This window comes from Peromyscus leucopus, chromosome 4 (assembly GCF_004664715.2).
Source record: "Peromyscus leucopus breed LL Stock chromosome 4, UCI_PerLeu_2.1, whole genome shotgun sequence".
Classification (NCBI taxonomy): Eukaryota; Metazoa; Chordata; class Mammalia; order Rodentia; family Cricetidae; genus Peromyscus; species Peromyscus leucopus.
In genome coordinates, this window is record NC_051066.1 from 7,490,572 (window position 1) to 7,754,664 (window position 264,093).

The following is a 264,093-nucleotide window of genomic DNA, read 5'->3' on the forward strand; positions in this document are numbered from 1 at the left end:
CTGCTGATGCCTCCTGACAGCTCGGTGCAGAGCGGCCTGTGGGGGCTCAGAGTCCAGCACCCCAGAGGGGAAAGATGCCCGGGGAGGAGCCCAGGACTGGGCCCTGACACACCTCAGTTTCCCTCCATGCACAATGAACGGCCTCCTCGGCTCCAAGCCTCTGTACGCCTACCCACATGCCTGCGCCTCAGTTTTTCCTTCTGTTTAGTGGGGTGGCACTTGCTCTGCATGCAGCCCCAAGAGCAGAGGGAAAGAACTGGGATCTGCCATGGCACGGATGTGGGGGACCCCGACAAGGCACCACCCTGCCGGGTGATGACAAGGAGCAAGCCCAGGCTGTGGTCTTTCTGCTTCTCTGAATGTGTTCACTCACTCCTCCAGGGCTGCCCATTCTGTGCCCACCCAAGCACCAGGGCACTGTGGTGCAGGGGACATGGACTGTCAGTGACTTCACCAACTGCCCTGGAAAATCGGGGTGACAGGGAGACAGGGAGACAGGAAGCAAACAGACAAGTTCAATGCTTAGGTGTCTGCTAAGGAGCCTGGAGGAGTTCCTCGGGGAGGCACAGAGCAGGGCAATCGGGAAGGCTTCCTGGAGGAGGTGGCAGCCGGGCAGAGTCCTGTCACATGGGATGGGGGAACATGGAGAGGCAGGGGTCAGAAAGATTGGAGTGGACAGGGCCCTTCAGCTGTCACCTCTGGGAGCATCTCATCTCAGGGAGGTAACACGGTGAGACAGGCAGAGGGACAGGGTTGTCCTGGGGGCATGTCACCACCCAGCCCATGTCACTGTCTCGGCTCCTCGGCTGCTCCCAGCCATGCTAGGCTCCCACTGTGGGATGAGTCCGCTGTGGGTCCAGAGAGATGAGGAAGGTGCTCCCGGGGGTGCAGAGGCCCAGGCTGGACGCGGGGGACCAGGAGAGGAGCGATGATGGAAATATCCCCGCATTTGGGGGGCCTGGAGAATAACACAATAATTTACCTCGGAGTGATGGGTCAGTTCCATCCGTGAGGGTAAAGAGGAGGTGTCTGGCCTGTCTAGAGAGGCCAAGGAGGGCTTCCTGGAGGAGGCAAGGTCTCCACTGAGACCTGGAGAAGGTGGGAGGATGGGGAAGGCATCCAGGCAGAGGGAACAGCATGTGAGAGGTCAGAGGGGAGAGAGGAATGAAGGGAGCTTGTGAGAGGCTGGCGAGGCCTGAAGGGGAAGGTGGGCAGTGTACCGACGCCCAAAGGGAGGCAGGGGTGCGGGGCTGAGGCCCTGCCTTGCTGATGGCCCGGGAAGCCAGGCTGTGCGGAAGGCCGGCACCGACGGCGTGGGTGGGCTTGTATGAGCCCCGCCCCACCCACCCCACCCCGGCTGGGACACAAGCACAGGTGCTCAGAAAACGGGAGAGGGATGGGGACCTAGTGGCGGGTGGGGGCCAAGGGAGCAGTGTGGTCCAAGCGCGTGGTAGGGGAGTGTGGCAGGGAGGGACGCTGGGGTGGGTCCCTGACCGCTGCCTGGATGAGGCTGTGGGCCTGTCACTGAAGTGCGGTTAGGACCAAGGAACGGGGCCTGGAGAAGACAGCAGCGTCTTAAAGTGCGTGCGAGAGACCGTGCGAGAGAAGGGTCGAAAGCCACTCTGTGTCCTTGGGCGAGACTGTCTCCCTCTCGGACCCAGGATTCCTAGCTATGTGAGGAAGGGGCAGCCCCTGAGGCTGTTAGGGAAAGCTTTGCCTTTCTACACCTCTTCTGGGACCCAGGCTGCCCTCTTCCCCTGAGGCACCCCCACCTAGGACCCGGCTCACGCCCACTTCCTCTGGTACCCAGTGGCCCTCCTCGGGGCTTGTATTCTTCTAGAAAACGCTACGGGTTTGACACATCCTAGGAAGGGTATACACGAGGTGCCCAATTAATCTCATGGAATGAAGGGCATGTGAGGGGGCCTATGACAAGAGGGACAGACAGCAGGCGTCAGGCTGGGAGAAAGAAAGAAGCCGTCCAGGCGGCTCCCACCTCCCACTGTGGGGTCCCCCATAGACCCTGGCCCTTCAAAGGGGAAGTGAAGGCCAAGGGCAGGAAGGAGCTGGCAAGCCCTGACGGAAGTGATATAGAGCCACCTCTGCTTTCACGTGGCTTTATTTTGAAAACGTGAACTTTACAAATGTCAGAGGAAGGCGAGTTCCCCGTCTGGGACTGCGCTGGGAACCGCTTAGCATTTGCATGGCTTTGCTAATGGGGCTCTTCGGGGTGGTGGGAAATTTATGTCCCGCCTGCTGGGGCCCCTGCTGAAGGCTAAGGCCAGGGGACCTAGAAAATAAAACAGCATGGATGCCAAATCCGAGTTCCCTGCAGGCGGTGAGCAGGGAGAGGGTGGGCAGAGAGAGGGTGGGCAGAGAGAGGGTGGGCAGGGAGAGGGTGGGCAGGGAGAGGGTGGGCAGGGAGAGGGTGGGCAGGGAGAGGGTGGGCAGAGAGAGGGTGGGCAGAGAGAGGGTGGGCAGGGAGAGGGTGGGCAGAGAGAGGGTGGGCAGGGAGAGGGTGGGCAGGGAGAGGGTGGGCAGAGAGAGGGTGGGCAGGGAGAGAGTGAGAAGAGAGAGGGTGGGCAGAGAGGGTGGGCAGAGAGAGGGTGGGCAGAGAGAGGGTGGGCAGGGAGAGGGTGGGCAGGGAGAGGGTGGGGGGGGGGGGCAGGGAGAGGGTGGGCAGAGAGAGGGTGGGCAGGGAGAGGGTGGGCAGGGAGAGGGTGGGCAGGGAGAGGGTGGGCAGGGAGAGGGTGGCGGGAGGGGGGGGAGAGGGTGGGCAGGGAGAGGGTGGGCAGGGAGAGGGTGGGCAGAGAGAGGGTGGGCAGGGAGAGGGTGGAGAGAGAGAGAGAGGGTGGGCAGGGAGAGGGTGGGCAGGGAGAGGGTGGGCAGAGAGAGGGTGGGCAGGGAGAGGGTGGGCAGGGAGAGGGTGAGAAGAGAGAGGGTGGGCAGGGAGAGGGTGGGCAGGGAGAGGGTGGCAGAGAGAGGGTGGGCAGGGAGAGGGTGGGCAGGGAGAGGGTGGCAGAGAGGGTGGGCAGGGAGAGGGTGGGCAGGGAGAGGGTGGGCAGGGAGAGGGTGAGCAGAGAGAGGGTGGGCAGGGAGAGGGTGAGAAGAGAGAGGGTGGGCAGGGAGAGGGTGGGCAGGGAGAGGTGGGCAGAGAGGGTGGGCAGGGAGAGGGTGGGCAGGAGAGGGTGGGCAGAGAGGGTGGCAGGGAGAGGGTGGGCAGGGAGAGGGTGGGCAGAGAGAGGGTGGGCAGGGAGAGGGTGGGCAGGAGAGGGTGAGAAGAGAGAGGGTGGGCAGGGAGAGGGTGGGCAGAGAGAGGGTGGGCAGAGAGAGGGTGGGCAGGGAGAGGGTGGGCAGGGAGAGGGTGGGCAGGGAGAGGGTGGGCAGGGAGAGGGTGGACAGAGAGAGGGTGGGCAGGGAGAGGGTGGGCAGAGAGAGGGTGGGCAGCGAAGGAAGGTAGGTAGGCTGGAGCGGCAACATTAGAGGTCTCTCCTCCTGCCCCTCATGGTCATGGGATTCCTCTCAGGATGGTCCTGTTGGGAACATTAACCCCATGCTGCAGGAGTGGAAACTGAGGCTCTGGAGGCCCAGTAACACATATAGTCAGAGAGCCAGGCAGGAAATGAGGCACCTCTAGCCCGTCCATGACTCCTATTCCCCCTAGTGGTTCTCACCCTCCCTAATGCTGAGACCCTTTAACGCCATTCCCTCATGCTGTGGTGACCCCCAGCCATAAAATGATTTTCATAAAATGTGATTGCTACTTCACAACTGTAATTTTGCTACTGTTGTGAATTGTAATGTGACCATCTGATACGCAGGATATCTGATATGCGACCCCTGTGAAGGGTCCTCCGATCCCCAAAGGGCGGGAACCCACATTGGCCCCACATCCTTGGGTCTGTGTTGGGAAAGCTCCTGCTGGGCTTTGGGACATGATGAGCACACAGCACCCAAGGCCACCCCGTCCTCGTGGTGGGGTCCCGCTGAGGGTGCTGCCTTCCTAGACTGTCCTTGTTTGCAACCCGATTTTCTCAGGTGACTTGTCCTCAGGGGGAGTTAAGGACTGTGGACTTCCAGTGGCGGGAGCGGCAAGGTTGGGGACACATGCTATGTGAGATCTGTGTTTGTACCATGTGTCTGTGTATGCGGGCATGATGTGTTTGAAGGTGGTGTGTCTGGTGCGCGCATGCACGTGTGTTTGGAAGAACATATATGTGGGTGCGGTGTGGTGTATGAACATGTGGTATGTATGTATGCTCTTGTTTGTGTGTGCCGTGGAAGGGTGTGTGTGCACATAGTGTGTAACATGGGTGGTGTACACATGTGTGTACATGCGGTATGACATGTAGGTGAGCATGCTTGTTGTTGTGGCAGTGTGCATCTGGTGTGTGAACATGTCTATAAGGCTCTGGGGTACATGACACACCTGTGCTATGTATGTGTCTATGCCCCACACCCACCCCAGGGCCTCTGCTTTGTCCTATTACACACTAAGTCCCTGTCCCCAGTAGGGACAGTCCTGGGGGTCAGTGTTTGGCTCTTCCCACCTCCAAAGAGAAGGCAAGGGGCTGGCACCCCTCCTCAGAGGACGTGAGCCTGTGGCGTGGGTGACTCAGCCTGGGTCCTGGGGCTGAGTGTCTCCGACAGGAAGCAGGTTATTCCCCGGAGCAGAGTCTCCCATGCGGCGGCCTGGCATGCATACAGGGGAGCCTGACAGGTGACAAATGTCAGGCACCTGAGGTGCTCTCTGCCCACACGAGAGTCGGGACACCCTCTCCTTAGCCTCGAATAGACGTAGGCGAGGGACATCACGGCCTGGTGGCAGGCAGAGGACAGGCAGGGCAGGCTGCCAACTGAGGCCCCTAAATAACCGACTGACCGGCCCTTCTGCAGCTCATCCCAGCCGGGGGACAGGCTCCGGCTTCATAACGTGTGATCGATGGGCCTAATATGGGATTGGAGACGCCGGGCTGGCAGCCCCGGCCTGGCCTGCCGGCTGCCATTCGCCCATATATTTATTTATTTATGGGTTCTCCTCGGTGGCAAAAATCCAAAAACAATAAAAGAAATTGAATTGCATATCAGATAGGACATCAGAGGGAGATACGGCCATAAATCGCACCGTATTTATTCCATAAATATCAGCGCCTCGCGAGTAGCCAGCGCCCGTTACGAAGTTATAATCAGAATCTGGTCCCCCTTGACGCTCACTGCCAGCCCCTCCCCATAGGACAAACAGGCTGGATCCCCAAAATACATAACCATTTGCTCAGGCCACCTGCCCCCTTTGAGGCAGGCAGCTGTTTGCCCTGGCCGCCCCACCCAAAGAGAAAGATCTGGGAAAGGACAGGAAGGAGCTGATGTGACAGGCTGCCTAGTCCAAATGCACAAAGCTTGGGGTTGGCAGGGAGTATCCCCAGGGCCTCTGTCACCCAGTGGCCCATTCATTCACAGTGCCTCAGACTGGGAGTTGGAACCACGATCCCTCGGAACCGCTCTTTGTGGGGGGCCCTGGGTCCCTGCTGTTGCTGTAACAACATGCTGAAACAGCCTTATCACAAAGAAAGGTTTGCTTTGGTTCCCAGCTTTGCAGCTCTAGTCAGCCTTGTTGCTTTGGGCCTGCGATGGGCAGCACACCACGGCAAGGCGGGGGAGGGGAGCATAACCTGTCCTTGTCGCCGGGAACTTACTCAAGTAGGCAGAAGAATTCATATACCATGGGCTCTCGTAGTGACTTTCTTGTTTGTTCCTCATTACTATGCATAAGTCACACTGTGTCATTGATAATTGCTGTGTAGTAGTCCACTGTGGGAGGGTACATCCATTCACCTGCTGTCCTGGGTGGACACTGGACCATTTCGGATCTGAGGCTATCGAGAAGGAAGCTGCCATGAACATCTTTAAGTGAGACCTTTTGTGAATACCATTGGTCATCGAGGCTGTGTTCTTCAAAGTGGCTGTGACATTTCATCTCCCTACAGCAACTCATGGGAACTCTAGGTGTCCCACTCTGCTTCAGCCTACAGTAGTGCCCGGCTGTGCACAGGGACATCCATGGTTACCTGTGACAGCCCCCCTGCACTCTGCCCTGACCCCCAGCCAGAGGGACCTTGTTACCCTCTCACCCCCGTTGGCTGAGGACTGGACTCTGGCCTCCCCACAAAGCCTCCCTGGTTCTCTGCTCTCCTAAGTCACCTGCTTACTGTCCGCTTCCTCTCCCAAGCTGGTTCTGCGTGCCCTTCCTCCCAACCCACCTCTCCAGCCTCTCCCGTCTCTCTCAGCTCGCTGGTAGTTGCAGTTTCACCCCGTTCTGCTCTCCTGCCACACAGGCCGCCTCCCCACAGACTCAGGGCGACAGGGTCTGCCAGTTGCCAGAGGCTCAATCAACCATTGAGATAAACCCGGCGGGCAACTGATAGGCGCTGCCTTAGCTCCCAAAGAAGGCGCAATTTGCGGAATGTGAAACCAGCCATTCTCTAGTGAACAGCTGTGGGCGTTCCGCTCACACACAGCTGTGCAGCCCTGACAGCTGCGTCACATGGTGGCCATCCTGCCAAGATGTTGTCACCTCTCCTGTGATCTTAGTTCTCTCTCTTTTTTTAATGCCCCAGGAGATTGACCCCAGGACCTCACATATTCTAGGCAAACATTCCAGCCTTTTTTTTTTTTTTCTTTTTTCTTTTTGAGACAGGGCCTCATTTTGAGGCTCAGGTTGGCCTGGAACTTCCCATGTAGCCCAGGCTGGCTTTATTTATTGTTGTTTACTTATTGATTGATTGATTGATTGATTGTGTGCATTGGTGTTTTACCTGCATGCATGTCTGTATGAGGATGTCGGGTCCCCTGGAACTGCAGCTGTAAACCACCCTGTGGGCTCTGGGAACTGAACCTGGGTCTTCCGGAAGGGCAGCCAGTGCTCTTAACGGCTGAGCCGTCTCTCCAACTCCACAGACTGGCTTTAAATTCATGGAGATCATGCTACCTCTGCCTCCTGAGTGCCGGGATTCTAGATGGGCATCTCTAGGCACGGACCTCTCTTCTCCTCCCTTCCGAAGCTAGGCTTAGAAGTCTGGAAGTCGTCCTACAGTGTAACAGGTGATGTCAGAGTGTGCCACTGGGCTGAGGAGATGTATTAGTTCATGAAGTGTGGAAACAAAGGCCAGGATCCAGCCCTGGGGAGACAGAGACCGGAGGATGCCTGGGACTCCCTGACCAGTCAGCCCAACTGAGTCAGGAGCTCCAGGCCAAGGAGCCCCCTGTGTTTAAAATTATTTCATTACATTTATTCATTTATTTATGGGTGTGGCTATGCAAATGTCACGGTTTGTGTCTGGAGGCCAGAGGACAACTTGTAGAAGTTTTCTTTTTCCAAGTGGGTCCTGGGCAGCAGAGGCAGGACTTCAGGGTTGGTGGCATATGTCTCTATCTGCTGAACCCTCTTCAGGACTGAGAGACTGTGTCTCAAGAAACCAAGGGCAGGGGCTCAGCAGTGAAGAGCACTGGCTGCTCTTCCAGAGGACACAGGTTCAATTCCCAGCACCCACACGGCAGCTGTCTGTACCTCTGCAGGTACCAGACACGCAGGTGGTACACACACACACACACACACACACACACACACACACAGAGAGAGAGAGAGAGAGAGAGAGAGAGAGAGAGAGAATAATAAAAAGTAAATCTTTAAAAAAGAAAACAAACAAGGAGACAGTGTCTGAAAAAGGACGTCGGATGCTGATCTCTGCCCTCCACATGTGCACACCCACGCACATGTATGCCCGTTACCTCCCTCCCATGACACACACCCCAAACACAAAAGTGAAATGTGATAGCCATGGGGACAGGTTGACTGATCAGAGTTCCTGCCCAAGCTGGGTGCTCCACTGCTTCTCATGTGGCCTTCCTGGGCCTGAGAAGGAGACAGTGAAGGGCAGTGACGGATTCTCTGCTCGGTGCAGGGGACTCTGGGACAGAGTTGGGACAATCCAGGGTGACCTGGCTCTGTCATCCCACACTTCCAGCCTCTCCCTTCCACCCACAGGAATCTTTCCTTCCCTCTGGCTCCTAGCTGGAGGAGGGGAAGAAGACCCAATTTATTTGGCAACAAATAAAGAGCTGCCCGATTAAGAGTGGGGGGGGGACAGTTTAAAGGAGGAAAGATACGTCGGTTAATGCCATCTCCTGCGTCTTTATATTCTGAAGCGGATCGTTCTGGACGCGGGCAGAAGGCCTGATTTAATATCCTCATGGAAAATACTGCACCTGATCCAATTACCACGGGAATTTTGATACAGTCAGCAGTCAAGATGAAAGATTCGGAGACGCGCACCGCGGGAGTAAACACACAGACCGAATTACCCACGCTCCTCCGGGACGACTTAGGAAGCTCGGGTCGTGGTGAGGGCACCTCGGGCCAGGCCAGGGGGGCTCTGAGGAGGCCAGCTGCACAGCCCCTGCCGGGCATCCTTAAGGCCACGCCTTTCTGTCCCACACAGCCTGCCACGTGGGAAGTCCTGAGACACCGCACTGGTGTGCTGTGGCCCAGCCTGGCCCTCTCACCCTTTCCCACTCCTAAATGGTACTCCGTCTGCCCACTCATGCCAAGGCTGGACGGGTTCCATTGTCTGGGTTTCCATGGTGGCCCTGCTGTCTCACCCTGCTGTCCTCCAAGGAAGCCTGCGTCCCTCGGCTACTCAGGGCCTTCTGGTTGCCTCTAGCTGTTCTGAGAACATCCACTAGAATGCACCTGCTAGGCTTTGTCCACAGGGTGCCACCCCCAGTGCCCAGCCCCTACTGGCCGTCATGACCCCCTTGGGAGTCAACCACCTTCCACAGGGGTCACCTAAGGCCATCAGAAAACAGATATTTACGTTACGGTTCCCAACAGCAGCAAAGTTGCAGTGATCAAGTAGCAATGACAATGTCGTGGTCGGGGTCACACAACACAAGGAGCTGTGTTAAAGGGTCGCAGCGTTAGGGAGGGTGGGAACCACTGCCCTAGAGCCTCCGGCTTCTGCTTGCTGTGGCTGGCTCCGGTGGGCCCCCCCATGCCCCTCTTGGCCAGACACACACATCCAGGAGGCCAGGTACAGGTAACAGGCTCCTTTACATCCCTGTCCCCACCCCACGGCCATGCCTCCCCCCTGCTTGACTCTGCCCTTTGCCACAGAACATCCTCCAAGGCTGTCCCATGAGGTCTGTGTCCTGGGCTGACCACAGAGAGGTCAGCAGGGCCAGAAGCTGCTTGTCCCTGGCCAGGATGGCCCTGCAGACTCTGGACAAGATCCCAGCCTCCCTGAGCCTCAGTTAACTAGTCTGTAGAATGGACCGATCAGGTCAGTAGGCAGAGGTGAGGGAGGATGACCGTGTGAGAGACTGGAACATGGCACACACACACATAGGCTGCTCGGCAGACCAGCTGCCCAGTCAGACCTGCAGGGCTCCTAGGCTGTGATGGGGTCAGCAGGGAGACAGTTAGAGTTGGCGTCTTCGGGCTCCAGACAGCCGTGCCTGTAGCAAACACCAGAACAGCTTTAGAGCTGGTCACTCTCGACCGTTACCCCCACTCCCCGACCTTCCACTCCCCGACCTTCCACTCCCACGCTCCACCCCCAACCCCACGCTCCACCCCCAACCCCACGCTCCACCCCCAACCCCACGCTCCACTCCCAACCCCCACGCCCATCCCCCACCCCACGCCCATCCCCCACCCCACCCCCACGCCTACCTCACATTCAGTGCTTTGGATGCTTCCTGAACATTGTTTGGGTTCCAGGAATCTCCCAGTTCCCTACTGCGGTAGGGTAAACAAAACCTATAAAGGCCCTGTATGAGAGACCAGAGTTCCCTGACTCCTGTTTTGGGACACCCAGCCATTGCCTACAGCTCTGAGGACTTGCGTCTCTTGGGAAGACCCACCAGGTATGGTATAAACAGGAAGGATGCAACTTTTGCTTTGCTTTGGATTTTTGGAAGGTTTTGCTTTTGTTTTTGTTTGTTTTGTGTGTGAGGAGTTTTGTTTTGTTTTTGTTTGTTTGAGATAGACCTCACCTAGCTCAGGCTGACTCAAACTTGCTATGTAGCTGAGGATGACCTTGAACTATTTTTTCTTAATGATTTTATTGTTTTAGGTAGAAAGTGGCTCAGCAATAGAATGTCTACCTAGCATGCACAAGGGTCTGGCTTTGATCCCTGGCATCACAATAACACAATTAAATGAAGTGTATATTCTAGGTGCTTAACATACCAGCTAATTTCAAATTCCTTAGGCCAGGGGCATGTCTCAGCATTAACGACTTCCCTAGTATGTATAAATGCTCAGATTCATAAAAAACTAACAGGATGATATATATATATATATATATATATATATATATATATATATATATATATATATATAGTGTGTGTGTTGCGTGCATGTCTGTGCACCACGTGCATGCCTGGTACCCTCAGAAGCCAGAAGAGGTCATTGGATTCCATGGAACTGGAATTACAGATGGTTGTGAGTCGCCATGTGGATGTTGGGAATTGGGAATTGAACGCAGGTCCTCTGGAAGAGCAGCCAGTGCTCTTAACCTCTGAGCCATCTCTCCAGCCCTGTATACTTGGTTTTCTAAGTCTCCAGTGCCCACTGAGAGACCAGGCTTGCTGATGACCCAAGTTCATCTCTTGTATTTCAGCTCACTGTGTTAGCAAATGTGGACCTCTTTTTAAAGAATGCAACTCACAATTCCGTGTCTAAAGCAGGGCCAGTTTCCCGAGGGAGAGCCAGAGGTCGAGCTCCTGCCTTGAGCAGGATTCTCTACAACTCCATCAGTGCTGAAGCCACCACAGAGCACACACTTGGCACAAAACCCTCACATGTTTATACTGGACTCTAAGGCTTCTTGGGGCGAGTAACACAAGCTTGGCACTGAGATGATTTTGCCATTCCAGGCGACTGGAGGGTTACCTTCTCAGCTGATTAATGGTCTCGCTGGCTGGAGTGGCCTCGCTGGACACACCCTCCTCTCAACCCACCACCTCCAAGAGGACAGAGCCCCTGAGTGGCCGGGGCTCCGGGCCAGCCAATCTCTGGTTTCTCTCTCTGCTCTTGCCAGCCTGAGCCCCTGCCCAGGGCCCCTGACTTGATTGGGTTGGGCTAATCCATTTACAGCCTCATTCTGCTCTGGTGCTCCATATCTTCCTAGTTGGCGCAGGGACTGTGGAGGACACTTAATGACAATGATTGGATTCTGAGGATCTCCCAGGGTTTTTGTGACAGTGCTGAGGTCACCCCAAGTAAAAGAAAGCATTATTGCCCAGGAAGAGGCATGGGCCGGGAACAAAATATGCACTCCCAAGCCATAGGGAAGCTCTGCGCTGCTTTGGCCGGCTCCAGTACAGTGTCTGGCTGGAGCCGGCACCAATCATACCCAGGAAGAGAAGGCTGGCTGCAGAAAACCTTGGGCTTCGGGAGCACACGGGTCTGGGGAACACTCCTGCCACACGGCTAACTGCTGACTCCTGGGGGCAAGTAGCACACTTTCCTGAGCCTCACCAAGAGTTGGAACAGCCTTGAGCCTTGGCTTAATCCGGTCTTCTAGACAAGTGTGAGCTCTGAGCAGATGTGAGCTCTGAGCGGGTGGAATTCTGAGGAGATGTGAGTGCTAAGCAGGTGTGAGCTCTGAGCAGCAGGTGTGAGTGCAGAGCAGGTGTGAATGCAGAGCAGCAGGTGTGAGTGCTGAGCAGGTGTGAATGCAGAGCAGCAGGTGTGAGTGCTGAGCAGGTGTGAGTGCAGAGCAGGTGTGAATGCAGAGCAGCAGGTGTGAGTGCTGAGCAGGTGTGAATGCAGAGCAGCAGGTGTGAGTGCAGAGCAGGTGTGAATGCAGAGCAGCAGGTGTGAGTGCTGAGCAGGTGTGAATGCAGAGCAGCAGGTGTGAGTGCTGAGCAGGTGTGAGTGCAGAGCAGCAGGTGTGAGTGCTGAGCAGGTGTGAATGCAGAGCAGCAGGTGTGAGTGCTGAGCAGGTGTGAGTGCAGAGCAGGTGTGAGTGCTGAGCAGGTGTGAGTGCAGAGCAGGTGTGAGTGCTGAGCAGCAGGTGTGAGTGCTGAGCAGCAGGTGTGACTGCAGAGCAGCAGGTGTGAGTGCTGAGCAGCAGGTGTGACTGCAGAGCAGCAGGTGTGAGTGCTGAGCAGCAGGTGTGACTGCAGAGCAGCAGGTGTGAGTGCTGAGCAGGTGTGAATGCAGAGCAGCAGGTGTGAGTACTGAGCAGGTGTGAACGCAGAGCAGCAGGTGTGAGTGCTGAGCAGGTGTGAGTGCTGAGCAGGTGTGAATGCAGAGCAGCAGGTGTGAGTGCTGAGCAGCAGGTGTGAGTGCAGAGCAGGTGTGAGTGCTGAGCAGGTGTGACTGCAGAGCAGCAGGTGTGAGTGCTGAGCAGGTGTGAATGCAGAGCAGCAGGTGTGAATGCAGAGCAGCAGGTGTGAATGCAGAGCAGCAGGTGTGAGTGCTGAGCAGCAGGTGTGAATGCAGAGCAGCAGGTGTGAGTGCTGAGCAGCAGGTGTGAGTGCTGAGCAGGTGTGAATGCAGAGCAGCAGGTGTGAGTGCTGAGCAGGTGTGAATGCAGAGCAGCAGGTGTGAATGCAGAGCAGCAGGTGTGAATGCAGAGCAGCAGGTGTGAGTGCTGAGCAGCAGGTGAGCGCTGCTTTGGTTTATGTACTGAGTGGCAGCTGTGTGCTGAGCGGGTTTGATCACTGAGTGGGCCAGGTCCCATGTTGCTCTGCGTTCACACCAGCCAGTCTTAGGCCATCTCTGTACTCTGGATGCCGCGGCTGAGGGAGAGTGGTCCCTGTGATCACAGTGGTCCTTTCGTGCACTGTGTTAAACTCTCAGGAGTGGCTATCCACACACTTCTTATTGCACCTCACGAGATCATGGAGGCAGTAAAAGCGTGTCTACCAGTTCCGAGGCTCTGACAAATTAAAGCACTTGCCAGACTCTCACAGCACGAGCAGAGAGGCTGAGATCGGTGGCAGGTGGGTGTGACTCGCCGGCCCCTTCCCCAGGAGATAAGGTAGCAGACATGGGATGAGCAGTGTGACTCAACTTCTCCACAGTGGAGTGGATTCTGCTTCCCTCACCCAATTCTTTGCTGCCAGAAGCCTGGGAGAGTCTGATCTGCTTGTTAGCTAGGACCAAAATGCAGCCAGGAGCTAGCACAGCCCTGAGGTGGGGACACCAGCCTGGCCCAAGGTGAGGGTGGGGCTGTGTGGAGGCTGAGCAGGTGGGGCTGGGGTCTCCCGTCTGCCTTGCCTCCTCTCTAGCCAGCAGTGGGCAGGAAGGTTGTCTTGGTAACCTACGAGAGCCCCTTGCTGGATTATCAGACCCCCCTGTGACAAAAGGTCCAGGGGGCCAAGAGTGGAGAGAGTGTGGGCTTGAGGATCCAGGTCTGAGCACAGACAGGGGGTCTCCACCCCTAAACCCCATGGTCTTGGTCTTCAGATTATAAACCGACTTCCCCCAGGACCGGAGCCTGTAGCTCTGGGGTGGAGAGGCTCCTGAGAGCCCCAGAGCTCAGGGTGCAGGGTGGGCAGTCACTCCAGCTCCTTCCCAGGGTGGTTACAAATGTGCTGGGCATTCCTTGACTCTGGGCACACTCAGAGGGATGTGTCCACCCTTTGGAAGATTGGCGTGCAGAATGGTCAAATCCAGCCTGCCCTTCAGGAAGACAGGCATCCAGAGGACTGGACGAGCTGGAAACTGGCGCATTTCTTCTCTTCCTTTTAACAAACAAGGTCACAAACAGACTTGAGAAATCCTCTCTCTGAGATGAGGAGAAGCCAGAGGCTTCTGAGCCTCCTCAGGAAGTTATAGTAGCTTCTAGAAGGCTGGGGCATCCTTTCTAGAGCCCAGGTCTTCTGTCCTTGGTCATCCTTGTGTCCTAGTGTTCTGGACCCAAAATAACAGGGGCCTCATGGGACAGCATTTGAGATGCAGGGGCACAGGGTGTCACTTCCCACAGTACCAAGTCTCTGAGGCTGTCCAGCATCGGGTTCCACCTCTGAGATGGGTGCAAGTTGGGGAGGACAAAAGGAGGTGGAGGTCACAGCCACAGCCACGGGGACCTCCTCTGAGGTCAGTCCCCATGGCCACCAGTGCCTGAGATGGATATACTGCTTCTAAGTACACACATGGGGGCTTGTCAAAGTGACACAGCAAGAACCTAGATGGTCCCTCATGAATGTAGGGTGTGAATAAAGCAGGGCGTGAATAAAGCAGGGTGGGAATAAAGCTGGGTGTGAATAAAGCAGGGTGTGAATAAAGTAGGATGTGAATAAAGTAGGGTAGGGTGTGAATAAGGCTGGGTGTGAATAAAGCTGGGTGTGAATAAAGTGGGGTGTGAATAAAGTGGGGTGTGAATAAAGCTGGGTGTGAATAAAGCATTGTTCATAAAGCTGGGTGGGAATAAAGCAGGGTGTGAATAAAGCAGGGTGTGAATAAAGCAGGGTGTGAATAAAGATGGGTGTGAATAAAGCAGGGTGTGAATAAAGTGGGGCGTGAATAAAGCAGGGTGTGAATAAAGCATTGTTCATAAAGCTCGGTGTGAATAAAGCATTGTTCATAAAGTTGGGTGTGAATAAAGCAGGGCGTGAATAAAGCAGGGCGTGAATAAAGCAGGGTGGGAATAAAGCTGGGTGTGAATAAAGCAGTGTGTGAATAAAGATGGGTGTGAATAAAGCAGGGTGTGAATAAAGTAGGATGTGAATAAAGTAGGGTAGGGTGTGAATAAAGCTGGGTGTGAATAAAGTAGGATGTGAATAAAGTAGGGTAGGGTGTGAATAAAGCTGGGTATGAATAAAGCTGGGAGTGAATAAAGCGAGGTGTGAATAAAGTAGGGTAGGGTGTGAATAAAGATGGGTGTGAATAAAGCAGGGTGCGAATAAAGCAGGGTGTGAATAAAGCTGGGTGTGAATAAAGCTGGGTGTGAATAAAGCTGGGTGTGAATAAAGCTGGGTGTGAATAAAGTGGGGTGTGAATAAAGTGGGGTGTGAATAAAGCTGGGTGTGAATAAAGCATTGTTCATAAAGCTGGGTGTGAATAAAGCAGGGTGTGAATAAAGCAGGGTGTGAATAAAGCGGGGTGTGAATAAAGATGGGTGTGAATAAAGCAGGGTATGAACAAAGCAGGGTGTGAATAAAGTGGGGTGTGAATAAAGCAGGGTGTGAATAAAGCTGGGCGTGAATAAAGCAGGGTGTGAATAAAGCATTGTTCATAAAGTTGGGTGTGAATAAAGCAGGGTGTGAATAAAGCAGGGTGTGAATAAAGCTGGGTGTGAATAAAGCTGGGTGTGAATAAAGCGGGGTGTGAATAAAGCTGGGTGTGAATAAAGCAGGGTATGAATAAAGCTGGGTGTGAATAAAGCAGGGTGTGAATAAAGCATTGTTCATAAAGCTGGGTGTGAATAAAGCTGGGTGTGAATAAAGCGGGGTGTGAATAAAGATGGGTGTGAATAAAGCAGGGTATGAACAAAGCAGGGTGTGAATAAAGTGGGTGTGAATAAAGCGGGGTGTGAATAAAGCGGGGTGTGAATAAAGTGGGTGTGAATAAGGTGGGTGTGAATAAAGCGGGTGTGAATAAAGCGGGGTGTGAATAAAGCGGGGTGTGAATAAAGTGGGTGTGAATAAGGTGGGTGTGAATAAAGCGGGTGTGAATAAAGCTGGGTGTGAATAAAGCTGGTGTGAATAAAGCTGGGTGTGAATAAAGCTGGCTGTGAATAAAGCTGGGTGTGAATAAAGCAGGGTGTGAATAAAGATGGGTGTGAATAAAGCTGGGTGTGAATAAAGTGGGGTGTGAATAAAGCTGGCTGTGAATAAAGCTGGCTGTGAATAAAGCTGGCTGTGAATAAAGTTGGGTATGAACAAAGCAGGGTGTGAATAAAGCTGGGTGTGAATAAAGCAGGGTGTGAATAAAGCTGGGTGAGAATAAAGCTGGCTGTGAATAAAGCTGGGTGTGAATAAAGCGGGGTGTGAATAAAGCGGGGTGTAAATAAAGCTGGGTGTGAATAAAACTGGCAGTGAATAAAGCTGGGTGTGAATAAAGCTGGGTGTGAATAAAGCTGGCTGTGAATAAAGCTGGCTGTGAATAAAGCTGGGTGTGAATAAAGCAGGGTGTGAATAAAGCTGGGTGTGAATAAAGCTGGCTGTGAATAAAGCGGGGTGTGAATAAAGATGGGTGTGAATAAAGCTGGGTGTGAATAATGTGGAGTGTGAATAAAGCGGGGTGTGAATAAAGCTGGCTGTGAATAAAGCTGGGTGTGAACAAAGCAGGGTATGAATAAAGCTGGGTGTGAATAAAGCTGGGTGTGAATAAAGCATTGTTCATAAAGCTGGGTGTGAATAAAGCAGGGTGTGAACAAAGCGGGGTGTGAATAAAGATGGGTGTGAATAAAGCAGGGTGTGAACAAAGCAGGGTGTGAATAAAGTGGGGTGTGAATAAAGCAGGTTGTGAATAAAGCTGGGCGTGAATAAAGCAGGGTGTGAATAAAGCATTGTTCATAAAGTTGGGTGTGAATAAAGCAGGGCGTGAATAAAGCAGGGTGGGAATAAAGCTGGGTGTAAATAAAGCAGCGTGTGAATAAAGCTGGGTGTGAATAAAGCAGGGTGTGAATAAAGCAGGGTGTGAATAAAATAGGATGTGAATAAAGTAGGGTAGGGTGTGAATAAAGCTGGGTATGAATAAAGCTGGCTGTGAATAAAGCTGGCTGTGAATAAAGCTGGCTGTGAATAAAGCTGGGTGTGAACAAAGCAGGGTGTGAATAAAGCTGGGTGTGAATAAAGCTGGGTGTGAATAAAGCAGGGTGTGAATAAAGCATTGTTCATAAAGCTCGGTGTGAATAAAGCAGGGTGTGAATAAAGCTGGGTGTGAATAAAGCTGGGTGTGAATAAAGCAGGGTGTGAATAAAGCGGGGTGTGAATAAAGCAGCGTGTGTATAAAGCTGGGCGTGAATAAAGCAGGGTGTGAATAAAGCATTGTTCATAAAGCTGGGTGTGAATAAAGCAGGGTGTGAATAAAGCAGGGTGTGAATAAAGCATTGTTAATAAAGCTGGGTATGAATAAAGTAGGGCAAGGTGTGAACAAAGCAGGGTGTGAATAAAGTAGGGTGTGAATACAAGCCTTTAAGACCCTTCTCCTGTTTTGCTTTTGCTGTGTGTTCCTTTGTTTTAAGACAAGGTCTCACTATTGTAGCCCAGGCTGGCCTGGAGCTAGAGATCTTCCTGCCTCTGCCTCCCAAGTGTGCTCTTAGGATAAAGCAGACAGATGGGGAGCAGCCCTGTCCTTGTTAGAGGTGGGCAGACACCCCGGAGGAGCACTTGGTCTCTCCTCCTCCTCCCTCCCTCCCTTCTGCTCTCTCTTTCTCGAGCCTTAAATTCACAACCCGCACGTGTGAATTATCTACTACAGTGTCTGGCTCTAGTCAATTATTAATACGGTTTGAAAAATGAGGTGCGCTTGCTCCTCTCCGCTTGCTCCTCTTAGGCGCACACTGAGCGTTCTGCTGATGGACTGGACGCAGACCTCCTCCCTCCTCTGAGCTCGGAAACCACACAGGTGTCCTTGCTGAGGCTCCACCTGAGCTGAGACTGGGAGTTCCTGACCTGCAGTCTCCCCCTCCATGACAGACGCTGGCCGCTGCAGGCCCCAGAGGGAGTTTCCTACAACAGGGGCCGTTAGTGAAGGAGCTCTCCTGTCTCGTTTTATCTCTATCCCGTGAGCTCATGTTTCAGATTTCACCTCCCCGAAGTCTGATGGCTGCCATCCTGCTCGCCAGTGTCCAATGCTGGCGGCACACCAGCAGTACTTGAGAAGACAGAAAAATCTAGATTTCCTGACTCCTCACCATGGACTCGGATCCCATGAGCCTGTGCACAGTATTCCGTTATATAAAAGTGATAGTTTGTACTTTATAGCTACACTATTTCATTCTTAGCATTGTGACAAAACACACATAAAGCTACCATTTTGGCCATTTTGTGGTACGGGACGCGCTGACTTTTAGCACACGCAGTGTTGTGTGACCACCATCTCTATCTAGTTCCGGAACTTTCTCAGCACCCACACAGGGACTAACTGAGTAGCTGGGTCTCCTTCACCATGCCCAGTGCCTGGAAATCCCCGACTTCTCCCCGTGCCTCGGTGGCTTCTGTATGTCTCCTCTTACAGGAACTGTGGCACACTGACTTCCCAGTCTAGCTTCTTCCACTTGGCATGACTTTGAGGCTGGTTCACAGTTTAGTACACGTGACAGTTGGTTTTAATTGTCAGCTAGACATATTCTAGAACAGCAGTTCTCAACCTGTGGGTCACAACCCCTTTGGGGGTCGCATTTCAGGTATCCTGCATATAAGATAAATATTTACTTATGATTCATAACAATAGCAAAACTACAGTTATAAAGTAGCAACGAAATAATGCTGTGGTTGAAGTCACCAGATCGTGAGGAACTGTATGAAAGGTCACAGCCTTAGGAAGGTTGAGAACCACTGGACTAGAATCAGCTGGGAAGAGAGTTTCCATGAAGGATTGTCTAGATGTGGTGTGTCTGTTGGGGGTTGTCTGCTGAGGGAAGACCCAGCCTGGATGGTACCATTCCCTGGTTTTGGGAATTGCACAAGAGCCCAGCACAGGTGTGTGGTGTGTTTGCATTCCTCCTTAGCTCTCTCTCTCTCTCTCTCTCTCTCTCTCTCTCTCTCTCTCTCTCTCACTCACTCTCTCTCTCTCTGTTTTTGTTTTGTTTTTTGAGATAGCGTTTCTCTGTGTAGTTTTTTTGGTGCCTGTCCTGGATCTTGCTCTGTAGACCAGGCTGTCCTCGAACTCACAGAGATCCACCTGCCTCTGCCTCCCAGGTGCTGGGGTTAAAGGTGCACCCGACTCCTTCTCAGTTCTTGATTGGGGTGTGGCTAGCTGCCTTGTGAAGAGTGGGTGAAGTCCTGAGTGAATGAGTGCTGCTGACATGAGCATGGCATGGCAGTGGCCCCAGTGCCTCAGACCCATGGGAAGGGCAGAGCCGTCCCCAGGTCCATGTACAGATGTTGATGGTGTCTATAGAAAGTATTGACCACAGCTTCCTCCGCGTGGAGGTTTACAGTCAGAGACTACCGTCTTGTGAAGATTGGCCATACTGCCTCCTTGTTCAGTTGTATACAAAAAACAAACAAACCTGTCTCAGCTCAGGTGTATGAAATAAGCGCACTGAGTTTTCAAGCTGTTGGTGCCGCTCCATCAGAGCACGCGGCCCAACAGAGCTCACGGCCCACTTGATGCCAGCTTTTCTGTATGTGTTCCCCTTGTTCCTTCATTCCCCATCTCCCCAGCCAGGTCGCCCCCTAAGCTGTGTGGGTCTCCGTGCAGCTTTAAGACACTACCTACCTTCTCATTCCCCCACAATGTTAGACCGTGACCTGGAGCTTTGAGCTGAAACCAGGCCTTTCTCCCTAAGTGGCTTTTCTCGCCGGGGTGTTTTATAACAGCATCAGAAGTGGATGGCAGGCGTTAACCCTTCCTTTTACAGCGAAGTAGTATTCCACAGTATTGTGTGTCCGGGTGACATAGTCTCCTGATTCATCTGGAAGGACATGTGTCTCCACTGCCTGGCTATCAGGAAAAATGCTGCCTTGGACAGAAGTACACATGTTTTTGTGTGTTTTGTGTGCCTTGGGCATGGGTATGCATGTTTTGTATACTTTGGACAGGGGTATGCATGTTTTTGTGTGTCTTGGACATGGGTGGGCATGTTTTGAGTGCACGTCTACTCACTTCTTTCATGCATACACCTGAGCATGGAATGACTGGGCTTAACGTTTTGCCACGCTGTTCTCCACACACAGTGGTACACAGTTGGCCATCGCCAGCCATGTTGAAGGCTCCTATCTCCATCTACAACGATACTGAGTGTTTTTCTTTGGCTTTTGCTCTTTGGGACCTCAGCTGCGCAGGTGTGAGTGCCTCTCACAGCAGCTCTGCCCGGTGTCCCTAAGCACCAGAGCCCTCCATGGTACCCCACTTGCCTGTCCCCACCCGTCTCATATCCTCAGGCCATGCTGGGATGCAAGGCTCCCGTAGAACCGTCATCTGCCCTGTCTCCACCCGGAGAAGCCAGAGACGCTCAGGCTGAGAGCTTTTCTGACATCGCCACGCCAGGCCCAGGACTGCCATGCTGCAGAGGGGGCCCCATCTCTGCAGACACAGTACAGCCCCAAGAGCATGCACTCTCGGGGTCACACCCTGCTATCCTCCAGTCCTGTGCTAAGAATGACATTTGGATTTTTTTTTTCCCCCCCTGGTTTTTCGAGACAGGGTTTCTCTGTGTAGTTTTGGTGCCTGTCCTGGATCTCACTCTGTAGATCAGGCTGGCCTCGAACTCACAGAGATCCGCCTGGATTAAAGGAATTAAAGGCGTGTGCCACCGCCGCCCGATGATGTTTGGATTCTTAAAACCTCATGAAAGAAATAAATCAAAGACGAGTGTGCAAAGTCTAAGATGTTGCTGTTTGGCTCTGTGGAGGTGAGGGCTCCTGCCCGGCTTAGGGGGTGACTAAGAATAGCACCTACCAGCCTGGAGGCTTGGATGTGAGTAAGGCTGGAGCAGTGTTTCCCACCCACGCTTTGCCCAATGCCTGGGCCCTGGCTCAAGATCACACAGCCCAAGCTCCCCTCAGCCTCGCCTCTGCCTGGGTCCCCAATATGTTCTCTTCCACTCATCCCTCCCCCCATCCCAGAGGAGGTAAAGAATGTGACACCTCAAAGTGGGGCATTAAATTTTAATAGGGCCGATGCATATTTAATAGGGCTTAACAAAGCGCCCTTAAAGACATCCCAGACAGCCCCTGGGGGCTAGGGGCAGGCTGCCACCATAGCCTGTGCCCCCTCATCTGTCTACAGTGGCATCCTGGGACGACTTGGCATTCCAAACTCCTGCCAGAGCCCAGCACAGGCCCTGAGTCTCTGAGGGAGCTGTCCTTTCATTATTAATATTTACGGGGCTCTCTGATGAGCCCCCGAGGTGGGCCGTCGCTCACATGCCTGAAACCACAGGCCCAGGGTCACCCCTTCTCTCTTGGATTGGAGCTAACACCAGGGACCACTGATGGAGGTAGAGGTTTGGCTGGAGACATCCGGGTGGGAGAAGAGGAATGGGCAGGTCCCCTATGAGGCTTGTGACAAGGAAGTCCCTCTCCATGCCTGACCCATTCTTCCAACCCTGGTGTTTTGGATTGGCTGTCAGGTACTACTGAATCTAAGACCCAGGGGTCACATCAGTTCCAGGACATTTCATTCATTGTCCGCCGCCCCCCAGTCTACTCTCAGATTTACCATAGATGTTTCCGGGGGTCTCCAGGGGTCTTCAATGGGGAACCCACCTGCCCTTAGGGGTAGCCCCCCAGGAGGAAGCCCCTCCCACCCTGGGTACATGGAGTCCTCAAAAGCAGCCTAGTCTGCCCATCCCAGCACCCTGGTGGTATCCTTGCTTTCTGGCTGTGCAGACACCATGGCACAGCCCGGAATCTGCACCTGCAGCCCATCTGGGCTGGGTCTGCCCCTGGGTGTCTTGCTGCCTCTTTACCTCCCCCACGGGGCTTTTCAAGGTCTGCCCTGGCTCAGCATGTCCATCCTGAAGCTTCAGGTAGACTCCAAGCCTGTCCTCGCCCCAAGCTGTCCCGTGTCAGGCCGAATGCCTGCTCAGAACTGTCCTTCAGAGCCGCTTCTGTGACACCCGTAGCTGAATTGTTCCTGCGCCATCCTGCTGACTCTGTGTCCCCCACACACTGGGGCCCAGTGACCATCGCTTGCCCTGACCTCTGTGCAGTTTCCAACTGACATCACTGGAACCCAGGTGTAGACCCTTTCCCCAGGTTTCCCCATACTATGAGGGGCTTGGGGTCACATGGGGTACCAAGTGTTCCACTCTGTGCTGGTCAAGGGTTGAGGTCTAATCCCTAGACCCCACAGCAGTACTAGGTGACCTTAAGTCTTCCAGGGCCCACCCTCAGAATAGTTAATACACATTTTCTTTTGTTGTGTAGATTGTGTGTGCATATGCTTGTTGAGGTCAGAGGACAGCCTTGGGTATCATCATCAACCTTTTATTTTACTTATTTAGTATTATTATTTCAAGATAGGGTTTCTTTGTGTAAAAAGTAGATGTGAAATCTTTTTTGTTTGTTTGTTTATTTTGTTTTTTGAGATAGGGTTTCCCTATGTAGCCTAGGCTGTCTTAAAACTCACTCTGTAGATCAGGCTGGCTTCCAGCTCAGAGATTTGTCTGCCTCTGCCTCCCGAGTGCTGGGATTAAAGGTGTGCACCACCACTGCCGGGCCTCAACTTTTTATTTTTAAGAGATAAATCTCTCACTGACCTAGAATTTGCCAAGCAGGCTAGGCTGGCTGTTCAGTGAGCCCCAGGGATCCACCTCTCTCCCTTCCCACTGGGTTCTGAGAGTGGAACCTCACTGATTGAACTATGTCCCTAGTTCCTGTGCACACCTTCTTCCTCTCGTCACCTGCCTCGGCTGGCATCTGGCTCTGTGGCCATAGCCATAGTCACTGGCTGAGCTGGGCTGGCACAGGACCAGATCTACTTAGAATCCTAAGATGGCCTGCTGCTGTGTTAGGAGAGATGACTCTATGCCATGGACAGACCTGGGGTATTGAGGCTGGAGATGTAAGTCAGTGCTTACCTGGCACACCTAAGACTCTGAATTCAATCCCCAGCATGAGAGAGAGAAAGAGAGAGAGACAGACAGACAGAGAGAGAGAGACAGAGACAGAGGCAGAGAAAGAGAGAGACAGAGAGACAGAATCAGACAGAGAGACAGAGACAGAAAGACAGACAGAGAGAGACAGAGACAGAGAGATAGCACTGGGAAGCATACTTCTGTGCCTGCAGCCTCTGGCTCTCTGAAGCGACTCCTGTGGGGCTGTATATTGTGTGGTTATTGCACTCTGAGGGAGATTCAAGAAGCTGGGCATGGTAGCCCACACCTTCAATTCTGGTACTCAGGGGCAGAGACAGGCAGGTCTCTGTGAGTTTGAGACCAGCCTGGCTTACATAAAGAATTCTAGGCCAGTCAGGGCTATGGCATGAGCCTGAGGCTCAGGATTCAAGTTAAGCAAATTTGCAGAGCCCGGGAATTGGATGGCCTTAAGCAGTTCAGAAAGGGGCCGGTGAGATGACTCAGGAGGGAAAGATGCTTGCTACCAAGACTAAGGACTTGAGTTCGATCCCCAGGACCCACATGGTAGATGAGAACCAATTCCTACAAGATCTGACCCCTACACACAAGCCATAGCTCAAATATGCTCCCCCTTCAAATAAACATTGTTAAAAAAAATTGTAGCTCATAAAGTTGCAAGTTTCACAATTCCCCTCTTCAAAGTTAAAAAAGCAGTAAGCAGTTGTTGGGGAGAGGGGCCTGTCTGGTGCAGCTGCCTGGCATAGCGAATTGCTACCCAGGCTGTGGTCACCCACATGCTTGTATTTGTGCCTGGTTAACTCACTGGGTCACCTGCACAGACTGGTCTTAGGTCTGTCACCTATGCTCTGTCGGGGCGAACAGGAGCTTATTCATGTCTCCCCAGGAAAAGTTGCACACGGTAGTCAGGAGCGGCCGAAGGGGGACACTGAGGTGGTCAGGGCAACCCGACCCAGAACCGCTCTGCTGGTTTTTTGGTTTGGTTTTTTGGTGGGAGGAGCTCCCAGACGATACCTTGTTTGAATGGAGCATCACAACTGAAGTCATTCATGCCAGACACTTCATTGACAGATGGGGACAGGATATATATGGCAGGAGGGATCCTCCGGGGCTCAGGCGTGCCCTGGGCCGGTGGGACCCCGCGGTGCAGAGGGCAGAGGGGGTCCTGTCACCTCGGGAGCAACTTGTCACATCTGGGCCATTGCTCAGAAACAGGTGTCCCTGCAGCTTTGCCGCCTCCCCAGCCCTGTGTCTCCACCCCCTCCCGGGCAGCCCACGCCCACCCTCCAAGCTGGCGTGCACAAGCCAGCTTCACATGGGAGACGTGTTTTCAATTCCTCTACCATTTGTTATCTTGCTTAAAAAAATGTCATCCTTCCCACAGTCCTGGGAGGCCTGTGAGTTCATGTCCAAGATGCTCTGGTCCTCAGACCCCGCCGGGAAGATTCTCAGGGTTGGAGACTGCTGCTGAGCCTGGAGACTGCTGGGGATGGGTGGGTGCCAGGCCCAGGGTGGGTGCCCGTGCCCGGCCCAGGGACCCAACCAACACAGGCAGTGGAGTCTGTCCTGGCCTCAGGACTCGTGGGAATGTTAAGGAAGTTCCAGTACAGGATCCTAGCTGCTGTCTTTTGGGGTCCCCTTCAGAGATCTTCACACCTGCGTTCTCCCGCTCAGGGCTCAGTGGAGGCCTGGTGGATCAGGACTGCCGAGCCCCCCTCCTCACAGGAGGACAGCCTGTGAGCACTCTGCCACACCTCACCCCATCTTCCTTCTTGCGCCTGAGTGCCCTCTCCTCCCACAGGGCCTGGGTGGACGTCAGCCACCAGCCCTGGCCCTCAGACTTGCTCTGGAGCCTCTAGGGACACGGGGTGGGCACTTTCCTGGTAGATTCAAGGCAGTGACGGGGAGGGGGAAGGTCACATAGGCCACTACACAGGTCACTTCTACTTTCAACCCCCATTCACTGTCACTGTCCCTGAAAACTATCCTCCTCCAGGGCCTCAGGGGAGTGGCGTCAGGCTCGAGGGCAGGACAACAGGGCCTTGGTCAAACCTCTCTCAGCCTGTCTCTTCATGGCCCCTCTAAGGCTGGAGTCCCAGGAGCGGGGACAACTGTGGTCTATTCCGTTGGGCTCTTTTGTGAGCCCTCTGAAGGTCATAATTTATGGGGACTATAAGGGGCAGACTGGCAGGTGGGAACCATGAGCAGTAAACCTAGGCCAAAAATAGGCACTTGCTTCATAATCAGGCCCCACAGGTGGCCCTGAGCTGGCATAGCTTTGGAGCCTGGCAATCAAGGAATTAACGCTGGGTCTGTGAGTGGGCATGTTTTAGCTCTGTGGTATTCACTGTTCAAGGGTGCAGATTAAGCTTGGCCCTGGGACGTGTCTGGTGGTCTCTGCAGAGAGCAGGGCATGCAGGCCTCCACGCAGGGCAGTGGGAGGTGTGGTGGGGAGGTGGTCCATGGTGGAGGTGAAGGCGGTGATGGTGGTGGTTGGGATGATGATGGCGATGATGGGGTGTGAGTGATGGTAGAGGGGTGACTGTGGTAAAGAGGGTGACGGTAGTGACAGCAGTGGTGGCAGTGGTGATGGTGAGGGTGGTGACGATGGTGGTGACCATGGTGATGATGGTGGTGACCATGGTGATGATGGTGAGGGTGGTGATGATGGTGATGATGATGATGATGATGATGAAGGTGGTGATGGTGAGGGTAGTGACGATGGTGGTGACCATGGTGATGATGGTGGTGACCATGGTGATGATGGTGGTGACCATGGTGATGATGGTGGTGACCATGGTGATGATGGTGGTGACCATGGTGATGATGATGGTGATGATGGTGGTGACCATGGTGATGATGATGGTGGTGATGATGACCATGGTGATGATGATGGTGAGGGTGGTGATGATGGTGAGGGTGGTGATGAAGGTGGTGATGATGATGGTGATGATGAAGGTGGTGATGGTGACCATGGTGATGATGGTGAGGGTGGTGATGATGGTGATGATGATGATGATGATGATGAAGGTAGTGATGGTGAGGGTAGTGACGATGGTGGTGACCATGGTGATGATGATGGTGGTGACCATGGTGATGATGATGGTGATGATGGTGATGGTGGTGATGATGGTGGTGACCATGGTGATGATGATGGTGGTGATGATGGTGGTGACCATGGTGATGATGATGATGGTGGTGATGATGGTGATGGTGATGATGGTGTTGATGAAGGTGGTGACGATGGTGATGATGATGGTGATGGTGATGGTGGTGACCATGGTAATGATGATGGTGGTGATGATGGTGATGGTGATGATGGTGATGATGGTGATGATGAAGGTGGTGACGATGGTGATGATGATGGTGGTGATGATGATGATGATGGTGATGGTGATGGTGGTGACCATGGTAATGATGATGGTGGTGATGATGGTGATGGTGATGATGGTGATGATGGTGATGATGAAGGTGGTGACGATGGTGATGATGATGGTGGTGATGATGATGATGATGGTGATGGTGGTGATAATGGTGGTGACCATGGTGATGATAATGGTAGTGATGATGATGATGGTGATGATGGTGGTGGTGATGATGATGGTGATGATGATGGTGGTGATGATGATGGTGATGATGATGGTGGTGATGATGATGATGATGGTGATGATGAAGGTGGTGACCATGGTGATGATGATGATGGTGGTGATGGTGATTGTGGTAGTGATGGGAGATAATGTGGTGGTGGTGGTGGTAAGAGACTGATAGGGTTGTGGTGGTGATGGCAATTTTGATGAGGGTGAGTGTCTTGGGTTTCTATTGCTGTGATAAAACACCATGAACAAGGGGGCTGGAGAGATGGCTCAGCAGTTAAGAGCACCTACTGCTCTTCCAAAGGACCTGGGTTCAATTCCCAGCACCCACATGGCAGCTCACAACTGTCTTTAAACTCCAGTTCCAGGGGATCTGACACCCTCACAGAAACATACATGCAGACAAAACACCAATGCACGTAAAATTAAAAAAAAAACAAAACACCATGAACAAAAGCAACTTGGGTAGGAAAGTGTTTATTTCAGCTTACACTTCCACATCACAGTGCATCTGGACAGGAACTCAAGCAGGGCAGGAACCTGGAGGAGGAGCTGATGCAGAGGCCATGGAGGGGAGCTGTTACTGGCTGAACATGCTCCTCATGGCTTGCTCAGCCTGCTTTCTTATAACATCCAGGACCACCAACCTAGGGATGGCACCACCCACAGTGAGCTGGGTTTTCCCACGTTGATCATCAATCAAGAAAATGCACCATGGGCATGCCCACCGCAGGCTTTCCCACCGCAGGCTTTCCCACTGCAGGCTTTCCCACCGCAGGTGTGCCCACCGCAGGCGTGCCCACCGCAGGCTTTCCCACCGTGGGCTTTCCCACCACAGGCTTGCCCACCGCAGGCTTTCCCACAGACCAATTTCTCAGTTGAGGTTCCCTCTTTCCAGACGACTCTAGCTTGTGTCAAGCTGACAGAAACTAGCCAGCACAATGAGCGAGGAGTATGATGACGACAACAATTGCCCTTGTACATGCCAGGACCGTGCTATGGAGCCAACTGCTGTGTTTCATCTTTATGGCATGATCGAACCCAAGCAGGTTCGCCCTATTGTATTTTTTTTTTAATCTTTACTACAGATAAATAAGCTGAGCCTCTGGGAGATGCTGTCTCTGTCTCTTGCCCAAGGTCCCTCAGAGCAGCGGGGCTGGACTATCACTCAGGGTGGCTTGCCTCCATGGCTCTGGCCTCTGCTTCAGGGATGCAGAGATTGGTCAGCCAGAGGGATCCACCATAGCCCACGTCTCTACCTGTGGTGATTGACATCCCCCTTGCCCAGCCACCCTCTGGGCCTGTGACTACTCATGAGCCCTTCTGCAGAGTAGCTTCATGTCCCTCATTTCTTTGACTTTTGTAAGGAAGCTGATTAACAGATGGGGAAACTGAGGCCAGAAAGAAGATATAGCTTAATAGAGGTCACAGAGTACAAACAAGTAGGCTACTGACCAGATGCTTAGGAGACCTAGTTCCCAGGTTCTCTCCCAGCCTCCCCTGAGACCAGGCAGAGCTGTCTCCCCATGCTGAGATAGAGAAGGGTGTCTCAGGTGGGGGAGCCCCTTTCCTGAACATGGCCCCGGCATTGGTACTGGGCTCTGTCTGCCTGCCAGGATGAGGAGGACCCCGTGTTCACCCCATTGTCCCTGTGGTGAGGCCTCTGGGCAGAGGGACCTAGCTGGGTTATAGTCATATACAGTGCCCAAGCTGCTTAAGGCAATGTGAAAAAACCAGAACACCTGCCTCTCTGAAGGCCTCTGGCATTCCCTCCTCTCTGAAGGCAGGAGAGCCCCAAATGCTTGTACTTCCTCTCTCTGCCTCCTGGCTGCTGTCTCCGGCTCCCCCACCCTGCAGGTGACAGTCTCCAAGACAGGCACCTCCCAGCCAAGCTCAGCAGCCAGTGGGTCTGCGGTTCCCCTTAACTTCCAAATCGCTCTCACTCACTGCCAGGGCTCTGCCCATGACTCAGACTTCGCCCTCCCCAGGGAGCCACACTCCTGGCCCATCTATCCACCCCTGTTTCAGGGCCCTGGTCTGCCTGACAGGCTCCACCTACCTCTTATCTTCTGAGAAGCCATGGCCTTTGCTAGTCCCCAGAGGCCTGGGGGGGGGGCAGCTGTGTTGGAGAAAGGTGCCTCTTGTCACCTCCTGGCTCACAGAGCAGCAGGGAAGGAGCTGGGTCCCTTGGGGCCCCTGCTGGTTGTCCATTGGCTTAGAGGAAAGTCAGGTCCCCAGGCAACAAGCAGCCACAGAGGCCCAGTTCTGGGCCCTGAAGACCCTCCTTGGGCTGCCCTCTCCCAGATGACCCTCCATGTCATTGGTCCCAGAGTCTCCTGGAGAAGGAGCCAAAAGGGGCTCTGGGCATGCTGAGGCCCCTGCGGGCCTCAGTTTCCTATCTGGATGTCAAGAGGGCTAAAATGGCTGGCTGTTAGCAGCTCTTCCTGTTCTGACTTTGCAGGGTTTCAGAACAGCCCCCACCCATCCTGCACCACTACGGCCCCATCTCCATCACTAAGGGAAAGTAAAAAGGAAAAAACCCCACCACCCACCCCATCTAATCCTTTGCCGGCTTATACCACGCAGCTCAGCTCTCTCGCGGCTCCTCTGGGGGATGATGGAAATGTGAATTTAAATAGAGTTATGTTGAAAGAACATTACCTCGCATGGTCCCAGCAGGGAGAAGTCCTGCCGAGATGCCGAGGCGGCCGGGTGAGGCCGGCTGTTTATGAGCAAGGCCAGCACCTTTGGACAATTACAATCAGGACAGCTTGATTAGCCCTCTCACCTCACCCCTTCCCATGAATCTCTTTAATAGCTAGCCGCTTTCTTTTGCGGCACTGGGGCCTGCTGCTGGGGACTAGCCACTGGCAGATAATCTCCAGGTGGCGCTATGGTGCCATTGGCTGCCAACCCAGATTCAGCACCAGCTTTCTGGACAGCTGGCTCCCCCGCCTAGTTGGGGTGACCACCAGCCCGGGACAGGATTAACATGGCTGTCTGCTCTTAGCTGAGGTTTCAGACACGGAGCGTTGGACAGAATGGAGTGGGTGTCATGAGCTGGGGACACCCCGGAGGCTCTTCTCCCAGTGCACAGCCCAAGTCTGGATGGTCCCACACCACCTGAGTGACAAGCAGAGGGACAGTCTGCCCCTCTGCTGCTGGGTTCAGAGTGGGCGATGCAGCAGCATCGTGTGACATATTCTTCTTGGTAGCAGCTGGGTTGGGAGGGGTGGCAAGCTGCAGCTGGCCTTGTCAGAGGGGCCATCCCTTCAGCCTGGAGTTCACAGCAAGCCCCGAGGGGACGGTCAGGAGCAAGGTGGAGTGTTGGTATACTCCAAGAGACAAGCTGGTTAGAACTGAGCTCCAGGGTAGTCACACAGGGCAGGGGTGGGATGGGGTGGGTGAGCTCCAGGGTAGTCACACGGCGGGGGGGGGGGACTCTAGGAAGAAACCAGACAGGTAAAGGGGAGCAGGAGCCGTCCAGCCCCAGCTGGCAGAGACTAACGTGGTAAGTAGCTCTTCCAGGTGAGAGCTAGGCCTCTGAGATGAGAAGAGTCTGCTGAGGGGTACAGTTCTAAGTGATACAGTTCACCCCAAAAGTAGCGATGGTGATGGTGTAGTAGTGATGGGGATGGTGTAGTAGTGATGGGGATGGTGTAGTAGTGATGGGGATGCTGTAGTAGTGATGGGGATGCTGTAGTAGTGATGGGGATGCTGTAGTAGTGGGTGATGGTTGTGGGGATGCTGTAGTAGTGATGGGGATGCTGTAGTAGTGATGGTGTAGTAGTGATGGGATGTGTAATAGTGATGGGGATGCTGTAGTAGTGATGGGGATGCTGTAGTAGTGATGTGATGCTGTAGTAGTGATGGGGATGCTGTAGTAGTGATGGTGATGCTGTAGTAGTGATGGGGATGCTGTAGTAGTGATGCGTAGTAGTGATGATGCTGTAGTAGTGATGGGGATGCTGTAGTAGTGAGGTGATGGTGTAGTAGTGATGGGACTGAGTGTGAGTGATGCTGTAGTAGTGATGTGATGCTGTAGTATGATGTGATGCTGTAGTAGTGATGGGGATGCTGTAGTAGTGATGTGATGCTGTAGTAGTGATGGTGATGCTGTAGTAGTGATGGGGATGCTGTAGTAGTGATGGGGATGCTGTAGTAGTGATGGGGATGCTGTAGTAGTGATGGGGATGCTGTAGTAGTGATGTGATGCTGTAGTAGTGATGTGATGCTGTAGTAGTGATGTGATGCTGTAGTAGTGATGTGATGCTGTAGTAGTGATGGGGATGCTGTAGTAGTGATGGTGATGGTGTAGTAGTGATGGGATGTGTAGTAGTGATGGTGATGGTGTATAGTGATGGGGACGTGATGGGATGCTGTAGTAGTGATGGTGATGCTGTAGTAGTGATGGTGATGCTGTAGTAGTGATGGTGATGCTGTAGTAGTGATGGTGATGCTGTAGTAGTGATGGGATGCTGTAGTAGTGATGGTGATGGTGTAGTAGTGATGGTGATGCTGTAGTAGTGATGGTGATGCTGTAGTAGTGATGTGATGTGTAGTAGTGATGGTGATGCTGTAGTAGTGATGGTGATGCTGTAGTAGTGATGGGATGCTGTAGTAGTGATGGGGATGCTGTAGTAGTGATGGGGATGCTGTAGTAGTGATGGGATGCTGTAGTAGTGATGGGGATGCTGTAGTAGTGATGGGGATGCTGTAGTAGTGATGGGGATGCTGTAGTAGTGATGTGATGCTGTAGTAGTGATGGGATGCTGTAGTATGATGGATGCTGTAGTAGTGATGTGATGCTGTAGTAGTGATGGGATGCTGTAGTAGTGATGATGTGATGGTGTAGTAGTGATGGTGATGCTGTAGTAGTGATGTGATGCTGTAGTAGTGATGGTGATGGTGTAGTAGTGATGGTGATGCTGTAGTAGTGATGTGATGGTGTAGTAGTGATGGTGATGGTGTAGTAGTGATGGGGATGCTGTAGTAGTGATGGGGATGGTGGCAATGGTGATGATGGTGGTGATGAAGATGATGGGGTGGCTATGATCGTGGTGGTGATGGTGATGAAGATGATAACGATGAAGGTGATGATGGGATTTGGCAGTGGACACCGGGTCTCCTTTTTCCCACCTTCCCTCCCCCCACAGCAGCAAGCTGCTTCCCCGTGTGAGGGCCTGTGAGGCCTGTGACACCAGATGAGGGCCTGGTCCACAGAGCTGCTCTGTAACCCAGAGCGGAGGAAGCCAGGCCTCTTTCACCCAGAAGCAAGCCCTGTGGGCTGGAGCGGGCATGGTCCTCCATCACAGCCCGCTTCCCTGCGGCCCCAGTGCGGCCCCAGCTGTCTTCTGGGCTGCAGGACAGGACCCGAGATGTCGGGACAGAGGTTGCTCCATGTCCTCGGGTGCAGAGAAGGCCGTCACTGTAGGACACGGGTAGGCCAAGGCTGGAGCCTTCCCACCAACCCGGGGCTCTAGACACTGTGGGAAAGAAATTCTGAGACTTCAGAAGCAAGGCCAGGCTGGGTGAGGGGATGGAGTGTCTTAAAGACAGGCTTGCCCTTTGACTCAGTAATTCTCTTCCTGGGAATCCATCTTTGGGAATAATTAGTGAGGCCGGCTGAGATGCACAAGGCCGTTCTACAATACAGGCTGTTCATGGTGTAGTTTATCAACAGCTACAAAGTGCAAATAAATGTCCAAAAAGAAGCAAGATTTACCAATGCGCAGCTCTGCCATTCCAACTCTGGAGGCAGACCACGCATGGGGGGAGGGTGCTCCAGGCTTCCCTGTGTGGCCTCTTGGGGCCTCTGTTCCCTCATCTGTAAATGGGTGACCTTACTAAAAGATGGATCCCTTGGAGGAGGGTGGACGAGTTGGTACCCACGGAAACTCAGCTCAGCTCAGCTCTGGGCACCCAGAACACCCTCTGTACATACCGCCTCATGCCAGTGTCAAAGAGACTTCGTTATTCAGGACGTTTGGAATATTTAACATGGTGTCCCCAGAATTTCCTACTCCTATCTCCGTCCCCTGCTGACCCCACTTGGCTTCCAACAGCTTCCTTCAGTCGCAGGCCAGACACACCCTTCCGAAAGGTCTTGGTGGGCCCCGTAGATGTCTCAGGGGCCAGCCGTGCCTGCAGCCGAGTCTGATGACCTGAGTTTGACCCTCAGACCCCGCCTGGTGGAAGGAGAGAGCTGACTCCCCAAAGTTACCCCTGACTGCTACGTGTGCGAAGCACAGTGTACACATGCATGTGCACAATACATTCACAAACACATACACACAGTCATGCACACACACACACACGCACTTACACATGCACAATAAGTAGATAAAATGTAATAGAAATATTTTTTAAAAACGTGATTTGAAAGGTCTAGGAATATGGAGACCATACTTAGTGGTAGTGGCCCAGCCTTTAATCCCAGCAGTTGGGAGGCAGGAAGATCTCTAAGTTTAAGGCTAGCCTGGTCTACAGGACAGCCAAGGCTACACAAAGAAACCTGTCTCGAAAAGCAAAAAACAAAAAACAAAAAGAGTATGAGGACCATCTCGCAGCTGGGTAACACAACAGCATGTGTGGTTAAACACAAAGGCCACCCCTGCTCAGCCTGACACTGATACCACATGTCCCCACAAGCACAGCCTGTGGCAGCAGTCTCCAAACACCAGGGAGATCAGAATTCACTGATGGTGAAGGACCAGGCGATGCCGCGCAATCTGCACACGTGGCACTGGCTGCCTCATAGGAGCTGACCCTGGAGCTCCGATGACGTCCAAAGGGGACGATGCAGGCAGGAAAGGTGGCCACCAGGGCTCAAGCCTACAGGAACCCGGAAAACCGATCAGCACCGGCTTCCCCAAAGGCGAGGGAGCTGAAGGGGTCTCTCTGAATCATCCAGCTTCTACACGTCTGTGACCAAGGGCTGCCTCGGGATCAGGGTGCAGCTGCATGTTTTGGTGTGACCAGCACTGAGTGTCCACAGGCCAGAGGTCTGAAAATGCAGGCTGCACTGGGCTGTGGTAAATATTGACGAAACGAGCTGCTCACTTTCCAGCTAAGCCTTGAGGAGCTGCACACTGAAAACCTTCCCTCGTCCCATGCTCCCCAGGCTGGATTCCTAAGAAGTGTCTGTCTGGGAGCGCGGTATGTCCACAGTCTCCAGCAGTGACTGAGAACACGCACGAGGGCTGGGGGGCTCAGTTGTAGGGGTGCCTACCCAGCATGCACTATGCCTAAGGTTCCAGCCTCTGCACTACATAACCTGAGTGTGGTGGCTCAAACCTCTGGTCCAAGCACTTGAGAAATGGAGGCAGGAGGATCAGGAGTTCCAGGTTATCCTTGGCCATGTAGCAAGTTCAAGGCCAGCCTAGGTTACAGGAGACCCTATCTAAAAACAAACAAACGGAACACAGATTTGAAAGAAGTAATCTAAATCGGTAACAGAGATGGTTTCTAGATGCAATAGTTGGTGATCTTGATGATTTTACACAAGACCGCTTGCCTCTGCTTGTGCATTAGTTAGCTATGGCTGTGACATGCTTTGTGACAAATATCCCCAAAGCAGCAGCTTACTAAACTGCATCTGTCTCTCTGACTGGTAGCTCAGTTGGGTCCAGGACTGTAACACAGTCTCTCAACTTCGGGAACAGTAGCTTCTCAGAGCCCTGAAGGAAATGCAGGGGTGCCTCTTATGATCTGTGCTGCCCTGGTTCCACCCTGTACCATCTTCTCCCTGCTTCCTGTCAACCATCATGTGCTTTCTTCTGCCGTGCCCACAACGATGGATGGTTTCCTCGAAAACTGTAAGCCGGAACCCATCTTCGGGTCCTCACCTTGCTTCAGGTCACGCAGCACAGGCCTGAGTGATACACGCCCTTCCCGAATCTGCTGTCTGCCAGGCCTCCTGGCCCCATCCTAACTCTGCCCTGACCTGTTCACTCGGCCATCGCCACAGTCCAAGCTGCTCCAGCTCCGGCAGTAGCCGCAGCCTCCTTAGCGGCCTGCCCCTGATGCCCTTAGAGCCCATGCAAGATGTGGTGGCTAAAAGGAACTGGCAGAGGTGTCCATTGGACAATGCCTCATCTACCTCTGCCCGCCGTCCCCACGGCTTCCCATCATGACCGCTATGGAATCTGAACGTGCCCCTGCCTTCCTTCACCTAGCCTTCCTTCTGTCTCTGACCATTGCCCTGCCCTGTCCCTAACCCCTGCCCGTTCTGTTGGGACCCCAGGGCCTTTGCACCTGCTTCTCCCTGTGCCTGGAGAGAGAGCTCTCCCTCAGCACCCCCTCCCTCCTCCGAAGGTTACCGCTCAGCAGCTCTTCCCCAGCTCCTGCTTCCTCTTCTCAAACACACACCATTTAACTGTAGCTAACATCACTAGGCTTAAACTCCACACAGCGGCGCTTAATAAATATTTGCTGAAGGTGCTTGCTGGCAGATTGCCTGTGCGTGGGGAGGGACGCAGCAGAAGAGAGAGCTAGAGAGATGCCTCTGAGTGCCGAGGGGTCGAGGGGTCAGCTGAAACCTCCGTGAGTTAGGGTGTTGTTACTGCCCAGCGTCACTTGTCACTCCATCTGAGGGTCGGAGCAGGACTCAGACCACACCCCCAAACCCAAGGCCAGCTGGGAGACAAGGCAGGCAGCCGTACTTGAGTGACTGTACCATGCAAAGGAGGGTGACAGGGACGGGGCTGTGGGGATGGAGTGGGGATTGGTCCAGCCGCCTAGGAAAGAAGTCAGGCAGCTTTGGGAGGGGACCAGCGCTGTGCTCCCGGCACTGGTGGGGGCTGGGCACTGAAGCCCACAGACTGGAAGGAGACAACTGACGCGTCTTCCTTCCCACTGACACTGTTTCTAAGTGTCGACCCAGGCGTCAACCTCCTCAGCGGCACGGTGACAGCCGAGCTGCCTGCCCTGCCACAGACCAGCCCTCTGGCAGGCAACACTGAGGGAGGGCACCCAGGGGGACAGGCTTTCCCTGGGGACGGACACCTCTCCCCTCAGTAAGGGTCCACACTGCATGAGGCATGCTGTCCTGCAGGGGGTGGGTGTGATGAGGTGACAGGGTGAAAGAGCCAAAGCTGGGACCACATCGCCACCCAGCTTCCCACTGAGCAGTGGGAAGGGAACCGGGCGCCTGGACTCCGCCCCCGTGGGTGAGGGTGAGTGGTGGACTCCGCCTCCGTGGGTGAGGGTGAGTGGTGGACTCTGCCCTCCGCCCCCGTGGGTGAGGGTGAGTGGTGGACTCCGCCCCCGTGGGTGAGGATGAGTGGTGGACTCCGCCCCCGTGGGTGAGGGTGAGTGGCGGACTCCACCCCCGTGGGTGAGGGTGAGTGGTGGACTCCGCCCTCCGTGGGTGAGGGTGGGTGGCGGACTCTGCCCCCCCCCCCGTGGATGAGGGTGAGTGGTGGACTCCACCCCCGTGGGTGAGGGTGAGTGGTGGACTCCGCCCCCGTGGGTGAGGGTGAGTGGTGGACTCCGCCCCCCTGTGGATGAGGGTGAGTGGTGGACTCCGCCCCCCTGTGGATGAGGGTGAGTGGCGGACTCCACCCCCGTGGGTGAGGGTGAGTGGTGGAGCAGCCACCGCGTACAGCAGTTTGGCAGTTCTTTTGGACACCCTCCCACTCCATGATCCTGCCGAGGTCGTGCACGGGCGAGGTGTGTGTGCACCAGGAGCAGGTGTACAAGTGCTCACAGCCGCACCATTCCTCACAGCCTTGAACAGAAACAGACTGAAGCCCGCTGACGTAGAGACAGCAGCAGCAGAGCCATGGGTGGACTAGTTAGGTCAGTAAAAGGACTGAGCCAAGGACACACACACAGGCAGAACTGTGCGGTCCAATGGCAAGCAAAGGAAATCCGGCCCCTAAGGTGCACCACACGGGTCACACTTGAAGTGTTTAAGAGAAGGCAAAGCAGGGCGGGGATGTGGCTCTGTCGGTAAAGCCCTCACCCACCACGTAGGAAGCCCTGGGTTCCATCCCCAGCACCACATGAACCAGGCACGGTTGGGCAAATCCAGCGCTAGGGAGGTGGAGGCAGGTGGATCATGAGAATAAAGTCATTCTCGAATACACGGCGAGTTCAAAACCAGCCACGGCTACAGGAGACCTTGTCCAAAAAAGAAAAAGCAGAATGAATCAAGAACAGTTGTAACTTTGGAGGGAATGTGACCAGGTAGGAGTCCAAGGTGCCAGAAGTGACCTACATGCTGATTGGCATGCCGGACAAAGCTCCCTTAAGATCTGCAGATCTGGAACTGGGACTCTGCTCAGCAGGTAAGAGCCCGGGCGACTCTTGCAGAGGACCAGGGATCCATTTCCAGCATCCACGTGGTGGCTCTCTATCATCTGTTACTCCAGGTCCAGTGGATCTAATACCTCTTCTGGACTCTGCAGGCACTGCACGCACAAGCAGGCAAAATACCCATACATAAAAAATAAAAATGAATGGATCTTTTAAAAAAAGATCTGTACATTTGGAGCTGGGGGATGGCTCTTACTGAGTAAAGTGCTCTCAAACATAAAGACGAGGGCAAGATGGTGTGTGCTTATAATCCCAGCTCCGGGGATGCAGAGACAGGAGGGTCCCTGGGTTCACTGGCCAGTCTGTCTGTCCTGACAGGTGAGCCTCAGGTCCTATCGAGGACTGTAGATGAGAACTGAAGAGGACATCAGAGACTGGCCTTTGGTACCCGCGCCTGTCCCCAAGATGGAAAGAGAAAAACGACTCCACAAGGTTGTCCTCTGACCGCCACACATGCTCCACGGCACAGGCGCCCGCCCCACCCCCCAGTAATGAGAAATAAAATCAAACCACTTAAACTGGGGAATCTGGAGTCTGGCTGGGGAGCGTCAATTCACACTGTGGCGTTTGGAAGAGGCTCGGCCTCGAACAGGTGCTATCCTGCGTGGATTTCCCGCACCTCATCTGTCACGTGGGAATAAGAGGCCGCTCAGAGGCTGGGCACACAGCGGAAGCTCAAACGAGCTGGGGCCTCCCGGGAACTCTCTGTTCCTCCTGCTCGGCTTTTCTGCCAGGTGGTGAGCTCTGCATCTGGGGTCCTCTGCCCCAGCTTCTTCTCTTTCCTGCCTTCTCTGCTCACAGCCTTAGGGGTGCCAAGCTCTTGAGAAGTACACCACCTCACCTCTGCCAGGCCCTCTCTGCCCACTCTACCCTCCCTCCAGGGGGCACGGTCTCTCTGTCCCCTCCCAACCGGGTTTCTTGTGTCTCTTGTGCTCTACCCTCTTCTCCCCAGTGATCCTTGAGCCTCCAAGAGATGAGTGTGTATGGACACACGTGTGGCTCACCCTTTTTTTTTTAAGATAAAGATCTTCTAGGTGGTGGTGGTGGCGGCGGCGGCGGCTCATGCCTTTAATCCCAGCACTCAGGAGGCAGAGCCAGGCAGATCTCTGTGAGTTCGAGGTCAGCCTGGTCTACAGAGCAAGATCCAGGACAAAAAAAAAAAAAAAAGATAAAGATCTTACTGACCCTGAAGCTTTCTGTTTTAGTAATTCTGGCTGGCCAGCAAGACCCAGGAATCCTGTTTCTATACCCCCAGTGACTGGAAATACAGATGTGCTGCACCCGGCTTTTATGTGGGTGCCGGGGTCCTCGTGTTTGTGGAGCAGGCACTTTATCCACTGAGCCACCCCAGCCCAGTGAACCTCCAATTTTGACAACTAAATGGCCCATCAGACTGTTTTGTCCAATAAAATCCAGGCTTCCTCCTGAGAGAAACTCTACTTAAATGTTTAAAATGACATATTTCCTGCGTGCCCTGTATTTACCGAGCGCTGAGTATGTGTCCGAGGATCTGAGTGAACCAGGGACACAGATGGAAGGTGCGGACGCCATCCATCTGTGTCAGGACTGTATTGTCCAGCTCCCGGGTGCCAGCGTTGGCCGTGATACCTGAGCCTTGGCACATACTTCTCCAGTATGGGTACTGTCTGACCCGGCAGACTTACCTCAAGATGCCGAGGATGCCATCCCAGGGACTCAGGCATGAACACACAGCATATCTCTCTCTCTTTCTGACACACACACACACACACACACACACACACACGCACACACGCACACGCGCACACGCGCACACGCGCACACGCGCACACGCACACACGCACACACGCGCGTGCGCACACACACACGCACGCGCACACACACGCGCGCACACACACACGCGCACACACACACACACACACACGCACACACACACACACACACGGCCCCTGCTAATTCTTGCCTTTGATGGCAATCTCTGGCTTGTCATCATGTTGACAAAGCAAAAAGAAAAAGAAAGGAAATCCACCCTGTCACTCGGACCCCCCCACCCCTGCCCAGCTTGGCAGCCCCCAGCCACCCCCGCCTCTGTATTATGAGTTTGTGTCAAGGTATGTTGGATTCTAAATTAAATGTCAGCCCACTGTACATTTCTGGCTCCAGTGCAGAAAATGAGGCGCTGGCGCTGGAGACCATCCAGTTGTTCGGTTCCCCGCGCCTAACCACGAGGGTGACAAGCCCACTGAATCACTGCACGGTACCTTCCTGTGCCAAGGGGAGCCAGGATGAATTTATTTTTAATGATAAATGTGACTGTCAGAGGTGAGCTGAAACCGCTTTACCAGGAGAGTGAAATGCCCTGGGCAGTGGACGGGGAGAGGCGGGTGGACGGGGGCCAGAGGTCCTGACCTCTTGGCCAGCTGCCCCCAGGCCTCCAGAGACAGGCACATTGGACATGCAGCCCACGTTCTGGAGCCCTGCATGCTGGCCCCACAATGCTCTCTGGGTATCTCAGGCCGACCAGGAAGCCCTGAGACTTGGAGGAGAGATTCAGCAGAGCTGGATCTACCAACTGCTGTGTGCTCTTGGTCGTGGTATTTAACCTCTCTGCGTTTCAGTTGTCTCCTCTTTAAAATGGGGGTATTACTACTACTCACGGGTCTTGAGAGAGGAGACAGTGAACTCTGCTGATACTACCAATGAATGGTGGTCAGCATGTGAGAACTCCTTAGTAGACGATGACTGCTTATTAATTGCATTGCTTTCACTGTTAGGTAAGTTATTTAACTGTGTTTCTGTATTCCGAGTCTGTTCCATCATCCATGAAAGAGATTAACAACAGCTTTGACCTAGCGGGGTAGCTGGGAGAACCTTGCCCCCCCCCCAAACAGGGCTGGATAGAAGGGTGATGCTCCATAGGGTGCCAGTCCTGAGCCAGCACTGGGGTGTGCTGTCACTCTTGGTCCCCAGAGTGACCCTTCCTTGTCTCCTCATGGTTCACATTTGTCCTCACCGCCCATCCTCTAGCCCTCCATGTGAAAGCACCCAGGGGCCACGTCCTCCCACTGAACTGTAGTGAGGTCCCTGGGGAGGACAGCTACCTGGGGTCAGCTGACAATCGGTGACAATCAAAGGGAGGGCCGGGCCAGACCCTCTCTCTAGAATTTCAACTAAAATTTCCAGACTGTTGCTTCCTGATGGTTGGAGCCACCACACCCAAGGGACGTGACGTCGCGAAGAAGAAACAGGACCCTGGAGAGGTGGTGAGCCAGCGTGGAGGGACCAGGTGCCAGAGAGTTCTGGATTAAGTCTTTGTAGCTTGTGAGGACTGGTCCCTGAGCTGGCTAACAGGCTGCTTCCACGGTGGCCAGGATGCGAGCACAGACAGACTTGTCCCTTGTAAAGAGCATGGGGAAGGTGTTGGTCTGCTTTCTGGCCGCTCCCCCTCGGAGCTTCCGGGTTGCTGGTTCATCTCATCCATAACCCCCCTGGGGCTGACGACCCTGTGTGCACGGAGTGAGCGCCTTGTGTGGAGGCTGAGTGTGCTCTTGCTAGCCCTACACCACCACTGATCCTCCTGGGGTCACCTGAGCCAAGAGCACCCCTGCAGACTGGTAATGGGGGAGGCTCACGGCTCGCCACCCCCATCTGCACCCCAGCAGGCAGGAGGATTGAGGACTCTTCCTGAGTGGGTGCCAGGTTCCACCAGCAGACACTGCCAGGAGGAGCCACTAGGTGGCCCCCGCTCACCTGTCCTTCCGCGAGCCAGGGAGCAGATGTCCTGAAGGCTCTTGTGCGCACCTGCTCAAGTTCATGGTTTCTCCCACTCAGTGCCTGGCTTCCGGGGTCTAACCATCAAAGCAGGGTCCCTGAATCAAGTGTGCCCGCCCCAAAGGGGCTGACTGCTCTCCTTGTGTACCCTGGGAGGGACCTTTGGACCCCTCTCCCCAGACTCCAGTTCAGAATCGCCCAGGGGGATTTTTAGCGCACACCTTACCTGGAGTCAAAAATCCTCTCCCGGCAGGCACCGTGGAATCAGAGATCCCTTCACCTGCTTCTTGTGAGGGGACGGGGAACCCCATAGTTCTGCTCCCTCCTTGCTTGCTCAATGAGGAAACTGAGGCTCTGAGAGAGCATGAAGCTGAGGTTAGAGCAGGGAAGTGTGAGCCGTTACTCCTCAGATGCTTATGTACATCCCTGCCTCAGAACCCCAGAAAAGGCCTTCGGAATGAGGTGCTGTTAACCCTTTGGATACAAGGGAAACTGAGTCAAGAGAAGTTCAGAGGCCAGTGACCACACAGTCTTCTGCCTAGGCCTGAGATCACCTACAACCCCCGTAACTGATGGGGTGGGGGGCACAGGTGCATCGCATGGAGCCGTCTGCTAACCCCAGCCTGGGGTCACTGGGCAGTAGCCCCGGCAGCTTGCTGATGGGAAGCCGGGCTGGGACCGCGGGAGGTGCCAACCAGCCGCAGCGCTGGAAGTTCGTGCAGACTGTCCGACCCAGTCTCCGGCTGGTGACAGTCTGGGAGGGCATGTGGCCACCGTGCCTAGCTCCAGCTCCGGTCCCCGGGACCGCTCTGCCCACGACAGGCTCGGGCCCCACCCTCACGAGGCCTGCCCCACGCCTGCCAGGCGCCTAGAGGGACGAGACGAGGGACGAAGACGGGGCGACAGACTGGCAGCCGGTGGGAGAGAGATGGAGACGGTGCCAGGGAACAGCACGGCGGCCCCAGCGCCCGGAGCCGGAAAACAGCTTTAGGGAGTAGCGGGGGGCCTGGGCGTCTCTGCGGAGCTGGGGGAAGGGCGGCCGGCGGGGCCCGGCGTGGGGCGCGTGGGAGCCACGCGGTCGGAGCCACAACAGCAGCTCGTTAACCGCGCAGATTAAGGACTTTGTCAATTACCTCCGAAGGCTGCTCGGGCGGATTAAACGCTTTAAAAAGTGCGGCTAGTGGGAGGGACGACTAAGAAGCCCCCGCTGGGGTGGCTCAGATCCCTCCTCCCGCGCTCGGGACAGCTCTAGGCCAGCTTTCGGGGAGCGCGTCGGCGGGGACCCGGGATGGGCGGGTGCCATGGGGTGTGCAGGAGCCCGGCTGCGGAGTCGGGGACTCGAGCACGAGATCGCCGGGCTGGAGACTAGCGGGCCACGCGCACACTTGACCCGGGACCTGGACCCCCGGAGTCCGGCAAGGGGGGCACCCGGTCTCCTCCCAGCCCCCTTTCTCGGGGATGATCCCGGCACCTGGGGACTTAGGCGAGTCCCGCCCGAGAGGAAGTTTGCGCGGGGCGCCGCAGGACGCGCGGGCTCCTCGGGGAGCCGGTGGCTGCCGTCGCGCCGGCTGCTGCTGACTAGTCCCCGCCACCCGCGGCCGGGCTGGAGCGGGAGTCACTCTTGGAGTCCGCGGGGCGCGCGCGCGCGTGCCCGGGAGGCCGCGGGGAGCAATAAAAGGCCCTGAGAGTCCGAGACGGAGCAGACGCGGAGACTGAGGCGGGAGGAGGAGGAGGAGGAGGGCGGAGGGAGGAGCGCGCGGGAGGCGCGGGAGCGGGACGCGGGGACGGCGCGGCGCGGGCGGCTCTCGGAGGCTCGCGCCCGCGCTCCCCGCGATCACACGCGCTCACACGCAGCCTTGCTGGCGGCCGCCGCTCCCGGGCCAGCCCTGGTCCCCGGCACCCAGGGGGCCTCCCGCGCGCGGCGCACCGGGTGCACCCCGCGCCTCCCTTGCGCTCGGCCGCGCCCCGCGGCCCCGCGGGTCCTGCGGGAAGATGGTCCACGAGCGGTGGAAGACCGTGGGCGGCGCGTCCCAACTTGAGGACCGACCGCGCGACAAACCGCAGGTACCCACGGGCACGGGGACGGGTGCGGGGGCTGGAGTTTGGGGAGCTTGGGCAGGACTCGGGGGGCACCTGCTCTCCTCCTCCCTCAGAGGAGACTGGAACGCGGGGCTCCCTGCAGGAGGCACTCGCTGCAGCCAGGCCCCACCCCCATCGGAGACCCCCGTGCTCGCTCACGCAGAGGGAAGAGGGGACCTGTAGTTGGTTGTGGACCAGCCCTTCAGTTGGGGACAGCTGACAGATGATCCGCGTGCCGAGTCCCGTTCGCCCACAGCCACAGTGGGCGTCCTCCCCACTTGCCAGGAGCCCCGCACATCCTCCGGGTCTTCAAGATCAGGACCTGCCCCCCCCCCCAGGGCTGCCCCATCTCTCTCTTTATCAAGACACCCAACCCAGAAAACATTAAAATCCTGTAAGAAGCCTGAGCACTGTGCTTCTCCGACTTTAAGACCAGGAGAGCAAGGCTCAGAGAGGTCCAGCTGCCGCCTGAGGCCGCGCAGCCCTGCAGGGACTTGAACCCGGGTCTGCCTGCTCCTCTCTCCCTGCTGCCTCTTCCGGGACAGCGAAGTGTCCCGGCTTGGAGGGTGCCCAGGGCTGTGCACCGCACCAGCTGGGACAGAGCAGGGAGGGCCTCCTGAGGGGCCGGGCATGCCGCGTCGGAGGCAGAGGAGTGGCCGCAGGTCTGCCCCAGGCTGAGCCATCAAGGGACTGGGATAGACAGGCATGCTGAGGAGGCCATTCGCCAAGGAGAGCAGATAATGGGCCTGCCCGTTTTAAATTTTAAATTTCTCCCAGACAGATGTCAGTGGGGAAGGAACAGGAGCGTTTGCCACCAGAGAAGGAGGGGGTGGCCAAGGCCCGCCCCTCACTCTTCAAAGCTGCAGCTTTTCTTCCCGGAGTGACACTGGTCTGTCAAGGGGACCAGCTCGCTACCGTTTGCAAAGCCCTGATGCTACCTCACTTCCTAGTCAGAGGCTCTTTGCAAGTATACACTCCCACACCACAGGACCAGAGAGGTTGAGGAATATGCCCAAGCCACACAGCATGCAGGCCAGAGGGCAAGGACTCTACTGTGTCTAACCAGTCCCTTTCCACGGCCTTCCTGGGTGATCTGCCGCCCTTCCTAACTGTATGCCTACCTTCACTGTGACCTGGTGACAGGGCCCTTCCTGCTGATATCTTAAAGAAGCAGCGATAACTTCAGGCATTGTCCCCAAGGCTGCCCTCCTTTGGTACCTTACGGTCCTGGCTGCTTTTTTCCCTCCCTGGCTCTAGCCCACTTCTAGAGCTGTGCTCTCTCATTTGATTGGCACCTCCAGGCCCCCAACACACTCCGACCCAGGGACACCCTACCTGTTCCGCACAGGGCTGCAATGAGGCAGTTCTGTTTAAAGCATGCCCCTGGCTCTAGATCCCTCCTCCCTCTGAGTTCCCCCGGGCCTGCCCTAGGTCCCCCTGCCCAGCTTGTATTCCTTCCCAGACGCCCAGGTCTGCTGCTTGATGCTTGGCCAAGAGGAATATGGGGGAGGAGGGGTGGGGACATCTGGGGAGTCTGCTACAAATGGGACTTCAAGGTGTCCTGGGCCAGGTGTGGCCGCCCGGGTTCTGCTGCCCCTGGGGACCAGCTTCCAGCTGCATCGGGCAGAGCTCGGCTGTCTATGCTGGGTATGGGGGTATCGGATACCCCTTCCATCACCAAATAGTGAGCCAGTATGCACCAGGCTGGGTCTTGTGCCTACTGTGTGCTTGGACCGGAGGCCAGGTCTTTCCTGTGAGCAACATGGAGAGTAGGGGTGGAGGGAGAGAGGTGTACCTCCGCTCTCTTGGGGCCTTCTCCTCCATCCCGGCTTTATCGTGGTCTCTGACGTGCCTGCACGATTCTTGCTAAGCTGCTGTTTCTCGCTGGTGCATCTGTAAAATGGGACCGGCCGGCCCCCGTCCTTCCTCACCTGAGCTAACGAGGGAGTCGAGGGAACTTCTGGTGTGTTTGCACCCCTCAAGGGGCTGTGTGCCCACAAAAAGGCTGGCTCCCCAGCAGCTCTCCTCTTTGCCGCCAGGGTGGGAACGCACACTGCTGTTCCCCCGGAAGGAGAACTGACCGAGACTGCACCCCAGCACCCCAGCACCCCAGCACCAGGCGGCGGCGCCCACACCCTTGCCTCTCACTTCTCTTCACAACACCCTAGGAGGCTGGCAGATATAACAGATGAACCACTCCTCTCCCCCCACCCCTACCTCCACACACCCCCCCCGCCCCCGCCACCCCCACTCTCAGGGACCAAACCAGTGACCCGAGCAGACTGGGCGAAGGGGAAGGGGAGGGGGCCTGTGTTCTTCCCTGAAGCCGCCGCTCTTCAGAGCTTAGTCACTTGACTGGGGTGAGTGGCCCTCACCCTTCCTCACGCCCAGGTATGGCCACTCCTGGGGACCTCCGTGGGCCTGCCCTGCCTGGCTCTGTTCGCGAACGTCTCCACACTGGATGTATGACCTTGGCCAAGGGACTGAGTCCAGCTTCATGAGGCCGTCTTCCTGTCCCCTGCACGGGATGGGTCTTGTGTGCCTTGGGGCAGGAAGACGCTGCGGGGATGTTTGCCAGGTGTTTGGATAAGACTAGAACCGCACACCGGCTTCCGGTCCTGGAATGTCTGACAGAAGTCACCCCGAACCATCTCCTCGGAGGGAGTAGTACCTTCTTGCTGAGGGGACCCCCAGTCACCTTCCAGCGGTCAGCCTCCCAGTCATGCCCAATCCCGTGTTTCAGTGATTTCAAAACTTCTAGAAACATTCCAGAAAGCAAGCAAGCTATTCTGTTTGGGAAGTCTTTCCTGAGGTCTAACCTTAATCCTTGCCGAATTTAATTCACTCCATGGCTATTTATGGAGACCCTACATCACACCAGGAGATGCAGCCCACGCCTCAGGAAACACGGAGTCCCCTGGGGACAAACCCAGAAGTCAGGCACTGCCAAGGCCATGGTGGCTGCCACACGAGAAAGATTTCTCTTTCTTCTCATTCAGTAGCGTTTCGGAGGTCACCACATCAGATTTGGGGTGAGAGAGGAAGAGACCACTGGAGTCCCCCACTGTCAACTGTCCCTGAGTCGGCATGGCCTGCCTGAGGCTCCTGGGCCTGGCGGAGGGGGCAGGGAGCTGAGAGGGGCCTGGCAGGTGTGGCCCTGGGGCGGGAGCAGCCGACACCCAGTGTGTGCACTTGGGGCTGGTCATGGCTAAACTTCTGGTATCTGGGGCCTGGAGGGGTGTGAGGGGCCGGTGTCCTGTCTGCTCTTTGTTCAGGCGGGGTGGGGGGGTGACCCTCAGTGACCGAGGCAGGTGGTGAGGAGGAGGCCAGGACCTAGGGGCCCTTCACAGACGCCCGTGGAAACCCCTTGCCAGCAAAGCGAGAGCCAAGCCGGAGATCCCCTGAGGAGTGTAAGTTTAGGTGACTCGAGCCTCTAGGTGGGTGGTGCAGACAGCGCCCACGTCATCTCCATCACCTTGGGCACCTTCAGTGGCAGCTCCTACCACCTTCCAGAAAGCTGGGGCACCCCAGTTCTCCAGTGCAAAGTCAGCAACATGGGTCCACCCTAAGTGCAGCCACAGCCTCTGGCTGAGGCTCCCAGGACGGGGAGCAGAGTGGCTGTCTCCTGCCACCCTGCCTCCCTGGCCCATGAGAGACCTCCTCATTCTGGCTGGCAGCCAAGATAAGGGTCTCTGTCTAGGACCTATGGGACTGGGCCACCAAGGAAAGCAGAGGGGGGGGGTGCCATATGCCGGGATGGGGGGGTGTCCCAGGTCCCTTGGTATTGACTCTTTTCCTCCAGGTACCCAAGTTGTTCTCAAGGGCTGGTGACTCCAGAAAGTCTCTTGGACAAATGCAAATGTCACCTCCCAGTAGAGGTGTTCTGGGAGGCTGCTGCAGACCCTGCAGCCTTCCGTTAGACAAGCACTTGATTTTTTTTTTTTTCAATTTACTTTGTGTGGTGGGCATCGGGGTCACGTGTGCCACAGCACATGTGTATGTGAGGTCAGAAGACAACTTTTAGGATCCGGTTCTCTCCTTTACGCGGTTCCAGGGATTGATCTCAGGCTGCCGACCATCTCACAGGCCCGGCCACTGACCCCTCTTGCAGGGGATCAAAGACTTCCCTTTAGCTGGGAACATGGAGGCCTTCAACCCCATCTCCTGACTCAGGCTCCAGGTTCCTTCTAGGCACTGTTTCTTGTCCTTGGGAGGCTCTGTGCTGCCTCCCCCCACCCCCACCTTGTACGGGAGGGTTGGGGTGCACCTTGCTCTGCCTGGCCAGAGACTGATTAATAAGCTCCAGCCCGAGGCACAGCGCTGGCCGCCTGGCCCAGGCCCCCTTATTATCTTGGGCGATTTCTCTGCGAGGCACGTAAGCCGCAGCCTATAAAAGCGAACAGCTCTTCATCTTTAAAGTTGATCTCCAAAGACTAATTCTCCTCCGAGAGCGGCCTGCTCCATTCGCTGAGCTCCCATGCCACACTGGCTCCAGGGGACCCTGCAACCCCCCCACTCTCCCCATCTCTGTCCCCTCAGTCCCCGCTCCCCTGGGAAGACTTGTGCCCAATCCGTCAGGATGACGTCCTGAAGACCCACTGGGAGATGATGAGCCTCTCTCTGAGCTGAGGGACTTGAATGCCACACAGTCAGAGGACGGGGCTTGGAGATGCTCCGGGCAAGGTGTCTCCTGATGGGTCACCTCGCTGCCAACACAGCTTTGTCCCTGCAGCCTTGCTCAGCAGGGGAGGACTGTTGGGGGACACTCAGCCCGCAGCCCCCCGCTGTCTCTAACGCATCCCCCCACCACCACCCCTGTGTTGCACCCTGAGCCTCAGTTTCCCGTCTGCACAATGAGTTGAGCAGCGGCCTTCCCAGCAGGGGCTGCCCAAGGCTTCAGAGGAGGGGACATGGTGCCTGGCTGAGGGATGCTGTAAGGACCTGTGGGCTGCTGGGCCGCCTGGGGTCGGGGGCTTGCAGCCCGGGGGTGCCTCCATTCTGTGTGAGCCGTCATAAAGAGGAGGTAGCTCTGTCTCAGAACCTAAGGCGCGGGCTCTGCCGGGAGGTCCCCAGGCTCTGTGGTACCAGGTGTCCCAGCTTGTCCCAAAGGCATGGCCTGGCCCACCTGCTGTGTCTGCTTCCGTGTACCCATCCACGTCACCGGCTGGGACTCAGCTGTGCCAGGTGGTCAGACAGGGGCCCAGGTGGGTTTCCTTCCCATGGCTTACCAGTCCCCGGGTCCTCAGAAACCGTGTCCTCAGCCTTTGTCAGAGATCCCAAGGGATCGTGTCCCCAGAGAGGTTGAGAATTAAGTCATGAACACAGACTCCCCTGGAGGGGACATGGGCTCTGAGCGAGAGTCCCTGAGCCTGGCTCGTGGGGCTGGCGGTGAGTGGGAAGGTGATGGAATCTGTCTTGAGAAGCGCTGGGGGAGAGGCAATCAAGGAGGGCTTCCTGGAAAAGGTCACCCCAGCCCCTGCTCCTCTCCTACCAAGAGACTCAGGAGTATTGGTGGTATTGGGATTTGTGGGAGAAGCAGCTGCTTCTTAGTAAATGCGATGGGTGTTTTCTGTATGGCTAGGAAAGCAATCCAGCAGTCAGCTACACCATAAGATCTTACCGTGTGTGAGAAAGGGAACGTGTCCTCCCAATGCAGAGGACACGCAGAAATAACGCTCTGGGTGGAAGATAAAAACCACCTCCAGATGCTCTGTGCACATTGATCATGAGATAATAAAAGCCACTAATATTTACTGCAGAAGTGTAGCGTGCTAGGCACGGCTCCAGGGCCTTTAATACACTAACTCATTTAAAGAGGCGTCTCAAACTCAGGAAGTTGAGAATGTAGGGGCAGCGCGTGTGAGAGAGTTGAAATTTGGTTATAGGAGGTGCGTAGGGGATCCCACCCCCCCCCAGAAAGCAGGAGCTTGGGGCCCAATCAGAATGCTTCTAATTGGCTGTGTGACTCCAGGCAGGCCCCTTGCCGTCTCTGGGCTCTAGTTTTTCCCATGTGTAAATGCTCGGGGGCTGTGAGTGACTTGGTGGAATGAGTGGGTCTCCAAAGCATTTGTCACACAGAGTCATGGCACCATTTTTAATTACAAGTGACCTCCGCTGTGGCTTTGGCCTCAGTTGTCCTTAAGTCACTGTCGGGACAGCTTGGTGTACCAGCGACAGCCCTGAGGCCGAGGCTGCCCGTTACGGGAGGCACAGTCCCTGTGTCCCCTCAGCCCCTCTCCACGGTGGCCTCAGAGCTGCACCGCCTGGCTGTTCTGTCCTGTGGGGCCCTGCTCTAGGAAGAGAGGGCTCTGTGCGGGTGTGGGAAACAGGGCTCTCCTCGGCCGCTCCCCTGCCTCAGCCTCTGCTTTCCCTGCCTGTCTCTCTGACCCAGGGCTGTGTGCAGCTTTCTTCTGGGGTCTCTTCCCTCCCAGCCTCCAGAGCCTCACTGGGCAGAGTCACAGGCCTAGGCTGGCCTCTAACACTTGCCTTTCTTTCTCCTGTCTGTCTGTCTGTCTGTCTGTGTCCTGGGCTGACCTACAGCGACCGAGCTGCAGCTACGTGCTGTGCACGGTGCTCCTGTCCCTTGCAGTACTTCTGGCCGTGGCCGTCACGGGCGCAGTTCTCTTCCTGAACCATGCCCATGCACCGGGCACGGCGCCCCCACCCATCGTCAGCACAGGCTCTGCAGGGGCCAACAGTGCCCTGGTCACCGTGGAGAGGGCCGACAGCTCGCACCTCAGCCTCCTCATCGACCCTCGCTGCCCTGACCTCACGGACAGCTTCGCCCGCCTGGAGGGTCTGCAGACCTCCATGCTGCGGGCACTGAGTGAGCAGCAGGCACAGCCGAGGCTGGATGGTGCCCCCGAGCTGCTGGACGCACTGGCTGACCAGCTGCCCCGGCTGCTGGCCCGGGCCTCCGAGCTGCACGCTGAATGTGCTGGCCTGCGCAAGGGACACGGCCTGCTGAGCCAGGGCCTCAGCACCCTGCAGAGCGAACAGGGCCGCCTCATCCAGGTAAGAGTGGCATCTGCGTATGCCGTCTGGTAGAGGGTGTCTTGATTTGAGGGGTGGGGTCGCCGCCGGTCCCTGTGCTGAACATGCAATGTCTGTAATGTCGCTCAGTCTCCAACCTGGGCCTCGTTCTTTCCAGCTGTGGAGGGCTGTGTTCTCACATCCACGACCAATATCCCAACCCAGCTTTCCTTCCACACACTTTCCTGGTAACCCTGCAGCCTTGTAGACCCAGCACTAGAGGGGTGGGCCCCCAGGCCCCCTGAGGGGCTGTGAACTGCAAGCCAGGCGGGCATTGCCTCTGTGCCCCCCCCCATCATTAGCTGCAAACTGAGGGAAGGTGGGGTGAGGCTTGCTCCCTGTCTCCTGAAGCGAGGAGCTGCACCCCTACCCTAACCCTTGTCACGGCTTTGTTCTGAGCTGCCCACGGCTTTCCAGGGATGCAGAGCCATCGAGGGGAACCCAGACAGGCCCTTGGCCTCCCAACTCCCTCCTGCCCACCCCTACCAGGTGCCCAGCCAGGTTCCTGCAAAGTCCAGTGGGGTTGGGGGACAGGTTTCGGCCTTGGCTCTTCCACCAGCCCCTCAGCACCAGCTGGATCTCCTTGAAGGAGGAGGGACCCAGGACTGCCTCGTTTGCGCCTGCTGGTTTCCAGAACAAAAAAAATTTGAGGCTTGGAAAGCGTGCTAGTGTGTCTTCAGTTCCTGCCCAGCCTCCAGCCTGAGGCCGCTTCACCTCTCCGACTCAGCCTTCGGGCTAAAGTCAACCCCATCCCACTAGCCACCCCAGCTGTTTCTATGCGCCTCTCATCCGGACACCCAAGGTGACCAGGCACTTGGTCACCCATAGCTCATGAGCGGTTACCCTCTTCCCTCCCCTTGAAGACCGCAGCTGGAGAAATTATAGCCCTTGTCACTCTGTCTGGGTGACTGACGGGGTGATGGGTCCCCTGGGTTGGGGGACATACAGCCAGCTTCCTGCTGCCCCTCCCCCGGGCCCATCAGCACAACAGGAGATTGCCAGGCTCTGGGTGACAGGAACCCCACTCTGCCTTCCCTGAACTCAGCCTTAATGAGCTGGCTACCTATGTCCCTCTGAGCTGGAATGTCCCCCATGAAATGCAAGATGGATGGCATCCCCAGTCTCCAGGGCAGGAATTCATCTGGTACAGGACCATCCAAGATGTCTTCTGTCCTTCTGGATCATTCAGAGACAACCAGCCATGTCCCCTTGCCCTGTCTTGTAGCTCCTTCCCACAACCCTTGGTTCTGTTCCCAAAGCCACGATTGCCAGAGGTCTGTTGCTCACTGGCCCAGCTAAGGTTAGCAGTTCTGCCTGTTGACTTGTGGGGTCCATCTTAGCTTCGGGCGATCTTGGGGGGATCACATCTCTAGGTGGGTTCTTCCCACCTGTAAAATGGGGTACCAGGCCAAGTCGGAGGGATTGCTGGTGTTCCTGACTGTGCAGGGCTCAGCAGGCCTCTAGCATGTCAGCTCCGTCTGTAGGCTGTTCATAGGGAGCCACCACTGAAGACCCTGTGTGAACAGAAGTGATGGTCCACTTCCCCAGGGGCAGGTGCCTTTTTCAACCCACTCTGCAGAGGGGCAGACTGAGACTCAGTGGTGAAGGGGCCTGGTAGAAGCTTGGTCACTGCTAAGCCTCGCTGGAAGCAGCTGCCCTGATTTCACGGCCCCTGGTCACCGCCAGCTCCTCTCGTGATGGTTTGCGCGGCTCAGCGAGCAGAGACTGACTCCCTATTAATTCGGGGCAGGTTTATGTGTTTCAGTGGTGATCATTTGCTAGTTTAAACCGAGGTCTCCTCTGCCTGCCAGGGAGAGGGAGGGGCCGGGCCCGAGCTGCTGAATGTCACGGCCACGGTGACTCAAAAGGATGGGCTGTGCGGTGAGATTTGCCGAGGGGTCTTTGCTACCCCTCATCAAGGGCTGCCTGTGCCCCCGCAGGGGCTCCATGGAGCCTGACCACAGGTCACTGTGGTCAGGGCTGCAGGCTCCCCCCGCCGCTGCAGTACTCCTGGAGACCACTGCATCACCTGCTCAGCAGAGGGGAAACCAACAAGGCCTGGCGCTTCGCAGGGCCCTGCCTTCGGACGAGCCGAGAATCATATTTTGTAAACCGCTGGCTGGGTGTATTTCTTTCTCTTTCTCCGATGGGCTATTATCTGGCGAGTGACAGGTTCGGTGAGCAGGACCTGGCTCGCTCCATGCTGCCTGCTGCCGCCCCTCCCCCTCCACTGGGCCCCATAGCCTCCTGAAGCCCAGGGGGAGGATGCAGGGGACCCCCCCACACCCTTCTGGCAGCCAGCACAGTAAGAGGTTCCGGAGGAACGGACGGACGCTGCTCTGTTGTGCTCCGACCCATGGGACAGTGATGGAGGGGAGGGTGGGAGGGGCATGTGTTGCCTCACAGAGCTGTGGTGTTCTGGAGAACCCCAGAATGACGGACGGGTCCCCATCCTGGTCTGCAGACGGGGGGGAAGGGGGGGGAGGGTGTCACACAGCTGACACGAGCCACAACCCACTCGGGGAAGACCACGGCCTGGCGCCCACCCACACCCCGGTTGGTAGTACAGTGGTCGCTCGCTCCTTTCCTGCCGTCTGCCTTGAGGAGGAGGGACGAATCCCGGTTCCCAGGGGTATGGCAGGACCTTTCTCGTTCTAGACTTCAGATTCCCTCTGGGAACATGGAGGTTACGGTCTCAAGTCCTGGCTCTCCGGAGCAGGATGGGGCCCTGTGAGGTGATGGAGAGCAGGCATCTACGGAGACTCCCTGCAAATGGGGGGCGGGGAAGGCAGCGAGGGCACCCTTGTTTGGGGCCCAGTTTGAACGCGGCGACTCCTGCCCAGGCTCTCTGCCCTCCCCAGGACTCAGGCCCACTTTCCCCAGTGCGGGGGACCACCCCTGCCTTAGCCTCCTCGTGTGGCCGGAATGCACCAAAGCCAGGAGGGTAAAGCGAGGACCCCAGTGGAGCCGGATGCCATGCTGGTGCTGTGTGTGTGGCCACAGGTCCCCACAGGAGCTAGGCTAGGGATGTGACGATAGATAACTCATTTCTCTCCTGACAACCAAGGCTTGCTAGGTTGTGGAGTGTGGTTCAGTGGGTAGTGCTTGCCTGCGAAGCAGGAAGCCCCAGGCTGGGTTCCCAGCATGTATTGGGTCTGGTGCCACTTGTCTGTAATCTCCACACTGGGGAGGTGGAGGCAAGAGCCATCCACGTGACGCCCTGTCTCAACGAAGGACTGAAGACGGGTTCAGGCGGGGAGCTGGTTGGTGGGTGACCTCAGCCTGATGTCTGGTCCTGCCTTTTCCTCCACTGTCCCCATCAGCTGGGCTGGATACAGAGAAGTGGCCAGGCCTCCGCCAGTGCCCTTGACCCCTCAAACTGCCATGGACATGACCCTGAGGCCAGGGAAGCAGGGGTGGGGGAGGCTCTCCTGGCGGGGGCGCCCCAGGTCTGTGTCCTCTCTAATGTCTTCTGTGCTCTGCAGCTTATTTCTGAGAGCCAAGGCCACGTGGCTCACCTGGTGAACTCCGTCAGTGATGTCCTGGAGGCTCTGCAGAGGGAGCGGGGCCTGGGCCGGCCCCGCGTCAAGGCTGACCTTCAAAGGGCCCCTTCCAGAGGAGCCCGGCCCAGAGGCTGCGCTAATGGTGAGTGCCGTGGGCCTGCTTTCTCTGGGTGGGTGGCTCCGGTGCCCAGTTCCAGGGAGGAGAGGGTTGTCTGCCACCTGCCCCTTGACTCCGATAGACAAGCTGCTGCTATAGAAACGGACTTCCTGTGGGCCAGGTGGCTCAGAGCCTGACCTGTTGAGCCATGAGCCCATTTTCCAGATGAGGAAAGCAAGGCCCCACGGATTCACCCGGGGCTGAGAGTCCATGCTCTTGACCTCAGGTGGACAGGGTTGTCAGAGAGAGCTGGGGACCTCTTTGGCGGGAAGAGATGACGGCGTCTGGGCCTCCACCACGCTCACGTGGCTCTCTTGTCTCAGGCTCTCGGCCCCGGGACTGCCTGGATGTTCTCTTGAGTGGGCAGCAGGATGATGGTGTCTACTCGGTCTTCCCCACTCACTACCCAGCCGGCTTCCAGGTCTACTGTGACATGCGTACTGACGGCGGAGGCTGGACGGTGAGTCTGCCCTGTGCGTCCGTCGGCAGAGCAGCCCGCCCAGCATGCTCGGCCTGGCTCTAAACTCTGTCCGCTCCCTGTAGACACCAGGGGAGTCTGCCCTCAGGGAGCAGGAACCAGGGAAGAGGCACCATTGCTCCTGAGCCCTGAGCCCCCACCTTAGTTCTCAGGGTGTGTTTCAGAGCGGGGTGAGGCCTTGCGATGGAGATGCCCAGGGACCTGTCACTCACGTGGACTGAGTAGCACCTCTTTATCTATCCAGGGTGGGTACACACTGGGGAGGAAGGAGGGGCTCAGCCCTGTTCCTCCCAATGTCTGCCTGATTGGACAGTGGAAGAATGGGATTCTACCAGGCAGCAGGGGACGGTGAGCCACAGGTACCCTGAGGTTCCTCCAAGCTGGGGGAGCTGGTGCATCCCTCAAGTCTGACCGCACCCGGTGGCGGGAAATAGAGGCTTGGGCTCAGCAAAGGCTCTGACGTCTGCGGGAGCCACTGTAGGGGAATAAGACAAAAAGAAGCCGAGTGTGGCTTTGTCTCAATAACTGGGCTGTTCTCGATGAGATCTGAATTTCACAAATGTTCACATATTCCTCAGCACTACTCAGAACACATTAAACAACCACCAGCATCGGGCAGGCACTGTCCCGTGCAAAGCGACCTGCTGTCCGGGTCTAGAGCTGAGGGTGCTGCAGGAAATGTCTGCGATTCCTTCCCCACACTCGGAGGGTCAGACCGCTGGAGAGCCTCCCAGGATCCCTTGCACCATTGACTACCGTGTGCAAATTTAAAAATGCAAATCCCACAGTTTAATCCCAGCAGAGGCAGAGGCTGGTGGATCTGTGAGTTTGAGGCCAGCCTGATCTACAGAGCAAGATCTAGGACAGCCAGGGCTACAAAGAGAAGCCCTGTCTCAAAAAACAAAAACAAACAAAAAAATTAGCTTCATGGTATTAGAGCTATATAAACCAAAAAATAAATTAATGCAATGCAAAACCCTCTTCCTTTATGCAGAATGAAGTGCTGGGTTGGCCTGAGGAAGCCTTGCTCTGTTGCTGGGTTCTCGCGAACAGTGGAGCATCTACTGTGCATTGCGGACCTTGGAAGTGTTGAGATGGGGAAGCCCCGTCAAGGGGCTTAGCATGTGAGGGAATCAGGCTGGAAGTCGCTGTGGCCGAGGGGCAACCTGGAGGGGGGGAGGGGCTTTTGAGCACAGGCCGTGAAGAGCAGGTGACATTCTCAGGGCACAGAGTCAGCTGGGGGGTGTGGCACAAGAGGAAGTGAGGCTGGAGTCACTGACAGGCACGGGGAACGTGGCGGGTGCTGGGGAGGGAAGGAACGAGCCTTCAGCAGTGGTCTGACTGTGTTCTCCGTCAGAGCTGGGACACTCACTCAAGTGTCTGCAGATGTGGGTGGAGTTCAGTTGACAGGATTGCCTTCTGCTTAGGAGGCAGTGTGACCTATAAGTAATACCTGGGCTCCGCCATCTATTGACTGGTCTGGCAGTGATGTGGCTTTTGCTGTATGATCTTAAGTAAATTACTTCAGTTCTCTGAGCCCCGATTCTTCACAAGATTTTTTTTTAATATCTTATGTATTTATTTATTTATTTATTTTAGTTTTTCAAGACAGGGTTTCTCTGTGTAGCCCTGGCTGTCCTGGAACTGGCTTTGTAGACCAGGCTGGCCTCGAACTCACAGAGATCCGCCTGGCTCTGCCTCCCAAGTGCTGGGATTAAAGGTGTGCACCACCTCTGCTCAGCCATTTTTTATTTTAACTCTGCACTTGTGTGTCTCCATGGAGGCATGTGCCTGTGAGTACCGGTGAAGATGCATCAGATCCCGTGAGTTATAATTGTGTAACACCTGATGTGGGTGCTGGGACTCAGTCCTCCACAAGAGCAGCTCAGGTTCTTACCCACTGAGCCACATCTCTGGCCATAGCATTAGAGCTTTTAAAGGCACACACCAGAGTGGCTGATAGGAGGAAAGGAATGTGCTGGAGGGAGACAGGACCCTGGAGATGCCAGGTCAGGGTCACTCAGCCAGGAACACTTCTAGGCCAGGCTGGGGTTGGCCTGATATGAGCTCCAGTGTCCCAGGCTGCTGCCATGGAGGGAGTGCTGGACACTGTGGCTTGGAGGCTGCCCAGCCTGTAACTCAGAGTCACCTCCCCTGATGGGGCAGGGTCACGTTGCCGTCCTGGAACCCATGTTTAACAGTTTTAATCTGGCTGTGATTCCCCTGCACGCCAGCCAAACCTCCAAAGCTGAGGAGATACAGAGTCAGCAAAGTGCCTGCCCCTCGAGCTTGACAGCCAGCGTCCATACCCAGCACCACGTAAGAGCTGCATCTGGCCGCTCAAGCCTGTAGCCCAGCTCTGGGGAGGTTGACAGAGTTCCCGGAGCTTGCTGCTCAGCCAGTCTTGCTATCACTGAGCTCCAGGCTCAGGGAGAGGCCTTGACTCAAGAAAATAAGGTGGGGTGCCATTGAAGAAGACACCTGAGGTCACCCTGAAGCCTCCATAATCACAAGCACGTGTACATGCACGCGAGCACACACACACACACACACACACACACACACACACACACACACACACAGGCACAGCCTTTGTTTGTTTGTTTGTTTATTTATTTACTTTATTTTTGCTTTTTGAGACAGGACAGCCCTGGCTGTCCTAGAGCTCACTCTGTAGATCAGGCTGGCCTGGAACTCACAGAGATCCGCCTGCCTCTGCCTCTCAGTGCTGGAATTAAAAGCGTGCGCCTCCACCGCCTGGCTCATGCACAGCTTTTTGTTAAAGAAATTGCACCGTCCACTTCTCTGTTTTTTGAGGGTAGTGAGGGTTCTAGATCAGGATGATCTGGAAACCAGCCAGTGTCTTTACCATGGGCTGACCCTAGGGACGGCACAGGCCACCACAGTAACCCAGATGTTCAACACCACTCCACCTCACGTCAGGAAAGAAGGCTGCATGGTTCAGGGAGATACAGGCCCAGCAGCTCCCAACGTGGCCAGCCAACCTCTCTTCGTGTCTCTGACCTTGGCCTCACACAGGCTGCTTCCATTGCTTACCCAAGACCCTTGGCATTACTATTTTTGGTGTTTGAGGTCTAGGCCGATGGATGGCGGGGGGGGGGTGGGGGGGGTGGGGGGGGTGTTAACACCAGCTGAAGTTACAAAGCAGAAGGGGTAGGGACTTGTAGGGCAAGGCAGCGTGAGTCAGCTGTTTGAAAGGGGTCGGTGTCCCCAGCAGAGGGGAGATGGAGATATGGGGGCAGAGGGAGCGAAGAGGGAGCGTGGCAAAGCCTGCAATTAGGAGCCAGTCTGAGTGCAACCAAGGATCCCTGGAGACCCCGGAGATGGACATATCTCTAAACTTGTCTTCAGGCTCTAGGGGAGAGCTTTTAAATGTACCGGATCCGTGTCTGGGGTTAAAAGCTCTTTTGTTTTTCTAACTGCAAAGAGGCTGAGTTATGGCCTCTGCCTCTGGGATCCCTAGGCAGGCAAAACGGCCAGGAGCCCCCGCCAGGCCCAGAAATCAGATTTAAGGGTTAGGCTGGGCTTGTGCCTGTCCGAGGCCCTGCCATGCCGTGCATCTGTCTTCCACTCAGGCTGACTTGGATCCAATCTCCTGGGAAGTCAGTCAGGGTCTGGGCCTGGTAATTCCTTCGGCCTTGGCTTCAGGGACGATTAGCAGGGATGGGTGAGGAACGGTGCCTTTACTTAGACCCGATGCCTGGATGCCTGAATGGGGGCTCTGCCGGCGAGGTCGGAGCGGTCTGCAAAGTGCTTGTGTGGCTGGTAACTGTTCATATCCATTTGGCTTCCGTCAGAAACAATCTTCCCCCAGATGCCTGCGGGCACCTGTCAGGTTCACCCCCCCTGACACACAGAATCTCCTGGATGCTCAATTGTTGTTTGGGGGAGTGCTGGTTTCTCAGGCCATCCATCCCTATTAGGTTCCCCATCAAAACTGCCCAGCTTCGGGCGCCAACACTGCGTGGTCATCCCCAGCAGACTGATGCTGCGCCGGGCCCCAAGCCCGAGTGGACTCCTCAGTCACAGCCTGCGCTCCCGGAGACTGGAATGGAAAGCATGGGGCTCAGACTGAGAGGCACGTTGCAGCCAGAATACCATTTCCTGCCTGGCATTACCCTGTGCCTCTTCTACTCCAAAGGCCGGCAGGGTAGCCTGGAGATGGCAAGAGGTTTGCCTCTGCTACCCAGCCAGCCTGGCCAGGGAAAATCCAGGCCTCCTGAGGCCAGTCAGTGCAATTAATTGCTACTGAACAATTAATTGAGCACCAGCCACAGGGAGCCAGCTGGAACTGAGGCAGAGTCGCTCTCAAATGGGAGGCAGATGGACTAGCGAGCTGGCTTGTGTCAAGGCTGAGGGTCACTGGAGAGGCCCCGATCTCAGTCTAGAGCCGCGCTGCTAGAGGGTAAAGTGGGGCCCGGTGGGCGCCCCAAGGCTTGTTTGGGGTCTAAAGTGGCCTCAGGCTGCAGCATACCTGATGTAAGAGGTCTGAGTCAGGACTGTGGGTGGCAGACCGTGGGGCTGCGCTCTTTCTGGGGCTCAAGTGAGTTCTCAGTGTCACAGGGTCCCCACAGGGAGGGGTGCCCCTGGCAGGGAGTGGACTGAAACTGAAGCATGAGTTCCATGGACCCCGAGTCCTTGCTTCTGGGAGCTGGGGTGACCTGTAGGAGGAGCAATGCCACTTGGGGCTCTTTGGGGTTGGAGAGACCTCAGAGCGGATGGGTAGACGACGTTTCAAGGTGACCTTTAGGCTCACCTGGCCCCTGACGGTGACTAAGCTTCTCTGAGGTGCCCCATGCTCACTCCGGGGGTGGGGACATGGGACGCAACGTCAAGGACGATGCTGAACTTGACACCTGCCTCTGCCCCAGAAAATGAGGAAGGGTAGCCATGGGTGATCTTGTGACCCAGATCAGTGACCTTCCTCACTAGGCCCAGACCAACGCTTGCCATGTCCTCTGGAGGCCCCTCTGACCACACTGACTAATTTCCACACCCCTTCCCTGTGCCGATCACAGGGTACCACCTGCCCCTGTGTTTCCTATCTCTGTCCTAGCCAGGGCAGGAATTGTGTCCTCTCATGATCGCCTGGGCTTGGCACAGCACCCACACTGTCCCCACACCCTAGCACTTCCTAGACAGTGACCTTCCCTTCCCTGGGCAGAGGAGAGGGAGTTGGGAAGGGAGGGAAATCCTGGCATTTCCAAAGCCTTACCTTTGTGTAAACATGGTGAGTCCCACATCTCCAGCAGGGACTCAGGGCACACCCCCCACCTGACTATTGCACAAGTGTGCACACACACACACACACACACACACACACACACACACACACACACCACACCACCTGGCTGTTACACACACAAACACACACACACACAACCACCCCACCTGGCTGTTGCACACACACACACACACACACCCCACCCCACCTGGCTGTTGCAAAGACACACACACACACACACACACACACACACCCCACCCCACCTGGCTGTTGCAAAGACACACACACACACACACACACAATCACCCCACCTGGCTGTTTCACACACACACCCCACCCCACCTGGCTGTTACACACACACACACACACACACACACACACACACACACACGCACGCACAAGCACACCCCACCCCTGGCTGTTGCACACTGACACCACCTGCTCTCCAACCTGCTCCACCGGGCTCCAGACGCTTTCCCAGTGAGCGAGCGGGGTCATGGGTTCAGATATGCCTCTAATTGGCTCCACGGAAGAGGAAGCCCCCCTCCCCACGTCTCCTCCCTCCTCCACAGGCTGTGGGGCAGGAGGAAAGTCCTGCCCTCCCTGTGCAACTTCAAAGGAGCCTGGCAGGCAGGCAGTGCAGAGGGAGATGAAAAGCTCCGGGGACCCTGTGCTGGGGAGGCCAGCCCTCCTCCCCCCAGGAGAGCCAGTGACCTGCTGCGGCATCGGCGGGCCACAAAAGTGTCCCCACGCTGCTGCCTAGAGCCCACCCACCTTCACAGTGACTGGAGAGACGGGTACTCGCCCCTTCCTGTTCTCTTGATCTGCCAGAGGCAGCCGCCTCCACCTGGAGCAGGTCAATTCCCCCGACTCTGGTGTCCATCAGGTAGTGCACAGTGTCCATGGGACACCACACGTGAAACACTCAGCCCAGCACTTGATAAATGGCAGCTCAGAGCCGTGTTTTGCCAGAGTTGGCAGGCAGTGGCTGCCAAGCCTGGGAAATGTGGCAGGGTGCCAAGCTCGGGGGTACCATTTCCAGTCACAAACAAGGAGTGGGTTATTTCCTTCTGGACCCAGCAGCCGATTTTGGAGAGGCAGCTGTCAGACCTACTGTGCACCACCAGCTGGTTTGGGGGGCATCTGTCAGACCTACTGTGTGCCACCAGCTGGCTTGGGGGGCAGCTGTCAGACCTACTGTGTGCTACCAGCTGGTTTGGGGGCATCTGTCAGACCTACTGTGTGCCACCAGCTGGCTTGGGGGGCAGCTGTCAGACCTACTGTGTGCCATCAGCTGGCTTGGGGGGCAGCTGTCAGACCTACTGTGCGTCACCAACTGGTTTGGGGGGCAGCTGTCAGACCTACTGTGCGTCACCAGCTGGTTTGGGGGGCAGCTGTCAGACCTACTGTGTGCCACCAGCTGGCTTGGGGGGCAGCTGTCAGACCTACTGTGCGTCACCAGCTCATGCTGACTTTGGTTCATCTTTTTTGAGGAAATGCCTCAAAGAGGGGAAAATACAGCTTAGGAAGGTTTCAGTACTTGTCCCAAGTCAGGGAGCCCCACGAAGTAGGCAGAACCTTCCGTGGAGTCAGGGCACATTTGAGGATACCTCCAAGTTCTTTGTTCTTGCAAAGTAAGAGCTGAGCTTTTCCCTGGCTCCTTCTGTCTCTGCTCCCAGAATCCCCTGCTGGGCAGGTCTGGGAGGCTGGCTGAGGCCCCTGCCTGTCCCCAGTCAGCAAGCCCCTCAGACGAGGAAAATTGAAAGTGCCCCCTGCTGAGGACATCTAAGGTGTAGGGAGCACCACTGCTCCAGGGTCATGGCCTGTGGGGGAGCACCCTTCCACCCTCTGGTTCTCAGTGCCAGTTTCTTCAGTCAGCCCAGTGTGCCTCCCTGAGCACAGCAGTCCCCACAGAGGGGGTCCCAACTGCTCAGAGCACCCCTGAGCCATGCCTGAATGCAGCACCACTCTGTGTGTGTGTGTGTGTGTGTGTGTGTGTGTGTGTGTGTGTTGGTTTTGAGACAGGGTCTCATGTAGCCCAGGCTGGCCTCAAAGTTGCTGTGTAGCCAAGGATGACCTTGAACTTCTGGTCTTCTTGCTTCCAGCTCCCAAGTTTTGGGATTTCTGGAGGGCTTCCCCCTACCAGGTGCTGAAGATGGAACCCAGGGCTTTGTGCATGCTCAGTAAGCACTCTATCAGCTGAGCTGCGTCCCTGGCCTTTGAACCAGCACTTGATTCCTCATGTAAACTTTGGGGCTCGGGGCTGTCAGAATCCCCATCTAACAGATGAGGAAACTGAGGTGCAGGCCTAAGAGGTCGGATGCAGCTGTGCTGTGTCTGCAGGCCTGTGTGTGCCTGTCTCTAGGATCAGCCAGCTCTCTGAATGCTGTGCTCATCCATGTATGCCAGCACCCAAAGGGTTCAGTGGCAGCCATGATTCCAGGGGAGAAGCCGGGACTTGGGAAGTGACACTGAGCTGAGTCTGTAGCACTGTGGCCCCTAGGTGCCACCCTAGAATGCTTCCTGGAACTGAGAGACAGCTGGACTCACAGGTGCGCGGCCTGAATTTCTCATCCACTGGGCCACAGGATATCTCCACAGGGAGTGCCCTGCCATCTCTGGCTACGTCAGACTCCAAAGGTCACCCACACTCCCAGTTTTCACCTCACCAAGGGCTAAGCCCACCGCTGCATGACTGTGGTGTGAGGCCTGTTCAGTCTGCCGGGTACTTAGGATACCAGCTCCATGCCCTCAGTACTGCTGCAGACATGGAGTGGGCCAGGCAGGCTTATTTTGCAGCGGAGACTCCACAGGCCCAGATTTGTGGAAAGGGAGGCCGAGGAGGCACCACGGTATTGATGTGGCCCTCTGGCTCTGCTGATGCTCACAGAACAATTCACTGCCATCAAGGGCTGGTGCTGATTCTCCTTTGAAATCGCTCAGCACTGTCTGCAGGACCATGTGGACCACACACTTCCTTGGCAGAGCCCCTGGGTGGTACTTCCAAGCTGTGCCAGTAGTGCCAGGAGGCCGGGTTTTAAGAATCCGAACCAAGAAAACATGCGCTGTCTGCCTTCCCACTCATGGCACCGGCCCAGGAGGCCTCGGCGTCGGTGAGTGTTTCTCTGTCGCCTTCCAGCCGGAAGCCAAGTGAAGCCCAGGAGCTGGGCCAACACCCACTGCAGGCCCAGAGTTGATCAATAACTACTTTGCTTCTGGCCTTGGCTTCCTCAGCCTTTGTCTACCTGGGAAGACCGGGGCCGAAGGAGGGGAATGGGCACTCCAGGCTGGTGGCTGGCATCCTCCTGCCCAGTTAGTTGATCCTTGTTCTCTAATTAAAGCCCGCATCCTGTCGTTGTTACCAAAATCCAGCTGATTTTTAGAACTCTGAAGCCACAGCTGCAGTGTGCCCTGGGCCTCAGAGTCTGACGAAAACACCCTCATGCACCCAGCACCCTGGTATTGTCCACCTGGCCTGCTGGAGCCACATGGACTTCTCAGGATGTGGCAGGCCACATAGTGTGCTGCCATGGGTGCCAACGTGAGTTCAGGGACACTCAGGCATTCAGTGTTCGACCTGTGGCTTGCGTGGCCCTCGGCAGAACCCAGGAACTTGGCGGCAACGGTTCTTAAACTGTGGGCCTGGATCCATTGGCAGGTGGCGAAATCAATTTCCTGGGTTGCGATCAACGTTGCTTTTTTAAATCAACTGGAGCGGAGCAGGAGAGGACGCAGTGGGAAATGGCGCAGTCTACTTCGTCCCCGCAGCCTTGGTTTCCGGTGCAAACTGCGCGTCTGAGTGTGTGGGTGGGAAGTGGACTTCTCTGAGCCCTGGTCCCGAAGATCTCCAAGTCTCATCTCCAAAGCCATGGCAGGGGTGTGCGGTGGCCCCTCCAGGGGTGGGCCATAGTGTGGCTCAGTCCAACTGCAATGCCCAGGTTGGCAAGTGCTAGGGTTTCTTTGTAAGTGTGCATGTATGTTCATGTGTGTGCAAACACATGTGCACATGTGGAGGCCAGAGAACAATGTTTGATGCTGTTCTTCAGGCTATGTGCACTTTTTTCCCCACCATGTAGCTGTGGGTGGCCTCGAACTCACAGAGATCCGCCTGCCTCTGCCTCTGTGCTGGGATTAAAGGTGTGCACCACCATGTCCAGTTTATAGCTTTTTTTTTTTAAAAATTTGAGAATTTTTTAAATTCAAGCTTGCCAAGTAGGAAAGATCATCCATCCAGCCCCAGGGACCCACTGTCTCTGCCTCCCCAGTGTGTGCCCTCACACTTGGCTTGGCTTTGTGTATGTGTGTGTGTACACGTGCACAGTGCATTCACATGGATGTATGAGTGTGCATGCCAGTGCCTGTGATGCCGAGGCCAGAGAAGGACACTCACTCTATTGCCTCCCACATTACTGCCTCGAGGCAGGAGCCCTCCCTGAACCAGAAGCTTCTTTCTCCTAGGCTGGCTGGCCACTAAGCTCCGGGAACCCCCCCCCCGTCTCTGTCCCCTCCAACACAGTGACTAAAGATGCACAGAGCTATACCTAGTTTGTTACATGGGTGTTGGGGATTTGAACTCAGGCCCTAGGCTTGGAAGGCAAGCAACTTTGAACGGATCTGTTTCCCTAGGCCAACACTATGGTTTCTTCAGGGCCAAATCTAACAAGAATGTTGGCCATTCTTAATTTGGGTGTCTCTTTGCTGGGTAGAAAAGAAGCGAGAGGCCCTGGTGGGCCCAGATGTGTGCGTCTGCCCCAGATGGACATTCTGGTGGAGTCCGTGGTGAGCAGTGGAACAGCTGAGGCAGTGGTAGAGTGGCTGGGGATGTGGGTGGCTACCTTGCTACCATCTCAGCTTCTGCCTTCCATGACAGACAGAACACGGAAGAAACACAGAGCCCATCTGTGCTGGAGGAGGGGTTTGGGGAACGGCAGGTACCACGGAGGCAAACGGTGGGCTCCGCACCATCTGACCTGTGGCCTGGACACTCTTTTCTGTGCCCTTTAGGGTTCGGGAAAGGCAGGATCGGGCCAAGCTCCAGGAACTACAGCTCGGGACTGTGAGGCCCTTGCAGTGTGTCCGAAGAGCAGGCTGGGCCCAGCCCACAGCTCTGAGCTCTTTGGGGATGGGGCACAGAACTGGGGGGCTCCATCCAGAAACCTCAGTGGTCCCTCAGCCTTCCAGGAGGAGCTCAGCTGGCCCCCCAGTGCATTAAACTGCACTGCCTGCAGCCAGAGCTGGGCCTGGCTGCCTGTGGGAGGCGCTGTTTCCTCTCTGACATCCCTCTCCACACCAGGCCTCTCTCGTTAGTCTCCGCTAGGGTTTCAGCCCCTGGGGGTAGGGGGGCTGGAAGCCTGGCACCCCACTTCCCATTTCACATTGGACAAGGCACTAGAAGGGTGTCCTCTGTGGAGGTTCTGGGTGCAGAGCTTTCTGTGAGGGGTAAGGAGGAAGGACGGAGCTGAACTACACAGGGCCGTCTCCCCCGCAGGAAGCTGCATTTCTCTGTGCAGGGCCACTCTGTCTCTGCTCTGTGTCCAGTGCGTGGTGGGGGGGAGTCTCCCGCACACCAGCTCTTCTCTGAGGGCAGAGTCTGGACCTTGCGCCGTGGACTGAGTTTCCCCAGAGACACTGGCTGGGACTGTGTGTGTGAAAGGGTGGCAGCAGACATGTGCACAGGGGTGGGTGGGGAGGAGACGTGGGGGGCTGGCTTTCAGAAGAGAGCAGGGACGGAAGGAGAGGGGGCAAGGAGACTGGCCAGGCCCACAGTGCTCGCGGTTATCCGGCTAGCCCTGACTGCACCCCTCCTGGGCACCAGGCTCCGGGCATGCAGCCAGCCATGCACATGTCACAGGTGAGGGCTATGCTACCCCAGGCTGCCGTGCAGCAGCCAGCTTCTGGAGTCCGGACCCTTAGCAACTCAGCTCCTCCACTTGACCTGGCTGTGGCCCCCGGGTGGGGGCCTTAGGGCGCCGGGGAGGAGGTGGGTCTGCCAGGGGCTTCCAGCCTGCTGCTCCTGCTGATCTCCACCTCCTCCAACAGAAGCAGGCTCAGGCTGCCTGCCGCCTTCGCCTTCCGGAGGGCCTAAGCTTCTGCCAGGATTAAGCCTTTCAAAGGGCGCGTGCTCAGGGTCCCAATGCGCGGCCGTCAATACGGCTCTCCACACCGCTCAGATCTCCCCGGCCTTATCGAACTTCCTTCCATCCTGCGAGTCCCTCCTGAGGACTTGAAGTTTCAGGGCAGGACCAGGTCGGGGCAGTAGAAAAAAAAAAAGTGTCATCTTCCCCCCAGCCCGTGACGTCAGAGCTGCCCAACTGCCTGTGACTGACGCGTCCCCGGGGACCTGGTGCATCTCGCGAGCAGACGCCGCTGCTCCGCCCGTGCACCCGGGCGGTTCCGAGCTGCCGGAACCGGGCTGCTTAGTAATGAAAGTGGCAGCCGGAGCTCTGACATCAGACGCAGACACAGATGGAAGCAGTGGGCGCTGCCTCTGCAAATGAGCAGGAAAAGGCTTGTTAAACAGAAAGGCGGCGTGGGCCAGGCGGCCCCGAGGACTGTCAGCGATCTCGTGTAAATACCCGTCAGCTCGGCCGGGACCAGCACCGCACTTATTTCAAGGCAATTTAACCAATGGGACTCCACACTCCCAAATCGAGAATGTTATTAAAAAGAACAGGCGGCTGGGCGGCTGGGCGGCTGGTTGGTACCCGAGTCACACGGAAGCCTGCTCTGGGCTCCCGGGCATCCCTGGAGAAGTAGCTTGGAGTCAGGGCTCCCAGGCCACACCCCTGGGTTCTGCCAGGAGTGTGTGATTTGGGGAGAGGAGCTGTGTGAGAGGTGGGAATCTGGAGATCAAGTCTAAGGTGAGAGGTTGTTTAAAAACCTGAGAATGGACTGCACATGGCAGTGTGTGCCTATAATTCTAGCATTTGGGAGGCTGAGGCAGGAGGGTTGCTGTAAGGCTGCACTGTGAGTTCCAGGACAGATGAATGCAAAGTAAGACCCTGTCTCAAAAATAAACAAAACAAACAACAATGCCTATAAAAACCCCAAGCACATGCCCATCCCCCCTCCCATTTCTAACTTTCTTTGATTCTTAGTTGAGACGGCATTTCATGAAGCCCAAATTGACCTTGGATTTTTAGTGTAGCCACAGATGAGTGAACTCCTGCTCTTCCTGCCTCCGCCTCCTAGTGCGGTGCCACCATGCCTGGCTTACACAGAGACAAAACCCAGAGCTCACCCAGGCCCGCCACCAGCTGAGCCACAGCCTCAGGCTCCTGGAAGGGCTCAGCCTACCCTCCCACGGCAGAAGTGGGCGGGGCCTGGGAGCTGAGCTGCCCCGCCCACCGTGGTGACTCCTTGGTGTGGGGGACATTCCTGGGCTCTGTGGTGGGTCAGTCAGTCCTGCCTCTGGCCAACACGAGCTCCTGAGACCCTGGTCTGCTCCAAGCCCCAAAGCCAGGAGCTGTTGAGGGAAGTGGAAGTCCTGGTCCCCACCCCACCCACCCCGTCCCCACGGGCAGCCTGTGGGGAAGGGCGGGAGCCTGGGGGCTGGAGTCCGGAGGCGGAGGCGGTGGGCTCCCATGCTCTACCCTTCTCCTTGCAGGTGTTTCAGCGCCGGGAGGACGGCTCCGTGAACTTCTTCCGAGGCTGGGAGGCATACCGGGAGGGCTTTGGCAAGCTCACCGGGGAGCACTGGCTGGGTAAGTGTCCCCGCGCTGGGTGCCCTCCATATCTGCCCCTCCTTGCCTTTTTGTAAATGGTTCCATCCCAGTCTCAGGAGGTTCAAGTGATGAAGACCATGAGAACAGGGCCAACTGAAGAGCACTATACAAGCGGGTCTGTGGGCAGGAGCTGTTAAATAGGACGGGAAGCCTGGGTGGAGTGGCCCTAGCGCCCAGAGGCAGGAGGACCCCGGTTCCAGGCCAGCCAGACGACATAGTTTAAGGCCAGACTGAGCTCTGTAGTTCAAGACCAGCAAGAAAAATAAAAACAAAACCTACTCATGATGGTTCATGCCTGTAACCCCAGCACTAGAGAGGCTGAGGCAGGAGGATTGCTACAAGTTTGAGTCCAGCCTGGAGTGCATAGGATTTCCAGTCTAGACGGTGCTGCATATTAAGACCCTGTCTCAAAACAATAGTAACAATAAACCAAATGCCAGGGAGAGAAGTCAGCAGGTAAAGGCACTTGCCCCAAACCTAATCATGGTAGTTCAGTTCCCAGGACTCCCACGTGGAAGAAGAGACCTGGTCCCACGAGTTGTCCCTTGATCTCCAAGTGCGTGCGGAGATGCAGACTAAACAAATGGGACGCTGGGATGGGGGAGAGAGAAGAGGCTGACGGGGGGGGGGGGGGGGGAGGGAGGTGGGTGCCCAGGTCCCCAGTCCCCCCGCACACCAGGTGGGAAGGGCTGTCCCAGTGACGCTAGGTCAGAAGCAGGGGCCCCTGACCTGTCTGGGGACCACCTAGGAGCCCCTGCAGTCTTGGGTCACTCCAGCTGTGGTGGGTGTCAGGAGGCCTGGGATAACGGAGGCGTTGCCCCGCCCTCAGGGCCAGCAGTGGTCATGCTGGGTGGGCATGCGGAGTGTGCAGCCCCAGGGCATGGCCAGTCCACCCAGCACTGTGGTCTCCTTGCACCTCTCAGGGGCCGAGATCCTGGGTGGAGGGTCATTGGTGCACAGCGGCTGTCACTGACCCCCTGGGGTGTGGAGGCTTGCCCCATGGCAGGTTGGGGGAAGATAGGTGCTCATAAGTCAGCAGCGTGCTGTCCTAGGGCATCAGCTAAGACCGCGTTCCTTGACCGGGGCTCTAGAAGGGCAGGACCCGCCCCATCCTGGTGTCATGAGGAGAGACCCCACACCATTTGGACCACGGTCAGAGTTTACTGAGAGCTCACGTCATACATCCATCCCCGGGGCCTCACACCAGCTAGGAGGTCGGTCCTGTTCCCATCACCCCCTTCTACAGCCAGGAGGCGGGGCCACAAGTCCCATCGGATGCGCTGGGTCTGCGGAGCCCAGGCGGCTCCATGGGAAGGAATGTGGCATGCTCGATGATATTGTAGGAGAAGGTGCTGCGAACAAGGACGGTAGGAAATTCCTCCTCACCCACCCCAAGGCAGATACGTGAAGGCAACCGTGGTGGCGGCCAGTGAGAGGCCCCGCGCCCGCTTCCCACCCAAAAGCTTGGATCAGGGTTGGCGCCTCACTGCTCGGTGGCATCTTAATTGAAATCTATCAGCAGCTGCAGAAGGTGGGGAGGAAGCATTTAAGCAAGGCTTTGATTAGCTCCGCAGACGAGAGGAGCCCTGACAAGAATGTCAACTGTGAGGCTCTCAGCCTCTCCGTGGCCTCACCTCTGCTTTTCTACCCCCTCGTCTCCGTCTCACTGGGGGCTTCCTCTGTTCCTATTGACTCACAGATGCTCTTTATATACTGTGGATACACACCACATGTTTGCTTTCATTGATTTACCGCTTAGCTTTCCTCCACTATGGTTTATCTCCTGAAATTTTGTTTTTGTTTGTGTATGTGGAATGGGTGTATGGATGTGGGTAAGTGGGTGCGTATGTGGTGTGTGTGTGCTTGTGTGTGTGTGTGTGTGTGTGCGCTTGTGTGTGTGCGCTTGTGTGTGTGCACTTGTGTGTGCGCTTGTGTGTGTGCGCTTGTGTGTGTGCTAGAGGTTGACCTCAGGCATCATTCCTCAGGCACTATTTACCATGTTTTTTTAAATTTCATTGATTTGTTCTGTTTTGTATTTTTAATTTAATTTTATTTGTTGCCTTTTATTGTGTGTGTATATGTGTGTGCACATGTGTGTACCATGATGTGTGTGTGTGTGTGTGTGTGTGTGTGTGTGTGTGTGAGATGATAACTTATGGGCGTTAGTTCCCTCCGCTGTATTGAGGATTGAACTTGGCCCGTCAGGCTTGGCGCCCAGCACCTTACCACCGAGTCATCTACCCGGCCCTTCATGTTTTTGTGGGGTGTCTTAGATTCAGTTCTTTGAGCCTTGGAATCCCTGGGGGTGACTGTGTGTGGCGTAGGGTCCTCTGTCACTGAGGGATAACCGGGCTGCAGGGCAGCTCCCAACCCATTGTTTAGGGATCAGAGACATGGCAGGCAGAAATCCGGCAGGCGGCGGCGAGAGCTGGAGCTTCCTAAAGATGGAAGTGATGGGAGAGAGCACAGAGACAGACGAGTCTCAGAGGTGACGGGAGAGAGCACAGAGACAGACGAGTCTCAGAGGCTCCGGCCACTGCCAGGCAACTTGCCCAGCAGCCTCAGCGCAGGCACCAGGATGGTGTGCCCAGCTGTGGTCTTTGGGCCTCGGTGACCATGGAAGATGGGAAGGGGCGTCTCTCAGTAACCCCTGGGGCTGTCTCCATCATACCCTATTCCTGGGACATTTCCTGGATAAGGACTGAAGAAAAGTAAGAATCTGGGCCCTTCTGCCTGGGTTCAAATCCCAGCTCTGCTGCCTGCCGGCTGTGTGATCTGGCCAGGTGACTCCACCTCTCTGAGCCTTCCTTCTCCGCCCATCCATCAGGGGGTCACTGTGCCGGCCTGGCTGCGTCCTTCCCCAGCACCGGCAGGTTCTGTGCAGCGGGCTCCGTCACTGGCCATGCTGAGGCTCTGTAATTAATCATCTTCTGGTGTTGCCTGATTGATCACTGTGCAGGAGGTGCTTAGCATGGTGCCCGGCTTCCAGGTGGGGGCTGTTGTCGACGTCACCTGCTGCCTGCACATCTGTCCATCAGCCCTGTTCACACAACAGGTGTGCAAGCCATGCCCCGAGAGAGAGCAGCTTGCCTTGATGCTACCAGCCCAGGCGGGGAGGCGGGATGTGGTGGGATTGCCTGTTCTCGCAGCTCTGGAACCCCACATCCTCCGGGTCTCTGGGTTGAACTGAGTCGGCAGCTCTGAGTGGGGTGCAGGGGGACAGGGATCCCGGGATGGGCTGTCGGCTGCCTGGCAGAGGAGACCAAGGCTGAGCAGGGAAGGTCCACCAAGCTTCTGCGCACACAGTAACCCAAATACTCGCCCACGGGGAGGGGCTGATGGAACACTATCGGGGAACCTGTGAGGCGTTTAATTAAATGCCCTCTTAATCAAGAGTTGATCGTGAAGGCAGGGAAGTGCCCTGTTTGTGAGACCCTGGGATGGCCCAAGGGCCGAGGAGCAGGAACGTGGGAGGGAGGAAGAGAGGCGGGGAGGAAGGGGTGGGGTGGTAGGGGCGTGCAGAACCAGGACCTGGGGACGCAGGGGATGCAGGCACCACCTTCGCTCTGTGAACTGAGAAATATTTATTGAGCACATGTCATACCCGGTCCCAGGGTGCCAGCCGGGGTCGCCGCAAACACTGACTGCAGAGTTGTGTTTAGGGAACTTAACTGGCAGGGAAATTCGCAAGGAACCAGCCAGAACCAGAATGATGAATGTTGAGAAGAAAGGGTCGGCATGGGAGGCCAGCCACCTTCCCAAGGCTGAACAGAGAGGTAACAGGTGATGAGGGACAGGAGAGAAGTTTGCAAAGGCCCAAAGGCCCGGCATCTGAACTTCAGGTTCTGAACATCTCTCTACCAGCTGTCACCCTGAGACACCTACAATTGGGGGGGGGGGGGTAGGGATGGCTCAGTCAGTAAAGAGGACCTGAATCTGGACCCCACACCCATGTAGAACACGAGGAGCCGTGGCACGTCCCTGTCATCCTAGCGCTGAGGAGGTAGAGGCCGGTGGGGGTCGCTGGAGCTCTCTGGCCAGGCAGCCTAGCTGAGCCCCAGGCTCAGCGAGAGACCCCCGTCCCAAACGTAAGGTGGAGGGGGACAGAGGACACTCGACACTGATACAGGTGCATGAGATGCCAACACACGCTTCGCTTGGAGAGCACAGCCCGACATAAAGTGAACACAAAAAAACCAGACGTGACAGCTTAAGTCTCCTGCTTCTGCCAAAATCACTCCTGCAGAGGGAAGGAAGTGGCGCAGAGCACACGCTTGGCAGGTGTCAGGAGCACAGGCTCCGTTTGCGTGGGAGGGGTACCCCCCGGATCCCTTGACTTCCTCCATCTTTTCCCCCTCCTCAGGGCTCAAGCGGCTCCACGCCCTGACCACGCAAGCAGCCTACGAGCTTCACGTGGACCTGGAAGACTTCGACAATGGCACTGCCTACGCCCACTATGGGAGCTTTGGCGTGGGCTTGTTCTCGGTGGACCCCGAGGAGGATGGGTACCCACTCACGGTGGCCGACTACTCAGGCACTGCAGGTGAGGCTCACGGAGCAGCAGGGAGCGCTGGCCAGAGGGGTCAGGGTCTGGGCCACCAGTCCTGTCGGGTCAGGAAGCTGGGAGGAGGGTGGAGGCAGTCGGGACCCGGAACAGCCAGAGGGTGCGCACATGGCTGGGGGTTGGCAGGTGAGCGGCCGGGCCCAGCCGCACATGCGCACCAGGCTCACACGGTTGGTGGACAGTGTTCTGGGGCCCGTGCACACCTCTGCCCAGGGGTTCACCCCGCGTGCACCTGCCACGCAGGTGACTCCCTCCTAAAGCACAGTGGGATGAGGTTCACCACCAAGGACCGCGACGGCGACCACTCGGAGAACAACTGCGCCGCCTTCTACCGAGGGGCCTGGTGGTACCGCAACTGCCACACGTCCAACCTCAACGGCCAGTACCTGCGTGGTCCTCATGCCTCCTACGCTGACGGCGTCGAGTGGTCCTCCTGGACTGGTTGGCAGTATTCACTCAAGTTCTCGGAGATGAAGATCCGGCCGGTCCGGGAGGACCGCTAGACTGGCACCCTGCCCTTCCCTAGTGTCCTCTGGCTCTGCCCAGTCCCCACACATCTCACCCCATGCCCGCCCCATGCCCGCTCTTGCAGGAACATTCTCTGCCCACCTGTGCATGGCTGACCTGCTCTTCTTTAGGGGTGGCTTAGGGCCAGCCCTCAAATTCAGCTCCCGGAGCCAGTGACAACCCCTTTGCAACTAGGTCCCTATTTATCAGCTGACATGATCTCGTTTCTACCAGCGGGACCGGCACCTGGCAACCCCAAATCCCACTTGCCCCAACTTTGGTCCCTAGGCTGTGTCTGCTGCCTCCTGGCAGGGCAGCAACCCCCCACTTCTCCTGGCTTTGTGAGACCATCGAGAGTAGGGGTCAAACAGCACTCCGGACCTCTCCAGCAGATCAAGGCGGAAGGCTCAGGCCTTCTGACACCTGCCCGCCCGCCCTAGCCCCACTGCCTCACCCCACCTCTCATCAGACACCCCGAATAGCTGGGGCTGAGCATTGCCTGGTCTTGTCACCTTGTGGGCAACTGGCCTGAGACACAGCTGTCTGCAGAGCTCCAGACCCCGAGGCTGAGGCCAGCCCCCTAGGCTGCCCTTCCCTGGGTCTCCGCAGACCTGAGAGGTTTCTGTCCTGGCTGCTTTCAAATTTCATCCGCTTTTTCCCACTCAAGCGAGGTCTACCTGGCCTCCTGCATGGCGGCCATGGCGGCTGCCCCACTGGGGCGGGGTGCGACTGGCCTAAGCCAATGAGACCCTCTTGGGGCGGGGCTACACGAGGCTGGAGTGCTCCGCTCACCCCCGCGGACTGCCTCTGGAATCCTCCCGGAAGCCAGAGAGTAGAAGCAAGCAAGCCCTGGGACTCAGCATGGCCCAAAGCTGCCATCTCTGCAGAGAGGCTGCCCCCTACTGGTGATGATGGGTACTGCCATCAGGACCTAACGGGGCAGGGGACTGAGGCAGGTTGGGCATCGGGAGCTGCCCACACCATTGCCCCCTACAGGTGATCTCCCAGGAAGGCAGGCCGCAGCCCGGGCCCTCAGCTGTGGGAAGCTGATGGGAGCTTTGAAAAGGCTGGAAGGTAGGATGGCACTGGTGACCTCTGGCAGGAGGGCAGGCAGGCAGGCAGGGGCCCGTCCTTTCCTTCCCCCAGACTTGTAGCAGTGCCTGAAGCCCACTGATGGACGGTGCTACCCGCTCAGTCCCTCACGCTGGGCCTCAGGTCCTCAGTACTGGACAAGACCAGTTGTTACTTAGTCGGTCCCCAGCTGGTGGCAAGGGACGTGGTTCCAGTCCAGAGTAGCCAGGGTTCTGACGGGACAAGGAAGTCCCCTCTCACTCCCTATCTGTCCTCCACTCCTGGCAGACACTGCCACCCCCGAGGCCGCCGCTGAAGTCGCTTCTGCCGCCAGCCGCCTCCGTCAGCGCGGCTCAGAAGTGCCGATGCTTTCTGATGTGTTATCAAACAAACTCCTGTGAGTGTGATGTGAACGGATTCACAGATGCCAGCGTGCGGCAGGCAGCCTGGGCTCCGGGCCAGGGCTGGGCTGCGGAACACAGGGCCAGCTGGTGGACAGGTGAGGGGTGACATGCCTTCCCGTCTGGTCACACCAGAGCCCTTCAGACCAGCCACTGCTCCCGGGACACCAAGCCCTCCCCAGGCCAGGCTGGTGCTCCAGGGAGTGTGGCTTTGCCAAACTGGCTGAGTGGGCTCCAAGTCCCTCAGCGTGGCGAGAGGCCAGCCCGACAGCCCTGCCTTCACCCTCTGAGTCTGCACCCCCAAAGGCAAATGGGAGCCTGTCCCTACATACTGGGTCGCAGCCTCCAGCACTGGCTTGAGGAGTTCGCTGGTCTGATGTCTGTGCAAGATGGCTGTCATCTGTGATCTGAGTGCCCACAGGAAGCAGGAATGCTGGGAAAACTTTGGGGGGTCAGGTTAGGTCCAGAACTACTTTGGTTTGACAATGGAATCATCAAATTGACCTGAGTGAGTCCCATGATGTCACTTGGCCAAGCCACACTGCTCTCCTTCTGGGGCAGGGTCTCCATGCCCCACACTAGGGTCTTGGCAACATGGCTCTCTCTACCTGCAAACCATCAAAACTTCTCTCCAAGCGCAAGCTGGCTCCGTGGATTCCACCGAAGGCCTCAAAACTGGCTACACCTGTGTCATGCCAATGGCCAGCTAGCCAGCGTGCAGTGAGTGGACAGCCTTGGTTCCCGTGCGAGCCTGAGCTTGTGAGAGATCAGGTTAGAGCTGTGTGCCTCTCCTGTGACGTCAGCGGCTCATGTGAGTGGGGCACTCGTGTTTGTGGGCAGAGGTGGCGTCACCGGTGGCCATCACTTCCCTGCCTCCTCATCCTTGTCACCTCAAGCCTGTGGGTGGAACCCGGGAGTCTGTGGCCATGGTCGCTGTAGGTCCTGGCCCCCAAGGAGCACTCCTGGGAGAGAGCAGGGCCTTGGATGACCAGAAAGTGTGAACAACAGTGTGACCTTCCAGCTCCAGCCCAGATGCCTTGGCCCTGGGGCAGGAGATGTGGACAAGGGGCAAGGTCAATGACCATGGCTGCCCTGATCCCCGTCCTGTGATCTGAGGAGCAACATCCTGGCAGAGACTCATGGAGCTCAGAACTGCGGTGAAGCGACATTGAGCCAGTGGTCTGGGGGCCTCGGAGACCTCAGTTCTTCATCCGCCTCTGGGGAAGGCTGCCGGCCGGCTGCTGGGATGGCCCAACCACTGGCGGGATCCATAAACCCAGAGGCCTGGAGTCAGGCTGCTGTGGGACTGGGGTGGGGGAGGGGTCCATGCTGAGGCTAGCTGTGATTAGTAGGGCAGGTGTGCATGCCGGTGGGTCCGACCGGGCCCTGGGGCTGGGGAGGAGCTCCGAGGGTCAGCGAAACAGCCCCATGGGCAAATGATGGGGCAGTTGCGACTTTGGGCGGTGTGCAGTTGGTGTCCTGTATGTCCCTGTCTCCAATAAAGTCTTGTGGTGACCCCGCTCCAGCACTCACCCATGGTCCTGCCCCAATCCATGTCACAGCAGAGCTGGGAGACAGACACCAGTGTTCTGGGACCGCTCCGCTCCACTCAGGCGTGGCTCTGTGCTCGCTCTCAGTGAGTTACTGGCTGAGCAGAGACAGCCAGGCCTGGCGAGCGGCGAGGGTAAAGCCTGCTTTCTGCATCCAGCAGGGCTGGTCTGGGAGTCTGGATCTCATGGATTCACCTAGGCCGGCTCGCTCTAGGCATGCCTCTGGTGTCTCTCAGTGGTGAATCGTCCCTACAGGGGATGGGTCCTGGGGTTCTGAGGAGTTGATACTCCGGGGAACTAATTAACAGTCATCTATTCCTCAAATCAACTTGATGCTTCAACTTGAGGCCCAAGTTATCTCATGAAAGGCAGTGTTGATTGGGTGCCCATGTTGGAGGAAGCGCATGGATGGAGGGAGAGAGCAGCCTGGGGGCAGCTGGAGAGGCATCCACCAGGTCCCACTTTCTCCACCACATCCTCATTGTCCTGTCCACTAGGCAGCTCATTTTGGGTACAGTGCTGGAGGGACAGAGTTGGGGTGCCTGGATATAGGACTCCTGAGCCAGGACACAGAAACCCACGATGATTGTGTCCACCTGTCTCCCCGTGGGGGCACACTGTCTAGGTGGGGGCATTGCCCGTCTAGCCTGTTCCCTGACACCATGAAGCCACTGCGTGATGCTTCCCTCAGCTGGACCACTCTGGCTGCGGCTCCAAGAGCCATCTGGATAGGTCATACTGACCCAGTCTCACGGAGCTTTCCAGAGCTATCCAGGGGCTTGGGGACACGCCACCAACAAGGCACAGTGCTGAGGGAAGAGAGCTCCCCAGGGCTCTGTGAGGAGACTGGAGAGGGCCTGAGTGGTGGTGAATACCTGTGGGGTGGGCGCCCTGCTGGTCATGGCTCAGTGGGTGCACATGACCTTCATGACATGAGGACTGCTGGGACATTATCAACTTCAGAGGTTCCGGGCTGCCTGAGATCATAGCTGGATGGACTTCCAGGCTGGGTCCTATTCCGAGAGGAATCGTGTGGCTAAATTCAGATGAAGCCAAGAGCCCGAGGGCTGGATCAGTGCCTGGGAGGGCACAGCCCAGACTGGCTGCCAGGAAGATGCCCATTCACATCCAGTTCCAGCCCTCACTTTATGAGAAGCAAGGACAGGTCCACAAGTCAGGCTGTAGGTGATCTCAGATGAGAGGGTTGGAGCTCTGTGCCCTCAGGACTGTAACCCAGGGAGCCTTAGAACCTTCTGGAAAGTTGCTTCCTGCTCTGCTCAGCCTCTGACCTTGATGAGGCCTGTGCTGCTGGATGACACTTGTATGCATCCTCAGCTCCAGCCTCCACACTGCCCTGGGTAGGGCTGGTAAGGTCCGTGATGGCAGACAGAGACTAAAGAAACTGGGGCTCAGGAATCAGAGAGACAGACACAGGCAAGAGTCCAGGATGTGTGCCTGGAAAGTGCTCTGGGAGTCTGGCCGGGCCTCAGAGCCAAGACTTGGACTAACTCAAACATCTGTGCTCGCTTCCTAGCCTGAGGGGCATGGCATGACATGGGAAACCAGTCTGTGCTGAGGAACAGGTTGGCCACCAGGGGACCTGTCTGCAAACGGTTCCAACCTGCCACACAGCTGCTGAAGCCTCAACCGGAGGTGGGGGGCATTGTCATTGGTCACCAGAAACACTGTGCTGAGTGGCGGCCCTGGAATGGGCAGTGGCCAGACACCCGTGGGCAGCTTCCAGAGGGTGTGTTTGGGAGAAGCGGGGTGTCGTGGAGGTCACTGTGAGAACAGCACCCAGACATGCACTCAGCAGAACAGAAGCCATGCTGTGTGGTGAGGGGTGGCGGTGACAATCGTCACGTCCTCACAGCACACCTCACCACCTGCCCTATGCCTTTGCCAAGGTCCACGCCTAGCTACCGTGATGCCCTGTCTCCGGGCCACCGTGACAGCTACTGGGGAGGTGGGTGTGATCACACTCAGTTGAGGTTCAGAAGGGCGGGCCCTGTGGCTTTGTGTCAGGATGGGTAGCCCAGTCTGGGGTCTGGACAGACATTAGGTAGAGCCCAGCCGTAGGGCTGGATGGTCAAGAGACAGAGCGCACTCTCTGTGGGACAGACTAACAGTGCTGTTAGAGCTGAAGCCAGAGAGGGGCCTGCTTAGTTCTGGGTCCGTCCCCTGCATCCCTCTGAAGCAAGAATTCCTGTACAGTTTCACCTCTCCTAAGGCTCCAGAGAGGCTGTCTCACACACCAGAACCTCCTGCAGAGGGACTGGTGTCTGTGACCCTCCGGCCCCACAGAGTGAGGAAGGTGCCTCTACCCCCTCTGGAGGGAGGACCACAGGGCAGCACCGTCAGGGGTCTCAAGGGTGGGCACCGATGTCTCCAGCCAGGGTCTGCCGGGTCTATGTCCACAGCTCATGGGCAATGATGCCCTCTCCAAAGGGCAGTGCCCGCCACTTTTATCAGGCCACATCCTGTTTACATTGTGTCTTTGTCCTTGGCCCACACGGCCCCCGCCTTCACCACCAGCAACCCCAAAGGAATCCTAGGCCCAGGAATGCAGGGCAATCAGGCAGGCTGGGGCCATGACACCAGGGATCTGCATAAAGCAGGGAGACCCCAGGGCCGTGCCTCCTGGACCAGGACCCACGCAGCTCTGCCTGGCATTGGGGCCCTCCTGAGAAGCAGCCCACAGCACAGTGAGTATAGCAGGGCACTCGAGGATGGGCTCTCCGGGTGAGCTGGGTACAGGCAGGCACAGCAGGAACCACACAGCGGGCAGGGTGGGTTGTGGGAGACCCCCAGATCCAGCCTATGGGAAAGTCCCACCGATGCAGGTCAGCCCTAGCTGCCAGCTAGGAAGCATGTATCTCCGAGGATAAAGAATATTCCTCGGTCCTCACGCACTCCATAGGAAGGAGGGGGCGATGCTTGCCTGTCCCCTGTGGGCCTGAGGAAGCCCCTTAGCAGCAGCAGGCTGGAGGCTACTCCAGCCCCTGGGGACCAGGGGGCTTAGCAAGCTGGATTTGGGTAGGAAGCTGGGCTGCTTTTGTTGTTGTTTTTGAAGCTTTCTGGCTGAGCTCACTTCTTTGAAATGTTTTCAAGGGAGCTGTTTCTGGAAAGAACGCCTCTTCCCCTGCTCCTATTCCAGCTTCAGGGGGCTCCTCAGAGGATGAGCCAGCCCAGTCTGGCTCACCCATGGTCATTGCAAAACAGACTTCCTCTGTGAGGGAGGGAGACAGTTCCCAACAGGGCAGAGGTGAGGGGGGGACCCAGTGACAGTGGGAGAGCTATGGGGTGCAGAGCATTGAGGGTACCTTGACCTTGGCTCCCTCCCTCATGAGGCTGTAGGATCGAGGGCAAACCCTGCGCCTCTGAGCCCGAGGAATTGACGGTGGCACTGGGGCTGGTGGGCTGGATGGTTGTGTGCAGGAGGTCAACACTTCCTAGAGGCCTGGTACACCAAGAAGCCACATGGACATGAGATCCCTGCGCCCCGACCCTGTATGGCCAGGTGCAGTTTGCTAGACAGACTTACTGTGAAGATGAGCCTGTTCATGTGGGTACTCTTTAGCTCGGAGCCTGTCCCGTCCAGTGAGCTCAGCGGGTACTGGCTGTCCCCAGCCTTGTCACTGGCTCCCCCCAGGTAGGTGACCGAATTACACAAGGACCACCAGACCCATTTCCTCCTCCCAGGAGCAGCTTGTCCCCGAGTTAGGGAGACAGTGGGGGTTCCCAGCAGACCAACTAGACCTATTCATTATCAAGTTGAAAACAGGACTGCTTCTCACTCTGCCCACGGCCCCAGAGTCAATAATTATAATAGAAAATTGAACCCGAATGCACACAGCCCTCAGGGCCACCCGGGTACCTCTGCAAGCCAGCTGGCAGCCGTGGTATTCTAGTACTGAGCCACGAAGGCAGGCAGCTCCTCGGCTGCAGGTGAGTGAGAAGAAGCCTAATTGGCACAGCCAGCTCCTGCGGTGGCTAAGAACGGCTGGTCTCCAAGGCTAAGCTGAGCCCTCAGCTGTCCCTCCGAAGGCTGCCAGGCCTTGGGAAACCGGGGGCCAGGGCCTGCATGTGACCAGATGCTGGCCACTAACCCCCTCCTCTCCTCCCTCCGCTCAGATGAGGGGTCTCCGCTCTTTGCTCTACCTCCTCCTCCTGCCGCTGAGCGCCTGCCTTCCCCGGCTGGACACGAGGGGACCCACAGACGTCGGTGACATCGGAGCCAGGACGAGCTGGGCCCACCTGGCTGAGGGACGCAGACCCCACTCCGTGCCAGGTCCTTCCCCGTGGCCGAGAGCACCCCAGCCACAGGCCCTGTTTGTGGTGGCCAAGGAAGTGCAGGCCTTCCGTGGGGAGCACACCGGCTCCCGCCTGGGGAGGAGGGATGGGAGCAGCGAGGAGGCTGCGGGGTTCCTGCCCACGGACTCGGAGAAGGCCAGCGGCCCCCTGGGGACCCTGGCCGAGGAGCTCAGCAGCTTCAGCCGGAGGAAAGGAGGCTTCAGCTTTCGCTTTGGCCGGTGAGGGCCTCTGTGGACTCTGCCTGTCTTTCCTCTGTGGCCACCGTGTCCCCCCACCCCACTCCCCAAACCCCAAGGACCCAGGCCTGGAGAGAGCAAAGGCCTATCATAATGAATGAGTGGTAGATAGATGTGTGCTCGACTTTTCATTTCCAACTTTGCTAAAGTGAAAAACTTGGGTGGTGTTTTAAAAAACAAAAACAGATGAACAGTCACCCCCCCACACACACACACACAGGAGAAGAGCGAATGTCAAGTTGTGGTTAGTAAGACTAAGTGTCCTTGTCCCAACCCATGACTCAGGCTGCTCTGTCTCAGCCCCCTCTCTCCCCATGGTCTGACTGGAGCAGCCCCCGGCCCCCAGGGGCAGGGCACTGGGCTGTGAATACAACAGGTCTGGTTCTGTTGTTCCTCGGATGGCAGGGGGGCTGAGAGATGACAACAGGAGATCAAAGTTCTGACAGTGCCCCCAGGGACGCTGGTGGCTGCCATCTGAAGCACCACTGTGGAAGAGCACACTCCACTGTGTATAGAATGTGGGTCTGAAAGGTACAAATGAAGGGGAAAAAACAGCCGTCCAAACCCAAACCCAAGACAGAGCGAGTGCTCTCCACCCCATTAGCACGAGTTGCCTCTGGCAAGGAAGCCCTGCGGTGGGCGGCCGAGGCACCAAGCTGCCCTTCCGATGGCCGATGGCCGGCCCATCCCCTCTAGCAGCCCGTCCCCTCTGGCGGCTGGCCTCGTCCATGGTAGTGTTTGCCAAGGGCCTCATGGGAACTGAACTCGTGGAAGGGATGATTTCCTGCTAAGCAAGGTTGTTTCAAATACCAAAAACTAGGACTGTGCTGTGTGTATCTTGAAATAAAAGTAACAACCGCAGCATCATAATGGAATGCCGGCCTCCTCCTTCCAGGTCCTCTGGGCCTCAGAAACTTTTCTTGAGCTCTTGGAGCCTTCACTTTGGGGAGATGGAAATCAGACTGTCTGTACCCCGTATACCTCTCCTACTAGCCCCTTAATTGGCAGCTGGGTGAAGGTACAGGGAGATACGGCACAGGCTGTTTCCTCTCCACTCTCCTGTTCCTTACCTATGTTTCTTAGAATAAGCAGGGGGGGGGCTGACATCTCCACCTGGAGGGGGGGCTCAGTCTGGGCTGTGTGCAGCCTGGGGCCAAGCAGAGCATCCCTTTCAAAGGCTGCTGAGTCTCCCACATCCCATCCCAGGTCAGACACACCCGTCAGAAGCAGCTCACTCCAGGGCTGGCTGTGACTGCTGAGATGAGGACTTATATTGATGTTTCCATGGCAACATCTCCCCTCCTCCTTGCCAGTGGCGGCTTGCCCCTGTTCACAATTGAATAATTTTCCATTGAGCTGTCACAATTAATTGGTAGATTTTTATTAGCCTTTTAGAACCACACTGGGCCAGGCCCAGCTTGGCCCCTCACAGTATTCCGGTGTTTTCCGTTCTATTGGTGACTTACGTCCCCAGTAGCAGCTCTCAGTCCTCAGCATCCAGGAAGCCACTTCATTAAGGCTGACAGATCGGAGCCACAAGAGAACTATGTTGACTGGGGGGCAGGGCTGGGAGGTGAGGTGAGGAGGGGGGCCAGAACCAGACACCCGGCATTGGTACACAGCCGTCCCCAGGGCCTTGCACGTGTGTCCTAGGCTGCAGTCACAGGGACAAGGCGAGGGCCCCAGAATCTGCGAGGCACATTGCCCTCCTTCCCACCTCACAGGAGGACGTGACTGAGGGTGTGTCCAGCAAAGGGATGCGGCTGCTCCCTGCTAGTGGGACATGATGGACACTGACACACTCCCTGGGTCCGTGTCTCTGAAGACACTCCTGAGACACAGGCGACTGTGGTCCCACCCAGTTCCCTTACCCACCGGGGATGCCCACCCGGCTTCTGTGGGGCGCTAGCCTGGCTCAATCCCTCCCCAGGCTCATTCGTACACATAGGAGACAGGCTGAGACAGCCAGACCACCAGCCGGGGCAGAAGGGGCCCTGGCAGGGCCCCGGTCCTTCTCTTCACTCTTCAGGTGGTGTACTGCCCGCGAGGCCGAGTGACCTGCGCACCCTCACTCCGTGGGTTGGTGCTGGCACTCCGGCTCCAGCCATCACGCATGGCAGGCAAGCGCTCTACCAGCGAGCTGCATCTCAAGCATGGCAGGCTCTTAATTTAGCAGGATTAGATTAACCATGATGGAGAAGACTGGGAGGAAGGGGGAGACCTTCAAAGGAATGAATCTGCTGTCATTACCTTTAATCATTAAAAGAACCAACAAAGCTATTTTTTTTTTTCCAGTTTGCTTGTACATTGGAGCTCAATAGCGCTGAAAATCAGAATACTCAGGCTGCTAACGCATTGATCTGTTAAACCAGCTCGCCTATATGGTGCTAAACTCCCTCTTTAACCCCTGCCCCCGAGTTTCCCACGCTCTGGCAAGGTCGAGGCCCTCTTCTGTCCTCTTGGGAACGAGGAAATCGCTCCTCTCCAGACTGGGGAAGGAGAGGCTCTGGGAAACATCTACCCCGAGGCAGACTCAGCCCCAGGCTGCCCACCCACTGGCCTGGCACCTCTGACTCTCAACCCGGGAGCTGTCTGTAGCTACTCACTGTATTTATTCAAGACACAAACAAGAGCCAGGCTTATGGTGCGGGCTTATAATCCCCATCCTCCGGAGGCTGAAGCTGGAGGATCAGAAGTTCAAGGCCAGTTTCGGTTCCAGAGTGAGATGGAGGCCAGCCTGGACTAATGAACAAAAAATGAAAGAAAAAGGCCAATCTTCCCTATGGTGTGCACATCTACAGGTTATTAGCTGCTAAGATGTGTGGAAAATGCCTGTCCATATTTTCTTATGTTTGGAAAACTATTTAAATGCTTAAGGAAGGAAAAAGAGGGGTTGGGGATTTAGCTCAGTGGTAGGGCTAGGCAAGCACAAGGCCCTGGGTTCGGTCCTCAGCTCCAGGGGGTGGGGGGAAAGAAAAAAGAAAGGCCAAGGACAGCTAGCTGCCGGTCCTCACTCGCTCCAGTACCAGAGACAACCTTGAGTTTCTGGTCACCCTGTGCTCATGGTCTGTAGGCACAAGTCTCAAAGCTCCCGGGGGAACAGAATCCCAGAGGTGTCTGACTGCAGAATCGACATTAGCTGGACCAGGATCTGGGTCAGGAGGCTAGGTCAGGGATGAAGGCAGTCCCAGTGATGGGGGTGGCTGGGGGCGCTTGTTTTGCCTGGCCTCACTTAATGTCATCTGTGTAAACCCAGACTTAGAAATGACTTCCCAGGGGGCTGACAGCGCAGTAAGGTGCTTGCCATGTGAGCAGGAGGACCTGAGTTCAAATCCGCAGCACCCATATATGCTGGGTGCATGTCTCTCATGGGCAGAGTGAATGGTAGTAACTGAAGAAGAGACAGGTCCCTGGAGCTCACTGGCCAGCTAGCCTGGCCAACTGGTGAGCCTCAGGTTCAACAAGGACCATCTCAAAAATCATTGGTGACTAAGGAAGACACTTAACATTGACATCTGTCCTACACACACACACACACACACACGCACGCACGCACGCACGCACGCACACACACATGCACGCACACACGCACGCACACGTGGAGGTGGGGGACGGACTTCCCTAGAACACTGGAGTGGGACGGCATTGACTTAGATCTGGGCCTGTGAGGCCAGGCCAACCAGCTTACATTTATAGGTCGCAGCCTGGAAGGTCCTCCACCGGGCAGGATGCAGCCATCTGTATTGTGTACAGACTCCCTGACCTACCTGGTGGGCACATGCAGTGTGGCCTTGGCCAAGCTGCTTCACCTCTCTGAGCCTCAGCTACTCTACACCTCAGAGGCCGGCGCCAGACCTCAGAGGGACGCTGCAGACATTCCACGCGGCAGCAAGCGCTCAGGTGGAGGGCCGTCTCTGCTGCACAGACACGTCCAGAATAGGTGCCTATTCCAAGTGTCGGGACACCCAGCAGCCAGCAGCGGCTGCAGCTGGGCCTGATGTGCAGCGATCTTTCTGCACCCAAACCCCAACACCAACAGCGCGGTTACTCACTTCACCTCTGTGGGCAGAAGTCTGTCACTTCTGCTTCCCTTCTGACCTTGTGTACATACTCCCAGGTGCACGCACATTCCCCACACTGCACACGTGGAGGTCTGAGGACAGCTGGCCCAGTCGGTTTTCTCTGTCCACCACGTGGGTCCCAGGGATTGAGCTCGGGTCGCCAGGCTTGGCAGCAGGTGTTTTGCCCTCGGAGCCATCTTGCTGGCATGTGCAGAGGAGCATTTCTCTGGGCAACGCACAGCTATTAGATTCCAGGGAGCATCTGTGATCTAAGGTCAAGAAGGCCAGTCTCAGAAATGACTAAGTTTCAGGTACACATTAGGACCTTGAGAGATAGAAGTCTTTTATGCCCTGGGCCGAGGTGACCTATCTCACCCCTGTGGCCTTACATGAAACACTGGGAAAACAGGCCAGCCGTACTTGCTTGAGGCCATGGGGAGGACCCTGAGATGTAGGGGCGTGCCAGGGAGGAGTCACCCTGCCAGCAAGAATCTCAGGAGCTTATGTCTACTCCAGGCCCGACACAGGACACTGCCACCTGCTGCAAGGCTGACGAGAGCTGGGCAACTATGTGCCAGGGACACAGGGTGGCCCAGACATCCAGTTCATGGACGGCAGCCACTCTGCTGCTTTATGACAGCCAAATGTGCGGTGACCCTTTGGGACATGACGGGCAGCAGGGATGAATCACAGACCAAGCAATCCATCAATAGTTCTGTAAACACGTATTTATTTAAAAAATACTACAGAGAGATTTGGATTCAAAAACACAGAGTCATATACAGAAACAAAATGTACTGACTGAGAAAAAAGGGGGATGTCACTGGTGTGCCAGAGGGGCACGGTGGCAACCTATTTACATGTCATTTATAAGAGAGCAAGTCTATTTTAAAAAGTGTAATACCAAAGTATAATGTAAAATATAGTGGCACATCATGTCAGCAACGACAGACTGGTACCTTGTGAACGTGGTTTCAGAATACGGGGGTGTCTGGCTTTTCGGGGCCGCTGGCAGTGTGGCACCGCCTCCCCCGGGCGGCAGAAGGGCCGCTGGAGGCAAGGAGGTGATGTGCTATGAGGACCATGGGGAGCACCCCAGAGGAAGTCATCTCTACAGAAAAACACAAGCCGAGTCTAGGTGATGAGTGTGGGACTGGGGCCAGCACAGTGCAGCCAAGTGGAGAGGCAGGAGTGTGGTGCTGTCTCGCCTGGCCCAGCGCAAGGCCTAGGCAGGCGCCCCGCTCCTCAGCTGGCTGCTCTGGGTCACAGTCAAGGAGACACACGCCTGTCTCTGCTCAGCTCTGGTCCTGGCTGCTGGGGAAGGAAGACATGCCCTGGCTGAGCCTGCGAAGTATACCCCGCCCCCAGCCTGTGCTGTGGTGCGCCTCCGGGAGCACCAGGCGAAGAAGCACCGTTCTCGGTGTTTAAGCAGCAGCAGTTCTGGGGAGCAGCCAGGGCTCAGGAGAGCCCCAGGCCGGTGGTCCTTCCTGCCTATTTGTGCCTAGTGGTGCTCCTTTCTGTGCAGAGTTTTGGAATGCTCAAAAACAACAGAAGACCAGAGCCTCGCCATCAAGGCAAGGACCAGACAGGATGGGCCTGACCTCAGGAGCAGGAGAGGGAAGAAGACTGCTCAGAAATTCAGATCTTTGGGGGCCCCTGGAGCCCTAGCCTTGGCCTGGCCAACCCAGAGACTGCCACCCATGAAACTCAAGTTGCTATCCAGGCCTGCAGAGCACACCACTGAGGATCTAAACAGATGACAGACCACACTGCCCTGGCTCTGTCTCCAGTACCCACCCACCTGGGCCCTTGGTGTTAGCACCTCATGACCCTCAAATCAACAGCTTCCTTCACATGAGGAACAGTGAGCACAGCCTCTCTGGGACAGGTCGTGAGCATAGAAGGTTCAGGGACGGGACTCCCCTGCCTTGGTGACCAGGCGCATCAGAGGAGGATGTTCTCCTGCGAAGACATGGGAAGGACAGTCCTTCTGAGCACTCCCAGCTGGCCTCGGAGCTGGGTCTGAGGCACTGGGCAGGGAGGAGCCTGGTGGCCTGGTAGGCCAACTGCAGTCTTTGGAGCAGGAGGCCCACACACAGGCCCCTGGGCTGGGGAGGAAAGGCGAAGGACAGCTGGCGCAGCACAAGAGGAGGGCCGGTGTCAGGAGGCCCTGGCTCTGCCTGATGCTTTGTAAAGCTCCTGGGCCAAGCTGCCAGCTCCCCAGTCCCCGGTCCCCATCCTTAAGGGCACACAAGCCCCGTGGACTGCAGCATCTCCGGCTGGCATGCACTGGCTGCTGCTACCTCCGTACGATGTCGCTGATCTCCTTCACGGAGCTAAGCAGCTTGCTGAAGTCCTGTGTGGCAGCTGGGCCGCTGGAGGCTGTCGCGGGGCAGATCTGCAGCTCTCGGAGGTTGCTCTCCAGCTTGTTGATGGCCTCGCGGAAGGCAAACTTATTCCTCATCTGCTGGATGGAGTCCACGTAGCTCACGCAGAATGTGTACAGGTTCTTGCCAGCCTCCAGCACGGCACTGTGGCTGACCATCTGCTCTGAGTTCCGGGAGATGGCGAGGCACAGGGCCTCAGTGCTGTCCAGAACCGCACCCTTGGTGATGGTGCCACTGGCGATGCGCTCGGGCGGCTGGCGGGTCTTCCGCAGAGACACACGGGTTGATATTAGGGGGATGAAGGCGGCAGAGGATGGCTGGTCCCCAGGCAGGGATGAAGGCGCTGGCGCTGTGGGGGGTGTGGGGGCTGGGCTGGTGGGGGTCCCTGGAGACTTACTGGCTGACTGAGGCTTTGGACCGGATGGGGGCACGGGCTTTCGCAGTCCTTCCCCAGGCTGGCCAGCCTTGGTGGGGTCAGTGTTCGCAGCGTCCACAGCCAGACCCGAGCCCTTCGGCTTTGCTGCCGCCCCTGCCTCGGCAGCCACCTCTTGGCTGGGGCTCTGCACAGGCTTTCCGGCTTTCCCTGCCGAGGCAGGTGGAGGGGGCGGGGCGGGCTTGAGCTTGGCCAGCCGCCCCTTGTCCCTCCCTGGGGACTCCGAGCTGTGCTTGGGCCTCCTTACTCGGGTCTCCTCAGAGGAGGCCTTGCTCAGGCCCACTCTGTTGCTGGGGGGTGTCGGCTCGGCAGTGGCAGGAGTCCCCAAGGCCGTGCTCTTGGTGGCCTCTTCCTTATGAGAGAGGCCAGAGGAAGGAGAGGCAGTGACCTGCCGACGGAGGAGTTTGGGAGTCAGGCTGGGAGGGCTGGAGCCTGGGCTGGACTCCATGTCCCTGAAGACTTCATCAGCAGCCTCCTCACTCTTCTTCACCAGGCGTGGAGGGGGCGTCACCGTGCCTCTGGCCACCTGCTCAGACCTGGTCTCACTGGCACGTTTCCGAGGCAGAGCTGGCTTTTCGCTTTTGTGCCCCCCAAAGGTGGATGAGTCGAACTGCTTGCCAGCAGATGGCAGGTCCCGAGGCAGTGTGACTGACCGCCACTCCGTGTCCCTGGCTCCATGGGGCATGCAGGAGGCTGAGCAAGAGCGCAGGAATCGCTTACTGGAGCTGATGCCGCTGCCCTCTTCCCCGGCAGCCAGGCGGCTGCTGGTCAGTGTGCTGGACTTTTTCCACAGGTTGGGAGACCGGAAGCCCGAGCTGCCTGGCTCCCGGAAGGCTCCATTGGGGACACCAGCCCCGTTGCTGGCTTTTGGAGACTTGGGCTCTGGCGCCTCTGAGGGGGTGAGAGCTGGTGGCCCGTTGCTGACTTCCCGGCCATCATCCTCACCAGCCCCCCTGCGCTCTGGCTGGCCATCCATCTCTCGGAAGGAGCTGCTGCGCTTAGGGGGCGTTGGCGCCATTTTCTTCTTCTTCTTAATCAAGGCGCTGAACAAGTTGGTCTTCTTGTCCTTGGGAAGAAGGCGCTCATCTTCATTCAGGGCGCCGTCTGGGGGCCCTCGCTCTTTCCGAGGAAGCAGAGGTGATACGGCAGGCTCGCTGTCCAGCACATCTGAAAGAGAGGGCGAGAGTGAGCAAGAGCTCCCTGGACACGAGGCGCTCACTCCTGGGGGGGGGGGGGTGGTGCATGGCTTCTGCACCTCAGCTTTCATAGACAGGCACAAGAAAGCTCAAGTGCTGCCGGGGGGCAGACAGAAGACAAAGGTGGCTCTCACCACAGCTCGGCCTCATCGTCAGTATCAGCCATGAACACTGTCACTACCAGCAGGGCACAGGTCTCTCTCCCCAAACTCAGAGGACAAGCGCCAAGTGACCCTGCCTTCCTCATCCTGAAACCAGTTAAAGCTGTGGAGTCCCTCCAATGTCACCCTCTGGTCATGGAAGCAATGCCAAAGGTCAGACCTGCTGGGGCTCCTGAGGTGTACCTGGGGAAAGAGGTCAAGTATTCCGTGGAGACTCTGTGACCGACAGGGGAGATGACCTTCCTGAAACCTCGGGTGGGTCTTTTTAAAATACCAGCGACAGTTCACAAAAGGCCTTTGTGCTATCAGGCGGCTGCAGGCGGCTCCCCTCAGCCTGCCAGACAGATGGAGGCTGCGCCTGTCCTAACACTGGCAGAGGCACACATCAGAACAGGGTGAGCAGAGGACCGCTCCACACTTTAGTCCAGCCGAAGAAGGTGGACGAGGAGACTCCACTGGGTCACAGAGCCACATCCAGAGCACAGATGTTGGGCACACTTCTGGCTCACCAGGAGGTGACCTACCAAAACACTGCACTAATGATACACGGGCAGGACACACGGGCAGGACACACGGGCCTGCTCACCGCCTGCTCTGCCTAAGGACATGCGGCCATGGTAGCCTCTCTTCCCCACAGCCAACCATCAGACAGCGTGACGACCGGCAGGGACGAAGGGACTGCTTGGGTGCCACAGCCTCCAAAAGGGTGAGGACGATTCAGTGCTTCCACAATTTGGACTTTTTTTAAAACCGCGCGCGCACACACACACACAAGCATGCACACGCCTAGCATACATGTAGAGGTCAGAGGGTAACCTCAGGTATTAGTTCTTCCTTCCAACTTGGTTGTGTGCACCAAGCTAGCTGGCCCTTACTTCTGAGGGGCTCTCTGCAGGACAGCTGGTGGTTCAGGTATGTGCTAGTACACGGATTGTGCAGACTGGACCTCGGGTCCCAGCCACTGCTCAGCAAGTGCTTTCCCACTGAGCCATATCCTCAGCCCGCAGGGAAACCTTCCAAACACACACCCTGGGCACCTGTGTGTGCTGTCCCTGTGCCGGACAGTTTCATGTCAACTTGATACGAGCTAAAGTCATCTGAGAGAAGGGACCCTCAGTTAAGAAATGAATTTTCCCAGCACTCAGGAGACAGAGGCAGGTGGATCACTGTGAGTTCGAGTCCAGTCTGGTCTACAGAGTGAGTTCCAGGACAGACAGAGTTACATAGAGAAACTCTGTCATGAAACAAGAAAATGTCTCCATAAGTTTGGGCTATAGGCAATTTTGTAGGCCATTTTCTTAGTGATTAATGGAAGAGGATCCAGGCCTTTGTGGGTGGTGCCATCCTTGGGCAGGTGGTTGTGGGTTATTTAAGAAAGCAGGCTGAGCAAGCCATGGGGAGCAAGCCAGGAAGCAGCACCCTCCATGGCCTCTGCATCGGCTCCGCCTCCAGGTTCCTGCCTGCTTGAGTTCCTGCTCTGACTTCCTTCAGATGGACTGTGATGATGGAGTGGGAGCCTAATGAACCCTGTCCTCCCAGGTTTCTTTGGTCGTGGTGTTTCACCACAGCAATACTACCCTTTTAGGGACTAAGACACTCCCTAAAGTACTTTATGTGTTGTACTTCTCATCAGTATGAGTATAGGTTTAAAAATACAACTGTTTAAAAAAACATAACTGTGGATTCTGCTGAGTAAATATCCCTTATGAATCTCTATTAGAACCAAACTCCTGTCTGGTCCCATTCAACCAGACCCACAGTCCATTAGCCCATGCTGGGAGCCCCTGGGAGCCTTTGTGAGTTCAAGTACTAACCCCCCAAAACTGACTTCAGTGGGTCTGCAGGAAAGCCAGATGCTGGCCCAGCGGTTACTCAGTGCACAGCATGCATGCAGGACTGCTAATACCATCCCTGGACATCTCTAGACACCTCCTGACCCAGCCCCATTGTCCTAAGAAGAGTGCAAAAAGACACTCCAGAAACTCCAGGGACCCCAGCTTGGTCCCAAGGAGCTCTACTGAGTGACTCCCAGGCTGCTCTGTTTGGCTCAATGTTGTTTATTGCAATGTATGTCCTGGAAGATGCCTAGAGTGCTGTGAAGAGCACACGGAAAGGTGGGTGTGCTTCTTGGCAGGCATCCCAGTTTTTGCCTGTCTAAGCAACTGCTGAATGGCTCCTTGGGGAGACTGGCAGCACTGAGGAGGTCTGCTGTTCTCTGCCAGCTCCACTGATAACTTCCTGTTCACCTACCCTGGCTTGAGGGGTGAGAAGGCATGGACGTACCGCTTTCTCCCAGGCCTTTCATGTGGAGAAGCTCAGGCGTGTCAGGTGCGTCTTTCTGCTCGGCAGCTCTCCTGCAGGTCCTGGTCTTGGTGGGCAGCTCTGGGGCCTGCAGCATGCTGCCAGCAGCTCCTCTCAGGCCTCGTTTCCCCAGCTCCTTTTCCACCTCTGAGGATCACACACATACAATCCAGCAGTCATCAGCAAAGATGCTGTCTTTGTTTTTTTCTAATTTATATATATATTATTTTTTTGTATGTGTATTGGTGTTTTGCCTGCATGTATGTCTGTGCACCACAGGGTGCAGAGACCAGAAGAGGGTGTTGGATCCCCTGGGACTGGGGTTGTGAGCCACCAACATCTTGGTGCTGGGAAATGAGCCCGGTCCTCCTAGTCACTGAGCTGTCGCTCCAGTTTCTGAGACTCTCTTTTTCCTAAGGTCTATGCAGTGAGAGAAAACGGACACAGATGCTACGTAAAGAGCACAGCGTTTTCTAGAACTCTGGACGACTACAAAAGACACAGAACCTCCACTAAAGCCCCTGTGCAGAGTTCTGGTCTCTCACTTGGCCTGGGCACTTTTACCAGGAATGAACTGAAGGCCTGTCTAGCCCCAATCCAACCTTTCAACACATTGCATGCCCCAGGCGGTACGTTACCATCTGAGATACTGGACTCCTGGAACATGGTTTCAAAGGCTTGGTGGATTTCAGCAAAGGAGGGTCGGTCAGAGGGATTCCACTGCCAACCTGGACAGAGAAGACCCACGTCAGAGCAGTGGGAAGCACTGATAGCAAGCCAGGACTAGCCACCCAAGGAACAGTCTGGACAAGATGGAGGCGCTCCAAGCCTGCTAACTGCTGATGTCATGGCGAGTTAAAATGCCAAATGCTACTGTTAAGCTATATGTTAAGGATTTGAAAAGAGCTGGGTGGTAGTGGTGGCACACGCCTTTAATCCCAGCACTCAGGAGGCCAAGGCAGGTGGATCTCTGTGAGTTCGAGGCCAGCCTGGTCTACAGAGTGAGTTCCAGGACAGCCAGGGCTCCACAGAGAAACCCTGTCTTGGAAAACTGAAATAAACAAACTTTGTATCAACAGTCCAGCTTCTAGAAATATCGGGGTGAAGTGCCGTGACACAAGATGGCACTTGTTGCCAAGACTGAGATCAAGTTTGATCCCCGGGATCCACACAGTGGAAAAAGAGAACCAACTCCTGCAAGCTGCATGCTGTGGAATGTAGACCCTCATAAAGACAGACAGACAATGTAATGAAAGCAAACAGCTGTGTTAAAGGTGGGGAGCAGGGTGAGGAAAATCTAGATATATGGGTAGGGGCAGTGTCGCTGACAACATACTACTAAAAAGAAAAAGGTGAGGGAGTGGTCATATGAACACAGACAGTAAGACCATATGCACACACACACACCACATACAGATGCGCACACACACACATTATATAAACACCACTAGAGTTACATCACCTGGAACATTTGTAGCCAGGTGTGTGAAAGCAGGATCCAGGAATCTATCTATTAGTAAGAACCCAGGTTTGGTATTCATCTAAGCCTTTTTATGCTTAAAAAAAATGAAAAGAACCTGGGCATGGTGGCACATACCTGCAACCCTAGAACTTGTGAGGTCTAAGCAGGAGAGTCACTATGAGTTCCAGACCAGCCAGGGCTACAGAATGAGATTCTGATCCAAAACAAAAAGCAAACCAAAAACTATCCCTCTCAAAGGCAAATGACTCCTATGTATGGTATCTGTACTATATGCACTGGAAGGCACCCCAAAGCCAGACTTGGAGTGGCTCGGGAGCAAGGCAACACTGCCCAGGACCCACTGGACGGCCTGCTGCAGACACTCGCACACTGCGATTTCCTCAGTGCCCACGTGTACTTTCTGAATGGGTTGGGGAGGCTCACATGCTCGCATGAGTTCATAGACCTTCTCCGGGCAGCCTTCAGGGCGCTCCATACGGTAGTCTTTTTCCAGCAGCTCATAAACCTGCGACAGGTCAATTCCCGGGTAAGGTGACATGCCATAGGTAGCAATTTCCCAGAGCAATACTCCAAATGCTGAAAGAAAGAAGGAAGAGGAAGACATCAGGGTACGTGAGGGGTTGGCCAGTGAAATGGTGGGTAAAGCCTCACCAGCCTAAAGACCTTTCAATCTGGGAACCAACACAAAGGGGGAAGGAGAGAAGTGACTCCACAAAGCTGTCCTCTGACATTCACACATGTGCCAAAGTATGTACACACACGCACACGCACACATGAAAAAAATGCATAAGGCTTTTTCACACTGCAGCAGAGAGAGCTGCAGAGCAGTCCAAGCAGTGACATTTACCAGGCTCTCCATGACAACAGCCCAGGACAGGCAGGACAGAGCAACACTGTTTACTCACACTACACTAAAACACGTCAGAGGAGAGAAGGGAGAGGTGACCTCCTGGTACAGGGCCTCTCAGCTAAGTGGCCCGTGGGCTAGGAGCCAGATGCCACGCTCTGCTCACAGCTCTCACGTGACTGTCAGGCCAGCAGTTGTTTCTAGGTGGGAAAGATTATCTCCAAGGTTTCTGCCAGCTCGAAACGGTTTGCAAAAATCTTGTGAACTCTCAAAGTCTTGATGTCCTTCTTCCCACTAACAGAACTAGGGGTCCTTAGAAAAACAGGTGATTCAGACCCGGACAGGGAAGAAGCCTGGGCTCGCTTGCCATTCCGGGCAGCACAGACAGTATGGAGGTCGACATGGCTGCCGTCAGAGGGCAGGGGAGGAGCTCCCACTGGCCAAAGATGAGACATTCCACTGTAAAGGACAAGCACCCAGCACAAATCATATCAGTGTGTCAACAAAGAGCTCATAGTGACGCCACAAAAGACAAGCAAGTCCAACTGCCACCACTACAGGCCACTTGGGAAAGTGGGAGCCACGATAGGCAGCTCACTGGAACCCATCTGCACCAACTCCACCACTGGGCAACCAAGCACTTGCCAGGCCTTTCCTTTTGTACTCGGTGGCTAACTGACTATGGAAAGAAGGAGCTGGAGAGGGATCACATGACAGCCCCAGTGAGCCGCTGGTCTGGGCTCTGGTCCTTAAGAGCTGCACACCACATCCTCCTAGAGCAGTGGCTCCCTTCTTCCTAAGGCTGTGCCCCTTTACTACAGCTCCCCATGCCGTGGTGACCCCCAAACACAACGTTATTTGGTTGCTACTGTTATGAACTGCAATGCGGCTATCTGTGGAGGGGAGCTTGGCCAAGTGGGTGAGACCTGCTGCACTTAAGGGGGAGCCACGCAGATGCATCACGCGATCTAAGAGTACGCCACCTCCTCTGTGCATTAAGGGAAAGAAAAGTCAATCCAAATGTCATCGGCTCTCGAGATCTGACTTCAGATTCTCTAAGAGGATTGAAGCCAGAGGCCTGATCAGATGACAGCACAGGGCACAGGAACAAAGTCCCGACTCTGGAAAGGTCAAAGGGAAGTGACAGAGTCTATGAACAAACAGCAGGAACCAGTCAGTGATGGAAGACACAGGCTGGAGCCACAGACACAGGACTAACGCAGCGAGGGAGCTGCATCCGGCTCTCAGGTCAAACTGGGAGTGTAAGCACTGGATATTTGATAATATTCAGAAATCGGTCAAGCCTGAGTGTAGCACTGTGCTATGCTGTAAGAGCCATCTGTAAGAAGCAAATACTGACGTGTTGATGTGTAAAATAAAATGATGTCTGGGATTTAAAATAACAAGAGGCAAAGAAGTGGCTGGGGCACAGGGCTCACTACTCAACTCACCCTCAGCATGGCACGCCTTTAACCCAGTACTCGGGAGGCAGAGGCAGGCGGGTCTGAGTCTGAAGCCAGCCTGGTCTACAAAATGAGTTCTAGGACAGTTGAAGCTATATAAAAAGATACTGTATCAAAAACAACAAAACAAAACCCTTTAAAAATAAAGGTGGCACTTCCACATGAAGCGTTCTGTTTGCACCCCAAACCAGAGTGGACAGCTCTCCTGTGGGAGGTGACTCTGGGTGCCTGTGGGGTTGATGCTGCACCATCAGGTCCACAGCTAATGTGGACTGAAGACATGGACAGTGTTACTCTAGATCCTCCGGGGTCACTGTGCTTCACTTTGAATAAAAACAGAAAACAGGATTTTAAAATAAGCCAGAAACAAGAAAGAGGGTGTAGGGATGGAAGAGAGCTGGAGGTAGAGAAGCAGAGGGGAACCCCCACTGGCAAGGACTGCCCAGGACCTGGCCCTTACCCCAGACGTCCGACTTGATGGAGAACTTGTTGTAGGCCAGGCTCTCGGGCGCAGTCCACTTGATGGGGAATTTGGCTCCAGCATGGGCTGTGTAGGTGTCCCCTGTCATCAACCTGCTCAGGCCAAAATCGGCCACCTTCACCAAATGGTTTTCCCCAACCAGGCAGTTCCGAGCAGCAAGGTCTCTGAGAAAGGAAAGGGCCATCTGTGTGAGCTCCTGGCTGCCTCCCCAACTCTGCGTCTGTGACGCTGACACAGGAAAGTCACGGGTGGTCCCTGGACACTTTCAAATGCCCTCAGCAAACACTAGTCAGGCTGCCCCACAGCAGCCCGAGCAGACAATGGGGGCAACACAAGTGGCCATGGGGCAGCCCTGCCCTGGGCCCTGGAGCATGGTAACTGCCTTGGAACTCAGCTACCTCCCCCCTAAAATGACGACCTAACAGGGCTGCTTTGGGCAGCTGTGTGATAAGGGACAGTATGTGAGCGCCTCCTCTGATGCCTGGAGAATAACAAGTGTCACCTGTGTGCTTGGGCTGCTACTGCCCCACGCCAGGCACAGGGACAGGCAGCCCAGCGCTCAACTGCGAGAGACCGACGGGAGTGAGTCTCTGCCTGTCCTCTCTGTACTTAGCAGGAGAAGTGAAACTGAGTCTGCTGCCTCCTTACCCAAATATGCTCTCTACTTTCCTCCTGCTTCCTGATGCCTACCCAAATGTGTCTGAGAAACTCTCAGGTATAATCCACCTCCGCTCACCTCCTGAATCTTCTAGGGAAGACGGGGTCTAATCTTTAGTTCATGGATGTTAACCATGAAATCACAAGGCAACCGGGAACCGAGGAATGAGAAGATGAGGCAGCTTAGGGCGACGGCTGCACGATGCGGCTTGATCGTCAGCAATGAGAGAGAAATTAAGCACACAAGAGTTGTGCCTAATAGGATTTTTGGTAAGGCATTTTAAGTGTGTGAATGGAGGGGGACAGAGCTGGCCATGCAAGGCAAGGCACAAGTTGGAAATCTCAATTTGCAGCATCAGAGGCTTCACTCTGCTGAGCGACAGGAGCGTTTGGATTGGGCTCTTGTGGAGCAGAAAAAAATCTGTCTTCCGAGGGGCTGCCAGCATTTCACACACACTACTTATTCCTGGCTATGAAATCTCATGTCGAGGTTTCACACTTGAGTTAATTGGGTAGGAAAGGTCACCACAGTGGCGTGGAGAACATCTTGCATGACGGAGTCGGGCCAAGCCCATCAGGCTCCCTCCTGCACAGGTTGTCACTCTGCTAGGAAGCCACTTCCACCAGCAAAGCATGCAAACCCAGATAATTGTGGCACACTTGAAGGTCAAAACACTCCAGGTTTTAAAAGCAGCAGAAATGCCTAGTTCCGGCTTGCATATTCTATACAGTTCTACAGCCCTGGAAACATCCCCAAACCCAGTGACAGCTGGTGGACAATGAAACACAGAGAAAAAGAAGAAAAGCCACACACTGAAACTAGGCCTAGGCCCTGGCTTCTACTGTACCCAGGCAGAGAGAGGTCTTCCTGACTGAGGGCTGGACTTGGGGTGCATTGTTTCCAAAGGAGCCGTGGCTGTCAGGAAGGGAGAAGGCCTTTTACAGATTTCATTTAATATTCACAAAGTCCAAAAAGGCTCAGAAATGAACCACTTCTTTCCTGGGAATTAGCTGCTCTACTGGCCCAGGCCCAGGGCCTGAAGGACTTAGTCCCGCCTGCTGCAAGCAGCACATAGGTCAGGCACTTGTGTTTGCCTTCGTTTCAAGGGCCAGTGAGCGGCCAGCACCAAGGTGGGAGCTGAGCCAGAAGCCCCCACAGCTGGGTGTTCTGAAGCAGGGGTGAGGCTGGGTGCGGCTGCTTTGGCCAGCCCTACCTGTGGATGAAGTTCTTCTTCTCCAGGTACTCCATGGCTGATGAGATCTGTGTGGCCATGTAGAGCAGTACCACAGCGCTCACCTCTTGCCGGTTACACTCTCTCAGGTAGTCCAGCAGGTTACCATAGGTCATGAACTCCGTGATGATGTAGAACGGGGGCTCCCGGGTACACACCCCTGACAACAGGACATGGGGGCTTCAGCATGTGGCCCTGCTCCCAAGGGAAGGAGCCGTAGAAACGTCCAGCACTGAAGAAAGGGCTTCTGAGCTGGGGGCCGGCTCAGCAAGTAAAAGCGCTTGCCACACAGGCCCGCCCCCAGAACCCAGGGAAGGTGGAAGGAGCGAACCGACTTGTCTTCTGACTTCCCCCATGCCCCCAACACACAGTTCTCTGATTAAGACGTGATGCTTGCTCAGCGCACGGACATCTGGACCAGAGCCCTTCACAGGAGCTGCCCACAGCTCCTCTTCAGAGTCCATGCTTGCTTACCTAGCAGCTGTACCAGGTTAGGATGCTTGATCTCCTTCATCACTGCAGCCTCCTTCAGGAACTCCTCCACCTCCATGGTGTCTTCCTGCAGAAGCAAGTTCAGGGGACAGATCTGTTTAGCAAGAAGTGCCTACGAGGAAGGACGCAGCTTCCAGGGCTAATGCAAACAGCAGTGGCAGCCTACACTCAGCCCAGGCCACTGTTTTGGTGACCACTGGCTACACTGCCCTTGACAGGCTCCATGAGTCTTGTCCTGGTGATGTGAAGAGTCCACATGGGGCAAATTCTTACCCAGGACATTACGGACTGGATGTGAAATGTCGTCCAGAGGCTCATGTCTTGAACAGCTGTTCCCTAGCTGATGGAGCAATTGTGGAAGGCTGTGGAACCTTCAGGAGGTGGGGCTTGTCTGGAATGAGTTCTCATTATGGGCAGGTCTTCCAAGGTTAGACCCAGTCTCTGGTTCTAGACCAGCTCTTCTCTTCCTGGGCCATCATCATGGGACTAGCTTTGCCACACACTCCTGATACATAGACCAGGCCGCTCTGCCATGCCTTCCGCACAGTGATGGACCGAAACCCTTTGACACCATGAGCCAAACTGATCTTTTCTCCCTTACTGTTTGTGTCAAGTGTCCTGGCCCAGCGAGCGAGTCAGTGGGGCCGTGGGTCAGAGCTGCTTGGCCCGGATCTTGTGTGAGGTCTTAGAGATGTGCAGACACTATGGTACTGTTTCCACAAGTACTGTGTGCTTCCGAATCCAGCACCCTTAACATTAGAGAAGGAACAGTGTGAAGACTTTGAAATGGAGCTGGCTCGAGTCGCATTCCCAGAGTGCCTCTCGCCGGCAGAAGTAGCGGACAGACACTGAGCTGCTTAGGTATTCGGCAGCATGAGCACCTAATGAAGCAATCACCACTGACTAGGGGGTCAATCACCCAGGTTCCACACTGATCTCACCGCAGCTCTCGACGACGACTCCCAGAAGCATCTGTGTAGGTCACACAGTACAAGGCCACAGACAGGCAGGGCAGCCTGCCACTCCCCCACCTTTGCAGCTGAGTCTCAAGGGCTATGCTCTATGCTCCTCAGCCTCCTTGCAACCTACGCCACTGTCCTCTGAACCAACGACCACAAACAGGAACAGGCAGTGGCTAGAGGCAGGGTCTCCCTAGCAGTAAGAATGAGACTCTGTGGGCAAGGACACATGCAGTGTCTGCAGGAAGTCTGTCTGTGTGGTAGGGAAGAGGTTTCTTGAAAATCAGCTTCCCTGAGCAAACAGCTCCACCAGACCTTGTGCCAAGTGTGTAAGTGTCCACACTGTCCCCATGCCAACTGTGTAAGTGTCCACACTATTCCCGTGCCGTGTGTAAGTGCCCACACTATTCCCATGCCAAGTGTCTAAGTGTCCACACTGTCCCCATGCCAAGTGTGTAAGTGTCCACACTATCCCCGTGCCAAGTGTGGAACTGGCTACAAGGTTGGCACTCCGGCTGTTCCAGTTCCTGCCCTGGCAAGGAGAGTGACACCCTAGAGGATGGCCAATCTTTTCTTGGCGCTTCTTCCCTTTGGTCAGTCACACTGAGAAGCAAAGCACGACCAATGCCAGTGTGCTGGTCTGTTACCACTAAACACAGGTTCCAAAAGACTAGACAGATGTGATCCTGCCACTCTGGTGTCACCACAGCATTCTGGCTGTCACTGCCCAAGCTAAGCAGAGGGCACTCATGCCCATGCTGCCCACTGGCTGCCGGACTCTCCACGTCCCTTCTGTTTCCCAGCTGCTCAGCAGCCAGTCTGGCTCTGGTGTGCAGCACTGATGTATCTGGTGACACACTCATGTTAAAGTTTGAACCCAGGGTCAATGCTGCACGATACAACTGGCTATGACAGTCACTCTCCAGTGCCGCTCTCTACCATTCAAGCCTTTCTTTTCTAATGCAAGTACCACAGTGCACCACACAGGCACATCACCTCAGAAATCTCACTTCCTGTGGAGCCATCTACCTTTTTCTAAAAGACCCACGGTCATGAGGCAGAACATTACTCCACAGCATCTTCCCACCCCACCCCACCCCACACACACATGCATGGGGTATCCATTGCTTCTGTCTGTCCGTATGCCTGTCTCCACCCCCCCCACACACATGCATGGGGCAACCATTGCTTCTGTCTGTCCGAATGCCTGTCTCTACCCCACCCCACCCCACCCCCATGCATGGGGCATCCATTGCTTCTGTCTGTCCGAATGCCTGTCTCCACCCCCCCCCACACACATGCATGGGGCATCCATTGCTTCTGTCTGTCCGAATGCCTGTCTCCACCCCCCCCACCCCACCCCCATGCATGGGGCATCCATTGCTTCTGTCTGTCTGTATGCCTGTCTCCACCCCACACACATACATGCATGGGGCAACCATTGCTTGCCTCTTTTCTTTCAGAAAAAAATCAGTGTGAGCATGTCTCCCCCTGCTGGAATTAGACTCGATTTAATTTTTTTACTGAAACTGTAACTTAGGTTTTTAACTACTGAAATTAAAAACAAAGTAAAGCCTTAAACTCTCGTTCTAACTTGCGACGCTCCTCTGCTTACTTTTCAATCCACACCATCCTTTTGGAGACACTTTTCCCCTTTGCACAATAAAACAGAACCCGGATGGGCTGGGTAGAAGAAATGCTTAGAGGTCTGAATGTTCCTTCCCCTCTTTGCCCTTGTGCTTGTTGGGGAGAGAGGAGCCAACTGCTCTGACCGGCCCCACCCTCTTCAGAGGAAACAGGATCCTCTAAGACAGTCCCAAAGAGTGGCTAAGAGGATGGCTTGTCAGTAATGCTGACCGGGCTCTGCTGCTCCGAGAGGCCCTGGTAACCTGATGACCCGAGTCTCTGTCTGTCTCTCTGTCTCTCTGAATGATCTGAAGGCTAAGAGCACCCTGGGGAGACAGTGGCTCCTCACTAGCCCTTGTGGTGGGAAACAGATGTAGAAGCTGAAGTTCCACATCTGGTTTGTAACTACCTCCCACAAAGAGCCCACAAAAAAGCATCTGTTCTCAAACATCAGGGTCACACTGATCTCCATGGCCAGCAGAGCCCTACCAGGAGCAATGGTAGTGCAGGAACGAGCCACCATGGTACAGCAAGTTCCAGTCACATGGCCTTTCTCCCTGGCACACAGCAGTGTGTGGAATCTGCAGCGTGGCTGCCAAATGTCAACACTGCTGCAGAATCCCCTTCCCTTTGGCTGTTTCTAGAGTTCCCCAATAAACCATTTTTAGGGAAAAAAAAAATATAAAGGCAGATCTGCTGCCCCTTAGGGAGACACAGGTAGTCTCTCAATGCTGATGGGGTGCAGTTAGGACCCCAGCCACCAACTGGGGGAGGCTCTATGTGTTCCCCGTTGGGCTCAGGTACGCTGCTGTGCTTTGATTCTTCCCACATTGCTCTGTCAGTGAGTTTCGGAGTAAACAGCATTGCCACAGCTGGATCCCAAAGTAGTCTTAACTCATTTGAAAGACGTCTGGGATGTAACTCCTTTAAAAACCCAGGCTCCTTGTACTTCACAGCTGTCTTTTTGTCTGTTTGAGTTGTGGAATTATTATTTTAACTGGACAAAGATGTGCTACATTTTTTTTTAATGCTGCAGAATATGACTTTAACTGTGTAAAGGTGTGTTACATTTGTTTATGCTGCGTTTGTTGAATTATGTAAAGATGTGTTGCTGTTTCACCTTGCCTGCCTTCGGCACCTGATTGGTCTAATAAAGAGCTGAGCAGCCAATAGCTGGGCAGAGAAAGGATAGGTAGGGCTGGCAGGTGGAGAGAATAAATAGGAGGAGAAATCTAGGCTTTAGAGGAACAAGAGGAGGAGGAAGAAAGAATGACAGAGACGCCCGGGGCCAGAAGTCAGGCAGGCAGGCAGGCAGAAGTCAGGCAGGCAGGCAGAAGTCAGGCAGGCAGGCAGAAGTCAGGCAGGCAGGCAGAAGTCAGGCAGGCAGAAGTCAGGCAGTGAAAGTAAGATATACAGAAGGAAAGGAAAGGAAAAAGCCCCGAGGCAAAAGATAGACAAAGAGAAAGAAGCTAATTTAAGGTTAAAAAGCTAGCCAGAAATGAGCCTAAGCTAGGCCAGTATTCATAACTAATGTTTCCATGTTATGATTTGGGAGCTGGTTGGTGGCTCAAAAGAAAAGAGCCTGGTGCATGTTTGTTTTGGGGTTTTGTGTGTGTGTGTGTGTGTGTGTGTGCGCGCGCGCAGTGCATGCAGCTGTGCCGTGGCGCACATGCCACAGCACACTCTACAGGTCAGACAGAACAGCCTGGAGAGCCTTCCCTTCCTCTGCTGTCTGTCGCTGCCCTGCACCCCAGGCTGAGTGGCCTGCAGGCTTGCAGCATGGCCCGTCTCTATCTTGCCACAGCAGCCCTGGGTTGCTGAGACATGCTACCCTGCCTGACTTCATTGGGACCTGGGGCTCGGCACTCAGCCCTTCTGCTTGCATGGAAATGCTTTACCCACTGTGCCGTGTGCCCAGCGTAAGAGGGTTTTCTTCAGCACACTCTTGTGTTGGCATGAGGACACCCTGTAAGGCCGAGCAATCCCGAGACTGAAGCAGCAGGAGGGTTAAGGGTTCAGACTTAACTATGTCCACAGCAGCACGAGGCGGCTCTCAAACCCAGAGCTCCCCAGCGGCCCAGGGCTGCAGCCTCCCTCTCACAGAACCCACTTTGACTGTAGTGCAGCTACCGTTCCCCCACGGGTCAGCCGAGCGCCCTGCCCTTTTCCTGCTCTCCAAAGGCAGCACCCACCTTCCAGGCTGAAGGGGAAGGACTGGGCACAAGCAGGCCTTGCACCCTGCTGCCTAGGGATGGGAGGAAGCAGCGCTCCACTCCGAGAATGAAGCTGGGAAGGCCAGCAGGATTCTCTGAGTGTTTCACAACCACAGCCAGCAAGGGGAGTCGATAGGGCAATGGTTTCCCAACCTGTGGATTTCAACCCCTTTGGGGTCCTGTACTGGATATTCATCCTATCGGATATCTAGATTACAATTCACAACAGTAGCAAAATTACAGTTATGAGGTAGCAACTAAATAATTTTATGGTTGGGGTCACCACAGCATGAGAAACTGTATTAAGGGGTCACAGCATCAGGAAGGTTGAGGGGGACAGAGGAGATGACAAAAGAGTTGGGCTTGGGATCTGGGTTCCTGGGTTTGAAGTCCGGCTCAGTACTCCAGCTTCCACAGCCTTAGTGGTGATTGCATTAATGCCTGGGCCCCTCTCTCGGCCCCTGTGAGTGCTGAGGAGCTGCTGGATGAACTGAGCATACGAACACACACACACACACACACACACACACACACACACACACACACACACACACACACACCCCTCGGTGGGCCCGGATTAGCACAGTAACTTGGCCATTCGTTTAGAGTTCTCCACTTCTTTAGAAGAGAGAAAGCGTCCAAACACCTTACTGCTCTCTCTAACAAGGGGTAACGGGCTGCAGAGCCTCCTCACACACGCAGGGCCGGGCGCGGGGCCGGGCAGTGGGGATGGTTGACAGAGCAGCTGCACAGCACGTGTCTTGAGGAAACACACCTCCACGGTGGGCGCATGCCTCTCCCTGGTCAGGGGCGGTGCACGGTGGCTCCCAGCACCTACCTAACAGACCCTGTCCCTCTTTACCAACCGTGGCACACATGGCAATGGGCTTCTGGGGAAACTTGCTGAGGTCTCAACAGAAAGTTCCAGAACAGATCCTCCTCGGGAATCCCTTCCACCATGGAGAGCTGCAGCGCCGCCCATCAACGGGGCTTCCCAGCCTCGGCCTCTTGTTAAAGATGGTTTTCCACATTGTTTATTTACTGTGGGAAGAGCTGTCGAGGCACGTGTGCTGGTTAGAGGACAGATCTGGGGAGTTTCTGGGAACCGACCTCAGGTCGTCGGGGCTGGCATCAAGTGCATTACTTACTCAATCACCTTGCAGGCCGCCCCCCCTCTCTCTTGGGGGTTTTCAAATCAGCCTTCCCTCATCGCTGGGTCTCAGGTACCTTGTGGTTTCCCTCTTCCTTGCTGGCCCTCCCAGCCAGTGACACCGTGACCGCGTGTACTGGTCGTGGATCATCAGCACTCTCCCCTCATGCTTTGCGAAACGGATGGAATCAGGTTTGCTCTGAGCATCTGGCTCTCAATGGCCCCTCCTCCTCAGCTGGGGCTTCCTGCCCCTCAAAGACCCAGTGTCTCTCCTGGCCTCTGCCCTTCCTCACAGCCATGACTCACGTTCTCCAAGCCACTGCAGCCATCACTGCCGCCTCCTTGCATGGCAGAGCCTGTCCTCAGGCACCGCCCCAACCCACTGTCTTGCCATCATCAGGAAGTATTCTGTCCATTTCTCATCTGATGTGGACCACCCAGGGCTGAGCCCTAGGGTTTAGCCAATAAATGTGAGCAACTCCATATGTGTTAAATTTTAAAAAGGTGGATTTGGAAAATATCCAAGAGTACTCCAGGCAATTCCATCTATGCTCCTCTTCCCCCAGCACTGGTCTGCCACAGGGCCAAAGGGAGGGGAAATATTAAATACGGTGATCAGAAAGCCGCTTTTCCTTCTAGAATTAAGGGATACAGTCTTGTTCTAAACAATTACTCATGGCAACCAAAAATTCCAGCTTCCATTTTACTGTCTTTTAGAGCAAGAGTTGAGCCTGTCAGATGCACTGCCTGGCTGAGGTGAGACACAAGTACACGCTCAGGCCTGTGTTCCAGGCAGTGGGCAGCTCCGGACCATTCCTTGGGGGCTGTTCACAGGCTATCCTCAGAGTCGAAAACAAGCACAAGCAAACAATGTGGACGACCAGTAGGGGGCACTCTCACCACAGGGACAAGCTCAGACCACTCAGATGCAGGGAAGGGGACCTAGCCTCACACAGAGGCTTCCACAGGAAAACACCAACAAATGTGACACACTGGCCAACAGTGAAGAGGGGCGTGGCCCTGTGATGGAAGGAAGGCCACAGCCCAGTGACAAGTGCTTCTTGGAGTTGTTCCAGGAAGGACTGGCCAAGACACTCCACACTTGGCTTTTCTATCAGCCCACAAGTCCACAGAGGACTCATCTCTCATGACTCTCCTTTTCCACCTCTTAACTCTCACAAGGCAGTGGCCTCCACGTCACCCAACAAGAACAGAAAACAGGCTCTGAAAGAACGCTGCCACGGAACAGGTGACTCTAGTAACTAGCCTTTCCTGACCCTCAGCACCTGTGGAGTCACAGACGGAAGATGATCAGCCTCACACCGGCCTGGGCCCAGCTGAGTCACAGGACCCCCACACCCCCATCCTTCAGCCAGGCCCCAAACCCACCTTCAAGGTCTTCACAGCCACAGTCAGGCTGTACTTCTTCCAGACACCTTCGTACACCTCCCCATACTGGCCTCCACCCAACTTGTGCTTCATGGTGATGTCTGTGCGCTCCATTTCCCACTTGTCATAGTTGGGGGACACACCGTAGATGGTGGGTTTGTTGCGCTTGGGAGCTGGGTAGTGGAGCGTGGTGATGAGCCCATCGGCCACTGTGGAATGATGGTGGACTAACTCAGCCAGAGTGTTGAAGCGGCTCTCTGAGGAGACGTAGAGCTAAGGAAGATAGAGAACACCCTCATTAACAAAGCGAAAACCCAGAGGAAAGGCTCTCCATACGACTGAGTCCCCCTTCCAAGCTTTTTCCAGCTGGGGGGGGGGGACGGGGACACGGACACGGGACTTACTGACACTCCAAAGCCTGAGGGCATGTGCACCTGCCTCCGCTGAAACCCACCCAGCACTCCCCAGTTTAACCTACAATGTACTACTTTTCCCCCTAAGACAGGGTTTCCCTGGGCAGCCCTGGAACTCATTCTGCAGACCAGGCTGGCCTTGAACCAATGTATTACTTTTAATTAAATCTTTTGGTTATTTTTGTTTTATGTGTATAGGTAGTTGCGTATGTATGTATGTATGTATGTATGTATGTATGTACGTGTACCATGTGCATGCCTGGTGCTCTAAGGCCAAAAGAAGGTGTTGGACTCCCTGAAGCCAGAGTTACAGAGAGTGGAACTGGAAGCCTTTAGAAGAGCAGCAGCCGGTGCTCTTAACTTCAAGAGTCATCTCTAGTCCCTACCCTCCAGTGTAAATGTTTGCCTGACTGTCCAGCCTGGAGCCACTGCCGGGGCAGATGGCAGGCAGCATCACCTGCCTCACTTTTCTGCGTTGTACTAAGTGCTAGCTCACAGGTCTGTCTCCACCCAACAGAACCTAAGCTCCATGGGAGCACAGCCCTGGGCCATCTCCCCGTGTTGTCCCCGTGACAAGAAACTATTGCAAAGTAGGTACTTAGTAAGTCCTTGTTGATGAATGAACTTGCTGACGGGAAGAAAACAACTCATGCATGTTCAACAGTGGTCACAGGGTGGGGACTGACCATGAGGCATGGGTCTCCTCCTCAGGCTGCCTACCGGCTTGGGACTTGGTGGAAGGCATGGGACACCAAGACCTGCACTGCGGGCAGCTTGCTTGGTGAGCTGTTCCTGTCAGCACCTTGCAGGCCAGAAGATGGCACAACCTTTCAGGATGGGGCACAGGAAGACTCCTGAGGTAGGGGTGCTTTCAGGCTGTCCTGAGAGCCACAGCACGGAGGACCTCCCAGGGAGCACTCTGCAGAGTTCTCATGAGGACAGACGGACGGCAGAGCGGGGCAGAAAGCACAGAGTGGGAGGTGCAGCCACCTTTGTCCCCTGCTGCAGTGCATGCTCACATCTGCATCAACAGCTGGGCTCCAGGCACATCACTGAACACCCTGACTTGGCCCGGTAGCAAACCCACAGTGGGGAGGCGTGGGACTGAGCGCTGACCCTTGGTGAGCCATGCACAGAAAGAGATGACCAGCTGAGACTACAGCTGTGACATACGAATAGTTAGGGTCGGGGAGAGCCCCGACACAGCCCAGGCACAAGGCCTTTGGTCGCTGCTTACACTGAGCACTACTGTCACCGTGCTCTGCACATTCCCTGGAGCAGTGTGGTGAGGTGGGGAAGCTTTAATAGGTGTGGTCTCAGGAGATGCACCCCAGGGTCTCCTGCACCAGAGTCTTCAGAGGGTGGTTAAGAAGAAGCCAGCCTGGTCCCTCCTCTCTCTCAGATGAGAAGTCTGTTCCTGCACACACTCTGTGGACTGAAGACTCCACCAATTCACTGCTATTGGACCATGGGCCATTACCAGGCTGTACCACGCTGCTTCAACGTACAGCTTTCCGTAACAAGAGCTAAATACAGCTGTCTCTGTGAATTAGCTGTTTCAGGTTATTTCATTATGGTAGTAAAATGCAGACACAATTATTTTCTGTAGCTTAAAGTATTAGATCATTAAAACACTTTAAAGGGAGATAATCACACGGGGTAGCTCGGGTTCAGTAGCAGATCCATGCTCCCTTCTCTGCTTGCTGAGGATATAAACACATTTTTAAAACTTAGGCAGGCCAAATTTATATCTATAATTCTACTAAAAAGTGCAAGACAACCAAGATTTGTCTAGAAATACCCCTTGCTCCTCGTGTGACAACTGTGGCCGAGCAGCAGGACCCTCAAAGCACTGCTCTGGGGACAGAGTGAGTTAGACACGTACCCGGTGCAGCGGATGGGGTGGCATCACAGCAGCCTACCATTAGCTTGCTATCCTCACCATGCTGGTCACAGACACAGTGTACTCTGCAGGGTTTGGGGAGACAGCCCCCAGTCTCTACCACTCCTCAGAACGCCGTGACTAAGTTCATTTGCCAACCTAAAGTTCACACACGGGCACTCATTACACGTTAATATTACAGCCCGCCCCTCAAGTGCAGTGTGGCTCCATTCACAGCCACGTCCCCAGAGTCACACTGTCCACTCTGGCAGCTGCCTTTTGACTGCTCTGGTCAGGATGAGCACTGGGAATTCATGGTGCATTCAGAGAGGAGGTGAGGCTAGTGCCAAGTGCCTGTGCTGTGCTGCGCTGCCCCGCAAACTCACGGCATGCCCAGGCAGGACTCTGCCTCTTCCCGACTGTGAGGAACTCCTGGGAGCCATGGCCCAGGACAGTGCCCTGTGCTTTAGAACTGAGCCGGGCTCTGCAGAACTGTTCACAGAGAGCCCTCAAGTCCACCCGGCTGCAGCTCCTCTGAAAGGAAGGCAGTTAGTCAGCAGGCTCCTCCAAGAATGCCCACGGAAGGCAAAGCACAGATAATCCTGAGGCCCTGGAGCCAACGCTTCCTGCCTGGGCTCCATTCCGTCAACTTGAGTCTGTCACTTCGGACCATGAAAATAATGTGTCCTGGGAAACTTCAAGAGGGAAGGACTGCAGGACTCTTGGGAACTGTGGGAATGCACAGCTGTGCTCGCAGGAGTAAGAATGAAAAGCAACAGAGGCAGAATCACCTAGAAGGCAGCCCTAGTCGAAACTGCTCTGGAAAGCACAGAACACAAAGAGAGGTAAATAAGAGTCAGAGTGAGACAGAGAGATCCTTGGGCCCCCCAGAAGAATCTTCTGTATCCAGTTGTAGACTGACGGGCTGATTTGGAAATAAAATAGAATCTTTATCAGCCCCAGTCTGCCCCTCCCAGCATTCTAAATGTTCCTTTAGCAATCAAAGAGGACTGCATCAAAGCCCTGCTTTGTGGGAAGCATTCTTCAGCATCGAGCCCCACTGTCCTACCAAAGCCTTGGGACCTCCCCATCCTGACGCCTGTCTCTCCCTCTGGAGACAGGATTCCACCCAACACCACTTCCTTGAATGTGACCCTCCGCAGACAGAAGCCTCAGCAAGGGCTGAGAAGTCTCCAAAGTCTCTGGGTGCCTGGACAGCTGATGGGGGAACCTTCCGGAGAGGAGCAGAGAGCAGGCTGTCAGAGGAGCTGCTGACTATGGGAGTGGCCTGAGGCACATACCAGCTTTAGACAGAGGGGACTCTACATTCCTCCCCACTCTGAGTCGTACTCAGACTAAGCTCAAGCTGATGAGCTGCCCTCAGACCCCACCTGGCCCTACTGCTCTGAGGCTGCTGATCAAAGCACTCAGGGGCCAAACAGCATGGCCTTGCTTAGTGTGGACCTCAGTGGTCACTCTGAAGCAGCCTGGCTTGCTCCACACAAAGAAAACAGAGGGGAGCAAGCTGTCATCTCCAGAAACCCAGCTCCCAGGGAAAAAGTACTCTGTAGCCTGAAGGTTCTTTCAAAGGGCCACCAGCCTGGCGTCAGCTCCAAGCTCGACCCCCTACACAGCTGAGGCAGCCTGGCTCTAACTGTGAGTTGTATGGCTAGCCTGCCTAAATGAGGGAACACCAAGGGTACCACTGATGAGGCACATCTTTGGCTGTTTCTGTGAAGGAATTTCCAAAATGGATTGGGTAGGGAAGACCATCCCCAATGAATTCGGACAGCACATCCCATGGGCTGGTGTCCTGGACGGAATAAAAGGGGATGGAAAAGCCAGGTGGTGGTGGCACACGCCTTTAATCCCAGCACTCAGAGGTAGAGGCAGGTGGATCTCTGTGAGTTCGAGGCCAGCCTAGTCTACAGAGCGAGTTCCAGGACAGCCAAGGCTACAAAGAGAAACCCTGTCTTGAAAAACTAACATAAATAAATAAAATAAAAAGGAAAGAAGTCGTTTTGTTTTGGTTTGCTATATCTGACAATGTTTTTACTATGTCACGCTGTCTGGCTCCAAACTCAGCAATCCTCCTGCCTTGACTTCCCAAGTGCTGGGACTACAGGTATGAGTGAGCCACTACAGAACGCTGACAGAGGCAGGCCTATGTGTGCCACTGGGAAACTCTCAAAACACGTTGGAAAGGCGAGGAGCATCAGTGTGCAGGCCTCACCTGTGTGTCTGCATCATGAGGACAGATATGCTGGGTAAGTCTAAAGGGGCTGACGACAGCGGGCAAGAATGAGTTGGAGACAGAATCAGGTTCTATTGTAGTTAGTCTGTCATCTGAAACCATGCACATACACTACGTACAGATAGGAACAAGGCTGTGTGTGGCACTGCACACTTAATCCCAGCAGTCAGGAGGCACAGTCAGGAGTGTGGTCACAAGCTTAAGACCAACGAGACCACACAGTAAGTTCCAGGCAAGACAGCAGTAAATAGCAAGATCCTCTCTCAAAAACAAGCAAAATGTGTGTGTGTGTGTGTGTGTGTGTGTGTGTGTGTGTGTGTGTGTGTAAAATGTGAATGCATTAACCAGGCAGTGGTGGCACACACCTTTAATCCCAGCATTTGGGAGGCACAGGCATGTAGATCTCTGAGTTCCAGGAAAGCCAGGGCTACACAGAGAAACCCTGTCTCTCAAAACAAAAAACAAAGAAACAAAAAATTACATGCATTAACTGCAGTTCTGCAGACAGAACCCAAGGTCATATGCATGCTAGGCAAATGCTATACCATGGAGTCAGCCCCCTTCGAGACAGTTTAGATGCTGTGGTGATTTAAATAAGAATGGTCCTGCCGGGCTGTGGCACACACCTTTAATCCCAGGCAGAGGCAGGTGGATCTCTGTGAGTTCGAGGCCAGCCTTGGTCTACAGAGTGAGTTCCAGGACAGCCAGGACTGTTTCACAGAGAAACCCTGTCTTGAAAAACCCCCCTCCCTACACACACACAAAAGGTCCCCATAGGCTCATATATTTGAATGCTTACCCACAGGGAGTGTCACTATTTGAAAGGATTAGAAGGATTAAGAGGTGTGGCTTGCTCTTTGGAGGAAGTGTGTCACTACGAGTGGGCTTTGAGGTTTCAAAAGTCCATGCCAGGCCCAGCCTCTCTATCTCAGCCTACAGACCTGGGTGTAGCTCTCAGCGATTTCCCCAGCACCATGACTGCCTGCCACCGCGCTTCCTGCCCTATGCTCCCCACCATGACGATAACGCACTAAGCTTCTGAAACTGTAAGCAAGCACCCAATTAAAGGTTTCCTTTACAAGAGCTGCCTTGGTCATGTGATCTTCCCAGCAATAGACCAGTGACTAAGACAGAAGCACAAGCCATCTGTACCATGCAATCTGCCAATCAATCCTGCCCTCTAACAGAACTCGGGGTCGTGAAGAGGGGGACCCCAATCTTGGACTTGAAACCTTGTCCCTCTAAGCTCCCCCTCTTAATGATGCAAAAATCTGGATGTACCATCTAGGGCTAGAGGTAAGGGTTAAAGGAGAGGAACCGCAGCACACTAGCACTGGTTACGCCGTTCTCTTCGTGGACATTTAAGGAGCCATGTTCATGCAAAGATTACAAAATAACATATGTTATAACAAAATTAAAGAACACATTTTGTGCTTAGAGACCAATCGGTGTACTCTGATGCGAGCTCACAGGTGTCTACACCCACACTTCACCACAGGAAGAACCAACACTGGGTGTCAGGCCAAGGAGGGCTGTCACTGGGACTTGCAGCCTTACATAGTGAGTGACTACTGTTGAATTTCTCTCACTGAAGCTCAATCATCATCGCTCTACGAATGTACAAAAAGGGCCAGCCAGACAGTGGTGGCCGGCACTCGACTTTAATCCCAGCACTTGAGAGGCAGAGGTAGGTAGATCTTTGTGAGTTTGAAACCAGTCTGGTCTACAGAGCGAGTTCCAGGACAGCCTGGGCTACAAAATACAGAGACTGTATCAAAAATCAAAAGAACAAACAATGGATTTATGAAAAGGAAGAGCCTTAATGTAAGAACTTCTGTCTGAGACCTAAGAGTATCCCTGTGGTTTTCAGAGAATCCTACATACCAAGACCAGAGACCTATAATAAAGCTGACACTGGCTGACAACCAATGGTCTTTTGTGAAGCTAATGCAAACTCTTGCTGTTTACTTGGAAGATTCCTAAGACACTGTCTGGTTTGTCTGTTTGAAACAAGGTCTTTATATAGCCCAGGCTGGCCCTGAACTTACTATGTAGCCAAGGATAGCTTTGAAGTACTGATCCTTCTGTCTAGGCCTCCTGAGTGCTGGATTACATGCATGAGCCACCATGCCCTGCTTGAAACATCCTGAGTGAGCCTGTTGCCATAACTCAATGGTCTGGGCTACCACCTGTGCTCCCCTCTGTACCTCCCCTCCACAGCCCATAGCTCCCTGCTGGTCCCAGTCGGGGTGGTGACCCACCTTGCCATCAGAGGCGGTGTTGATCCTGTAGTGGTACACCCTCCCTTCATATCTCAGCGAGATGGACCTCTGGCCAGGGCTACTCTCGCTCTCCCGAACCAAGAAGCTGCCATTGATCCCGCTGCTCAGCAGATACTCGGCGGCATTTCGGGACACAGGCCCGTGATACCAGGAATGTTTCTCCAGGCTGTTGACAGGGGTGATGTAGTTGCTTGGGACCCATCCTTGGCCATTTTTCGTTTGGGCTTCACACCATTCCCCATTGTGATTATAACCTAAGACCCGGAGCTTTTCACCTTAGAGAAAAGAAGCAAACAGATGTGTCAGTTTCGATGCCTGGCTTCCTTCTAACCTGTCTCTAGCACATCTTATCTTCCTGTTAGTCATGAATGCAAGGAGACAACTTGGCCTCGGCATCTGAGATTATACAAGTTTACTCGAAAGTTTGTTCCTGGTGCGAGGGAACTTTGTGAGGAAAAACACTTTAGCTGGCGATAAAAACAAGGAGCAAACCCTATGTTTGCAGCCTGAGATCCAGGTGTCCTCTGCTGTAGGAGTGTGGGGAGGCATGTGCACAGGGCTGCTGCCCGGAGCCTCCTAAGGGTGGGCACTGTGCTCTGTAGGCATCTCTGCCCTCTCAGGGAGCAAAGGACAGGACAGCCAAGCCGCAGCCCCCCTCCACCCTTGCTTGCTGTTTCCCTGTTACCTTTAGTGATGCTGAGAGTGTTATCTCCACTGGCCACAAAATCATAGAGAGCCACAAAAAGGTTGGGGTCATTTTCACTGGGCCCAGCAAGAAGGTTTTCCTTGGAGTTCCATCGAGCGGCTTCACTGAGACCCTGGGGCTCAAAGTCAGCTGCCACTGGCCTCTGCAGGGCTTCTGCAAGACAAGGAGGAAAGGGCAAATGAAACTGGCAGAGAACTTGTGAGACATGGGCTGAATTGTCACTGCTTAACATCTAGATATTCTTTGTTTTTTGAGACAGGGTTTCTCTGTGTAACAGTTCAGGCTGTCCTGGAACTCACTCTTTAAGACCAGGCTGGCCTTGAACTCACAGAGATCCATCTGCCTCTGCCTCCTGAGTGCTGGGATTAAAGGTGTACACTGCTGCCGCCGCTGCCGCCACCACCACCACCTAGCTACACCCATATATTCTATGTATTAAAATTTTCAGTTTGTCTTTATCAAGTATTATGAAAGGCACTAAGTATTTCATTCTAACTGATAATTCCTTATGGTGGTTTGGATGGGCCCCACATGCTCATATATTTGAATGCTTGGTCTGGTCCCAATTAATAGAACTATTTGGGGAGAATTAGGAGGTGGCCTCATGAGGTTAGCTCTGCCTCCAATCATCCAGGCCGGCAAGATGGCTCAGCAGGTAGAAGCAGTGGCCTCCAAATCTGACAAACAGGGTTGGATCCCCAGGACACATGTTTTGGTTGGAGAGAACTGACTCCTGCAAGTTGTTTCTGGCTTCTATACACATGCCATGGCATATGCACGCGCACGTGCACGCACACACACGCACGCGCGCGCGCACACACACCAAATAAATGTAATGAAGTAAAATTCATTAACTCAATACAAATGTACTCAGAAATAGACATGATCCATCTCTATAGCCTGCTGCTGTCTACCATATGGAGTGCACATTCTTTTTTTTTTTTTGTTTTTTGGTTTTTCAAGACAGGGTTTCTCTGTGTAGCTTTGCGCCTTTCCTGGATCTCACTTTGGAGACCAGGCTGGCCTCGAACTCACAGAGATCCACCTGCCTCTGCCTCCTGAGTGCTGGGATTAAAGGCATGTGCCACCACCGCCCGGCTGGAGTGCACATTCTTTAAAGCACTTTTTTTTCTTTTGCTTTTTGAGACAAAGTTGCACATAACCCAAGCTGGCCTTCAACTCCTGGTTCATTCTCTCAGGTGCTGGGGTAGCAGGTCTGTGCCACTACAGCTATCTTAGAACACACACATCAGTGTTGATATAAATAACCAAGCGTTTCCATCCCGTTCCTCTTCATGCTCGCCTGAGCTCTCTACCCTCGACTTGGAGCTGCTGTTCTGCTCCTGCCCCAGACAGCTGTCCCCATAGGAAACTGCTCCTCTCCACCTTCCTGCTGGCTTCCCTCTCCTCTTCCCTCTCAGATACAGCCATCCTCACACATTTTTTAACTTGTAAGGACCCTAACAAACAGTCTCTTGTGTTCTGAAATAAGAAAGCCTCCCTTCTGTGCCTGTCACAGCTGAGGCTGGAGGTGACCAGCACTGCTTGCACTAGGTACGGGTACTGCTCACAGACAGTTTCCTGTTCTTTCTCTTCTTTACCCTTGAACTGTACTTCAACTGTCTAGGTCACCTTTGTGATAACAATTTGCAGAAGGGCTTTTTCTCAGAAGACCAATCTCATTCAGAAGGCATGGCAGCGCAGGGTGCTATGGAGTGAAATGCCAACTCCACTTAAGTGAAACCACCTCGAGAAATCAAACTTGAGAAAGAGCTTGGCTTGAGAAGAATGGAAGACTTAAAATGAGCCACACACACAACGGTAACGAAACAATCATCATGCCCCATATGGATTTAAAGCACTACCCCACTATCACTGCCCCAACTAACGCCATTTTCTTGGGCAGTAAAACCAACCTTGGAGATGAGTCTGACTGCATTCACCTACAATAATAACAACAAAATGCCAGAAAGCTAAATCTAGTGGGCCACCTGTAGTTCTAGCATTAGGGAGGCCTGAGGCAGGAAGAGTGCCTCAAATTCAAGGCTAGCCTGGGTCATGGAGAGAGTTTGAGGCAGTCAGTGCTAGATAGTGAGACCCTGTCTTGAAGAATGAAGGGAGGGAGGGAGGTGGAAACTGAGGCGTGTAAAGGATTCAGTAAGAAGCCAGCATAAGTAACACCGCTCTTTCAGAAGTCTGTCCTCAGGAGTTTTTTCTACAGGACAAACCTACACTACTGATGAATGTCACCATGCTCAGTCATTTCATCTCATGCACTGAGAGCAAAGATCACTTCAAGTACAAGAGTCAGATCATGTGGCCACCTCCTAGCTGTGGGAACAGAGAAATCCCAGGTGCTTTCCAAGCACTCTGAGTGTTCATGTGGTCAGGGGCTAAATGACTAATTGACCAAAAAGGCTGGTTAAGGAGAGATTTTTGTTTTTGCTTTTTAAACTAATACATAAGACAATGCAAACTGTACATTTTAGTGGCGTAACATGAAAAGTAATATGAAAGTTAAAGGCATGAAACTGTGTGTGTCGTATATTCGCATGTCTATTTGGGTACAGGCCTGTGCCAGAGATGCATGTTGGGTGTCTTCCTCTATCGCTCTCCATCATAGTTTTTGACACAGGGCTCTCACTAAGCCTGAAAGTTCATTACTGTGTCTAGGCTGCCTGGCCAGGGAGCTCCCAGGACCCATTCACCTCCACCCCAACGCTGGGGTTCTGGGCACGTGCGGCCATGCCTGGCCTTCCCATGGGTGATGGAGACTTGAACTCAGGTCCTCTTGCTTTCACAGCAAGTGCTCTTGACTCCCCGAGCCATCTGTCCAGCCCCAGAACCACTTTTTATCAACATGTGACCCTTTTCCCAACCAAGCACTGTCCTTGGGAGTTGAGTGCTACAACTAGAGCCTAAAATCATCTCCTCTAAGTCCCACCTGGAGACCAGGGCCGAGGTCTGCTGCAGAATCTTCCTAAGGCACATGGTCTGATGTGGTCACTGCAAGTTTTCTTCCCCTAATTCCGTAGCATTTTTTCAGTTCTGGCCTTTAGGAGTCTTCTTGAAATCTCATCCTAACTTCATAAAACAACTATTTTCCATGCTGTTGTTTTGTTAGTTTTACATTCAAACATGGTCTGAGATGCATAGTCTAGAAGGAAACACAGCAGTCTTTGGTGGGGAGCAGGATGGCAGGAGCCAGCAGCACCTGTGTCCAGGAGAGCATGTTTTTCCAGAGAGGAGACACTGTCAAGTCAGCAGGTGGGGAAGTGATGCCTGGCAGAACAGCTTCTGTGGCCTTACAGAAGTAAACTGTCTGGCAGAGGAGTTCTTTTAAAGAATGATTTAATTTTTATTTATTTTTAAAAATATTTATTTATTTATTTTATGTGCATTGGTGTTCTGCCTGCACATTGGTCTGTGTGAGGACGTCAGATCCCCTGGAATTGGAGTCACAGACAGTTGTGGGCTTCCATGTGGGTGCTGGGAATTAAACCTGGGTCCTCTGGAAAACCAGCCAGTGTTCTTAACCACTGAGCCATCTCTCCAGCCCCAATTTATTTTTATTTTTAATTATGCATATACATGTGTATTTGTGTGCAGATATGTTTACAAGAGTGCGGAGGCCACAGGGGCCCTGGAGCTAGAGTTACAGGTGGTTGTGCGTCACCTGAGTGAATCCTGGGAACTGAACTGGGGTCCTCTGCAAGCATAGTACATGCTCTAAACTGTGGAGGCATCTGTTCAGCCTCTGGCAGAATATTCTTAACACAGAGGATTCTTACATAACAACAGTGGCTAAAAGATAAATCCTCACTATGGAAAAAAGTGAACAAGACCATCAACAAACAATTCATGGAAAAATAAAATCATCATTAGACATGGAAAGTGTGTAAAGCCTTGCTAGGAATCATAGAATGCCAAGTCTTCAAATCGGCTGCCCTTCTGGACACCGGCAGGAGTGTGGGTAAGACATCATGATGCCTGGCGTTCCTCTACAGTGCTTGCAGCAGGCTGTGAGGCTGAGCGTAATACACATCATCCTCAGAGAATCACAATCTTTCAACAACTTTGGCAATTTAACCCAAAATATACAAACAATGACTAGTGTACACCAATTTTAAAGATAGCACACAAAAAAGGAAGGTCCAAAACACCCACTGTTCAAGTTAAGCCAGGCTATTCTCCATCCATAGAATAGGACACTGTAAAGGCCACCTGGGATTTTTTTTTTTTTTTAAACTTTCTCACTTTTATTTATGACAAATATTCCCCGATCTCTTCTGGTCAAAAGTTCTTTGAGACAATTCTATCAGCCTTAGCCAATCGGAGAATAGAGTCATCCGATTCACCCATCCTTCTAATGGCCCCACAGATAGCATAGATTTTAAACTGGCCAATAAACCGGCCTGTGATTCTGTCAACCTCGGCCACGTTCATCTGGATGGATGCGTGGTCCTTGGCACCAATAATGCAGTTGCTCGCGGAGCATTTCTGCAGCACATACAGGTCCACGAACTCGCCAGCGTCGTTCTGCATGTCGAGGCCGTGCCGGCTCACTAGGCCAGCGGGAGCACAGAAAGTGGGATGTTTTAATGTTTTCTTTTCCCCCGATTTTTTGGAGTTTCTCTGTGTAACAGCCCTGGCTGTTCTGGAACTCACTTGGTAGCCCAGGCTGGCCTCAAACTCACAGAGATCCTCCTGCCTCTGCCTCCCAAGTGCCGGGATTAAAGGTGTGCACCACTAGCCCCCAGCAGGAAGTTCTAGACAGGGCTCAGTGGCAGGACACTAGCCTAGAATGTGCAGGCCCTGGGTTTGATCCTCAATACCACAAATAAATAAACAAAATACTTTTGCAAAAAACCCAAAACAAAACAACAAAAAACCTCGGGCGGTGGTGGCACACGTCTTTAATCCCAGCACTTGGGAGGCAGAGCCAGGCGGATCTCTGTGAGTTCGAGGCCAGCCTGGGCTACCAAGTGAGCTCCAGGAAAGGCGCAAAGCTACACAGAGAAACCCTGTCTCAAAAAACAAAAAAACAAAACAAAACAAAAACAAAAAACAAACAAACAAAAACCTCTCTAATGGCTTGGTAATATGTTTATAACACATTCATTAAAATTTTATATCTTGGCATATATAGTAATATCCCAATTTTATAAAAATTGAAAAAAAGAACCAAAATGTGAACAGCAGCTAACATAAGGGTGTGGGAGGATCACAAGTCTTTCAGATGTCTTTACTATCTCTCCTATATTATGGCTCATTTGTTAAAATGGCCAGGTTATTTTTATAATCAGCTCCCAACCCCAACACTAGAATAACATGTAAAGAGAAGCCAGGGATGCTTACATAACAAACAATTTAGAATGAGCAGCTCTGGGGAGGGCCCCACCCCTCCCACTGTCCTGAAAGAGCATTTCTGTGTTTCCCTGCATGCCCCAAGCCAGGGCCAGCAGCACAAGGCTGTGGAAGGCTGGGCCCGGACAGGAAATGAATGCTGGGTCATGCGTACAGAAGTGCTTTTCTTCTCACATGCCACTTGACCCCTTCTATCAAACATTCTGCAGCATCTGGATTTGATCAAGGTTACATAACCAGGGGAAGTGGCCTGGAAAAACACCTGGAGAAAGCAGGACACAGATCCTGTCCAGAGGTGAGGAGTGAAGCTGGTCTGTCCCCAAGGCTGGGATAGAAGCTGACAATGTAGGTAAGGGGTGAAGGCTTTGTTGGAAGAGAAAACTGTCCTGCAGCTGCCCCCGCTTCAAGAGAATGGCCTCCAAGCCCTCTCTCCACCCCTCCTCCACCTTCCAGTCCTGGTCCTCAAGTTAACAGCCAAAGCCCAAAGGGAAGTATTGCTCATGCATGCCTCTGGATGGAGACATCGAGTGCGGCCTCGGTTCAACAACAAAACCTTCCAGCCAATTCCCAGTCCAGGCTGATGTCAAAACTGACTCACGGTGAACCGGTGCCAAGTTCCTTTCTTCATTTCATAGCCGACTATGTTCGTCAACCATAGAGATGATCACAGCTCACAAAGCCAAAGTTGCAGAACGCACTCAAATCTGTGTTGCTCAAGACACGAACTCTCTGCCATCCCACTGTCAGGAAACCTCCCCCATCATCACCACCAAGCCCAAAAGCTTTACTCAAGAGAATGCCTCCAGGAGCTCCCTCCTCTCCCGTTGCCTCAGCAAGCCTTTGGCGGTAGTTAACCCTTGGACAACAAACTGCCGTGTGTGCCAGGAGTCGTTTTCTTCCCCACCACGAGCACTTTCTGCTGTGTCCCTCTGAATCACATTTTAAATACACTTGATCTGGATCTTTCAACGTGCCCGGTGTCCCCTCTAAGACCATTTTGTTCTGTTGCTGCGAGTTAGTAAGCATGTTGCCGCCCATCAGTGACACTTGGCAAGAGTTGCTGATCAGCCAGTTGCAGCACCAAGGATTGGTGCCATCTAAACACTGCCTCCAAGCGACTAGAAAGCCCTGGCTCTGCTAGGAGGGTATCAGACTATTGGAAAGTTCGATAGGAGCCATGCCCCAAAACTCCCTGGGTCTGTGCATGATTAGCTTGTTTGGACAGTACTCTAGGAAAACGGGCTGGGTCTTTCGAGTATAAGTTAAAGATCATTAAAAAAAAAATCCTTTTTCAAGGTCGTGAGTCACTGATGAAAAATGTTTACAAAAGGTTCTCAAATATAGCATATCTGGTTTAGACTGCTGTGAGCAGTGAGGGGAGCAGATGCTGGCCCTGAGTTCTAGGGGCAGGAGACTTCACTGTCCCAAGGGCGAGGGGAGGCTTCACCTCCAGGAAAAACATCCCTAGGAAGCTCCTGCCTTCCTTTTGGCATGGTACCCAGGTCCCGTGGAGTGCAGGGCAGCCAGCTGCACAGCACTCACTGCTGTCCTCACCTTGGGCTCTGGGAGTCACTTCCGGATGGGGGAGGGGCAGAGCAGAAATGTGTCCCTGAGCACACAGTTGTTTTCCATGCTCAGTCCCAGGACTGAGCCTTAGCTGCTTTCGTCTTATTTCCTTGGTGGCCCCTTTCAGATTTCCTCTGGCTCAAGGAATCTCTGTAATGCACAGATCTGTAAAACAGACCCTTTGCAAAGGAGAGGGCTTCGTGTTTTAGCTCCTCTGTGTTCCAGCTGATGAGGTCATGCTCAGAATATTCTCAAGTCAGTCTGTAACTGCCTCAATGCACTCTTCACAATGTGAATTTGGAGAAGTATTATTCCCACAATGTGAACTTGCCGAGAGCAATTCCATCCCTTTGGTAACTCAGACCTTTACATACAGTTCAGTTAAAGACAAAAACTACATTGAACAAAACTCAGCCTTTCTATTACCCTCACATCCAGCACCTGCAACAGCGGGTCATGGATGCAGAAGAGCTGGCGTGGAGGAGAAGGTAACAAGAACAGAGCCATTGGTGGCCTCTGGGCTGCTCCCTGGAAGAAGCAGCTGGGGAGAACTGGCAAGGCTGTAAGAGTGAACACCCAGGAAGGGCTGTGTCTCTGGGATGCAGTGATAGAATAGATGGGGTCTCCTTAGGAGAGGACACTGGAGGCAGAGGCAGCACTCAGCAAAGAAGAGGATTACCTAAGGCCAGTCTGGCACCCCGATCTCAATAGAAGCATGCTGCTTTATGAATACCTTAGCTAAGAGACGCTAGGGAGCGCTGTGTGAAGCAGCTGTGGTATGTGGACACCTGACTTCTGCCGGAGACTGGTATTGTCTTCTGTTTCCTGTGTTCTTAAAGAAGCAAAATGGCTGGTTCCAGCTAAAGGTTAGAGAAGCAAAGATGGTCTTCCCTTGCAAGGTCATGGGACCTCCGAGCCAGGACCTTCCAGAGTAATGACTTCTGCACAGGGCTGCTGAGGCACCCAATGAGACCCAGAGACCAAAACACCTACCATGAAGAAGAGTCCCCTGGAGGCTGGTGTATGCTAGTGACCAGACCATATTATGCAACTTTCTCTTAAAATAGCCCCTCCTGCTTCTGGATATTATGGTACTAAGTAAAATAGGTTTCTACAGAAACCCCTTTTTGAGTCATCTCAATGTTTAAGCATTTTCCTTACAATTTTTCTATTACAATGTACTTACCCGGTCAATTAAAACAAAATGGAATTCTCCCTGAATCAATGATCCTGTCAAACCATCCAAATACCAACCTTTCTCAAGATACAATCCTTGTTTCCAGAATAAAAAACAAAGGAATTTTGTCTCACGCTTTAAGAATCTATTATTGGGGCTGGAGCGATGGCTCAGTGGTTAAGAGTACTTGCTACTCTTGCAGAAGATCTGAGTTAGGTTTCCAGCACCCACATGGCAGGGGTGGGGATCACAGCTGTCTGTCACTATAGCTTCAGATCTGATACCCTCTCTGCTCTCTGTGGGCACCTGCACACGTGTGGCATACACATAAAAAAGAAATAAGAATAAATCATTAAAAAATTAATCTATTGGGTTTTTTTTTTCCAAAGATTTATTTATTTATTATGTACACAGCATGTATGACTGCAGGCCAGAAGAGGGCACCAGATCTCATTACAGATGGTTGTGAGCCACCATGTGGTTGGTGGGAATTGAACTCAGGACCTCTGGAAGAGCAGTCAGTGCTCTTAACCGCTGAGCCATCTCTCCAGCCCTGGGTTTTTTGTTTTTTAGGACAGGGTTTCTCTGTGTAGCCCTGGCTGTAGCTCGAATCTTAAGATGGTCTTATTAATAAAAAACCCGGAGCCAGATATTGGGGTAAATACTGAAAGATCAGAGAGACAAAGGAACAAGCCACAGCCACTTCTCACCGCACCAACTCCACAAATCCTAACTGAATGCCTCTGAGTTCTCAGCTGAAAAGGCTTTAGTTCCTGTCTCCTCACACTTTATATACCTTTCTCTGCCCACCATATCACTTCCTGACTCAACCTTCCTAATGCTGGGATTAAAGGCTTGTGACTTCCAAAGCAAAGGCATAAGATCTCAAATGCTGGGATTAAAGGTGTGTGCCACCACTGCCTGGCATCTATGTTTAATCTAGTGGCTTGTTCTATCCTCTGACCTTCAGGCAAATTTATTAGGGTACACAATATATCACTACATTTCCTTTTTTTGTCTAAAATAATGAAAGGTTACAACTAACATAAGAAAAACTATATACAATAAGTATATACAATATATACAGTCAAAAATTACATTAACAATGTCCAGTCCATGAACATTTGACAGATTCAGAGAAAACACTCCATATTTTATCTATTTTGGTGAGTCTAAAGTGGTGTACCTAACTCACTTTCTTGCATTACCAACCCCAAACTATCTTTTGATGTTTTCTGAACTTACACACTTGGCTGTCCTGGAACTCACTCTGTAGACCAGGCTGGCCTCAGACTCAGAGATCTGCCTGCGTCTGCCTCTTGAGTGCTGGGATTAAAGGTGTGCGCCACCACCACCCAGCTTAAAAATCAATCTATTGTTAAAGGCTATAATTTCGTGGAAATGGTTGTAACTATTAATTTTAGTTTTTATGATTATTATAATTTGGAGTGGGTTCTCTCCTTTGACCTTTATGTAGTTTCTGGGGTAGAACTCAGGTCATCAGACTTGCCTGGCAAGCATTTTATCCACTCAAGTCACCTCGACAGCCTTCTAAAGACTTTTTAAAACATGGACAGCATCAGCTTCCCAAAGCTCACAGAGCATCTGTGATCCATCCCCTCCCTGTCAGCACTCTCCTTTCTGTAGCACAGTACCGTCAGCCGCCCCACCTCTACATTCCATGCTACCTGCCACGGAAGAGTCCTTTTGAAATACCAATCGTACTACTTCCTGCCTGTCACTGGTCAGCCACCATTTATTAAGTGTTACCCAGGCAATGTTCAGAATAGCTGGTGCCTGGCAAGGTGGGTGGCTGTTGGCAGCTTTTTAGACACTGCTTGCTCTTAAGTCTGCACGGGCCTCAGAAAATGCACTGTCAGTCCTATCCACAGCAGAGAAACTTCAGGCTTCTCCAAGGCCCTTCAGAATCTCGGTGGGGAGCTGTATTCTCCCATCTTTCCATCCAGCTTCCCAGTCCCTGCTGCCTCACCTGACTGACCCTGACAGCCACCACTCACTGCCCTGGTAGACCCTTCACAGGCTGCAATATCCTCGGGGCCTTCCCATCTGCCACTGCACCTCCTTCCTGCCTCTACTTTTTACTGTTCCTTCCCAAACCTGAGCACTTGGGACTGCCTCTGCTATCACACATATGAACCTTCTTGTGTCCATCCCTGCCTTGGGCTCTGATACAGACAGGCCAGATTAAAATCTCAGAACCCTTGTATCCAAGATGCTCCTTCCTGTGCCTGTCTCACAGACACCAACAGCTTCAGCCTGCCACACTCTCAGGAGGGATCAGCACAGTGGAGCTCTGCCGGGAAGCTCAGATGCAGAGTCCTCCATGCTTGTTAGGTCAGAACTGAAAAGTGCACTGTAATAATCTGTTAGCCCAAACAAAGCTAGCAGAAATAGGACAAAGCAACCTGACCAGCACAGCCCAGGGAACAACAGGAGTTATTTTCAACAAAACATAAGCGATGGCCAAGATCCTAAACAGAATGGGCCACAAAAATACATCTCTCTGTGCTTTCAAACCAAACAAGCAAACAGTGTGGTGCAGCCATGGATTGTCTCTATGGACTGTTCCAGAAGTTCCTGCATTGACTGCAGACTCCAGATGTCCACAGTGAATCTGCTGACCACACAAGGGTTTTTATTCTGTCTCAGACCATGTACAGCAGACTGACAGCCAGGGATGGTGTCTTCTGGGTCCCTTGGGACCTGACTGAACTGAACCACCCATTGGTAGCCAACTCCTCTACAAAGTCTCACTAACCATTAGCATTTCTATTGGGTCACTGAAATACATGACCGCATGTAAGCGCGCGCGCGCACACACACACATACACACACACACACACACGAGCGATTCAGGCTCCAAAAAGCCATGTCTCACCGTACCCCCATCTCAGAGTCAAGTCAATTTTAAGATGCACTGTGTAAAACGTGCTACATCTTAGGAGGGTGTAGTGAACGTTGGGGCCCTACAGTCTCAGGTGTAAGGTCCAGCTACTCCCTGTGATAAGCAACAGCTAATGACCCATGATGAGGACTGGCACCACATCTGGCCCTCCAGCATCACCACCTTCCAGAGGAAAGAAACGGGAGCCCAGTGAGGTGACGTCACTTGCTAGACTCTCCTCCTCTAGTTCTGCCTCAGCTAGCACCTATCAGTGCGCCTGTTTCCAGTCTCGTCTCCGTCCCTCCTGCTGGTCATTCTCCCTGCATCTCCACCCATGTTCAGTCTCCCTTCCCTCTCCCTCCTGACTTGGTTGCCTTTGTCTTCCTATCTTCTCGGCTCCCTTTTTACTCCCTTTCTTTCCTCCCACACTCTACTTCCTACAGGTATCTCTCTCGTCTTACTTATCCACCACTACTAAATGGTATGTGTTAGGAAAAGGGACTTGAGCATTGAGTAACGGTTCCCACCTAAGGACAGTTACATTCTCAAAAGAAAAGGGCTGGCTGGGGAGATGATTCACTGGGTAAAGTACTTGCTATGCAGGCATGAGGACCTGAGTTTGTAAACCTGGAATACAATCTGGAGCCAGCTAGCCTGTTGTACACAGTGCTGTAGCAAACAACAGAGACCTGGTCTCAAACAAGGCAGAAGGCCAGGACTGACAACCAAATCTGTCCTCTGACTTCCACCAATGCAGATGTGTGCAATGTCTACGCACATCTCTATGCACACTCACTCACGCACAAACCACAAACCTATTACGTATACACACAGAAAAAAGGGCAAGTAACTCTTTCTGTCACTTTTGCAACTACGACTTCACCGTGCAAGGACACAGGGCCGACCAGCTGACCACTGTCAAAAGTGGGTAATATGTGCAAGGGAGTTCTTTACTATTTGACATTGATAAGACTTAAAATTTCCATGGCGTTGGGGAACGGCATTCCCACCGGCTTATACCTATAATTTCAACACTTGAGTGGCTGAGGCTAGAGGACTGCTATCAGCTTAAGGCTAGCCTAGGCTACATGAGACCCTGTCTCAAAGTAAATAAATAGAAAAAAAATCTAAGGATACATTTTATAAATTGTTGTTTTATGAATTATAACTATGAAGGAAAATTCTTCCAGTATCTCATTTGATCTTTAGTTCTAATTCTGCATGATGCGCGCGTGTGTGTGCGCGCGCGCCTGCTGGCGTATATATATGGTAGGTTTCGTGGGGAGGCTGTTGTTTTGTTTTTGAGGCAGCGTTCACTATGTTGCCTGCCCTGGAACTCATTATGTAGACCAGGCTGGCCTCAAACTCACAGAGATCCGCCTGCCTCTGCTTCACAAGTACTGGGATTAAAAGTGTGCCTACCAGGCCCAGTATATGGATGTTTGTATGTGTATGAATATGGATGTGTATACACACGTATATATAAAGATCATCCTCATAGCCTTCCTTTATCTGTGTCCCCCCCCAAACCCTATGCTGGGGTGACAAGTATGAGCACTAGCCTGGCTTAGTGAAAACCTGTCTATTCCCATTTTTTCCATGTCTGTCTCAGACCAGTGATTATACCAGTACAGTTACAATGACTCAATTTTTAAAAGCTCTGAGCAGCATAGGATTTTAGTTTGTAAATGCCTGAGGCTGTGGAAATATTTCCTCTGCAGAAGAGAAATAAGATACTAACCAAAAATCAATGGGAATGCTTCATGTACTATTAAAATATTCACCATGGGACTAAGGAGAGGATCAAGGAAGGGAAGATATTTTTCAACTTAAATCTAAGAAGAGAGGGACTGGAGATGACTCAGTGTCTAAGAGCACTGGTTACTCTTCTAGAGACCCCAGGTTCAATTCCCAGCATCCACACAGTGGCTTACAGCCATCTGTAACTCCAATTCCAGAGGATCAGATGCCCTCTTTTGGCCTCTGCAGGCACCAGGCATCACATGTGGTCCACAAACATACATGCAGACAAAACAAGCATAAGATAATAATGGAATTTTTTAAATCTAAGAGACAAAGCATAAGATAATAATGGATTTTTTAAAAATCTAAGAAGACAAAGTATTAGTTTTATTGCACGTGCATTTTTAAAATTTCAAAATAATTTATTAACAAGAAAAAGTATGGGTGGCTCTAGCTCAATTCTATCATTACTTCAGCCATCAAAGAAACCAGTAAAGCCTCCATTTTAGATTGCTAAAGATCTGTTTATAATAGCAACAGCTTACATTTGCTGGCTCTTGCTCCATGACTGGCTCTGGATTGAATAATTTACATGATGTCTCTCAACAAAGAGGTGGAAACTACTATGAGCCTCATTTTATAAATAAGAGCTGGTCAGCTCAGAGAGCACCATGCCTAAATCATCTGAGAGGATGCCTGGCTCCAGAACTGCATGTCTACACATCAGGGACCTAGGGGTGGGAGAGGAAGGTCAACCCAGCTGAGGGTAGGAGGAGAGGCTGCTAGGGATCAGAGGGGGAAGCCTGATGCTCCTAGGACTTGGAAGGGAGGCCCAACAATATCTGAGGGCACCAGAGAGCAGCCCCCAGTTAGCAGAAACACATGCATTTGCCTCAGCTGTTTTTAAAGTGGTCAAAAGGGTTCTCACGGGTCCTTAAGCCAGCCCACAAGCTAGAAAGAGGAAGTCTCCCTGACACGGACAAAGGAAATGGAAGTCAGAGTCACATGGGGGAGCTTCTAACGCCAACTTCTAAGTGCTGCCACAAAAGTGATCTAGTGGCCTTCTCTTGGGACATCAACAGGGCTAGTCTGAGAACTAGTCTGGGGTCATATACTGTCACATCATAAAAGCACAATGATATTAACACCACCCAAAATGACAAAGACTGGTCTGCTAGGTGACAGAAAGAGCCCGGGATCCTCTTGTTCCTAAACAAGGGAAGCAAGTGATGACCTCAGGAGATTATTCAGAGCCCAGTTCTAAAGGCACAGCAATCTGGCTGGCATTGCAGGAGGTACTGGCTGGACAGTCTCATGCTGAGGAGCTTCGGAGTGGGCTCTTCAAATAAATGAGAGAGGTCAACCAGAGTTCACTTTGCAGCCAGCACAGACCCAGAGCCCACGGATCTCCCCACACCATGTGGATGACTACAAACGCGGTCTTTCATGTGCCCAGGGTCAGGGACTTGACAAGACTGGGGTTCCAAGTGGACCAAAGACTAAAACTGCTTTGGTCATTCTGAATAGATACTGGAGAGTAAAATCCCAGCATCACAAAGCGCCTTATAAACGTGAGCTACCTCTAGAGGGGCATGCTTTTTCTTTTAGAAAAACAAAACAGAACAATAGTGATTGCCTCTCAGGAGAGAACAGGAGGGCCAATTACTTTTCAGTAACTACTCTTTCCGGATTTCCTTACAGGTATTTTTCTGTTTGCATAAACAAATGTTAGTAGCTCTGTTGCTTTATGAAAGTAGGTGTTAGCAGTGCCAGGTGCCGAAGGGAAAGACTGGTGTAGGGCAGGCACTAGCTGGGAGTTTCTGAAGATGGTGTTGAATGAAGACAGCGTGTTCCACGAGACAAATGGTTGGTCCATAGTTTGGGGCTAAGAGTGGGCTTTCTGGGCCAGGCACTGTGGTGCAAGCCTGTACCCTAGGTGCTCAGCAGGCTGCAGTAGAGGGATGCCAGGTTCAGGGCCTGTCTGTGTTAGAGACTGAGTTCACGGCCTGCCTGGACAACGTGGCAACACCCTGGCTCAAAATTCAAAAGTTGGGAGGGGCCTGTGGATGTAGTTCAAGGCCCTGGGTTCCAATGCCCCAAACTTTTTCTTTTTTTAAAGTGGATTCCTTGGAGCCAGATGGCACAAGTTCAAATCCTGGCATCATCACTTGTTAGTTCTGTCACCTCAGGGATGTCACTCAGCCTTTTGGTGCTTCAGTTTCTTACCTAACAAGATGAGATAGTCAGGGCCACCATCAGAAGTCAGGAAGTGAGTCCGTCTGGAGTGCAGATGGTGCTTGGCCCACCACAGCCACCTAACAACTACTGCTGCCCGTGTCGGCCTTCTCCGACAGCTAGGCCCAAGGAGCAGGGAGCATGTATTTGGTAATAATTGGAAAACTCACCATATTCAATTCCCTCGGACGCTGAGTGGGTGTTGACGAACTGATTGATTGACTTAGGATGTTAGTAGGAAAAGAAAAGCCTGGATTATTTCTCCAGATGCTGGCAACCGCTCTCTTCCCCTGAGACAGACAGCACTTCCGTCTTTAAGACATAATTACTGAGCTGGGTTGATTCTCTCAGCTCTAGAACAAGAATTCTGAACACAGTGAGCAGAAAGAACTCCTGGAGTGACACTTCCTGGAAAAAGCCTTACTGTGTGGATACTTCTTCGGGGCTTGACTTTAGAATTCACTTTAAGGCTTGCTGGAATAAGACTATGGATTTTTTTTTTCCCTCCTAAAACAATAATTAAGCCAGCCAGTTCTGCACTAAATCCCATTTTACCCTCAGGAACAAGCTGATACCCAGGCAAAGCTGTGCTGTGACCTAACTGCAGTTACAAAAGTCCATTCATCTCTGCCTCCAGCAGCGGCCTCCAAATGGAGATGATAGAGCCTCTCGCTAACTGGATACAGATGGGAGGAGCGTGCACAGAATGTGGAAAGACTTGGAAAAAGTAAGCAGTGTATTAACTGAAGATGACTCTGGCTGCTCAGATGCCAATTTGGGGGACAAATAAACCAACTCCTCCCTCCAAATGTTAGACTCTGAGCTCATGCCATCCACAAGAGGCTCCTCTAAGGGATCTATCCCCTGAAGTCCTGGAGAGGGCCAGAGTCCTGAGCACAGCTGTGGCAAAGGGGCAGCACACTCCACCTGTGCTGGACACAAGTTTGCCAGGGGTTCTGTGGGGCCGGCCCTTCAGGCCTTTGGGTCAGATGGAAAAGGAAAGAAAAGCATGGTAGAGAACTGAAGAGCCTCTCCCCCCCCCCCCCCCATTTCTAGAAAGAGAAAGACTAGAAAACAGTAGAAATCAAGGTGGTTCTAAACTAAACTTGCCATTTGTCCTCCTATCTGAACTCCTACATGAAACAACCAGGAAGCCCGGCACCACCGCGCCTGTGAGTGCTTCTGCCCTTCCTTCTGGAGAAGGCAACAGTCCCCACAAGAGGTCAACCGTGTCCTGACAGGCTTGGCCACGCCCAGCCCCAGCACCCTCCACTCATCCTCTCCCATCTGTCATTCTTTCGGGTTAGAACCAAACACTCAAGACCACAGGAAGGGAATCAGAGGGGCGAGAGGAAGGCAGGCAAAAGCAGGCTCTAAGTTTATGCCAAGAACCAAACATAAGGGGCTCCCCCACCAAGCACCAAACTGGATGCTCTCAAACCTCTGGAAATACCAAGCAAAACCATTCTGTTTCCCTCCTGAAAAAAGAAACTTCCTAAGACCTCTCCGTGGTCTGCAGAAAGGTGGGGGTGGGGGTAGAGAGTTCACACGAAGTTCTGTACCCATAAATGGTAGAGCAGGATCCCTTTGTACGCGGCACTTGGTGGAGGCCCACCTTTGTGACACATAATTCCCAGTTAGCGGTAGAAACGCCACAACTTGGGCTCACGAGGACTCTAAGGCCTGTGGCTCTCGGGCTTTTTCAAACTTTCTGGGCGGGAGCCGCACCATGCGCTGGGGCCTAGCCAGCAGCAGAGCCGCGGCTCTCGGGAAGTCCGCTTGGATCAGCGAGTGCCCGCGGTGGCCTCAGAAGGAAAAGGCTAGGGATCGGGAGTGCGCAGGACAGTTCTAGCGGGTCCGCCGCCCCCGGGCAGGGGTTTACCTTCCAGGTAGCAGCTGGAGGACGAGGAGAGCCCCTTCTTGGATTTGCAGCCCACCAGCTTCAAGCAGATCTCCAACATGGTCCCACGGCCGCGACGAAGGCCCTGTTCGTTGCCCCGCCGCCCCGGGCCCCCAGCCCCGCAAGGCCGCGCTCACCGGGCTCCCAGCGCTGCCTGCGCCCGGGCCCGCGTCCCGCCTCCCGCCTAGGCCGGTAACAAAGGGCCCTGCGCCCCGCCCCGCCTGGCCCTTAACCCTCTCCTAGCCAAGGAAAGGCAGCGGCCCCACGCCCTCCCCAGCTGCTGCGTGTCGGGAAGGTCGGTGGAAACGCAAATTCCTCCTGAGTTACCAAGACTAGTGTCGTTTATATTGAGGAGCAACTGTGATTAAGCCTAAAGTGGGTGTCTGAGGAATGTGAACAGTCAGGGCTGGAACCCACAGGAATACCGAATACCGGACGCTGCTCCAACCATTCATTTAGACCTGGAGATGTGAGTTGAAACTTAGGGAATTCCGTCTCCATAGTGAATGTTCATTTTGGGCTGGAATGGCGGCCCTTCTTGACCTCATTTTCAGGAGAACTTTCCCTCTTTTTTTGGCGCCATGGGCCATCAGTGTTTGAATCCATTTCACAGTGGCGTTGAGTTCTTACACTTTCCTAACCACTAGCTAGAGGAGGTTACCAACAAGATTTGAACTAAGCAATAATCGCAGCAGTGGGCTACTGGCACAGATTCAGAATCTAGATTGGTGGGAAACAAGGACCCCAGACTACAGCCAGTAATTTAATAAAAAGCCATCCAAGTTCCAACGACAAAGGGAAAATAAACTTATGAAAGAATGTTACATAACTAAAAATCTGGTCCACACCCTCTAGCACATGAAGAGCTGACCTGTACCAGGATGGTCCTCTATGAGAAGGACCCTCATGCATCTTGCCATCCACAGGGCATGTGCACCACAATCCTGAGGAAAGTCAGATCATCACCCCGATTCTTCATGTGAAAACAGACACTCAAGAAGTTCACATGGTAGGAACCAGAAAGACATGCACTCAGTCAGGGTTTACCTGGCTCCAAAGTTTGGCCTCCTGACCAGTGGGTTAGGCGTCCCTCCCACTAAGAACCTAGCTTTCAAGCACTGGATAGCTGGATGCGTGAGGTTGTCATGACCTGTTTCAGAGAAAGTCTTAGTTAAGGGACTCTGGTTCCAAAAGAAAGAAAAGCTGGGCAGTTGTGGCACACACACTCAGGAGGCAGAGGCAGGCGGATCTCTGTGAGTTTGAGGCCAGCCAGACCTACACAGGGACACCCTGTCTCAAAACAACAAAGGAGGGGGACGGGGGGCGGGGGGGGAGGGGGCTAGCCTACCCTACAGTGCTGAGAGCCCAGGGTGTCTGGAACACTAGGCACAGGGAAGGAGCAAGGTCTCCACTTAGGTCTGCCTAAAACAGCAGACTTCACCAGCAGTGCCGTGTCTGTGTCTGTCACAAGCCTCTCAGCCAGGATGTCATGCACTTTTCAGAAGTGCCCTAGCCAGTGCTAATCAACACTGAAATCTGTCTGCTGAAGCCAAGGGGGCCTGCTTTGCTACTAGTGCAGGTGCCAGGTCAGGCCTCAGGAGCGCCCAGCGGGGCCTACAGAACTGATGCCACGCCACCATCTGGAGACCAACAGGCACGCACACCAACTGGATCCCTTCCTGGTCCTAGGAGACCATTTTCCGTGAGAGCCCGCGTGCTGTCTAGTGTGGTCTTGAACCTTCCAACCTCCACATGATGCCAACAGTAACGCTGAGAGGTGTGCCACCCGCACACACCCAACAAATGACGCAGTATCTGTCTGTTCTGCTACCATTCTGAAAGTCCAAGGGTCTTGGATCAGACTATAACGAAGTCCGCCATACAGCATATCAGATCACAGGGCTACATTCAGATTGGCGCTTAATGCCAAGAACTACACATTAAAAGGCATTTTGAAATTCTAACACTATCCTTGAATATTGCTCTTTAATACAAGTCAGACATTTATTCACATGTGCTGGACTTCATACTGGGATGTAAGCTTGTTTTTAAAAGCTAATTACTACAAATATTCTGCTCTTATGGATACAATGACCTTATCCTCTAAAATCCTCTCTAAATAAGTAATGCTTATCAATTGTCCAAACCCTTTATAATTTAGAAATAAAACTATTCATCAACAGGCCTGGTAATATGCTCTAAGTGGCAATGATCATGGAGGCCATTGCCAAATTGCACACCAACACAGCAGACTGAACTATTCTTTCCAGATACAGCTTTTGAACTCTGGCAAGATGGGAAGAGCAATGTGTACAAGCAGTCAGTCTCAGTCATCTGAAGGAAGAAAGGCCTGAGACTGCACCTCCATCAGCCCAAAGCAGAAAGCCAATGACTGAAAAATAAAACACAGCAGGCATGGGGGCATGCCTGTAATTTCAGCATTTGGGGGGCAGAGGCAGGAACATTGCCACAAGTTCAAAGCCAGCCTGGGATACAGGCAAAATTCTAGGCCAGCCAGGGCCATAATGAGACTGTCTCAAAGTAAATAGAAAGAAGATGGGTAGCAGACGTAGAAAGGAAGACGAAAGGACCAAGGCTTATGTGCTGTGCCACTGTCACCTGGGAAATCTACAGACCTGCATGGTACAACCAGTCTGTGCAAGTGCTCGGAGACCTCCAAGTGGCATGGGAACTCTGGGCACTTTCATTCCCCGCTCCCATACAACAAACAAATAAATGTAACAAAAGTTTAAAATGTGTTGCTAGAGAGCGGCCACCTGGTCAGTGCTGGAAGTGCAGTCCATGGATGAACCTGGCACCGAAGCTGCTGGGCCTGCTCACTATCCCGTCTGGGCTGCAGCCTACTGCCTCAGATTGTGTGGGCGAAACTGCTGAAGCCCCAAAGGACCCTGCGTCCGTGAGCCCAGGGGCCATACTGGAAGAGGGAAAGACTGCTGATGTATTTTACCAGGAACGGGACAGATGGGGATGGATGGATTTTATGAATCTAGAATTTATTCATCTGAAAACAACCTGTGAATTGAAGAAGTATGTCACAGTAGAGTAAGTTAACCAAAAGAGAACCCTGAAGCTTTTAGATAAAATTTGGGTTCAGCCTCTTTTAAAAAGAAACGGGGCAGGCCCCCACCACAGCAGTGGGTCAAGAGGAGGCGGGAATCAGGAAGGAGGGCTCTTTAGGAGGCAGGCCTGGGCTGGGAGTGCAGGTGGGAGAGAGGCAGGTGGGTGTGACAAGAGGCCTGGGAAGACAGCCCTCCACAGCTCAGCCCTGCACTCTTTTCAGCACAGTTGGTCATGCTGGGGGAACAGGGACCGTTTGTCTCACAAGCACAGGCCAACACAGCCCACAGCCTACAGGCTCTCATTCATTGGCCAGTTTCTCTAGCTTGGTGCATATGCCGGTACAGACATCCAGAGAATTAGGCAGCTGAACTGATGATCACAAGAGCCACAGCACTTCCCTGCCCTACAAGGACACAGGTAAGGCAGGGAAGTCCCCGTAAGTCTCATAACCTTTGAGTCAGACAGAACTATTTGTCAGTCACCAATCACAGGCCACTAAGGCCCAGTGACTTCAGCCTGGGAAAGCTAGGTAATTGACAAGGCCAAGCAGCAGAGATTGCATGAGCTTGAACATGTTGGCGATCTGCTTGAAGCTGTGGGCTGCAAATCCAGGAAGGGGCTCTCTCCTCATCTCCTCAGATGCTATTCAGAAGGTAAACCCTGGCTAGGGTTCAAGGACCTGCCAGGACTGTCTTACCCCAGCCCTGTGTACTTCCTGTCCTTCTTCCTCCGAGGCCACTGCAATGCTTGTGGGTCGAGCGGACTCCCCAAGCCTCATTCACAACTGCAGTTTCCTCGTCTGTGGTCGTAAGAGTGGGCTGGACACTGGAAATAATGTACAGAAACCCTGACACAGAAAGTGCACGGTGAACTGCTAACATCATTTCCCAGAGGACCCTGCACCAGTTGGGAACAGCACTCTTGCATGAGCACTAGGTCTAAGTTGAGAGCACAAATGAACACTGAATCAAGAATAAATGGAAAGCCCAGTGGTGGTGGCACACACCTTGGGAGGCAGAGGTAGGCGGATCTGTAAGTTCGAGGCCAGCCTGGTCTACAGAGCGAGTTCCAGGACAGCCAGGGCTACACAGAGAAATTCTGTCTCAAAAAACTAAAATAATAATAATGACTGGAAAAGGCATAATCTGAGTGAGTTCTAGGAGAATGTTGGGTCCAGAGGTTGTCCTAAGGACAAGAGATCTGTTAACTTTGTGAAGGGTAAGAGTCAACTGGCCGTGGGTCAGGAGCAGCAGGGTTCAAATGTCACAAAGACTAATTTTTCATCTAAAGCTAGTGTTGGGGAGTTTGGGACCCAGCCCCCCCCAGCCCACATCTTCACCAGCCTCCCCTGCATATCCCAATAATGCACCTGATCTACTCTTTCCCTTGGGATGTCTAGGCTGAGATTTTCAGTGAGGGCCCAGAGCAAATTCTCTTCCTATAAAAATCTCATAATTTGGGAGGTGGAAGCAAGGGTATCAAGAGGCCAACCAGCCTAGGCTAAGTAGAGCCTGTCTCAGAAACAGAACAAAAATTTCATTATATATATATATATATATATATATATATATATATATATATATATATATATATATATATATATATACACACACACATATATATTTGACTTTATTTTATAAACGGTATAGACATATTTGTTCAAACAAATCTTTTAGTTTAATAAAATGAATAATATTAGTGTGCTCATGTTAATTATTTTCTACTTTTAATCAAAGTACTATACATACTTGGTTAAAAAAAATCAAGCAGCATGAAGGTTCTTTTAATAGTCTTAAGAAAATATTAAAACTAAGCCTAGGCATGGTGGTGCTCACTTTTGATTCCAGCACTCCAGAGGGGAGGCAGGTGGATCTCTATGAGTTCAAGGTCAGCCTGGTCACACAGGGAATTTCAGGCTAGCCAGGGCTATAGACTGAAAACCTATTGAGAAAGAAGAGAGGGAGGAAGAGGGAAGAGGGAAAAGAGAGAGGAGAGAGAGACAGAGAGCAAACCTAGTCCTGCAGCCCACTCTGGTGTGTTCACAGAGCTGCTTCTTTTGGGTGTCTAAGCTCACACCTGCTGCTTCTGGGCTGAGTCTACACATCACCTACCTGCTCATTAGAATAGCATTACACTGTCTTCAGCCTAACCCTCCCAACTGTGGCATCAAGAGTTTTGGTTAGACGGAGAGGTGAGGTTTGCATTAATACTGTTCACTGCTCAGGCAATGAATGCTTCATTACACTTTTCTTGGTGGTATTAGTTATATCGTGTCCCTCTCTCTTTCTCCCTCCCTCCCTTCCTCCCTCCCTCCCTCCCTCCCTCCTTCTCTCCCTCCCTCTCCCCTTCTTCTTTCCTTCTTTCTTTTAATTGTCCCTGGGCAGTGGTGGTCCATGCCTTTAATCCCAGCACTCAGGAGGCAGAGGCAGGTGGGCCTCTGAGTTCAAGACCAGTCTGACTGACAGAGCGAGTTCCAGGACAGCCAGGACTACACAGAGAAACCCTGTCTCGAAAAACAAACAAACAAACAAACAAACAAAAACAACAAAATTTAATTTCCTATTTCCTAGTTATTACTTTCTTCCCAAATACTTCAAAGATCTGTCAAAAACTTCCCAGTACTTCCCCAAATATTGAAACACTTCAAGCTTTCTCAAAGTTGTTCTTGGGCTTACTTCCTCATTTTCCTGGAATCCATCACCCTGTGGCTTCTTGGGTAAAACAAGTCTAAAAGAGACTTGTATACTGCTGTGACAGTCTAGGTGGGTATAGAATCCTAGGCTACATGGAATGTCCCATGGAGTGGTGGCAGTGGCATACACCTTTAGTCCCAGCACTTAGGAAGCAGAAAAAAGGAAGGGGGAGGGATAACTTCTCTGAATTTTGAAGACATTTCCCCATTGTTTTCTAAGTTTACAAGATAATCATTTAGAGCCGGGTGGTAGTGGCGCACACCTTTAATCCCAGCACTCGGGAGGCAGAGCCAGGAGGATCTCTGTGAGTTGGAGGCCAGCCTAGGCTACCAAGTGAGTCCCAGGAAAGGCACAAAGCTACACAGAGAAACCCTGTCTCGAAAAACCAAAAAAAAAAAAAAAAAAAAAAAAAAGAAAGAAAGAAAAAGAAATGTAACCCTATTACATTTCTGAACCTCCATAACCTTCATAAATAGCTTGCTTTTCTCTTTGCAAGTTTTTAGGACAGAATTTTCTTTCCCCCGCTTGGCATCCTCAGACTTCACAACGATGTCTTTTTCATATGCAGTGCTGGGCTATCTAGTTCAGAGAACAGCATTAGCTTAAGAAGACACTTTTCTAAGCCTGAAATTTTCCCTTTAAAAAATATTATTGCCAGGTGGTGGTGGCTCGCACCTTTAGTCCTAGCACTTGGAAGGCAGAGCCAGGTAGATCTCTGTGAGTTTGAGGCCAGCCCTACAGAGTGAGTTCCAGGACAGCCAGGGCTACACAAAGTAACCCTATATCAGAAAGAAAAAAAGGAAAAAAAAAATCGTTAGGAGACAGTATGTGTGCCACAGCGTGCTTGTGGAGGTTGATGGACAGCTCTGTAGAGTCAGCTCTCTCTTTCCACCTTTATTTGAGTTGAAATGAACTGGGAATTGAACTCAGGCCACTAGGCTTGTGCGGTAAGCAGCTTTAACTGCTGAGCTCATTTTTTTTCCTTATAATTGTCTCCTAACTTCTATTTGTTGTTGTTACTGTTACTTAATTCCCCCTCTCTGGAATTCCTGCCAGATGGGCACTGATGCCCTGGGAGGGCACCTCTAACCCCCTGCCTCCCTTGTCTTCCATGTCCACGTCTCTATGTTCTACATTCTAAGGTAAATTTGACTTAGTCTTCTGTTAAATTTTAAATGGTGGTTATAATGTTTTGTTTGTTTGTTTTTTTGAGACAGGCTCTCTCTACATAGCCCTAGCTGTCCTGGAACTCACTATGTGGACCAGGCTGGCCTTGAACTCACAAAGACCCACCTGCCTCTGCCTCCCAAGTGCTGGGATTAAAGATTTTTTATTAGTTAAAAAAAAAAAAAAAAAAAAAAAAACTGATTCTTAGGACTTCAGGGCCAGTCTCAGCTACATAGTGAGTTCAAGGCTTGCCTGGGCCATAGAAGACTCTGCTACCCCAACAACAGATCAACAACACTAACAAAAACACTAATGTCTCTCTTGTCGCAGGTTCTTGGATGCTGTGCTATCCCTGAGGACTGTGAGGAACCATTCTTTTGAACTCCTCCTGCATTGCCTCTGTGTGTCTAAGTTTACTCTTCGTTACCATTTGAGACTTCTCTAAACAGACAATGACATTTGGCTGCTCATTCATTATTTACAAGAACTTACAGCTGAAGGACTTTGAGGGAAGCCCCAGTGCTGGTATCTAGAGGGTACTTTTCTGGGGCCGTTCCTTTTCTTTTCTCCCCAGAAAGGAGTGTTTCAATCTCCTCCCAGGTAAGGCCTTGCCTAGCAGGCCCTGGGAGAGGGGCTGGGATCCACTACTGTGTGGACTTTCAACAGCAAATCCATCCCATTCCTGACCACTCTCCTGTTACTAAGCACAGGCTTACCTGAATCCAGGCTGCACACCAGGCTCCGGTCCACAGCCTCATGGGAAACTCTCTACCACCTGACTGCGCAGGCCTGGAGCCCTGTGAGAACTCTGAACATCCCTCTTTCAGGTTGTCCTCTACGGTCCTAATTACCTCTGGTTCCGACCCTTCCTCTGTTCCCACCAGTGCGCTGGCTCACTCCTTAAGGGCTCACTCTCAGAAATCAGGCTGCAGGATCCTGCACTTTCGTAAGTCTGCTACCACTCTTGGCTGCCTGCAGTTTCCTGTTATTCACTTCTGTCTCCTTTGGGGTTCCTTTTGTCCTTACACATCTTCAGTTTAAAAAAAAAAATCTATGCGGTGCATATGCTTATAAGCTGAGGACTCAGGAGTCTGAGTCAGAAGACTCCATCAGTCTGAGGTCAAGCTGGGCGCCATAGTGAGACTGTCTCCAAACCAACAAAATCTTCTTGCTGTCATTTCAGTGGGGTTGGAAAAGCGATGGGGAAACATTCACTCTCATAAACCGTTTTGAGCATCTTACGGGCAACACAGCTGTGGCTAAGGTTAAACAACTTGTATCAAGTCCACACAGCATGTTGGCAGCAGAACCTGGAATGGAACCCAAATACCCAAATCCCCTTGTTAAAAGAACATGACGGGTGCTGGGCGGTGGTGGCTCACACCTTTAATCCCACAGAGGTAGGCAGGTCTCTGTGAGTTTGAGGTCAGCCTGGTCTACAAAGTGAGTTCCAGGAACAGCCAAGGCTTGTTCAAGCCCTGTCTTGAAAAACAAAAACAAAACAAAACAAAAACAGAAACCAAAACCATGATGGGAGTGAGGAGATGGACGAGTCGAGAAAGCACAAGGGCCTGAGTGCGGACCTCCAGCACCCACCTAAAAGCTGAGCATGGCGGGAAGTCTGTAACCCTGGTACTGAGAGGCAGAGCCAGGAAGACCCCTGGGGTCTGCTGGACAGCCAATCTAGTCCAACCTGGAAGCTCCAGGCTCAGTGAGGACTCTGTCTCAAAAAATAAGATGAGAGTGACTGGAGAAGACAATGTTGGCCTGTGACCTTAACTCAAACCACACACACATGCACACACATAGAAATGTGTGGTGTATGATCAAGAAGGACACTGGGCTAAAAAATTATTTAAAACCTGTTGCAGTGAACAGCTCTCAGATCTCAGCTTTGCTGATGGAGGTCCATCATTCTGACCAAGTTCTTCACTCCATTCACATCTGCACCTTATATTTAACGGTAAACAGGAATATCAATAACACAAATAGCATAGAGCACTCTTGCTCAATCAAAAGCTTGAATTCAACTTAAAGTGATTTTCAGGCTTCCACAAATGTCTGTGTTCTTGTACTTGAGTTCGTTCTGCCGTGAGGGCCAAAGAATTTCGTTTCAAATTACTAAATCTTGTTGGTTTTCTTCTGACCTGAATATTGAATAAGATTTAAGTCTCTATCGCCAATATGGTGGCACAACCCTTTAAACTCCAACATTCAGAAGACCAAGGCAGGAGAATCATGAATTCTATGTCAACAGGCGCGCGCGCGCGCGCGCGCGCGCACACACACACACACACACACACACACACACACACACACTGAAAAAGAAACATCTCTGAAATAAGACGTAAGACGTCTTGTGGGGAAACTTAGAGGATCCAATAGACACTGTTACCCATATCATCCTTTTTGCTTCAAGCTCAGCACTGTGCCTGGCTACAATGGGGTTTGTTAACTTGGAACTGGGAAGCCAACAGTTAATGCCTTTCCTCTCCTTCCCTAAGACTAAAGGAATCTGCGGAGCAGAGGAACTGGCCTGGGAGATCACATTACTTTTGGGGGTGGGGAAGAAGGCAGCTGGAGAGGAGTGTAGAGAGAGGGCTCCAAGGGAAAGAAAACAAGCTGTCCAACCCTCTCCACAGTGTAAACTCAGCAGGGAGGAGGAGGTAGAAGCGCCATGTTTATCCAAGTTATCAACCCACAGTACCCTCGCTTGGTCTGGCAGCCTAGTGCCATATCCGAGAAAGCAAAAGCCTGGGATCTGAGGAGTGCAGATCATGTTCATGTCTGAGCAGCAGTGTTTTAGACACACACAAGGATGGGTGGGCCCAGTCTTCCCTCCACTCAGAAAAGCAAGGACAGTACTGAGTGAGACAGCCTGCTCTTTCTCCTTAAAGTGACAGATTGGATGCATCGATCCAGAGCTACATTATGACCAGGGAAGGAAGGGCTGCAGTTGACCCTGAAGAGACTGCTCACCAAGGAGCACTGCACTTAGGGCCAGGAAAGGGCAGGTCTGGGCTCCTGGGTCCCTTGAAAGGAAAATACAAACTGTTCTTGCCTTCCAAAGTTCACCCGGTCACCTTTCCTACCAGCTAGCACCGAAGATCCAAACACAGCATCTCCAAGTGATTGATTTTCACATTCCCTAAGTGTGACAGTAGTAGGTTTTGTGTCAGCCAAGGTATGTCTGTGAGGACCATTTTAGAAGGGATCAGCCTTTGAGGTAAGGGACTGTCCTCATCCTATTAGCAGGACCTCACAAAGGCAGAAAAAGGAAGTTGACATTTGCCCTCCCTGCACCTGGCTTCTTGAACAGGACAGGATCTTCTACCCTCCATGCTCACATTTCCAGTCCTTCAAGTCTCACACTAAGCCTGGCTCTCAGGCTTCTAAAAACACCACCAGCTTTCCTGGGTCTCTAGCTTGCAGACAGTGTGGACAGTGGGACTCCAGAGCCTCTATTCTCATGAGCCAAGACTTATGATAAAGCTCTCCCTAGAACATAGGGAGAATGGTATCAGTGTGAGAAAAACAAAAGCCACACATTCTACCACGGATCTAATGAAGAACTGCATCCAAAATGCAGAGAACCCTTCCTGCCCAGCCAGTGTTCAAACTGGTTTAAAATAGGCAAAAGAGCCACTGACCTGTCACCTTGAAGCAAAACAAATGGCCGAGAAGCACCCAAAACGATGCTCAGGCCAGGCACGGTGTCACACACCTTTAATCGTAGCACTGGAGAGGCAGGGGCAGGGTTAAGGCCAGCCTGGTCTACATAATGAGTTCCAGACTAGTCAAGAGATACAGCATGAGACCCTGTCTCAAAAAAAAAAAAAAAAAAAAAAAAAAAGCTCAGCATCAATGGCCAAAAGACAGTAACACAGTGAGCTCCCTCCCCATGCCCACTCCAGAGAGCTCCCTCCCCATGCCCACTCCAGAGAGCTCCCTCCCCATGCCCACTCCAGAGAGCTCCCACCCCATGCCCACTCCAGTGTGATCCTACCCCATGCCCATTCCAGAGAACTCCCACTCCATGCTCACTCCAAGGGCTATAATAATAACCCAGGTGCTAACAAAGATGCAGGGAAATGGAAATGCACAGTCCCTGGAGTTTGGCAGTTTATTCAAAAGTTGAGATAAAGCCAAGTGTGGTGGTTGGTGCACCTTTACTCAAGCACCCAAGAGTAAAGGCAGGCAGATCTCCGAGTTCAGATCTTTGTGAGTTGGAGGCCAACCTGTTCTATATATCAAGTTCCAGAATAACTAGGGCTACATAAAGAGATAATGTCTCAAACAAAACAAAACAAAAAACAAAAGTTGAGATCAAACATTATGAGACCCAGCAATTCTATTCATCAACGTAGGCATCAACTGAAAACACATGAGAGTATACCCATACAAAAACTGTATGTGAGAGTTCCCAGCAGCCTTATTCATCAAGACCCCCAATGGGAAACAACGGAAACGTCCATCAAGTGGCAAGCGACTAATCAAAAAGGGTATCTCCACAATGAACTAACTCAACTATGAGAAGAAGGAGGCACTAATGCATACACTACTACATGGCTAAACCTCGCAAGCAGTTTAGCTATGTAGTAGACAATGGGCTTCGGCAATGGCGCAGTTAGTAAAGTGCTTGCTGCACATCAGGAGAACTTAGTCCCACCCCTACACCCTCACACAGCCAGGTGTGGCAGCATGCACTGAGAAAGGCAAACAGGATGGCCTTCTAGTCAGTCAGGTGAGCTCCAGGTTCAGGAACTGGCTCAAAAACTAAGGTAGATAAGAGACAGACCTCTGCAGGCCTCTGCATGCACATGCGCACATGAATACACATATCATACACACTCATGCATGCTAAAAGAGGAAAGCTAATCACAAAAGAACACAAATTGCATGGAACTCTGTTAGGTACAATGTATAGGAAAGACATATCCATATAAAGAAATTGCCAGGTGGTGGTGGTGCATGCCTTTAATCAGGAGACAGAGGCAGGTAAGTTACAGGCCAGCCTGGTGTACAGAGTGAGTTCCAGGACAGGCTCCAAAGCTACACAGAAAAATCCTGTCTGGAAAAAAAAAAAAAATTACATCTGTGGTGCCTGGGCGTGGGGCTGGGCACAGGGCAGCCTGCAAATGGGCAGAAGGGTCTTTGGGAAAATGGAAATGCTTGAAAACTGAGTCGTGGTTATGGTGTATATGTTATACATTTACTAGAAATGACTAACTCATCCACTACTATGACACACTTTATGTCATAAATTACACCTCAGTAAAACTGCTAATAAATCACGGGGGAAACACTGTGATCTAGGACAAACACCTTTTTCTAGCTAAGTGTCATACAGAAAGTCTAGAAACACCAGGGTGGATGGATGGCTCCCTGTTGTGAAGACAGGAAGCCAGGCTCTGTGTGTTGTTTGTTGCTGGCACTTGGTTCATTTCGAGACCCTTCCAATGAGACCATCGAACTATCACTTTTCCACACTCCTGACACCTTCCAACAGCCAGCCCGACACAACAGGGGTTTCTGCTAGGGACTGGGGGAGGGGTGCTGCACACACAAATGAGGCCCTCAAGATAGGGGAGCAGGAGACAGCGCTCAGGCTGATCACAGGAGACACAGGGGAAGCCAGTGCCTGGTACAGCAGGGACCAGTAGGGACCAAGACTCAGAGAATGCGCCTCCCACTCAGGAGACATGGGATGCTCTCAGTGGCACCCCAGCTTCCTACACTGAGCCTTCAGAGACAGAAGGCAATGCTGACATACACCACGGTCCCAAGGGCTACTCCTTGTGGAAACCAATCGTCACCCAGAATTGGATGGGGTCAAACATCCATGATTAAGGTCTGCTGCAGGACAAGTTCCTAAAATGCTGAGAAGCAGCCATAACCAATTAGCTATGGGGATCAATTAACAATTAGTATTTCATGAATCATAAACTTAAAATAAACAAAGGAATTTTGAGAATCAGACAATTGGGCATTTTCAGTCCTGGTGAGATGCTCACTGGGAAACAACACATGCAAGTCTGGACCTGAGTTCACTCCCCAGAATTCATGTAAAGACGGAAGAAGGGAGCTGACACCAAGTGTCCTCTGACCTCCACACAAGAACCGTGGTATGTGGCCTGGCCCTCTTTCTCACACGTCAATAATAACAATTTTCATTCCTGTTCAGCTTCTTCCCTCCCAGGCAGGCAGGGAAGAAGTGCAGAGAAGCAGAGCCCGGGTTGAGTCCGATTCTGTGCAGTCAACTCCCTGCTCAGGGCTCACTTACCCAACTGACCTACAGAGTATGGCCACCTGTCCTGCACTTGATCTGTCACCTGACTCAGGTCAGAGTTAAGCTTTCCTATAGACTTGTCAGGGATCTTTGGAAGATGACTCCTGACATTTCTTTTCTTTTCTTTCTTTTTTTTTTTTCTTTTTTGGTTTTTCGAGACAAGGTTTCTCTGTGTAACAGCCCTGGCTGTCCTGGAACTCGCTTTATAAACCAGGCTGGCCTCAAACTCACAGAGATCCACCTGCCCCTGCCTCCCTGAGTGCTGGGATTAAAGGTATGTGCCACCACCGCCCAGCTCCTGACATTTTCTTAATTAGAAAAATAAAAAGTCTGTTACCTCACAGATGCCAGCACTGTCCCCAGAGGCTGGGCTCCCCCCCTTCCCTAGTTAATATCTATACCCCAACAATGTTTCGCAGACACTCCAGCACACACCCCCCCCAGCTCATCACTTACATGGTGCACAGCCCAGAAGCCCTCAGGAAAAGCAGTGTCAGCAAGGTGAGGGGAGGGCAGGAGTGGGGGCCTATGGGTCTTCGGGAGGCCAGAAGACACTAGTTCCATTGCTTAGGGGACGAAACCAGCCTTTGTCTGTCCCTTGGACCCACATCATTAGTGGGATGCTGGCAGCCCCACACGGTCCAGTGTTTGCCTTTCTCATTTCCTGTTCTAGAGAGTCTCACAGGGAATCGGGCACTATTCGATAACAGCCAAAATGACAAACACATTTGCCCTCTGACCCGTCACCTCTATTTCTGGAGATTTACTTTACAAACTTAACCCCACCACACACACAGAGCACTGTTGAAATATCAAAGGTGTCATCATCAAGTTAGACTCTGACTAGCTTTCCAGTGGGGTACATGAAGCCCCCCCCCAGAAGTGTGTGGGTATTTGTGACAAGTGAACAAGTGTCAGACCCTCAGATTCACTCATTTCTTCTCTGATTGTCAAGGTCCTGCTGGCTCCCTTTTCCAATGTGGCTCCTATTGTCCACTTCTCAAGGAGAGGGTGCCATTGTGTCTCGATAGCTGTTAACACTCCCAGGTACCACACATACAAATGAGGCTATCAAGACAGTGGGAGCGGGAGACAGTGCTCAGGCTGATCACAGGAGAGACACTGAGAACACGTCACTACAGAAGGAGTGTATGGAAAGGAAAGGAATTAAAATGCCATTAGGAGGCCAGAGCGATGGCTCACAGATAAAGGCTCTTGCCAGTCAATGCAGTGACCTGAGTTTGCTCTCCAGGACCCACAGGGTGAAAGGAGAGAACTGACTCCACAGTTGTCCTCAGATCACAACACATGTGCTGTGGCACACACATGCACTGGTGCACACACACACACACACACAAAGATGCACATAACAAACATTTTTAAGTCATTAGGAAATAAACACTGAACATTCTGCAAACTTTTTTTTTTTTTTTTTGAGACCCTACTAAGAACTAGTGTTCTCTAGGCTCTAGGGCAATGGTTCTTAACCTGTGAGTCATGACCCCCTTTGGGGTCAGAAAGACCCTTTCACAGGGGTCACATATCAGACATCCATCCTACCAGCTATTTACATTACAATTCATAACAGTAGCAAAATTACAGTTATGAAGTAGCCACGAAATAATTTTATGGTTGGGGGTCACAACATGAGGAACTGTATTAAAGGGTCACAGCACTAGGAAGGTTGAGAACCACTGCTCTAGGGTCACAGGGGTGAAAGGCATGAGAAGGGTCCCTCATTCCAGAGCTAACTAACATTCAGGTTGGGAAAAGACACAATGAACTAGGAAGTTCAGCTGTTTAAGTTTGTGGAGCTAAAATACAGAAGGAAAGGGTGTTGTACTTGGGCTGCAGGCGTAGATGAGGTGACCAGAAAAGCCGTCACTGAAGATGACAATTGAGGAAAGAGAAGAGGGAAGTGTGGGACAAGTGCTGCCCTGGCAGAGAACCATGTGCAGAGGCTCTGGGCAGGGGGGAAACTGAAGGAGGCTCAAGGAAAAGCAGAGGCCAATATGGCTGGACAAGAGTCAGCAGGGAGACAGCAGACATGTGCTGGAGGCAGCAGGGAGTGGGAAGACTATCAGGCCTGGCAAGTGCATGGCAGGGCTTTCGGCTTTAGTCCAAAGGATGCAGCAAGTACTGGGAGGTTTGGGGAGAGAGGAAGCGGGACAGGACCACAGGTAGAGGATTAGTCTGGCTGCAGCAGGGAGAAGAGCTGAGGAGGGGCAGCAGAGGCTAATGGGATCATTGAAATGGGAGGGGCAGGGAAAAGGGTGTGACCTGGACATGTTTGGAAGTTATGGTTAGCCAAGAGGCTTGTGTGGAGTCAGAGAGTCATGGAAAACTCTATGGTGTGAACATATACACACATATACAACACACACACCAAAAAAGGGGGCAAAGAAAGATAAAAACATTAACCAAAGAAAACCTTATGGCATATGAAACAACCATATACTATCTGATTTTATTTTGTGGGTGTGCATGCATGTGGGGGGGGGTGGCACGTGTACAAGCACATGAAAAGCCAATATTTAAAGATGAATCTGGCAACAACAGAGACAGCAAAATACTACAGAGAGAAATTAGAAGTTCTAAATTAATGGAAAAATGACTACATCCAGGGATTAGACAATTCTAGATGTCAGCTGCGGTTAGAGTCAACACAATACCAACCAAGGACCCAGAGGTTTCAAGTAGAAATGAACGAGCTGAGCCTAAACTTAATATGCAAATGTGAGAATTTAAATAGACAAAGCAGCTAGCAATAAGACAGGAGACTGACATAATCAACTATAGGTCTCATTATAAACTAAAATAGTCAAGAAAATGTATCCGCAACTAACAGGATAGAGAGCAGAAAGTAGACCCTTACACATCCTCACCAGATTCCCAGCAGTGATGCAATCTATGGGGAGGAGGGCTTCTGTGAGCAAGGGGGTGGGGCTTACTCTGCTTCCGGACTGCCACAGTGATTGACACCGACCATGCCTTCCTGTCCTCTCTGGAGGCTGAGTAAACCCTTCTCCCCTCAGGTAGTCTGTAACAAGACCAGAGTGAGGACTATTCTGTGGCATCTAGACAAAACTGCCCAAGGGTGTTCAGATACTGGTTAAAGAATTACTGGGGCATGGTAGGGTGGCTAGAGAGGACGAAGTGGTTAGGAGTACTTGCTGCTCTTGCAGAAGACCTAGGTTCTGTTTCCAACACCCAGGCTCAAACATCCTGTAACTCCAGGGTATCTGATACCCTCTTCTGACTTTTGAGGGCACACACAAGCATACGTGCATACACGAGTGCACATGCACATACATACACACACACATACACACACAGACACAGTTTTGTTGTTGTTGTTTGGTTTTTTTGGATGTGTCTGTTGAGGATGCTTTAGTGGAAACTTGACATTTAAGCTGGTGGGTCCAGCAGCAGATCACCCTCTTTAATGTGACTGACTCTCCTTCAATAAGCTAAGGGCCCCAAGAATGTGACCTATGGAATCAGGGGAATTCTTCCAGCCTGGCTGCCTGGACGAGGCCCTGTGCTTCCCTCCACCTCAACTCAACTGCAACAGGGGTTCCAAGTGGGCCAAGCAGACAGCCTTCAGCCCACAACACCTCACTGATTCTCCTCTTTATATAAAGTAGGGCCTTACCAACCTCAGCAATTCCAAATCCTTAATGTAAATCCTTACCATACTACTCTCATTTTTCAAGATTTGTGTCTGTGTGTGTGTGAATTGATGTGCATATATGTATAGCTGCCTGTGAAAGCCAGAAGAGAGCACTAGATCCCCTGGAGCTGGAGTTACAGTAACAGGTTGTTGTAACTCCCAAATGTGAGTGCTAGGAACTGAACATGGATCCTCTGTAAGAGCAGCAAGCATTCCTAAGGGCAAAACCTTCCAGCCTCACTGCAGCTCTCTTCCCACACACAAACAAGCACACTACTGAATCCAACTATTTGTGATTCTGATGAAGAAAATGAGACATTGGCCAGTACCCGTCCTTTAAAAGGCCTCCTCTAACCCATGGTATAGCCTCACATATTTCACTCCCTGAAAACTTGTTTAAGTGACTGACATCCAGTGTATAGTATATTGATGGAGGAGAAAATTATTGGTTTTCTCTTGTGTCTAGAAACTTTCAGTAACTTTTTTTTTCCAAGACAGGGTCTCAGGTAGCCCAGGCTGGTCTGGAACTCAGCATTCAGACAAAGATGACCTTGAAGTCCTGATCTTTCTGTTTTTACCTCCCATTTCCTGAGATTACAGGCATGTGCCACTACAGCAAATTACTCAATTTTAATTTTAGTTTGATAATTAAAACAAATGATTATGAAGAAAATATGTCCATAACAGGTGTGGTTTATATGTTTTTATCCTTACAGGAAACTGTCCCACTAACGAAGGGGCGATGATGAACCCTGTCTTAATTTATTAACAATGTCGACTCACTATTAACAGCTTTAATCTTGCAAAGAACAGCTAAATCCTTCATTGAGAACTATTAAGTAAGGCCTGGAGAGACAGCTCAGTGGGTAACATCGCTTGCTGGACAAGCATGAGAACCCCAGTTCATACTCTAGCACTCCCATTAAAAAGCTGGGTGTGGCCATGCACACCTGTACCCCAGCACTATGTGGAACAGATGGAGGATTGGAGGCACTTGCCTGTTCCAAGTTCAAATTGGAGACCCTGTCTCAAAGGACTAATGTAGAAGATGATAGAGAAGGATACCCGATATCCCGCTCTAGCCTCTTCAGAAACATACATGTGTGCATCCAGTGCATGCATACACACACTCTCACATGCACATACAAAGGAAAAACCACAGATGACATACAAGAAAGAGAAGCAGAATGTGAGTCCCCTGTCTGTAAATGGGCCGAGTTACTCACCTCAGATAATGAATTCCTTTCCTCTTTATCATCAAAGCGACTTACTAGCTTTCTGAATTTTCTGGCATTTATGGAACTTATGTTCACAAAATGTTCCATTTTTTTACACAGCTGTCTTTATAATGATTTTACTTATTATGTGTTTCCAAATTACTGCCTCTCCCAGCTCTGTCTATGGCTTTGCCAGTACAGTCCCAGCCGGCAAGAATGCACAGACAAAGCTCAGCAGCTCTGGCTTAGGGAGTCAAACGTGAAGCCAGGAAACTGGGAGTCTTGGGTGATGTAACCCTGGAAGGGAAACGCTGGGAACTGCGGTTCTCACTGCGTCTTAAGAGAAGGCTAAAAGAACCCAGAATTTCCACAATGGAACTGTAGAACATCTAGGACGCAATCAGAAATCCTGGCACACAAAGCGTCTGGAGACCAAGACCCAGTACAACCACACAGAGCACTACCTGGTTTGGGGCCGATCTCACAGCTGCCGCTCTGGTGTACGAGAAAAGGCAAATTCCCACTGAGTAAGAAGAGATCCACTGAGGACAGGGGACAGAGGCAACACAAAGAACTCAATGGAAATTCCAGGACTGAAAAATGGAATATAAGAAATGAAAATCCCACTCAATGTGCCTAACAGCTGACTGGGAGAGGGAGGAAGAGGAATGGAATGCCAAGCAAAACGAGTAGGAGCAGGGTGGCTCACCCCTGAATCCCAGCATGTGGGAGGCAGTGGGACTATGTCCTACACACTGAGTCTCTGCCCACCTCCACAAAGGGGAAACCACTACAGACAAGAGAGAAAAGACTGAAAGAAACAAATTAACTCAGTAAGTTCTAGATGATCCAAGTGGCAACATGCGGGACCAGAGTTGCAAGAAAGCAGCAAAAGAAAGAAGAGGATTCTAAAGAACAGGGGCCCCAGACTGTCTAACTTTGTAATGACACATAGAAACTTGAAGCAAACCACTAAATGAACACCAAGGAGAAACAGAGCAAGCCACATACAAAAATCAAACACCCAAGCCTCTGGTGAGGTCCTGTTTTAAAGATAGAGTTCTCATATTGCCCAGGCCAGCTTCAAAGCCACAATCCTTCTGTGTCAGCCTTCTGGGAAGCTGGAACTACAAGTACACAGCACCATGATCACTTGGTGATGAGCAAATACTGAAAGCAACCATGGGATGATCTAGCAAAGAAAAGGACGCTGACTGACTTATCATAAACTAAGATGACCAAGGAAGTTGAACTTGGAGCTACAGAAATGGTTCAGCAGTTAAGAGTGAGGATGGCTTTGCTAGAGAACATGAGTTTGGTTTCCAGAACCCATGTCAGGTGGTTCACAGTTGACTGTAATTCTGGCTCCAGCGACTCCAACACCCCTGGCCTCTGTGGGCACTGTACGCTTATGCTCATACCTATAAAGACACAGGCACAAATACAGAGCTCAAAACAAAATAAATCTTTTTGTTTTTAAGATTTGTTTAAGCCGGGCGGTGGTGGCGCACGCCTTTAATCCCAGCACTCGGGAGGCAGAGCCAGGCGGATCTCTGTGAGTTCGAAACCAGCCTGGGCTACCAAGTGAGTCCCAGGAAAGGCGCAAAGCTACACAGAGAAACCCTGTCTCGAAAAAACCAAAAAAAAAAAAAAAAAAAAAAAGATTTGTTTATTTATTACATATACTGTGTTCTGCCGGCATGCACACCTGCACACCAGAAGAGGGCACCATATCCCATTATAGATAGTGTGAGCCACCATGTGCTTGCTGGGAATTGAACTCTGGACTGCTGAAAGAGCAGCCAGTGCTCCCAACCTCTGAGCCTTCTCTCCAGTCCCCAAAACAAATCTTTAAAAAAGAAAGAACATTTTTAAAGTCTGAGGAAAGGCAGGAGACAAGCAACTAGTTAACGCACCGTTCTGGACCACTGCGCCTAGACAAGACACTCCAGGAAGGAAGGTCTGGGCTCTGGGTTGTAGCTCAGTGGGAGAGCACTTTCTCAGCATGAGCAAGACCCTGTCTTTGATCCTCAGCTCACAACAACAACAACAACAACGTAAAAGGATAAAGGTAAAAACAAAGATGCTCAAAGAAAAGAAGGTGGGGTGCTGGAGAGATGGCTCAGCAGTTAAGAGCACTGGCTGCTCTTGTGGAGGACCTGGGTTCAATTCCCAGCACCCACATGGGAATTCACAACTGTGTAACTCCAGTTCCAGGGGATCTGGCACCCTCACACACATATACATGCAGGCAAAACACCAATGTACATAAAATAAAAATCAATAAACCATTAAAAAGAGAAGAAAAGGAGGTCCAGTGCAATCCATGTCAAGAGTGCTGAGACACTAAAAAGAAAGTTCCTGAGGTAAATAAAGGGGATGGGATGGAAGGTGGGCACAATGGCTACACAGGTCCACAGAACACAGACCTATTTCCAAAGAATACCACGTGGTCTACATGCAGCTCACATTTACATCAGGAACAGAAAACAAACGGTCCTTTTGTTGGCTTGTGTATGGACTATGAAAGCCCAGATGAGATAAACCCAAAGAAGAGCACACAACCCAAGACACACGATGAACTTGTGGCACTTCTGCAGACTGAACCTAGGGCTCCCACGAGGCAAGCACTATACCAACTGAGCTGTATCCCTGGCCCTGTCAAACTTCTAGAAACTAAATAGAACACACTGGCATCAGGGAGATGTTGGCATCAGGCTCACTTTTGGGAAAGCAAACAGTGAGCATACACAACGCCACATAGCATCAAAAGATCACACATACAGCACATGTGTCCTTTAGGGATAAAGTAGAAATTCAGGTATTCCCAGATGAAGGAAACTAAGAGAATCTGTCATAGCAGACCCACTGGGAGGATGGCAAAAGCTTAAGGAAAACCACAGAAAGGGTCTTGAAACACAAGGGAAGAAAGGTGACCTGGAAACAAGCTGTGACTCACCTTCCCACAGCGCCCTTTACGCACCTCACCAGCCCAGAGCTGGTGCCCGTGCCCTAAGCTCACCATGGCACTGCATAAGCCAGGAGTGAAGGGCCCTGGGAGCCAAACACAGCTGCAAGTATCAGCTTCAGTGAGGCACAGGCACCTCATGCCCACAGCTGGATGATCCCCAGCTCTCAACAGACTGTACAAGGTGCTCCAGGAGACATTCGGGGCCGCTTTTCTGAATTCATACACATCATGAGTGACGTATGTGTTTTTACCCTTTTTTGTTCCCTTCTTCCTTCCTCCCTCTTTCCTCCCTCCCCCTTCTTTCCTTTCTTCCTTCCTTCCTTCCTTCCTTCTTTCCTTCCTTCCTTCCTTTCCATTTCTTTATCTAGTGGGGATAGAATCCATGGCTTTGAGCATGCTAGGTAGGCACTTAACCAAGCTACAACTACAAGACTTCCCCATTCTTTTTACAAATACCTTTTATTGTTAAGATTATAATATAGGCCAGGCGGTGGTGACACATGCCTTTAATCCCAGCACTCAGAAGGCAGAGACAGGCTGATCTCTGTGAGTTCGAGGCCAGCCTGGTTTACAGAGTGAGTTCCAGGACAGGCACCAAAACTACACAGAGAAACCCTGTCTTGAAAAATTAAAAAAACAAAAAGATAATATAATTATATTTCTCCCTTCCCTCTCTTCCCTCCAAATCCTCTCAAATACCCCTCCCTTGCTCATTTTCAAATTCATGGCCTCTTTTCTCATTAATTGTTGTTATATGCATATATGTATATACATATATATTCCTAAACATAACCTGCTCAGTCTGTGCCATGTCACTTGTACGTATGTTTTTAGGGCTGAGCATTTGCTACTGGATGACCGATCGGTGTGTTTTTCCTGAGGAAGACTGTGTCTCCCAACCTCAGCATCCCTTAGTTGCTGTGGTTCCTTGTGTAGGGTGGAGGCCTCCTGTCTCTGCCCCTGCACTCCTCCCTCCCCTGGGCATGTCTGTTGTTGTCCCTGCTCAGCTCCTGTTCAGGCAGTCATGTTGGTGAGGCTGCATGGGTGTAACTTCTGATAGTACTAGAAGACACAGTCTCACAGCGGACATCCTGGACCCTGGCTCTACAGTCTCTCCGCCCAATCTTCTGCAGTGTCCCCTGAGCTTTAGGTGTGGGAGTTATGTTGTAAATGTATCCACTAGAACGTGGCTCCGCAACTCTGAATTTTGATTGGCTGTGGTTTTCTGTAATGGTCTCTGTCTATTGCAAAGAAAGGTTTCCTTGTTGAGGGGTGAGAACTACAAATGACTGCCACTCTGTGAGTTCAAGGTCTACAGAGTAAGTATCAGTTCCAGGACAGACAAGGCTATGTAGAGACATCCAATCTTAAACCAAAGGTAACCACTCGCTACCACCAATCATTCTGACCTGCAAGGGTTAAAGCAAAGGAGAGAAAGAGGACAGGAGAACATGAGCAAGGCGGCGCGGTCTGCAGATGGAGCATGTAAACTGCTCAGCAGGAGCATGTGTGCTGTGTTCTATGGGCCAAAGACTGTCTGGAAAATGCCCAGGGCAACTGTCAAACACCGGCAACAAAGATGTAAATGTCAAGCAGCTACCTGTTGGGTGCTCTGTATAGTCACATGCGCTAACACGCAAAGCATTCAGAACGGTGCTTGGCACACCGAACTGTGGTGTATGTGTAGTACTAGTGTTTGCTCTGGGTGACAAACCCCCAAAGCCCTGCTTGACAGCATTGAGGCATCTGTCCTGGCCTGCCCTTAGGATCCTGATAGGATCCATCCTCAGCTGCAGCCACTAAGAACACCCCTGTGTGCATTCGCTACGTTTCCTTACAAAAGGCGAGCCTTACCCACCTCCCATCTTTCTCTTTCTCTTCCTTTGCTCTCATCCCCAGGGACTAGTCTCTGCCCCTCTTCTCTACCCTCTTCTCTGTCCCTTCTCTCCCTTCCCCTCACTAAACCTCCCACGCGGGCCCTGTTGTATGGTTTGACTCCTCTGTGCCACTTTTTAAAATACAACATTTGGTGCCGTGACTCAGACGATCCCGGCAGTCTGAGACATGCAGGGACCTTAGAACCTGGTCTGCCTGCAAGAGCCCTACTAAATTACTGGGACTCCCCATCCAACACCAATGACTGGTAAGCCCCCTCCTCTACCTCTGACCATTTCCCTGGATGTGAGGCTTTGTTTCTCAAGCACAGTCCTGACCTTCTGGCTTTTCTTGAAGTCCTAGTACCAGGCAACTGTGTCCCACTTCGGCTCCTGCTCTTTGGATGATGATCCACTGAGCAGCCTGTGCCTCCTCAAATGGGTCCTTGCTGAATCTCTGGGATGATAGAGATTCCAGCCTGTTGGATCTTCTACCTCACTCATGGAAAATGCACCTACCTCCATATCTAACACCCGACTTAAGGGCTTAACTAACCTGCCTTTGCAGTCAGACTTGGTCCCATACTCCTTAGACACCAACCAAAATGGCCGCTTACCAGCCCCCCATCATATCCCAGTATTTCACGGGACCTTTGCAACTTCTGCCAGCAATCTGATAGATGGAAGAGGGCACCCTCCTTTGAAGCTTTCTCTTCTCAAGTCCCTACTCTGATGCAACCTTTCACTCTTCTGCCCAAACCTCTGTACTAACTTCGTTGCATGTGGCATGCTTGTTTAGTGGCGTACCTTGGCAGGGCCTGCAAAGGATACCCACTTCATGCTGGGACCCTAACCTTCTGCTCCACCCACAACAGATTTATCTCTTCCACCTGTAACAAATCTGCTTTCTTGTTTACCAACAACTTTGCCTTCCATTCAATACCAACAATTGGGTCTCTGGTGGGGCTACCCACCTCTGACCATTCCCCTGGATGTGAGACTGGCCTCAGTATTCCTTGGACCAGGTGGTCAGGGAACTGAGAAAGAACTCTGCACTTTTTTTCTTTTTCTTTGTTCCAAGACCTGCTTGTGTCTGTCGTCTGCTGCAATGTGGGAGTCAGAGACGGAGAAGCCAGCTTCGCCTTGCTCAGCATACACCAGTTCTCCCTTTCTAATTACTCAACTCCTGTGTAATTCTGGAGTTGATTTGGATCCACCTCAAACAGCATCTTGCCAAGTCCAAGAGGTGACAGGCAGTTCCACAGAGCTTGGACAGTGAGGTCAAACAGCCAGCTACCCTAGGTTGTGGCTAGCACCCCAGCTTTCACAGGTCCCCCACAGATGATCGATGCCCCCCAGGTCAGCAGGAAGCAGTCTTGAGAACACTTATCCCTGCCTCACCTGCTACCCCATTCTAACTCCTCACCTTTTTATAATAAACAAAAGGGAGGAATGTTAGCATTGAGGCATCTGTACGGCCTGCCCTTAGGGTCCTGACAGGAGATATCTTCAGCGGCAGTCACTAGGAGCACCCCCTGTGCGCATTCACTACGTTTCCTTATAAAAGGTGGGCCTTGTACACCTCCCCGTCTCCTTTCTCTTTCTCTTCCTCATCCCCAGGGACTGGTCTCTGTCCCCTCTCTCCCCTCCCCTTAATAAACTTCCCACGAGGGTCCTGTTGTATGGTGTGACTCCTTCCGCACCACTTTTTAAAATACAATAACACTGTTAACTGTGGACCTAGCTATGAAAGGAGTGTTGAGATGTGGCAAACAGCACGGGCATGGTCCCCTGGCCTGGAGGAGACAGCATCACACTGGTTATAAAACGCAGTGAGGGCTCCAAGACAAGAAGAAAGCCTATGAGGGGATGAAAAACTAAACGTTACACAAAGGTTCTTAATGAATTGCAGGTGCTTTATAAATCTCTGTCTCCCATTGTTTTTTTTTTTTTTAAGTATTTATTTATTTATTATGTATACACCATGTATGACTACAGGCCAGAAGAGGGCACCAGATCTCATTGTAGATGGTTGTGAGCCACCATGTGGTTGCTGGGAATTGAACTCAGGACCTCTGGAAGAGCAGTCAGTGCTCTTAACCTCTGAACCATCTCTCCAGCCCCTCCCATTGTTTTTAAAAGCCTTAAATAGCCAGTGGTGGTGGTACATTTCTTTAATCCCAGCACTCAGGAGGCAGAGGCAGGTGGATTTCTGATTTGAGGCCAGCCTGGTCTACAGAGTGAGTTCCAGGACAGCCAGGGCTACACAGAGAAACTGTCTCAAAAACAGAAAAAACAAACCAAAATAAAACAAAACCCTTAAATGAAGTAAACTGGTTTCAGACCTGTAGGAGTAGAGATGAGTATCTCACTTTGTTTTTGTTTTTGTTTTTGTTTTTGTTTTTTTTTGCATCCAGCCTTTAAAATTTAATATCTTAATCCCAATACTTTGGAGGCAGAGGCAGGTGGATCTCTGTGAGTTCAAGGCCAACCTGGTCTACAAAGTGAGTTCCAGGGCAGCTAGGACTGTTACACAGAGAAACCCTATCTAGAAAAATTAAAAAAAAAAATTAATATCAAGGCATAACTCTTGTTATGGAATTGTTATGGAAACATAACTCTATGTTATGGAATTCTTTATCTCACTTAAAAATGTGCTAACAAGTAGCCCATCTCTGGCTCTTGTTAGATTTTTCATATTTACAAAGAAATGTTCATTCTCTAACACTGTCCATTGTAGCAGGCTTTCTTTTGGGCCACCACCAACCAGCTCCCAAATCATGACACAGAAATTTATTAGTTATGAATGCTCATGTTAGGCTTGTCCCACTAATGCTTATAACTTATTTTAACCTGTTTCTCTTCATCTATGTTTTGCCTTGGGGCTTTTTACCTTTCTTTCATTCTGTATGTCCTACTCTATGTCTGTCTGGTTGGCCCTCATTCTCTTCTCTCTTCCTCTCTGTAGCAGGACAGGCCCATAGGCTCAAACCAGTTGTCAAGGCATGCACATAATGTACTTCCTTATGAGCCAATCTGGGGTCTGCCTGAGGGCCTACTGTCAGAGTTCCTGATCACTGTCAGAGTTCCTGAGCATGCAGAGTCTGCCTGAGGGCCTAGCAACAGGTGCTGAAAGAGTTCCTGACTATGCCCAGCCAGTGAGGGATGACCATGCAATGCCACCAGATTGCAACACTGACTGGGTGCTGCGAGACGGTATATAAGGCCTTCCCTGTTATTAAGTAAGTGAGTCTGCTGTTTGCCTTCAACTGACTCCCTGTGTCTGTGTCTTTGATGCCGAACCTTCTCACCTGCTTCCCTGAGGGAGCTGTTAGGATCCAGCAACATCTGGTGCTTGAACATGGGCTTTCTGTTACTTTCTCTTTCCCAGCACAGGTTCTGGTCATCTCCCTCTCTTTACTCACAGTGCTTGACAGCGCCCCCAAGATGGTATGTTTCAGTGAGAAGTCCCCTCAGTGTTATGTTTTTTCAGTCCCTTCAGCAGGTAAATGTTGGGACCCCCACTTCTTTCCTTCTTTTGTGTTGTCTGTCATGTTTGTCTGCCTGTCCTGTTAGGAAGGCACAGGTTTTTTTTTTTTTTTTTTTTTTTTTTTTTTCTGTTTTGGTTCGGCTGGCACCTCCACATAAGGATTTACCCTCCAGGAGGTGGAACCAGGGCTTGGCTCCCAAATGCCGTCCCTTATCTGATGACACTGTGTGGGCATACGGCCGTAGCCTAAAACACCATGGAAGTCCCCCACTAAGCACAAGACATAAGGGTCCAATACAAACTGTCACCCTGTTGACTGCCATCTTCGGACTGTTGTTTGCTTACTGTTTCCCTCTAGAAGATGGGTCATCTTTTCATCACCCTACCACTTCCATGTCGGATATCTCTACAATACCTGAGGAGGAGGAGGGGGAGGAGGAGGAGGAGGAGGAGGAGGAGGAGGAGACAGTTTGGGCCCAGAGAGATCTGTCATTAAGTCATGTGCTGCTCCCCTCTCTGCTCAGTCACCACAGGGGCAGCTATGCCTTCTCCACAGCATTCTTGGGGTGATCTACCCCAGAACCCGGCTGCCTCAGGAGGTGGCTCCTCTCCTGCAGTGCCAGGCATCTTACAGCCCTCACGGCCTGCACCACTGTCAGTCCACAGGCCCATAGAAGCCTTCCCAGGCAATGTGGGCCCAATGCCGATGACCAGCCCTGGATTCCCACCCCCATAGCTGAACTCTCCCTCACCCGTAAGGCAGTCAATGAGTCAGGCCCAGACTCCCCCTACTTTCAGCAGGTCCTCCCTCAATGGTCCAAGAAGTTACAAACTTACTTCAATTGGTACCATTTGCTTAAAGCTGTGTTAGAGCCTGCAGTCTATGAGGATCAGGCAGAATCCCAGGATGAACATCTTACTTAACATCCTGGTGACCTATGATATGCTCACAGGGCATGGAAAATATGTCCATTCTGTGCACTGGGCACAGATTAGCTTGAATGCCTATTTTCAACAGATCTTGGACCTGGCCCTCAAGGCCCTACAAGGTACTCAGCCCAGCCTACAAGCACTTGGCATCTCTGCCAAAGAACACACCGCTGCCCCTGGTGAGATGGAGAGATACTATATCCCTCCAATGGCAGCCACCACCCCCACTCCCCCACCCCCACCCCCACCCCACCCCCGCTAACCCGTGGGAGAGGGTATGATTGTGTTTTTCCTCAGAGTGCCACTGTACCAATATAGGTCTCAGCAAGAGATGTGCACCTGGCCACAGATCAGCCTGCTTCCACCAAGGAGGAAATAACCAAGGATGGGTAATGTGTATACTCCCCTTTCTTGTTCTCATTGCCCCCTCTAAAGGCTGAAGACTTGTAGACCCTCGCTTTTCCTCATTTTGTATGATGCCTTTTGAGATGAGGAATGTTAGTTTAGCAGGCCGAGAGCTAGCTAAATGTATTAAGGGCTCATGGTCAGCTAAGTTTCTATATTATTTATTACAGCTAACACATGAAATTTTCTAATTAAATCAGACAAGGGCAGAGGTTATGGCCTTTAACTATTTTTTGAAAAACTTTAGCATAATATAAAAAAAGGCTGTTTGATTCCTCTTGTATTCTCACTTGTGTTTTGATTGGCGGAGTGGTGCTTTTAATCTTTCTCCTTTTTAAATGACTCCTGCAGCACATCTGGCAACAACAGGTGGCCACTGAGGCGACTCTACAGGTGTTAATGGTTTTTAGACATCCAACTCATAGCCCTCCACAGGAGGTTATGCATGCCTGGCTTTCTGAAATTCAAGACTACTGCCTGACCCTCCCTACTTGGGGTGACTCCCCAGGGATGGACGCTGATAGTCAATGATGGATAAGAGCTCGTCTGGCAAGCCAACCTAAGACAGGCACAGTTCAGTTGCTAAGCCCCACCTGAGGCAGGGTCAACAAGACAAAGAACTCCGACTCCTACTAAGTGCCCACATAATAAAAGCGTGGATATGTAGTAGGACAGGCCCATAGGGTTGAGGAAATTGGCTCAAATAAGTTGCCAAGGTATGTACATAATATACTTCCTTTTGAACCAACCTGGAGTCTGCCTGAAGGCCTAGCAACAGTTGCTGAAAGAGTTCCTGATTATGCCCAGCCAATGAGGGACGACCATGCAATGCTACCAGATTATGACACAGACTGGGTGCTGGGAGATGGTATATAAGGTCTTCCCCATTATTAAATAAACAAGTCTTCTGTTTGTCTTTAACTGACTCCCAGTGTCTGTGCTGTTGATGCTGCACCTTCTCACCCCCTCCCTTGAGGGAGCTGTTAGGACCCAGCAACACCTCTCAAGCCTAGATTCCTCCTCCTACTTATTCTGTCTGCCCTCCAGCCCTGCCTATCCCTCCTCTGCCTAGCTATTGGCTGTTCAGCTTTTTATTAGACCAATCAGCTGCCTTAGGCAGGCAAGATAAAACAGCAATACATCTTTACACAATTAAACAAATGAAGCATAAACAAATGTAACACACCTTTGCATAGTTAAAGTAACATTCCACAACAGTTCATGGTGACTTTCAGATATCCGACCTCTTTAATGGCAGGAAGGTGGGAGTTCCAGGCAACCAAAGAATCTCTTCAGTTTTGCAAAATAAAGAGGTCTAAATCTTTCAACTACTGACTACCACAGTAATGATGACTGCAATAGTAATCAGCAGGTGGAGGCTGCACTGGCAGAGTCTTCTGGTCTGCCGTGCTTGGGCTCTTATGGTTATCATTAAGAAAACACTTTCAAAAACAAGAGCAAAGGACCAGGCTAGCTACAAGGACAGACTATTCTGAAACCACTTCCAGGAACAGGGTTTGTTTAAACAAACGCAGTAAGTGAAAGCAGCTGTTGGAGGCCAATGCATCTGAAGTAGAGTTCTAAGCTCAGCACTTCATCATGCCAGGGAATGGTTCCTTCCCAGTGCTGTGAAAGAATGAGTGGGTAGCACATAAGCTAAGACACCATATAGCAAGGAGTGATTACTCAGTGACAATAAGGACCTGTGGCAGAGGTGGACAAAATGCTCACAGGAGACCACGTGAGAAATCACTCCCCAAGCCAACTAGCTCTAAGCTTCCATCATTCTCCTAAAGACTGCTGAAGGAAGGTGAAGGGCCCAAGGGCACTGAAGAGCATGACGTGAATTCACTTCCCAAAATACTCTTGAAAGAACCATGACCAGTCAGTAAAGTCAGCAGAAGGTTAGGTGATGATGCTGTCACAGAAGCCAATGGCCAAAGTGTTCCTTGTAAGCTCCTAAAAGGCATGCTTCTTCCTGTCTGAAAGCTAACACAAGCCTCAAGGAATATGGAACCTACATTGTAGGGTTTGATTATAAAATCATTTTCCTTAACTTGACAACAAAAGCATAAGGAGCTTGCTCCTGGGTGACCCTTGCTAAGTCCCGTGGCCCAGTCAAAACACATCTGAGCAATAAACTATGAGTCTTCATGAAACCTGGCCTTCAAAAGAGGACTGAAAAGGCCAGGAAATACACATTCCTATGGCCTCCCAGGTGTTTCAAATTGGGCCTTTGTAGGGGGAAAGTTCTTCCTAAGCTTGAGAGCAAAAGTGAAAAATTAGTCAAATAATGAGCTGGATCATAAAGCAAAACTCCTTTATAGGACACATCCTGTACCCTCTTTGGATGATGAGCTTACAGCGAAAGAAACCATGTACTAACTTAGGCCTTGCAGTTCGCCATGTTTAAAGCAACGGCAGCAGTGTGCCACCATCCAAGGTCAGCTGTGGAGAAACGATGGCTTTAGACTGAAGCTGTACTCAACAGCGGGCTTCACACGTCTCTGCAGAAAGCAGAGCAAACTCAGTACTAAACTCAAGTCGAAATGAGCTGTCTGCGTGAACCATGCAGCCTGCAGACTCCGGCTGTTTCTCAGAAGATGACCTGAAAGTCCTAAAAACATTCAGAGGATCAACAAGAACCAGAGACGAGAAAAACGCTCACCACAGGGGATTCCACCCAATCTATGCAGACAGCACCATGGCAGGTCAGGCCCAGGCTGCCCGTGGTCATGGGGAAGGAAAAGGAGCACACACTAAGTAACTGGAGGAACTGGGGAGCAAACACCTCTATGAGGAAAAACCTTCCAGAAATTCATCCCGTGCTAGAAAGATGGTTCAGCGGTTAAGAGCACCACTGCTTTTGCAGAGGACCAAGGTTCAGTTCTCATCATGCACTCAGGAGCTTACAACTGTCTGTAACTCCAGCCCCAGGAAAGCCAACACCTCTTCTAAACTCCTGGCACACAGCATGCATGTGGTACACAGATACACATGCAGGCAAAAGACCATACACACAAAATAATAAAATAATTAAAAAAAAAAAAAGAAATTTATCTGTCCTGACAGGAATATTAAAAACAAGCCCATCCCATGTCCTTCATTTTGGCTACTCCTGGGCAGCATTTTCTTTTCTTTCTTTTTTTTTTCCAAGGTTTTTTTTTTTTTTTTGAGACAAGGTTCCTCTGTGTGCCCTTGGCTGTCCTGGAACTCACTATATAGACCAGGTTGGCCTTGACTTCATAGAGATCAGTCTACCTCTGCCTCCCTAGTGCTGGGATTAAAGGTGTGAGCCACTATACCTGGCCGAGCAGCACTTTAGTAGACTTTTCTATGAAGAGGCAAGGTGGTAGTAGTGAAGGAAGTATCTAACTGGTGCCCAGAACAGCCTGCCACTTTCCAGCCTGACGCCCGCAGTCTGATGCCTCACAGTCTCTGTCCCTTACCAACTCCACCTACTATAAAGATAACTCCTGCCACCTCATATGACATCATCGATTTTGCTGGAGTGCAATTTTTTCAGGTAGCACAGTGGAAACAGATCGAAAGTACCTCCTAGACCCTTCCCCCAACTCAGCACTTCCTTCTTGTGTCCAGGAGGCCAGATGAGGAAGCATCTGGTGTCTGGCCTCTGGTGTGTTATGGAGAACAAGACAGAACTGGAGGTCTGGAAGGAGCAGCATTGACAGGAAGACACTGAAGGAAAGGGAAGAACATCAAGCTGACATGCATAGAACTGAAGAGGCCTTCTCTGGAAACAACTGAGGCCTCAGACTACAATGTGGCCTGCTGAAGAGCACAAAGTTCAGTGCAAACAAAAAGAAGACAGGACCCATTAGCAAAGACAAAGCCCCAGAGGCAGTGAGACTCAGCCCAAGGGTGGTGTGTCCTAGAAGACAGCCCAAAGGGCTCAGTGTGCTTTTGTAGCCTGATGGGAAGAAAGCATGATTAGGTGTGACCCTTAGGCAAACTAACAAGTCTAGGTTCACGGATAGTCTTCCTTCCTTCTCAGGTTCACTTCCCTTGAAATGCACCATTGAAAATGTCCTTGAGATGGATTCTTGGCAGTAAATTCTTTTTGTTTTTATATGACAACTTGTTTGTTTGTTTGAGACAGGGTCTCACCATGTAGCCCTGGCTGTCCTGGAACTCACAATGTAGACCAGGCTGGTTTCAAACTAAGAGATCTGCCTGCCTCCGCCTCTGCGGTCCTGAGATTAATGGCCTGTGCCACTATGTCAGAGTTATTCTCAATCTTAGAAGGTGGTTTGATGACTCTCCAATTCTGGGTTAAGTCTATCCCAGGACTTCTGTTCTCACTGCACAAAAGCCAGCACGTACCTCTGTCTTTTCTCTATAGTTATTTGTAGACTCTGTTTCATCTTTAATGTTCCACAGGCTCATGGTTAGACCTAATCCCCAGCCTTCCCTACTACTGCTTTGGAGTTTGAGGAGCTTCTAAACCTGAGGATTCATCTCTCTCACTCTCACTCTCACCCTGGAACCTGGACCACAAGCCTTTGCCCTAGATTCCATTACTTAAAGGACCTCAACTTTCCCACAGTTTGCCCAGAACTCAGGAGGCAGAGGCAGGTGGATCTCTGAGAGGACAGCCTGGAAGCCAGCCATGGCTGCATAGAGTCCCTACCACAAAACAAAACCAAGTTCTACTGCTTGTCACTGAAAGCCCACATCACTCCCGTCCTAAAAGGAAAACTCCTGAAGCTATGAAATCACAGCTTCCCTTAAGTTCATCAGGGTGACATCACATGGGTACAAGGGGGTTGACCTCTACTGAGCCACAATCCCACCAAAGAGAGATAATGCATGCAAAACATGTAACCTTCCCCAAAGCCCAGGAGGATGAGGGGACTGCCAGAAAGCCACACAGGAAGCAGATAGCTTAAACGTTCGTGAATTCTTAGAAAGCTGGGGTGGGGGTAGGGGTGGGGGGACACGGGACGGGGCGGGGCGGGGCGGCAATTAGACAACACTGTAGGGTTCCTGGGAGTTTCAGACACTGAGTCCCTTGCAAGGTCTTCTCTAGCAGGTACTCAGGAGTAGACTTCAAGACTGGAGACAGCCCCTGTGGATATCGGACCAGGCTAGAACTTGACCCTTTCCAGACCTTGCTCTATGCAGTGCAAGCACTTTGGCCTGAGGGGGAGAGCAAGGCCCTTCCTGCCTCTGGGACTCTGGCAGGCTTGGCTGCTTCAGGGCAGAAGCAAAAGTCACTGCTTGCTGCATCCCCCACTGACTCAAGTCAGAGGTCAGCCACTGGGGGAGGAGAAGCACAGCGCAAGTTCTGTCCCATCTAAGACCTCCCACCACACACAGACATGCCCAGAGAACTGGAGTGCATGGGGCTAAGAAAACCAAACAAAGGCTGAGCTGGACAGAGCAAACCAGTAAAGTCTCTGTCTTACCAAGAGCCTAGCTCCAAGAGCAGAACAGCAGGCCACCAATGGGCAGTGACCCAGGCAGGACGGAAGTGAAAGGAAAGGACATACCTTACTGGTATTCTAAAAACCAACCAACCAACCTGGAGGGCCAGTGTGCTGGCCAGTCTTATGTCAACTTGACACAAACTAGAGTTACCGGAGAAAAGAGAGCCTCAGGTGAGAAAATGCCTCCAGAAGATCAGGCTGCAGGCACCCCTGTAGAGCATTTTCTTAGTTAGTGACTGATGGGGGAGGGTCAGGCCCATTATGGATGGTGCAGCCCTGGGCAGGTGGTCCTGGATGCTCCAAGAAAGCAGGCTGAGCAAGCCATGGGGAACAAGCCAGTAAGCAGCACTCCTCCATGGCCTCTGCATCAGTTCCTGCCTCCAGGTTCCTGCTCTGCTTGAGTTCCTGTCCAAATACCCTTTCCTCCCCAAGCTGCCTTGGTCACGGTGCTATCACAGCAGTAGTAAATCTAACTAGGACAGCCAGTGATAGAAAGACGGCTTAGCAGGTAAAGACATTTGCTGCTAACCCTGAAGACTTCAGTGTGATCCTCTGAAAGCACATGACTGAAGGAGAGAACGGATTCCTACACCGTCCTCTTACCTCCACAGGAGCACTGCAGCACACATACAATAAATACACAGTAATTTCAGAAAAGCAATTTAAGAAGGAAGGAAAGCTGGAGCGGTGCAGACAGAGCCCACTTTAGAACAAGAGTTCCTGGTGGGAGGACACAGCGCCGCTGCTCACAATGAAGGAAGGGCTCAGCTAAAGAAGCTGTGACAGCCCCAACACACCCAGTCCCAGGGCTTTCACACACATAAACGATACAGATAAAGCACAGTTTAGTCTCCGGATTCTGAGCAGTCATCAATTCGATTTCCTTGCATTCGTGCTGGTCTGAGTTAGCTTTTCTTCTTAATTACATAACAATCTTTTCAAGCTAATGACTAATTTTGAGACATGGTATATTGTTAGTGTAGTATTATTTGGCTTGTCAAAATGACTTCAGAACCCCTCTGGAACAAACTGACCGATACATTCACTGCACAAGGCATAGGCAGAAATGACAGAAGAAAGGTCCAGCCCTTCCTAGTCATCAGAGCTCAAAAAGAAGGGAGAAGAGAAGGCGAGGAATCACCTAGCGTCACTTCTGCAGATGAAAGAGGTGAGATGATCTCTCAGGGGCTGCACACAGACAGAAACCACACCGGTAATCCAACAGGAAGATTTCATTTAAGAGACTGGCAACTGGGGCTGGAGAGATGGTTCAGGGGTTGAGAGCACTGCCTGCCCTTCCAGAGGTCCTGAGTTCAATTCCCAGCACCCACATGGTGGCTCACAACCATCTGTAATGAGATCTGGTGCCCTCTTCTGGCCTGCAGTCATACATGCAGGCAGAACACTGTATACATAATAAATAAATCAAAAAGCGATGTGACTGTTTTCTTAGATTTTTACATTTGTCTTCTTGGCATCCATTAGTCCCCAGGCTGAACTAACAGCCTACAACCCAGAGCCTACACTTGGCAACTGCCTCCTCATGTAAGTCACATATACAAACCCAGCATTTTCTTGACCTATGTCACCCAGGGCAGGCGCCACACAACAAAGAACAGCCAATGCCTCCGGGCTACCAGAGTTACCCATACCAGACAATCCTAAGCTGTCTCCTCTGTCCACCTTGCCTTCCCCCACACACCTGCAAGGAAGACGCTTCCTTCATTCCCTCTGCTCCTGGCCAAACCTGGCACTTCCTCAAGGGGACTTGCATGGTATGGCATTCCTCCCTGTCTTCATGTAGGAAAAGAAAACCTTTCCATGCCCTTAGCCTGTCCACATCAGCACCCATCTCCATAAATACACACCTGCAAGCAGCCAAGAGACAGAGGAGGAAGAATTATGGAGGCCGGGGTGCAGAAGAATAAACAGAATCACCTACCGAGGGCACACAGCCTCCCTTCCGCCTGCAGCTCTTAAGGCAAACACAACCTGCTTGTGGCAGAGGCTGAGCTGGTCCAGGGAAAAGGATGTGCTGGACAGTGAGGCTGAGTGGGGCACTGTGCATCAGCTGTCCTGATGCCTAGTGGTCCACCTGGGCTCACACGGGAACAAGAGAAGAGCCCCTCCTCCCACCATGACCTAGTAGAGGCCTGTGAGCACCTCTGCTGGCAAAGCCTGGCGCCAGGCAGGCTGCACACAAGCTATGTTTACAGTTAGTGCCCTAACATCAAAGCAGGATGAAGGAGAATGGGCCAGGAGGTGAGGGGCAACAGACTGATGACTGGGACAGACAGAGGGAGCAAGGAGGAAGGAAGCCGGCGGTTAGACTGAGGGGAAAATACTGAGGCTTCGGATTTACTTCCTCACGGAAGTCCCACAAGACTCAACCAGCCACGCTGCCAGCTAAGGACAGAAGAGACCGACAGCACAAGAGAGCTGGTTCCAGGCACTGGGAGTCAACCTTAGTTTGTGTGCTGAGAAAAGAGTGCTCAAGTTCAAACTGAAGGGTCATCACATCCTCCCTGGTGAACGCAGGGAGAGGGCGGGTCCTGGGCAGACACAAAGGGAAAACATCCAAACAGCGCCAACTAAGCAGAACAGACATAGTAGCAGAGGAAAACACAAAAAGGAAGGGCCTCTCCAGAAGACCCCACACCCCTCAAGACACAGCTGAACACCATTTTAAACAGGGAGCTGGTGAGGGAGGAAGTATGGACACAGAATTGACGAATAGGAGACTGCAGCACAGGCGTGGCTGCCTGCTTTCTGCTCTCCCCTCAGGACAGTCCTGAGGTGAGCAACAGTGGTACCGTTCTGGCTGCTGCTGTCAATTCTCTGCACAGTGGGGAGGTGGGTATAAATCTACAACCCTGCTATGTTACCATGCCTCAGACAAGCACATGCCATCAAGAAGGATGACTACTGAAAGCACTGCTGCATTCCCAGGCTCTCCTCCTCCCTCCCTGTGTTGATCGCTATTGCTATAACCACCACTGAACCATCTTAAAAAGCTGCAACTGCAGATGGCTGTCCTTCACCTAAGGTGGGTTTTTGTTTAAAACAACATGCTTCCCATCAACATGCAATATTTAAGTCCCAGTCATAATTTTCTTAGTTTTTGTTCTTTCCCACTTATCACAGACTTTTTCTTAATTTTCAAAGAAAAAAAATGACAAATTTACAAGACAGAGGGATTTAAAACAATTCTAACTATGCAGTAATTATCCAGTTACAACATGACATGAAAGGATGACCAGGATTCTGGGTCAAGATGGTAGACTGAGCTTCAGCCTATGCCCCTTAAATCACACTAAAGGGATACAGAGGTCCCAGCCAAGTTGGGACCTGAAGGTGGAAAGATGAGCATTGCTCACAGTCAACCCAAAGGGACCACAGGTGGACAATCTGGGAGGCGAGGGTGGTGAGGGTGGAAAGGACACCCAACCCTCTGCAGATGAAGCTGGATGTGAGGATGATAAGTGAAGTGCCAGATGGGAGCATATAACATGTATGCATGTAACAGACAACAGCCAAAATACACAGCCGTTATCCGGGAGGACTAATGTGTCCACTGCTCTCCCCACAGGAGTTAAGGAAACACTGTTTTTAGAATCAGCTTCTGAAAAAATACCTACAGTGTTTTCTTTGTGGACACACTGTCTTCCTGTTAAGCACAGACTTCGAAGTGTAGACACTTGGAACATCTGAGAAGCACAGCCTCAGTTAGTGCACATGAGCGTGTCAGCTGCCTAAAAGAACAATATTCCTATATTCCAGCCTATATTCCAACAGCTGAATAGCTCACTGAGCCAATGAAACAGAACTCATCCTTCAAAAAACAAAACAGAAGTTGCACTTTAAATGTATATCTAATTTTCTTTTGTTTTAGAAAAGAACGTCACCACATGGTGAATGGTCTTAGTGCTCTCTCAATAGATAAGTGGATGTGTTACACTTGAGAAAGAGACAAACCACACAACTCAGCACAGTACATAATCACAACTGGGCTGCAGCACATAGCAAAGTACCTGCCTAGCAAGTGGAAGGCCGAGAGTGTGAGCCTAGCATGGTGCAGAAATGATACACAGCCACGTCTCACAAAAAACTTTACAATAGGTAACCTTTTTTTTTTTCTCTCTTTTTTTTCCCCGAGACAGGTTTTCTCTGTGTAACAATCCTGGCTGTCCTGGAACTCACTCTGTAGATCAGGCTGGCCTCAAACTCACAGAGATATGCCTGCCTCTGCCTCCTAAGTGTTGGGATTAAAAGCATGTGCCACCCCATCGCGTGACTAGGTAACCATTTTAAAAGTTTTTTGTTTTGCTTTTTTAATGGGTGTAGGATTGAACTCAGGTCATCAGGCTTAATGGTAAGTGCCTTCTTCCAGCTGAAATAGTTCAACTACCCAAAGTTTTAATAACCAGATCTTCTTTTTGTTTTTTAATTGTTAAATCATTTAAAGATTTGTTTTATAATGATTTATTTATGTATTTATGTATTATGTATAAACTGTTCAGCCTGCATATATGCCTACACACCAGCAGAGGGCACCAGATTTCATTACAGATGGTTGTGAGCCACCATGTCATTGCTGGGAATTGAACTCAGGACCTCTGGAACAGCAGCCAGTGCTCTTATCCTCTGAGCCATCTCTCCAACCCAATAAGCAGACTTTCAAGTTCCAATTAGAGATTCAATCTATACCCATCTGGAGGATTCATCCTGACTCCTCATTCCCTATGTTACCTTGAGCAAAGGCACTGAATTGCCCAAGGGAGCCCTGGTGAACTGTAGCAGAGGAAGGCTGGGGGAGTGGTGCTCCAGGGTCAGAAACTCTGGTCTCCTGCTCTTCTCTTCTATAAAATGCAGATTTACAGACCTTGATTTTCACTTATTTATTTATTTTTGAGACAGGGTTTCTCTATGTAGCCCTGTATATCCTGAAACTCACTCTGTAGACCAGGCTGGCCTCAAACTCAGTGATCCACTTGCCTCTGCCTCCCAAGTGCTAGGATTAAAGGTGTGTGCCACCACCACTCAGCATATATTATAAATCATAAATCTTAATGATCTTCTAGGATTAAAGAAATAGCTGGGCAGTGATAGCACACACCTTTGAGGCCAGCCTGGTCTACAGAGTGAGCTCTAAGACAGCCAGGGATACACAGAAAAACCAAGAAGAAAGAAAAGAAAGAAGGAAGGAAGGAAGGAAGGAAGGAAGGAAGGAAGGAAGGAAGGAAGGAGAGAGAGAGAAAGAAAAAGAAAGAAAGAAAGAAAGAAAGAAAGAAAGAAAGAAAGAAAGAAAGAAAGAAAGAAAGAGAGAAAGAAGAAAAAGACACAACTAGTTGAAATAGAGACGACAGCCAAAGCTGCCAGTCCATCCTTAAGACAAAAGCTGGTAAGTGGATGCCTGTGCTGTGCTGCATCCACCTGAAAAATACAGCTCACTCCATCCCAGGGTGCTCACATGCTCACATTCACACCCCAGGGTGCTCACACACCAACATATCCACCCTAGGGTACTCAAAACTGGGTGCTATATCTACTCTAAGAAGCACAGCCCACACTGTGCCCATTTGTCCCAAGGTGTTCACACACTGTGCTCATCCACCCCAAAGTGCTCACAGATTGTGCCCGTCCAGGGAGGTCACACCCTGCCACGTCCACCCTGAGAAGCACAGCTCAACCAGAGCATGGCTCACTCTGCTGAGTTAAATATGCAAGTCTCTAAAGCCACACCCATTCCCATTCTGGAAAAGGCAGCGAGCGCTACAGGGATGGATCAGTGGAGTGGAGAAAGGGATGCCCACAGAGGTCCACATGGGGAATTTTTAGGGTGATCGATAGGGTGACCGATAGGACTGTCCTGTGCTCTGAATGTGGGGCAATTTCACAGCTGTCTGCATCTGTCAAACTCTACAAAGCGGCACAATAAGGAGGGGTGAGATTTATGGCATGGGGATTACAGTGCAATAACCCTAAAGACTAAAAATGAAAAGCAGTAGAGATTGGGGACAGCGCAGCTTTCCAAACTGAATACCCACTGTGCTTTCATAAGGTAAGGAAGTTACATTCTATAAAAGTTAAACAACAACTAATTGGGTGGCCCATGACTGTATCGGCCTACCTCAGTTAGCCTTTGGTCTTTGTGAACTTTGTAACTCCCCACGACGTTACAGCCTACTTAACTAGCCATGCACCAAGCTCTGCTTACTTGTCTCTTCATATTTGCTGCTGGATTTCAGTGAAAAGGACCCTAGACCCTTGGCTGTACATACCCCATCTCAGAGAACTATGCTGCACAGACCTTATCCACACATCTACGACCCCAGTTTCTGTGTAGCTAGTGGGCTCTGCTGAGCACTGGCAACACCTTGCCATGCCACTCCCATAAAGCCACCTCCCATCAACGGCTGTACTGGGCAGGGCTGCAGAGCATCAGCACTAGCACCCATGGTAACTTCATTTATTCAATGTCCTTGTTCCACGTGAGGTTCCCCTGGGATTCTAATTCAATTCTCATAAGGAATCTGTAGAAGGTCAGGTATAGCTGAGCTTCCAATACAGGTATGTTAATCCGTCCCTTCAGAAGGGACCCCTGAGCACAAGACCCCGCAACCCACAATGTCTGACCACCCTGGCCAGCACCTAACTTACTACTCTTCCTCTAGCTAGATACAACACCCTTCATGACCATTGTGACTTGGGTTGATGAGAGGGCTCCACGGGTCTCTGGATGGGAGCTAGGGTAGGAGCCTGGTGGGGCTGAGGATGTACAATGAGTTATCACTGTTTAGGGATGTGAGGAGGGTCTCTCATCAAGCAAATTCTCCTAATAAGCTCTGTTTCTAACAGAGGCAGTTTGCTCCATGCTTTCCATGAAGTTGTTCATTTAGCAAAGTACCAATTACTTCATAGGTTCTCAAACTCCAACAACCAGGTAACCCCTCCACCTCCCTGCCCATCAAAAAAGTTCAAGAGAAAGAGGGAGGCTGGGGACAGAAAGATGCTCAGTGCTTAAGAGTGCCTGATGCTCTTGTAGAGGACCAGGTTCAGTTCCCAGTACCCACGTCAGACACAACCGTCTGCAACTCCAGCTTCAGGGGGGCCGATGCCCTCCTGTGGCTTCTGTGGTCATTGCACACACATACAGACAAGCGAGCAAACACACATGCACATAAATAAAAGCCAAAACAACTACATTTTGAGGAGGGGCCTCTACGTTCTCCCACTTTCAGGAAGCAGGCAGGTTCCATCGATGGGTGTCCAGGGTGCACTCTCTTGTGTTAAGAGACACGCTTGGGAGAACAGCAGCTCCTCAGCTCCAACAGAGCTGCCAACCGAGGAGGAACATCTGTGCAGAAGACTATCATGAGCGGTCAGGACACAGGTAACTTAGTAGCACCACACTGTCCGCATGTATGAAGCCTCAGCTCCATCCCCAGCACAGCAGAAAGAAAAAGAAAGAGGAGGAGATGGTGGTGTGTCTGTAATCCCAGCACTGGGAGTCTGGGGCAGGAAGGTCACTTGAGCCCACAACTTTGAAGGCTTTAGCACCAGCTCCTGCCTCAAACCCCTTAACATTACCAAGGAAGAAATACAATTGTTACAGACATTTTTTAAGTTGTCTAAGTCTACTAGTTTTTCTTCTTAAAGATGGGGCCTTTTCATCTACAGTTAATTCAGTCAAGTCTTTTGTTCTAGAGAGAGCTCCTCAGTACAGTTTCTGATGACTGAATTGAACCTGTTAGGTGTATTTTAGTGTTTTCTTCTGTATGAACACTATCTCTGCTCAAAAGTGCCACTCAGTTTGAGAGAGGGCACACAAGCACACACCGCTGGGTTTTGGAGAGCTGAGCGGTGCCTGGTTTGCGGACTCATACAAGGCTGCAAAGGGAGTGGACAAGAGGCTACAGAGCTGACCCCCCACACCTGTTGAGTGCTGGAGTCTGTGGTGGCAGCAGCTACCGTCTTTGGAAAAAAACTGTCACAAAACCAGTGTGAAGTCTGGGACAGAGCAGAGGGCAGAGATGAGACTACCCTACCAGGGAAGGATAGCTCACACAGGGACAGTGAGGACAGTGACTGGGGACAGAGACCTAGACAGAGAGGACACTGATGAAGTTTACAACAGACAGGGGGCTGCCGAAAGTGAGCTGACCCAAAGGGCAGCAGGGGAGTAGCCATGATGGCACCCTGCAGGCAGCGGCGGCTGGGGGGTTTCTTCTGCAAGGCTCACCTGCACATCAGACATGGGCATGAAGAAGGCCAGAGCAAAGGCTGGAAGCTATCAATCACCCTTCCCAGATCCTTGGCCATCAAAGGCAGACTAGCACCAGAATGTGCTAAGCAGATGGAATGGAAACTCTCAGCTGAGAAAGGAGAGCCTGGGCACCTGAACAGCCACACTTCACTCCACAGGGCACTCTCCTCCAAGGGGTCACATCCCACAGTCACCTGGATGCCCACTTCCATGGTTCCCTGATGCCTGACATAGCTGCCCTGGGCAAGGGCAGCTTTTCACTGCATGTTTGGCATTCCTCTCTGATGCTGTCTGTGAGTGTCCTTCTCCCAAGGCCCACAGTGGGGTGCTTCCCATGCAGCCCTCATGTAAGCTGATGTTGTTCAGCATAGCCGTGAACTGCCATGGGGAGGGGTAACAAGTGTTCTTGGTATGTGTCAGGGAATGCAATGGCCACATTCTTCCCCATGCACCAACGCACAGCACTGCTCAGGCCCAATCATAAGCTCCCAGCAGCCTGGGAAACTGGCCGTGGGCGATGACTTGCACCCACTTGATCTCAAGCCCACAAACACAATCTGATGAACTTGCCCAACTCTTTGCCTGTTGTCCCCTCACAACTGTTTCCTTACCCTGTTCTGTTGACAACAGTTCCTCTACCAAGCTGCTCGGGCACTTAGTGATCCAGGTTGGTCAAGGTTGGGCTCAGAAAACCTGGTAGACTACGACACCCCAGCAGAACTTTCCCATGTTCTGTATGTATTAAATTATTAACACTATGACATAAAGAAGAGAGTAGAAAGCAGCCTGGGGAGCTCAAGGAACAGACCAGAAACAGACACTGTCAGGTCCAGCCCCCAACATGACCTTCAGTTCCTCCATGTACCAAGAAGTAATTCCCAATCTGTCACTGTTACCACAGTTACAGGTATCAGAGGGACAGTAAGCAAATAGATCAAAAGCCTGTTTTAAAAAAAGGCATCTTTTTAAATGCACACCTAGACACTTACCATTAAAAGTAGGAGTGTACAGGAATGTACAAAAATGGACCACAGGGGCTGCAGAGACGGCTCAGAGTCAAGAGCGCTCTTTGCTCTTGCAGAGGCCCTGGGTTCGGTTCTTAGCACCTGTGTCAGGTGGCTCACAACAATCTGTAACTCCAGTTTTAGGAGATCCAACACCCTCTTCTGGCCTAGGCAGGAACTAAGCATATACATGATGCACATATAAAAATACACAGCAAAACAGTCATACACATAAGAACATTTTTTTGAAGATGTATCTATTTATTATGTATACAGTGTCCTGCATGCCTGCACACCAGAAGAGGGCGCCAGATCTCATTACAGATGGTGTGAGCCATCATGTGGTTGCTGGGAATTGAACTCAGGGCCTCTGGAAGAGCAGCCAGTGCGCTTAATCTCTGAGCCATCTCTCCAGCCCCCTAATTATTTTTTAAATGGATTACACCTTTAATCCCAGCACTCAGGAGGCAAAGGCAAGTGGATCTCTTCTAGTACAAGACCAGCCTGTTCTACATACCAAGTTCCAGAACAGCCAGAGCTACACAGTAAGACCTGTCTCAAAACAAAACAAACAGATCATAGAGAAGGTTCTGAGAGAAAGACAGCAAACGGCTGCCTCCCCAGTGGAGGGAGCTCAGGAGAGCAGGCCCTGTGAACTGGGATCCATCTCCTTACAGCACTCTACAAGAGAGGTGGAACAGCAGCAGAGTGGCCCAGGCTGCTGCCAGAGCACTGTTATCACCACCCCAAAGTCTGTGTGCCCGTAACAAAGCCCACTGAGAAACTGCCACGCTAAAAGCCATGGGGCCTCCTCACCAAAACAAGGTAGCCCCAAAGCCAAAAACACAATTATGTAAATACAAAAGGGCCTTCAAATGATTTCAGGAAAACTTTCAAATCCAGAGGAAATGACATGGTTCATAATGAACATTCAAGAATTACCCTGAACCTGGATGTGGCAGCATAATCGCAGACTCTGAAGGCTGATGTGGGAGAATCCTGAGCAGGCCAGGGAGATGGACAGTGGGTAAAGGTGCTTGCTACCAAGCCTGATGATCCCTATGGGCTGTCCTCTGACTTCCATACATACACAATGATGCACATATGTTCTCTCTCTCTCTCTCTCTCTCTCTCTCTCTCTCTCTCTCTCTCTCTCTCTCTCACACACACACACACACACACACACTCACACACACACAGAGTAGTTAAAAAATTATGACAGCAACCTGAGCCATATGAAGAATTCCAGGCCAGTCTGACAACTTAATAAGACAAGATACTATGTTTCAACCCCCTGCCCCCAAAAAATCATCTTCACAAGGTGTGGTGGTATAAATGGGTATGGCCCCCATGGACTCATGTGTTTGAATGCTTGGCCTAGGGAGTGGTACTATTAGAATGTATGGCCTTGTTGAAGGAAGTGTGTCACTGTGGAGGCAGGCTTTGAGGTCTCATATGCTTAAGCTACACCCAGTGGAACAGACAGACTCCTTCTGCTGCCTGCAGATCAAGATGTAAAACTCTCAGCTCCTTCTCCAGCATCATGTCTGCTTGCACAATGCCATGTCCCAGCATGATAATGGACTGAACCTCTGAAATTGTAAGCCACCCCAATTAAATGTTTTCTTTGTAAGAGTTGCTGTGGTCATGGCATCTCTTCACAGCAATAGAAACCCTAACTAAGGCATAGGTAACAAATCCCAAATGGGCAACTCCTACCAAAAAAAGAACTAGGTAGAAGAACATCGACCGGGCTTCAGAACAGCTGGCCAATCACTGCTCAGACAGCAGCTTAGCACAGCACTAGCAGGTCCTCTGAAAAGATAAGATCTGTTCAGACTCAGTGTCAGACCTAGAACACATGCACTTGATTCAGTCAATAACAAGCCCAAGGAGACAAGGTGCCACCAAATCAGGGACCCCCCAGATTCCAGATCACTACACTATCCATCAGAATGTGATTCCACCCCCACCCCCAACAAACTAACCCTCCAGTGCACTAAAAGGCAAAGCAAAGCCTCCTCACCCCCTCCCTAGGGAGGGGGCATGGTCTAAGCACAAGACCCGACGCTCACACACCTCCAGCAAGTGAGCAAAGAGAGCTTGCCGGGAGGGCAGACACTTGCGTGGGAGAGAAAAGCCCTGCTCCACTCCAGCAAATGGGCTCCAATCCTCCAGCTGGAGTCAGTTGCTATATGCCTAGAGATCTGCTCTCCCCATCCTTCTCACAGCATGCTGCCCCACCTAGCACCCTCCCAGCTATGACCTTCCCCTGCACCAATGCTGACTGGACATCCCACCTCACAAGAGCTTCTCAGTCCAGCCTCTTCTTAAGCTTATGAAGAGCTCCCTTGACTCACCATTATGTTAGGTCCATTTCCCCACCTTGGCAGAGGAGTTGGGTAGGGAGGCGGGTAATAGCACAGATACAATCATAATTAAGACTTTCTGAGGGCTTACTATGTACTAGGACTTCACTCACGTTAGCATTTACTCCGTGTCATGAATTAAGGACAGATGTATCATCACAAAGATCACTTTAAGGACAGCTTGGTGGCCAGCTTTCAAATGGTTCACAGTGATGTCTAACTCACTTGCTTAGTGAGTATCCTCCCTCACTGCTGACATCTGCAATGAACAGGACACACCAGAGCCAGACGTGGGACTTGTGAGCCAGGCAGGAGATCACAGTACGGCTTCTGCCTTGTGTTCTTCTGGACTGCTTGACAGAGAAAGCCACCTATCCCGAGGATGCTCACAAGTAGCTTGCAGAGAGGTGCCTATGCAAAGAGCTCTAGGTAACCGGCGGCATGGCATGCTAGCCTTGGCACAGTGACATCTGACTACAGCCTTGTAGGCAGCCCCAAGGTGGGCTCACCCAGCCAAGGAACTGCTGAATCCCTGACCTGCAAACCACAAATAATTCTGGAGTTTGTCTTTTAAGGTTTTTTGTTTTGTTTTGGACAGAGTCTCACTATGTAGCCCTGGCTGGTCGAGAACTCTTTAAACAGATCAGGCTGGCCTTGAACTCAAAGAGATCCATCTACCTCTGCCTCCTAAGTGCTGCCTGGAAGCCACCCTATTTTAAGATGATGTGGTATCCAAAAATGGGTATGAAGTAGTATATGTCACTAAGTTAAACACGACAGGAATTGAACAAAGACTGATAACAAAGTTAATCGTGCTCATCTGAATTTAGGGCCTAGGAGTCTTTTGTTCAGAGAGAGAGAGAGAGAGAGAGAGAGAGAGAGAGTTAGTTGTAGGTCTTTATTACTGTGGGATGTCTTTCTGTATGCTGTGAACATGTGTTGCTCTGATTGGATGATAAATAAAGTTGCACTGGCCTATGGCAGGGCAGGATGGAGCCAGGTGGGAAAATCCAAGAGAGACAGTGGGAGGAGAAAGGAGAGGAAGGAGACGCCAAACCATTGTCCAAAGAGCAACATGTAATGGGATGCAGGTAAAGCCACAGAACATGTGGCAATATATAGATTAATAGAAATGGTTAAGTTATAAGAGCTAATTAGCAAGAAGCCTGCCATAAGTCATACAGTTGGTAATTAATATAAGCCTCTGAGTGATTATTTTATAAGTGGCTGCAGGACCACAGGGCTGGGAGGGACTGAGAAACTTCTGGCTACATTTGTGTGCATGCACATGTGTGTGGAGGCCAGAGGCCAATGATGTCAGGAATCTTCCCCAGTCACTCCTTAGATTTTGAGATATAGTCTCTTGACTTGGAAATCACTGATTCAACTAAACTGGATGGCCAACAAGCTCTAGGAATCCACCTGTCCCCACCTTCCTGTACTGAGGTTTTAGATGCACACCCCTGAATCCTAGGGATCCAAGTTCAGACCCCTGTGCTTTCACAGTAAGCATCTTACTGGTGGGCCATCTCCCCAGTCACCTCCTCCTCCTTTTGCTATATAGGGTCTCACTGTGTAGCTCAGGCTATCCAGGAACTCACAATGTAGCCTAGGCCAGCCTTGAACTCATAGCAACCTGTTGTGGGATAGATAATTGTACACTGTGTTAAGATATATTGCTATGATTGGTTTAATAATGAACAGCCAATAGCTGGGCAGGAGGTATAGGTGGGACTTCTGAGCAGAGGGAAAAAGGAAAAGGAATCTAGGCCCATAGAAGCCAGGAGACACAGAGAGAAAACAGGAGGTGCAAGACAGAAGAGAGGTAATGCCACATAATAGAATATAGATTACTATAAATGGGTTAATTTAAGTTAGAAGAGCTAGTGGGACAAGTCTAAGCTAAGGCTGAGCTTTCACAATTTTATAATAAGTCTCTGTGTCATTATCTGTGAGCAGCCCAAAGAAAAATCTGACTATAGCAATCCTCCTACCTCTGCCTCTCAAGTTCTGGGTTTATATGTATGAACTGCTGTGCCAGCTGAGCCTCAGTTCTTAACCATTAAAACACACGGGTCCCCTACACAGAGAAAGTCCCAGAAGTCCCCAAAGGCTTAATAAGCAAATGAAAAATTAAGGAAGAACAGTGGAGTTACTGGTGACATGTTCAATTCCATACCTCACCAAATTCACTTCATCCATAATACATACACACTGTGGGGCTCATTTCATGAGTACAATTCAAACAGAACCTTGGTGTTGTGGAATAATTTTCAAGACGCCTTCTGATTGGTTTAATAAAGAGCTGAATGGCCAATAGCTAGGCAGGAAGAGGTTAGGTAGGACTTCTGAGCAGAGAGAAAAGAGATGGATCTAGACATGGGGGAGATGAGAGGAAGCAAGAGGTACAAGATAGAAGACAGGTAAAAAGTCATGAGGCAAAACGTAGAATGTAAATGGGTTAATTTAAGTTAAGAGCTAACGGGATAAGTTTAAGCTCTAGACTGAGCTTTTATAATTAATATATCTACGTGTCACTTTTTTGTGAGCTGGCAGTCCAAAGAAAATTCTGTCTACATATGGTGCCCAACATGGAGGCTCAAATATCCAAACCAAGCCTGAGAAAGTTAAGAAAAGTTCTGGACAAGGAGCCAATGTGGCTTTCTAGTCCTGCAGTTTCTCAGGTGGGCCAGTGCTAGGTGCACAGAGGCATGGCTACTGTTCGTTGCCTATGGGCTAGAGGCAGCCACCAGTGCCATGCACCTGCACCATGTGCTAAACTGAGCCATGTGGCGGCTGACATGACCACTCAGGATTTGTCTCATGCAGTCAGAGAATGTTGCAGGTGCTCAGTAAGGACAGATTCAGATGGAAAAAAAAAAAAAAAAACCTTCTAAACAGGTTACAGTGTGTTTAAAAAATGTGCATAGGGTTAAAAAGAAATGAGCATAGACAGTCATAGAAAAATATAAATAGTTTGTAAATAATAAAAATAAAGTCTTTAAAGAAAGAATAAAATAATATAAAAAGAATAAGCCATGTAAAGATGAAAAATTCACAGGGAGTCTGGATCCTGTATGGTGCTATGTTGACTTTAAATTTTTTGATCACTGATGAGTGAACGACAGCTGCTAAGAGACATGGGATTGTAAGAGGGACTGCTGAATCAAACCAACCTAGACACTTTAAGGATGTCTTAACTTTAAAATGGAATTCAGAAAATGTATTATGTTTGGGAAGAGGTTATGCTTTTGTTTCCACAGGAAATGAAAGGCTGTGGATTACTTCAAGGTTGATAGAGATCAGGTTTAATCAAAGGAGACCCCCTAAAAATCTTGACTACAGAAATAAAGAAATAAACCTAGAAAAACTACAAAGACAGGTGATGTATCTTTTATCTGATCAAACATAAAACAAAAAAAAATCATCTTTAACTGACTTGTGCACATTGTACATTCCATACTTGTGTTAATACAGATACATATATATATCTATCTGTATTTGTCTGTGTGTATATATAATATATATATGTGTGTGTGTGTGTGTGTGTGTGTGTGTGTGTGTGTGTGTGTGTGTGTTACCTTTAAAAGTTTGTGTTTTCAGAAGAAAAAAAAAAGACCAGACATCAATAAAAACAAACCTCTATTGTAGTGTCCTCTAAATTCTGCATCCAGAACAGCTTCAAGGCTGCTAGCTGAGATGGTCTAGTCTCACAGACTCTAGCCAGGACCACAGATAAGCCTTGCACTTTCCCATTGCACAGAGACTGGACAAGAAATGTTACAGCTAGCTCTTCTAGGACTTGACCATTATCCTAATTTCCTCAGGGTCCCCAAAGACGCCATCTCCCCCAGACAACAGGAAGCAGTCTAGAAAACACAATGCCCACATTTCCAAGGGGTGGTGGGTTATAGATATTTGTCATCATTTAGGGGGGTTGGTTACAAATTGTTACTGGTCATGGTCAGGGAGAAAGCTAAACAAAGGAGATTAAATTCAGGGATCTCTTTTTGAAGGAAAATGGGGGGATATAGTATAGACATAATGAGATAAAGGGTGGGTTGTTGAGTCTATTTTTAAACAACCACTAGTCTCAAATACTGGCATGGATTTTTGTAGAATGATACAAATTTAAGGTTATTTTTGTTATACTGTATATGTTTCTACTTTTGTTTAAGGTATTATACCTATACAGCTCATTTAAAAATGTGAAGTTTTAGTCCTTGAAAGCTATTTAGATAATAAAGACAGGTTAGCAGTTGGTCATCTATGACAATCAAACTTACAGTCATTTTAGGTATTTTTGCAAGGTCAAACAGAGACATATTTTAAATAGATAGATGGTCTTCAACACTTCAGAGATCTACAGAATATGACATTTGATAACATAAAACATTTATGTTTTAATAACATAAAACTCCTCATGACAGTAAGATGCGTCTGTTCCTGGCAGCACCAGTCTACTTCAGATAGGATGATGGGCATAGAAGAACCTCCATATGGATTGCTTTCATCTGTGACAAGGCTAGCCACTGGGAAAAAACTGCCTTTGCCTCGACTGCTGACAATGTGCTGTCCAAGTTGTACAAGCAGGGCACAAAAGACAACTGCCACACTCGGTCAAGACAGGGTAGGGCAGTCCTTCAGAATTCCCGAGTCACAGAAAAGTCTGTCAGATCGTTTAGGCCCATAGGCTGAAGATGGATGCCTCAATGTTACAGAAGAACCCTGGGGTGACTGTACAGGAAGCCAGATGTCTCTGTTGTTTCTTAGTTTTGGAAGTTACTTGCTCTGCACTTCCTGTTTACTCAGGTAATATTATATCCAGGTAATATTATATCCTTCTTCGATCTCTGATGAAATGAGACAGTTATAGTTACAGTTTTCTTTGTTACCAAATTTTAAAAAACTGCACAAAAGAGGTATAAAATATGTAAGGTTGAGACATAAAAGCTTAAACTTTATCTAAGAAAATGTTTTGAGGTCTAAAAAGATATAGTTTTAAGATGGTAATACAAATTATGATAGAAAGTGGTTTAGGTATAAAATTCTGTGGAGTATTTTCTCTAGAATTGCCACATACAAATGGACTGGACATTATAAATGTAATTTTTACCTAATAATTGTTCTTATTGTTTATAGTTTTACTATGTTAAGTAGGTTACTAAGTTTACTATGTTAAAAACCCTTTCCTTTTTATTTAAACAAAAAGGGGAAAATGTTTCGAGATATTTGATTACACTGTGATTGGCTTAATAAAAAGCTAAATGGCCAACAGTTAGGCAGGAGGTATAGGCGGGACTTCCAGATAGAGAGAGCTCTGGGAAGAAGGAAGGAGTCACCAGCCAGACGCAGAAGAAGCACGACATGCAGGAGGAGAGGTAAAAGCAATGAGCCACGTGGCAGCACATAGATTAATAGAAATGGGTTAATTTAAGTTATAAGAGTTAGTTAGAAACAAGCCTAAGCTAAGGCCGAGTTTTCATAATTAGTAAGAAATCTCATGTCATTATTCAAGAGCTAGCTGGCAGGACAGAGAAAGACTCTTTACAGAGGAGAAAAGACAGATGGGGTTTCCAACCCAAGAACAATGATCTGGACTTGACTGGTACACCAAAAGCTGTGAATAGGTACAAAAAGCAGGGGGGAAATAGAATTTCCAGGCATGTATAGGAAGTGTCTTCCTGCAAAAAACAGAGCAGCAGCGAGCTCAGGATGCTCTGTCTGATGCCTAAATTAAGCAAGCACCCCCCCATCTGCCCAGGCTCCACACTGGGTCAGTGACAGAGACAGTGGAAAAGATCAGGTGAGTTATTTTCAGCCCCTGGCACACCTCAGCCAAGGGCCTGAGTGAAGAGACGAGAACCCAAACCGCCTGGCCTACGATGAGGGTAAGCATCAAGATGGACAACGGCTTCTGTCCCAGGCCCACAGGGAGCAGAGAGCACTCCAGTCCTTTGTAGAGGAAGGCCCACACTGTAGGACTGAGAGGAAGGCCATGAGAGCAAACACCATAAAGAATGACATCCCCAAAGCAGCCTGATCTGGGGAAAGACAATGACAAACTTCACTCCAAGTAGTCTGTTGCACATTTCAACCGGACGAAATCTTTCAAACTAAAGAACTACAGTGTATTCTGGGGAAGGAACGTGAACCTTCCTGTCTGTGACAAAAAGCATGGATTCCAACCCTGTCCCTGCCACTGAGACCCTAGAAGACCGCCTGTCTCTGCTGACCAGAGGAGGACTGGAAAGCCTGTGTGTGCCCTAGAGAATGTCTAGCTCTACACAGCGTCCGCCATCAACTGACACAGCATGCGCTGCCATCCTGGGAGGACATGCCACAAAAACGTGAACTTTTGACCTTTGTGGCCTGGAGATACTTTGGATGGCAACTCCTCAGGTGCCTCTGCAATGATAAATGAGATAATGTCCTTCCTAACTGCCACCCAATGAAGTGGAGGGGACTGTGGCTGGGCAGGAAAGACAGGGCTGTGTACCTCTCAGGTCTATTCTTAGCCACTCTGGCAACGCTGCAGGGTAAGAAACCTGCCAAGCACCTGTGCAGTCCAGCTCAGCACACGTGCTAACTTGGCCAGTCACTGGAGTGTATTAACAATACCCCCTCAGGGAAGGCTTCATTCAGCCCTTTCTCACAGCCAAGAAATTGAGGTAAAACTCCAAAGAGAAAAGAGCCAGGCCCTTGAGGGGCCACTACTTCTCAGCCTCCCCATCAACCTCCTCCAGCCTTGTATACGAAACCCTGAGCCTTGAACACCCCCTCAGGTGGTTCTCCAGGCCAATGGCACTGAACGAGGGAGCTCAGGGCCCATCTAGAACAGCTTGCTCTCAGTCAGTCCTGACGTCAGCCAACAAGCCTTCCTTGTCGTGTCGCCGTCGTATTCGCCTTCCTCCTCCTCCTCCTCCTCCTCCTCCTCCTCCTCCCCCTCCTCCTCACAATCTTTATTTCTATGTGTATGGATGTTTTGTCTGCATACATATCTGTACAACAAGTATGCACAGTGCCCGAGGAAGTCAGAGAGGGTGCCAGAGCCCCTGGGACTAGAGTTACTGATGATTGTAAGCTGCCTGTGGGTGCTGAGGATTGCACCTGAGTCCTCTGGAAGAGCAGATAGTACTCTGAACCCCTGAGTCATCTCTCCAGGTCCACAAGTTGTCTTTTTTAAAGAAATGAAATACTAATGAGCCCGTGCGCACATCAGCCTGACTGCAGCCAAAGGTAGTTTGTACCATATCCATGCCTCGATGGCGGTGGTGGCAGCGGCGGCGGCGGCGGCGGCGGGGTGTGCAGGGGATCCCCACTAAGAAGACTGTTTGCTAGAGAGTAAGTGTGATTGAAGCAAAAATGAAAGGCCAGAACACATGCTGTGATCCTCATACTTGACAACCACGCTGACGACCTGGAGCCTGGACCCCACTGACTTGTGACAGCTCTACACAGACAGCCAGAGCTAACTCTCCAGACAGGGTTTCTCTGTGTAGCCCTGGCTGTCCTGGAACTCACTCTGTGGACCAGGCTGGCCTCAAACTCCAGAGATCCTCCTGCTTCTGCCTCCTGTGTGCTGGGATTAAAGACGTGAGCAGAGCTAACTCTTAATGACTCACGGCCTGACCAAAGGGCCAATCCTAAGAATGGATGCTGTGAAATTTATTACTTAACAATGCCCACTTATTTACCCAGATACAAACCCCATACAAATGGCACATAAGACCACTAAGTGTTTTTGGTTGGTTGTTGTTATTTTGAGACACTGTTTCAAATGGCCCAGGCTAGCCTGAAACTCAGTGTAGCCCAGGACGACTTTAAACTTCTGATTCTCCTGCTCCAGCTCTGGAGTGCTAGGATTGAGGTGGCCAAACCCACTGACTTCCTTAACTGCTGTGAGGGAAGAGTGATTCCATCTGCAAGAACTCACAACTGCTGCATCTGTGTCGCCTCCTCCACACGCTGGTCTGGTAAGTCCTTGTAACTCCACCTCCCCCGTCATGTAGTTCCTGGGACAATAGATTTTTTTTTTTTTTTTTTTTTGTCATCCATTAAAGGGCTATATGTCAGTCACATCTTAGGGCCTAATTTTATCAACTCCAAGCTTTTTAAAGAAACACAACAAGCTGAGTGTAGTGGTGTACACCTTAATCCCAGCACTCAGGAGGCAGATGCAGGTGGATCTCTGAGTTAGAGGACAAACTGGTCTACAGAGTGAGTTCAGGACAGCCAGAGCTAGAGAGAAACTGCCTCAAAAAAAAAAAAAAAAAAAAAAAGAAAAAGAAAAGAAAATAGAAAAAAACAAAACTTAACAGAAAAGATAAAATGGAAAAGAGGTATGAAGTGTTTTCCTTAGGAATAAAAGTTTATATTGATTACATTCATAATCACTATGGTACCATAAACTAATAACCCACTGCCCACACTACATAAATGAATAAACAATTTTGCAATGGAATATTACTAAGCATTGAAAAAGAGAAAAGTATTGTTACATGCAACAAACTCAAAAGCCAGTCTTAAAAGGTTACACAATTTGAATGTGAGGGTGGGTGCATGGGTGTGTATACATGCATACAGGTGTGCACACCTCTGTGTACATGTAGAGGATACCAAGTATCCTGTCCTCTCACTTTCTGCCTTATTCCCTTCAGACAGGGTCTCTCACTGAGCTGGCTAGCAGCCAGCAACCCCAGCCATCCTCTTGTCTCCACCTGAGCCCTGCAGTACTGAGGTTACCAGCACAGGCTGGGATCCGAACTCAGGTCCTCACACTTGTAGACCAAGCACATTACCCACTAGGCTGTCTCCCAGGCCCAGAACTAGGAAAACATATTGAACCCTGCAGAGATGATTGCACAAGGCTACAAGTGTGTTACAGCTCAAACCACTGCTTATTCATCAAAAACACTATTTCCCTGATTATTGATTTTAAAAGTATGCTTTTTAAAAACAAAAAGAGTGTTAAATATGAAAAGGTACATTCTCCTCACCCTGCCCCCACCAAAAACAGGGTTTAGTGTCTCTGGGAATAATGAAGAAATTAATTTGCTTAACACTGCAGTGGGACCGACTCATCCAAACAAGCCCTGCTTCCCTCTCCTGGATGGAAGTCTCAGTGGAAAATCAAGAATCACACCCCACTATGACTCAGCATCAAGCACCTAGGACCTGAGCTTATTCATCAAGAATCACACCCCACTATGACTCAGCATCAAGCACCTAGGACCTGAGCTTATTCATCAATTTCTCTTTTTAAAAGAGTTATTTCATTTTATGTGTTTGAGTATCTATTTGCACCACATGTGTACCTGGTGCCCTTGGAGGCCAAAAGAGGATGTCAGATCCCTTGGAACTAAAGTTACAAGTGCTTGTGAGCTGCTGTGTGGGTACTGGAAACTATAGCCAGGTCCTCTGCAAGATCAGCCAGTGCTCTTAACCACGGAGCCATCATTCCATCACTCCAGCCCCTCCCTCAGTTTCTCTTGGTCCTCCCTATAGACACGAGGGAGGCAGATCATACAGAGAAGCCTGGGTGTACCTTATTCTCCATTAACCCTAATCCATCAGAGCAAGCAATCGAGAAAGAGCTAGCTCCAGAGCCAAGAGAATTCTCCAAAGGTATTTGGATCTGCCTCCTTCCTAGCATCAAACACTGAGAACTGTGGCATCTAAAATGCTCCTATATGAGTCTCAGAGAAGCCACCTGTCCTGTTCATCATCTGTCAGAGGACGCTGCTGGCAAATGATTTCAACATAGACAGAGTAAAGAGACTCATCTCCAAACTAGCACAGGGCAGAGTTCCCTTGGTTCCTTGAACTGGCTTAAAACAGAACAAAAAAAAAAAAAAAAAACACAAGCAAACAAAAAACAAAAACAAAACCAGGGTGTCACAGCCCATGCTGCCCTTGAACACCTGGTTATAGGGATGCCCGGTTTATGGGGTGCTGGGGAATGGAACCCAGGGCTTCAGGATTAGGAAGCATTCTACCATCCGAGCTATATCTTCAGCCTCTTGAAATGCATTTAAATCAATGGATTTACAGAAGATACCAGGTGAATTTCCTACCCCTTCAAGACAGAGAAAGGCCCATACTGGAGCAGACACTTTAATTTGTAAGGCTTCTGTCCCTGATGAGTTCTTGTGACCCAGTAAATTCAGTGTCTGCTCCACTGGGCAATTCCAAGTTGGACTGACAATCACACAAACTCACAGAACCCAGAAATTACCCGGAGCAAAAGCTACCCACAATGCACCAGAGCCCAGTGTGGGCTTCACAAATTCAACTTCCACACAGGCTCACAAACAAGACCTTTGGAGACTGAGAAAAAGCCAGAAGAAAATGGAATTCAGTAAACAAGAGATTTAGAGATTAGCTAACTCTATCCTGAAGAAGCAATGCATTCCTGGAGGGAGAGCAGGGCAGCCATCTAGTCAGAGGATGCCACCTGCCTCCACCAGCAGGAAGGCCTAGAGACCCCAAGAGGAAGTCTTGGGGGAAATCTCCAGAATCCCTGACTTCATGCAGCCAAGATGGACGAAGGGCTCTACAGCTCACACCCTCCACAGGCCTGAGGAAGCAATCCACAGCAGGATCTACACGGCAAGGCTATCTCTCTCATGTCACCATGGGTCCCTCCATAATCTGCAGGGTTAGAAACAACCCTGAGCCACCAAGAGCAAACAATTTGGTCATGCTCATCAGTGTCCCATTCTCTCTCTTCCTCCCTACTCCATGTGGATGATCCCCGTCTTGAAAATGGAGCCACAGACCCCCACCCTTGCCTCATTCCCTTCCACCTGGCAAAGAAATGCAGCACACGTGTGCCCCACCTCATTTTCCTAGTGTCTGCAGTCACGCAGCTCTCAGGTGGCCAGCAGGAATGGGTTCAGAAGGCACCTGACTTCCCCTTGTTCTGGCCCCAGGGAGATAGACATGGTAGCACCTGCCAAGCGACGGGGCAGCTCTTTAAGGAGCAGCCACCCTGTTGTGAGTCTGTGAGAATAAAACCCGGGGCTGATGTGAACTGAAGGTTCCTGAAAGAAGGCAGACCTTATACAGACTCTACAAGACTGACAGGATGATGAGGACCTCTACCCTGTGGAGAACTGCAATGCTGTAGGCCCACAGCCACATTTTCTTGGGCCATCTACAAACCCAGAACAGCCATTCACTGCCCGAGTCGGACCTAGCATCCTTGTGACTACTGAGTAAACCCTTTTGGAATGTCAGCTATCACTCCCAGATATCACCAACTCCAAAACTAAGAATGCCACAGACAGCACTTGAGACCTACACTAATTTCCTGGCTTTGCTGTAGCCCACCTACCTGTTGAGCCCACCAATGTGTTTGGTAATACCTTGATTTGGGACTTTGTTCTATTACTATAAAAACTTTATGAAAGCTTCCACAGTTGGACGTGGTATTTGGGGGTGATCTAAATTCACTAGGCCATGGTCACTCATATTCGGCTCCAGAATAAACTATCTCTTCATTATAAAACCAGCTGTTTTTGCATGGATAGCTGGGAAGGTCTGGCTTAACCCAGGCAGTCACACCTCTGCTGTTTTGCTTATCCAGGTCTATAAGCAGCAGTTGTAGGACAAAAAATCCAGGTGCTGGCAATTGAAAAGCTGCCTGGGTCACCCAGTCCAACATTCGATTTAAAAGACCAAACCCGGCCTAGAGGTACACACCTTTGATCCAGGTACTCACTCAGGAAGCTGAGGCAGGACAATATCTATGAATTCAAGGCCAGTCTGGTCTACACAGCGAATTCCAGGTCAGTCAGGGACACATAAGACCCTGTCTCAACAAATGAATAAAACAAAACCCTCACAATAATCTTTTTTTGTTTTTGTTTCTTAGTTGTTATTGTTTTTCAAGACAGTGTTTTTCTGTGTAGCTCTGGCTGTCCTGGAACTCACTAGGTAGACCAGGCTGGTCTCAAACTCACAGAGATCCACTTGCCTCTGCTTCTCCAGTTCTGAGATTAAAAGCATGTGCCACCACCGCCTGGCAATTTTTAATATTTTTTTTAATGTATGTGTTTGTGTCTCTGTGTATGTGTGCCACATGTGTGCAAGTGTCTGAGAAAGTGGAAAGAAGGTTTTGGATCCTGGAGCTATAGGTGGCTGTAAGCCTATAGAGTCTTAGGAATCCAACTCTGGCCTCTGGAAGAACAGCAGCAAGCGCTTTTAGTTCCTGAGCCATTGCTCCAGTCCCTACACAATGACTTTTAAAGTCTTCTTTAATAAAAGAGCATATGTAATTTATATATATGGGCTGGCACTCAGTGGCTAAAGGTACACGTCAAGTGGCACACACCCTTAGTCCCAGCACTCAGGAGGAAGGAAGAGGCACACAGTTCTCTGTGAATTTGAAGCCAGTGTGGTCTACACAGAGAGTTCCAGATCAGCCAGAGCTACACAGTGTCCTGGCTAGTTTTTTTTTTTTTAATCAACTTGACACATGCTAGAGTCATTTTGGAAGAGAGAACCTAATTAAGAAAATGCCCCAACTAATTTGGCCGGTGGGCAAGCCTGTGGCGAATTTTCTTGATTGATGATTGATGGAAGGGCCCAACTCACTGTAGATGGGGCCATCCTTGGGCTGGCCATCCTGGATGATAAGAAAGCAGGCTGAGCAGGTCATGAGAAGCAAGACAGTAAGCAGCTCCCTCCATGGCCTCTGCATCAGCTCTTGCCTCCAGGATCCTGCCCTGACTTCCCTGGATGAGGGACTACAAGTTGTAAGATAAAATAAACCCTTTCCTCTACAAGCTGCTTTTAGTCATGGTGTTTATCACTACAAAAGAAAGAAAATTAAGTCATGCAGTGAGACCCTGTCTCAAAAAAAAAAGAGAGAGAGATAGCAAATGATGAGAACGTCACTCTGGTGACTTCCACACTAACAGTTCTTAGAAACAACATTTATACTAGTAACACATTACATAAAGATCTCAGAGGCCAGAGGGATGTGTACAGGGATTAAGATGGAAGGGAGCAGATTAGTGAAGTGTACTGGGAGTTGCAGGGAGAAACCAGGTAGTAATGATCATGTTTCATTGTATACTTGCATGAAATTCTCAAAAATAAAGAAAAAAAATTAGTTAATTTGAAAGACAGTAACATATCACCTCTAACAAAGTGACAACTATATACCCTAGGGATACAGTTAGGACAATACAGTGGGGACAGCTAAGAATAGTGACAGGAAATAGAATTTTCTCTGTTTTCCAAAACAGAAACAAGTGTGAAAGTGGCATGAAAACTAATGACTGAAACAAATATCATTCAAAGACTATTTATGCTTACATATTTATACGCATAAAAGATACTTGTTAATTTTTTTCATAAATAGCAATCAATTTATATTGCTATTCTATCTACATCATTTAATCAATGGAATCCACTCTTTATTTTCCCTCCCAAAAGAACGACAGAACACTGGGCAGTGGGGTGCAGAGCAGAAGAACACTGGGCAGTGGGGTGCAGAACGGAAGAACACCGGGCAGTGGGGTGCAGAGCAGAAGAACACCGGGCAGTGGGGTGCAGAGCAGAAGAACACCGGGCAGTGGGGTGCAGAGCAGAAGAACACCGGGCAGTGGGGTGCAGAGCAGAAGAACACTGGGCAGTGGGGTGCAGAACGGAAGAACACTGGGCAGTGGGGTGCAGAACGGAAGAACACTGGGCAGTGGGGTGCAGAGCGGAAGAACACTGGGCAGTGGGGTGCAGGGCAGAAGAACACTGGGCAGTGGGGTGCAGAGCAGAAGAACACCGGGCAGTGGGGTGCAGAACGGAAGAACACCGGGCAGTGGGGTGCAGAGCAGAAGAACACCGGGCAGTGGGGTGCAGAGCAGAAGAACACTGGGCAGTGGGGTGCAGAATGGAAGAACACTGGGCAGTGGGGTGCAGAACGGAAGAACACTGGGCAGTGGGGTGCAGAGCGGAAGAACACTGGGCAGTGGGGTGCAGAGCAGAAGAACACCGGGCAGTGGGGTGCAGAACGGAAGAACACTGGGCAGTGGGGTGCAGAACGGAAGAACACCGGGCAGTGGGGTGCAGAACAGAACAACACCGGGCAGTGGGGTGCAGAGCAGAACAACACTGGGCAGTGGGGTGCAGAGCAGAACAACACTGGGCAGTGGGGTGCAGAATGACAGAACACTGGGCAGTGGGGTACAGAGCAGAAGAACACTGGGCAGTGGGGTGCAGAGCAGAAGAACACTGGGCAGTGGGGTGCAGAATGACAGAACACTGGGCAGTGGGGTGCAGAATGACAGAACACTGGGCAGTGGGGTGCAGAATGACAGAACACTGGGCAGTGGGGTGCAGAATGACAGAACACTGGGCAGTGGGGTGCAGAGCAGAACACTCTGGGGTGCAGAATGACAGAACACTGGGCAGTGGGGTGCAGAATGACAGAACACTGGGCAGTGGGATGCAGAGCAGAACACTCTGGGTGCAGAATGACAGAACACTGGGCAGTGGGGTGCAGAATGACAGAACACTGGGCAGTGGGGTGCAGAATGACAGAACACTGGGCAGTGGGGTGCAGAATGACAGAACACTGGGCAGTGGGGTGCAGAGCAGAAGAACACTGGGCAGTGGGGTGCAGAATGACAGAACACTGGGCAGTGGGGTGCAGAATGACAGAACACTGAGGCAGCCTGGGCAGTGGGGTGCAGAATGACAGAAACTGGCAGGGGTGCAGAGAGAACACTGGGCAGTGGGGTGCAGAATGACAGAACACTGGCAGTGGGGTGCAGAACGGAAGAACACTGGGCAGTGGGGTGCAGAGCAGAAGAACACTCTGGGGTGCAGAATGACAGAACACCGGGCAGTGGGGTGCAGAATGACAGAACACTGGGCAGTGGGGTGCAGAATGACAGAACACTGGGCAGTGGGGTGCAGAATGACAGAACACTGGGCAGTGGGGTGCAGAATGACAGAACACTGGGCAGTGGGGTGCAGAATGACAGAACACTGGGCAGTGGGGTGCAGAATGACAGAACACTGGGCAGTGGGGTGCAGAATGACAGAACACTGGGCAGTGGGGTGCAGAATGACAGAACACTGGGCAGTGGGGTGCAGAACGGAAGAACACTGGGCAGTGGGGTGCAGAGCAGAAGAACACTCTGGGGTGCAGAATGACAGAACACCGGGCAGTGGGGTGCAGAATGACAGAACACTGGGCAGTGGGGTGCAGAATGACAGAACACTGGGCAGTGGGGTGCAGAATGACAGAACACTGGGCAGTGGGGTGCACACCTTGAATTCGAAGGCCAGTGGTAGGAGGAGCTCTGTGAGTTCCAGGACAGCCAGGGCTACACAGAAAAACCCTATCTCAAACAACCAAAACCAAACCAACCAACCAAAGAATGGAGAGAGAGGAAGCTGACTGACCAGGTGGAATGTGCTGCTGCTCTTCTGGAGCCCGGTGAGCAGTAAGGTGACCGAACTCAACAGCTTCAGAAGGCAAAGCCAGAGGGGAGTGGACTTAGCAACTGGGCATTGCTCATTCATCCTTCCTCCTGAGGACACTAACCTCACCCCTCAACAGCAGGGGAACAGGCCTTGCTTTCAGACAGACTTGATCAACTCAGGACGCAAGCTCACTCTGGGCCAAAGCTGTTCCCAGGGTGAAGGCATTCCCTCGCTGGCTGCAGGCCAGACTCACCTGCAGTGCTAAGAAACAAGGAAAGAAGCAGTCTAGACAGGAAGCCATTGAGGAAGATCCTTAAAAAGTGTGATTAAGATGCAGAAGTGTAGCTCTTCACTGTTGGTGGCTTCTAGAGGGGTGGAAAAGGACTCGGTTTTCGTGAAGGGCTGGCCACTGGAGTTTGACCATGCTCCGGTGAGTATATGGGCAACACAAATTGTACTTGGTGTATGTGGAGGGCAGGGAGGCAGAAGGTGGGGGGTGGGCCTGGGAGGAATGGGAATCAAGTGCGATTGGGATGCACTGTATGCAATTCTCAAATAATCAATAAAAATATTGTGTTGGAAAATAAAGAAACAACGAAAGGCCTTTGGTCAGAGCACCTTCCTACTACAATAGTCCCTACCCCAGGCAAGAAGTCTTGTGAATAGAGACTCCTCTTATTAAAACACAAGTTGGGAGAAAAACAAAGCAAAACACAAACCCAGGTACTTGGGCCTCTCTCCAAACCAAATAAGCCAGCCCCTGGCAACCGGATCTAAAAACAAGTCTTCCCAGCTCCCAAGAGAATCTTCACAGACAGCAGGGCTGAGAGTCCAGCCAGAGCCCCCTGGACCTAGACGTGGAGGAGCTCCTTGGACGTGAGGCACAGGAGGGGCAGACGACCAGGAAGCCAGCGCTGGCTCCTGCTCAATGTCCACCACACAGGGAGGCTGGAAAAGTGCACAAGGAGACAGACACCCGTGTCAGCACTTACTGGGAGCTGCTGGCTAAAACCACATCAGACACTGTCCTGCACAACTGGTTAGAGTGCACAGCCTGACAGCAGCCTGTTGCCAAGCTTTGGCAACACACACACACACACACACACACACACAGGCACGCACGCACGCATGGTACTAGTGGTGGGAACATAAACAAGAACTTTTGTGGACAGAAATTAAGGACAGGATCTAGCAATACTGCAAGCACCTATAGAAGTTTCTGTCCAGTCATTAGTAGCCATCCATCTGCTAGTAGAAATGACATGTGGATTTCTCCTTATAGTTGAGAACTCCTGATTTCAGCACTGTCTCCCACAGATGCAGCTGCACAGACATGAAACAACACATGTAAGGTTATTCTTGCAGCATTGTGTGTAATAGCTAAAAACTAAAAACAACAGAAATCAAGGACTGGCAGAAAAGACGACGATACTTCCAGGTGATGGGATGCAATGCAGCCATTAGGGAAAGGAAAATAGAAGCTGAAGAGACAGCTCAGCAGTTAAAAACACTGGCTGCTCTTGCAGACAACGGGATTCCGTTCCCAGCACCCACAAGACGTAAGACCAGTTCCAGGGGATCTGATGCCCTCTGCTGGCCACCATGAGCATTGCACACATGTGGTGCACAAGGATTACATGCAAGCAAAACACCCATATACATAATATAAAAATGAATGAAAATGTTAAAAATAAATAAGGAAGATGAGCCTAGAGAGTAACACTGCTTGCTGCCCAGACTTAGAACCAACTCCCTCCAGTCATACTCTGATCTCCACACGTATGCTATGGTACAGGCACACTCTTTCTTGTATACACAATGAATAGGTAAATTTTTTTTTTTAAAGACCTACAGGGATGAGACAAAAGACTGGCAGTGGGGAAGAACAAGCAACTCAGAACACACATTTGTACTGTATTTGTGCCTTAAGTCAGAAAATACACTGTCTATTCAAAATAGTTCAATTTGGTTTTAAAATAGAATTTCACGCTGCTGTAAAGTTTATAAAACAATAGTCTTTTAAACTACAAATCATGATCTTACAGTTATAAAATCTGGTAAAGCACATAAAATTAAGACTCAGAAGAGCATAAATAGGATATATTTGTTCCACATCACATAAGAAATCACCAAAAAGTTAGAATACTCATATTTCAACCAAAAACAAACACCACAGAACATTACACCATGCAATCTTTCATTAAAACACAATCCCTCTCCTTTCAATGTTCTAATCATTTTCAAAAGTCCTCACTCCATCCTCAAAAAGCATGCTGGGAGTAAGGGCACACGGGCAAGCCCAGCACCCGGAAAGAGAGACAGGAAGATCAGGAAAGAGTTCAGAGTCACAGAGGCCATCAAATGGTGGCCAGGCAGCTGAACCACACTGCGGGAGGGGCAGAGGCACATCTCCACATCAGAGCAACCCCGGAAGCTGTCTGGCTAACCTCCTGAACCTGGGTGGCCACTTCTCTTTCTCAGGAAAGCCAATGTGCCACAGAAGACTTTCATTTCAGTAAAGATTCCCAATAGCTTAGTATCTGCTGTAAATTCACACAGTTGGGGCAGAAAGCAGACTGACTACACCCAAGAGCACCCAAGACAGCTGTGCTCTTACAAATGGCTCCACTAGAAAGCCACTGTATTAGGATATCTACTGCCTATTTCCTTCCCTCCAAAAGTAAAAGCCTGGGGGAGGGGGGGAGGCTCAGCAGGTAAAAGTGCTTACCACACAAGCATGAGGACTCAAGTTTGGATCCCCAGAACCTGCAGAAAAGCTGAGCGGGTGTGGCAGCCTCCCTGTGGTCCCCAGCACATCAGGAAGTGGAAACAAAGGACCCCTGAGCAAGCTGGCTGGCTAGACTAGCCAGCTCAGCAAGCTCTGGGCACCAGTGAGGAACCTCGCCTTAATATATGAGGTGGAGAGTGACAGAGGAGCTCCATAGTCAGGCCCAGGCCTCCACAGGTGCATGCACAAGCACAAACAAACATATACAAGCACACCATATACACATACACACATAAAGAAGGTGAACTACTGGGGAATTCTGTATGATTTCCCAATTTAATCTCTCTATATATTTATGCTTTTTGTTACTAAGATCAAAAAACAAAAACAAAACAAAACAAAAAACCCTGAGAGCAACAATTCACTGGAGAAGAGACTGATGTTGTCTCACAGTTTCAGGGTTTCAGTCCTTGAATGGAGACAGCTAGCAGCAGCGTGCAGCAGACGACACAGACAGAGAGAAGAAGAGGTCAGGGACAGCCACATCCTTCAAAGGGCATATATGAGAAACCTACTCTCTAGTCAGGCCCCACTTTCCAGAGTCTCAACCACCTCCTGAGAGTCAAGACGAATCCATCCATCATGATCCAAAGCCTTGAACACACGAGCCTTCTCAGGATGGAACACTGCAGATTTAAACCATAACATAAACCCTGAATGCCAATTAACCTGAGGACAGTCAGGACAAGTCACACGCTCAGCAGAGCCACAGGGCTTCAGGAAGGACTCACAGAGCCCCCCAGCCTTTACTCCCCTAAGAACGGGTGACAGTGAGGAAAAGCCCCCCCCCCCCCAAGGCTTTTACTTTTGGAGGGAAGGAAAGGGGCTTCAGCTCTTGCCACCTTACGATGACTGGACCCCTGATCTGAGGCCCTGTCAAGGCTGGGGAAAGGCTCCGAAACCTGCAGGTGCCCACAGGGAAGGAAAGGCTCAGGGCATCTTTCTCACTCCAGCAGCCCCAAGCAGACAGGACAAACTGCAGTGTAGGAAACCTGGAGAAAGAACAGACTGGGATCTCTCATGCGTGCACTGAGGATGTCACTCAGCTAGCAGACCACTGCCTTGAATGGCTAAGCCCTCAACTAGGGTAAATGTGCCTGTGATCTCAGCATCCAGCAGACATGGCAGAAGATCAGAAGTTCAAGGTCATTCTCAGCTACCCTATCGAATTCAAGGCCTTGTCTCAAACAAAACAACAACAATAAAACCCAAATGTGTTAGTTATTTCCAGGGGAAGAAAACAGACAAAGAAAAAGGGTTACCCAGGTTAAGTTAGAGGCCACTACCACTCACTATCAGCAGAGACCCAAGATAAAGAAGACACTACTGAACCAAGCAGGAGTCCGCTCTGCTCAACAATGATCCACTCTAGTAAGGGCCTACCTATGGAACCTAGACCAAACAGTCAAGGCAATAACCATTTTCCCAAGCAGATGAGCAATGGGGGTTCCTAGGCAACTGTCACAAAGAGCCATCACTAGCTGACACTGTGTCCCCTGCTGTTATCCCAGACACACCCAACACAAAGTAAATTCTCATTCCTTATGTACAGAGCACCTAGTCTGGGAAAAAAAAAAAAAAAGGTGGGGATATATATAATCAAGCTCTCCATCACCAAGACCAAGGATTGAATTAAAAGAAAAACAGAACATTTTAAAAAGTCAAAGATCAAGGAAGATGGACATGGAAGAAGCAGCTGAAAGCCACAACAATGTACAGGGTGTTGAGCTTCCCACTAGGAAAAGGGCTTCCCCAAGCAGCCTGCTTTGCCAAGACGAAGTCTTTATGGTTCACTATTTATACCTAAGACCAAAGTAATCAATAAACCCAATGCGAGCCTAGAAGAAAATCTTTATGGATATTTTAATTGGATCTAGAAGTGGACAAAACTGATTCTAAAATGTGCATGGAAACACAAAAGAGCAGGCCAAGCCAACGTTAGAACAGAGCTGAGTGCTTTAGTCTACCAGATTCTAAGATTTATTTTAAAGCTACAGGACACAGGTGATGTTGATGGCACAAAGGGACAAATTCTGCAGTAAATTAGCAAGACATAGAGTTCCCCAAGAGCCCCCAAACATGGATACCAAATTCACTCAGCAGTGACGCTCTCTGCATGTGTGTGTGTGTGTGTGTGTGTGTGTGTGTGTTCAATGTGCATGGGGGGGGGGGTCAGAGACCGGTGCCTTCATCACCCCTTGTTCTTGCTGAGGCAGGGTCTCCCACTTGACTCCGGATCTCCGGGTCTCAGTTAGTCTAGCTAGCCAGCTGGCCCAGGCATCCCTTATCTGCTTCCTTAGTGTCTGACTTACAGGTGGGCTTCACTCCTATCTGACATTTACATAGCAGATAGGTGTATGAATTCCTTTCCTCCCAACTGAGCAGAAAGTGCTGTACCCACTGAGTCATCCCCAAGCCCTAACAAGACTCTTTTCAATGACAGAGTGAAGTCAACATGGAAGGAAGGAAAACAAAACAAAACAAAAACAAACCACTATCAATAAAGATCAAAATTCATCCCAAGCAAACTGTAAAATGTAAGGCAAAGTGTCAAAACCTCATAACCTTTGAGTAGACATTATTTTCCATGTAGACTACCCTCAAAAGATCATTAAATGAGACTACATTAAAACTAATGATGCCATGACAATGAGCAGAAGATGATGGTACCCGTGGATGAAAATGCCATCATATAAACTCCTTCAGTAAAGTGGCAGGATACAAGATCAATTCAAAAAAATCAGTAGCCCTCCTATACACAAATGATAAAAGAGCTGAGAAAGAAGTCAGAGAAACATCACCCTTTACAATAGCCACAAATAATATAAAATACCATGGGGTAACACTAACTTATCTTTAAGATTAATACAACAGAGAAGCTAGCCAAACTCACTTTAAAGGTGAAGGAAGGAGAGAATGGAAGGGGAAGGGGAAGAAAAAAGAAAGATAGAATGAAAACACAAATTATTAGTATCAGGAATATGCCACAGGCATTAAGAGAATCACAAGGAGGACTGGGGATGTGGCTCAGGTGGGAGAGTGCTTGCCTAGCATTCATGGAGCCCTGGGTTCTATTCCCAGCAATGCATAAACCAGGAATGATGACCCACATCTGTAACCCCAGCACCAGGGATATGGAGGCAAGAGGATCGGAAGTCCAAGGTCTGGTCTACATGGGACCTGTCTCAAAACAAAACAAACCAACAGGATAACAAGGGAGTGTTACAAACAAAAGCAAGGGGAATGATCTAAGGTGCTGAGATACAAGAGACTTGGGTTGCCTCTGAGCAGTAGGAAGGTGCTAGCCAATTTGAGTCCACAAATGGTGTGTTCATAATTCCTACTCCTCAGCCAGGACAGAGCTTCATGGTTTTTTTAACGTGTGTGTGTGTGTGTGTGTGTGTGTGTGTGTGTGTGTGTGTGTGTGTGTTTTACATGTGTGCAGATAACTGCAGAAGCCAGAAGACTGTGTTGGGTCCACTGTAGTTGGAGTTACCAGGGTGGGTGCTGGGGACCAAATTCCCATCCTCTGTCACACCATTTCTCCAACCCTTCCCCCACAGATATGTCTGTTTTTCAGGGTTTCTCTGTGTAGCCTTGGCTGTCCTAGAACTCACTCGGTAGTCCAAGCTACCCTGGAACTCAGAGATCAGCCTGCCTCTGCCTCCCAAGTGCTGGGATTAAAGCCATTCTCCACCACCTGAGCAAAGTTTTTTGTTTTTTGTTTTTTGTTTTTTTTTAAGATAGTCTCACTCTGTAGACCAGGCTGGCTTCAAACTCAAGACCCTCTTATTTTAGTCTCTCAAGTACTAAGATGGTAGGCATGTGCATCCACAGACTACCCCCAAAATTCTGGGGGAGTGTGTGTGCTCAGAGTTGTGCAGGGGTAACAGGAAATGAGGTGAACCCTGCCTCCATAGGTTTACAGTTTACTTGAGGACGCAGCTACTCACATGAAGCTAGTAGGAAATTTTGCAAGACTGTATCTGTGTTACAGTTCATCTCTGTTACACAGAACAGTGTTCAAAAGAGCTACAGAAAACTGTCGGGGTCTAGAGATCCCAAACACAGCTTCAGGAGACAGACAGGAGCAGAGTGACCAAAGATGGGGAGATAGGAACACTAGGGACTGTTAGGCACACAACTACCAGAAAGGCTGAGACAGCAGGGCAAGGAGCACAGGAAGTGCAGAGGGAAGTGGGCAAAGGAGGCCTGAAGGAGGGCTTCCTCTTCCAAAAGACCCAAGCAGCAGCTGGAACTTCTACCTAGACCCAGACACATCAACATGTGCAGGCCCTTCCCATATGCCTAATTCAACTCCAGGATGGCGATGCATTCCATGCCTCCTCGAAGGAGAAATGTCTCTCTGCAACCCACCAGTGTACCCAAATTCCTTCATCCACACAATCCCATGTTTTCTCCAGCTTCGACCACCTGCGGCTGCATCACTCAAAGGAAGCCAGACTCCTGGTTCAATTGTTTGGTGGCTTCCTCCACTTATCCCACAACAGGAAAGTGCTCCTTCTGCACTACAAGGACGTTAGCAAAGGACTTGCTGCACGAGCTTGGGGATCAGAATTCTGATCCCCAGCACCTACATGAACACAGGCTTGATGTCACAGGACTGGAATCTTACCTCTGAACTTAGGTCCTAATTGCTTGCACAGTAACTTTTCACTTTGGGGAAAAAATATCAACAGGCACTGAAGTTTAAGATGAGTTATTTTCGCCGGGCAGTGGTGGTGCACGCCTGTAATCCCAGCACTTGGGAGGCAGAGGCAGGCGGATCTCTGTGAGTTCGAGGCCAGCCTGGGCTACCAAGTGAGTTCCAGGAAAGGCACAAAGCTACACAGAGAAACCCTGTCTCGAAAAACCAAAAAAAAAAAAAAAAAAAAGAGTTATTTTCAATTGGGTGTGGTGGCACACACCTTTAACCCCAGCACTTGGGAGGCAGAGGCAGGGGGAATCTCTGTGAATTCAAGGCCAGCCTGGTCTACAGAGAAACCCTGTCTCAAAAAATGGGAAAAGAAAAGAAAGGAAAGGAAAGGAAAAAGGAAAAGAAAAAAGAAAGGAAAAAGGAAAGGAAAGGAAGAAAGGAAGAAGGAAGGAAGGAAGAACAGATAGAAAGACAGACAAGAAAGAGACAGAAAGAAAGAAAGAAAGGAAGGAAGGAAGGAAGGAAGGAAGGAAGGAAGGAAGAAAGAAAGAAAGAAAGAAAGAAAGAAAGAAAGAAAGAAAGAAAGAAAGAAAGAAAGAAAGAAAGAAAGACAGGAAGGAAGGAAGGAAGGAAGGAAGGAAGGAAGGAAGGAAGGAAGGAAGGAAGGAAGGAAGGAAGGAAGGAAAAAGGACCTGGAAGAAAGAAGCTCTCTCTCTTTGCCTGCTGGCCTCACTAGCAAGTCATTCCTACACTGGCACTAGAGCCTACTTCTTCAGGATTCCAGTGTACACTGAAGACCAGCTGAGACATCCAGGCTCATGGTCTGAACAACTACTGGATTCTTAGACCTTTCATTCATAGGCAGCCATTGTTGGATTAGCTGAACCACAGCCTGAAGTCATTCTAATAACTTCTCTTTCTATACATATAGAGATGTTGTGGGATATTATTTTACAATGTGTTACATTTGTTTATGCTGTGGACAATTGTTTAATGATGCAAAGATGTGTTGAATTTTTTTATGTTGCACTTGTTTAACTCTGTGAAGCTGTGTTACTTTGCCTGTCTAAAACACCTGATGGTCTAATAAAGAACTGAAGCCAGGCGGTGGTGGCACACGCCTTTAATCCCAGCACTCAGGAGGCAGAGGCAGGCAGATCTCTGTGAGTTCGAGGCCAGCCTGTGCTAGAGTGAGTTCCAGGAAAGGTGCAAAGCTACACAGAGAAACCCTGTCTGGAAAAACAAAAACAAACAAAAAGAGTAAAAGTAAGATATACAGAAGAAAAGGAAAAAGCCCAGAGGCAAAAGATAGATGGGATAATTTAAAGTTAAGAAAAGCTGCAAGAAACAAGCCAAACTAAGGCTGGGCATTTATAATTAAGAATAAGCCTCCATGTGTGATTTATTTGGGAGCTGGGTGGCAGGCCCCCCAAAAGACCAAAAACAACCAACAACAGAGATTCATTCCGTAAATTCTGTTCCTCTAGAGAACCCTGACTAATACACTCCGTGAAGCCCCGCCTCCTCCCTCAATCTCCCCCAGACCACCCTGTCCAGGGAGACTGGCTCAGAATATAAATCAGGCCAGGTAGGTGGGTCACACCTATCACCCAGCATTTAAGTGAGGCAGGAGGATCATGACTCCTGACCACCCTGGGCTACAATGGTGAGAATTTATCTCAAAAAAGAGGGAGGAGAAGAGAGAGGGGGAGACTGTGGAGGCCCACAGAGGCTTCCTAGTGAGACCTTACTCTGGGTCAGAGAATCTGAGCTTGCTTTACCCAGAAGGGCTACATAATGGTTTGACCACGGGCGTGGTTACCAGGTGTTTTGAAGGGTCTACACTTGACTGTATGGTGTGCTTTGATCTTGAAAGGGGAAGTTCTTTTGCCTCGCCCCTTGGCATTGTACAAAAAGCTCTTTGGAATAAACCTCGAGGCAACTCGGTATAGACCCAGGGCCCTCCAGAAGCTATCCTGAGTCTCTGTCTTTCTTATTGTCTCCTATCTTTCTATCTAATACTTCCTCATTCCTCCCCATCCCCACCCCCACCCAAGAACCCTTCGACAGGTGGAAGCAGGCTGGAGCTAGACTCTGGCAGACTCCCAAAGGAGACTATACATTAGGTCTCATTACTCCCCTCTCAAAATTCTCCAAAACTTCCCAACCCACATGAAATGGCCAGTAAGGCTCTACTCTTCTCGGGCATTCTCCGGGCATCCCTGTGCAGCCCTCCTTCGATCTCTCTGCTCCCCTCTTCCAACCTGGAATATGCTAAGCAATCTCTGCCTCAAGGAGTTGCATGTTGGTCCCTTGAGCTGACACCCTTGGCCTGCAACAATTTGGCCACAGACCACAGAGCTTGCTCCCCACCTCCCTTCTTACTTTATTCAAAAGAGACCTCAGCGCTGGTCTAGCAGCCCCACCTGAGGTTACAGCCCCAAGAATCACTGTTACTTTTCTCTTGTCACAGTGTAAGCATCTGTACCTCCCACACGGGAGTTACTGATGGTCTGTCTGCCTCTGTCTATAGAACAAAGGTTCTAGGCAGGAGCTTCATTCTGCTCTCTATGGATGAAAATACTACCTAGCACATGTGTGCTCAATAAACAATTGCAGAAAAGGGAAACAAAGGGAAAAGTTCATTGCTGAATACTTTCAATACTCTTAAAAGTGGATTTTCTTAGGCAAGTCACTAAAATTTGAAAAGAATATATGGGACATAAAAAATACCATAGGGTCCATTTTTTCCCTCTCCTATACATATGACTAAACCATTTCCACCCTGAATGATCCTGGCAAAATGCTACCATCTGCTTACCCCCTGAAAATTCATCACCACCACCAACAACTACCATCATCACCATGATCACCACCATCATCTTCATCACCATCACCACAACCAATACCACCATTGCAAACCACCACATCACATTCTTCTTAGCTTCCAACTCTTGTCTAGCCCCATCATGTGCCAGACTTCAGGGTTTTTCTCGCATAGATGCCTGCAAACCAGAAAAGGGCACCAGATCTCATTATAGATGGTTGTGAGCCACCATGTGGGTGCTGGGAATTGAACTCAGGACCTCTGGAAGAGCAGTCAGTGCTCCTAACCTCTGAGCCATCTCTCCAGCCTGACTTCAGGTTTTTCTGTCTCATCTACATAGACATAAACTCTAGAAAACCCAGTCTGTGGAAGATGAAGGACAGTTTGGAACTAAAATCCACAGTCTTTGAGATAAAGAACCCTCAGAGTCCAAGGAAACTGATCTTCAAACAAGGCCAGCAAATGCACACAAAAAGTGTGCAACAAAGAAGTAACTATTTGAGTCTCAGTTCGGATTACAAATCTACCTATTTATTACAAAATAACAAATTTGTTGTAAAAAGACATATGGAACATCATAAAGTTTGAGAAGGGATGGTGACTCCTGCCAGTCATGCCAGGCAGGGGCAGGAATACCGCCATGCTGGAATTCCAGGCCATGCTGGTCTATACAACAAGACCTGTCTCAAAAAAGAAAAAACAAAAAACAAAAAACAAACAAACAAAAAAAACCCTTAAAGCTTTTTTCCTATCTCCCCTAAATCTCAATTCCCTATAAACAGCAATTTTGGTTTAAAACCTTTCCATATTTCTACATATACAATAAATAATTGTTTGTTTTTTTAAAAATGGGACCAAAGCATATAGAGTAACCCTCTAAATGGCTTTCTTCCATTCACTGCAACATGGGTGGCTTTCCAACACCCACTGAAGAGGAAAGCGAAGTGAGTATACAGACTTGTCTTCTGACTTACACATGCACACGTGACACATGACACAAGCCCAAACAGGAACACACATGTAGTGGGTAGCCATTCCAGCTTGGATCTGGAAGTTCCAACCCCCATTGAGACTCTGGCAACTGTCACGCCTAAGAGGCGGGGCCAGGGGAGGACCTGAGAGCTGGATGGGCAAGCGCTCTCTCTGTGGGCTCTCTCGGTGCCGGGATGCTGAACGATGGAGGTTGACTGTGCAGAGCTCCGGAGAACACCGCTGGACTGCGTTACACCTTCCCCAGACCCTGCGACCTACCCATTACTTAATTTGTGAGTTACGCCATTAAATAAATATCCTTTTAACTACGTGGAGTGGCCAAAATAATTTCTCCAATACACACACACACAGACAATTAAACAGAAGCGTGTCTGCAGAAAACAGCCTGTGTGCCTTGAATGGACTTCCCACAATGACAGGCCCATTTATTTTATTATTTTATTTTATTTTATATTTTATTTTATTATTTATTTTATTTTATTTTATTATTTATTTTATTTTATTTTATTTTTTTATTTCAGGCAGGGTCTCACTATGTAGCTCTTGTTGACCTGGAACTCGCTCTGTAGACCAAGCTGGCCTCAAACCCACAGAGATCTGCTAGCCTTCTAAAAGCTGGGATTAAAAGTGTGTACCACCACACACACAGACCAAGGTCTGTACTTTTTAATCTTAGGCCTCTTTACATTTTTAGAAAATCAATGATGGCCCAAAGACCTTTAGTTTATATGGTTTATCTCAAATACTGCCCATATTAGAAACTACAGTTGAAAAATTCTAAAAATATCCATTCATGAAAAATTAAACATTTTCATTATTTATTTTAAAAAATAAATGTTTCCTCCCAAACAAGTTAATTTGGTTGCTATCCATAGCTCTTCCCTGAGCTTCTCAAAGGCTGCCTTGCTGCCTTGTGGAATCTGAAGCCGACACTCTTCTCTAAAGGGGCACTGAAAACTACTTCCCCACCTTCAGATCTGAAGGCCCCTCTCCCCCTGTGCAGCCACGTATCACACACTGATCCACAGACCCCTCAGGAAACGCTGGTTCCCCGACTGCACTGTAAATATCACACGGGCATGGGCAACTCGACGGCAATACAGATTCTCTAAAATCATCTTGGAAAGGAAAGACAAATTTTAATCCATAAAACCACAATCTATCAGTTGCAGTTTCAAGTAAAAATGACAGACCAAAAGGAAAGAAAAGAAAAGTTAAGAAGCGGCTGTCCGGGTGACCATGCCAACAGTTGCTCCAGCGCTGTTCCTGGGACACTGTCCCACTCCAGTACACAGCAAGGAGGTTTGTACATATTCCCACTCCATCTCAGAGCATCAAGAGGATACGTACACAGGCTGGCAAGACGGCTGAAGAAGCCTGCCGTACAAGCCTGACAACCTGAGTTGACTCCTGGAACCCTTGTAAAGGTAGAAAACGACAACAGACTCTCCAAAGCAGTCCTCTGACCTACCTACACACACACATCCCAGACACACACTCCTAGACACACAATAATAACAAACTGTGTGTGTTTGTTTGCCTTTTGAGACAAGATTGTTGTGTAACAGCCCTGGCTGTCCTGGAACCTGATTTATAGACCAGGCCATCACAGAGATCCTCCTGCCTCTGCCCTCCCAAGTACTGGGATTAAAGGGGTGACCAACACCTGGCTAATAAAGTTTTTTTTTTAATACTTTATTTTACGTGCATTGGTGTTTTGCCTGCATGTATGTGTGTGTGAGGGTGTTGGGTCCCCTAGAACTGGAGTTACAGACAGCTGTGAGCTGCCATGTAGGTGCTGGGAATTGAACCCAGGTCTCCTGGAAGGGCAATCAGTGCTCCTAAGCGCTGAGCCATCTCTCCAGCCCAATGAAGTTATTTTTACACACACACTCAAAAGGACAGAGGCAGGTTGGAAGCACCTACGATCTCAACACTTGGCAAGTGGAGACAAAAGGGTCAAACTGTTGTTCCAGGTCATTCTCTGCTGCACACTGAGTCAGAGGCCCACTTGAGCTACACAAGACCTATCTTCCCCCTCTGAACCCCTGAAAGGTACCAGACACCTAGGCCAGGATTCCTGGGTGTGAGTTTCCTGGGTCATCGGTAACCATGTTTTCAGTTGAGCCAGAACTTTCTGAAAGTCTCCACCAACTTTCACTTTCTGAAGCTACATCATAATCACCAGATAATAACGTTTTTTTTTTTTGGTTTTTTTTTTTTGGTTTTTCGAGACAGGGTTTCTCTGCGTAGCTTTGCGCCTTTCCTGGAACTCACTTGGTAGCCCAGGTTGGCCTCGAACTCACAGAGATCCGCCTGCCTCTGCCTCCCGAGTGCTGGGATTAAAGGCGTGCGCCACCACCGCCCGGCTGATAATAACGTTTTTAAGTTGTGAATTTAAAGGATCTTAACAAATTGTCACACTTGTCTACCTCACACCAATGCTGAAAAGAACTAAAGATTCAAGGCAGAATAAAACCAAGGGCCCACGCTGACTTGAGGTGAGGTATTCTCATATAAGGAAGTGTCAGGCTTGGGCACTGGCTCAGCAGTCAAGAGCGTGTGCTGCTCCTTCAGCCTCAAGGAGCGAGGTCTCTGGCCTCCACATACCCACAGACACACACATAATTAGAAATAATTAAAAGGGGGGAAAGGAGCTAAAGAAATGGCTTATTGATTAAGAGCACTGGCTGCTTTTCCAGAAGACTGGGGTTTGATTCCCAGCACCCACATGGTGGTTCACAACCACCTGTAACTCCAGTTCCAGGGTTTCTGATGCCCTCTTCTGACCCTGCATACTTGCGGTGCACAGATATACATGCAGACAAAACACATACACGTAAAAAAATTTAAAGCTGGCCAGTGGTGCACACCTTTAATCCCAGCACTTGGGAGACAGAGGCAGGTGAATCTTTGTGAGTTCGAGGCTAGGCTGGTCCACAAAGCAAGTTCCAGGACAGCCAAGACTATTATACAGGGAAACCCTGTCTCAAAAAATAAAAAAAAATTAAAAAAAAAAAAAATTTTTTTAAATATGCCAAGTAGTGGTGGCACTCGCCTTTAATCCCAGTGCTCAGGAGGCAAAGGCAGATGGATCTCTGTAAATTCAAGGCCAGCCTGGTCTACAGAGCAAGTTCTAGGACAGCCAAGACTACCAAAGAAACCCTATCTCGGAAAAACAAAACAAACAAACAATAAATAGAATAAACCAAAGGAAATAAGTAGATAAAAGGAAAAACTAAGCAGGACAGTAGTGGCGAACGCCTTTAATCCCAGCACTTGAGAGGCAGAGACAGGTGGATCTCAGTGAGTTCTAAGCCAGCCTGGTCTACAAAGCAAGTTCCAGGACAGCCAGGACTGTTATACAGAGAAACCCTGTCTCAAAAAAATCAAAAATAAATAGATTAATTAAAAAAAAAAAAAGGGAGGGCTGGAGAGATAGCTCAGAGGTTAAGAGCACCGACTGCTCTTCCAGAGGTCCTGAGTTCAATTCCCAGCAACCACATGGTGGCTCACAACCATCTGTAATGAGATCTGGTGCCCTCCTCTGTATACATAATAAATAAATAAATCTAAAAAAAAGAGAAAAAAAAAGGGAGAAACTAACAAAAACAAGAGAGACAGTTCTGCAGATAAGAGCACTTGTATGTAACTCCAGTTCCATGGGATCCAACATGCTCTCCTGACCTCTGTAGGTACCAGACACTAACATGATATACATACACACACTCAAGCAAAATACTCATACTACTAATATACTCATAAAACTAAAACTTACAAAAAAGAAAACTTCAGCCGGGCGGTGGTGGCACACGCCTTTAATCCCAGCACTCGGGAGGCAGAGGCAGGCGGATCTCTGTGAGTTCGAGGCCAGCCGGGGCTACCAAGTGAGTTCCAGGAAAGGCGCAAAGCTACACTGAGAAACCCTGTCTCGAAAAACCAAAAAAAAAAAAAAAAAAAAAAAAAAAAAAAAAAGAAAGAAGGAAAGAAAGAAAACTTCAATTATCAAATGTAAGTTCACCCAAAAGCAGCCATTGTTTATAGTAGTCACCTATTGCTAAGGAAAAGTATATGAGACCCTTGCATAAGCTACATTTGCTTATACAGACAGTATGATGGTTCAATAAGTACACAGTTTGAGAAATATCACTGCCACAATACAACCAGAACCCTAATTAACTAGCTCCTGGCTGGCCTCTGCAATACATTAGTCTAACCTGACCTTAACTGTTAGCCAACAACATATACTGTCAGCATTATGAACCAATTAGGTTCATAAAAATGCCAAAGCCAACTAAGCAGGGAGAGAGGAGGGTGAAGAAAGCTCCATCAATGAGGACAGGGCTATTCCTTAGAAAAAGTAACAATCCTCAGTTCAGCGGGGCATACTGCTTCCACACTCAACTTTTCCCACCTTGCTCCAAAGCAAGAATTTTCAAGTCCTGCTCACAATTGAGAAGGTCAAAAGATAGTATCAATTAGGTTCTGTTTGAACCTTTCAGTACACAAACCACTTTGACGATATGATACAAGTGCTCCACAGACAGGCAGAATAAGAAAAATCCATGCCTGCCTGGCAGTGGTGGCGCACACCTTTAGCCCCAGCACTTACTTGGGAGGCAGAGGCAGGCAGATCTCTGTGAGTTCAAGGCCAGCCTGGTCTACAAAGTGAGTTCCAGGACAGCCAGGACTGTTACACTGAGAAACCCCATCTTGGAAAAACCAAACAACAAAAAACAACCAAAAAAAAAAAAAAAAATTCCATTCACAACGGTAGAGTCCCAACTCTTGGTGAGAGCAGATAAGAAGAACGATGGATGCTTCAAAGCCAACTAAGTCCAGTCCCCTCCCCCACAGAATGCAGACCCCGGGTCAACAATGAACCAGAAGTGGGCTCAGGCTAGAAACAGCAACTCAAGCAGACTGAGTACAGTCATAATTTTCTCGTGCAAAGAACTGCTCCACCAGGAACTACTAACTACAGTGGCAGAGCTAGCAGGAGTTGACCCTGTTTCAGGAAGTCCTTTGATGCTCAAGGAAAAACAAAGCTCAGAAACCTGGCAGGCACTCACCATGTTCCACAAACACGTTGCAGTGTGGACCCCCGTGCCGCGATGAGTCCCTCTTCCCTGACCCCTTGATAAAATGCAGGGCGGGCAAACTAGGCCTTCTTTGGTCCCCAAGAACTTTTCCAGGCTGCTGCCCCATAAAGCAATGATAGGCACCCCTTTCCAGAAGAGGGTTCAAGATCTTCCAGAATGGTCCCACGCCAGTAACTGGGGTCAATCACAGAAAGACAACTTCCATGAGAAAGGGAAACTGGGTTTGAGGTTCATACATGTAAACCGGAGTCTGGAATTCTTTTCCAAGTTAATTAATTTGAAGCCATGTAATCACAACGCTACCCAAAAGCTTCTTGACTCTATTTTGAGGGCTGAAGAACAGTTTCCTTGAAAGAGGAAAATTTTAGATAGAAATATTCACAGGGAAGTGTGAGAAGGGTCAACCGTACTAAGAGTCATTTCAACTCCTCAGCGTGCTGGAATCGTTGAACGTCTTGGATGCTTCTCTACAACTTTCCCTGTGGAAGTCACCAATCTGTCTCTCCCACAAATTTCCTGCCGCTCTCTCTTCCCTACCCTGCTCTCCGGAAAATGACACGGGTCACACAGATCTCAACCAGAGCTTGCTCTCCACTCCGCCGAGAAGGAATGCATGACCAGCAACTTTTAAGTCCGCTTTTTAAAAGGCCTGTGAAACCAATCCAGACTTTTCCTTTGCATTAAAGTTTTGGGCTGCACTGAGACCAATGGGGCTGTAGGTGACATTGGAAGAAGTCAGGACATCGGAGGCCGGCGGAAGCAATCTGGGAGGACCGTGGAGATGGCTTGACAGCAGGGAGATGATTTGAATGGGGGGCTCCGTGGCCAAACTTGGGGTTGGAATCGAGCGAAGGGCGGCCTCGGGGTGAAAGAGAGACTTCCCCAGGCGGGGCGCGGGCAGCTTACTCGGGGCCGACGCTCCTCCACGCCTCAGGAAACTGAGTGTCCCAGGTAGGTTGAAACTGAGACCACCCCGGGGGTCCCAGAGCCAGAGCAGAACTGTGAGGGGCGAAGGACTCCCGCGGCCCCGAACCGGGAGGCGGCCACAGGGGAGGAGGCCCGGCGCCTCAGCTGCCCCGAGCTAGGGGTCTACCCGAGACACCCCTCCCCCGGCCCCGGACTCTGCCGCCGCCGCCGAGCAGTCACATCCCCGACTCTGCCGAGGGGCCCGGCTTCTCCAGCCAGTGAGGCGTGTGCCGCGGAAGGGTCCCTTAGCCGCAGGACCCTGCAACCGGCTCCAGGTCCGGCGCCTCTCAGGGATGGACACCGACCCCCGAGGCCGCCATGATGGATTACGAGCAGCTCCACAACGAGGGCAGGCCCCGCCCCCGGGCCCGCCCCCAGCGGCGCCGGAACACCCTGCGCGCGGTCCGACGGGCCGCCGGCGCCCTCCCCTCCACGGCGCCGCTCCTTCGGGCTCCCGCCTCTCTGCCCGCGACAGGCCGGCTCCGCACGACCTTTTAAAGGTAGGTTTTCTGAGCTCAAGGTGAGCGATAAGGAAGCGCCCGCCTCCTCTGCATGACCACTGGTCTCCCGATAACTGGAGCCAGCCCCCCCTCACCGCCATCCAATTGGCTGTGGAGGGCTGAAGCGGCCAGCTAATCGTGGTCGGTGCTGCCGCGAGGCATGTTGGGACTTGTGGTCCTGGCGCCCATGGGCTGCTCGCCGAGGCCCTAGCCTCCCGCTCCTATAGCTGGAGAGCTGGTCCCGCCCCCTGGGAGCCGGTGGACTCTGGTCAGCCAACATCTTACTGCTCGGATTGCGAGGCCGCGGGAGATTCAGAGCCAGAGGGAAACTACGGATTGGAGTTTTCCAGAACCGGAGTCGGATTACTTCTTTGAGCCTCGTTAGGGGAGAAACTTTGGCTTGCTCCTAGAAACCAAGATGACCAGTGCGTTACATCCTCATCACTTGGAAAAAGAATAAATATGGGAACCTGGGAAGAAGCATTGAGAAAGCAGGCGTCATGATGCTTTGAGATAGGAAGAAGTTGAAGAAAGTGTTTGTTCAAGGTATACCAGGCGCGATCCTGAACTCGTATGTTTGCACGAGTATGAATCCTTACCATGACATTTCACAGTGAGACATGCATTCTCACAAATCCTAAGGCGATCGAGGCCAGCCTGGGCTACAAAGCGAGTTCCAGGACAGGCTCCAAAGCTATAGAGAAACCCTGTCTCAAAAAAAAAAAAAAAAAAAAAAAAAAAACGAACAAACAAAACAAAACAAAAACACAAATTCTAAGGCGAAAATTGTCCAGGTTATCAAATCTCAAAAGCCTGTGAAACTACTCTACACCCGTGAACATTCATCTTCAGGCCCCACTAGTCTCCACTGTTCCTATTACCTGGTCCTATTTCTTTTTGGTTTTTCGAGACATGGTTTTTCTATATTGCCCTGTCTGTCCTGGAACTCACTCCGTAGACCAGGATGGCCCGGAACAATCCTCCTACCTCTGCGTACCGAGTGCTGGAATTAAAGTCGTGCGTCACCACCGCCCCAGCACCTGGATCCATTTCTAAAGGGACCCACTCATCACAGCACTCAGTCTGCACTTTTACATAAAATGCTTTACCCGTCCTTTTACCCATCAAGGCATGAAATGCTGTTCCCACTACACAGATGGGAAAGCATTCATAGCTGGGATGGAAGTGTCACTTAAAGGTTGCTACCTCTTGCTCAGAAGCATGCCTTTTCTACTGCAGTGTTCACTACCAGTAACAGCTGAGCTAATGTCCAGTTTTCAGATGTCACTGTGGATGTTTGGGAATGCTGCAGAGATATTTGTCCAGCTAAGCATTTTAGAAATCGTCTGCCAGGTTAAGAAGTCGTACTTGTCTTTTTTTTTTTTTTTTAAATGGCATTTCAAGAGGCACACACCTTTAACCTCAGCATTCAGATCTCTGAGTTCAAGGCTGGCCTGACCTATATAAAGTTCCAGACCAGCTTGAGCAACATAGTGAGACCCTGCATTTAAAGAAACAAAGGGAGGTGGGGAAGAAAATGGCTTGTCACTTGAAACAGTCAATGAGAAGAAATCTTGTGCCCAGATTTACAAGTGGAATCTATAAATCCTAGTGAGTGAACTTTTGTCCCTCACAGAATAATCTTAGTGGGTTGGTTTTTTTTGTTTTGTTTTTGTTTTTCGAGACAGCATTTCTCTGTGTAGTTTTGCACCTTTCCTTGAACTCACCCTATAGATCAGGCTAGCCTTGAACTCACAGAAATCCACCTGGCTCTGCCTCTGAGTATTGGGATTAAAGGCCACCGCCACCACCATCCGGCTCTCACAGAATAATCTTACCGTCGCCTTGTTTTTATTGTGAGTTTGGCTGTTAAACTTCCTTCTGTCTGCACTGCCAGTCTTCAGATGCCTTTGTCCCCTCACTGACCCATTCTCGTCCTAATCACTGCTTTTTTCTCTCTGAAGAGTCTACTTTTTAATTCCTAGTCATGCTTTAACCATTTCCTTTCCCCACCCACATTCTTCATTCTCTGGTTGAACTTTAAACTGAACAACTAAATCATAACTTTTTAAGAGATTGATTTGTATTTGTGTGTTGTGTGTGCATGCATGAGTTTATGTGCACCACTGTTGTGCCTATTGCCAACAGAGGCCAAAGAGCACCAGAGCCCCTGGAGCTGGATAGAGTGGAAGACATGGTTGTGAGCTGGAAACCAAACCCAGACCCTCTGCAAAAGTAGTAAGTGCTCTTGATGACTGAGCCACCTTGAATTGCAACTCTTCAATAAATATTTCTTGAACCAACATTCGTTGGTTTTTGCTTTTGAGACAGGATTTTTAGCCCAGGCTGCCCTCAAACTTTCTATGTAGCTGAGTTCTTTTGTACTTCTGATCTCTCTGCAACCACCTCTCAAGTGTCAGGGTTACAGGTATGCGCCACTAAAACTGGTTCAAGCCATGCTAGGGATGGGACCCAGGGCTCAAGAATGCTAGGTGAGCATCCTACCAAAGCGTCTACATCCCCAGTCCTAGCAACTAACACGTATACTAAGCACCCATTCCTGGTGCTGACGGACAGCACTGAGGGAAGCTGCCATCTTACTCAAGGAATACAAAGAGGAACAGGCAGGCAGGCAGCAAAACAGTGGTCCAAACAAAACTTGGAGCTGGAGAGATGGCTCAGTGGTTAATGCATTGGCTGCATTCAGAGGACCCAGGTTCAATTCCCACCACCCACATGGCAACTCACAACCAGCTGTAACTCGAGTTCCAGGGCATCTGATGCCCTTTCTGGCCTTAGAAGATACCTGGCACATCATGTGGCACACAGACATATACACAGGCAAAATACCCATACACATTTATGTACAAAATCAGTCTCAAAGCCACAAACTACGCTCCTGGATCCATAGCCCTTCATGGTTGATTCAACCTGGGCTCATACATGGCTTTAGTGCCTTGCTAAAACTGAGATCTGCTCTTCATTTAGTTCCCTAGATTGCTTTCCTCACCTAAAAGCAGAGGGAGGGCATTGCTCCTTATTGTTTCTGGTCATCTTGAGGTCCAACTTGACCTTGGTTTCACAGCTCAGCTCTGCCTCACTGTCCTCACAGCAGGGTCAGCACCTGCAGTGACGCTGCAGCCTTCTTCCAGACCAGCAGTTTCCTTCCAGATAAGCTCTAGTCATCTGAGGTTTTCTTCCCAGAGATGCACTACTTTCTGGATAATTTATTTGTTACTCTTAAAGACTTCTTTTTGACTGGACTCAGAAGCTCCCACTGAGACAGCCTACATCTGCTGACAGTTTGTTCCTGGTGTCTTCGCTGTTTTCTTAGTCTCTTGGCCAGTTTAACATGTTCTGTAGCCTCCTTGTTTTCCTTAGTGTGCTGTTTCTTCAGAGCACTATACCAACACCTGTGCTGCAGAACAGTGGAGGAACGAGATGCTGAGTGGGTGCTTTGGTTCTGGGCTTCCCGTCATCTAGGGCTTTCTGACAACAGTGGACATCTTCTTTCCAGAGACTAAAAAGCTTTCAGATTCTGCTAGCTCTTTTGGGTTCCAACAGCCAAGACACAGTCAGTCAGTCCATGAATATCCTTCTCTTTTTCTCTTACAGTAATCAAGTCGAAAACACTCAGGTTGCCATCCACATCCTCTCTTCAGTTCTCCCTGGTCTATAACAGGAATGCCCCTTACTCTACAGCAGGCACACTGTGCCATGGGTCAAGAGGCCTTGCTTCATGGGAGAACCTTGTTTCTTGTTCCCACCACTGACTCTGACCATATAACCCTCCCCTCTTCATGCAGCAGCTCTTCTGTGGCCACGTACTTCTAGAAAGTATGAAGCCTGTATTTATCATCGACTCCAATGAGTTTCTCACAGCCAGTGGCAGGGAAGGAAATATTCAGCTTCATCTTGATACAGCCAACTGCCTAAGAAGCACCATGAAAAACAAGCAAGATGCACTACTTTTTAACACTAGAAGACTTTTAAGGGTTCAAGCTCAGGGTGGAAAGCCCAGCAAGTATCTGATAGGATGTTAAAACCAATGTCTGATGCATCCTGTACGGCTCAGAGAACTTTTATTAAAAGTGGTTCAACTCAGTCTAACTTGGTCCTTACTTTCATAAAGCAAAGCTCGGTAACAAAACTTCAGCTGCTTCGTACACCTACTGTACAGTTACACTTACCACGGGCGCCCTCTGGTGGGCCACAGAAAGCACATCCCCAGCTGAAGATGCTTTTGGACCTCTCTACTGAACTGCCCGGAAAGTCACTGAAAAAGCATGCCCAGCAGCTTGGGAGAAAACAGGTGAGGACAAATGATCTTGAGTGGGACTTAGGCTCCCATTCCCATCCCCTTAAGAGGGGTGAACAACCGCCAAGCAGTAGTGGTGCACACCTTTAATCCCAGCACCCTGGAGACAGAGGCAGGCAGATTTCTGAGAGTTTGCCTGGTCTACAGAGCTAGTTCTAGAACAGCCAGGGCAATACAGAAAAACCCTGTCTCTAGATAAATAAATAAATGGAAAAGAAGAGGTGAACGACCTGGGAAATTTGAGATAGGTGAGCCCACCTGAAGTGGCAGTACAGATACAGGAAATTCAGTTATCTCTGGTAGCACAAGATAAAAACTAAAAGTTATCATCTATGGCTGCCTCAGAAACACAGTTGTCTACTGATGATACCATGTGACAGTTAATCTTGATTGTCCACTTGATAGGATTTAGAGTCACCTTGGAAAAAGACCTCTGGAAGTTCTACCAGCAAGCTTCTAGATTGGGTAGAGGTGGAAGAACCAATTGTGTGCAGCAGCGTTTCACTGCGTTGAATTTGGGCTAGATACAAAGGAGGAAGTGGGCCAGCCGAGCACCGGCACTCATCTGTTCAAATGTGGACACCATGTGACCAGCCACCTCAAGCTGCTGCCACCAGGATGGACCGTACTCCGGGCAGATGGGCAGCACGAACTAGACTCAGTAGGTTATTTAAAATTTTTTAAAAAGGAGTCCGGCACATCTTTAATTCCAGCACTCAGCAGAGGCCGATGCATCTCTGTGAGTTTGAGACCAGCTTGGTCAACATAGTGAGTTCCAGGACAGCCAGGGCTACACAGAAAGAAATAGCCTGTCTCAAAAAAGGAAGAGAGAGGGAGGGCAAGAAAGACCAACAGACAGAGGGTCCAGGAGTTGGAGGCTGGGAAAGTGGGGGGTGGATATGATCAAAATACATATTATACATTTATGAAATTCCCAAAGAATTTGTTGTTTTGGTTTTTTGAGATGGGATCTCTATGTAACCTTGGCTGTGTAGACCAGGCTGGCCTTGAACTCAGAAATCAACCTGCTTCTGCCTCAAGAGTACTGGGATGAAAGGTGTTTGCCACCATACCCAGTATCCAAACAAGCCACTGCTCAGAGATGTCCTTGCCTAGTAATAAACACAAGACCCTAGGTTCCATCCTTAGCTCTGGCAAAAAAAATACACAAATGTTTTGGGCCAGTTTTGACTCAGTGGGTAAGGGTGCTTGTTGCCAAGCCTGGTGACCTCAGTTTGACCCCTCGAACACACAATAGGAGAGAATTGACTCCTACAAGTGGTTCTGATTTCCACATGCATGTACTCACACTCACACACAAAAATATATACAAAGTAAGTGGGAAAAAATGTAAATCAGGTACAAAATTAGTTTTGTGTAGTGAGTTAGTCTCACTGTATAACCCAGGTTGGCCTCACCTCCCGCCTCTGCCTCCATGTGAATCACCATGCTGGACCAGGGTACCCATTTTTCAACAGTCATAAGAAAAACAAAGCATAGCAACTGGCACTCTACACTGAGGACTTGATTCTTGTTTCTTCTAACTTTCCATCTTTCTGAAGTTAATACATCACCACATCAATTACATAAGGCAACAGCTTGGCTTCACAGCTCCATTTTGGTTTTGGTCAGAGCATCAAAAAGTACTGTGGGCCCAGAACACTCATTCTCTCAGTTATTGGCAATGGTTCAGCTCTTAAAAACCACCTTCAGGCAGGACAGGCACTACAGAGAACACTGCCACTATCTCAGGGAACATCTCAGGCCTTCTTAAGGCCTCCAGGCCAGTTCCTGCTGGTGGACATGTTGAAGGACCTGAGATGCTAGAGAAACAGGAGCAGCTCACACGGGGAAGGAAGCCCAGGGAGAAGGTGGAGACCCCTTACCCTGTCACCAGGACACACAGTAGGGACAGATTCCAACAAAGGCTGGTTCATTTTATTCTTCTATCCATCCGACCGCTGGCCTAACCCTACCACCTCTTCTTCAACTACACACTTCTGCATTAAAGGAGATGGAATGGAAGTCAAAACAGACCATTCCGCTGGCACTGCATGGTTTTTCTTTTTCTTTGGTTTTCTTTTCTCTGGGTGGCTGTAGGGCTGGAAATTGAACCTGGAGCCTTTCACATGTTAGGAAAGTGCTTCACCCAAGCTATATCCCCAGCCCAGCATGTTTTCTACTGGAACAGTTTCATGGGGTGTTATGTGGTATGACTGTAAAACATGGATTCTCCAAGATACATCATCATGCTGGGACACAGTGCTCTGAAAGGGACCCGAGTGTCCAAAGCCATCATTCACTTCCACCCTGGCTTTGTCTCAGAACAGGAAAGAGCAGGCCTGGCCCTGCTGCGCCGCTGCAGGTGAGGAATGTGTTTGTCAGATCCTCCCTGGGCCACGTGTGGTGAAGACTGACCACACAGCAGACTCTTCCTCCTCCCAGAGAGGCTGCTCCAGAGTCACACGGTCCCATCCTTCAGCACCTGGCCTCACCCCTCCTGTTCCAAAAGCCTCTGGCGTGTTTCTAGCATGATCTCCTCCATTACTTCTGGCTTTAAGATATCTTTAATCTGAAGGAAAACAGAAAAAGGTATGTGTTCATTCAGAAAAAACCATAAGTAGAACATTAAGTCAACTAAAATGAGGCAAGGAAGCCTGGCTAACACTGTCTGCAGGCTGCATTCCATCAGGCTGCAAGGACACTGTTCCAGCTCTAGACCCAGCTTAAAATGCAAGCCAGCAAAGTGCCCTGGGACAGCTGACAGAAACACAGTTCAGTCACTCATCAGAAGATGCCTGAGGGGCTGGAGAGGTAGCTCAGTGGTTAAGTACACTTGCTGCTCTTTCAGAAAACTCTGGTTCAGTTCCCAGCACCCACATGGCAGTTGATGGTAACTCCAGTTGCAGGGGATCTGAATCTGACACTCTCTTCTGGCCTCCACAGGCACCAGGTGTGCACATGGTACACGAACTTACACACATGCAGGCAAAACACCCACACACACAAAATTTATTATTATTATTTTTTTTTTTTATTTAAGTCAAGAAAAAAAATCTTTCTACTTATTTGAAAACACATCAGGAAGATGGGTGGATTTTGGAACAGGCAAGATCAAGTGTGGAATGCTATTGTCATAAAAATATCCTACCTACACCTCCCTCCTATACCAAATCTATAGCAATACTAGAAGTATCTCAGGAAACATGGCAGGGACTCATTAAGGTTGTCTCCAGGCTAGTTCCTGCCATGGGGTATGTGAAGGAAAGTGTAATGCTGAAGGAACAAGGGAGCAGCTCACACTCACACTCACTCACACATACATACACATACACACACACACACACACACACACACACACACACACACACACACACACGGGGAGTCTGGGTGGAGTACCTGATGTGCAAGGGAAGCCTCGTAGCAGTACAGGATGCTAGTGTCATACAGCATCATCCGCTGAGTTACCAGCAAAACTATGCAGTTCCGAAGCCGGGAAATCACCTCTCGATCACTAAGGGCTACCGGCTACACAGACACAAAGGGGAAGGGAAAAGAACACATACAGGATCCAAATAAGCCAACAGCCCTAGAAGCCCCAGAAGAGAGAAATCACACTAATTTCCAACACGAAACTCCATGCCACCCTGGTGTTGGGATAATCTTTTTGCACACTGGCTGACAGGCAAGCCCCAGGAATCCTCCTGCCGTTACACACACACACACACACACAGCACTGGGGTTACACATGCACCAACATATCCAGCATTTGTACCTGGCTTCTGGGGTTTGAATTCAGGTCCTCATGCTTACAAGGCTTACCACCTGAGCCACTCCCCGACCCTCTGCTGCTTCTTCAGTGGCTCTCTGGCTATTACCCTGTAACTTTGCCACCGTCACAAAGCTCAGGGTAGCCACTGAGTCATTTCTTCAGGGAAGACAGGTCAATCAGGTGCTCATGAACACTCTAGCTCAGACTCATTCAGAGCATAGCAGTTTCCTCAGTCCAGACGGTGAGTGACCACAAGCCACACTGAGGCATCACACAGCAGCTCACAGACAAAACCACTGCAATGCTGCAGCACCTTTTGAGTACACTTGCAATGCTCTACAGCGATAGAATCACCCAGCACTGCAGTTCTCAGGACACACACACAGCCTACATGTTAAGTGCCACAAGACTATTGACATAAAGTCAAAACAGGACTCAGCAAATAAAAGCACTTGCTGAGTAGACTCCCAAAACCCACATAAAAGCTAGGCAGAGCACAAAAGTCTGTAATCCTACCACACCCATCAGGAAATCTTCAGAAGCTCATAGGCCAGCTAGCAGAGACCTTCTCAAACAAGGTAGAGAAATGCATGGATCAACAGCTTGTCCTCTGACCTCTACATGTGTCATGGAACATGGTACCCCCCATCTCTCTGTCTCTGTCTGTCTCTGTCTCTCTCTCTCTCTCTCTCTCACACACACACAGACACAACAGCTGCAATGATGCTCACTCACCTCCAGGTTTGGAGTGAAGCCTCCAGCATCCTCATCTTTGTGCTCGGGTGTAGGGTAGATCCAGATGAAACCATTGTTACCCAGAATAACTGAAGCACCACATGGCAAGTCGTGGAAATGAGTCTTCTGTCGTTTCACCAGGGAAGGAGACACCTGGACTAAAACTCCCTGACCTAGCTAGAGACAGACCATAAGGCAGGCATGGTGGCGCACGCCTTTAATCCCAGCACTTGGGAGCCAGAGACAGGCAGATCTCTGTGAGTTCAAGGCCAGCCTGGTCTACAGAGTGAGTTCCAGGACAGCCAGGGCTAAACAAAACCTGTCTCAAGGCAAAACAACAACAACAACAAAAGGAAAAAGGAAATGGATCAGAAGCCAGGTAGGGAAGCACAGCAGCTGAGAGGCTGAGGCAAGAGGCTCACTAGGCTGTCTGAGCTAGCTAGTAAGACCCCATTCCCCCACAAGAAAGAGCAAGAAACAATAAGTGAGGATGAATGCAAAGTAGGTTACAGAATACACATCCTGACATACCTCATCATTGGCCTTCCTATGGGTACTGTTGTCACCCAGTGCACACAGAGCATGCACTCTGCAGAAAACATTTCTGCCCATGGCTATTTACACATTCCAGAGAAGGTGGCAGTCAGGCTGATGAGATAGTGGTAAAGGTGCCTGCTGCCAAGCCTGACAAGCTGAGTTCAATCCCCAGAACCCACACAGTAGGAGATAACCAACTCCTATAAGATATCCTCTGACCTCCACACGTGCCATGGCATGCACATTAAAAGAAAGAGGTCGTCAATACTCTGTCACTTCCCTTTGCCTTCTAATCCAGAGCAGGTGTGCTGGCTATTACAGAAACTAGAGCCAATGAGCAAGCAGTCCCCCACTGCCCACATAACAGTTCCATTCCATGATCCTAGTTTGGATCTTAACCTCAAATTTCCATGCCACCCATAAGACGTGGTTCACTGGATTAGTAAACCCATGACTGGTCTTGACTGGTCAGTTCTAGGTCCTCACACCAATAAGAAGTGTCTAGAGCAACAGGCTGTGGAGGTCCACACACACACACACACACAACACCTCTTACATCAAGAACATGGCGACAGCTGCCACTTCATTAACGGACACAGCTTTTTGTTCCTCTTGGAAAATGAAAAGCCAAGAAACAACTACACCCTAATGTGTCCTAGGAAGCATGCTGTCTTTAAAATACGTGACCTCAATAATGAAAGCTCACAGAAGCAGGCAAATTTCATTTAGAGGCTGGGATGGGAAATCCATCTTTGCTAGCAGTAATATCTGCCATGTTGACTGCACTGCAGACATGGTTCTGCAGACATGCAGCCAGCCTCTCAATTCCAGGTTGACATCTCCCAGAGGGAACAGAGCCTCACAACCCCAAGTAGAGGGGCTCTGCCAGAACAGGCTCCTCAGGAGGAAAAGGATTTAGGACATTAATCACCCTTTGTCCTGCCACAGGTAGCAGAAGCCCCCTCTCCCCCAGGCCCTGTGAGCAGTCAGCCATTAGTCCTAATCAACTGGGTTCTGTGTTGTTGCTTTTTTAAGATGGGGGTTGTAGGGAGAGGTTGTCTCACTATGTCGTCCAGGCTGGTTTCCAATCTGTAATTCTACTTCAGCCTCCAGAGGGCTGGGATTACAGGGCTATGACACCACACCCAGCTCCTACCAGGCCTTTAGGTCAGCAATGCCAGGAAGAAGTGGACTTGAAGCCTCCCAAGCCTGACTTACCTTTCCATATTTCAGGCTCCTTGTGTGCAGAGAAACAGCTCCATCCGAGAACACTGCCTGGACCTCCGCCTGCCCAGGTGATGAAGGAACAACAGCAGCCATGGCAACCCTCTCTGTCATCTGCATGCATCCAGCTTGCCCTCCACCAACAGGCCACCCTGCCCATCTTACATGACCCCAGGGGACATCACTATGACCTCACTTCTCCCCTTGGTTGGCAAGGGTATCTTGATACAATCTTTTCTACTCTCTGGGGTAAATGTTCATATCATTTAGAAAACTTGAGGGCTGAGGAGGTGGCTCACTGGGTAAAGATACTTGCCATCAAGCCTGTGACCTGAGTTTGATTCCTCAGGATTCACATGGTGGAAGAAAAGAACCAACTGGTACAAATTGTCCTCTGACTTTCTACATGCACAGAATAGCAGTGATCGCACACATAAACAAATAAAAACATATAATCAAATATTTTTTAAGATAAAAAATGAAATGTGGGTCCAAGCCAGGAATGATGGTCTATGCCTGAATCTCAGTACTCAGGAGGCTGAGACAGCAATGCCATATTTGAGGCTAGCCTGGGGTACACAGTGAGTTCAAAGCCAGCCTGGGATATCCTTAAAAAGGACAGAAAGGCAACTGTGTCTAGCTTGCACCATGGATCACAAGTTACCAAAGCAAGGCATCGTTCTGAGCTAAGGAGAGAGAGCAAAGCTGCAGCCGAGGCCGGGACTCCTGAGCCAGCTCAGACCCTGCGGTTCCTTTCCTCTGGTCAGAGCACAAGCACGCTTGCAGCCCTGTAGGTCAGGATACACTGATGAGGTCTCCTTCCTGTAAGAAGCCTCTCATGGCCAGCTCGTCCTCGGCAGATCTTCTCCTCTGAAACACACAGGAGAACGACCACATGACACAAGTCTCACACTCAGGAAGAGCTCTTTCCATCGCTGCTTTTGCTTGAGGCCTGTGAAGCCATGGTATGTTAACATGAAGAACTATGACAAGAGGGAATCTGAGTCGCTGGAGAACAAGGGAGATGATTCTGGCTCTCCAAAGAGGGACCCTCCTGAGCTAACCCAGACCCTCTGCAGCTCAGAGTCTGTTTCCCCCCACACACACACTCTTCCACCAGGCTGGGTCTGCTCATGTATCTCCCTTCTTCTCAGAGTCTCTAGCCTCTGACTCAGACTCCAGAGGCCCGCCTATGAAACCACCACTCCGCTCCCATGTTTCTTCATCCTCCTGCCACCATATGGCTCAGCTGTCTCCTGTCCTCCACTGAACCATCACTGTCTGGAATAACCAAATGCCATTCAAGTCATCAAAAACTAAAGACAGCCGGGCAGTGGTGGCACACGCCTTTAATCCCAGCGCTCGGCAGGCAGGTGGATTTCTGTGAGTTCAAGACCAGCCTGGTCTACAGAGCGAGATCCAGGACAGGCTCCAAAGCTACACAGAGAAACCCTGTCTCAAAAACAAAAAACAACAAAAAGAAAAGAAAGAAAAAGAAAACTTGGGCTGGAGAGATGGCTCAGAGGTTAAGAGCACTGACTTCTCTTCCAGAGGTCCTGAGTTCAATTCCCAGCAACCACAATGTGGCTCACAACCATCTGTAATGAGATCTGGTGCCCTCTTCTGGCCTGCAGTCATAATGCTGTATACATAGTAAATAAATAAATCTTAAAAAAAAAAAGAAAACTAAAGACATGTGGGGCTCAGTGGTGCACACCTTTAATCCTAGCACTCGGGAGGCAGAGGCAGGTGGATCTCTGTGAGTTCGAGGCCAGCCTGGTCTACAGAGTGAGTTTCAAGATAGCCAGGACTACACAGAGAAACTCTGTCTCAACCCCAACTCCTGCACTGGCAAGAAAAAAAAGAAAGCTAAGGCCAGTCCTTCATGGACATCTTCCCTATGTAATGCCGATGCACCAAGAAAAGGAAATAAGCACCAAGATCCAGGGGCCTTTCTCCCCAGCTCCGTCTTGGGAGCCCACTCCACGGGTGTTTCTGGTCTTAACACACACTAGTTGCTGCCTATGTCGGAGACCAGGGCCAGGAGAAAAGCCTATGTTCACCAAGGTAGCAGACTCCATGACAAACAGTGACGGTGTAAAGCAGAGTTCTATGGTAGAGCAAAAGCCCCACAGCTCAACTGGACAGTTTCAGGGCAGGTAAGCACTTACCAGCTCCCCTCCGGGCAGGTTCATGGATGAGAGCAGCAAGACAGAATCCAGCCTGGAATTGGTCTCCACTTTCCACCTCTTCTGTTGAACCTGTATGGAAAATGCAGGGCAGCATCTCAGGGGCACCTTCTTCATACAGCATTTCACAGAATGAAGGTCCCATCTCCGAGCCACCAGCCTCTTTCACTTGGTAAAACAGCAACTTTACCTCTGTGATTCTCCCCACTACAATGTCTCCTACTTCTCCATTGTATCTGCAAGAGAAAGCAGAAGGTTGCTCAATAGCCAGCGGGCTGAACAGACCAATTACTGTCTGAGACTGAGTAAACAGATAGGACTCAGTAAGTATTTTATTTAGGAAACAGGTGTAACTACAATGTTTAGACCTGGGGACTTCAGAATCTCTCTGTGTATTAGCTATCCTTAAAGAAATTGCTCATTGTGAGCCGTTCCTTTAGATTGCTTGATTATGTGACAAATTAAAAACACGGAGTACTCGCCTGTGAATAGGGATGAGTTCATCACCAAGCAACGGAGGAGAAAGGAGACTCTGCAACAGGTCACCATCCATGGGGCTCCAACTGCCACCTCCCTGCTACCTGCCTGACTCAGGAACTCTGCTGGCCCCTCATCGATTCCAATGGTGAAGTGCTCTTTGCTAAAGCCCAGGCATTAGACTAGGTCTCTTTCTACTCCCGGTCCCCTCACCTGCCAGCAGCTGCTTTCCTTCTCCACAGCAACTGCTCTCTCCCATTCATCCCGGGTCAGTAAGTGCTTACCACCACCACCCTCATCCCCCACCCCAACCTCCCATGCTTAAGCCAAAACCTCAGAACATCAACCTTGGTTCCTGTCCCACTCTGGGGTAAGCTCAGCACAAACCCTGCTGCTGGCATCTTAAAATGCATGAAGGAAACAAAAACATCCAGACTGGAAAACAGGAACTAACCATCTCTATTCTGTTAACTTTCCTTGGACACATCAGTTACTGCAAGTGAGCAAAGACATCCAGACTGGAAAACAGGAACTAACCATCTCTATTCTGTTAACTTTCCTTGGACACATCAGTTACTGCAAGTGAGCAATGTTCCTACAGAGAGAAAACCCCAAAGAATAAAGTCCAACACCCTTTCATGGAAAGACACTCAGAAAACAAAGTACACAGAGGAACTCGCCACTCCTCCTCCTCAGTGCTGTGCTGACACCCTCGTGCGAGCCCCCACCGCTTTGTCATTTCGTTAGATAACTACAGTTCCCTCGTCTAGTTCCCCGTCCCCCTTCAATGTCCATAGCAGCTACAGCAAGTTGATTAAGACATAAGCCAGAGCCAGGCGGTGGTGGCGCACGCCTTTAATCCCGGCACTCGGGAGGCAGAGCCAGGCGGATCTCTGTGAGTTCGAGGCCAGCCTGGTCTACAAAGTGAGATCCAGGACAGGTACCAAAGCTACACAGAGAAACCCTGTCTCGAACCCCCCCCCCCAAAAGACATAAGCCACATCACAGCTTTCTTTTGGTCAGTCCCTTCCAAGAGCTTCCCAGATCAATAACACAAAGCCCAGCTATCACAGCCAGGCGAGATGTCGATCACCTGCCCAGCTCAGCCCGAGCTCCTCTGTGACCACTCAGCTCCATCCCCACTGGCCTCCCTTCTGGACTAACCTTCATGGGCTGCTTCTAGGTACCTGGCCCTGTGTTAAGTACTTTACATGTAGCACGTCACTGAATTCTAACGAAAATCCTGACGTGGCTATTTTCTTTACTATGCAGAAAAGGGAAGTACCCGAGGCTTGGAGGGATCAAGTGACATGAGGAAACCTTTGAAGCTCACACTACTACCTTTCAGGATGTCCTGGGAAGGAAAGGGTTTATTTGGCTTACAGGTCACATTCCATCATCAAGGAATGCCAAAGCAGAAACCTGGAGGGCAGAACTGAAGCAGAGACCATGGAGGAACACCACTAGCTGGCGCCCTTCCTAGGCCCGGGCTCAAGCTTAGCCAGCATATTCATTCCCTCCCCTCCCCACTCCCCAGCTTAGACAGGGTCTCTACATAGCCCTGGCTGTCCTGGGACTCAGAGAGCCGCCTGCCTCTGCCTCCCCCGAGTGCTGTGATTAAAGGCGTGCATGGTGCCTGGCCCTCCAACCAGTGTTCTTACACACCCCAGGCCCACCGGCGGCCCAGGGATGGACTGGGCCTCCAACAGACATGCCCACAGGCCAATCTGATGGAGTCAATTCTCCAGTTTAGTTCCTGCTCACCAGTAACTCTCCATTTGTGTCAAGCTGGCAGCTGAAGCTAACTATGACACACAGCTGAATTCAACACAGCAGGCCTGTAGCAGGACGGATTGTGGAGTTGGGGGAGACGGAAGAGACCTGTGTACAACCCACACTTGTCCTCACCTGGTTTTCAAGGCTTTCACACAGATCAGTTTGTTCACTCTCTCCACAGAGCCAGCCACAGACGCAATGAGCTTCTCTTCCCCCATGTATGTCCCATGGCCCCTGTTGAAAGACAAGGCCACAAAGAAAGGATACCGTGTTACACTGGAGGTGACCTCTCCCAGCTAGAAGAACCTAACGGGCTCCTCCTGCCCTGAGCCTGAGGCACTCCTCAGAGTGGACATCTCCGTCATCCTAAACAGGACAGTTCAGGTGTCACCTTCCAACAAGCTCCCTCCAGGATCTCCGGCAACACAGGACCCTGCCCTCCCTCATCCACTGCAGTTACAACTTTCCGATGGCATTTCCTGTTTGTGTCTCCTTGATAGATCGTAAACTCCACCAGGGCATAGGTTTTCACTTCTGTACCCCAACCACACAAGATATGTTGAAAATACGAAGGAATGAATCCTAAGAGTTCTACCATCCAATAACCTTAAGCTTAAGCTTAACGCTATAAACGTTTTAACCTCATTTGTACCCAAAAAGGGAAGAACCTGGTGTGGTAGTCACACCTCTGAGTCCACAACTTGGGAGGCAGGAGCAGGGGGATCTCTCATTTCCAGGCCAGAGTGGTCTACAGAGTGAGTTCCAGGACAGCTAGTGTTACAGTGAGGCCCTGTCTCAGAGTGACAGAGAGATAAACATGCAAAAGGGAGAGACTGGCTACCTAACGCAGAGTCATCTGTGGTGGTAATACAATGCGAATTTGCTTTTCTGCCCTACTGTTCAGTTCACATGATCCTCACTGCCCTACCAACTCTGTTGTCGCCGCTGTCTTCAGGGTGGGGATACCGACCTTAACACGGTGCTACAGCTAATAACAGTAACGATGGCGGCTGTCCGGCTCCGTACTCTGCCCTAACTACCACGACACGCTAGCCTTTCCATGATAAGTTTGTACACCTGGGTGCATCTAGCACTGTATTGGCTCAAAACCCCCCAAATCACTGCTTCAAAACCGGGCTCCTCGCTGAGGTGACACTGAGGGAGGTGACCAAACCGGCCTACTGTCCCTTAGAGGGCTGTAAGGAGGGTCCTGCTCCCAGCTCCGCCCAGTTCTCCCTCCCCAAGAAGGCTCAAAACTCCTGTTTCAGGCTGAGGACCCAAGAGTTTCGGACGCCCTAGGTCAAATGAGAGTCAGGGCTGAGACAGGGTCACCCAAGATGAAGAGAGTCAGAAGCAAGAGGCTCGGAACGGAGGGGGCTAGTGTGGTGCTAGGATGTGTCCCGGGTACCCCAGTAACTGAGATACAAGGGACAGGAAGCCGGGCGTCCGGGGCAGCAGGCCACGTGCAGGGCTCTGCAGCCGCCTCCTGAGGCCGTGGGCCCCCCAAATCCTCACGTACCGCATGAATCCTGTGTCCGTGGTGATCGTGTCCCCCGGTACCACCAAGTGTTTCTTGGAGTCGCGGCCCAGGCTCTCACTGAGAGGTTTGCGAGCCTTAGGAAGCCTCATTTCCATCGCCATCTTGGCGCCAATGACTTGCGCAAGCGCAGCTCTACTCTCGGTGGAACAACTCCCGCCCACCTTCAGAGCAGTGACCAATAGGGATGCACAGTGTGGCGGCCATGTTGACTATTGGCAACTATTAAGTTAACCTGAGGGAGGGAGGAGGGCGCCAAACTGCCATATTTACTACTGGCAAGGAAGCACCCATGGGATAATGAAGTCTCATGTGATTTGGTTTGGTGTTGAGAAGCTGGTTTTGTTTTTGTTTTTGAAACAGGTTTGCCTCAAACTCTGTGTAGTCGAGGATAACCCTGCTGAACTCTTGATCTTCCTGCCTCTACCTCCCAAGATCTGGCTGGGATTACACGAGTTTGAATAGGTTATGGTTTTGTTGTGGTGGTTTGTGGTGGTGGTTTTCGATTTTGATTAGTTTGTTGTTTTATGTGTATAACAGTTTTGCCTGTATGTATATCTCTGTACTACTTGAGTGTCTGGTGCCCACAGAGCCCAAAAAAGGGCGGTAGATCCCCTGAAATTGTAGTTACAGATGTTTGTGAGATGTGAGATGTGGTTGCTGGGAATCAAAACCAGGACCTCTGGAAGAGCAGCCAGTGCTCTTAACCACTGAAACCATCTCTCCAGCCCCAGGTTTAGGTGTTTTTGAGACAGGGTCTCATGTAGTCCAGGATGATCTCAAACCAGCTGTGTAACCCAGGATGTCTGTGAACTCCATCTCCTCCTCCACCTCCCTAGTGCTGGAATTACAGATGTGAACCGTCATACCAAGCTGTAGTATTAGTTTTTGCCCAAACTATTTCATATTCATCATTCTATTTATTGTTGGCCAAGTCTGGAGATTGAGAAGTGAACCTTGAGTTTTTCCATACAACTCTAAGCCACTATAATCTTGTGTGTTATAGGCTGGAGATCAGGATTTACAGAACCCACCATCTGAGCAAAAGGTAGAGCCCTGTGAATACTGTCCCTCGAGGGCCTTGTATTCTATGGTAGAGCTGCCCCTTAGGGACTGGTTTGGGTCCTTGCCTATTGCCCCCTTGGCTCTCACTGTGCTTTAGGAAGGACCTCTTCTGAGTGAGCAAGAGAGTGTTTCTTTTGAAAGGTGACTATTGGGCCAGGTGGGGGTGGCGCATGCCTTTAATCCCAGCACTCAGGAGGCTGAGGCAGGTGGATTTCTGTGAGTTCGAGGCCAGCCTGGTCTACAGAGTGAGATCCAGGACAGGCACCAAAACTACAAGGAGAAACCCTGTCTCAAACAACAGAAAAAGAAAGAAAGGAAGGAAGGAAGAAAGAAAGAAATAAAGAAAGAAGAAAAAGAAAGAAAGAAAGAAAGAAAGAAAGAAAGAAAGAAAGAAAGAAAGAAAGAAAGAAAGAAAGAAAGAAAGAAAGAAAGGTGATTGTTGTAAAGCCAGCCACACGTGGCAAGGCAAGTGTATTTGGCAGGGAGTCCACACGTACACACAACACAAAGATCTTTGCTTATACTCACTTACACAGACCAAGCGCTCTCTGATTGGATGCTGTTCAGTAGTGCATGGAAGATAGGACAGATGTTTCCTGTGGCTTGATCTGAGCCTCCTTTTTAACAGAAGCGTTTCCCTGGTCCTTGCTTCCCACCATTCACTAATCCCCATTCCCCCTGGCCCTGCAAAGTTTGAAGCTCACTGAATTTGTCTTTTTGTTTGTTTGTTTTGAGAGGAAGTCTCTCTGTGTAGCCCTGCGTAGCCTAGACTTGCTAGGTAGACCAAGCTGGCCTTGAACTCACAGAGAGCTGCCTGCCTCTGCTTCTGCTGGGATTGAAAACATGCATCCCCATGCCGTCTCTGCACATTGAATTTCAACCTCACAGAATCAGCAACATAGTTCTCCACTCAAAAGAAATTTGAGTGGACCCTAAAGAAAATTAAACTAAGTCTGGCTCCCACTCTCCTGAAGACCCACCTGGCCAACTGTTTATAGAGCCCCACAGGGTCAGCACTTCTCACCCCCACCAATGCTGACAACTCCATTTATCAGAAAGCCAGCCCTGCCAGGAAGTCAGTGCCACAGTCACCAGGCAGCCAAAGTCACCCCTTTCTCCCCGCCAGGAGGAGGCCAGGCAGAGTCCAACTGCTGAGTCCGCTGTGGCCGTAAGAGGGCGATGTCCTCCTTTGAGACAGCCCGACCCAAGCTGCAAGGCCGCAGGGAGCATCCCTAGACCAGAGCACTGGTCCAGCTTCATCCTCCAGGGAAGACACTGACTTAACTCTGCTCATCCTCACAGCACTCAGGAGCCTTGTGCCAAGGAGATGACATTGTGGACACCTAATTATAGAGAAGGAAACTGAGGCCCAGGAGGGCTAGAATTCACATAGCAAAGGCAGGTAGCTTCGTTCAGTTCCATCTACTGCCATTTTCCCCAGAGTCCTTGCCATTAACCAGACGTCTTCCAAGTGCTCACGGGCCCTGTGCTGAGTCCTCATGGCCCTGTGCTGAGTGCTCACTGGCCCTGTGCTGAGTGCTCCCCAGGCCCTGTGCTGAGTGCTCCCCAGGCATGCTGCTTACTCCTCAGTCATCTCATCAGGAAGAGCTCAGGCTATTCCCCATGACTGCCCAAGGACACTGAGTCCCCCAAACAAACCTGGAGCTGGGACTAGAACTCAAGACGTTAAATTCCCATCCAGCTGCTCTCTCTGCTCCATGCTTCCCTTTCAATGGCAGTCGTGCGGTGGGCACCTGGGCACAGCTGGACACAGCTGCACATCTGGTCGTGGGCTTCTCAAACACAGGAACTAAGCTCTGCTTGGTTTTGTTTGTATTCTATCTTGCATTTTACTTGACAACTTCTGTTTGTGTGTGCTCACGTACACCCAGGACAACTTGCAAAGCAGGTCCTCTCCCTCCACCGCTCAGGCTCCTGGGATCCAGATGTTGTCAGACCTCACAGCCAGCACCCCGCCATCTCATCAGCAAGAGTGCAGTCCAGAAGTCTGTGATTTCAATGGCAAGTCAGGTCTGCTATATTTAGTGTGCTTGTGTTTAGATGTTTATATGTGCACAGATGTGTACAGATGTGTACCTCTGTACAGAGGTCCCAGGTCAACATTAGGTGTTGTCCTCCACCTTATATTCAGACAGCAGTAAGGAGATAGACTCAGCTCCACGCTGTCACCTCAGCAGCCTGAGGACTGCCTTATTCTTTTAGGAAGCTTGACTTAGGTCAAGCAAGGGTTTGTGGCTTTGACACAGAAAATAATTTCAGGACTAGCTAGTGTGAGACAGAATTGAAGATTTTATTAAGACATTTTAATAAGCACAAGGGTTATGTTAGGAGAAAGAGGTACACTCAGAAGTGATACATGCCCAGGTGTGGGCACGGGCCCTCAATGCAAATTCAGGATCCATTTGTTTAGCGTTAGCCGTGTGTACCATTCTCGTGGCTATCAAGTTACACGTCAAAAGGTTGTTAGGAAAACTCTCCCCGTTTTTTCTCTCTTTTGATGAGTAAAGGGCGGCTCAGATGATGCTTTGGATGGAATTATGATCTGGTAAGGGAAATCAGGAACCACTAGGATTGTACAGCAGGTTTAGGGCATGGCCTTACCCTGTAAATGGAGTTTCTGATGGAATTTCTAGAAAACTGCAGGTTTATAGCTGGGAAGGGAGAAAGCTCTGAAGCAGATTTTAACTGCCCTGGAATTCTTCCTTCTCTGTTGACAACAGGTTTCAAACAGATTCCCATGAGAGGGGCTCTTTTTTCCTCTAATATCCCCATGGTGTCCCTCTGCCTTTCTATCCTGCCAACTCATCACTTCAATCAGCTACTTACACAGCACTGGGTTACAGACACTTGCCACCACGCCGTCTTCTTATGTGGGTACTGAGGACCGAAACTCAGCTCTTCATGTCTGTGCAGCAAGCATTTTGCCAACAGCCGACACACACACACACACACACACACACACACACACACACACACACACACACACTATCCAAACTACACACAGACAGTAAGAGGGAGTTTTAAAAACTGGATCAACTAGGCAGTGGCGGCACACGCCTTTAATCCCAGCACTTGGGAGGCAAAGGCAGGCGGATCTCTGTGAGTTCAAGGCCAACCTGGTCTACAAAGAGAGTTCCAGGACAGCCTGGTCTACACAGAGAAACCCTGTCTCTAAAAACAAACAAAAAACAAATACAAACAAACAAAACCCGGATCAACTTAAAATCATCCTCCTGCCTAACACTTTGGGCAACCTCCTGACACCAAGAGTAAAATCCAAATGTGTCAGCTCAGCCCCTGCTGTCTCATCCTCCATCTCCTCTGTATCCTCGGACACTCTGGCCTCCCTTGGTCCCATGAGCACCACCACTCCTTGCTAGCTCAAGTCCAGTTTGTTGTGGGCTCTTTCTGCATGGATCCTCTTCTTACATGGGGCGCTTTCTTCTCACCCATGTCCACATCCTCCTGGAGAAGGTGCTCCCAGCCTCCTTGCCTGGACAAACCCTCCAGTCCCTCTTTTGACACTGATCCTGGTTCATTTCTTTTTCTTTTTTTTTAAATTAATTAATTTATTTTTAATGTATGAGTGCTCTGTCTCCTTGTACTCTGGTATGCCAGAAGAGAGCACCAGATCCCATTACAGATGGTTGTGAGCCACCATGTGGGTGCTGGGAATTGAACTCAGGTCCTCTGGAAGAGCAGCCAGCGCTCTTAACCTCTGAGCCATCTCTCCAGCCCGTTTTATTTCTTGACACTGAATTTTCTTGTTTCCCCATTGCAGTCTTCCCTAGTCAGAAACAGACTTCTTCTGAGAATGGTCCAAAACCCAGGACTTTTTGTTGGTTCGTTTTGGTAGTTATTTGTCTGTTTGAAGACAGGGTCTCATGTATCCAAGGCTGGACTTGGACTTCTGATTCTCCAACCTCCACTTCCCAACTGCTGGGATTATAGGCATGTATATATAGCACACTCACTTTGATCAGTGCAGGGGGTGTTAGACAAGCGCTCTCCCTACTGGCACATGGGCATCCCGGCTGCAGGACTTTTGTCTTGTTTTATCCAACATGTATCATCTGTGAGCAGCAATTCTGGCCTGGAGAGGGCAGCCTTAAGTCATTTGTTGAAAAAAATAAGAAATTTTTACAAATATTTGCTTCCCTCTCTGCTCATTGTCTGTCTCCCCACAATATGTGAGACAAATACCCAGTCTCAGTCTATTTGATTCACTAGACCCAGGCATGACATACCCTAACCCTTTCATTTTTTTAATGATTTATTTATTTTATGTGCATTGATGTTTTTGCCTGCATGTCTGTATGAGGTTATCCGGATCCTCTGGAACTGGAGTTACAGACAATTGTGACCTGCCATTGTGGGTTGGTGGTTGCTGGGAATTGAACCTGGGTTCTCTGGAAGGGCAGCCAGTGCTCTTAACTGCTGAACCATCTCTCCAGGCCCTGACCTTTTATTTTCTGTATTCTGACTTCTCCTTCTCCTTCTTCTTTTTCTTCTCCAAGATAGGGTTTCTCTGTGTAGCCCTGGCTGTCCTGAATCTCGCTCTGTAGCCCAGGCAGGCCTCAAACTCAAAGTCATCTGCCTGACTCTGCCTCCTGAGTGCTGGGATTAAAGGCATGCGCCACCACTACCCAGCTCTCCCCCCCCCCCTAAGATTTTTTATTATGTATACAGGGTTCTGCCTGCATGTATTCTTGCATACCAGAAGAGGGCACCAGATCTCATTATAGATGGTTGTGAGCCACCATGTGGTTGCTGGGAATTGAATTCAGAACCTCTGGAAGGGCTGCCAGTGCTCTTAACCTCTGGGCCATCTCGCCAGCCCTGTATTTTGACTTCTTTTTTTATATTATATTATATTATATTATTTTATTTATTTATTTAGTTAGTTAGTTAGTTAGTTAGTTAGTTAGTTAGTTAGTATACAACATGTATGACTGCAGGCCAGAAGAGGGCACCAGATCTCATTTCAGATGGTTGTGAGCCACCATGTGGTTGCTGGGAATTGAACTCAGGACCTTTGGAAGAGCAGTCAGTGCTCTTAACCTCTCTCCACCCCCCTATTTTGACTTCTTGAGGATTTGCTTAACCTAAAGGCACTCATCCCTTCCAGATTTAGCCAGTTCCTAAGGACAAAAAACAAAAAACAAACAAACAAACAAACAAAAAAAAAAACCCAAAAAACAACTCACCTGAGAACATGCTTTTCCCCAGCCCACAGCCTGCTTTATGGGAGCTCTGTCACTCAGGGTTACCATCCACCTGCCCTGCTCATCTCCAGGATGAACACAAGATACAAAGAGACAGCCCGCATGTCACAGAGCCTGCTGCAGTCTCAGTGGACAAAGCTGTACAAGCCTGAGACCTGAGTTTGGATCCCTGGTACCCACCTAAAAGCAGACACAGGGTGCCCATCAGTAATCCTCGCCCTGGGGACCCAGAGACGAGTGGACCCCCAGAGTTCACTGACCAACCATCCTAGCTGATCTGTGAGTTCTGGGCTCAGTGAGAGATACTGTCTCAAAAACTCATGTGGGGAATGAGAAAAAAAAGATACTGACTTCAACCTCTGGTTTCCAAACATGGACACACACATGTGCACACACATTTCACACACAAGTGCTCATGCATGAATACATATGCACATGCAAATGAGAGAAAGAAGAGAAAGCCTGGCATAGTAGTGGGGCGTGTCTTTCAGGCAGATCTCTGTGAGTTCCAGGACAGCCAGAGCTACATAGTGAGACCCTGTCTGGAAAAATCAAACAAAAGACAGGAAACCCCTTGGCCACACTCGCTCCTCCTGCCTGCTGGCTGACGCTAATGCTTCTCCAGGTGGTTCCATCTCCTATTTATAAAGACCTGTGAGCAGTACCTATTCCTTCCTTCTTATATTCATTTTCATGTCTGCTTGTCTTACAACACTTGATTAAAACAATTGCTGGGGATCCTTGGAACAGTCCTCAATACACATTTGCTTTGTTTTGTTCTTGAGACAAAAATATTATTCATTCTTGCATTTGAAGTACTCTTCAATGACATCCTTGGCCTGAGATTCTTTGCCATAGCCCTTAATCACTACACAGCTGCAACCGATCACTTTGCATGGCTTGCCCTCTCGATCAGTTTTACAGAGACCTACCTATCCCCCTAGTTTCTTGTCATCAACCTTAATTAGGTTGATTTGGTGCTCATCACAAAGGACCCCCACCAACTTGACATACATAGGCTCATCACAATTGGATGTGAGCACACAGAGATGAGTCTGGCCCTTGTCTAAGGCTTTGGCAGCTTCGTGGACGCCACGTGCTGTTATCGTGGATGAGGGCGGTCTTCAGCACCTCTTGTAAAGGAGTTTTACACCTCCAGCATCAGTGCCTTCCTTGACCATGGTGGTGGCTGATTACGAGTGAGGCCAAATTTTTTCCCTTTTTTGGGAGAGGGGTGCTGTTGAGACAGGGTTTCTCTGTGTAGCTTTGACTGTCCTGAAACTCATTCCATAGACCAGGCTGACCTCGAACTCAAAGAAATCCACCTGCTTCTGCCTCCTGAGATCTGGGACTAAAATTGTGTGCCACCATGCCTGACTGAGGCTAAATCTTTTTTTTTTTTTTTTTTTTTTTATTTAACGTAAGTTCTTTATTGAATCTTTTCGAATTTCACATCATGCACCCCAGTTCTGCTCACCTCCCAGTCCCTCCATATCCTTCCCTCCCCCCTGCAGCACCCCACTAAGGGAAAAATTTTTAAAATTAAACCAAACCAAAACAAGCAAATAAACAAGCAACAACAAAAAGAAAAATAAAAAACAAAATAAAACAACAACAACAAAACCCTCTTAAACTCCTCCACCTTTGCCTCCTCTCCAACATCTCTTCATTGGTCCTGGTGGCATTGGGAGCCGAGGTGTGTCACACAGTATACACCCTTTTGTCCAATCAGCTTTACTTCCAAATGCTCATTGCAGTGAGTCACTGGTCTGGTTCAAGGCCTCTGGTTTCTGGTGCACCGTCATCACTGGACCTCACTACATCTCTCAGCCCAGAGTCACAGAGATCCTGACAGGTTTCACAGGACCAGTCCCTTCATGAGCTCCAGCAGGTCCTAGCTGGGGTAGATGTTAGTTAGGGTGGGCCAACCCCAGGCCCAGTGGGCCTGGGTGGTAGTTGAGCTGGTTGGTCCAGGCCACTGGGGCTGCCCCTCAGGCTAGGGGAGGAGCCAAATCCCTACACCCATGCCATCAGGGTCAGCTCTCCCCTGCCTGTGGTAAGGGGCCTTCTCTCTTGATGCCACATCCAGTGCCGGGCAGGACCTGCTATCGCAGGGCCAGCGAAGGGCAAGGCCAGCTCAGCATAACCCTCTGATTCCATCACACATGGTTCCCGTGGCCCTCTGAGGTGACTCATGCCACAGACATCAACACAGACCCCAGCTGCTATGGGACCATGGACCCAGACTGGTCCTCAGCTGCTGCTGGGTCTGGCTGTCACCATTGCCCCAGGTGGCAGTGCAGGGCACTCAGATTGTCACAGCCCCAGTGGCCGCATAGCCCTGAGACACTAACATGGCCCCAGATCTCAGACATCAATATGGTCTTCAATGGTAGCAGGAACCTCCGACATCAACACTGACCCTGGCTGCAGTAGAGCCATGGACCAGAAATGATCCCTGGTAGCAGCCCAGGTCTGGAAATCATCATGGCCCCAGTGGCTGTGCAGGCCACCCAGACAAGCATGGCCCCAGGGGCAGCGTAGTCCTCAGACACCAACACAGCCCCAGGTGGTGGCTCAGAATCTAGGGATCCAAATGCCCCTCTGGCAACAGGAGCCATGGACGCCAACACAAACTCTGGCTGCTATAGGGCCAGGGACACCCCCTGCCCCCAGCTTTCCTCAGTGTTTTTTTAAGCAGGACCATGAACATCTCACAGTTCCAGAGTTCTTCAGTCCCTCCCCTTGTATGCGCTGGACCTGTGCCTGCCTCTCTAGAGGTATATGTCCGAACCGCCTCTGTGTGATAAAGGCCCAGCCACGACAGCCCACGAAGCTTCCCCCATCCTCCTGGAATGCTTGCTTCTGAAACTCTGAAGGACCATGGAGGAAGCCAGACTCCCTTGAGATGGCCATGACGTAAGGAAGCAGTCAGGCAGGGCAACTTGCCAGCTGTTGTCGGGAACCTTCTCCACCCATGCACAGACTCATGTCCCAGCAGGCTGGCTCCGAGGCACACTCGGGGTATCTGCTCTTCTAGTTCAGGAGATCGGAGGGTAGAATCTAGGAAAGGCTTGCAGGAGAGAGTAAATCATGCTTTCTGGAGAATGTACTAGGTGGCATTAGTGGTAGTGGTAAAGGCTACAACCCCACTCACCCATCAAAGACATCCTTGCATCTCCTGAGCACCTCCTATGTGCCAGGCACACACAATGTACTGCATTTGTTTATAGCTGTTACCTAGTAACCTCCTGAGAGCTAAGTATCACCCCCAGTTCCATGTGAGGAGCCTGAGGCACAGAGTTTTTCATTCATTGCCTCAAATTGCACAGCTAATAAATGGCTGAGTAGGGTTTGAAACTCAGACCATTGCCCTCTGTCTAGAATCCTCAGCTACTGGGGTTCCTAAGCAAGAAAAAATAGAATACAGGTCAGCCTTGCAGTGATTATCGCTATCCATGTGTGTGGTACCCGAGGCATGGTCCCTATTGCTATGAAAATGAAAAGAAGAAAACGTTTACCTAACGCCAAAGCTTGGTTCCTCCAGAGAACGTGCTGGGCTTGGTGGCATGTGACAGTCATCTCAAAGGAAGCAGGAGGATTGCTTTGAGTTCAAAGCCAGCCTGAACTACATAGTGAGTTCAAGACCAGCATGAGCTGTAGAGAAAACCCTGTCTAAAAACCAGAAAAAGAAATAAAGCAATGAAAAGTCCTCTGAAAGCAAGGTGTTGGGTTTGAATGAGAATGTTCCCCCCATAGCTTCTATATTTGAGTCCCAGTTGAACTGTTGGGGAAGGATTAGGAGGTGTGGCCTTATTGAAGAGGTGTGTCACTGAGAGTGAGCTTTGAGATTTCAAAAGCCCACACCAGGCCCGGTGTCTCTTCTGCCTGCTGCCTGCTGCCTGTGGATCAGCTCTCAGCTACTGCTCCAGCACCACGCCGTCTACTTCCCATCATGATGATTACGGACTAACCTTTACAACTGTCAACAAGCCCCCAATTAAATTCTTTTTTTAAAGATTTATTTATTTATTACATATACAGTGTAAATAAAGAGGGCACCAGATCATTCATTATAGATGGTTGTGAGCCACCATGTGGTTGCTGGGAATTGAACTCAGGATCTTTGGGAGAGCAGCCAGTGCTCTTAACCACTGAGCCATCTCTCCAGCCCCAATTAAATTCTTTCTTTTAGCCAAGTATGGCCGCACACACTTTTAATCCCAGCACTCTGAAGGTAGAGGCAGGCAGGTTTCTGTGAGTTTGAAGCCAGCCTGGTCTATACAGTGAGTTCCAGGATAGCAAGAGCCAAATAGTGAGACTCTGTCTCAAAAAGACAACACGAACAAGCAAACAAAATGCTTTCTTCCGTGAGCTGGCATGGTCCTGGTGTCTCTTCTCAGCAATAAAACAGTAACTAAGATGTAGAGGTAGGCGGGTCTCCATGAGTCTGGGGCTAGTTTGGTCTGTCTAGCAAGTCCCAGGTCGGCCAGAGCTATACAGTGTCACCAACCTGGTCTAGAGAGGAGGTTCTAGGACAGCCAGGACTATACAGAGAAACCTTGTCTCGAAAAACCAATAAATAAGTTAATTAACAAATGAATAAAACCCAACTATAAAGGAAGAAATGAAAAATGCTTTTGCTGGGTGGTGGTGGCCCACACCTTTAATCCCAGCACTCGGGAGGCAGAGGCAGGCGGATCTCTGTGAGTTCGAGGCCAGCCTGGTCTACAAAGCAAGATCCAAGACAGGCACCAAAACTACATAGAGAAACCCTGTCTCGAAAACAATCAAACAAAAAAAAAAAGTTTTCATTCACAGACAACATGGTGGTACCCAGAAATTACCCTAAGGAATACACTAGAAAGCTTACATGGATTTCTCTAGGTTTTAAGATACATGGTAGTGCTAGGTGTCACTTAGTGATTGAGTGTTTGGTCTGTCATATGCAGGTCCTGGGTTCCATTGACGCCAGCTGTGTCTGCAACATTCTCTCCCCTCCAATAGACGCACCCCAATAGGCTAGTTGCAAGGGACACCCCAGGTTTTTGTTCCCCATTCAAGAGATCTGAAATTAGGGCGTATAGGACAGGTTTGGAGGGAGAGGGGTCAGTGGTGCTCTCTGGAGTGTGGAGGGGGAGAGGGGAGGCCATGGGAGGGACAGGACTGCACACAAAAACAAGAGGTCAAAATCAATATAAAGCCAAAGTACATGGCGTCCTTGTGGGATGTGAGTAAAGCCCTTTGGACTGAATCTGCAAGTTGACAGGATTTTGTGGCCTGACCGTCAGGATCATGACCTCTGAGGTCACCCCTGAGGTCAGACACCTGAGCTGGAACCCTGCTTTGCTGCTCATGGCTGACTGACACAGGCGCATGATTCACTATGTCCATATTTCACAGACATCAAATAAAAGGGCACTTGGAAAGCTGAGGGGAGGGAACTCAGCTCATCAGTGTGGGGAACACTCTCAGAATCCACGTGTTTAGTGCCTAACGATGGGACTAGTTCACAGAAACTGCCTCAAAATGTGCATGCCTTTGTGTGCGTGTGGGGGGGCTATGCTCTTGGGGGAGGGGGCTCAAGGTCTACGCTGGGGGTGTAAGGGGTGAAGCATTCCAGTGCAGGCCTCCACCCGGTGTTCAAACTCCTTGGGATCACAGTCCACAGCTATTTGTCTTTGCATCCCAGTGGCATAAGCAATTTTCACACCTCTGCATGCTTAGGTCTAACCTGTGCACACCCGGGAGGCACCCGTGGCTGCAATTGTAGTACATTGCCACCAGGTGGGTTCTGGAGCCCGCTAGAGAACAGAATACCTTTTTGTTTAAAGACCCTGCTGATTTCTTTTTCTTTTCTTTTCTTTTTTTAATTTATTATGTATACAGCAAGAGGACACCAGATCTCATTACAGATGGTTGTGAGCCGTCATGTGGTTGCTGGGAATTGAACTCAGGACCTGTGGTAGAGCAATCAATGCTCTTAACCTCTGAGCCATCTCTCCAGCCCCCTGCTGATTTCTTGGAAGTTTGGCTCCAGAGCCTTCCTGTTCCTTGGCCTTCATTCCGGTGTGTGAGTGCTGTCAACCTGACACTCGAGTCACCTGGGAGAGGGCATCTGAGCATGCCTGAAGGGGATCACCATGATTGCATCAATGGAGGCAGAAGGACCAGCCTGCTGTGGGCGGCACTATTCCCTGACCCAGATCCTAGATAGAGAAAGGGACCGAGCAACATGCCTTCATTCCCTGCTCTCTCCGGCTGTGGATGTGATGTCGCCAGCTGCTGGAGGCTTCCACTGTGTAACTTCCCTGCCTTTATGTAGCATACCTTCTACCGAGAGCCAAAGTCAGCGTTGTTCTGCCCTGGGTTGCTTTCCTTAATGCTGTCACAGTACAGGAAAAGAAACTAAGCCGTTGAGCCTGAAAATGGGTGCGGTACATCGCTTGGTGTTCCTTGTGACCCACCCCCACTGCCTCCTTAAACCTCTCCAAGTTGGTCATGAGAACAAAATATTCTAAGTATAGGTGGGTAAATTATAGCTTGGGAACCTGTACTGCAGTCAGCCAAACCATGAGAATTCTGTCCTGCTGCTTCAGGATTCCACACGCTCTACACTGTGGCTTCTCTTGGGGACCCGGGCTTTTCGTTCCAGAGGGTACAGCAGTGCATTTTAGCAGCAGTCGGTGGAACAGCCCCTCCGGCCATTTCCATTCTCTGCCCACTTTCTGGTTTCCAAATGTCTCAGACAGAGGCATGCACCCGTTCAGGGGCCAAACGATACATGTTCCAAGTAATTTTTATTTTAGAATACAAGAGAAGTACAAATGTATTTACAGTTGTACATATACAATCAAATAATATATATCACAGTTTCGTAAATATCATCTTAGATAAACATTTACAAAGTTAAAGTGACCGTTTTCTGGGAGTAGAACACACTTTCTTGAAAACTCTATACATTTTATACTTTCTGTTAATATTATTATAGTTTTGTGTTTGTTTTGTTTTTGTTTTTTAATTTTACAAACGCCCTGGTGTGTGGAGCGAGGGAGTGTGTTGGGAGGATTCTGGTTAATGACAAGGTTTGAGATGACACCAGAGGGCGCCCACGGTTGGTGCAGGGAAAGGCGTGGGCAGGGGCGCGCGGCAGTGTGGGCACGTGGGGACGATCCCCGGTCCCCTGCCCCAGCGCCTCAGAGGGTTTTCTGCACAGAGAAGCCAACCTCAGCTCCAGACAGCCCTGTACGGTCGATCATTCTGTTGTTTGTGTGCGTAGTAGGGTGGAGGTGAGGGTGCCTCTCCATTCCTACACTCGAAGACAGCAGAGCTTTTGGAGGGGGGCACTGGTCTAACTCCCGCGTTCTACAGAAGGGAAATTGAGGCTCCAAAAGGGACAGGGTCTTGCCCAGGAATTATGGTGAATGTTCCTTGTGTCTCCACTCTCAACTTGCCCAACACACTTCAGAGTGTATTGGCGTCTCGTCTTTCCCTGGGAGCCGGGTGCTGGGAAAGTAGCCTGAAGGGAAGCAGGGGCCAGGACGAGCAGGTCTCTCCGGGTCTGTTCTAATCTAGCCTTTCGGCCCCGAGGCAGAGATGGCACTGCCCGTCCCAGGCCCACCCTGGACCAAGGAGGTGATTCTCCCTTCCACTCCCAAGTACTAAGCTCTCTTTGGAGATCGTCTGTCCCTCTCCTGTCATCCACGAAAGAGATGTTCGCATGGGGGTGCGGCCCTGCAGGAGGGAGACTCCGGGATGGGCCCGGGCGTGGGGACCTGCTCCCAAGAAGAGGCCACAGGGCAGCCACACCAGCCGGGTGGCCTGGGCAAAGAGGGCGTCGCCCCTCGGCATCTTCCCCTGCGAGACCGATCAGAAGTGGGTTCCGGGTAGCCCGCGCCTCGGCGGCGCGCGGCACTGGGGTCAGGTCCGCCGCAGCGGCGGTGGGGAGGCGCGGGTGCGCGCGGGGCGCGGGCGCGGCGCTCACAGCACCATAGCCGGCAGGTGGTGCGCCGCGGCGGCGGCAGCGGCGGCGGCGGCGGCGAGCGCGGGTGCGTGAGCGTGGGGCGCGGGCAGCGCGGGCGAGTGTGCCTGCAGCGCGGCGCTGGGCGGCCGGTGGCGCGCGCTCTTTTGGTGTGCGCGCAGGCCGGCCAGCTGCGAGTAGGCGCTCTGGCACACCTGGCACTTGTAGGGGCGCTCGCCCGTGTGCAGGCGCACGTGGTTGCGCAGCGTGGACGACTGGCTGAAGCGGCGGTTGCAGAAGCGGCACACGAAGGGCTTGTCCAGAGTGTGGATGCGCATGTGCGAGCGCAGGTTGCTGCGCGAGTTGAAGCCGCGGTGGCAGATGACGCAGCGCATGCGACCCGCGGTGCCGGTCGCGGAGTCCGCCGGGTGGAAGTCCTCTGGCCGTGCGGGCGGAACGCGGGACCCACGGCGAGGGCGGGAGGAAAAGAGAGCAGCCCGGTTAGCACCCACGGCGGCTGCGCCCGGTCCCCCGTGTACTCACTCCCCTGAAGATCGTGGAGCACACAGCCCCGAGGGCGCCACGGCCGTGACTGTGCTTGCCCTAATAGCAGCTAGATTACAGCAGGACCCAACCTGGGAGGACTTGGCGACATGGCCCCAGAAAACCTTAGCTTTCTCATCTGAAAAATAGGAGGCGGTCCGGGGTGGGGATGGGGGTGCAGAGGCAGGAGGGTCTCTGATGAGTTCCAGGCCAGCTAGGGCTGCTTAGAGAGATCCTGTCTCACAAAGCAGTAGGCGACCGGATCAGGTGGCCTGCGGGGAGCCTGGGCTAAAGGCATTCTTTTGAGGGCAAGCCTGATGAACTGAATTGGATTACCTGGACCCCATAGTGAAGAAGAACTGACTCCCACTCGTGTCCCCTAACCTCCACATGCGTGCAGTGGCACGCATGCCCAGATGCACACAAAATATGTAAAAATAAAATAAAGTGGGTTTTTGTTGTTGTTGTTTTGTTTTTTCGAGACAGGGTTTCCCATGTAGCTTTGTGCCTTTCCTGGAACTCACTCGGTAGCCCAGGCGGGCCTTGAACTCACAGAAATTCACCTGCCTATTGCCTCCTGAGTGCTGGGATTAAAGGCGTGCACTTTTTTTTTTTTTTTTTTTTTTTTTTTTAAGGTCTTGTTGGACCAGTAGGGGTTAGTGGGATTTTGCAAATTCATCAGGAAAACGAGTCGCCAGAAAATTTTTCTCTATGCTTAGTTCGAATGTGAGAAATGCCTAGGTCCTAATAGGCCACGCATAAAGGATAGCAACTACAGAGACCCTAAAAGACTCATCTCACTTCACAAATATTCACTGAGTAATCAGTGTGCCTGGGAACTACTGCTTGCCCATTTTCTCATTGCAAGTGGAGGCAACAGAGGCATTCAGGGAAAAGCAGGGCTCTGTAGCCTCTGTAGCACTAGCCCATGAACCTCAGGCTGCTCCCCCCCCACCCCCATATTTCAAGACAGGGTTTCCCTGTGCAGTCCTGGCTGTCCTGAAACTAGCTCTGTAGCCCAGGCTGGCCTCAATCTCAGATCTGCCTGCCTCAGACTCCAGAGCGCTAGGATTAAAGGCGTGTGCCACCATGTCCAGCTTGCTTCTCTTATAAAGAGAGAGAGAGAGAGAGAGAGAGAGAGAGAGAGAGAGAGAGAGAGAATAGGATATAATGACACACTCCTTTAATCCCAACATTGGAGGGGGAGGCAGGAGAATGAGAAGTTCAAGGTCATCCTTAGCTACATAGTGAGTTTGGAGGCCAGCCTGGGCTACATGACACACACTGCCTGTTTTTGTTTTTCGAGACAGGGTTTCTCTGTGTAGTTTTGCGCCTTTCCTGGGACTCACTTGGTAGCCCAGGCTGGCCTCGAACTCACAGAGATCTGCCTGCCTCTGCCTACCGAGTGCTGGGATTAAAGGCATGAGCCACCACCACCTGGCCACACTGCCTTTTAAAAAAGAAAAGAAAAGAAATGTCACCATAGTTGTGTAGGGCCAGGGCAGGTGACACTCATCAAAGGTTTGTGTCAAGCTGAGGGACTCCAGGTGTCTCAGTACTAAAAAGGACTTGGGTCTTGAGCCAGTGGCTTCTACGGTGACGAGCCCTATCTCAAGACACACAGGCTCGTCCTGCCTACCTTAACACAAACTGCAGCTACCTGAGGGCAGGCCTACACCAGGACCTGGACGGAGATAAGAGGGGACATCCAGACGCCCTCGCCCCACACCTTCTTTACAGACGAGGAAGCTCGGGGACAAAGCTAGTCTCAACACCATACAGTGAACAGGAGTCAATGTGTGCCAGCTGTCCTGTCCAGCTCTCCAGCCACGCCCCGTCACCCTGCTGAGATTTCCTCGTCTGCATGGAGACAACGGATCTGGTCCAGAAAACAAGACTGCCTGTCCCTCGCTCAGCCTGTGCTGTCTGCTCTGGAAGAAGTGGTCTTATTTGACCAGTGGGTATAATGCTACAGAAGGTGGGTCATTGTCACCACGACCCCATGGGGAATACCCACCATGCTTGTTTTTCTTCTGCTCCTCCTCCAGTCCCGGCACACCAGGGATGCCCAGGAAGGTATTGTGGGAATTTCCATACCACACCAGCAGCTCCTGGTCCGGAGGGATCATCTGCAGGGAGAGAGGCAGAGGAGGTCAGGGAGGTGGCCCTGCCAGCAGGAGGCAGGGGTCTCTGCACACCCAGCCCTGAGAAAGCCAAAGCTGGACCCACCGAGCTATCCCAGACAAGCTGTGTAGTCACTGAAGGCCCCAGGACATGGCCCCCTCTGCTCGCTCCCCTCTCTTTGCCCAGGTCATCTTATGATTTCTGTCTTAGCTTCACCACACAAAAGCATCCAAGTTGACGGCCACAAGAAAACAAAGGAAGACGGAATGGGGGGGGGGGGAGCTCAGTTGCTAGAATGCTTGCTTAACATACACAAAGGCCTGGACTAGATCCCCAGCTCTGTGTGAAACAGTACTGGTGGTCACTGCCACCCCAACACTCTCAGAAGTCCAAGGTCATCCTTGGCCGTGTAGACAGTTTGAGACCGACCTGGAACTCATGAGACTCTGTCTCAAAAAGAAGAGAGGAAGTCTCGCAAGCAGAAAGAACAGGAAAACCTAGAAACTTTTTCACTTTTCTATCCAGGGGAATCAGAGTCAGGCAGCCCCCTCAGGGCCATAGGGCTGAGCCAGACATTTCTAAGGAGTGCGGGCTGTGGGGTGCCCTATGGCTACACCCTGCCTGATCATATTCCGGGGAGAGTTGTTATCCTGTGGCCCACAGGCAGCATCCAGTCACACAAGCTTCTCTTCCCAGCACAGGGCTCTCTGCATGGGCACATGGCGGGTGCTAAAACAGAAACCTTGGGACTGACAAACACCTACACCTCTGCAAATACCAAAACAGCCCTGAACAGAATGTTTCTCTGTGTCCTAGGTCCGTCATCAAGAAACCCAGAGTGGTCAGGCAGTGGTGGCACCCACCTCTACTCCCAGTACTCCTGAGGTAGAGGCAGGCAGATCTCTGTGAGGCCAGCCTGGTCTACAGAGTGAGTTCCAGGACAGCCAGGGCTACACAGAGAAACCCTGTCTCGAAAAACAAAATACAAAACAAAGGAAGAAAGAAACCCAGAGCCGATGACCAGTCAGGCTTGGCTGCCCTCCAGAGAATGATGATGGCTACCGAGAGAGTGTGGCGGTGACAACCCATGGGAGCTGGAAAGCCTGCTCTCTGGACCCCAGCCAAGAAGGACAAACAGGACAGACAGTCTCTTTCCTGAGGCCGACCTGGCCCTCCATAACACTGGCCACAGCTCCTGGAGGTCAGTGTGTGAGGTGCCCAGAGGAGCTCTGTCCTTATGGAGGTCTCCTTTAGCGGAAGCACAGAAGATCGTGTGGGGACCGGGGAGATAGCTCAGCTCAGAACTACACCTCGTAAGCTCGTGAGGGCCCAACTGAAAAGCTAGCCTTGGTGGTGTGTGCTTGTAATCCCAGTGCTGGGAGGTAGAGCTAGACAGACCCTGGAGTTCACTGGCCAGCCAGTCTAGCCTAATTGCCAAGCCCTAAGCCGGAGAAAGATCTTGTCTCAATAAACAACGTTTCTGAGCAACAGCGCCTGAGGTTGAAGTCTGGTCTCTACACACTTAGACACATATACACCACAGGCATACATGCACACATATACACAACACAAGTATGTATACACATACACACACAACACAAGCACAAACACAACACAGGCATACACACAAACACACACCACAAACAACCACACAGAAACACACGCACATACACACATACGTACACAGAGAAATCACATGGGATTCCACCCATGAGTGTCTGGAGCCACCCCAGAGTAGTGGTCAGGGAGAGTTTCTCCCCTTCCATGTGAGCCTGAGAGCCTTGGGTCCACCTTCCATGGAAAGAGCCCAAAAGACCCCCCAGACCATCCACCAGTGTCCAAAAGGAGAGAGGAGGGGAGGGCGGGAAGCGGCAGGTGTCTTGGCTGCTGTTTCTCCACTGAGACTCCGCCTAGCATCACCGTGTCCGTCACACCAACCCATAGTCATCGGCATCACAGCTGCCCAGGAGCGTGTGTGTGCGTGTGTGCGTGCGTGCGTGCGTGCGTGCGTGCGTGTGTGTGTGTGTGTGGCCAGTCCCACTGGGGAGGTGAAATATGGAAAGCAAGCACAGTTCCTACGAAACACGAGCAAAATGACAGAGAGCAGATAGCTGCAAAGACAGCAGGCAGCTTAGAATCTGGCTAGAGCGGAAGTCCTTCAGCATCTCCTTCCCCACCATGGTCACCATCCGAGAGACCACAAGGCCAGAGCTGGAGGCCTCTCCTTAAAGAGGAGGAAAGAAGAAAGGTCTGTGAACCCCTCAAACACTAGATGATGAAATTCAAGTATTTAAGACGTCGATTGAGGGGTGTTTGTTTGTTTTTAAGATATGGATTAGGGGAGAGGGTACTGTTGAAGATGGACCTCATGTCACCAGTCTCTAAGCATGTCCCCTGAAGCAGCCTAGCTCTAGAACACTTGTACCCACCCTGGAGGAGATGGGCTACAGAGGGCCCTGCTGAGCCCTGGAGTCGGGATGCTGGGACCACTCAGGCTCTGTACCTGCCAAGCAAGTGATGGCCTCAGGTCTCTCAGTTGTAGAAGAGAAGAGTCCCTATTTTACGGGCCTCCCTGAGAGTTGTTGGGGAATAGGACAACAGGCATGAAGTTCTCAGTACGGTGAAGTCCTGGAAGTGTTGTTGACCATTTTCCTAGCTTTCCCATCCCCCAGAGGAACCAACAGTGATCTGGGCACCTGAGTCACTGCACTAAAGCCCAGAGCCACTGGCAGGGTGAACGTCTACCTGAGAATAAGCTCGGACGTGGGACTGGGGGCATGCCTCCACCGGTGGAGTGATTGCCCAGGGTGTGTGAAGCTCTAGGTTCGGAACTCAGCTCCACTCAGGCCTGTGATCCCAGCAGGGAGCAGGGCAGGGCAGGAGGATCAGAAGTTCGAAGTCATTGTTACCTAAATAGTGAATGACTAGTCTCCAGACCAGCCTGGGCTACGTGAGATTGTGTGTCTCAAAAACAAATAAGTAGGGCCTGAAATGGAGACTTAAGTACTGGCTGCTCTGGCAGAGGACCTGTGGCTAGCACACAGTCATCAGTGACTCTGGTTCCAGGGGTCTCACCCTCTCCTGGCCTCTGAGGACTACAGGCACACATGTGTGCATACATGCATGCATGCAAAATATGCATACACATATAATAAATACCTTTAAATTTTATAAATAAACACTAAAATTATTTTTATTCAACTTAAAAATCAAACCTCATGGAAATAAAGGTCTAACTATACCACAGGGTAATAATGGAGAGTTTCTCTCTCTTCTGCACTGATGCCCAGCTGTTGCCTATGCCTCTCTGGGTATGTTTTCCCCAAAAGGAGTCAAAAACAATGCAGATTTAGGCTTTAAAAGAGCAATATGAAGAGACAGTGTGACCTCTGGTTTTATAAAATCTACTTTAAAATGAGCACATATTAGCTGGGCATGGTGGCGCATGCCTTTAATCCCAGCACTCCAGAGGCAGAGACAGGTGGATTTCTGTGAGTTTGAGGCCAGCCTGGTCTACAGAGTGAGTTCTAGGACAGCCAGAGCTACACAGAGAAATGCTGTCTTAAAAAAACAAAGTGATCATATATCACTTCTATATGTACACAACAGCAACAACAATACTAAGACTTTTCAGGAAAGGAAACCTACTGAATAGAATGTACTGGAATTGGTAATGAAACATCTCCAGACAGCTAGAAGCTGTGAGCAGTAGAAGAGGCCCATGTCCCCTTCACAGAGAAACAGCAGAGGTAGGGGGTTCCAGAAACAGTTGCTTTACCTTCAGAGCCTGGAACCCCCTCTGCTCTCCACTTATTAAATACTGCAATTAATTTTATTCAACTTGAAAAGTAAAGTTCACAGACATATTATAATTGTGTTGCAGGGCAAATAATGGGGAGCTACTCTCCCTTGCTCTCGATGCCCAGTGGTTGCTGATGCTCTCTGGGTGTGTCGGCATCTACCAAAAGCCTGTGTTGGAGCCCAGGGCACCCTAGAACTTGCACCCTCTTCTCTAAGACCCTGGAAGTACTGTGCACTGACCACCTCAGTGCATTGAACAGCCACAGCCCTCCCCCCCTCCCCCCCGTAGCTGGTGCAGGCTGGAAGGGCTGGGAGCCCGAATCAGCTGCTCCTTCATGTTTCTGGTTTGGGACATGCCACGAAGCAAGCAATCCCCAAAGGAACTGATCCCCATTTCGTAAAACCTACTCTGCCAAGCCCAGGGAATCAGCATTGCCTGATTCCTGCTGATAAGCCTCATGATCTCTAGTTCTTAACGTTCCTTCCTTAACTCTGGTCCTGCCCCATTTCAATGACAGAGAAGCAATGGCAGGCTTTCAGGTTTGCTCTCCTAATACAAATTCATGACACCCCATTGAACACGCTCCCGGGAGGCTCTGACACCTGCCCCTTCCCAGAGTGACACAGAAGCATCTCTGTGTCATCTGGATGATCATCAGTTTCCATTGTGCGCAGATGTCCTGACACACCAATTAATAGAGCCCTAACAAGAAGATGCTGGCCGGGAAGGCCACACAGCACAGCCATCCACGCTCTAGCTCTGCAGCAGATGGGCTGGGCTTCAAGTCGCAGCTCCAGAGTCTCCCCAAACTTGAACCTTCATTTCTTCATCATTAAAATGGGGGCAAGGGCTGCCATGAGGTTCAGCAATAGAGGACCTATTTAGTATATATAAGGCCTGGGGTTCAGTCCATGGAACTGTGAAAAAAAAGTACCTACTATAAAACCAAAAAGTTGCTAAGGCCCTTTGAAAACATTTTTAGTGTAGTGTTGGCGCATGAGAAATGCTCACGGCAGCATCATTTTTGTTTGTTTGTTTGTTTTGAGACAGAGTGTCTCTGTGTAACTTTGGAGCCTGTTCTGGAACGCACTTTGTAGACCAGGCTGCCGGGGAGCATCATTAATGGTGCTGATCACTAATGATGGTAATCATCAGAGCCACTACTGAGCAAGGTCAAAAGGAAAATGGTGCTTATCCTCTGAGTTGAGAAAAGAGATGAGGATCCAGGAAAGATAAAAGGCTCAGCTGCTCTGAAACAAGAAGGACTGAGGAAGCCACATTTCAGGGCAACCATTTGCCAGCACAATACAACAATGAAGCAGAAGCAGGAAAGGCTGGAGATTCTTCCCTTTGTAAAACACCAGGGAGTAGTGTTTGGTTAGTGTGACGGTAGCTCCCTCAAGCCTTCCCTTGTGGTGGTCTCTCGAGCAATTCTCTGGCATCCTGGGTGAAGAGGTGGGTCCCTGTGGACACCCTATCACCCAGAGAAGATTTATTATTTATAATTAGTATACCCTTGCTTTCTGCTGGGTGCTTTCTAGAAATGCCATTTGAGGCACCTGAGGCAGGACTGAGTGAGCGTCCAGGCAGAAGCAAAGCCAGAAGGCTGCAACACACCCCCATGACCCCAACCTGGAATGAAGAATGTGTGGCAGTACTCTAGTGCTCGCCTGAGTTCCCAAACATAGTCACCTCTGTCTCCATTTAGTCATCCATGACTTCATATTTGTGGAATGTTCTAGAGCAGCAAAGTGTATTCTTCCTATTGAAGAGAGACATTCCCCCCCCCCCACGATTTGGCAAGTAACAGGTTCCTGTTATAAATAGTGCTTGTGAGTGGTGGGAGACCAAGTAAACAGATCATGGCAACGGTCCCTCTCTTTGGCTAACATCTCCCTCTGCACACACACACAGAACAAACAGCTGATGAGTCAAGGCTTCCCAGGAGCCGCCTGGGTGAGCAGAAATATGTCTGGTCACACCCAGACATATAAGTGGAATTCTGACATTGTTCAAAAATGATTTGAGAGAATTACTGCTATGAAAAAATGTGCCCAACTTCATTTATGAAAAGCAATTTTGGGCTGGGTATGGTGGTGCATGCCTTTGATCCCAGCACTCTTGGGCCTGAGCTGGGCAGATCTCTGTGAGTGTGAGGCCAGCCTGGTCTATATATATATATACTGAGTTCTAGGACAGTTAGGGCTATATAGTAAGACCCTGTCTCAAATTTTAAAAAACAAAATTTTGGTTTTGGTTTTGGTTTTTTCAAGACAGGGTTTTTCTGTGTAGCCCTATCTGTCTTAGAATTTACTCTGTAGACCAGGCTGGCCTCGACCTCAGATCTGCCTGCTTCTGCCTCCCAAGTGCTGGGATTAAAAGCATGTATCACCACCACCTGGAAAAATAACAAAAAAAAAATTTTAAACAAAAGAAACAAAAGTAATTTGGAAATATTTTGTGTTTCCTTGTGTCTCACTTCAACAATCCCTTCTTAGCAGGATGATTCACTCTAAACACTACAATATCACGTGAGAAGTATGTGTATGATAGATACATATATGTGATAATGTGTATGTTATATATAGATGTGTGTATAGCCCATTCTTTCATAAACTTAAATTTCTGATAAACATAGATGAACTTTTTCTCCTAATTGTACAAATTCCAATCCTCCTTAAAAATACTCCTGACCCTCCTTGTCCCCTGAATTCATATTTCTGGATAAATGGCATTCACATGTCCTGATCTGACTTCAATTCCCACCAGTCTGATGTGTCTATATGATGGGACTAAGGCCACCTCTCTGCCCCAGCTGGGATCCTGAGTGCCAACATGACATAGGCATTATTGGCCAGTCTCTTGTGTCTGTGTGCATGTGCATGCATGTGTGCATGTGCATGTGTGAATCTGTGTATCTATAAGTATGTGTGTACAGGTGTGTGTGTATGCATTGTGTTTGTGTACATATGTGTGTACTGGTGTGTGTATGTGCATTGTGTTTGTATACGTATGTGTGTAATGGTGTGTATATGTACATTGTGTTTGTATACATGTGTGCACAGGTGTGTCTCTGGGAGTGTACACATATATGTATGTGTGTGTGTGTGTGTGTGTGTGTGTGTGTGTGTGTGAAGGTATGTGTCTATGTGTGTGTAAGAAAGCCAGAGGAGTGAGAACTTAAGAGGATGTACTTTGCTAAGAGAGAGTTCAACTGCACCAAAAGCCGATTCTAGGAGGTGGATGGTCACAGGAGTCACGCTGGTCCTGCCTGAGCTGGTACTACACTGACACCCCTCAGCCCTCCTGGCACTTCTGATTGCCAGGGCAGACCTGCCTGTCTTTCCTCACCCCCTACTCCCTGGTCTTCCGTGGGCTAACGTTCTGCAGTGACTCAGGCCCTGGCTAAACAAGGCCTAGGCAAAGTCCCGCGGGTCTGGTCAGTCTAGAACGGTCCAAGAAGTTAGCAGGCATGGACACACGGAAGAGTCTCGAGTTCAAGCTCAGAGTCAGTGCCAGTAAGTGGAGTGCAGCTAGAAAGCCCCCTTCCTTCCACCACCAAGGGACTTCCAAAACAAGTTAGCAAAAGTGCAAGATCTAGAAAAATGCAGTGGGACATCCCTGCTACCCCTCACAGCATTTAGACAACTTCCCACATCCAGGGCAAGACACAGCCAAGCTGCGTGCCAAGAGATCCTGCTCAAAGAACCCTGCTGATGTGCCCCAGCTTGGCTACCATTGCTCCTCTCTCACCACCTCCCCCGATGCCGCCGTCCTCTTTTCTGTCTCTGCCAGGCATCTCCTACCTTCAGGACTACCTCCTTTCTCTTCCCAGACCCTGGCCCTGGTTCCACTTTTGTCCACTTTAGAAGACTCCCACACATCATGCATGCCCCCTACCTAGCCTTTCTTCAGTAACGTGTGTGTGTGTGTGTGTGTGTGTGTGTGTGTGATGGCAGGTTTCTGTGTGAAAAAACTGGATAAACTCAAGATCCTCCTTGTGTGAGGGTCAGTATGTGGGAGCTGACACAATGAGCTACTGCTGAGACAAAGTACCGACCCACACCCCACTGGCCTCCCTCCATGTGTGCAGAGTGAGGGTTGACACACAGCTAAACTTCCGTGGACCTTTATCACACCCAAGTGCGGCCTCCAGCCTGCTTCCCTTGAGCCCTGCCTTCTCTGTTATTCTACTTTTTGACACCCCCCCCACTCTCCTCTATGTCTGAGATCTTCACCACAGCGTCAGCTGCAAGCCCCATCTTCTCCCAGCTATACCAGCAAGCTTCCCAAACAGGGCATACTCCTGGCAATCGCGGCACATAAGCCTCAACCCTACACCCAGGCAGAGCCAGCTGGGCCAGCGCCAATGTCCTTCTGTCTTCTTTGGTCACAGGACACAGCAGCATTTGCACACGCCTCACTGTGGCGCGTCTCCATCTCTCTCTATGTAACAGTCCATGCACGTACCTCTATGGCCTTGTAGAAGATGCTGGTGCCTATCTGCACTACCTCCAGGTTCTGCTCCTGTTCGTTCCGGGCACACTTGATGTAGGTCATCCAGCTTCGGTGGTCTTCCTGGCTGGCATCAATGAAGTAGCGTACTGTGCCATCCTCGTTGAATACCTAGGCACAGGCGGAGCAGTGATGGGGTTAGGCAGGGTAATGTGTGACCCAGGCCAGACCCATTGGTAGACATTCTCCTTTCTCCAAAGAGCTCTAGAAAGTGGCTAAAGCTCTTGACAGCTAAGCCTTCCAGTCCAGGAAAGGGAGGTTAGGGGCAGCACAGTGTCTCATCTGAGGCAAGGGGCAAATAAGGAGTCAGTCTTCGGGGCTCCATGGGTTTACCCCCAGAAGAAAAATGTCCCCCAAAGATCCCTAAGCAGGTTAATATGCTCTTCTGCTGCCTGTCCAGGCTTGCTGCAGAGCCTCAGAGAGGAAGGCAAGAGCTTGGGAGGCAAATCTAGCTCACCAGAGTCTCTTGGCCTGGCCTACGCCCCTATGTGAAGCCAGCTGTTAGGAGTCCTCAGAGCTGAACCACACCCTAGCTTCCTAGCTGGAAGACACCAACTAGGCCCAGGTGTCCAGGGAAGGAAGAAAGCAAGGTCTGGGTTGTCCCTCTGCTCTTCCTCCAGTTCCTCTGAGCAGCTGCGTGGTCTCACACTAGCTCCTGCCAGGTGGGGCTGCTAGGGTGGCAGTGGGGGGCAATGAGATTGAGAAGTAGGGTGTGCCTTCTGGCTGCTGTGAGTGTGCAGGGCTGTGGGGACAGAGCGATGGTGGAGGGTGAGCTTTGTCCTAAGGGGACCCCTCCCTGGCATCCGATGGCACTGTTGGAGGTGGGGTGAGAGTCGGAAGGTCAGAGATGGAAGCCTTTCGGATACTTATTTCCTTCTGCAAAATGAGAATAAAATAATAGCCCATAGAGCTGAGGAGATGAGCTCACAGTTTGCAGGCTGGGGAATGAGACTGCTGTCTCAGCCCCTCGTCAGCGGTGGGTGATTATTTTGGAGGCCACCAGGCCTAGGATTGGGAAATGTATTCTCAAGAAACACCCGGCGTCCACTGTCCTCCATTCCAGCCACACTTCACCATAGGCCAGCCTCAGAGACCCACCCTTGCAGCCTTTAAGGCCAGGGAAAGAATGTTGATAGCTCGAAGAAGCCCAGAGAGGCCTTCTTCCCAGCCTCTGCACCAGAACCCCCCCCCACACACACACACACTCCAATCTCAGCACTGTAGTCACATGTGAAGTACGGCTAACAGCCTTGATTGGGAAGCTTGGAAGCAAGAAGGGCAGATTTTTCCTAAACAGGCAAAAGAAAAAGAACCACTGGCAAAGAAAGCTCCGGGACAGGAGAGTGGTACCCCCAGGGTGTTCAAAGGGACAGCACTCACAGCTCCAGAACTGAAGCTCCTGTCCAGTGGATACAAGCCCGGAGGGAGCCAGCCCAGCTGGCCACCCAATCCTTCTCCAAAGCTCGGCCTACCTCCCACATCAGGTTGTTGTTCTTGCAGATGTCCACATGCTCTGGGGCAATGACGCGGCCAGTGAAGGGACCCATCTCTGTGCCTGCCTTGATCCACGTCTTGGAGAAGATGCCAAGGCCCTCGCCCGGGATGGAACTCTGAGCGATGATCACTTCCACCGGCAGCACCAAGCTGGACAGCTTCTGCACCTCTGCGGGGGGTTGGGGATGGGCATTAGAGGAACCCGGTCTTTTTGGGCTAAGAAGGCCCTACCCTTCTCATCCAGGACGCACTCTCCCTGCTCAGTGCACAGGCAGCCCCAACATGGGCGAATCTCTCCAGTGGCGCGCTATAGACCTGTGCGCAGAGGGTCAGTCTTATTTTGCAACCCAGGACCCTCTATGCTTTCTAAAAGCAAGCGGTGTATCGTGGTTCGTTTATTTTTCTTTTGAGCGGAGAGTTACTGGGGATCGAACCCTTAGCCTTGCGCATGAAGCGCTCTGCTGCCCAGCTGTAACATCAGCCCTTGGCGCTCACTTCTACAAGTCTCTCCACAAAATCTCCAAACATCCACAACCTTCACCGCCTTCCGTCGCGGTTAAGAACCAGTGAAAACGCATTGTGTTTACAGACAGAGAAACTGAGGCCGGGTCTGGCGAAGAGGTAACGTCCAACCCGGGACTCTTCACTCAGCCTTGTTCCTGACTCTTCAGCTGGTGACTCTGGGCTCATTGCGTGTCTCCCGGACGCGGTCAGCACTGGGGACAGATCCCCAGCTTGGAAGGTGGCACCCGCGCAGAATAAACACTGCTTCCGCAAACTAGGCTGCCTGCTCTCGGTGTCATCTCCCCTGGCACGCCGCCGGTGTCCCTCTCTGCTCCCAGGCTCTAGGGTGCTAGGGAGGGCGGCGCCCGGATCAGGCGAGCTCTGAAGTCGCCTTAATGGGCGAGGAAGAACCAGTGGTCCCTAGTCCCCAGAGGATCCCCGGTGGGGCCTCTGCGGCAGGGGTGGGAGCGGCGAGGCGCACAGGGGCGGCCTCCTTGTCTTACAAGGTTCCCCTCTAAGCTACCTGGGAAAATACCCGGCGAGCCGGCCGGCTGAAAGGGGGGGTTAAACGGTGTCCATTGCGGAGCGGCCGGCAATTTGTCACGCTGTTAAAGTGATCGCATTCATTCGGCTCCATTCGAAAGAAATTGCTAATTCTAAATTCATTAGCCCTGGAAGAAAGCTGTAGCAGTAAATTGTATCTCAATGCGGAGGGGACTTGTTTAAAAGGGGCCGAGGAATTCTCCTTACAAAAAGGGAGGATTAGATGGTTGACATAGCGTGAATGGAAGGGGAATTAGTCTTCACGGTAAATTAAGAGAGGAACAGTAATCTTAAAGGGGAAGAGAGGGGGACGCTCAGAGACGCCAGCGCTGGGGGAAGATATTGTTTGCGGGGTGACGAATGAGGAATAAGAACTTGAGACATCTTAAAGAAAAGGAACTTTCCTCGCTCTTTCTCTCCCTCGCTCTCTTCGGCTTTTTCTCTCCAGCCTGCCCGCCCTCCGCCCCTTCCCCGGCCCCGGCTGTCTTTTACAGTTTTTGGTTTAAGTGGGAACTTTCGCGGGTCAAGCCCAAGTTAACCAAATGAATTTAAAACCCGTTCTTTTTGAGTCAACTGCTATTACACGCCCAGTAAGGCTTTTAATGCTAGGAAACCGCGAGCTCCAGGCTGGAGGGTGGGGTGGGGAGAGAAGACAGAAGAGCCTGGCTGACCGACGTAGGTCGTCTGGGTCGCTGGGATTTGGTTCTAGAGCGCATTCCTAGCTGCCTCCGCTCTGCCTCTGTGTGGCTGTTTCAGCCCGGGTCTGACCCACGGAAAAACTGAGGTGCGCTGATACGGGAGAGCGTCCTGGTTGTGGGCAGGAGCTCCCTATCTGGCCGCCGCGCCGCTAGCCTGAGAATTGGGGGTAGCCAGGAAGAGCGAGGGAGAAGAGCCCCGACGGCGCGACTCACCTCCTGAGAAGGACTGCGCCAGGACTTCGGCGGTGAAGGCAGTCTTTGGGCTGGCGTGGTGGCTCTTGTCCTCGAGCAGCTGTTCACCTAGCACGTTGCGCCATCGGCCGTATAAGAAACTGTGCAGGATGTCGGAGGTGATGACCTCTGCCAGCGCCAGCCCCGGAGCCTTCAGCCCCGTTTTGAGCACCAGGGCCTCAGCTGGGAGCACAGAGCCCATCATGGGCGGCCAGGGGCGCGCCGGCGCAGCGGAAGGACGGCTTAGGTGGACTTCGGAGAGGTGGGCAACGAAGAGAGAGCACAGGAGTGAGAGGAGAGGAGTGCGACACAACGCCAGGGAGGAGGGGGAAGAGGAGCAGGGGGAGGATGCACTGGGGAGTGAGTGGCGAGGGGGTGGCTGGGAGGAAAGTGAACCAGGCGGGAGAAACACGGAATCTGCAGAGATGGTAGCGGCGGCGGCACAGAGGGCTGGAAATCCGCGGGTGGAGACAGGGGCGGGTACCAGGAGGGGAGCAGGAGAGGTGAGAGGCGGGTGGCTGCGGAGAAACACCGACCAAGGGCTCTCCGTTGCCCACTCGCCTCCTGCACATCCAGCCAGGACCGTCCTCCCCTTGGCAAAATCTCAGCTCCTTTATAGGAGCCGCAGTGACCCTCCTAATTGGTTATTAATGACCCCCTGACGTCGAAGGACAGACTTGTACCCGGCCAGGCTCGAAGGAGCCTTCACCGACAGCGCGAGGGGCGGGGGCAGCGCGGACCGCTCAGAATAGTCCCCCTCTGCTCCTCCCTCCCCTCCGATCCTTCCTCCTCCTCCCCCTCCTCCTCTCCCCGTGGGAAGCTCCAGGCAAGGAGGGAGGCTCAGCCCGCGGCCGGGAGAGGAGGGGTTGCAGTAGGGGCTGCGACGCAGCGAGGCTCGCCCATACTCCAGGGACTAGACTGAGCAAGAGGGGACGCATGACTGCGAGCCCCGAGTGCCCCCGCGCCCACCTGTCCCAGGCAAGACCTGGTCCTCATCTTCCTAGCACTGCGGGCCACTCCCGGAGCTGCGGGCGGTGTGCTGCTCTCCTGAACCAAGTCAAGTACTCTGTCGGGTCCCCATCTCCCCCTCGCCCCCACCTCCAGCTCTCTTAGAGGCTTCACCCCCTAGGCTGCGACAGCAACCGGGAGCCAGTGGCTCCTGCTCGGGTGATGCGGAGCTCTTGCTCTGGCAGAGCTACCCACGCCGGCTTCGCTTCAAACGGGGCTCCGCAACAGCTCCGCCCGCTCAGCGCAGCGGGTGCCAAACTTCGGCCAGCACAGAGGGCTGTTGAGGCAGAACCTCCGGCGTCGCCGTCGGGGCTGGATCCCACATTGGATGGCTCCCAGCCCTAGGAGCACTAAGTTGGGGTTGGGATAGTGAAGGGCTGAGCCACTTCCACGCTTGCCATCAGATACTGGCATTTGTGGGTTAGCCGGGACCAGTGTAAGGTGGGAAATGCAGGGACCCAAAACCAATGCCTCGGAAATTGCAGGCAGCCCGGTACAAACCCATCTGCTGGACCGGCTTTCGAATCCAGCTGCCGCGATCTGCATCCTAGGAAACCGCCAAGCTAAGCGTTCCTTTCCTTTTGGTCCCCTAATGATCGTTCTCTTTCCTGGCTCCCTACTCTTCCTTCCCTCTCCTTCCCGCTACCCCACCTCGCCCCAACAGTGGATTTTATATAGTCTTTCCGAGACACCTGGGAGCCAGTTCCACAGAAACAGTTGCTAAGTCGGGAAGACCGCGGCTTCCTGCGTACACTGAAGCCTCCTGGACAGCCTCAAGATTTCCCCCTCCAGCTCCAGAAACAACCACATTGGAGGGGCACTGGGGACACCTCCCCCAACAGCCCAAGTCCTGGGCCACCTCCCCCACCACCTGTGCCGCGGCAATTTCAGACCGTGCTATGGAAAGTTCCGCAGCCTGCAGGCTCGTGTGCGTTCTTGTCTTGGGTCTCCACTGGATAGCGAAGACTCTTCAGGCCTTCCAAGCCCTGGGACTTGGACGTGGGTAGTGCTGCCAGCGCAGGGCTGGGACTTGAACCTCGGGCAGGATCCTAACGACCCTAGGAAAAGAACCCTTTCCACCACCAGCTCGCCAGCGCTAAGCCTGCCTCGCTCCTGGCAACCATGGGATCCCAGGTCCCTAAAACCCCTGGTTGGAGCCAGTGGTCTCTGGCGTCCTCAGCCCGCCAGGCGGGAGACTGGAGCACCAAGGCGGCGAGAGACTATCTTCAGACGCTGAACCCTTGGAGCCCAGAGGAGAGTGGGTGTACCGGGCAGGGAGAGGGACCAACGGGCAGGGCGCCAGCAGAGGGCAGCGCTGCAGAGGAGCCAGTGCTGCCGGTGGGCTGGGGTTGCTTTCAGATGCCGCTGGTGAGTTCAATCGGCTCGCGGAGGGTTCCAGCCTGACGGGGAGAATGGAATCCAATGTCTCGGTGGCAAGGGAACCTGACCGGCGCCTGGATCTTGGCTTCGGTGAAGCCTAAGTGGAGAGGAGACTGAGCTGGGCAGAAAAAATGCCAGGCTGGGTGCTCAGCTTCCAACTCCGGAGCCTACCTCAGCGCTTGCGGGAGACTAAAGAGGACTGAGGACGGCAGACCATCCTGGGGACAGCCCTTCTCTTCTCTGGGCCTCTGGGCTCCTGTCGATAGTGGTTTGAGTTGGACTATGTGCTGAGGTTTCATCCCAACTTGTCACCCTTGGGTTCCCGTGACTCTCCCCGGAGCTGCAGAGGATTTTGAGAGTTCCCTCGCCACATTGTACTGTGAAAAGCTCCCAGGTCCCAGAGTCCTTCTTGCCTGGGGCGAATTTGCGTTCCAGTCCCAAGATCGAAGTCAAAAGACAAAAGGACCAAAGGCTCAGGCTGCGACCGGGGCGCCCCATTACTTTCCTTAGGATCCCCAGAACCTGGGGAGAGTATGCTGGAGGAGGGACAGGAGCCAAAGCAACCTAGCTGGGGCGCCTACGGACCTGGGGTGTAGTCGCTGCATTTTGAGCTTCTGGCTTAGTGGTCGTTCCCACCTGGCCCCATGCTCTCCCAAAATCAAACCCTGTAGGGAAGACAGCCCACTAGGGTCGGACAGCAAAGGCCCTGAGCTCGCATCTGCTTGAGTGGAGACTTCGAGGGGGAAACGCCGTGAGTTCACAGGGGATGAACCGCGTCTCTGGGATCCAGGCTCCGAGTGTGCCTGCGCGAAGACCCCTCCCCTGGACCCCGCAGGCAGGGTCGGAGCTCCAAGGCGCCACCCCCGCCCCCTCGATCGCGCCCGCGGGCTGCCGCTCCGCGATCTCTTTAATATTCATGGGCGTTAATAGAGAGGCCCCCAGTATATCGGCCCATTGTGGGCCGCTCGTAGGGCTTGAATAGACCCTGGCCCTCTTTCTTCGCAGAGGCTTCCCGAGGGGCCGGGCCAGGAGTGAATGGCCCTGCTTCCCGCTCCTCACCCACCCCCACCCCCTTTTCAGGGACAACATCTTTATCCCCGCTGCTGCCGCCGCCGCCGCCGCCGCCCGAGCCCCATTCACTCGGCCCAGGCTTCGGGCGGAACGAATCAATCTGCCGCGGCTCTTCGGAGGTCATCCCGGCCGCCCGTGCCCCACCCCCAAGTCCACGGGAGTGGGGACAAGAGAGGCAGCAGCCGACCATCAGACACAAGAGCGAAGGGACCCCAAGTGGGGTGTGGACGGACAGGGCAGGATCGGGTGGGACGGATCAGAAGAGGTGGCTGGCCCAAGGTGCACCAAGAGGGTCTCAGGACCCAGCAGCCGGCAGGGCCGTCTAATTCCAACTTGTTGCCTCTGGCAGAGAGCCCAGGGGACCTGGACAGTGGCGCGAGCCGGGAGATGAGTCCCGCGCCTCCTCCAGAAGCCAGCACGCATCCCTTCGGGTTCAGCATCCGCAACCGCGAGACCAGGAGCGCAGGGAGCAGCCCACCGCTCTGGTCCAGCCTGAAGGTGCAGCTAGGCTTTGCTCCTGGGCGCCCAGATCGGGCCAGCTCTTTGCATCCGCACCAAGGCAGCGTAGGCCGAGTTCCAGCTCCTGAGCCAGCGCTGGGCGTCCGGGCCCTAGTGCCCAGGGCGTGAGTCGGTCAGACCGGCCAACTCGATGGGTCCCCGCCCCTCCCGTCCCGGAGGCCCTAGGAGAAAAGAAGCCCATTGTCCACAGAGAAATACATTTTGGGCCCCCCCCCCCCGAGAGAAAGCTCCTGTTTTGAACTTTAGAAGAAAGTCTTCTGCCCTTGCCCCTCGCAGGGAGAGATTTGTCTTCGCACAACCCCCCCCCCGCCCCCAACCCCCGGCCTCGGAGCACCGCCTTCTCCCAAAACATCTGCCGGGGGAAAATCCACCCTGGAGGGCAGATCGCGCTGGCTTTAAGCCCTGAGAACTCATTAAAAAGATATTAGCGGCGGGGGCAGGTCCCGCGCAGGTATCGATCGACCGGAATGAGCCCGAGGGTGGGTGGGTGGAGGGGGACAAGAAAGCGAAGAATGCGGCGGATCTGTGTCCGGAACCCCCACCTGGGCCCAGCCTTGTGCTCTCCGGCCCTGCGGCTGGAGACTGGCCCCTGGCTCTGCGCTGAGGAGCCTCTCGCTGCTCCCGGGTTGCCTCCGGCCATCCCAGCCACCCTAGCCTCGCCAGCTCCTGCCAGCTCCAGTGGTAGCTTGGGGCTCGAGGCACTCCCTCACTCCGTCGCGCGTCCCCGCTTCATCCCAGCCTCCCGGTCGCTGTGTCGCACCACGCTCCCGCCTTTCTCAAACCCTCTGGGTTCACACCGCCCCCCACCCCCAGGTTTCTCTCTTGCTCTCCATTTGTCTCCTCTCCATCCCCACCGTGGCCCAGAAAATGCTCTCTTTGTAGGGACCCAAGTGTACCCCCACCCCCGGCTCCAGTAGCTCCAGGGCGCCCCCACGGGCGAGGACAAAGGCGCGCCGGGCTGCTCAAACCGGGTAGGAGGCCTTGCTGCGAGGCTGTCTTTAACAGACGGGACTGGAGCAAGCTGGGCCTGGCCGGCTTAGTGTCGGCTGTGGCCCGGCCGAACAAAGGTGGTGGTCCCTCTTCCAGGCCCATCTCTGTCCTAACTAATTAGCCTCTGAGGCCAGTGAGAGACAAAGACGCGCTCCGGGGCACCCACATCAGAGCTGGCGCCCGGACAGACAGGTGACTGGCATGAGTCTCCCTGAGAGCCCAGAACTAGATGGCTCTCAAATGACTCTTCCCAGAGCGCCTGACCCCCATACCCAGAAGCCATCACCCATGCCGCAGCCCTCTTAAGCAAACATTCTGGTTGGGAAACCCTGAGAAGCAATGACAAATTGACACAGGCTCCTGGAGGCAGAGGGCACAGAGGTGGAGAGAAAGAGAAACTGAGGCAGAGAGGGGCAGAGATGGAAGGATACAGACAACGTGAACAGCAGAGAGATGGGAACACTCGACTAGATGAAGGACAAAGGTGGGATTACCAAAGACGCAAGACTAAGACTAAGTCGGAGGTGTTGCCGAGAAGGAATAGGGACTTTAGACACTGACACGGGTGTGGGCAAAAGGATCCTGCGGGGAGGAAGAGAGGAGACTGGAGGCCCTGGGTTCAAGGTGGCAACTACCCTTCTGGTAGCTCACTCACACCCTTTTCCCCTAGAGTCCCTTTTACACACACACACACACACACACACACACACACACACACACACACACACGACCTCAGCCTTCCAGGTTTTTCTTCAGTACCTTCCCGGAAGGGCTTCCCGTTTCTAGGCCAGCCTTCTTGCAGTTGCCCAGCCCCAGAGCAGAAGACAGGGAACAAGGGACTGCTGTGCCCCATACCATCCGTCTCACCTGCTCCCTGGGAATCCTGGAGCCTCGGGTTAGTTCTCTGTTATGTCAGGTCCAGGGCAGCCTGGAGCTTCCAGGTAGAACCAGTCCTTGATCCCTCGGAATAGCTTACAGGAAAGGGTACCCTGGTGAACTGGAAGTGATGACAGCCCATCCTAGGCTACTCTTGGGGTCCTTCTGAGTCTTCAGGGTCTGACACATACTAGGTGCTGTGTCCATGGATGACAGATGGCTCTGTCTGAGTGGAAACAATAAATCCCCTTTCATGACGTCTCCGGTGCTCAGGACCAAGCTTAGGCTCCAGCTACACAGAGGACATTGAAGAGATGCCCAGGCTGTTTTTCCTAATATTTCTCTCCTCTCCAAAGATCCTTTGGGACCTATCAGGAAATGCCCAGGGCATTTCAGGTGTGCCTCCAAGTCTGGCTCTTGCAGATTTTACTTTAAAAGAAACAAGGCACCCACTTTCCCACTCCTGGCCTCAGTATCTTCATCTGCAAAATGGGGATAGTGAAAGAATCTCTATCTGAAAACAGAAAACGATAAATAAAGAGTGGTCGGAATGAAAAAACAACCACAGCAATAATATAAGTATTATCTGGTAAGTACCTGGTGTGCTATTTTAAGCACTTGACATGACTTAACTCAATCCATCCTCACCCCAGCACTCCAAAGAAACCGATGGCTGTGGCAAGGCACAGTAGACAATGTATTTCTGAAATACTCCATACATGGAGAATATCATCAACTGTGTTACACCAAATTAGCAATAACAAATGCTGGGAGATGACTCAGCCGGAAAGGGGACCTACAGCCAAGCCTGACAACTTGACTTGGATCCCTGGGACCCACACAGTGTAAGGAGGAAACCAACTTCCTCAGGTCTTCCTCTGACACACACTGATACATGAACACACAGAATAAACATTTTATTTCAAATATTTTTATTATTTTAAAGTGTGTGTGTGTGTGTGTGTGTGTGTGTGTGTGTGCCTGCTGAGGTCAGAGGCATCAGATCTCCTGCAGCATGGTGGTACATGCTTTTGCTCACAGAACTCAGGAGGCAGAGGCAGTTCTGTGCGTTTGAGGCCAGCCTGGCCTACAGAGTGAGTTCAGGACAACAACAACAAAAAGCTGTATTACATAGAGAGACCCTGTCTTAGGTTGAAGTTTTAGTGCTGTGAAGAGTGCCTTGACCACGGCAACTCTAATAAAGAAAACATTTAATTGTGGTGGCAGCTGACAGCTCAGAGGCTGCTGGGGCTGAGACTTGACTCTGAGGCAACAGGAAGTCTGACTGTCACACTGAGTGAAGCTTGAGAAAAAGACCTCAAAGCCCATCCCCACAGTGACCAACAGAAGGTGTGGCCCACATTCAAGGTGAGCCCTCCAGCCTCAAGGTCTGGATTAAAGGTGTGTGTGTGTGGTCCAGCCTCCTCCAACAAGGCCACACCCCCTATTAGTGCCACTCCCTATGTGTTTATGGGATTCTGGCGGCCAAATACATTCACACTACCACAGACCCTAACTCAAACAAACAAAAAGATTTATTTTTCATTAGCTTTACTTATGCACACGTGTGCACGTCTGTGTGTGGGTGTGTGCACACGAGTGTAAGTGCCGGTGGAAGCCAAGGCAGGGGACTCCTTGGGGGCTGAGTTACAGGTGGCTGTAAGCTGAACTGAAAAGGGATCCTTCACAACTGCAGCAAAAGCGCTAAGCCAGTGGCCTGAGCACAATCCTCAGACCCCAAGGCAGGAGACAGCCGACTTTGGAAAGTTGTGCTCTAACTTGCACATGCACACACCTCATGGCCTGTTGACATTTTCACACACATATGCACACATATCATACACACTCACACACATTATATATGCACAATACGTATACATCATACACACATGCACTTACATCACACACACACATACACACATACACATCCTACACACACCAAGGCCCGAGATACCCATTTACACATACATCACACACACACACCAAGGCCCACAGATATCCATCTACACATACATCACACACACACAAAATATACATACATCGGGCTGGAGAAATGGCTTAGAGGTTAAGAGTACTGACTGCTCTTCCAGAGGTCCTGAGTTCAATTCCCAGCAACCACATGGTGGCTCACAACCATCTGTAATAAGGTCTGGTGCCCTCTTCTGGTCGCACATGCTGTATACATAATAAATAAATAAATCTTTAATATATATATATATATATATATATATATATATATATATATATATACACATACATCATACACCACAGATATCCACCTACTTTTACACTCTGTGATACCAGAAAATTAACCCCTTGTTTGCAGTAGCCACTGAGATTAAGTTGCTTGAGGGCTAGAACAGTCCCTAGTGAGATCTTTAAGAGATCCGTGACTCAGTTTCCCATTCTCTGAGGTAGGAACTGTCATTATAGTGACTACTTCTGTGTGTGGGTGAGGATATTGAGAAGCCGTGCCACGTGTGGGTGTTACACTCACTGAGGAAGTGCCGAGCAGGTATTGTGCTATCATCGCTGGGGCCCTTTTCATTCCAGCCTCTTATTTTATCATTTTCATGTGTGTATGCACGTTTGCACGTGTGTGGGTGCATATGCACATGTGTGGAGTGCGGGTGGAGGAGAGAGGCCATGTTTGGAATCAGCCTAGCTCACTCTTCCAGTCTCTCTACCCAGCTCGCTTGGGGAGTGCCCCATCTGTCTCTGCCTTCCCAGGCTGGAATGAGTCAGAATGCCACACCCTCTTCACATGGCGTGGGTTCTGGGGATCCACACTTTGGCCCTCACACTTGGGGGCAAATGCTTTGCTAACTGTCTCCGAAGCCTGGACTGTGGCATCTTCTAACCACCTTCCTCTCCCTCCATCTCTGCTCAGGGCCTCAGGCATTCCCGAATCCTGCCTCCAGCCTCTGCCTGCTTCACAGGATAGCCCAGTGGGGCGCTGCTCTCTGAGGGAAGTCTCACCAGCACCCCACTTACACAGGAGGAAATTGCAGCTTGGAACGCCCTCCCAACCTGAGCCCCCTCCCTGTGGTGCCCGTTTTGACCCCCGAGACAGTCTAGAGAATATCATCCTACCCACTCCCAAGTCTAATGCTCTCAACTATTGAGTCATCAGAAAGTAAGTGTCAAACTGGCCTGGATAGAGATACTGATTGATTGACTGATTGATTGATTGATTGCCCTTCAGCGCCACAGAGCAAATTCAGGGCCCTGTATGTGCTCACTCAGGGCCTCCTACTGACTCTCATCCTCAGCTGCAATGGAACTCCCAATGTCCAGGAAAACACAAGTTAATTCCAGAACGGTCTGACTATTCCAGACCCTCCATACATCATTAATTTGTTTTAATTAAGCAAATGGTGTTGCAGAGTCACATTTCACGAGGCTGCTTAGGGGACATGGGGCCAGGAAAAGGTATTCCCATCAACCTGGCAGCTTCTGAGAGTCTTGGTCACTCTTCTACCTCATTCAAGGATGCAAGGTCAGTCGGTTGGTCAAGGCTACAGCTCACTAATAAGGCTAATTTCACCAGCCAACTTGCTGTAGAGACCACCAGGAAAATGTGGATCTACTGAGAACTTCTACTGAATTTGTCCTGTCCAGGATCCAGAGGGTAAAGAGGACCCCTTGGACTGGTTCTGGGGTTCCTGAGGCCATAAGGACATGTGCAGTGCCCAGGGAGGGCTGAGGCAGCTTGCCTGGGTCTGAGAATCCACATGGAATGCCTTTTCTTTCTTTTTATGAACGTGTGTGTGTGTGTGTGTGTGTGTGTGTGTGTGTGTATTTGCATGCACTTGTGGGGTGTTTTGTTTTGTTTGTTTATTTTGGAGACAGGATTTCTTTGTGTAACAGCTCTGGAACTCAGCTTTCTTGTGTGCATTTTTACCATGTTTATATGTGGGCTTGGGTGCACATGCACGTGCAAGTGGGTGTGGTGACCGAAGGTAAAAGTTGGGTGTTGTTCCTCAGTCACAGCTACGCTCCTTTCGAGACAGGGTTTCCAGTGTAGCCCTGGCTGTCCTGGACCTCACTCTGTAGACCAGGCTGGGCTCAAACTTGCAGAACCATCTTTTTTTTAAACTTTTATCTGCATTTATTCCCATGCCGTAAGTTTTTGTTTCTTCTGGGATCTTCTTCTTCTGTGCACCTTCTTCTTCTGGCTTTGGAACAGTTCGTTCCTGTTCAGTGAGGATCATCTCAATGTGGCAGGGGATGCTTGTGTACGGGTTAGCCCAGCCATGAGCTCTGTAAGTCCGTCCGTACATCTCAGGTGCTTTCTTCACCTGGATGTGTTCAATGGACTAAAGAAGCTGCATCTAAACCCTTCAGTTCAGCATTTCTCTGCATTTTAAAGCATGTTCTACAAAAAAACAGCATTCTCTTTTGGCCACCGACCCTGTCCAGCCCCACTGTTTCCCTGGCTGCATCTATGGACTCCGCCATTATTCCACCCAAATGGCACACATTGCTTCATGACATCTTTCAGATACTTGGTGGCTTTTGGATATGCATACCCTTGATGGCCTGGGCAGTTTCACTGGTGTTCTTGAAGTGAACCCGAAGATTTGAACCGCTTGATTTGCATGATTTTGTAGGGTTTTCTGGGTCAAAGAGAGTAGCGGACCATCTTCACAGGTCACTTCAGGCCACTTACAGGAAGAGTGCCATCCCTTTTTTTTTTTTTTTTTTTTTTTTTTTTTTTTGAGACAAGGTCTCTCACTGGCTTGGAGCTCACCAATTAGGTTAGACTGACTGACCAGTGAGCCTAGGGATCCTCCTGCCTCCACTTCCTCCACTTCAAAAGTACTGAGATTATAACATGCACCCCAAATGCTTTGCAAAAAAAATTTATTACATTTATTAATTCAGTGTGTTAGCATGTGTGCCGATGTGCAGACCTGCAGCATATGAATGTCAGAGGACAACTTCCAGGAGGAAAGCAACAATTCTTTCCTTCTATCATGCCTATCCCCTGACCAAACCCAAGTTGTCAGGTAGAGCGGCTTCACCCCCTGAGCCGTCTCGCTGTGCCCACCCCTATGGGGTTTCACGTGAGTTCTGGAAATTGAACTTAGGTCTTCATTCTATAGAAATATGAAGAGTCTCCCCCAAAGGCTCATGTGTTTAAGGCTGCCTTCCCAGTAAGAACCCAGAGGGGGCTTTAGGGAAGTGATCAGATCATAATGGTGATAACCTCATCAGTAGACTGATGCATTGATGAGCTCCCCGCCCCCACCACCAGACAGGGTTTCTCTGTGTAGCCCTGGCTGTCCTGGAACTCCCTCTGTAGACCAGGCTGACCTTGAAATCACAGAGATTTGTTTGCTTCTGCCTCCAGAGTGCTGGATTGAAGGTGTGCACCACTGCACCTATGTTGAAGTCTCCTATGACTTCAACAGTCCTGCCCACCATGCTCTTCCACTGTTATGCTTCTGCCATACCTCAGACCTGAAAGCAATGGCACCAGCAACAATGGTGGAGGGACCCTTGAGAGTGTGACCCCAGAAACCGTGGGGGAACCCTTGAGAGTGTGACCCCAGAAACCGTGGGGGAACCCTTGAGAGTGTGACCCCAGCAACCGTGGGGGAACCCTCTGAGAGTGTGACTCCAGCAACCGTGGGGGAACCCTTAAGAGTGTGGCTCCAGCAACCGTGGGGGAACCCTTGAGAGTGTGACTCCAAATCAAACTTTCCTTCTCTGTTTTCTCTGTGTGGAAGGTTTTGTCCCAGGAAAAACTGACACCTAAGCCAGAGCAAGTGCAGAAGATAGGGGGAGGGGGTGACCTGCTTCCTTCAGACAAAGTCTTGTGGGAAACACACACTGGGGGTCCAGTCTTTGCTCCAAACACAAAAAGGGCTGGATGCCCAATGGTCCCACCCTCAGAGCAAGCAAGAACAGAAAAGCACCTTTTTTTTCCTAGACTGACCAGACTGAGTTTGTGGGACAAATGCTAGCCTGGGACATCCAGGGACAGGGAGTCCAGACAAACCCAGCTGCTATTCTTATTTCCTTTCCTTTTTTATTTATTATTTTTTTTCTGAGACAGATTCTCACTATATAGCTCTGGAACTCACTCTGTAGACCAGGCTGGCCTCAAACTCACAGAGATCTGCCTGTCTCTGCCTCCCGAGTGCTGGGATTGAAGGCGTGCACCACCACACCTGACTAAAGCTACTTTCTTTTAAAAAAAACCATTTTATTATTTTATTTACTTGAGTGTTTTGCTTACATGCACATAGGTGCACCACATGCACATGCACCCCCGATGTCAGAAGAGGGTGTTGGATGCCTGGAACTGGAGTCATAGGCTATTGTGAGCCATCATATAGGTGCTGGGAATCAATCCCCGGTCCTCTGCAGGAGCAACAAGAGCTCTTAGCCACTGAGCCATCTCTCCAGCCCCTCTGGGGCTACTTGTTGGGAACATGTGAACTGTAAACCCAGGGGCCAGTTGGTCCAGTTGGTGGTAGTTCTGGCAATGGGGCCCAGGGCCTTGCATCTGTTTGGCAAGTTCTCTACCACCAAGCTGCCGCTCTAGCCTTTTTTCTTATGAAGTGTTTATTTTATTTTTGAGACAAGGTC

General features: G+C 51.3%; 6 protein-coding genes and 1 pseudogene across 7 annotated transcripts; 2 read left to right on the forward strand and 5 right to left on the reverse strand.

The window, feature by feature from the left end:
- Positions 1-42,209: 42,209 nt before the first annotated feature.
- On the forward strand, positions 42,210-74,673 carry Fibcd1 (fibrinogen C domain containing 1). Its single transcript, XM_028884663.2, has 7 exons — positions 42,210-42,451; positions 49,007-49,480; positions 52,984-53,143; positions 53,482-53,618; positions 66,488-66,584; positions 70,969-71,148; positions 71,413-74,673. The coding sequence occupies exons 1-7, from the start codon at positions 42,380-42,382 to the stop codon at positions 71,670-71,672; spliced, it is 1,380 nt and encodes a 459-aa protein (XP_028740496.1). The 5' UTR covers positions 42,210-42,379; the 3' UTR covers positions 71,673-74,673.
- A 4,159-nt stretch (positions 74,674-78,832) lies between these two features.
- LOC114703832 (pyroglutamylated RFamide peptide) lies at positions 78,833-80,072 on the forward strand. Its single transcript, XM_028884801.2, has one exon. The coding sequence runs from the start codon at positions 78,833-78,835 to the stop codon at positions 79,232-79,234; it is 402 nt and encodes a 133-aa protein (XP_028740634.1). The 3' UTR covers positions 79,235-80,072.
- Positions 80,073-84,019: 3,947 nt separating this feature from the next.
- Abl1 (ABL proto-oncogene 1, non-receptor tyrosine kinase) lies at positions 84,020-206,162 on the reverse strand. Of its 2 annotated transcripts, none has more exons than XM_028884661.2 (11): positions 204,864-206,162; positions 111,296-111,469; positions 110,590-110,885; positions 103,780-104,052; positions 96,425-96,509; positions 95,933-96,110; positions 94,041-94,225; positions 91,694-91,846; positions 90,426-90,515; positions 89,770-89,934; positions 84,020-87,296 (listed from the first exon to the last, which is right to left on the reverse strand). In XM_028884661.2, the coding sequence occupies exons 1-11, from the start codon at positions 204,997-204,999 to the stop codon at positions 85,609-85,611; spliced, it is 3,423 nt and encodes a 1,140-aa protein (XP_028740494.1). In that variant the 5' UTR covers positions 205,000-206,162; the 3' UTR covers positions 84,020-85,608. The 2 variants fall into 2 exon arrangements, with proteins under 2 accessions (XP_028740494.1, XP_028740495.1); XM_028884662.1 differs by lacking the exon at positions 204,864-206,162 and adding an exon at positions 128,192-128,385.
- On the reverse strand, positions 113,786-115,936 carry LOC119087829 (40S ribosomal protein S21-like). The gene has a single exon (XM_037204580.1). It carries the CDS (start codon positions 115,859-115,861, stop codon positions 115,610-115,612), a length of 252 nt encoding a protein of 83 aa, XP_037060475.1. The 5' UTR covers positions 115,862-115,936; the 3' UTR covers positions 113,786-115,609.
- A 6,027-nt stretch (positions 206,163-212,189) lies between the features above and the next one.
- Exosc2 (exosome component 2) lies at positions 212,190-223,063 on the reverse strand. The gene is made up of 9 exons (XM_028884660.2): positions 222,907-223,063; positions 221,520-221,621; positions 219,325-219,370; positions 219,117-219,206; positions 217,750-217,815; positions 216,940-217,008; positions 215,185-215,361; positions 214,077-214,205; positions 212,190-213,249 (listed from the first exon to the last, which is right to left on the reverse strand). Exons 1-9 carry the CDS (start codon positions 223,026-223,028, stop codon positions 213,169-213,171), a joined length of 882 nt encoding a protein of 293 aa, XP_028740493.1. The 5' UTR covers positions 223,029-223,063; the 3' UTR covers positions 212,190-213,168.
- A 6,966-nt stretch (positions 223,064-230,029) lies between these two features.
- LOC114703835 lies at positions 230,030-230,416 on the reverse strand (annotated as a pseudogene).
- A 6,799-nt stretch (positions 230,417-237,215) lies between these two features.
- On the reverse strand, positions 237,216-252,307 carry Prdm12 (PR/SET domain 12). Its single transcript, XM_028884627.2, has 5 exons — positions 251,632-252,307; positions 249,652-249,842; positions 248,135-248,290; positions 239,756-239,867; positions 237,216-237,634 (listed from the first exon to the last, which is right to left on the reverse strand). Exons 1-5 carry the CDS (start codon positions 251,852-251,854, stop codon positions 237,216-237,218), a joined length of 1,101 nt encoding a protein of 366 aa, XP_028740460.1. The 5' UTR covers positions 251,855-252,307.
- Between the last annotated feature and the right edge of the window lie 11,786 nt (positions 252,308-264,093).

Coding starts and splice junctions, on each gene's coding strand:
- Exosc2 (XM_028884660.2), bottom strand. CDS start 223,028: ATGGCGATGGAAATGAGGCTTCCTAAGGCTCGCAAACCTCTCAGTGAG. Junction 221,622..222,906: donor ACGGACACAGGATTCATGCG/GTACGTGAGGAT, acceptor GTCTTTCAACAG/GGGCCATGGGACATACATGG. Junction 217,009..217,749: donor AGGAAGGAGACCTCATCAGT/GTATCCTGACCT, acceptor TCACCTGGGCAG/GCGGAGGTCCAGGCAGTGTT.
- Fibcd1 (XM_028884663.2), top strand. CDS start 42,380: ATGGTCCACGAGCGGTGGAAGACCGTGGGCGGCGCGTCCCAACTTGAG. Junction 66,585..70,968: donor CACCGGGGAGCACTGGCTGG/GTAAGTGTCCCC, acceptor CCCCCTCCTCAG/GGCTCAAGCGGCTCCACGCC. Junction 71,149..71,412: donor CGACTACTCAGGCACTGCAG/GTGAGGCTCACG, acceptor CCTGCCACGCAG/GTGACTCCCTCCTAAAGCAC.
- LOC114703832 (XM_028884801.2), top strand. CDS start 78,833: ATGAGGGGTCTCCGCTCTTTGCTCTACCTCCTCCTCCTGCCGCTGAGC.
- LOC119087829 (XM_037204580.1), bottom strand. CDS start 115,861: ATGCAGAACGACGCTGGCGAGTTCGTGGACCTGTATGTGCTGCAGAAA.
- Abl1 (XM_028884661.2), bottom strand. CDS start 204,999: ATGGGGCAGCAGCCTGGAAAAGTTCTTGGGGACCAAAGAAGGCCTAGT. Junction 96,111..96,424: donor TAACCTGGTACAGCTGCTAG/GTAAGCAAGCAT, acceptor TCCTGTTGTCAG/GGGTGTGTACCCGGGAGCCC. Junction 87,297..89,769: donor GAAAGGCCTGGGAGAAAGCG/GTACGTCCATGC, acceptor CCTCTCTTTCAG/ATGTGCTGGACAGCGAGCCT.
- Prdm12 (XM_028884627.2), bottom strand. CDS start 251,854: ATGATGGGCTCTGTGCTCCCAGCTGAGGCCCTGGTGCTCAAAACGGGG. Junction 249,843..251,631: donor GGCGCAGTCCTTCTCAGGAG/GTGAGTCGCGCC, acceptor AACCCCCCGCAG/AGGTGCAGAAGCTGTCCAGC. Junction 239,868..248,134: donor TCTTCTACAAGGCCATAGAG/GTACGTGCATGG, acceptor CTCTCCCTGCAG/ATGATCCCTCCGGACCAGGA.